The sequence below is a fragment of the Eptesicus fuscus genome, chromosome 2, assembly GCF_027574615.1.
Source record: "Eptesicus fuscus isolate TK198812 chromosome 2, DD_ASM_mEF_20220401, whole genome shotgun sequence".
Taxonomy (NCBI): domain Eukaryota; kingdom Metazoa; phylum Chordata; class Mammalia; order Chiroptera; family Vespertilionidae; genus Eptesicus; species Eptesicus fuscus.
The window spans coordinates 2,507,797-2,796,154 of NC_072474.1; the positions used below are offsets into that span (position 1 = coordinate 2,507,797).

Here is a 288,358-nt window from a genome sequence, read left to right on the forward strand (position 1 = left end):
GACTTAAATTAGCTCCACCGGCCTCTCAGAGGACGGCCCAAGTCCCATACTGTCTGAGCAGTAGTTGGGCTGATCAGCTGGCAGACAAACCCCATTTTACACGTGCAAACACTCACACACAATCACACTCACTGCATTTGAGGGGCCTCCACTCTCTCCCTCTTCTCTGAATGCTGATTTTCCTTTGTTGATCTTTCCCTGGGGCCCACCCACAGGAAGCTCTTTCTCAGTGGGCTTCAACATTCACTTGGCTGGCCCCCTGGGAATGCCTTGATGTGCTGTTATTTTTCCTTTTATGTTTAAGGTCCCCTCCCGTGCCCTTGACCCTTGTGGGCTAGTTACAGGGCTCCAGCCTGAACTCCACTGGGTAGGGGTGGTGGGAAATGGGAGTGGGGGGCTTTTCCACACCTTTACAGATACTATAATATGATCATGGTTAAGACTAATATGGAAATACATTAAAGGAAGCTCGACCAACCGTGGGACAGATGGAGAAAAACAGCTCCCACTACCCCACCAGCCAATAATGTAACTCTGCTGTCCCCAGCCCTGCCACTAGGCATGCTCTCCCCACGTCCTCTTAGCTCTTAACCGTTCCGCTGCCTGTGAAAGGAAGCTGTCCCTGTGATTTTCTGAGTCCAGGGGCTTATTTCTCACAGATTCCCTCTGCTCCCAGCACCTCCAGCCTTTCTTCACTGTGTCTGTTTAACCCATGACAACTCAGAAGCTAATCTCAGCCCTTCCTTAGTTTCCAAACAGCATCTCTGCAATGTGAGTTAGGTAGCTCTGTGCCCAGTCTCCTGGGCAACTGCTTGAGCCCCCTCCCAGCCCACCACACACTCTCTCGCTGACGTTGAAGACCCTCACATATCTTCACTTTCCTGTTTCTTATATGCAGCAGATTCACCCCTTCCTCTGAAGTCTGGGCACTTGTTCCTCTGCCTTCAGTTCTCTGTCAGCTGTGAACACCTACCATCCATCAGGCAAATGTTCCTCCTCAGCATTAGTTCAAAGGTGAAGGTTTGCCTTGACCTCCCAGTCATCCTCCTGGGACCCCCAATTGGAGGCCCAGGGAACACTTGATACAGGCTTCTACTTTACATCTAGCATTTTGAATCATAGTTAGTTCTCTGTGCTCTGGCTAAACAGTGAGCTTGGTGAGGGCTAGAACATGGTATTCCATGTCTGTTCTTAGTTCCACTTATTACCTATTGCTTTAACATGTGTTTAAACAGACATTGAATGAACTTGTGCTGCGTGACACTGGAGATAAGAGCAAGTAACGCCTAATTGTGGACTGAATTATCGATTTATGCCCCCAACCAAGAGGAAAGCCAGAAAAAGCCTGCACTGGGCAGAAGGGAATTTGTCTGAGATAAGTGGGGTGTGAGTGGTGGTGGTGGTGGGGAGTACCATACTACCTGTCTTTTCCCAAAGGGGAGAAGGCCCTGTGAACATTTCCTGGGGCCTGCTTGATGAGGCCCACCCTAACTTACTCTTTGTCCTTCATTCAACACCATTTATCTAGCATCCATGTCCTATGAGCAATACTAAATGGAGAAACTGAGGCACAGGTCAAGCAGCTTATCCAAGGTTCCCCAACTATTTAGTGGAAGAGCTGGAAGGCAAATGTGACTCTCACTCTTCATCTCAATGAAGGGAAGAACTAGTTGTCTCCTGGGATTTTTCCAACCTGCAATCTGCTGGGATCTGACTTCCAAGCAGCTGGACTCTGCCAGCCTTTAGGGCGGCAAAGGGCAGCAGCAGAGCACACCCCGAAGTCTCTAGTGGGGTCACCTGTCCAGTTGGCTCCCTGTCTCGATTCATTCCTTCTGGTGGTGCACAGGTTGGGCATTTGTGGGGAAAGTGAGTGTACCTCCAGTCCTCAGGACAAACAATGCAGCACTGGCTGTCCCGGATGTTCAGAAGTGGTATTAGCATTCAACAGCACAACCCAGATTGGGGTCCTGAGACTCCTAGGCAGCTGTGCTTGGTTATTTTCCCTCCTCCTGCCACCTGTAGTCTAAATTTAGTGACAGGAACAGTAGAGCACCTTTGGCCTGGGACATTTAGGCGGGCTACTGAACTGCACCATCTCATCAGGGCCATCATGGGGGTGGGGGTGGGGGTGAGGGATGGGGTGGGAACCCCACGATAATTCTCCTGATATGATCTCCTGATCTCTTTTCTTAAGTTTTTTTCTTTGGTTATATAAATATTATATAATTTGGAAAATAAAGAAAAATATAAAGGCCCTAGCTGGTTTGACTCAGTAGGTAGAGCGTCAGCTAGCAGACCAAAGGGTCCTGGGTTCAATTCCAGTCAAGGGCATGTACTACAGTTGGCAGGCTCCTCCCTGATCCAGGCCCTAGTCAGAGTACATGCAGGATGCAACCAATTGATGTGTTTCTCTCACATGGATATTTCTCTCTGTCTTTACCTCTCTCTTCCATTCTTTAAAAATCAATGGAAAAATATCTTTGGGTGAGGATTTATATACATACATATATATATATATATATATATATATATATATATATATATATATATACACACATACATATATATATATGACATTTATATTCCTTCATTAAGAGGTTTTATTGTTAACTAGAGGCCCGGTGCACAAAATTCATGCACAGAGGGGGGTTGTCCCTCAGCCCAGCCTGTACCCTCTCCAATATGGGACCCCTCGAGGGATGTCCGACTGCCCATTTAGGCCCGATCCACCGGGATCAGGCCTAAACGGGCAGTCGAACATCCCTCTCACAATCCAGGACTGCTGGCTCCCAACTGCTTGCCTGCCTGCCTTCCTGATTGCCCCTGACCACTTCTGTCTGCCAGCCTGATTACCCCCTAACCACTCTGCTGCCAGCCTATTTGCCCCCAACTTCCCTCCTCTGCTGGCCTGGTCACCCCTAACTGCCCTCTCCTGCAGGGTTGATCACCTCCAACTGCCCTCCCTTGAGGCCTGGTCCTTCTCAACTGCCCTCCCTTGCAGGCCGGGTGCCTCCCAACTGCCCTCTCCTGCTGGCCATCTTGTGGTGGCCATCTTGTATCCACATGGGGGCAGGATCTTTACCACATGGGGGCAGTTATATTGTGTGTTGCAGTGATGATCAATCTGCATATTACTCTTTTATTAGATAGGATAGAGGCCTGGTACAGGGGTGGGGGCCAGCTGGTTTGCCCTGAAGGGTTTCCCGGATCAGGTGGGGGTTCCCTTGGGGCGTGGGGCGGCCTGAGCGAGGGGCCTGTGGTGGTTTGCAGGCCGGCCACGCCCCCTAGCAACCCAAGCGGAGGCCCTGGTATCTGGAATTTATTTTCCTTCTACAATTGAAACTTTGTAGCCTGGAGCGGAGCCAAGCCTGGGGCTCCCTCGAGGCCGGCAGCCATTTCTGTTGGGGTTATAATTAAAACTTTGTTGCCTTAAGCGGGTGGGCCCGGCCTGGGTGTGCAGAAAGCTTTGCTTCCCCTGTTGCCGCCAGCAACACTGGCCTGCTCTCTCAAGCTCCATCCTGCCGCCATTTGTTTGAATTTGTTTACTTTCTATAATTGAAACTTTGTAGCTTGAGTGGAGGCTTAGGCCTGGCAAGGGCAGGCAGAAAGCTTGGCTTCCTCTGTTACCTAGGAAACCTTGCTCTCTGTGGCTGTAGCCGTCTTGGTTTGGGTTAATTTGCATACTCGCTCTGATTGGATGGTGGGCGTGGCTTGTGGGTGTGTCAGAGGTATGGTCAATTTGCATATTTGTCTATTATTAGGTAGGGTATTTTGTTCAGATGTATTCCATTATATTTGAACCATATTTTTCTTCTTACAAGAATAAAAGCTTATCAATAAAAATAGATGATATGAGCAATACAGAATCCCAGCATTCAGAAATATCACTGTTAATATTTTGCTATATTTCTTTTCAATATGTTTCTATTTGTGTTTTGTTTACAGAGTTAAAATCACACCAAATAAACAATTTTGTATCTCACTTTCTCTGCTTATCACTTTGTTATTTCAAACTCTTCAAGACTATTTGTTAACACAATATTTCACTGTTTTAATAAACTATGATTTACTTAACCATTTCCCTATTCTGGATATTTAGGTTGCTTCCATTTTTTTTTGCAAGTATGAATTATATAATTTGATGATGAACATCTTTATGCCTGAATTTTCTATGACATTTGGAATTACTTCCTTAAGGTAGATTTCTGGAAGGAGTATCCTATCTAATAAAAGAGTAATATGCAAATTAACCATCACTATGCTACACCCACAAGCCACAGCCACCAGCCAATCAGGAGCAAGTATGCAAATTAACCCAACCAAGATGGCTAAGCCACAGAGTGAGCAAGAGGCTTGGGTTTCCCAGGCAACGGAGGAAGCCAAGCTTTCCGCACACCCTGGCCTGGCCCAGGCCTCCACTCAAGGCTACAAAGTTTCAATTATAGAAAATAAATAAATCCCAACAAAAATGGCAGCAGCCACGGAGCTGGAGAGAGCAGGAGGCTTGAGTTGCCCCTGGTGATGGAGGAAGCCAAGGTTCCTCAGCCCTGGCCTGCCTTGGCCTCTGCTTAAGGCTACAAAGTTTCAATTATAGAAGAAAAATAAATCCCAGATACCAGGGCCTCTGCTTGGGTCGCCGGCAGACATGGCGGGCCTACAAACCACCACAAGCCCCTCGTCTAGGCTACCCCATGCCCCAAGGGAACCCCCACCCTGATCTAGTACACCCTTCAGGGCAAACCAGCTGGCCCCCACCCATGCACCAGGCCTCTATCCTATCTAATAAAAGAGTGATATGCAAATTGACCATCACTCCAACACACAAGATGGCTGCCCCCATGTGGTCAAAGATCCTGCCCCCATATGGACACAAGATGGCTGCCACAAGATGGCCAGCAGGGGAAGGCAGTTTGGCAGGACCAGGCCTGCAAGGGAGGGCAGTTGGGGGCGATCAAGCCTGCTGGGGAGGGCAGTTAGGGGTGAACAGGCTGGCAGAGGAGGGAAGTTGGGGGCAACCGGGCCTTTAGGGAAGGGGAGTTGGGGGCGACCCAGGCCTGCAGGGGAGGTCAGTTGGGGGAATCAGGCCTGCAGGGGAGGGCAGTTAGGGGCAAACAGTCTGGCAGGGGAGCAGTTAGGCATCAATCAGGCTGGCAGGGGAGTTGTTAGGGGGTGATCAGGCTGGCAAGCAGAAGCAGTTAGGGGCAATCAGGAAGGCAGGCAGGCAAGCAGTTGAGAGCCAGCAGTCCTGGATTTTGAGAGGGATCCCAGATTGGAGAGGGTGCAGGCTGGGCTGAGAGACCACCCCCTGTGCACGAATTTAGTGCATTAGGCCTCTATTATAAGATAAAAGGCAATGCATATGTGTGTGTATACACACACACACACACACACACACACACACACACACACAGAGGCCCGGTGCATGAAATTTGTGCACTGGTAGGGGGTTTGTCCCTCACCCTAGCCTGCACCCTCTCTAATCTGGGACCCCTTGGGAGATATCCGATTGCCGTTTAGGCCCAAACCGGCAGTTGGACATCCCTCTCACAATCTGAGACTGCTGGCTCCCAACTGCTCGCCTGACTGCCTGCCTGATTGCCTCTAACCGCTTCTGCCTGCCAGCTTGATTGACACCTAACTGCTCCCCTGCTGGCCCGGTCGACCCTAACTGCCCTCCCCTGCATGCCTGGTTGCCCCCAACTGCCCTCCCCTGCAGGCCTGGTCACCCCCAACTGCCCTCCCTCCCCTGCATACCTGGTCCCCCCCAACTGCCCTCCCCTGCTGGCCTGGTCACCCCCACTGCCCTCCCTCCCCTGCAGTCCTGGTTGCCCTTAACTGCCCTCCCCTGCAGGTCTGGTCTCCCCTAACTGCTCTCCCCTGCTGTCCTGGTTGCCCTTAACTGTCCTCCCCTGCAGGCCTGATCTCCCATAACTGCCCTCCCCTGCCGGCCATCTTGTGGCGGCCATCTTGTGACCACATGGGGGTGGCCATCTTGTGTGAGGGCGAGGGCATGATGGTCAATTTGCATATTAATATATATATATATATATATACTAGAGGCCCTTTGCACGAAGAATTGTGCAATATTGTGCAATAGACCTTCCTTCACCTGGCTACTGGCACCAGTTTTCCTTCCACCTTCTTTCAGCGTGGGGGCTTGGACCCCAGCGGCGGCGGTGGCAGTGTGGGGCGGGAGCTGCCGGGCCCCACGCCGCCGTCTGTGATTGGGGCGCCGCCACCACCCAGGTCCCTCAGTGATAGGAGGGACCCGGGCGCCGCCGCCGCTCCAACCTGCAAACACTGAGGGGCGGGACTGGGCGCCGCCACTGCCGCCCCTTCTGACCCGCGAATGCTGAGGGGTGGGACAGGGCGCCACCGTCGCTCCCTCTGTGCCTCCCGCCAGCCCCATCGGTCCCCCCTCAGCCCCATCGGTCCCCCCTCAGCGGCCCCTCTCAACGGCTGGATAGGCCACCCCGAGTCCCACCCCCCAGCCTCCCGCCGGCCCAATCGTGGGCGTAGCGGAGTGATGGTTATTTGCATATTACCCTTTTATTAGGTAGGATAGTGTTGCTGTTGTTTTTGTTGTTTTTTTTTTTGGTTAATGCTCACCCGAGGATATTTTTTCCATTGATTTTTAGGGAGAGTGGAAGAGAGAAGAAAAGACAGAAACATCGGTGTGAGAGAAACACATCGATTGGTTGCCTCCTGCATGCCCCTGACCAGAGCCCGGTGGGGGAGGAGCCTACAACCAAGGCATGTGCCCTGGACCAGAATCTAACCAGGGACCCTTTGGTCCTCAGGCCAATGCTCTAACTACTGAGCCAAACTGGCTAGGGCAAGGCTATGCATATTTTTAAGCATTGTGATCCTTCATGCCAAAATGTTTTCCAAAGGGGCTAGGTCATCTTACATTATCTCCCCTGAGCAGCGCAGGGGAGTGACTAAGCAGCATTTTTTATTTTTTATGAGTGAAACCAAGTTCAAAGAAAGATAGAAATTGGATTCACTGGTAAATTTTAGCCTAAAGGGAAAGGTAAAAAAGGTAGAAAGTAAAGTGTTACCTCTTTCAGAGAGAACAACATTTGCAAAAGGGTTATAGGAATGAGAGCCTATTGGGATTTTGTCCAGATCAAATGGGAAAGTCATCTGCTTTCCCTCTGCTCACTTCTCAGGACAACTCCCTCACCACTTCTCCTAGGTCACAGGGCTGAGCAGTGGGGACAGAAGGCTTGTCCCACTACAGTAACCATCCAAAAAGCAGAAACATGCCTGTAGGAAGAGAGGCCTTAAAGATCCTTTGTTCGAACTCCTCATTTTATCTGATCAAAGCCTAGAAAAATGAAGCGGCTTGCCCAAGAAGTTATTCAGAGTGATTTGTGGCCAACCTTGGACTAATATCCACCTCTCATCCACATTGGATGACTAATAAAGACCACTGTACTTCATTTGAAGGCACAATCCTCCTATACATGATTCCCTGTATGCATGAATCTTTATAGACACATTTCCTTCATGTAGTTTTTAGGGTGTGGCAGATGTTAACAGTTGATTATAGTGCTTAGAAGGCATTTTTAAAAATCTGATAAATTAAGTTTCTTGACTGATTGGTATATATTACTTGGGTGAGTGGCTTATCAAGTCTTTGTTAATATCCTGGATGCTCTTAAAGGAAATTAATTAAACTAAAGTTTCCATCCATCTATGCTCCAATTCATCTGTGTACCTTCTGCTTTTGAGCTTTCATGAAGAGAGTTATGGCATGTAGGTATGAATCTTGTGACCTTTATTCTTTCATATACATTGAAACACCTGAAATGGATTGAACTTCAGATATGACCTTGCTGTTAGAACTTATATTATTATTCAAGGCTGAATTCAAATCAAATCTCTTTCAGAGGAAAAAAATCCTTTGACTTGCTTAGGTTAGTGTTTACTTTTTTTTCTAAATTGCAGCTGTCTATGCCAGTGGTTGAATAACCCTATTTGATTATGTTAATTCTTTTTAACTTCAAAAAATGTTCACAGAACCCACATGATAATAATTGTTCTTTAAAAAATTCATGATGACCAAAGCAGAGCCTTTAATGTGGCTATATATTTTGCTAATCACAATATACATTTGAAAAATAAATATATGTGTCTCCTGGGATTGGCTTAAGTCATCTTACAGATATAAGGCTTGGAGGTACTGAGTACAATTCATGAATGACAAGGGACCCAAAGTCCAAAGTTTGAGACCCACTGGTCTATCGCATTTATTTACAGTGAGTCAGAGGCCAGTGACTGTCCCTTAACTCTTCAGGTTGGACTGCATCCCTCATTTAGACTGAATACTTCCTGAGGAGAGGAACTTTCACTTACATACCTTTGTACACCCACAATGCTAATGGACCAATCAGTTAAAGACCATTAATTGAGCACTGACAATGTGCAGGACACTGAACTTGAATATGTGGGAGATACAAAGTATAAGATCCAGTTGCTGCCCTTGACAGCCCACAGTCTGGTTATAGAGACATGGCAAATGGGTGGATTTGCCTATACATCAATGGGCAATACATTGATTAATGAATTGAGTCTCTGAAAGTCTTGAGAAATATGTAACAATTTATTGGCTAAACTCTACAGGTTATAAGATTAATTACGGAATTAGTTGAACAGACACTAAATGCTATGAAAAGTTGTTACCGTGTGCTGGTGAGCAGGAAGCTTTGTAGAGGAGAGGTCTGAGAGTGAACCTGAAAGATGGTTAGGACGTGGCTGCATCTGTCCGACCCGGAAGGTGCTCAGAGAATACCTGAATGAATGCATGCTTAAGAAAAGCACTTTGGGTCATTTGTTCTCAAATAGGTACACAGTGAAACCCTCATTCTTCTAACGAATAATATTCTTCCTGAAACACACAAGAATCAATTTCTTGAAGGGTGTGATGGATGAAGAGGAGAGATGCTTTCCTAGTTCCTTCCCCAAACCACTGAATCCCATAATTTATTAAAATGTGATTCCTGAGGTCCAGGATCATAATAACTATGAGTAGCAGAGCTGGTACTTGACCTCTGGGTGCTGGACTAGAATCCTAGTATTCTTTCTACTCTATCTTCTGCCCTTGGAATCCCCTCTCTTTTACTGAATTTGTCTAAAATGAGTTTGCCTGTGGCTAACCCTTCCCACCACCTTTTATTCTAATCACAGTGCTAGGCTGACCTTTCTTCACTTGCTATGTAAACATGCCCTAATTAGAAATTAGAAACAACAGCTGGTCCGAGGCCAATGCCTCAAAGAGACCCATTGTGACAAAACTATCTTAGTAAAAAGAAAAACTGTTAATTACAAAATCCAAATCATTGCTTTGTGGATTGTGGGAATCTTATAAACGTGGGTAGATGATGGGGTAGTTTTGGAGGGGTCCTCTCCACTGGCATTAGTTATTACCCACAACAAAGAGGTGCCTTCTCTGGGTACTACAATTAAATTTGGACCCTTCCAGAGAGGCTGCCACAATCTGGTGAATATTTGGGCAGCCTGGGTGATCTGAAGAGTTGGTGGGTGGGCACTGGGGTACACAGGTATGTCTTCTGACCAAGGATGCTCAAGTCTCAAGAACCTTGAGAGCAAATGCCTGCAAGAAATGATCCCAACCCCCCTGGAAATCTGTGGGCTGAAGTCAAGCAATTGGTTTAGACTGCTCGCTAAGAGGTATTGGCCTCTCCTAACTGTGTACTTTTCTTATCTCCATGACAACTTCGTTTACCACTATCAAAGATGCCTGGGTCTTCCCAACAAAGCCTTACTCTCAGAGCCTTCAATAATCCATTCACTCAGCACCTATCTAGCATGCAGGGTTAATACAGTGTAGTCACTGCTTAAATTGGCCATTAGGTGATGTCACCTCCATCTCTGAGTTTACTGCTCATTAGCTGTGACTTGGGGAAGGCATTTCCTTTCTGGTCCCTCTCCTGTCTCTCTGGTCCAGTCTCCTCAACTGTAAAGTGAGGGAGCTATAGGATGTTGACCCCATTTCATTCTATCTGTCTTATTCAGGGTCCAGTTAGGAGAAAGCACACAGTACTTGGAATAAGGGAAGTTTAACACAAAAAAAGTATTAACTAATAACAGAGAACTAGCTAAAGTGAACTCTGAGGAATATTGGAATAGCAGAGAGCACAGCCTAGGGCCCACCCTAGGGCTGGGGCAGAGTACCACGGAAGGGACAAATTTGGAGAGTCCCCACCTCCAAGACTAAAATAAAGACCTTACAACCATAACCCAGTGAATGGCACAAAAATGTATGGAAGTGTTGCAGGCTGGGCTGGCAGGTAAGGAGGCATCCACTGGACACAGAAAAACGTGTTGAGAAGCTGCCTGGGGATGCTGCAGTTCTCACTGGAAGCCAGCAAAGGTGCTTATGGAACTCCACAGAAGCTGTATGTGGGGGTGCTGCTGAAACTTACTTGAGATGAGTGTGCCCCCCACCTTGTTCTCTGGCACAGGAGTAAGAAGCAAGCAAAGCACACCAGAACCAGGAAGATAGTCCCTCTCTCCTGCCGTCCTGCAGTATCCCTCCAGAACCCTCTATTGACAAAGCTTCACATCATGCCACCTGGTAAAGAGAAATGTTTACAGGGTCCAGCTCTAGTACCACACACTGGGCAATGAAGGGTAGATTTGAAGATGAGACGCAATAGATCAATAACTGGTACATTATCATCCTATAATGTATGGTTTTCGATTCATTAAAAAATTTTTTTTGTCAATCCCTACCCAAGGATATATTTCCCATTGATTTTTTTTTGAGAGAGTGGAAGGGTGGGTGAGGGAGGGAGAGAGAGAGAGAAACATCAATGTGAGAGAGACACATTGATTGGTTGCCTTTCAAACCCTCCCCAGCCGAGGCTGGGGATCAAGCCTGCAACCCAAGTATGTACCTTTGACCAGGAATAGACCTGTGATCCATCAGTATGTGGGCAGACACTCTAACCACTGAGAAACACCAGCTAGGGCTGATTCATTCAATTTCAACATTAAAATGAAAATAAGTAAATATGAAATAAGCTAATCACTTGCATTGTACCTAGCCTAGACATGATCTTAGCCTATTCTTCTATGTCTTCCTCACCTCTGTTTCTAATGAACTAATGAATTGTTTCAGAATGAAACATGCCACAATCATGTTTACATATTACTATAAATATGTCCATATCCTATCTAATAAAGAGGGAATATGTTAATTGACTGCCACGCCCTCAAAGATGGTGGCGCCCATAGTCACAAGATGGTGGTGCCCAGTCCTCTCAGCCCCGCTGGGGCAGCAGGCACATGGCATGGCCGGGCCCTCCCCCAGGTGGGTCCCGCCGCTCAGCACGCCTGCCTCTAGAGTCCCCCAGTCCCCTCAGCCCCCCAGCCACCCAGGGCCAGCCCGAGGTGCAGGCAAGCCTCAGATGGCAGCTGCCCAGCTGACGCCTGAGGCACAGGCAAGCCTCGGATGGTGGCTGCCCAGCCGCTCAGGGCCGGCCTGAGGTGCAGGTAACCAGGGCTGGCTGAGGCTTGCGCTGCCGACAGTGGCAGCAGCAGAGGTGTGATGGAGGGTCACCTCCCGCCCCTGAGGATTCCCGGACTGTGAGAGGGGGCAGGCCGGGCTGAGGGTCCCCCTGCAGTGCATGAATTTTCATGCACTGGGCCTCTAGTTTTCTATATCCTACCTAATAAAACAGTAATATGCAAATTGACTGCACCGTCGCTACACACAAGCCACGCCCACCAGCCACACCACACCCACCATCCAATCAGAGTGAGTATGCAAACAAACCCAAGATGGCGGTTAATTTGCATACATAGGAGCCCTGAGCTGACCCCTGTGATGGATTGCAGGGAGCTGGGGTCCGCTCTGGCACCAGACCGAAAGCCTCCGCCGGAGCAGACACCCAGCTCCCCGCTTTCAATGGATGGTGGGCGTGGCGGACACCCAGCTCCTCGCTCTGATTGGATGGTGGGTAGGGTGAGCGGACCCTCTGCCATCGAAAGCGGGGAGCTGGGTGTCCGCTCCGGCTCCAGGCCAAAAGCCTCCACCGGGGCTTTTGGCCTGGTGCACGAGCAGACCCCCTGCCATTGATTGCAGGGAGCTGGTGGTTTCTTCGGCCTGGTACACCAGCAGACCCCCTGCGATTGATCACCTGGGCAGGGAGCTTGGGGTCTGCTTTTTGCCTGGGCAGGAGCGGACCCCCTGCGATTGATTGTAGGGAGCTGGGTGTCCGCTCCTGCCCAAGAGGCTTTCGGTCTGGGCAGGCCTGGGCAGGGGCTGAGCCAGTGATCAGAGGGAGCTGGAGAGGCCTGGGCAGGGCCCAGCCCTCGATTGGTGTGAACTACAAAGGAAACACCTTTTCTGACCGCTCATTGGCTAAGCTTCCTGTATGCCACTGGTAATATTCTTAGTAACTTGGGTTATAAGAATCCAAAAAGGTGGTCTAGGGTTTTCCACCACACTTCTGGAGAAAAAAACAAAGGTCTGCTGCTGGAGGGCTAAGAAATGTCATATTCTGCCCTAGCCGGTTTGACTCAGTGGATAATGCCTCAGCCTGCAGACAGCAGGGTCTGTGTTTGATTCTGATCAAAGTCATGTACCTAGGTTGCAGGCTCCTCCCTGGCTGGGGCCCAGATCAGGTCTCATGCAGGAAGCAACCAATCAAAGTGTTTCTCTCTGTCTTTCCCTTTCTCTTCCACATTCTCTAAAAGTCAATGGAAACATACCCTCAGGTGAGGATAAAAAATAAATAAAGAAATCCATATTCTATGAAAGACACATCTTGAAAATACCTAAAGAAAGTTGTCATTTTTTCATGGTGAAGGGACTGGATTCTGTGTTGATGAAAACACCTTGGTGGCTGCGGTGACTGGCAGTGGCTGCAGCAGTGGGGTGATGGGGCTGGTGCCTTCCCCTGATCAGCCTGGTTGCCTCCCACAAAGGGAGGCCAGACTGGGGCTTAGGTACGCTCCCTGTGGGGCGCGGGCCTAATCCGTCAGTAGGACATCCCCTGAGGGCTCCCAGTATGTGAGAGGGTGCAGGTTGGGCTGAGGGACCCCCGACCCCCAGTGCACGAATTTCGTGCACCGGGCCCCTAGTAATTATATAATTAGTAATTAGTTATTAGTAATACCTATGCCAAGGACAGAGGAGGATGTAAGTTTCCAGAGGAATGAATAAAAGATGCCAAGTCTTTTAATATCTTTCCTAATGTTAGCAAGTAACTCAGAGGAAAAATAAGATTGAGTGAAGTTAATCTCAAACCAGATATTACCAAGAACCAGGTGAATGGCAGGAAATGTAATGAAAGTGCATAGGAAGGAAAAAGATCCATAGACTGAAATGATCAAGGAAAGATTTGTGATGGCAGCCAGATCTGAGAAAAATGTTGAGGAACAGGCAGAAGTCATACTTCAAGTACAAAGGGCAGTGGCCAAGGTGTGGCTACAGAATGATAAGCCAACTTACTGGTCCCTTGACCCCAAATTCACTAGCCTAAGATTTGAACTGAGCCCGTCAGTGGCCACCAGATATGTAATGCACCTAGGACAGATGCCAGTGAGACCAGCACACAGGGCCTCTGAGAGTCACTGGATCCCACGTGGCCTCATTTGAGAAAACACCATTACACAGCTTATCATTAGGTAAACTCGTGATTCTCATATCAGTGGATTGAGCATTTCCTAGTATAGACGATTTACTGCTACAGAATCAACTTCTGCTCTGCACATTGTTTAATTGAAATATTAAAATACCAAGAAAGAAGAACAAATAAATGTCCCAAGTAATTGTGATCAACTGGGCAAATACAGTGATGCCGTGTTGGGTGCCTTAAGTTTATTTGCTCTTCCAGGAATGAAGATTAAGCAGAGGTGTGGCTCAGACGTGTTCTGAGTGTTTGGACAAGCCGTGCTCTGTGTGAGGATGATGAACTGGCTGTTGACCTCTGTCTATATCACTTGCACTTGATGTTTACTGACATTTAGCCTCTGTGACCCTAGAGTTTGCTGGCCTGTGTTTGTTTCTCCACCCATCCTCTAAAAGCTGCTGTTTGTCAGGCTCTGTCCTAGGCTTGAATCACTTTACACACCTCCTGGGCCCTCTTGTCCATGGCTAAAATCCCATGTATACATGTTGACAACATTTGAGTTCTTATCTTCAGCTCCAGACTGGAATATCCTCCTTGCTGCTGGATGCGCATGCATTATAGGCAACTCTGACTCAACATATGCCAAGCTGAACAAACTTTCTTACCCTTCAAACCTGTTGCTGCTCCTGTGTACCCTTTTAGTAAAAGGCAACATTATTTCACTCAGGTGTGCAAGTTAAAGACCAGGAATATATCTTTAACTTTCCATTCCTTCACCTACCACCTCCAAATCAGTCATCAAAGCCTACTGATTATCCCTCCAAAATTTCTAAAATACAGCTCCTAGTTTCCACCCCACTCCAGTTCATGTGCCAGACCTCTAACCTGGAATACCACAGTCTCTAAAATGGTTTTTAATCATGCAAATATTGTACTTACTAAAAATATATACCTATTAAAAGAATCCAGCCAGACCTAGGCTGAGGGAGTGTCCTCTGAGTTGATTTTGGTTTGCTTCTGCCAGGAGTGTCAGTGGCTTAAGAACAATTTTTAATACAGATTTCTTTGCTTCAAGGTTCCTAGTCCATACAACTAGTATAGTCTCAACCCCCTCAAATGATGTGAGGCCAGACATGGGCTTAAAAATCCTTAGTGGCGACTTTCTTCTCCCCACCTGAAGCCAGGCTGGCTGACACTTTTCCCTGCGACTTTTTGCTGGTGAATGGAGAGCTCCCAGTGCACCCTATCATGGAAGACCCAGCTGGCTGATGGTTTTCCAGTTCCAGCTCCCAGGCCTGTTTTTCCCTCCAATATATTTGGTAGATAGTATACCACTTACTGGTATTTGTCATCATAGAAAGGCTAGCAAAACTGGAAAATTTGTGATGTTGTAAAATAAAGTGCAATTGTGTCTTTTGGTTGGATTTTAGATTCTTCTAAATGTGCTTTACCTTAGCACAAAGTATTGTAAAGCTTCTACCAGTTAAAGCTTCTTATAAAAGCAGCCACACTGATGATATCTTAAAGCACACATATGAAATATGTAGAGATTTGCTTAAGTCAAATAAGAAGCAGGGCATCTCCTGAAGCTCCCCTGCCCGAAGCAGCCTGCTATTCCCTCAGGACCCACCACTCACAGTGCGTGACCTGGGGCTCTGACACACAATACAAGGGATGCCACCTATGTCAGTCCACATATTAAGACTAGAAAACTTAATTTTTTTCTTATTTTTTTAGAACAAAATTAAGTAGAAATAAAAATTTCAATATTTTCTTCCCTTTCCTCAAAGGATTATCTTGTGTACTCTGTGGGGTTCTCACCTCACTTTGTAGATCACTGCCTTATAGGAGGGTGGTACAGGTTAAGCTGTGTTCCCTTTGATTTTGAACTTCCAGCTTCCAGAACTGTGAGATAATACATTTCTGTTGTTTCTAGAAACTTGTGGTACTTGTTACACAGCCCTAGGAAACTAATACAAAAGGGGGTTCAGAGAAAATCAAAGGAAGTTTAGAGAGCAGGAATACCAGTATGGCAAGGTGACCCAGGAAGCTGGGCAGGTGAGAGCTCAGGAAGGAGGGTGTGGGCAATGGTTTCAAATGCATCTAGGAGAGCAGGAGGATGTGAGCAAAGCTATAGGAATGTGCTTGGGAGGGATGGGAGCTGGGAAAGAAGACACACCTGCTCGGAGGGGTGGGGAGCCTGAGGAAGTAGAGGAAGATGCACCTGGGAGAGTTGGGTGGGAACAGGCTGTGAAGGGCCCTGAATGCCCATCACATCTGCTCTCTTGGTTTCCCTCTTTGGGCATTCGAGTTTCTTCAGTTGCCTTCTGGCTGTTGCAACCTTCTCTACACTACTTTACTTAAGATTTTCTTGTGACACATGTCTGGCCTTCCAGGCACCTAATCTACACCACAGTTCCCACCATTTCTTTCCCTACACAGGACCAGTCACATTCTCTCTGCCTCGAATGCCTGAAATTCTGCTACATTTGAGTCACCACGTTAGCGCCCTATGTATAAAGATTTAATAAGTTGTTGACATAAGGTTTAATAAGTTGTTAAGTAGCTGCTGGAAAGATTGACATTGTCATAAAACAACAACAAAGAATAAAAATATATGTCTTAGGAGTCTTACACTTTTATATGAAAGAGTTGTATATGCAGAGTTAGATTATGCATAATCCTGTTAGATTAGACATAAGGGAGAACAAGGGAGAGAAACTGACCTTGCTTTCAGAGAGGAGAGTCCTGTTTCTCTTGAAGGAATCAGGCATCATCTGTTGTGCCTAAAGAAGAGATTTCTCCTGTAGCAGCTCACTCGAAAGAACGGGTATATTCATTTATTTATTCATTAATTCATTCAGTCATTCAACAAATATTCCTTAAGCACCTACTACATGCCCTGGGCTAAGTGCTCAGAATAGAGTGAAGGACAAAAGTGGTACAGTTTCTGCTCTCAGAAAAAGTTTTTTAGGGTATTCAGACCTTTATAATGCAGTATAATAAATATCAATAGGAAAAATGCAAAAATTTTATATTTTTAATGCTTATTCATCTACATGTCAGTCACTGGATGTGATAGGCAAAATAATGACCTGAACAAATGTCCACATCTTAGTCCTCAGAATCTGTGAATACATTACCTTATATAGCAAAAGAATCTTTGCAGATATGATTAAATTAAGGACCCTGAAATGGAGATGTTGTCCTGGATAGTCTGGGAGGGCCCGATCTAATCACATGCCTCCTTACAATCAGATCACCTTTCCCAGTTGATTTCTGAGTCAGAGGGAGATGTGACTATGGGAGCAAGGTCAGAGAGTTTCAGGGGTGCTGGCTTTGAAGATGGAGGAAGAGGCCACGAGCCAAGAAATGTAGGCAGCTTCTAGAAGCTGGAAAAAGCAAAGAAACAGACAATCTGCTGACACTTTAATTTTAGACCAGTGACCTGTGTCAGATTTCTAATTTACAGAGATGTGTTGTTTTAAGCCACTAAATTTGTGCCAATGCATTGCAGCAGAAATAGAAAACCAATACAGTGGGTTAGCCTATAGAGTTGAATAAAACAGGTCCCTGTTCTCAGAAACTCACAGATTATTGGGGAAGAGAGGCATGTAAATAGTATAATAAAGGTGCAAAGATTGGAGTGAGTACATGGAGCTAAGTAAATAAAATTTGGAGACATTCTGTCAATCTCTACCACCTAAGAAAAACTCCTCTTGATTTTATTTTCTCCACCAGCTAATGCCATATTTCATCACTCTCCTTTGCACCAAAACTCCTTCATAGAATTATCATTTATTGTAGTTTCCAATTCTTCTCTTCCCATTTCCTCTTAAAGCCACTGCAGTTAGACCTTTGTCACACTACCCACTCATCAACTTGCCTATGGTCCAGGCCACCAATAACCTCCATGATGCTAAACCCAATGGTGGTTTTTGGTCCCTACATGTACAACTAGTTAGCAGCATTGACAAAGCTGACCATGTCCTCCTCCTTGATACACTTCCTTTATTTGGTTCCTGGGACTCCATCCTCACTCTTAGCTTTCTTTTTTCACTGGATGCCACTTCTCCAAACATGTTAATATTGAAGTGCCCCAGAGCTCAGTCTTTGACCCTCTCTTCTTTATATGTCCTATTTTGGTGACTTCATACAGTCTCATACCAACCACATGCTGATGACCTCCAAGTGTACTTTTCCATCCCAGACTACTCTCTTGGACTCCAGTTGCATACGTCCAGCCTCCTACTTGTCATCTCCACTTAGATATGTAATGGACATCTCATACTAAACATGTCTGACAGTACTGAATTTCTGATTTTCCCTAATCCCTCCTCATCACCTGCTCTGCCCACAGCTTTCCCCATCTCTGTGAATGACAACTCTTTCCTTCCAGGTATTCTAGACATAATTGACTCTCTGACATTTCATATCAATTCATCAGCAACTTTTAATGGCTCAACCTTCAAAATACACTTATATAGCAAAAGAATCTTTGCAGATATGATTAAATTAAGGACCCTGAAATGGAGATGTTGTCCTGGATAGTCTGGGAGGGCCCGATCTAATCACATGCCTCCTTACAATCAGATCACCTTTCCCAGTTGATTTCTGAGTCAGAGGGAGATGTGACTATGGGAGCAAGGTCAGAGAGTTTCAGGGGTGCTGGCTTTGAAGATGGAGGAAGAGGCCACGAGCCAAGAAATGTAGGCAGATTATTATGACCTCCTGACATTTGTAGGCAAATTAGCCGTACACTGGATCGTATGGGATATGGAAGCCAAAGGCCTGTTCAAACACCTTTGCTGTCTGCAGTTACCAAGATAAAACGTCTCCAATTCACACAGGAACACAAAGATTGGACAGTCGAGCATTGGAAAAAAGTCATGTGGTCTGATGAATCACGTTTCCAGTTGCATCACGCAGATGGCAGAGTGAGAATTTCGCAGAAACAGCATGAAAGCATGCACCCCACATGCAGGAGTACAACCCCTCAAGCTGGTGGGGGCAGTGCTATGGTTTGGGGCATGTTTTCCTGGCATGTTTTGGGCCCTTTAATTCATGTGGAACAACGTCTGAATAGCACAACATACCTAAGTAGTGTTGCTGACCAAGTTCATCCTATCATGTTGATGGCGTATCCCAATGGAGATGGCGTCTTCCAACAAGACAATGCGCCATGCCACGGTGCTCGTATTGTGCAGGAGTGGTTTCAAGAACATGAGGGAGACTTTACCTTGCTTAGGTGGCCCCCACAATCACCAGATCTCAATCCAATTGAGCATTTGTGGGACGAAGTTAAAAGAGCCATCAGGCAGCTGGTTCCACAACCATCAAATCTCACAGAACTGACAGTGCTATTCATCAGGCATGGTGTCAGATTCCTCTCATCACCTTTCAACATCTCGTGGAGTCAATGCCAAGAAGAATCGCTGCAGTATTGAAGGCAAAAGGTGGCCCAACGAAGTACTGATGGGGTGGTCATAATAATCTGGCCAATCAGTGTATATCCAGAATCTGACCACTTTTCTACTGCTACTACCCTGGTCTGGTCACCATTTCCTCTTGCCTGGGCTACTAAAAGGAACCTGATATATTTCCCCATGTCCCTCAGAGAACAGTCTTGAGCCCTTACAATATCCTGCCAGGCACTACATGATCTAGGTCCCCGCTCCGCTTATGTCTCTCAAGTGGTCTCCTTCATCTTTTGCTCTTTCTCATTCTGTTACAGCTACACTGGCACTTATCATTTCTGATCTTTGTCCTTTAGGAACAATGATTAATTTCAACAAATCTGAACAATGACTAGCACTTAATAGGTACTCAATAAAAATTTAATGAATAAATAAAATTACCAATCATAAACTAAATTTTCCCTTTTTAAATAATGCCGTTTGCTATCCACTTGTTTTTTGATATATTTATTTATAATCTCAATTTTGGTCAGCATTGAATAGATTTTTATTTAAAATGACAAAAGAATTTAGTGTTCCTATAATACCAGGAACATTGACATACAAAGAAAAAACATCTAGGGATAATGTCTGAAAGAAAATTTGATTCCACTATAGAGTCTTGTTTCAACCCTGAACTCTAAACCATACTTGATCTGACATGAATCAGAAATTGAACTGAAAAGATATACTTCTGATAGTTCACATGACAATCAGCCATGACTTTGTAAATGCACCACTTTGGTGAGTATTCATGATCTTAAACCTGAAACTAGAAGGTCAATGAACCCTTTGTTTAAGATGGCATTAAGGTAAATCTCCGTGTACGTTGTTTTCATACAGAAGTCTCAGCCAGTTACATTACCCAATGAATCAACACCAGCTTCTCAGGCACTTACCTGAGTAAGCCGTGTAACTACTACTTAAGAACATAAGGCACAGACATGTTGAAACATGAGAAGTGACCACTCAATTTCTGTATGTAATTATATTTTATTCACATAATATTTTCAATATTTGAGGTGAAAAGAGAGAAAATACAAACACCCATTTTTAACCTTAACATAAAAAAAAAACATTAGAGTCATTACAATTCATGGCTAGAGTTCCATTTTTATTTATTTATTTATTTATTTATTTAGGCCCATAGGAAGGTGGCTACAAGCTCAGACCAACTGAAGTTCTGAGATCTCAAAATTGTCCTTGCTAGACATACCTAAGGGAACAAGAGTTCTAGTAGTACCAGAAGGAGTCATATCAACTTCTTCCAATGGTATGCTGGAGCTCACACACAAGAGTGAATTGGTAATTTTTAAAAGAATTTTTGTGTGTTGGTTGAGTCACATTGTTAGCTTGAACTTTATGGTGGAAGTATTTATACCACAGAAATTGGCAATTACTACAAACCAGGAAACTCCCTGCTAACTCCCCAAAGCCAGCTATTAAACACTTTACCAGAACATTAGTGATTGAATCTCTTCTTCAACAGACTTTATGTCAACAGGGGTTTCTAAATTCCTATTTTTCAGTTTTAGATTTTATACCTCAAGTATTTTAATTTTCTATAGTAAATCATTTACATGTATATGTCATCTTATTTAAGTTTTAGCTTTATAGTTTTTTTTCCTATGGTCAAATTATTTATAAGCATGAATGCCTTTAAGTTTTGGCTTTACATTTATTTACACAACTGCATTTATAAGTACATGGTGTAATTTATAGTTGCTGACTCTCTGTCCTTCCCATCTCATGGACAGCTTCATTGTCTCTAATATTCCTATAATTTAGCCTTTGTAAGCTTCAGCTTCATCATTTATAAAACTAGAATAATTATAGTACATACTGTTCATTTAGTTTGCTAGGAGTATTGAAAGAAATGACATGTAAGGGACTAACAAAGATGTTTCTAAATACTATGGTAACAAATGCAGTTGAGATCCTCTACTGCACTGCTTGTTGTCTCATATGTAAAGCTGCACCCATGTGAGAATTTTACTTTAGAATGTAGCATCAGGAAAACTTTATCTCTATTGAGAACTGGCTGTGCCGTTCCCTTTCCAGTATTAAAATTATCACTGATTGTTCCCATTTTTGTTTTGCCTTGGCTGTTTAGAAGCTGAAAGCCAAATTTCAAACTCAAGGACAACAATAATAGTTGTTCTAAAAGGAAACAAAAATTCTCCCTTCCTCAGTTTATTTCCTGCTTTTGTTATCAGAATTATGGTAATTAAATATGGTACTTCAATTTCTTTTTGGAGAGAAATGTGATTTAAACCAAGCATTACAGTGTTCAAATTCTGGCAAAGGCTAGATAGTATTGACTTGGAACAATGTGATATTGGATGGGAGCTTTCAGGCTGTAAGTGTTTATCCGGTAATGTGAGCAACCTTTATTGTTGTAGGTAATATGCTGTGATTCATATTAAGGAATTCCCTGAGGTTAATTTAGTTAGGGTTTATTTGCCTAACTAAGCAAACCTTCTAAAGGTTTAACCTTATAAAGCCCAACCTTCTGAGTGTTAGGGTTTTCAGGCTTTATTTTGTTGTCTTGATGAATGTCACTTCAGAATTATGAGCTGAAAAGCAATGGCTCATGAGAGTTTATTATATTCTCAGAGTTCCATGTCTCAGTACTGGAAGAAGCATGCATTTGAGTTTAGCCTTAAAATGTTATGCCTTGCTCTTAAGCAAATTCATTGAATACACCCTTCTAAGGTTCAAAAGAACTGTTCTTAATTGCTGTTTAGGTTTAGAGACATTTTTGACGTTTATAAAAAACAGTATATAATGCTTCTCCCTAGCATGGCAAAATTTAAATGTAAGTCTTTTGAAGTCCAGAATATATTGGTATTTTAATTTATTTACTATTTTATATAGTTTGTTTGTGGCAATAGCAATTATAAAACAGCAATAGGAAAAACACACACTGATACATTATTATTGAATATATTTTGATGCTTGTACTAAATTGATATAAATGATGTAAAAAAGACATATGTGGTTAATCCATAAGGGCATAATAGTGAACAAATCTTGTTTAATATTTAAGGTATGCTTTTAAAATAGCCCTTATGGCTTATATGCAATGTGGAATAATGCCACTGTATACAAAAATTGTACCTTAATTAACATTTTTCTCTCAAATAAGCATTGTAATTAGGGATTACTTAGCAGTTTGATAGAAAATTATATTTTATCTTTTAATGATAGTTTAAATATCAGTGCACATAGTTTTGAAGAATGGGGCAAGTAAAAATTTTACTAAAAATTTTTTCATAGGCTATTCTTTTCCAGAAAGCAAAAGTGTGAGTCTTTTGGTAACCAAACTCAATCATACATACATCCTGTATGATACCATAAAATAAACTAATTTTTAAGATTAACCCTTAAAATATACATTTTACCCACACTTATATGGGTTCAATTTTTATATAAAAACTAGAGGCCCGGTGCACAAAATTCCTGCATGGGGTGTGTGTGTGTGTGTGTGTGTGTGTCCCTCAGCCCAGCCTGCACGCTCTCCAATATGGGACCCCTCAAGGGATGTCCAACTGACCATTTAGGCCCAATCCCGGGGGACAGTTGGACATCCCTCTCACAATCCAGGACTGCTGGCTCCCAACCGCTCGCCTGCCTGATTGCTCCTAACCGTTTCTGCCTACCAGCCTGATCAATGCTTAACTGCTAACCACTCCCCTGCCAGCCTGATCAATGCTTAACTGCTCCCCTGCTGGCCCAATTTCCCCTAACTTCCTTCCCCTGCTGTCCCGGTCATCCCTAACTGCCCTCCTCTGCAGGCCCGGTCACCCCTAACTGCCCTCCCCTGATGGCCAGGTCGCCCCCAACTGCCCTCCCCTGCATGCCTGGTCATCTCCAACTGACCTCTGCTGCAGGCCTTGTCCCTCCCAACTGCCCTCCCCTGCTGGCCATCTTGTGGCAGCCATCTTGTGTCCACATGGGGGCAGCCATCTTTGACCACATGGGAGCAGCCATCTTGTGTGTTGGAGTGATGGTCAATTTGCATATAACCTCTTTATTATATCGAATTAGGACATGCATAAAGATGTACAGATTTATAATAATACTTCATGGGGGTTTCAAGATGGCGGCAGAGTAGGTAGATCTTTCTTGCACATCCTCCCAGAACCAAACTGGAAATAAAACTAAATTGGGGAACATTCACCCTGAATTACCAACTGAAGACTAGCTGAAGAGACTTTTTTAAACAAGGAAGGGCACAAACCACCTTGAGGCTACACCTATATAATAGCTCACATGAAGTGGTCAGGTTTGAGCCTCACAGTCAGCCAGTCTGAGCGGAGTCCCCACCCATGAATGGGACAAGAACAATCAAGATCCAATTACAACAAGAGGTTCCAAATAAACCACACAAGGGACATTCCTAGAGCATCCAGCTCAGGAGAGCAAAGAGATTGCATCACTGGGACCCACAGGACACTTACTACATGTCACCCTACGGAGGCTGGGATTCATAACAGTTCTATCTAATAAATAGAAACAAACACAAAGAGACAGCTAAAATGGGGAGACAAAGAAACAATGCACAAATGAAAGAAAAGGAGGAATCTCCAGGAAAAGAGCTTGATGAAATGGAGGCAAGTAATTTATCAGATATAGAGTTCAGAGTAATGGTTATACGGATACTCAAGAAACTTAGTGAGAACTACAAGAAACTGAATGGGAATTATAAATAACTTAGTGGGAACTACATAAGCATGAAACAGGAAATAGAAGCCATGAATACGAACCAGTCATAAATGAAGAACACCATATCTGACATCAGAATACACTGAAAGGAATTAAAAAGTAGGCTGGTTGAAGCAAAGGAGTGAATCAGTGATTTGGAAGACAAGGTAGAAAAAAAACATCCAATCAGAGCAACAAAAAGAATAATTAAAAACAGTGAGGATAGTTTAAGGCAGTGATGGCGAACCTATGACATGCGTGTCAGCACTGACACGCATAGCCATTTCTGATGACACACGGCCGCTGAGTCGGCCGCATGCCAAGGATGAAACAGTTGCTGCTCCTGAGGATGAAACATTTGCGAAATAATGTTTTTTCCTCAAAGTGACACACTACCCGAGTTATGCTCAGTTTTTTGGCGAAGTTTGACACACTAAGCTCAAAAGGTTGCCCATCACTGGTTTAAGGGAACTTTGGGATATGAAACATAGGAATAACCACATTATATGGGAACCAAAAGGAGAAGAAAGTGAGCAAGGGATCAAAACCCACTTGAAGAAATAATGACAGAAAACTTTCCTAACCTGGTGAAGAAAAAAGTCATACAAGTTCAGGAAGCACAGAGAGTCCTATTCAAGTTGAACCCAAAAGATGCCTACACCATAATAATTAAAATAGCAAAAAGGCCAAAGACAAAAAGAAAATCTTAAAGACATCAAGAGAGAAACAGTTAGTTCCCTACAAGGGAGTTAGTTACCCATAAGGCTGTCAGCTTATTTTTCAACACAAATACTTCAGGCCAGAAGAGATTGTCATGAAGTATTCAAAGTAATGAAAAGCATGGACCTGAAACCAAGACTACTCTATCCAGAAGCCTATCATTTAAAATTGAAGGTAAAATAAAGACCTTTCAGGACACACAAAAAAAGGCTAAAGGACTTTATTACCATCAAATCACAATTGCAAGAAATGTGAAAGGGACTGTTTTAAAAAGATGAAGAAATATATATAGAAAAAAACCCACATAGGTATAAATTTAAAATGGCAATAAACAAGTATATATCAATAATAACCTTAAGTGTAAATGAATTAAATGCTCCAATCAAAAGACATAGGGTATCTGAATGGATAATATAACATTACCTAAATATATGGTGTCTATAAGAGACCAACCTCAGAACAATAGATTCACACAGACTGAAAGTGAAGTGATGGGAAAAAATACTTAATGCAAAAATGGAAACAAAAGAATATCTGGGGTAGCAATACTTATATCTGACAAGTTATATATATTAACCACAAGTGTATATATATATATTTATATATTTGTGGTTAATTTTAAGGGAGAGATTGGCAGTCATAGCAGGGGACTTTATCACCCTACTATCATCACTAGATAGACAAAAAAAAAAAAAAATCAACAAGGAAATAGTGACCTTAAATGACACACTGGACCACATGGATTTAATTAATATTTAGAGAACATTTCATCCCAAAGCAGCAGAATATACATTCCTCTTAAATGCATATGGAACATTCTCAAAGATAGACCACATGTTAGGACACCAAATAAGTCTTAACAAATTCAAGAAGATTGAAATCATACCAAGCATCTTCTCAGACCACAATGGCATGAAACTAGAAATCAACTACAATAAAAAACTCAAAAACACTTACACACATGGAGGCTAAATAGCTTGTTATTAAGCAATGAATGGATTACCAAAAAAATTAAGGAGAAACAAAAGTTAGCTTGAAATAAATGAAAATGAACACACAATAACCCAAAATCTATGGGGCACAGCAAAAGCAGGTCTGAGAGGGAAGTTTATAGCATTACAAACCTACCTGAAGAAGCAAGAAAAATCTTAAATGAACAATCTAACTTTACACCTAAAATAACTAGAGAAAGAACAATGTGAAAAGCTCAGAGTAAGCAGAAGAACAGAAATAACAAAGATCACAGTGGAAATAAATGACATAGAGTCTAAAAACATACAAAAGATCAATGAAAACAAGAGTTGGTTCTTTGAAAAAATAAATAAGATTGATGAGCCTTTAGTCAGACCCACCAAGAAACAAAGAGTGAGGACCAATATAAATAAAATCAGAAATGAAAGAAGTGAAGTAACAACTGACATCACAGAAATACAAAGGATTGTAAGAAAATACTATGAACAACTATATGCCAACTAATTGGACAACCTGGGTGAAATGGAGAAATTCCTGGAAATATGTAACCTTCCAAAACTTAATCAGGAAGACTCAGAAAATTTGAATAGGCCAATAACAACTAATGAAATTAAAGCAGTAATAGAAAAACTTCCAGCAAACAAACATTCTGGACTGGATGACTTCATAGGTGAATTTTACCAAACATTCAAAGAACTAACACCTCTCCTCCTCAAACTATTCCAAAAACTGCAAGAGGAGGGAAGACTTCCAAACTCTTTTTTTACAAGGCCAGCATTGTCCTCATTCTAAAACCAGATCATGACACTACAAAGAAAAAAATTATAGGCCGCCCAGCTGGTGTAGCTCAGTAATTGTGCATCAACCCAGGAACCAAGAGGCCGCCGGTTCGAGATTGCAGGCTCAATCTTCTGCGGGGAGTGTTCAGGAAGCAGCTGATTGATGATGTTTCTCATCAATGTTTCTATCACTCTATCCCTCTATCTTTCAAAAAAAAATCAATAAGACATGTTTTTAACAAAAAAAAAAGGAAAGAAAATTATAGGCCAATATCCCTGATGAACATAGATTCTAAAATTCTCAGCAAAATATTAATAAACCAGATCCAGCAATACATTAAAAAGATCATACCTTAAGACCAAGTGGGATTTATTCTGGGGATGAAATGCTGGTACAATTTCAGCAAATCAATAAATGTAATAAATCACATAAACAAAATGAAAGATAAAAATCACATGATCATATCAATAGATGCAGAAAAAGCGTTCGATAAAATCCAGCACCCTTTTATGAAAAAAATTCTCAGCAAGGTGGGAATTGAGGGATCATAACTCAACATAATAAAGGCCATATATGAAAAACTACAGCCAATACCATAGTCCATGCCAAAAACTGAAAGTATTTCCTTTAAGATCAGGAACAAGACAGGAATGTCCATTTTCACAACTCTTATTCAACATAGTACTGGAAGTCTTAGTCATAGTGATCAGACAAGCAGAAAAAATAAAAGGCATCTAAATTGGAAAGGAGGAAGTAAAACTGGCATCATTCACTGATGACATGATATTGTACATAGAAAACCCTAAAAACTCCATTAAAAAAAACTACTAGATGTAATAAATGAATTCAGTAAAGTAGCAAGGTACAAAATTAATATCCAGAAATTGGTGGCATTTTAATATACCAATAATAAGCTCTCAGAAAGAGAAACTAAGAAAACAACCCCATTTACTATTGCAACAAAAAAATAAGTTACCTAGGACTAAACTTAACCACGCAGGTAAAAGACCTGTACTTGGAAAACTATAGGACATTGAAGAAAGACATAGAGGAAGATGCAAACAAGTGGAAGCATATACCATGTTCATGGATTGGAAGAATTAACATCAGTAAAATGTCCATCCTACCCAAAGCAATCTACAGCTTCAATGCAATTCCAATTAAAATACCAATGGCATATTTCACAGATCTAGGACAAATATTCCAAAAATTTATATGGAACCAAAAAAAGACCCAAAGAGTCTCAGCAATCTTGAGAAAGAAAAACAAAGTTGGAGGGATCACAATACTAGATATCAAACTCTACTACATAGCCACTATAATCTAAAAGAGCCTGGTCCTGGTAAAAGAACAGGCAATACATCAATGGAACAGAACAGAGAGCCCAGAAATCAACCCATGCCTTTATGGTCAATTAATATTTGACAAAGGAGGCAGGAGTGTACAATGAAGTAAAAACAGCCTTTTTAATAAATGGTGTTGGTAAAATTGGACATGCAAATAAATGAAACTAGACCACAAACTTACACCATACACAAGAATAAAGTCAAAATGGATAAAAGGCTTCAATATAAGTTGCAAAAGACCTAGAGGAAAACATAAGCAGTAAAATCTCAGACATCTCTCAGAGCAATATTTTTGCCAATATGTCTCCAAGGGCAAGGGAAACACAGGAAAAAAGAAACAAATGGGACTACATCAAACTAAAAAGCTTCTGCACAGCACAAGAAACCATCAACAAAACAACAAGAAAGCCCACAGTAAGGGAGAACATATTTGCCAATGATTCCTCTGACAAGGAGTTAATCTCCAATCTATATAAAGAACTAATACAATTCAACACTAGGAAGACAAACAATCCAATTAAAAAATGGGCAAAGTACCTGAATAGATACTTCTCCAAAGAGGACATACAGATGGCCAAGAGACATATGAGAAAATGTTCAAGGTATTAATCATCAGGAAGATGTAATTAAGATAACAATGAGATAACACCTCATACCTGCAAGGATGGCTGCTATCAAGCTATATGTATAAAAGCCTAAGCGGACCAACTAGAACAACCTGAACGACCAGTCAACCAGTTGCTATGATGCACACTGACCACCAGGGGGCAAATGCTCAATGCAGGAGCTGCCCCCTGGTGGTCAGTGTGCTGCCATAGCAGTAGCACTGCTCAGCTGAGACCCGTCCCAGTGGTCCACCACCTGGCAGCATCTACTCACTCTCTTTTTTTTTTTTTTATAATTTTTTAATATATATTTTATTGATTTATTACAGTGAGGAAGAGAGAGGGATAGAGAGTTAGAAACATCGATGAGAGAGAAACATCGACCAGCTGCCTCCTGCACACCCCCTACTGGGGATATGCCCGCAACCAAGGTACATGCCCCTGACCAGAATCGAACCTGAGACCTTTCAGTCTGCAGGCCGACGCTCTATCCACTGAGCCAAACCGGTTTCGGCATACTCACTCTCTTAATAGTCCTGCAGGTCCAATCTCCAGAGAACAGGCCAGGCACTGAGGGATCCTGACAGTGCTGCCGGCCTCCTGGAAGTCGGCCTCAGGCACCAGCTGCTTCCCCTCCCTAGATGCTCTGCAAGGAAGGAACAATACAAAAGTGGCTGCCAGGTGGCTCCTGACAACCAGCGCAAATGTCAGTGGGATGGATCCAGATCCCAGCAGGCAAGGGCATCCCACTGCCCACCCGGAGGGTTGATTGTGTCCTGGCCACCCCCACCTCGGGACCCTACCTGCGCATGAATTCATGCACCAGGCCTCTAGTAAATCGATAAACAAGTGCTGGCAAGAATGTAGAGAAAATGGAATCCTAGTGCACTCTTAGTGGGAATGCAGACTGGTGCAGCCAGCCACTGTGGAAAACAGTATGGAGTTAACTCAAAAAATCAGAAAGAATGTATGCACCCCTATGTTCATAGCAGCATTATTTACAGTAGTCAAGATCTGGAAATGGCCAAAGTGCCCATCTATAAATGAGTGGATTAAAATGCTGTGATACATTTACACAAGAGAATACTATGCCACTGTAAAAAAGAAGGAACTCTTACCCTTTGCACCAGCATGAATGGACCTGGAGATTATTATGCTAAGTGAAATAAGCCATTCAGATACAAATACCAAATTATCTCACTGATATGTGGAATCTAATGAACAAAAGAAATTGATGAACAAAATAGAATCAGAGGAATGGATACATGGAACAGACTGACAAATGAGGGGAGCAGGGTGGGGGGAACGAATAAAGGAAAGTGAAGGGATTAGCTAAAGAACATATATGCATGGCCTATGGACACAGACAATAGTTTGGGGAGGGCTAAAATGGGTAGGGGCTGAGTGGAGGGGGAAAATGGAGGTCATGCAATAATGTCAACAATTAAACTTTTAAAAAAAGATTAAATTTTAAATTAGAACTTCTATACTTTGATGTCAGTCCTTATAAAACTAATGTTCAGAAATTAGAGAGAGCCAGAGAACAATGAGAAACCATGAATAACATTTTAATCACAATATTGTGCCATATAGATTTTGGATATGTGTTAAAAACAAAAGTTATCAAATTATTAGAAAATAAAGTAATTTTTTTTGAAATTTCAAAAATTTCCTTGCAGCATAAAAACTCATACCAATTCTATAATGTATATAATGTGGTGTTGTGTACTCTTGCAATTAACAAGTTTTTAAAAACACACTTGCAAGCTACTTTGAGCACAATATTGTTTCTTTTTTAAATTTAATAAATCTTTATTGTTCAGATTATTACAATTGTTCCTCTTTTTTCCCTCCCATAGCTCCCCTCCACTCTGTTCCCACCCCACCCTCTGCCCTTACCTCCCCCACACTGTCCTCATCCATAGGTGTACAGTCTATGGATGATTTTTGTCCAGTCTCTTCCTGCACCCCCCACACCTCTTTTCCCCTGAGAATTTTCAGTCCACTCCCTTTCTATGCCCCTGATTCTATTATATTCACCAGTTTATTCTGTTCATCAGATTTTTAATTCACTTGACTTTTAGATTCACTTGATGATAGATATGTATTTGTTGTTCATAATTTTTATCTTTACCTTTTTCTTCTTCTTCCTCTTCTTAAAGAGTACCTTTCAGCATTTCATATAATACTGGTTTGGTGGTGATGAACTCCTTTAGCTTTTTCTTATCTGTGAAGCTCTTTATCTGACCTTCAATTCTGAATGATAGCTTTGCTGGGTAGAGTAATCTTGATTGTAGGTTCTTGCTGTTCATCACTTTGAATATTTCTTGCCACTCCCGTCTGGCCTGCATAGTTTCTGTTGAGAAATCAGCTGACAATCGTATGGGTGCTCCCTTGTAGGTAACTAACTGTTTTTCTCTTGCTGCTTTTAAGATTCTCTCTTTGTCTTTTGCTCTTGGCATTTTAATTATGATGTGTCTTGGTGTGGTCCTCTTTGGATTCCTTTTGTTTGGGGTTCTGTGCACTTCTTGGACTTGTAAGTCTATTTCTTTCACCAGGTGGGGGAAGTTTTCAGTCATTATTTCTTCAAATAGGTTTTCAGTATCTTGCTCTCTCTCTTCTTCTGGGACACTCATAATTCTGATGTTGATACACTTGAAGTTGTCCCAGAGGCTTCTTACACTATCTTCAAATTTTTAGATTCTTTTTTCTTTTTGCTTTTCAGGTTGAGTGTTTTTTGCTTCTTTGTATTTCAAATCTTTGACTTGATTCTTGTGTTCCTCTAGTCTGCTGTTGGGTCTCTGTATAATATTTTTTATTTCAGTCAGTATATGTTTAATTTCTAGTTGGTCCTTTTTCATATCCTCAAGGGTCTCGCTAAATTTATCAGCCTTTTCTAGGAAATTCTTGAAAAACCTTATAACTGTGGTTTTGAACTCTATATCTAGTCATTTGTTTTCCTCCATTTCTTTCATTTGTGATCTGTTTCTTTGTCTCTACATTTTCACTGCTTCCCTGAGTTGGTAGGGTGGCTTTGTGTGCTAGGTGTCCTATATGGCCCAGTGGCTCGGCCTCCCTAGTTACCTGAGCTGGAAACTCTTGGTGCACCCCTTTGTGGACTGTGTGTACAGCCTTGTTGTAGTTAAGTCTTGATTGTTGTTGGTATCATTGGGAGGAATTAACCTCCAGGCCAATTGGCTGCGAGGATCAGCTGTGTCTATACTGGGAGAACTTCTGTGCTGGAGACAGCCTTATGAGACAAGACTTGCAAAATTGCAAAAGCCTCTGTGCTCAGCTTGGATGGGGCAGAGTCTCAGGGCTTAGCAGACAGTCTTGGCTTCCCGTCAGCCCTGCCTTATGAGGCCCCTGGGTCTCAGTGTCCCTCGGTAATCGCTGCAAGCACCTCTAAGAGTAAACCGCTCTCGAGTTTCGCCTGCTGCCAGACAGTCCAGTTTCTCCCCCAATGAATCTGGATTCCCAGATTCTCGCCCAGAACTGGAGTTCAGTTCAGTGGGGAGCTTCCATTTCCCACCTGCTGGAGAAAGCCAGCGGCGCACTCAGCAGTCAGTCCTCTCTTCATGCACTCGCACACATGCCTCCAGACCTCTGCCTTTTGCAGCTCCCTTGAGTTTCCACCTGGCAGTCCAGATTCCTCCCATATAAGCCTGGATCCCCAGGGTCTTGCTCGGAACTGGGGTTCAGCGCAGTCAGAACTGGGGTTTAGCACAGTCGGGAGCTTTTGTCTCCTTCCCACTAGAGAAAGCCAGCCAGGCACTCAGCCGCCCACGCGTGTGACTCCATACCTCAGCCCTTTGCAGCTCCTCTGATTCTCCGTGTGCTTTCCTCTTTCCTTCTAGTTGTACAATTTCCACTCAGCCAGCTTTCCTGTGGTTCTGGATGATGTTCATTTTGTCTTTTAGTTGTAGTTTTGAAATTGTTGTGCGAGGCAGCAGTTTAGGTGTTTACCTATGCTGCCATCTTGGTTTCTACAATGTTGTTTCTGTGAGTGGAAATGATATACATTCTTTAATACATGTATTGAGGTGTTTAAGAACAAATGTACTTGGGTTTTTCTAAAAAGTACTTGCAAGCTTTGTTGTGCACAGTGTATTTCATTGATTGGAAGGGATATCTATTCTGTAATACATATTGGGTAGTGTTTAAGAACATTGAAAAAAGCATGTTTCAAACAAAGCTACTTGCAAACTGCATTTAGTATAGTGTTAATTTAGGGAATGGAAATGATACTCATTCTCTATTGCATGTAATGAAATATTTAAGAACACTTCTAATAAGTATTTAAAAACATTTGTAATGTTGAAATTTCTATAAACATTATGTGCAAATTGTGTTCAGACCAGTTATCCTATCTAATAGAAGAGTAATATGTAAATTGGCCATCACTCCACACACAAGATGGCCGCCCCCATGTAGACACAAGATGGCCAGCAGGGGAGGGCAGTTGTGGGAGATCAGGCCAGCAGGGGAGGGCAGTTGGGGGTGACCAGGCCTGCAGGGGAGGGCAGTTGGGGGTGACCAGGCCTGCAGGGGAGGGCAGTAGGGAGGGACCAGGCCTGCAGAGGAGGGCAGTAGGGCGGGGGGACCAGGCCTGCAGGGGAGGGCAGTTAGGGGTGACTGGGCCAGCAGGGGAGGGCAGTTAGGGGTGACCGGGCCAGCAGGGGAGGGCAGTTGGGGGGGACCAGGCTGGCAGGGGAGGGCAGTTAGGGGCAATCGGCTGACAGGGGAACAGTTAGGCGTCAATCAGGCTGGCAGTGGAGTGGTTAGGGGGTGATCAGGCTGGCAGGCAGAAGCGATTAGGGGCAATCAGGCAGGCAAGCAATTGGGTGCCAGCAGTCCTGGATTGTGAGAGGGATGCCCAACTGCCTGTTTAGGCCCGATCGCACCAGGATTGGGCCCAAACGGGCAGTCAGACATCCCTTGAGGGGTCCCAGATTGAAGAGGGTGCAGGCTGGGCTGAGGGACATCCCCCCCTCATGCACGAATTTCATGCACCGGGCCTCTAGTATTACTGAATAAAAATAATTCCTATTTTGTTATGCATGTAATGAAGTATTTAAGAATGCTCATAATGAAGCTGTTTCTAATAACTTTGATGAAAAATACATTCAGAATAGTTTTTAATCAGTACATGGAAATGGGACCTATTGTGTAATGCACGAAATGATTAAGAATATTTGTAGTAATGATGTCTGTGATAATGCTACTTGCAAGTTGCATTGAGAACTGTGGGATATCAGTGACTGGAAGTGACACCCATTCTGTGACAAGCGCAGTACTGTAATTCAGTTCATATTTTATAAATATGTTTCTTAAGAATGTTATTGGGAAGCTGATATAAGTGAATACAAGTAATTCCAATATCTAATGTACAGAGGAAGTGTTTGATAACATTTGTAATGAAGATTTTCTAAAAATGCTTAAAAAAGATATTTTCTGAAAGAATTCCAAATACTACATTAAAACTTATAATAAGTAATCTTACAATATAATAAACATACTAAATTATGTTTACATATAACTTTATGAGAACTTCTACATACACAATATTTTGCCTATTAACTTCCTTTCAGTATAACTTAACCACATAGTCATTAGTAATTTTAAGTGACTGTAAGGTCATTGTTAAATGTGTATCATAATAAAGGTTGGGTCATCTACCTAGTGCATTTGAACATGAAATTTACCTTGACTTATTCTGTCTGCAATGTTTTTTCATTAGGATAAATAGCAAAGATTGTCATGGAGTCGTTAACAGGTGGTATAATAGTCACATAATTCACTAATAATTTAATTATTCAATCAAGAGTATTTACTAATGCCCTGCCATAATTTTAAAAGGCCCCTAGAGATCTGGAAGGAGAAAATGATAAGGAGGATAAGTAAAACTATCTTTTAAAATCTATAGAGATAGTCTTTATTTGGCATATTTTTAGTTCAAAAGCAAGAAACTTTTCTATTTATCCGAATGTGCTAAAGTCTTAAAAGTCTTCTTGCTCATCGTTTGGGCATAGCATATCCTGATATCCTGGCTAAGATAAGAAAACTCCAAGGTCCATGAAACTTTGTTATGGAGTCAGACGGTTACTGAACCCTGAACCAAATTCCCTGCGTTTATCTGGGCTCCTGGATGAGTAGCCTATTTTAAAAGAGGCAATTATGAGCTTCTGCCTTTGAACCATACACACTCAGGACCATCCGTCTTCTCATTAAACAGAAGCCGACGGTATTTTTGGAGCTTTGTATAATCAAGACTTGATAACAAAGGTTAATTTTCACCAAATGAAATGGGTTGGGTTTTCTTGACATTAAACCTGAATCCAAAGAAATAACTGTGGCCCTAGCCAGTTTGGCTTAGTGGATAGAGCATGGGCCTGTGGACTGAAGGGTTCGATTCCTATCCAGGGCACATGCCTGGGTTGTGGGCTTGATCACCAGTAGGGGACGTACAGGAGGCAGCCGATCAATGATTCTCTCTCATCATGGATGTTTCTCTCTCCCTCTCCCTTTCTCTCTAAAATCAATAAACATATATTGTTTTTAAAAATAAATAATTATGGATATCTCAACTGCTTTTATGCGCCAGTTCAATTTGCCAGGAAAGTCTAGTGTTGTTGACCATGCTCCCACTTTGATGCTCCCCCTTTCAGTATTGAAGGTAATGGCACACTTGATGTGAATGGCAGTCTGTTCATGGCCAAAAACAGAGGAACAGGTGGAAATGAGCCCTCTTCGGGAGGTAACTGGTAGGTTCAAGATTGAAATATCAGAGCGTAAAACCACAGTGGGGGAAATTAAAGAAGTTTCTATTAGAGGGAATTGGCATCTCAAGAAGTTTTAGTGCTGAGTAACCAAGGAAACTCACACAAGTGTCTGTGGTTATATGGAGCAGAAGCTACCTCTTCTTCCTACTTTAGTTTTGCAGGATGGAGTCATTAGAGAGCTTACTAGAAATGCAGATGATTTCACAATCAGTGCCAAAGATGACCTACTTATTTTTGTTTAAAGCTCTCTTATGTAATGTGTTTTAGTTTTGATTGTTCAAAAGAAGAGTATGTGATAACTGTCTCAGGTCTTCCATTCCTGGGGCTGCTGTATGAGTTGTGGGTGGCAGTGCCCTTACTCTGACCCCGTGACAACACGTGGCTCTGCCAGCTACCTGCCATGGCATCTGAGCTGAGGGAGAATGAGTGATATCCTGGGTTCCTCCATGGAATTATTGACTGACTCTGTTGGCCAGATTAACTGGAGCTACCAGGAGCAGTGTTCTGAAAGCTCTGAAAATGAAGAGGGAAATAATTAGATATGGAATTCATAACTGAAACTGGTCTAGAAGGAGATCTTCGTGTTTGAAAAGGAATTGTTTTATGTGTAAACTAGAGGCCTGGTGCATGAAATTCATGCACAGGAAGGGGGGGTCCCCTCAGCCCAGCCTGCACCCTCTCCAATCCGGGACCTCTTGGGGCATGTCTGACTGCCGGTTTAGGCGCAATCCTGGGGATTGGGCTTAAACCAGCAGTTGGACATCCCTCTCACAATCCAGGACCACTGGCTCCTAACCACTCGCCTGCCTGCCTACCTGATCGCCCCTAACTGCCCCCCTCCCACCAGCCTGATCATCCCTAACCACCACTGCCTGCCAGCCTGATCGCCCCAAACTGCCCCCCTGCTGGCCTGGTTGCCCCCAACTTCTCCCCTCCTGCTGGCCTGGTCGCCCCTAACTGCCCCCCTTGCCCACCTGGTCGCCCCACGCAGCCTGCTGGTCAGTCCTTTGGTCATCCCTCACTAACCCCCCTGCCCACCTGGTCGCCCCACGCAGCCTGCTGGTCAGTCCTTTGGTCGTCCCTCACTAACCCCCCTGCCGGCCTGGTTGCCCCACGCAGTTGCTGTGTGGTTGTTACTGTTACTGTTACTGTTGGGTCATCCCGTTTGGTCGTGGGGGCCCTGGCTTTTATACATATTAGGATTTTCCATGTTGTATGTTAATTTTTCACTCTTCTCCTAAAGAATGCATTTATCATTTTGTTGCCATTATCATCATATCGTTATCAATGAACATCTCCCAAGGGTGCCTTCTTATCTTCTCTGGCTCGTCCCCTGGACATTCTCTGCCTCCCTAGTGTTCCTTCTCACCTGTATGCACTCACTGGAGCTCCTCCCAACCTTGAGCACCCTCTCTTCATGCAAACTTGTTTCCGAACCTTTTCCTTTCTTGAATACTACTAACATTTACTGTCGTACCATACAGTTCAGCAAGTAGTTGTTCCTCATTTGAGCTATCTATTAGCTTTGTTCCCCAGTCTAGAACACAAGTTCCTTGACAGCAGGGGCCAAAGGATAGAGCTGGTAAGAGAAACTCCTACCCTTTTGTATTACTATTTTTTAAAATATATTTTTATTGATTTCAGAGAAGAGAGAGGGAGAGAGAAATAGAAACATTAATGATGAGAGAGAATCATTGATCAGCTGCCTCCTGCATGCCCCCTACTAGGGATCGAACTCGGGCATGTGCCCTGACCAGGAATTGAACCATGACCTCCTGGTTCACAGGTTGGTGCTCAATCACTGAGCCATGCTGGCTGGGCTTTATTATTTGATACTTCTTTACATTGTACATGTATGACTTGTTAAAACAATTTTTAAAATGCATTTTCTTTCCTGATTTCATATTAGAATTAAACAAAACATTAGAATTAAACAAAAATATTCATATAGATTCAAAGTGGTAACAAATAAAAACTTATCTAGGTTTGATAAGTGCCTTTTGTTCTGAAGGGAAGACAAAAATAAATAAGACTGATAATAGTTAACAAAACAAAACAACCTGTCTGGCTGAATGCTAATAATAGTAGCTTTACTTCATGTAGGGGGCTTCTAGATCAACATGAAAAAAAAAAAAAAAGCATTACTGCACATTCAAAGCAGTACTATTTACTTAGCTGCTCTCAAATGGGAATAAGCAGACATCAGCTATCAAGTTTCTAGCTGGAAAAATCCATCAAGGCCACTGGACACAGACACGATGGGGACATCATGCAGACAGTTCATTAAAAATAACTAGTCTAACATTTTTGGAAACTGATGCAAGCTGTCTTTGTGGCTCTGTCTGTTGCTTTTTCTTTATACAGTAACAACTGAAAAGCTTTGAGAATTTGGATGCTACATGAGACACCCAGTACAATAAGCACTCGATTTTGCAGACCTCAATTTAACGGACTACCAATTTAACAAACAAAATTTCCAGTCCTAATGTCATATGTGAAAATGAACATTCTATTAACTTAAAAATGCTTTTAACCAAGATTTGCTTATGATTAAATTAACAGGTTTTTTTTCCTGTTAATTCACTGTTATTTTTAACAAATTTTAGCAAACTGGCCATATTTTTGGAAAAACACTGTAGTAATTTAATCAACATATTTACAACTATAGTCTACATAATTAAATAAAAGAGTCACTGCTCATAAACAATGTTTGATAAATTATTAGCACGTGATCACACTACATTTTGCATGGTAATTGGTTCTGTGGTCCATGGCGTGATCTTCTGCAGCAGCTTTTTAAAATATGTTTTTATTGATTTTTAGAGAGAGAAGGATTGAGAGGGATAGAGAGATACAAACATCAGTGAGAAACATCATCCATCAAACATCATCCTCCTGCATGCCCCCTACTGGGGATCAAGCCAGCAACCCAGGCATGTAGCCTGACGGGAATCAAACCAGTGAACTCTTGGTTCATGGGTTGTTACTCAACTACTGAGCCCACCGGCTGAGCTCTGCAGCAGATTTAATGTGTGCTGGCCAATGTTCCCACATGTGCTAAGCCCCAGCCATGCGCATTTGTTTACTCTTGGTGACTGATGCATTTACTAGGCCTATTCAGTATAAATTTAAAATTACAGTAATATATAGAAAACTTTTCTGTGAAATTAGACTTTTCATACATACTTTATTTTAATGACACAAGCATGTCTACATAAGTAAAAACAGGTAAACTAACTAACTTGTCAGTTTTTTTAGAAAAATAAGTTTTTATTGATTTCAGAGAGGAAGAGAGAGGGAGAGAGAGATAGAAACATCAATGATTAGAGAGAATCATTGATTGACTGCCTCCTGCATGCCCCATACTGGGGACTGAGACCACAACCTGGGCATATGCCCTGACCAGGAATCAAACTGTGGCCTCCTGGTTCATAGGTTGACGTTCAACCACTGAGCCATGCCTGGCTAATTTGTCAATTTTTTAACATGCGCATTAGGAAAACCTAGTTTATTATATAACAGACTTTCAACTTTAACAGACACCTCCTCACCCAAATTAGTCCATTATATTGAGGTTTTACTGTGTTCACAATAGGGGGAGTACCAATCCTGTGTTATATATGAGTACATAGATTAAACAACCAGAATTCACTCCAATAACCAAAAAGCATGCATCAATTTATTCAGAACTATTTATTGAACACCTTTCACATGCTAAGCTTTCTAGAGAATTCAAACATCAGTTTTCCCTGGATTTAAGGAGTCCAAAGTCTAGTCATAAAATAACGCTTGTTCAGAACAGATGTGTTAGTATCGTATGAGAGATGTAATTCAGCCATTCAGGGGATGGAGAAAACACTCTGAATTGAGCCATCAGGGAAGGCTCTATCAGAGAGGAGGTCATTTGAAATGAAAGTACAATTAGAATAAAACCTTTTAATTAAAGTAGTATACACACATAAAAGTGTATATATTATAAAGACTACAAGCTAACTGAATTTTCACAAACCAAACACAGTAGTTATGTAACCAGATGGAATAGTATAATACTCCAGAAGCCCCCTTCTGCCCTTCCAGTCATTCTTGTGGTTAGATGAATGTAGACAGAGAGAAAATTACTGGGGGAGGGATCAGCACACATAAAGATGTAGAAATTAAGACTGTGTTTTGAGAAATGGGCTAAAGAATAATTTGCTTGGAGTGTCAGCTGGTGGACAGGGTTGGGTCCATGTTGTAGTCTTAACTGCCATGTACAAAAGTTAGATTGTACTTATTAGGCACTGAAGACCTTTGAGCAAGAGAGAATATTTTGTAAGATTTTTTTTAGGATAGTTGGTAATTTATTGGTAATGTGAGAGGTGAGACTGGAGGTCAGGTGACTGGTTGGGAAGCTTTTCTAAAAGCCAGGTATGAGATAATTTGGCCTCTGCATGGCAGGTGAAGAAAGAGAGCAACCATCCACAGACAGTATAATGAGCCAACAAAAACTGAATGGCTATGGATCTTGAAGAAGTCCAAGAAAAATTCCTTCTATAAAAGTACTCAAGAGAAAATTGTTATTTACTATTTTGTCAAGGGTTAACACAAACTTTGAATGCTGTCTCTCCAAGAGAATTCTAAAAACGTTCTTGCAGTATTTGAATAAAACCTTGTTACTCTAAGGAAACTGACCTTTCAGACAAAGAGTTCTTTGTTACTCAGAAATGTGGATTGTTTTTCTTTTCATATGGGTGCATGCTAGAATAAACATTTTGGTGGGAAAAACTGATTTCAAGGAAGACTTTTGAAGATGTCATGTTAACAACAAATTACTGAATGTTGTTCACCTGTTTATTCGTTCTTCCTTCAAGCTATCCTCATAATCCAGATTTCTGGATAGGATACATTAATTTCATTGTATATTTTTACCTGTAATGTATTTCTACAAGAAATAAACGTGCTTTTGGAAGTAAAGGCCATAATACATTTTTCTTTGACAGCTTCTTATTTCACTTTGGCTATGTGGGTCATTTTTTATTAAAAGCACCCCCCCACACACACCCCCATTCCATCTCTCCCTCCAAATCAGTTAGTTGGTTTTTTAAAAAAATATTTTTATTGTTTTTAGAGAGAACAGGAGAGGGAGAGAGAGAGAAACATCAGTGATGAGAGAGAATCATTGATTGGCTGCCCCCTGCACACCCCACACTGGGAATCAAGCCCTCAACCCAGGCAGGTGCCCTGACCAGGAATGAACCGTGACCTCCTGGTTCATAGGTTGAGGCTCAACCACTGAGCACATCCTGCTGAGCCAAAGCAGTTAGTTAACTAATAATTACTGAGCACCTAATCTGCGCTTTGATTTCCTGTAAGGTCTTTCCAAGTCTGTTCCTTATTGTCCTTCTGCAAACTGGCACCTTACTCCCGAGGCTGTCTGTAGGTCTCTATGCGTGCGGTCGTTTCCAGGTACGGGGATTTATTTATGCAGGAAAACATCAGAGAAGGAAGGAAGCTTCTCTGGAAGCCAGTGTGAGTGCAGGTAACCTGGGCTGCTTTCTGGGACCGGCGGGGCGGGAAGGGCACTTTCTTTGGGAAGAAGCACGTGGGTGGGCCGAGGAGGGGCGTCCTGAAGGCGGAGAGAGGGCGCGGGCCTGGGGCCCCGCCGCCAGGCAGCCGGGCGCCGGGGGTGCGGAGCCCGGCTCTAGGGTCTCCCCACGCGGCCAGCCGTCCGTCTCCGCGGCTCCCCAGCTGAAGTTCCCAACTTTTCCCCCAGCGGGAGAGGAAGGGTGTTAAGTGAGTAAGGGAAGTCCCGCCCCCTTCCAGGATTCCGATTGGCTGCGGGCTGCGGGGCGCCGCCGCGGGCCGGGAGCGGCCGGCCGCCGGGGCTCAGGTGGCAGGTGGGGCGGCACCGCCCGCTCCTCCGCGCGCTGCGGTCCCTCAGACGCTCGGGCCGGCCGGCGGGGAGCGGGGCTGCCCGGCCTGGGCCATGAAGAGCCTCAAGTCCCGCCTGAGGAGACAGGACGCGCCCGGGCCCCTGTTGTCCGGCGCCGCCACGAGCGCGGTGAGTCCCGCCGCCCGCGCGCGTCCCGGGCTCCGGGCGCTGCCCTCCGGGCGCCCTGCCGGCTCCTCCCGCGCGCTCCCCCCGCGGCTCTCCCTCAGCGCGCCCTCCCCGTCGGCGCGGCGAGTCCTGCTCCCGCAGGCCGGGGCCGCGTGGGCCCCGACACCCTGGGCCCCTTCCCATACTGGGGCCCCTCCCCGCGTCTCCCCCCCGGTCTCCGAGCCCCTGGCGCTCCGGGATCAGATCGCCCCTCTGCCTTAATCCGGTTCTGGGTGGCCGCCCCCCGGCCCGGCCCTTCCTCGGCGCCCCTCGGGGCTGGCCCGGCCCGGCTCCGCGGGGTTCCTGGCGGGCAGCCCTCGGTCCCGGGGTTCGCGCCCTTATCCCGGTGGCCGGGGCCGCGGGCCCGCCCGGACTCCGCACCTGGAGAGTCGGTCCCGGAGGACTGGCGCTGCTGGCGGGGGATTGGGTTTGCTCCGGCCGCGGCCCCTGTCCCGGCCCCCGGTCCCGGGGAGCTGGATTTCTGGCAGGCGGAGGCCGAGGCCGTGGCCGGCGCTGGGAAGACCGCCGCAGCGGGTGGTAGCCCCGGGTGGTGGGGCGGCTGGAGGGTGGCGTCCGCCGGCCGCGTCCCGGGACGGACCTCCGTGCACGCGCTGGGGGACGCGGGCCTCCCGCGGGCGGGGACGGGACCCCAGACACGCCTGTCTGCAGGTGTTGGGTTAGACACCTGGGCAGCATCAACATCTTATGTTACTGAAATGAACATTTAAAAACCCGGAGGACTTGGAAACGAAAATATGCGCTCCAACTGTTTAGTTGCCCATCTGAAGTAATTAAAACACTTATTTTACATAGATTCTTACCACATGATCATATGCTTTTTATGAGAGCTATTTTAATTTAAATGCTTTTGCTTTTGAGTTAAATCAGAATTGTGCCTTTCTCTCCACCTATTTATAGGATGATTTTTCTTGGACTTAAAAGAAATTATGGTGAAACTAGGCTCTTTAATTCCCAATTTTTACAAAAGGAATGGCTTCAGTTGATATATTTGATGTTTTGATGTTGTTTATTAAAGCATGAATTTGCTTTATAAGGGCATAAAAAGGGAGATTACTTTGTTTCACGTTATTTTTTAAAATAATTGGAAGAAATGTCACTTAGTGATTTCACAGGTCACTATAGTTGAGTTCAAGGTTCAACTTCTTTGTAGTACAGGTTGTGTTTTCAGCTTTAGATATGTATTTTTCTAGGTTTATTTGCTAGATTTCCCATTCTAACTTCACTAAGGATTCACATCCGACTTGGAGGTTTATACACCTTAATTGTGTGGTTTTCTTTCCTACTGGAAAGTCAGAGTAGTTATTGGTCTTATCAGCATGCCAGTTTGCATTTTGTACATTTGAAACACGAAGTGCATCTCTTTGAGCCTAAATCTTTAGCACTTGCTAAACTGAGCATTTTATTATTTTTCTTAAAATAACAGCATAAAGATAAATACATGGTATGAAAAACAGAACCTATCTGATTAGGAAAGTGAACATCTCTCAGTTTAAGTTAAATATTTTGTAAAGTATTGAATGAAAATAAATGAGTGTGAAGACTAATAAAATCAAACCAAGCATTGATAGAAAAATAAGTAAATGTACAGGAGAATAAGTTCCTTTCTGCTTTTTAGTCTATAAATCATAATCCCTGTTGTCAGGTTTAGTCACATACATGCATATTGTTATGATGAAGCATTTTTTTTCATTTTTCTTCCAAAAATATTTAAACTTTTATTTATTTGCTTTGGATAGATAATATAGCATATGGCTTAATATTTGAAAGAAACAAAAATATAGATAGCAAATGGTGCTTTTTTCACCCCTGTCCTTCAGTTACCTGTCCCCTTTCTTCAGGGGCTACTTGTGTCAATTGCTTGCATGTCACTCCAGAGAATGTTTAGCAGTTACAAGCAAATACAAATATTTCTATATATTCTTTATAGAAATGGTAGCACACTGTACTCACTGTTCCATATCTTTTTTTTTTAAACTGTAAATACGTAGGCCCATTCAGAGCATCCCCATTCAAATCTTTTGCTGTAATATACAATGCTGTGATGAATAAGCCTGTATCTATTTCAAGTGTGTGTGTATGTACAGTTGTAGGGTCAATTCCTAAAAGTGGAATTGCTGGGTTAAAGAATACGTACATTTGTATAGAATGCTGTTGAATTTCCTTTCATGCATCATGTATCCAATGGGTGAGAAATTTTTATTTTCATGCTTCTGTTTAAAGTCTGTATAGATTTTTTGATCTGTGTGAGCCAGATAGGTGAATGTGGTATCTCAGCATAGTTTGTATTTCTCTTTTTTGACAGTTTTAAGGTTCCTTATGTTTTTTTTCTGAGAACAATTTATCCTTTCCAGTTTTCTATTGGGTTGTTGTTTTTTCCTATTCATTTATATATACTTTATTTATATTAGAGAAATTAGTCCTATTAATCTGAATAATCTTTTTGTCTTAATTAGTTGTCTTATGACTTTGTTTATGGTGGCATTTGCTATGCAGAAGGTGGTTATTTTTATACAATTGAATTTATCAATCTTTTATTTTGTGACTTTTAGGTTTATATTATATGTTGATCTTTCCACTCTGCAATATTAAGCAAAAAAGAAAGCCCCCTGTTTTCTTTCAATTGTTTCATTGTTGTTTGTTTTTGTAACATTTAAAGTTTTGCTCCATCTAGAATTATTCTGGTATAAGGTAAGAGGTATACATCTTGCTTTTTTTTTTTTTTTTTTTTGCTCTCTTTGCCCCATTGCTACCTGATTGATATCTTAGAACATTTAATTGTCATGGAAATGAACACAACATGTCTAAACAACTTTGATTTGAGAAAAAAATTTAAAATGCCTATATTATAAATATTTTTATTTAATCTTTTTATCTGGAGACACATTAGAAATAGATTGAGGTATGTAAATATTTTATGACATTATAGTATGTGAAATATAGTATGTTAGTTTAACAGATAAATTATAATTATATGCAGATTATGTACATAAAAAAGATATTTAAAATATTCAGAATAGTACTGTGGTTATAAAAAACTAGAGGCCCAGTACACGAATTCATGCATGGGTGGGATCCCTTGGCCTGCAGCGATCTGGGCCGATTGGGGCTGTCTCGCCCAGTCCAAATCAGGGCTGATCAGGGCCAGCTAGCCTGGGGGCGGGACTGCGGGAGGTTGGCCAGTCGCAGGAGGTTGGCTGTGGGAGCGCACTGACTACCATGGGGCAGCTCCTGCATTGAGCTTCTCCTGGTGGTCAGTGCATGTCATAGTGACTGGTCGACCGGTTGTTTGGTCAACTGGGCGTAATAGTCGCTTAGGCTTTTATATATATAGATGCCAATGAGTTTAAAGCTTACTAAATGGATGTGTGTTTGTACACATATAAATAAACTAGAGGCCCAGTGCACGAAATTCATACATGGGTAGGGTCCTTAGGCCTAGCCAGTGATCAGGGCCGATCAAGTTCCTGCCTCCTCACCTCCTCCTTCCCTCACGGCCCGCCTGCATGCTGCCACCACATGGTTACTGCACCCCCCCCCCCCGCCTCCGCACCTCCCTGCCTCCTCCTTCCCTTGCTCCCTCAGTGGTTGCTGCCACTGGTCGCTCGCCACATTCCATGCCGCCCCCTGGTGGTCAGTGCATGTCATAGCAAGCAGTTGACTCCCGATCTCCCTGTTGAACTCCCGAAGGGACACTTTGCATATTAGCCTTTTATATATATAGATAGTTCACAATTACCATTTGTGGGTAAATACATTTGAGAGTCCTTTACTAACCTCATCTGGAGAAACCTCATCTGGAGATAGCTGCATATTTTAATCCTAAAATAAGACAATTTTTGCTTTTACATTTTTTTTAAATTACTAACTGGAGCTTTAGAGTTCTGAAAGGGATAATTAAGTAACTGTAAATGCTATTTTAGATCTAGTCAATTATAGAAACAGTCATAACATGTATAATTATGTTTATAATTAAAGTATAGTGAGACTAGGCATGTTCCATTTTTGCCTAGTTCAGATTAGGAAATTTGAGTAATTAAAATTAAGGGACTGTCATTCCAGAACTAGTAGTAATACTGCAAACCAATATTTTAAGCAGACATTTTGGAAGAGTTTCCCCTTTAAATTGTACCTATGCTGAACATTTGTACCTGAGTAAATAATTGCTTTAAAGTAGTCTACGACCTGGGATGTTCTGCAATGATTATTTTGCTGCTCTTTCTCTAGACTACTTCAAAAACCAAATATGTTCTAAAGTATCTTATTAATGTCTCAGTACCTTGAAAAAAATATTGGTAATTCAAAAGGCACTTAGAGTTACAAATATTGCAACTGAAAAAAAATCTTTAAAAAAACTTATTTTGGTTCCTACTAAGAACAGAGGTTTGAGATATTTAGAAAGCATACAAGATTAAATTTGATTTTGTTTTAGTTGTGATTTGGTGAATAAGGATTTTGTTTTCCACTCAGGAATTCAGTTGTGTTTTAAAAGATGCTAATGTCATTATTATTATAATGATTTTAGGGTAATGTGAATAATTAAGATCACAAATTGTTATGTTTAAAGTCATGATACTTTGGCCCTGGCCAGGTAGTTCATTTGGTTGGAGTGTGTCCAGATGCTCCAGGGTTGCTGTAGGTCCCTGCTCTGAAAGCATGCAGGAATCAACTAATGAATGCGTGGGTGGGTGGGGCAACAGATCTGTTTTTCTCTCTTTCTCTCCATCCCTCTCTCTCTCTCAAAATTCAATCCAAAAAACCTCATGATACTTAATTGAGACTGTTTACTCATTTTTATTGAAGATGACAACCTTTAATTTAAAATGACTACCTTAATTAAAACTTTATTCAGACAGTTTCTTAGGTTTATCCCTACATTGTATTTCTTGTGGTTCTTGAAAGATCACATCAAGAGGCCCTCTTTTAATACTTTTGGATTTCAGCCCAGCCAGAGTTTTGCTAAGGTCTTCACGCTTATTTGAATTGCTAAATAATAATAATAAAAGCGTAATATGCTAATTAGACCATATGTCCTTCCGGATGACTTTCTGGACGAAGCCGGGGCTGCGAGGGCCGAGGCAGCCACCACAGCTGCAAGGGCCCAGCTCCTTGCACGAATTTCATGCATCGGGCCTCTACTTTTATTATAATACTGAAACAAAAGGGTTGAGTTGCTTAGGTATGTCTTTTGGTACATGATGAGTCCTACAATTTAGATGATGAGTAATTAAGGATTTTAATTACTTCTTTTAATATTAGTAAGAGTGGAGTAATGATTATGTGTCTTTATTTATTGTGCACATACACATTTTTCAAATTTAAAATTATTCAAGAATTGGACCTTGCTCAGCAGTGGTCTTACTTAGTTTGAAAAACATTTAGGGAACACATAATTTAGGTTTAAGAATCCTATATAATAAAAGCCTAATATGCAAATTGTCCGGGAGTTCAACCGCTCGCTATAACATGTGCTGACCACCAGGGGGTGGCGCGGAACATGGCGGGCATCAGCGACGTGGCGCTGGCAGCAGGTGGCAGTGGAGATGCTGCTGGCCCTGATGGGCCCCGATGAGAGCGGGACCACGGAAGGGTGGTGGAGCAGGTGAGTGGGTGGCGCCAGGCCAAGACGAGTGCGAGTGGGGGCCCAATCGCCCCACCAGTCACTCCGCAGATGGTGACCAGTGGCGGGGGTGATTGATCGCCCCGCAGGCGGGGTGGTGGCACAGGTGAGGGGGTGGCACCGTCCACAATGGAGTGCCATGTGGGGCTGCGGGGCTGCGAGGCTGGGGCTGAGAGCCTGGGGGCACAAGCTGGCGCTTGATCTCTGCAGGCCACCCCGAGGGACCATGCATGAATGGTCTCTAGTGAATTAATGAGGTCATCTTTGAAGAAATGGATAATTCTACATTGGGAACAGAAAATGTGCAAGATAGGTTTGGAATCCTTTGTCAGCTAGAAAGCAAGGAGGGTATAAAAAATTAGGACTTGGGAATCACTTGAAGCAGCTCCCACTTGACCAATAGTGGGATAGTTTGATTACCAGTAAAGATAATACAACAGGAGACTGAAATATTTAAATCACAATTTCATAATAATGATTACCAAAAAAAAGAAAGAAAGAAAATTGTCATTTTTTGAGAATGTTAGGAAACTGATGTACTTTTTTTTTTTTTAATATATTTTTTATTGATTTTTTACAGAGAGGAAGGGAGAGGGATAGAGAGTTAGAAACATCGATGAGAGAGAAACATCGATCAGCTGCCTCCTGCACACCCCCTACTGGGGATGTGCCCACAACCAAGGTACATGCCCCTGACTGGAATCGAACCCGGGACCCTTCAATCCGCAGGCCGATGCTCTATCCACTGAGCCAAACCGGTCAGGGCCTGATGTACTTTAAAAAAAATATATTTTTATTGAATTTTCACAGAGAGGAAGGGAGAGGGATAGAAACATCGAGAGAGAAACATCGATCAGCTGCCTCCTGCACACCCCCTATTGGGGATGTGCCCGCAACCCAAGTGATGTACTTTTAATATTCAGAAAATCAAAGAAAGAATAAACATCATGCTTTTTCTCAGGGTAGCCAAATACTAAGTTAGGCGAAGTTTCTCTTTTATAAAAGCTATTGTATCCTAGCCAATATATGAAGATGGGATGATATAATTAGTATGTCACACTTTTGCAACTCCTAATGATTAAATGGATCTGGAGTCTAGACAGTGATTATTAGTGGCTACTAATATCTCAAAAAGAAAATCAGACATAATTTATCTCCTGATGGAAATTTCATTATTATTAACAATCTTGACCAAAGAACCAAGCCTGAATATGATAGGCCTCTAGATCTAACCACAATTTTACAGAAAATACAGGGGATAGAGTAATGTGGTATGCAATGAGCAAAATTCTGATCTTAGGAAACTATAAAAAACAAACGGCCTGTAGTTTTTGTTTTTTTTTTTCTTTAAAAAAAAAGACTTATAAGAAGGAGAAGAAAAGGAGGCAAACCATTTAAGAGACTACCAGTTGCAATGATAGACTTCTTCCAGACCCTGATTAATGGTAAAAAATAAACGTTTAATAACCAATTGAAGAAATGTAAATACTAATTTAGATATATGGTGATATTATAGAATTATTATTTTGAAAGATTTAAATGTGACAATGGTTATTATGTTGGTTAAGTTTATAAAATGTTTTGTGTTTCAGAGAAATTTTAGAAGTATACTATTTTCAGGTGAAATGATGTGAAGTCTGGGGTTTACTTCAGAATAATCTGTGGGTAGGAAAAGTAAGTGGGGAGTATAGTTGAAATAGATTGGTCATGAGTTAATAATTGTTGTAGGTATTGTATTTACTTTTGTGATGCTATTGTATTTTTCTTATGTTCTAAAATCCTATGTAATAAAAGCCTAATATGCTAAGTGTCCAATTGTTCGTTCAACCAATCAAAGCATAATATGCTAAGGCCGCTCAACCACTTGCTATGATGTGCATTGACCACCAGGGGCAGACAGTCAACCAGTTGACCAGTTGCTATGACGTGCACTGACCACCAGGGAGCAAACGCTCTGATCGGTAGGTTAGCTTGCTGCTGGGGTCCAGCTGATTGGGACTGAGCGAGATGGGCCGGACATGCCCTGGAGCCCTCCTGCGGTCCCGCCCCGGCTGGCCAACCTTCTGTGTCCCTCCCCGGCCCTGATCATGCACTGGTGGGGTCCCTTGGCCTGACCTGCGCCCTCTCACAATCTGGGACCCCTCAGGGAATGTTGGAGAGCCAGTTTTGGCCCGATCCCGCAGACATAAAAGGCTAATATGCAAATTCACCAAACGGCAGAACGACCGGTTGCTATGATGTGCACTGACCACCAGGGGACAGACGCTCAATGCAGGAGCTGACCCTGGTGGTTAGTGCACTCCCACAGGGGAAGTGCCGCTAAGCCAGAAGCCAGGCTCACGGCTGGCGAGTGCAGTGGCGGTGGCGGGAGCCTCTCCCATATCTACTGCAGTACTAAGGATGTCTGGGGGCAGCGGGCCTAAGCTGGCAGTTGGACATCCCCCAAGGGCTCCTGGACTGCAAGAGCGTGCAGGCCGGGCTGAGGGGACCCCCCCCACAAGTGCACAAATTTCATGCACTGGGCCTCTAGTTTCTATAATAAGAAAGATAAAGTCATAGCCTTCAAGAATTTTAATATTAACATACATTACCTCACTTAGTAAATCATTTTTTAATTAAAAAAAGAACTTTAAGATAGCTACACATTAAATAACAATAATACAATACTTTAAGAGCCATAATAGAGGTGTGTATAAATTGCTATGGGAATATGGATGGATATGGTAGGGTTGGGGAAAAGGAAAGGTAAAGCTTGAACCTGGCCAGAAAGACAGTTTGTAGGGCTTTCCACACAGAAGCACAGCAAGTACAATGGTGTGGAGCTATGAAATTATATAGCCCAGGAAGGGAGCACCAGGTTTGGGAAGGAAGTTTAGTGTTATGGTAGTGGATGGCAGAGATGAGGTACGGCAAAGTGACAGTAAGAAGTTAGAGTGTGGAAGTTGGGGGGTATGGTCAAAGCAAGGCTTTTCTTTCTTTTTTGTTATTTTTTAACTTGAATTAAAATTTTGAATTCCTTTATAAGTTAAAACCATTGCTTAGAGAGATCACTGGCTGGAGCTATAAAGTTTCTTCTTCAGAAATTATCCTGTTAGTGAGTTAATAAGCTCATCCTTCTTTTCCCTTTCCTGCCAGAATTAGCTAATAGTCAACAAAATTTTGTTCTCATTAGCCCTGTTTAACTTAATTGTATCCTTGGTGAAGAAATCTAGATCCAATGATATTAGATTTAAATATTATAACTCATGTTTTCTCTGTCATTTCTATCATATGGAAGCCTTTACCATCCTGTTATAGATTGCACAAACATTTGTCTGTCCTGACACCTAAGGGATATAATAAGAAATTGTTGAAAATTTCTTCCTGCATGAGTTTATTCATGCAAGGGAAATCAAATTGATTTCTATAGGGAACTTGTCTAAAAATGGATGGTTGAAATGTACTTCCTGAAATTATAAATGGAATGATCGGATACTATATGCCTGTTACCTCATTTTCCTAAATCATAAAACAATTGAAAGCATTATTTGCTTTTCTAGGTTTAACAATATATCACAAAAATACAAGAATAAATTCACGTGTTTGTAGTTACAAAACAGTTTTGTCTTTTGGACTTCTTATTCTTAGGAATCCTGAATATTGTTGACAGTGATTAATTTATATTCAAATGGTATAGTCTCTGAAATGATGTACAAAAGATGAACTGATGTAGTTGTATAACCAAAGGATGTGATATGATGAACTGGCAAGTGCCCTTCGGAGACAGTAGTGCATGACTGAACCAGTTAGGAGAAATGGCTGCCTATTGTTTTAAAAATCTTTTTTCCCCCCATTAAAGGCATACATGCTTATTATAGAAAAGAAAATACAGTTGAAGATAAAGAATAAAACAAGTACCCTAGTGCTATTTCCCATGCCATAAACCACTGGGTATGTTCATTTTAAAGATTGCATACTGCCTCTTTGTTATTCAATTAGCATGTTATTCAATTAACTTGATGCCACAGTAAATGATACATGTATAATTTTTTGAATCAATTTATGGTAATAAACTTTATACTTAAGACTAGGGGCCCGATGCACAAAATTCGTACACTGGGGGTGGGGATTCCCTCAGCCCAACCTGCCCCCTCTCACATACTGGGTGCCCTTAGGGGATGTCTCCCTTTATGGGAGGCAACCGGGCTGGTCAGGGGAAGGCACCAGCCCCATCACCCCGCTGCTGCAGCCACTGCCAGTCACCACAGCCACCAAGGTGTTTTCATCAACACGGACTCCAGTCCCTTCACCATGAAAAAATGACAACTTTCTTTAGGTATTTTCAAGATGTGTCTTTCATAGGATATGGATTTCTTTTTTTTTTAATCCTCACCTGAGGATATGTTCCCATTGATTTTTAGAGAGTGTGGAAGAGAGAGAGAGAGACAGAAACATCAATGTGAGAGGGACACTTTGGTTGCCTCCTGCATGAGCACTGACCATGTGCGCCAGGCTGGGGGGCATGCAGGGACCCCTGGGCCACACGCAGTGGTGGCCACCGGGATCTCCACACACCCCAGAGGCCAGCAGCCAGCCCCCCATCGTGGGCGCCGGGCTGGGGGCATGGACCCAAACTGCCGCTTGGTGCTGGAGCATTCCCAAGCAGCTGGGGGCACTATGTTCCCGCCCCACCCCCAGCCCCTTGGCGCCTGCACCTATAGGCTCGAAGTGGCCAGGGGGCGTTCTGGGACCCCTGCCTTTCAGGACCTAAGTGTGGGCCTACAGGCTCTGAGCGGCTTGGGTCTAGAGGATGTTTCCCGGACCCAGGCCGCTGCAAGTGGCTGGGGGTGGGGCAGGAACATCCCCGCGTCTGCACCACGGCTGTGCGGCAGGAGGGAAGGGGCCTCTGGGGCCGCAAGCCCAGAGTTCGCGCCCCCAGTGTCTGCGCCCCGGCCTGCCATGCTGCGGGAGGGAAGAGGCCTGTGGGGCCATGAGCCCAGCATCTGTGCCCTGGCTGGCCGTGCGGCGGGAGGGAAGGAGCCTCGGGCCGTGAGCCCAGAGTCCGAGCGTCCAGAGTCCACACCCCGGCCTGCCTTGCGGCAGGAGGGAAGAGGCCTGTGGGGCCCCGAGCTCAGTGTCCCTGTGGCAGGGGAGGAACCAGAAAAATGGATATTTCCAGTTCCTGATGCTGACAGAGCCCTATGGGTGCCGGGGTCCTCCACCATCAGATCACTGCTGCCGAGGCTGCCCCCCCCACACACTCGCAAGTAGTATGGTCCAAGGGGGTGACTCCTAAGGCAAGGCTCCCATGGCAGCTGATGCTCACCACACCAGGTGAGGAAGCCAGACCTGAAAGCCCAAGCCCCCGAGTACCCGAGCTGCAGGGTGTCATGGGCCGGGGCCCTGAGGGGACCCCAGGACAAGCATCTTCCCAGAGGCTGTGTGGAAAGAGGGGAGGAACCTCTGGCTAGAGGCCAGGTGACGGATGCTGGCGTCTTTGCAGGCCAAGACCAGGCTGAGGGATACCCTGCCCCCGCACCCCTGTGCACGAGTTTCGTGTACCAGGCCTCTAGTATACACACACACACACACACACACACACACACACACACACACACACACTGAGTGGCCAGATTATTATGATCTCTGAATGCATAATAATCTGGCCACTCAGTGTACTTCTCTTGAGTACCTAATTTATTTGATATCAAAGATACTATAAATCATGCACCTGATCAGTTTTCCCCTTTGCACTGGCTGATAGAAAGCTCAGGGCAAATAGGTGGTTGTTCTCCAGCAAAAGTCTAGAATACTTTTGGTACCCATTTGAGATACAAATACACTGAGTGGCCAGATTATTATGCATTCAGAGATCATCATAATCTGGCCACTTAGTGTATATATGTGTGTGTGTGTACGTATATATATATATTTTCCTTGTTAATCCTCACCTGAGGATATATTTTTTCAATTGATTTTTTTTAGATACAGTGGAAGGGAGGGAGGGAGGGGAGGGAGGGGAGAGAGAGAGAGAGAGAGAGAGCGAGAGCGCGCGCAATGTGAGAGAAATGCGTTGATTGACTACCTCCTGAATGCCTTCCAGATTGGGGCCAGGGATCAAACCTGCAACCCTGACTTGCCCCTGAGTGGGAATTGAATCTGCCACCCTTTGGTACGCGGGTCGACGGTCCAACCACTGAGCAGTACCAGCCAGGGCACAAATATATATATTTTTAATTTCAGAGACTTTTGGTTAATTTTTTTCCTGACTCTCCATGCATCAGGTTTTACCATTATTAAAGAGAGAGAAAAGGCAGGGTGGGGGGTTTGTGAAGAGGATGAAATATACATCCATCATGCTTGCTAAACTAAGAAAGCCAGTGTGTAATATTTCTTCCAGTGTGTTTTTGTTACTCTGTGTTTTTCTCAACCTATGCAGAGGTTGGGGTACTATGAAAATGAGTCTCCATTGGGGAAGCCATGTGGGTATGGTTCTAGTGAGGCTAGCACATTCTGATCTTTTCAGCTGTGTAATGAGGAGTAGGCCACAAACACTTGCTGATTTAGTGTTTTTAATGGGAGAGCTTTTTTTAAATTCTCACCTGAGGATATGATCTTTTTAAAAATTTGCTTTTGGAGAGGAAGGGAGAGAGAGAGAAACATCAATTGCAACCTGGGTATGTGCTGTGACTGGAAATTGAACCCACAACCTTATTGTGTATGGATGATGCTCCAACTAACTGAACCACACCAGCCAAGGCAATGGGAGAGCTTTTATTGAGAGGATTTTTAAATGGGAGATCTTTTTTATGATTCACCTCTTTAAAAAATTAACATTTTGTATTTTTAAAAAGTACTTTATGATATATAAACAGCATTCATGGCAATGGATAAGTAGACAATTGTGGGGAAGGAGTGTTTTTTCAGCCTTAGAAAAGGCAAGTTGTGGGCCAAAGAATGTCCATTCACAGCTTTTGAGCAATACGAAGGGGCAGGGTGAAATCTTAGTGTTATAAGGTCAAGCTTGCAGTCTAGGTGACTTGGATATAAATCTTGCTGCTCCCAGTAATCAGCCTTGTGACCTTAGGCAAGTTACTTAAGTATATTTGTTTCCCCATTTGGAAAAAGGGAAAGTAGTTAAGAACTCAATAAATGTTTTTATTAGTAACTGAAAACCTCACCAAAAGTCATTTCATTTTTGTTCTTTATAACCAGATAAACTGCAGTCTTTCCTGATCTTTTCCTTTCTTATTAATATACTAGTAGCCCTGTGCACGAATCCGTGTTCCAGTAGCTCGCCAGTAGAGCTTGCCACTGCCCTCCTGTAGCTCTCCGCCCGTTACCCTGCCTTCCTGTAGCTCCCTCCGCCCCCCGCCACCCCTCCATAGCTTGCTGCCCTGCCCCCCCCTCCCCCGTCCGCTTATAGCTCGCTGCCTCACCCTCCTGCTGATCTGTGATCCGGTCGTTATGCGGTCGGTCATTACGCTTCACTGCGTAACAAGCATTTGCATATTATATCTTTATTATATAGGATACCCTCGTAGGCTTTTATATAATCTAGATCTTCAAAACTTCATCTGCTCTAGCCTACTGCCCCAAGGGAGATAAGTGGTATTTCTATTTTTCACTTATTTAGAAAAACATTCCTTGAGGGCCTAGACCAGTGATGAGCAACCTTTTGAGCTTGGTGTGTCAAACTTCGCCAAAAAACTGAGCATAACTCAGGTAGTGTGTCACTTTGAGGAAAAAACATTATTTCGCGATATTTATAGTTTAAATAACATAAATGTATAATTGTTATATATAACTGTATTTAATAATCCAAAAACTAAATATTTAACTTACCTGCTTAGTGAGTTCTTTGTTCATCCGTCAGTTGGTTTCTTTTGTTGGTCTTGATATTATTTAGCTTGTGTGGGGTGCCGTGAACTAAGATAAGTGAGGGGGAGGAGGAATTCTTTAACTAACCTGCCTATTAGTGACTTTTTTGTTGCTGAATTTCATTGGCTAAATCTTCAATTGAAGGTTGGTATTTTGTACACTTCAGGCCCAAGCAAGTGCTACTAACTTCATCTGTCAATCTGTTTCTTTTGTTGGTTTTGATATTATTTAACGCTGAGAATAAGGCCTCACAAAAGTATGTAGAGGGAAAAATTGTGAGTAAAGCCATTGCTATATTTTTCAGGGTGCTAAAAGTGTCTGGTAGTCGGTTCCAGGCACTCCAAATTTCCTGTTCATAGTGGCACTCCTCTTGATTCTCCAAGCGGCACCTTTCCAGATTCTCAAGCTTTGACCTCAAGTCAACAAACACCTGAGCCCAGATACTGTCGTGAAATTCTGCAAGTTGCATCTCCAAATCATCAATTTGCATCCTTTGGAAATCATATAATTCCACACTACTGTAGACTACTACATCAGGATACTTAATTATTTTCATGGTCAGTTCTAGACTTCTAAATTGACTAAATCTATCACTAAACTGGTCAAGTAACGAGTCTAAAACATGCTGGTACTTCATATGCAAGAGTTCCATTTCATTTTGTACAGCTGCACTGGCCTTCTCAAAATACTTTGTTACTCAAAGAAAATACTTATAAGTTTTAGTTTCTACATCTCGCTTGAAAATTTTAACTTTACTTTCAAAAGCTTTTATGTATCCAAACATAACGTTAATACTTTTGCCAAAACCTTGTAACTTTAAGTTCAGTTCATTAATATGAACAGAGAGATCTGTAAAAAACATCAGGGTGTTGACCCACTTATCATCATTTAGCTGAGGAAAGTTTCCCAGATCCTTATCATCAAGGAATACCTTAATTTCTTCAAAGCACTCCACAAAGCACTCAAGAACTTTGCCTCGGCTCAGCCATCTTACATTATTGTATATCAGCAGTCCACTGTAGGTGGAATCAACCTCCAGTAAAAGTGCCGAAAATTCTTGCTTGTGAAGGGGACGAGCAGCTATTAAATTAACTATTTTTGTAACAACTGACATTTAGTCGTTTAAGTCAGTGAATCCTGCCTTGGCACATAAAGCCTCCTGATGGATAATACAATGAAAAGGCACAATCGGATGTCCAATAGCTTCTGTAAACAATTTGACAAATCCGACTTTTTTCCCCACCATATTTGGTGCCCCACCTGTCGTCACTGACACAACTTTAGAGATATCAATGCTTAGGTCACGAAATGTTTGTATAACAACCTTACATATTTCGCTTCCTGATTTACTTGTTGACACTGATACTAACTTTATCAACTCTTCTCTCATTGTGAGACCATCAGAATATCAACCAATAATGGCCAACTGAGCATGTGATGTGACATCAGTAGTTTCATCAAGAGAGATCAAAAAATATTTACACTTCCTTATGTCTCTCTTTAATTGATATTATACGTTTGTGTTCAGTCTCATTATTCGGTCTTTTATGATATTTCTACTGAGTGGTAACTCAGATATTCTCTTAATAATTGCATCTTTATTCTGCATATCGTGAAATAGAACTGGTGCACATCTTAGGAGAGTTTCTTTAATAAATTCTCCCTCACTGAGCGCTTTTCCATGCTGAGCTATAGAGTGAGCAATGCTCAAACTTGCAGATGTTAAATTTGTAGAGCCTTTCATAAATTTAAGGATGGAATTAGATTGGCTCTTATAAAGGTGTAGCTGCCTGGAAATGTATTCCTTCCTTTCATCCTCACTTTTTTCCAAGAGCTGGGAATGTTTAGTTTCAAAATGTCTATTTATATTCTATGTTCTGCTTACTACCGTTTCAGTACATAGAACGCAAAATGATCTGCCATTTTTTTTCTATAAAGCCATAAATCTCGGTCCATGTCTCTTGAAAGGCTCGGCCACTGCTACTACCACTTCCTTTACTTAACCTTAGTTTTTTATTTTTTGGGTTCTCCATCAGGGGGGCAGTGACAGAAGATAGAATTATATATAGCTTGTTAGGCTTGCAGGCAATTAGGGGTTAACTAGCCTAACTAACCACAAAATGGTGCATATAACTGTCTTTTAGGAAAGGGCAGGGTTAATAAGCAGAAATAGGGGTTAATAAGGATGCACAACAGTAATAGTGGTGAAATGGAGTCTGCACTATGGAGCAAGATGGTGTTCCTATGTGAATTAAAATGGCTGCCGCTATTTCTAATGGCGGGAAACGGCACCCATAGCACGCCACAAACCCTCGCCTCTCCCAGCCTCCCCCTCACTTATCTCAGTAATGATGGATTAGAAATCCATGACACCCTAGAACAGTAGATAATGGTTGCTGTGGTTAACTGTTATTTGGTTACTGGTAATGGCAGGGCCCCCAGAGATGCGTCCCCCGCTGTATTCCGCTGCTCCCTGCTCTGCCGGCGGAAGTGAGGGCACAGATCCCGGCTTAACCGGAAGTCCCAGAACTAGACACTCTGTGCCGGACTTCTGTTGTTTTGGCCTACAGACCTCCGGCACAGAGTGTCTAATAGGGGAGGATGAAACATTTGCGACTAGAGTCTTGGGGTTAGATTCTAGTCGCAAATGTTTCATCCTCAGGAGCAGCAAATGTTTCATCCTCGGCATGCGGCCGCCTCAGCGGCCATGTGTCATCAGAAATGGCTACGTGTGTCAGTGCTGACACGCGTGTCATAGGTTCGCCATCACTGGCCTAGACTAAGCACTTGGGGATGAGAAGATGAGGAAGATAAGAGACTCAAAGTATTATGGGGAAACTCTATAAACAATATAAGGTAATAACTGCTGTGATAGCAATGTGCAAGGTGCTGATTCAGTCTGCTGCTGCTGCTGCTGCTGCTGTTGCTGCTTTTTGAAAAACTGAAGTGAAATTCATACAACATAAAATTAATCATTTTAAAGTGAGTAATTCAGTTGCATCCTATCTAATAGAGAGGGGATATGCTAATTGACCCTTACACCATTGCAAGGATGTTAAGGGAGCTATGGGATAACATGAAACGAAGCAATATATGAATAATAGGGGTGCCAGAACAACAGGAAGAGGACCAGTGTTAGACGATCTATTTGAAGAAATAATGTCAGAAAACTTACCTGATGTGGTAAAGAAAAAAGTCACACAAGCACAAAAAGTCCCAAACAAGATGAACCCGAAAAGACCCACACCAAGACACATCATAATTACAATGGCAAACATTCAGGACAAAGAGAGAATCTTAAAGGCTGCAAGAGCGAGAAAGTAAGTTACATACAAGGGATCTCGCATTAGATTATCAAATGATTTTTCAACAGAAACACATCAGGCCAGAAAAGAGTGGAAAGAAATTTACAAAGTGATGCAAACCAAGGGACTGAATCCAAGAATACTCTATCCAGCAAGGCTATCATTCAAAATTGAAGGGGAAGTAAGGAGCTTCACAGACAAAAAAAGGCTAAGGGAGTTTATCACTACCAAGTCAGCAATGCAAGAAATGCTAAAGGGACTGGTGTAAAAAGAAGTAAAAAGGTAAGAAGGAACACAGACACAAAAAATAAAAATGACTACAAACAAGTACCTTTCAATAATAACTTTAAACATAAATGGACTAAACGCTCCAATCAAAAGACATCGAGTCGCTGAATGGATAAAAAACACAACCCATATATATGCTCTTTACAAGAGACCCACCTGAGAACAAGGGACTCACACAGACTGAAAGTGAAGGGATGGAAAAACATATTTCAGGCAAATAGAAATGAAAAAAAAAAAAGCTGGGGTAGCAGTATTTATATCTGACAAAATAGACCTCAAATTAAAGGCCATAAGAAGAGATAAGGAAGACCACTTCATAATAATAAAGGGATCAATACAACAAGAGGATATAACCCTGGTAAACATATGCACCCAATGCAGGAGCACCCAAATACATAAAAAAAAACTCCTGGAAGATATCAAGGGAGAGATCGACAACAATACAATTATAGTAGGGGACTTTAATACACCACTGACATCACTGGATAAATCCTCTAGACAAAAAATCAGCAAAGAAACAGCAATTCTAAATGACTCACTAGATTAGATGGACCTAATTGACATCTTCAGAGCATTTCACCCCAAAGCCATGGAATATACATTCTTCTCAAGTGCATATGGGACATTTTCAAAAATAGACCACATATTGGGTCACAAGCAAAGTCTCCCCAAATTCAAGAAGATTGAAATCATATCAAGCATTTTCTCAGACCAAAATGGCATAATATTAGAAATAAACTACAATAAAAACATTCCAGAGAGAAACCAAGATGGCGGCATAGGTTAAACACCTAACCTACAGCCGGGCACAACAATTTCAAAAATACAACTAAAAGTCAAAACGGACATCATTCAGAACCACAGGAAAGCTGGGAGACTGAAATGCCCACAACTAGAAGGAAAGAGAAAACCACAAGGATAATCAGAGGAGCTGTAAAAGCCTGAGGTATGGAGACACGGGTGGAGACACGAGCACGCGCGCGTGCGGGGAGGACGGAGCCGGAGAGGAAGGGGCGGCTGATGGCCTGGCTGGCGTTCACTAGCAGGAAGGAGATAAAAGCTCCAGATTGCGCTGAACACCAGCTCCGACTGCACTGAACCCCAGTTCCGGGCGAAACCCTGGGAAGCCAGGCGCACGCTGGGGGAATGAATCTGGGCTGTGGGGCGCAGGCACAGAGGAGCGGCGGAAGGCAGAGCTCCAGAGGCGCGCACGGGAAGGTGCGCAGAGAAGGGACTGATGCCTGTGCCACTGAATTGCCCTGCTGGGAAGGAGACAAAAGCGCCAGACTGCGCTGAGACCCAGTTCCAACTACACTGAAACCCAGTTCCAGGCGAGAATCTGGGAATCCAGATTCATTAGGGGAGAGACTAGACTGTTTGGCAGCGGGCGAAACTCCAGGGCGCGTTTCTCTCAGAGGTGTTTGCAAGGAGTACAGAGGGACACAGACACAGGAACCTCATAGGGCGGGGCTGACAGGAAGCCAAGGTTGTAGGCTCCACCCTGTAACTCCGCCCCATCCAAGCTGAGCAGAGGCTTTTCCCTGCTGAGTGCCTCAGGCAGTAGCTGACCTACACTACATTGGAGACCCAGAAACGAGGGCATCTAGTGGTCGGTGTGAGATGACACCAGATTTCAACCACGCGCACAAGGGACACATTCAAGAGGCAGACTCAGTGAGCGCCAAAGCATTGCTGCATCAAGACCCGGCCCATAAACATGTCTCCTGCACAGCAACTCTTCCTATATAGACAAAGAGGGTCCTCACGGCCAATTGGCCTGGAGGACAATTCCTCCCAGTGACACCAACAACAATCAAGACTTAACTGTACAAAGGAGGACCAAGATGGAGGCATAGGGCGGAAGCCTGATCGTTGCCTACCACAACAATTTTGAGACTACGACGGGAGAGCAGAGCAGACACCAGCCAGAACCACCAGAGGGCTGGCTGAGCAGATGCTCTACAACTAGAATAAAAGAGAGGGGTACGCGGGATGATGCTGATGCCGGTGACCCAAAGTCCACACTTTAAGAACTACGGCTCAGGCGACACAATGGCGGCCTGGAACGTGCTCGGCGCAGTTCCCCCGGCGGTCTCCGGCTGAGGGGACGGCTCCACTCGCTGCCAAGCACGGACAGATGAGCCCCTGGGAGACATGGGGTGGGAGACTCCGCGCTTGCTGACCTCCGAGTCCTTCAAGAATCTCAATGCCCCGGAAGCGGCCAGGTGCGCACGCTCGGTGACCGGCCACCGCTGCAGACCCAAGGGCCGACGCAGCGACACCGGACCAGCCCGCCACCGCGCACCGGGCACACTGGAGCTTCGCCGAGCCCGCCGCCCAACGAGTTCTGCGGCAGCCGCCCTGGAGCTCTGAGAAAATGGCCGAAGGAATTGCTGAGAGGGAATTGACCAACAGGAATTGGGATCAAGAAGACGAAATCCCGCTGAGACCCGGGTCTGGGCGAGGCTGCGAGCCTCTGGGCTCGGGTGTGGTCACACGCCCTTGGGTCTAGGTGAGGCCTCACGCCCCTGGGCCTGGGAGAGGCCACGCGCCCCCGGGTCCGGGTGAGGCCATGTGTCCCTGGATCCGGGTGAGGCCTCGCGCACCTAGGTCCGGGTGAGGCCACGCGCCCCTGGGTCTGGGAGAGTCCACGCGCCCCTGGGTCCAGGTGAGGCCATGTGTCCCTGGATCTGGGTGAGGCTGGGTCCCGGGTCCGGGTGAGGCCTCGCGCACCTAGCTCCGGGTGAGGCCACGCGCCCCTGGGTCTGGGAGAGGCCACGCGCCCCTGGGTCCGGGTGAGGCCATGTGTCCCTGGATCCGGGTGAGGCCTCGCGCACCTAGGTCCGGGTGAGGCCACGCGCCCCTGGGTCTGGGAGAGGCCATGCACCCCGGGTCCAGGTGAGGCCATGTGTCCCTGGATCCGGGTGAGGCTGGGTCCCGGGTCCGGGTGAGGCCACGCGCCCCTGGGTCTGGGAGAGGCCACGCGCCCCCGGGTCCAGGTGAGGCCATGTGTCCCTGGATCCGGGTGAGGCTGGGTCCCGGGTCCGGGTGAGGCCTCACGCACCTAGCTCCCGGTGAGGCCACGCGCCCCTGGGTCTGGGAGAGGCCACGCGCCCCCGGGTCCGGGTGAGGCCATGTGTCCCTGGATCCGGGTGATGCCTCGCGCACCTAGGTCCGGGTGAGGCCACGCGCCCCTGGGTCTGGGAGAGGCCATGCGCCCCCGGGTCCAGGTGAGGCCATGTGTCCCTGGATCCGGCTGAGGCTGGGTCCCGGGTCCGGGTGAGGCCACGTGCCCCTGGGTCTGGGAGAGGCCACGCGCCCCCGGGTCCAGGTGAGGCCATGTGTCCCTGGATCCGGGTGAGGCTGGGTCCCGGGTCCGGGTGAGGCCACGCGCCCCTGGGTCCGGGTGAGGCCACGCGCCCCTGAGTCCGGGTGAGGCCATGTGTCCCTGGATCCGGGTGAGGCCTCGAGCACCTAGGTCCGGGTGAGGCCACGCGCCCCTGGGTCTGGGAGAGGCCACGCGCCCCCGGGTCCAGGTGAGGCCATGTGTCCCTGGATCCAGGTGAGGCTGGGTCCCGGGTCCGGGTGAGGCCTCGCGCACCTAGCTACGGGTGAGGCCACGCGCCCCTGGGTCTGGGAGAGGCCATGCGCCCCCGGGTCCAGGTGAGGCCATGTGTCCCTGGATCCGGGTGAGGCCTCGCACACCTAGGTCCGGGTGAGGCCACGCACCCCTGGGTCTGGGAGAGGCCACGCGCCCCTGGGTCCGGGTGAGGCCACGCGCCCCTGGACCCGGGTGAGGCTGGGTCCCTGGGCCCGGGAGAGGCCACGTGCCCCTGGCTCCGGGTGAGGCCTTGCGTCCCTGGACCTGGGTGAGGCCACGCGCCCCTGGGTCCGGGAGAGGCCACGCGCCCCTAGACCCGGATGAGGCTGGGTCCCTGGGTCCGGGTGAGGCCATGTGCCCCTGGGTCCGGGTGAGGCCTTGTGCCCCTGGGTACGGGTGAAGCCGGATCCTGGGTCCGGGTGAGGCCGTGTGCCCCTGGATCCGGGTGAGGCTGGGTCCCGGGCCCGGGTGAGGCCACGCGCCCCTGGGTCTGGGTGAGGCCACGTGCCCCTGAATCCGGGTGAAGCCGTGCCCCTGGGTCCGGCCGAGACCAAACCAGAGGGAGTCGGACCTCCGTTACCACCATTTGTCCACCATCCAGAGCTGAGGGGTCAGTGCTGACATGTACACATAAGGAACCGGTGGACATTGAAATTGGGTCTCAAAAGAACTGTTGGTCCAGAAAGAAACTCACTACAGACTGATTCATTTGCCTGTCAGCATAACTCTTATTGCTCATCTCACATTCAGTTCTTATAAGTATATCTCTAGTGACACATGATCTCGCTCATCTAGGGGAAATGATGAACAACATAGACTGAGGAACAAGAACAGACCCAGAAACAAGGAGGCATCGATCGGACTATCGGGCCTCAGAGGGAGGATGGGGGAGGGGGGGGGGGGGGGGGAGAGATCAACCAAAGGACTTGTGTGCATGCATATGAGCCTATCCAATGTTTAAGTTCAACAGGGGGTTGGGGCATCCGTGGGGAGGGGTGTGGGATGGGAATGGGGGGATGAGGACAAATATGTGACACCTTAATCAATAAAGAAAAAAAAAAGATTCAAAAAAAAATTCAAACACTTGGAAGCTGAATAGCATGCTATTAAACAATGATTGGGTTACCCATGAGATCAAAGAAGAAATTAAAAACATCCTGGAGACTAATGACAATAAAAACACAACAATGCAAATGCTATGGAACACAATGAAAGCAGTCCTGAGTGGGTAGTTTATAGCTCTACAGGCCTACCTCAAAAAATAAGAAAAAATGGTAATAAATCATCTAACTCTACAACTCAAAGAATTAGAAAGAGAGCAACAAGAAAAGCCCACAGTGATCAGAAGGAAGGAAATAATAAAGATCAGAGCAGAAATGAATGACATAGAGACCAAAAAAACTATACAAAAGGTCAATGAAACCAAGAGCTGATTCTTTGAAAGGATAAATAAGATTGATGAACTTCTAGCCAGGCTCACCAAGAAGCAAAGGGAGAGGACCCAAATAAACAAAATCAGAAATTAAAGAGGCAAATTAACAACAGACCCCACAGAAATACAAAGGATTGTTAAGGAGGGAATATGCTAATTGACTGGCCTACCCTCAAAGATAGTGGCGCCCACAGCCAATAAGGAAGGAATATGCTAATTGACTGCCCTGCCCTCAAAGATGGCAGCGCCCACAGCTATCAGATGGCGGTGCCCAGTCCCCTCAGCCCCGCTGGGGCAGCAGGCGCATGGCAAGGTGGGCTTGGCTGCTCCGTGCACCTGCCTCCGGAGTCCCCCAGTCTCCTCAGCCCCCTAGCTGCCCAGGCCTGGCCCGAGGTGCAGGCAAGCCTCGGATGGCAGCTGCCTAGCTGCCCAGGGCCACCCGAGGCTCAGGTAACCAGGACCACCTGAGGCTTGTGCTGCCGGCAGTGGCAGTAGCAGAGGTATGATGGGGCGTTGCCTTCCCCTGATCGCTGGGTTGCCTCCCGCTTCTGAGGGCTCCCGGACTGTGAGAGGGGGCAGGCAGGGCTGAGGGCACCCCTCCCCCCGCCTGCAGTGCATGAATTTTCATGCACCGGGCCTCTAGTATAGTATATTCATAATGTTGTATAACCACCATCTCTATCTAGTTTCCAAATGTTTTCATCAACCTGAAAGGAAACTCTGTGCCCATTAAGCAGTTGCTTCCCAGATCCCCTTCTTCTAACCCCTGGCAACCACCAGTCTGCAGGCTTGGGAGTGGTCACTAAAGGTGAAGTTTCTTTTAGAGGGAAGAGCAAGAACAAAGGCATGCAGCTGAGAAATGTCACAGAGTTGGGGGCAAGGGCAGCTCAGCTCTGGTGAATTCTAGAATAACTAGAGGCCCGGTGCATGAAATTCGGGGAGGGTGTCCCTCAGCCTGGCCTGCACCCTCTCCAATCTGGGACCCCTCATGGGATAACCAGCAGTTGGACATCCCTCTCACAGTTCAGAACTGCTGGCTCCTAACCGCTCGCCTGCCTGCCTGATTGCCCCTAACTGCTTCTGCCTACCAGCCTGATTGTCCCTAACTGCTCCCCTGCTGGCTTGATTGCCCCTAACCACCTCTGCCTCGGCCCACACCTGGTACCCAGGATTCCCTCCTCCAGCTGACCACAGGCACCCGGGATCCGGGCTTCCCTCCCTCTGGTCAGCCATAGGCGCCCAGGCTGGCTGCAGCCTCAGGGGATGGTGGGAATGTGGCTTTGCCTGTGCTGCAGCTGCAAGTGCTGGCGCCCAGGACCACAGGGTGGGCGGCTTCTCTGTCTCCAAGGCCACAGCCAGCCAAAGATGCTGGTGCCCGGGACTGCGGGGTGGGCGGCTTCTCCATCTACCAGGCTGTAGCCAGCTGCAGGTGCTGGCACCTGGACTGCAGGCGGGTGGCTTCTCCATCTTCCCTCGGATGCAGTGCGGGTGACTTCTCTCTCTGGCTGTGGCCTGGGATCATAGGGCAGGTGGCTTCTCCATCTCTCGGGCTGCAGCCAGCCTCAGGTACTGGGGCCCGGTTTCTCCATCTCCCCCAGGACGTGGGGCGGGTGGACATGGGGTGGGCAGCTTCTCCAGCTGGCTGTAGCCTGGGATCACTGGGCAGGCGTCTCCCAGGCTGCACCCAACCTCAGGCGCTGAGGCCCGGTTTCTCAGTCTCCCCCAGGAAGTGGGGCAGGCGGACCTGAGGTTTCTGCTGCTGGCTGTGGCCTGGGATCACAGGGCAGGCGGCTTCTTCATCTCCCAGGCTGCAGCCAGCTTCACGCACTGGCACCCGGTTTCTTGTCTCCCCCAGGACGTGGGGTGGCTGGCTTCTCCAGCTGGCTGAGGCCTGGGATCACGGGGCAGGTGGCTTCTTGGTCTCCGTGGCTGCAGCCAGCCTCAGGCGCTGACGCCTGACTTCTCTGACTCCCACAGGCCCGGAGAGGCTGGGGGGTGGGGCTGCCGCCATGTTTTTGGTTTAATTTGCATACTTACTCTGGCTGGTGGGCGTGGCTTGTGAGTGTAGCAGAGTGATGATTTGCATATTACTCTTTTATTAGATAGGATAGGCAAGGGGATTGGATGGGAGATAGGCAGAAGAGGGAAGGGTGGGGCTAAATCTTGGGGTGGCTTACATTTTTCCCTGTTTTAAGAGTGTTGGACTTTGTTCTGTGTATTCGGAAGTGGGGAATTGCATGGTCTGATGTGTTTTATTAGATGAGTTACTATGGTAGCTCTGTTTGGGATAGACTTGAGTGAGGTCAGGTCTGGGGGTGGGTAGATCCATTTATAATACTGCTGCAATCAATAGTAGAGGCAAAGAGTATTGAGGACCTGAATCATTACAATGCTGGAAGGATGGAGAAGAGGGCACATGTTAGAGAAACATGAGTCACCTGAGACCCAGAGAAGTGATTTGTGAAAGTAACACAGTCAACAGACAAGTTGTCAGAGCCTTTGCCTGCTAGCCCTGAGTGATTCTCACTAAGCCCCTTGGGCTTGAAATAGAGTGCGGAATCTCAGTCCCTGACTGGAGGTAATTATGTTCTAAGTGTGAGCGAGAGAACACTGTCTCCCTCTATAAGCTAGAAACTTATTGTTGCTGTAAAGTGCATCTATAATCAATTTGGATGAATAACTCGTTGTCCTGATGATGGTGGTAGAAAAAATACTTTGGAAAGTTTAACACACTATACTAATCCTATATAATAAAATCCTAATATGCAAATCGACTGAATGGCGGAACGACCGGTCACTATGACATGCACTGACCATCAGGGTGCAAATGCTTAACACAGGAGCTGTCCTCTGGTGGTCAGTGTGCTCCCACTGTGGGATGGGCTCATGGCTGGCGAGCACAGTGGCAGTGGCAGGAGCCTCTCCCGCCTCCACAGCAATGCTAAGGACTCCTCGGGGGATGTCTGCCTTCCGGCTTAGGCCCGCATGGGGAGTGGGCCTAAGCTGGCAGGTGAACATCCCCTGAGGGGTCCTGGATTGCGAGAGGGTGCAGGCTGGGCTGAGGGGGACCCTCCCCCCCCCCCGCAGTGCACAAATGTCATGCACCAGGCCTGTAGTAATCATTATAATCACAGACATTAAGCAGATACCTCATTTCTTTTATTATGAAAAATGGAAACATGAATAAATTGAGAAAGAATAGTGCAATGAACTGGGATCCATCTGCTCACTACTTAGATTCAAAAGTTAGCATTCTGCTGTATTTTTTCTACATGTGTATACCCATTTTCACTGAGTTTTTTGAAAGTAAGTTGCAGACTTTATGTTTTACCTTTAAATACTATAGCATCCTTCACATAAGAATAAGACATCTTTTTACTTTCCTATAATATAATAGTGTTATTTTAAACTAAAACTTGGATTTATAGGTGAGGAAACTTAAGTGTTGTATGACTTATGAAGGTGAAACAGAGTTGGAAGAAATAATATTTTCCAGTTCTTCAGATTGCTGCATCTTATATTGTACATGATAATACTATCTCTCAAACTTCAGTAATATTAATGTATTATCTTAATGATTTCTGTTATATTCATGGAACACTGCACTGTTAATAGTTTTTTTTTTAAATGACTTACTTAAAAACACTTAAGTATCAATATTTATTTAGAAAAACCTGTATGAAGAACAGGAAGAGAAAGGGGTCCTAGTAGTCTTCTGAGCTGCAGAAATGATCTCTTTGAGATTAGCATCTCTAGGGAAGAGGCAGTAGTTAAGGGGTGGGGGCAGGTGGGAGGAAGAGGCTGGTGGGCAGTCATGTGGCTGCAGGCTCGATGTGAGTATTTGCATTCTGCTGGCCCTATCACTTGGTTGAGCCGTGAACCAGGACTTTGGTGCTGGCTTATGTTGGGCATTTTCTGTTTATTTCTCACTTCATGTTCCTGACCCCACTGTTGTACTTATCCCTGCTGCAGGCTGATATTAAATGATCTGGAACCTTCTAAGGGGCTGCCAGTAGACTGTGTCACCCACATTTGCCCTGTGCTAGTGAGGTCTATACATCTGCATAGTGTTGTATAAACCACACTTTGAGAAATGCTCAATTTCAATATTCTGCTATTAAATAAATACTTTCTGTGTGTGGATCGATAAAAGTCAGCACATATTCTTTAGGTACTGTATGCCAGGTACTGTGTTGCTTAGTGAATGTCAACAAAAAAAATAAATTAAGTGTATATTCAAGATTATTAGAAGCTTATTTTTCTTCAATTTCCTTTTTTTATACACTTAGAATCACCTGGAATCATATTTAAGTATATAGCAACAGCATTTTTGAATAGCATTTATGTTGTTAAATATCCAGAATAGCTTATATGATGTGGACATTATTGTGTCCAATATTTTTATTTGACTACTAAATAAATATTCTAGTTTAGAATATTAGATATATGACCATTTTTGTTTTCCTTTATTGGTTTATTTTATTAGGAATTTTATAAAATCAGTGATTTTCTGTAACATAAACTGTTATTTTACTTTTCCCTGTATAAATAGAAGGAAAAACATGGTAGTTTTAAAAGTATATATTTTTTTCATTTTTGTGCCAGTACCATGTAAGTAGGCAAAACAGGCAAAAAGATCAGGATTATCAAGATGTCAGAAAAATCTGGTTTGAGTCCAGGCACTTTCCGTTGAAAAGCTCTGTGACCTTGCGCAAATCACGTTATCTCAATAAATTTCAGTTCTTCCTCTTGGAAGACGATAGTACCAGAGATTTTAGGTACTAAAAAGAATGAAAACATTTTAGAAGCTGTAGAACAATATAAGTAGACATTGAAGCAATGATCTTTATCTATCAATTAAACCATTAAATTAGTTTTTATTAGGTGTGCCTAAAGTTGTACTGATCCAGTTCTGAAAATATAGAAAATGTTTCACATCTGTAATACTATCAATAATTAAGATATATATATATTAAAAAAGAAAATGTTTATGAGGTAAAGAATAAAGCTTATTGTTTATATGTAGAATGAAAATATATTCTGAATTGTAATTTGAATTGCTTTTTATATTGATTGCATGAGTGGGGAATAAGAAAAGTACAACTTTTGTTTTTGTACAAAGGAGTTTTGAATTGGTTATCTAAATGTAGTACAGTTGGGATGAAAAAAATCCTTTGTAAGGTGACAAAATACATATTTTTCCCCACTGAATTTTCATCACAGAAGAAAGCAATGAATGAGGAAGAGTGTTTTGCAAGCTGTGGAAAACATTGTGCTTATGCATTTGATAAAGTGTTAAAGCTGTGTTAGTGTTTTATAGTTATGGCTTTTATGAGCGTCTTTATTCCATGGTGTCATCCATAGCTGTCAATGTACTCTTTCTACTTACTGGTTAATACCAATAGGCAGAATCCTGGCTTATTTTCCTGGGAACAAGTTGAGTTCGGTTGAGGGACACTTCTATGTTTGTCATTGTAGAAGTTGTAATTACTAAAAATTTCAGTTCCACTAATATGGCAGATTTTTTTTCCTTTTTTCTTAACATTTTCTTCTGTGACTCCTAGGAACTGTTATCCAGCCCCCTTGTCAACTGCCCACCTTGGATTCAGTGTCTCCCTATTGGCAGGTTGTTGGTAGTTTTTAATCCGTTGGTTCCTGAGATTTAGAAAGAGTTCTCTTCTTCGTTTGGGCGGGGAGGGGGAGTTCCTAAAGGCTAACATTTGTGGTCTATTACATTTAATTTAAATTCAACAAATATTTATTTGGCACCTACTATATGACTTTTTTCTTCATGAGAGGTTATGACTAGAAAATGCTCCCACCCCCCGCCAAAAAAAAAAAAGGTGACAATTTTGCAAAAACATGTTTTTGTTTAACTAGGAGAAAATTGAGCTCCCTTTTTGATTTAACTAATTTTTAAATTCATATAGCTTTATATTCTATCCAAGTTTTTAAAAAATCTTATATTTTATTTCTTTTGTGTTTAAATATTAGATTTTTAGCATTTTAAGATTTGAAAGGGCCTTATAATTTTTTAGTCCAGTGGCTAGATGACTAAAACTTTTGACTACCACCCAATTAGAAATACAGTTTCCACTGTGATGCAGAGGTGTAATAGGTATACTTCTAAAAATGCACCCCCCTCCATGATTTCCCACCCTAGTCCCTAGGACTTTGAATATGATGAGAAAATATGCCCAGGATTATTTTATACTGCATGGTAAATGAGATTTTATGGATGTAATTAAGGTTACAAATTGAGTTAGCCATTAAAGGGAGGTTGTCCAAGTTGACCTATTCTAATTGCACAAACTGTTAAAAACAGATTTCTCTGGCTTGCTGTGGAATGGGAATAGCCAGAGAGATTTGAAGGACAAGAAGGACTTGGGTTGTTGTTGCTGCTTGAGAATGGATGGGGCCAAGTGAGAAGGAATTCGAGTAGCCTTAAGGAGCTGAGAGAGAGAGGCTCTGCTCTGACAGCCACCAAGGAAACAGGGACAGGACGTCAGTCCTATAGCTGCAAGGAACTGAATTCTACCAATCACCTGAATGAGGTTGGAAGTAAATTCTTCCCAGATAAGAGCCCAGCCTGGCCGGCACCATAATTTTGGCCTTGAGAGACCATAAGCAAAGAAGCCAATCCACTCCACCTGAACTAGTGACCTACAGAACCGTAAACTGTTATCTAGCCCCCTTGGTTTTAAGCCTCTAAGTTTGTGGTAATTTTTTACATAGTAATAGAACACTAATATGCAAGACAGTTTTGCAACCACATGAAGAACTTCTATGGAAGAAATGGAACTCTTATAAGTGAAAAAGTCACAATAAAAAATGTAGATATAACCTATATTTATGTAGTCTTATAAAACATTCAAATGGGAAAAAAACAGCAGGGGATATACAAAGATAATAATAGTTATGAAGTTTTTATTGTCTATTTCTTTATTTTGTTACTTTTCATAATTAAAGTAGATTTATCCTATCTAATAAAAGAGTAATATGCAAATTAACCATCACTCAGCTACATCCACCAGCCACACCCACCAGCCAACAGGAGCGAGTATGCAAATTAACCCAACCAAGATGGCTGCGGCCACAGAGAGAGCAGGAGGGAGGCTTGGGTTTCCCTGGCGATGGAGGAAGCCAAGCTATCTGCACACCCTGGCGGGCCCAGGCCTCCGCTTAAGGCTACAAAGTTTCAATTATAGAAGATAAATAAATCCCAACAGAAATGGCTGCCACCACAGAGCTAGCAGAAGGCTTGGCTCCACTCCAGGCTACAAAGTTTCAATTGTAGAAGATAAATAAATCCCAGATACCAGGGCCTCCGCTTGGGTCACCAGGGGGCGTGGCTGGCCTGCAAACCACCACAGGCCCTTCGCCCAGGCCGCCCCACACCCCAAGGGAACCCCCACCCTGATCCAGGACACCCTTCAGGGCAAACCAGCTGGTCCCCATCCATGCACCAGGCCTCTATCCTATCTAATAAAAGGATAATATGCAGATTGACCATCACTCCAACACACAAGATGGCTGCCCCCATGTGGTCAAAGATCCTGCCCCCATGTGGACACAAGATGGTCACCACAAGATGGCCAGCAGGGGAGGGCAGTTGGGAGGGACCAGGCCTGCAAGGGAGGGCAGTTGGGGGTGATCAAGCCTGCAGGGGAGGGCAGTTAGGTGTGACCAGGCCGGCAGAGGAGGGAAGTTGGGGGCGATCAAGCCTGCAGGGAAGGGAAGTTGGGGGGGAACCCAGGCCTGCAGTGGAGAGCAGTTGGGGGGGGGGACCAGGCCTGCAGGGGAGGGCAGTTAGGGGCAAACAGGCTGGCAGGGGAGCAGTTAGGCATCAAACAGGCTGGCAGGGGAGCAGTTAGACATCAATCAGGCTGGCAGGGTAGTGGTTAGGGGGTGATCAGGCTGGCACGCAGAAGCGGTTAGGGGAAATCAGGAAGGCAAGCAGGCGAGCAGTTGAGAGCCAGCAATCCTGGATTGTGAGAGGGATGTCCGACTGCTGGGATTGGGCCTAAATGGGCAATCGGACATCCCTCGAGGGGTCCCAGATTGGAGAGGGTGCAGGCTCGGCTGAGGGACCCCCCCCCCCCCCCCGTGCACGAATTTCATGCACCGGGCCTCTAGTATTAATATAATTTGTAAAAGTATAATTTAAACTAAGAACTTTATTTATTACTGGAAGCATGCATATTCATAGTCCTGAAAGACTGCTGGCAAGTGTTACACATGAAAAACTTATGAATGTTTTCCTTAAGATTGCTTAACATATCATTAAGATAATTGGTATCAAGAACCTGTAGGTAATAAACTAAAAATCTTATATTCCTTAACACACCAATTCCCTAATTTGCTAAGGAAATAGCTTTTGCTGTTCTATGTTGAGAATGCACAGGCCTGCATATTTGTTTTGTTTTGTTTTGTTTTGTTTTGTTTTTAAAGCTCTGTGTAAAGGTCTAGGAGTGGCTGTTGGAAAGATAGATTTAAAGTTTCTTGTGTATGGCCTTTAAAACAAAGATGCCAAAGGACTTAGGACTATTATTATCTGTCTTCAATAATAAGACACTTTATTTAAGTTGGCCTTCTTGAAGAGCTTTTTGCAAAGGTCAAGTTAAGCTTTATTAATCACACATTGAGGAAATAGAACAGCAGGTTTCCTAATTGCTTAGATGTAGTTGCATTCCTGCTGTTTAACTGTTTTGATAGCTTGGGAAAGGGTGAGTCACAAAGGAGGAAGGAACTAGACTTATGACCCATTCTGAACACTTTTGGGTGTGGTGGTGTTTTTGCGTGAACTCTGAAGACAAATGAAGTGTCTCATTTAAAGCAATGAGGCTATCTCTAGTTTTTTTTTTTAATTGTTGTTGATATTAAGCTATAGGATAAACTTTTCCTGTGTCTGCTCCTACTGCTTAGCATTAAAGATATACCTTAAAGAGGACCATTAAGTAGGGAAGATATAAACTTGTATTGTGAAGCTGAAACCCTATCCTGTTGTCATTTTTATATGAAACTGAATTATTAAAACTGACATTCCTAACCACATAGTATACTATTGCTATTCAGCATTCCTGGGTGATAACATTGATTCAGTTAAATAGCAATAATTAGAAAGTTTGGCTAAAATAACATTTCCATTAAAAGTGTGAATCTGCACACTTAAACATTATAAACCATTTTAAACACTTGCAACTTTTTAAAGGGCAAGAGTTTTGGAGTTCCTAGAATTCCCATGTTTCCACTGTCACAATTTTAAAACTTTCATGCAGCCCAGTTGTATACCTGTAGTGACCCTTTCTTTCTGCTGGGCTCCCCATTCCCTGTTTGGTACCATCACTCTAGCAGGCTAGGCAGGCCCTGTGTTTCTTTAAGGCAGTGATGGCGAACCTATGACACGCGTGTCAGCACTGATGACACGCGACACGCTGAGGCGGCCACATACCGAGGATGAAACATTTGCTGCTCCTGAGGATGAAACATTTGCAAAATAATGTTTTTTCCTCAAAGTGACACACTACCTGAGTTATGCTCGGTTTTTTTGGTGAAGTTTGACACACCAAGCTCAAAAGGTTGCCCATCACTGCTTTAAGGGGACATAGAGATGATGATGAGTAAGGTGTAAGTGCCGAGGCTTAGTATAGAACAGGCCTTGCGGATGTGGAAATCTGGGTGCTGTTATCTGCTGTGAAGTGCAATTATTGCTGGATTGGAGATGGGGTTAAAACAGCTGGCTTCTTGCCTCATATTTTGGCCCATTGCCCGGCCCTGAGCGTTAGTCCTTCCTTAAATTTGGTGACCTAAGCACTTCACTCCTCTTACCCTGGTCCCAGCTCTGCTTATTGGTATACCACTGGATTAACAAATTACCCCATTTCCTTTTCTTTTATTTTCTCTGAAGAAGAAATTATTATTTTTCATCCACAGGATCCATGAAGAGGGTCTTTAAGTAGGTCCTTGTATATATTACTTTACTTGGCTAGTGCTATTACAGATTTATACATTATTATAACCTAGAAAATATTTAGTTTACAAAGGTTCTCAAGATTCCCTATCCATTTGAAGTTATATGTAGCATTTCAAGAACGTAAGTATTATTTAGATCAATCAGTATTTCATGACTATGACTGCCAGGTTTTCCCATGTTTTCTAGTTTTATTAATATTCAGATTTGTTGTTTTCCTCCTTTTTAAAAACAAATTAATGCTTTCTACTCCTGCAGTTTAGTACAGAGGCTTTCTGAGGTATCGTTTACATTTATGATTGGTGTCAGAGTTAGAGGTGGAATTGGGAGGTCATTGCCATTATCATGAAATGGGAAGAGAGGAGGATTGGACATGAACTATAGTTTTGAGACAGTTTTATATTTGGAGGTTGCAAGAGAAACATTATTGATATTTACTTAAGTACTTATTTATTTCTTTAAAACGGACCAATTTGGGGCTTATATGTGCACCACCTACCAAATTCTAGAGCCAATAGTATTAATTTAGTTTAACTTTTGATACAATTATCTTTTTTTATATTGAATTCAAAATGTAATATTTTTGGTTAAATTATATAATTATATATTAAGGAAGCAACCTAGGTGCCCATTGATATATGAATGGATAAAGATGATGTGGTCTGTGTGTATGTCATATTACTCAGCCATAAAAAAGAATGAAATCTTGCCACTTGGGACAACATGGATGGTAAGTGAAAGAAGTCAGACAGAGAAAGACAAATACCATATGATTTCACTTATATGTGAAATTTAAAACAAAACAAAATAAAACAAATGAATAAATAGAATAAAACAGAAACAGACCCATAAATATAGAGAACAAGCTGATGGTTGCTAAAGGGGAGAGGGAATATGGGATGGGTGAAAAGAAAAAATGTATTTTATTTAATATATATTGTTGACTCATTAACAAAAAGTATATGAATTAGCAGGAATCTAAATATTGTCATAATTTTGAATTTTTAATACGTAAACTGCTAAAATTTTGGTATACATCTTACATATATAAAGTTTTCATTTTAGAATTACTTGAACAGCCTTTTAAAGTGAAATTAGTTTATATTGGCAGGAATAAGACCAGGTTGTCTTCATCTTAATTCATTCCCTAGCAGTGGTTCTCAACTATGGGTGATTTTGTTCCCTAGAGAACATTTGGAAATGGCTGGAGATGTTTTTGGTTGTCACAACTTGTGGGGTACAACTGGCATCTAACCAGGCAGGGATGCTGCTAAACATACTGCAATGCACAGAATTCCAACAAAGAATGATGTCCTGAATATCAGTAGTGCTAAGGTTGAGAAACCCTGCCTTAAAATTCATAACAAGTATAGTTTATGCTACCCTTTGTGTTTTTTATTTTTCTCTCATTAGATGAACCATCATTCTAAATACTCTTACCATGTTATATGGTAGATTGACTACAAAAATGGCCTAATTCTTTGCCCTTCCTATCCATATCTTTGCAATGTGACTGTCTATTTTCTAGCTTCTTTATTCTAGGTTGTACTTGTGCCTTACTTTGGACAATAAGGATGTGTTGGAAATGATGTTGAGCCTAGGTCTTATAAGGTCTTTCCTGCTTCTGTTATGAATTATCCCATACTACCCTGTCTAGCCTTCAGGTTACCAATTGCCCCTGTTGCCTCAGCTGACTACTAGCCAATCACAAGCCATGGGAAAGAGGCCATCCTAGACCAGCCTGCCCTCAAACAACTTGGCTATTTCACTGTTGACGCATACCAGGGTTTAACACAGATCACTCAGTCTGGCCCAGCACAGCAGAACTGCCCAGTTGACCCATAGACTCATGAACAATAATAAATGGTAGCTGTTTTAAATCACTATATTTTGGGTTTGCAGCAATAGAAAATAGAACATTAAGATACTAGAAGACCTATGCACGAAGATTCGTGCCAGAATGGGCCTTCCTTTCCCTGGTTGCCGGCACCGTTTTCGCTCTGGTCCAGAGCCACCTTTCTACCTTCCTATGCTGCTCAGAGGCCCAGAGTGGCACGTATGCAAATTAACCGCCATCTTTGTTGGTTACTCACTCCTGATTGGATGTGGGCGTCGTGAAGGTGTGGTCAATTAGCATGCTTGTCTATTATTAGGTAAGATTATTAGGTAAGATAATAATGCTTTTTTAAGGGAAGGACATACCTGCTTTTTCCTATAAAGAGTTCAGTAGGCCAGTTTTTTGTTTGTTTTTGATAGAACATCCCACAAATTTGGTTTGTTTGATTGCTTCTTTATTATTACTTTACTTATGGCAAGAATACTAACTACTAGAGAGTTAGAAGCAAGGGAGTGACATGATATGACTAATGTTTTAAAAAGTATTCTTACTGCTGTGTGGAGAATAAACTGTAGTGGGGGAAAGGGGTAGAAGTGGGGAGAACAATTAGTAGATTATCATAATGGTCCAGGATACAGGAACTGGAAAAAAAAATAAATTAAATAGTTCTTTTTGCCATTGATTAATATAAATTATTTTTATTGTAGGCTATTTTTAAAATGTTCTTTTGCATTTTTCATATACTCTCTTGATAAATAATGAAATTTTTAAAAATTAATTTTTTAAAATAATATACACATGGATCTATTTAAAAACTCAGTTTCCCCCAAAACATTAATAAGTTCAGGAGAGATGTGAGAAAGGAATAACGAATTACAAAATGTGTGAGGATGTGTTACATCTATATTACAGGAAAAGTATAAGCAGATTATTTATTTATAGGCATGGACCTCTAAATGTGGCTTGATTTCTGTTTAAGTACTATGGCTGATGCTGTTCTTTAATTTTTTTTTTCATTTATTTTAAGTAAAAGCCTGAGGTTGAAATATAAAATATATTCCTTAAAAATCAAAATGTATACAATAAAATATTTATATTGTATAAATACATGTAAGCAAAGAGATTAACATGTAATTTTAAATATAGGGAAAAACTGCAAATTTAAAACTGAATAAAACTTATTAGAAAGAATCTAACATAAATTTTAAGAGTTTGACCTCAAGATAAACAACACAGGTGTTTTTTTCTTTATTGTATACATTTATTTTGGATTAAGTATCCCACTCTTCTTAATTTGTTCACAGTATAGGAGTGGTTCTCAAAGAGGGTACTGCTACACCCAAAAGGGATTAAAAAACTTCCAAGACGTTTTGCCCCACACTCTCAGCCCTGATAGTCACCTATTTAAATTGTCTACAACAAGCATGCCAATCTCAAAGGCTAACACAGGCCAAATAAACAAGATTTAAGTTTATGTGGGTTGCAAAAAAAACAAAAGCTTCAATTTTCATAGAAACGTAGTTTATTTCGTAGAGATATGTTGAATACAAAGGGTTGAAATAAATGAGTAATCGTTAACATAAAATAATAGAACATTTTAATACAAATTAATATTTTTTTCTTGAACATGAACTTACCAGAAACTGAATAACTGCACAAATTAATAAGCACAATGCAAATAAACCTATTTTTCTTGTTCTCCATAAGCAAAATATTTCCTGTGGCACACACCAAACAAGTCAGTCCAAGACTAATGACGTGGCAATTGGCAGCTAAAATATTCGCTGCTATATTAGTGGAGAGAAATGGTGCGCCTGCACATAAGGCGCGTAAGGGAAATGAATACAACACGGTTATAGTAATCAGTTATTAGTGAACATTGTAGTTCTTTATTAATAACTAGAGGCCCAGTGCATGAATTCATGCACCAGTGGGGTCCCTCGGCCTTGCCTGTGGGATCGGGCTGAAACTGGCTCTCCAACATCCCCCGAGGGATCCTGGATTGTGAGAGGCCACAGGCCAGGCTAAGGGACCCCACCAGTGCACGATCAGGGCTGGGGAGGGACACGGGAGGTTGGCCAGCCAGAGAGGGACCGCAGGAGGGCTCCAGGGCATGTCCGACCTGTCTTGCTCAGTCCCAATTGGCTGGTCCCCAGCAGTAAGCTAACCTACCAGTCAGAGCATCTACCCCTGGTGGTAGTCATAGTGACTGATCAATTGGTTGACTGTCTGCCCCTGGTGGTCAGTGCATGTCATAGCGAGCAGTTGAGCGGCCTTAGCATATCATTAGCATATTATGCTTTGATTGGTTGAACAGACGACCAGACACTTAGCATATCAGGCTTTTATTATATAGGATTAGTATAACAGGATATTGTAAAAATTAAATTACGAATTTTTTGTTAAAACATTTCTTACGTAACATACCGTTATATTGGCTGGGCCACAAAAATGTTCGTTGTGAGCTGCATGCAGTCCGCGCGCGGGCCATGAGTTTGACATGCTTGGTCTATAAGCTCAGAACAGTAGTGATTTTAAAGCTCCACAATTGTTCTGGATCTCACATCTGCTCATTATTGAATATTTTCTGCATCTTTGAATTTTAGAAGAATAATATGATGGATAAGAGATACCCCCTTATTTCTCACAATACTTAAGTGTACCACTAGTTAACATTTGAGAACCAGTGAATTGAAACCTGTTACCCGCAAAGCCTGGCTCTGCTCTGTCACTACCAGCCAAGAGGTTGCAAGCATAAGAATTTATTAACTATGATTAGAATAATCACCTCAACACAAATAACTACAATCCTCTGTTAAGGTGATAATAAAGATATTGAACTTTAAGCTCCATAATTTCTCAAGTACAAAAAGTATTATTTGAAAGCATGTTGAATATGTCAGCATTCTGTTAAAATCAATACAAAATATTTTAATTCCAATCATATAGTAAAATATAATTTTTATAGTAGTTGACTATAAAAATACAATAGTTCAAGCATATTATTAATATTGAAACTACTTATTACTCCATGCCAAATTTAATTTATTCTTCATATACAGCTACTTGACTGATATAAAATATAATGCGAAACATTCAAAATTATTTTTAATAATCATTAAATATTTTTAAAACATGAAGGTAATTTAATTAACCAGTTTATAAGTCTGGCAATTAATTTCCAAACCCCAAACCAAGGGTGTTTCTCATAAAAGTATCTATGAGTGCAATATTCATATTATTATCCCCAACATTTAATTCTAAAATCAGAGTACTCAAAATGACAAAAATGTCAAAACTAAAATATTTGTTATTTATCCCTTAAAAATCTGTTTTCTCTGATTATATAAAATCATAAATTTTTAGAAATTATCATTTAGAATGTGAAAATTTTTCATATTTACATACATGTGACATGTCAAGATTTAAGTTTATGTTCAAGAAATATTTGTGATGTGAAAAAGCAAGTCGGAGGACAGTTTATTAGTATAATGCTACTTCATTAGTGGAATGTTTTATAAAATTTATCCTTATCGATGATATGTTCTTATTGATTTGAGAGCGAGAGAGAGAAATTTCCATGTGAGAGAGCAACATTGATTGGTTGCCTCTGGTACATTCCCTACTAGGTCCCCTGACTGGGAATCAATCCTGCAACATTTTGGTGCATGGGATGACGCTCCAACCAATTGACTCACCCTGCCAGAACAGTGGAGAATTTTTTTTAATTGGAAAAATATACACCAAATGCTTCACCAAACTCTTAAAAATAATTTCCTAAGTGTAAGGGCTACAGAAATAGGGGGTTCTCCAACATTCCTGGACCATACTTTAAGAGTTGGATTTAGAAGATTGAGAGTGATGTCAATTTGCATTTTGAATAAACACACTCGCCAGGTCATTTTGCTTGATAACTTCTGTCTGAAGGGACCCTACCCTCAATAGAGCAGCTCCTCTTTGTTCTTTTCAAAGAAAAGTAATGACTTCTGCCCCACCTGCTTGGCTCAGTGATTGAGCTTCAACCCATGAACCAGGAGGTTGTGGTTGGATTCCAGGTCAGGGCACATGCCCGAGTTGCAGGCTCCATCCCCAGTATGGGTATTCAGGAGACGTATTCAGGAGACAGCTGATCAATGATTCACTCTCATCATTGATGTTTCTATCTTTCCCTCTCTGTAACCAATAAAAATACATTTAACAAAAAAGTAAAGTAATGACTTCTTTGAAGGAAAATGTTGAAATGAAAATGATTTGAAAACTATAATCTGAGATAACTGTCTGTATCAAGTAGAAGTTCTAGGACAGTTGGACAATTTTAAACATCAATACCAGAAGCACCAGGCCCGAAGGAGGCAGCGGAGGGCAGGAGGCAGGATCGACCAAAGCTGCTGGGCCAGAGCGGCAGAGCCGCCATGTCAGACAGCTCGAAGCTCAACATGGACTCTATCATCAGGCACCTGTTGGTAGTGCAGGGCTCAAAGCCTGGAAAGAATGTACAGATGACAGAGAATGAGATCTGTGGTCTGTGCCTTAAATCCCGGGAGATTTTATTGAACCAGCCCATTCTTCTGGAGCTGCAGGCACCCCTCAAGATCTGTAATGACATCCATGGCCAGTACTATGACCTGTGGCTGTTGAAATACAGGGGCTTCCCTCCAGAGAGCAACTACGTCTTCCTGGGGGACTATGTAGACCGGGGCAAGCAGTCGCTGGAGACCATCTGCCTGCTGCTGGCCTATAAGATCCAGTACCACGAGAACTTTCTGCTACGTGGAAACTGCGAGTGTGCCAGCATCAACCACATCTATGGCTTTTATTATGAGTGCAAGAGACGCTACAACATTAAACTGTGGAAACGTTCACCAACTGCTTCAGCTGTCTGCCCATAGCAGCCATCATGGACAAGAAGATCTCTGTCCAGACCTACAGTCCATGGAGCAGATTTAGCTCATCCCACGCGGCCCGCAGATGTGCCTGACGACACGCAGGGCTGCGGCAAAACAACCGTGGTATCCCCTTTACCTTAGGGGCTGAGGTGGTGGCTAAGTTCCTGCACAAGCATGACTTGGGCCTCATCTGCCAGGCACACCAGGTGGTAGAAGATGGCTATGAGTTCTTTGCCAAGCAGCAGCTGGTGACACTCTTCTCGGCTCCCAACTACTGTGGCGAGTTTGACAATGCAGGCATCGTGAGTGTGGACGAGATACTCATGTACTCCTTTCAGATCCTCAAGCCTGCAGACAAGAACAAGGGGAAGCCGAAACCGGTTTGGCTCAGTGGATAGAGCGTCAGCCTGCGGACTCAAGGGTCCCAGGTTCGATTCCGGTCAAGGGCATGTACCTTGGTTGTGGGCACATCCCCAGTAGGGGGTGTGCAAGAGGCAGCTGATCGATGTTTCTCTCTCATCGATGTTTCTAACTCTCTATCCCTCTCTCTTCCTCTCTGTAAAAAATCAATAAAATATATTAAAAAAAAAAAAAAGAACAAGGGGAAATATGGGCAGTTCGGTGGCCTGAACCCTGGTGGCTGGCCCATGACCCCACCCTATAACTCCACCAAAGCCAAAAAGCCTCTGCGTGCCCACCCTCTGCCCTAGATGATGGATTGTACAGAAATCACACAGCCATGGGGGTCACGCTGGCCTAGGCCTGTTTGTCACAGGGAACATGGAGCCTTGGTGTATTTTTCTTTTTTTTAATGAATCAATAGCAGTGTCCATTCCCCCAGGGCTTCCTCTGCATGTGCCTCAGTGGCTGCAAGCAGGATCCTGGGGCTGAGGCTGCAGCTCAGGGCAAAGCAGGGCCAGATTGTGGGTCTCCAGCCTTACTTGGCCTCAGGGCTGTCAGCTGGATCATGGGCAACCTATCTGGTCTCTTGAATAAAGGTCAAAGCTGGAAAAACACACACACACACACAACACACACACAAAAAAAAACACCCCACATCAATACCTTATGTATATTTGGTGGTTTTAAATTTTTGTTGTTGTTAATCCTCACAGAGGATATTTTATCCTTTGCTTTTTATTTATTACCAGAGGCCTGATGCACAAAGTTCATACAAGAGTAGGCCTTAGCAGCCGCGGACCACTGCCTGGATCTCTCCCTCACAGCCATGGAGGCTGCAGCCCCGGTTTAGTCCGGAAGGATGTCTTGAAGGACATCCGGTATTATTAGCATGTTACACTTGTATTATTATAGACTAGAGGCCTGGTGCACAAATTCGTGCATGGGTGGGGTCCCTCCACAGCAGTGCTAAAGATGTCCGACTGATGGCTCCTGGACTGCGAGAGGGTGCAGTCTGGGCTGAGGGACCCCTCCCCCCCGAGTGCACGAACATCATGCACCATGCCTCTAGGCCTATGTAATAATAGACAAATATTCAAATTGACCATACCTCTGACACGCCCACAAGCCACGCCCACCATCCAATCAGAGCGAGTATGCAAATTAACCCAAACCAAGATGGCTACAGCCACAGAGAGCAAGGTTTCCTAGGTAACAGAGGAAGCCAAGCTTTCCGCCTGCCCTGGCCAGGCCTAAGCCTCCACTCAAGCTACAAAGTTTCAATTATAGAAGGTAAACAAATTCAAACAAATGGCGGCAGAATGGAGCTTGAGAGAGCAGGCCAGGGTTGCCTCTGGCAACAGGGAAAGCAAAGCTTTCCGCACACCCTGGCCGGGCCCACCCGCTTAAGGCAACAGAGTTTCAATTATAACCCCAACACAAATGGCTGCCGGCCTCGGAGGGAGCCCCAGGCTTGGCTCCACTCCAGGCTACAAAGTTTCAATTGTAGAAGGAAAATAAATTCCAGATACCAGGGCCTCCTCTTGTGTTGCCAGGGGGCGTGGCTGGCCTGAAAACCACCACAGGCCCCTCGCTCAGGCCGCCCCACGCCCCAAGGGAACCCCCACCTGATCCGGGACGCCCTTCAGGGCAAACCAGCTGGCTCCCACCCCTGTACCAGGCCTCTATCCTATCTAATAAAAGAGTAATCTGCAGATTGATCATCACTGCAACACACAATATAGCTGCCCCATGTGGTCAAAGATCCTGCCCCCATGTGGACACAAGATGGCCACTACAAGATGGCCTGCAGGAGAGGGCAGTTGGGAGGCACCCGGCCTGCAAGGGAGGGCAGTTGAGAGGGACCAGGCCTGCAAGGGAGGGCAGTTGGAGGTGATCAACCCTGCAGGAAAGGGCTGTTAGGGGTGACCAGGCCAGCAGAGGAGGGAAGTTGGGGGCAAACAGGCTGGCAGTGGAGTGGTTAGGGGGTGATCAGGCTGGCAGGCAGAAGCGGTTAGGGGCAATCAGGAAGGCAGGCAGGCAAGCAGTTGGGAGCCAGCAGTCCTGGATTGTGAGAGGGATGTCTGACTGCCCGTTTAGGCCCGATCCCAGTGGATTGGGCCTAAACGGGCAGTCGGACATCCCTCGAGGGGTCCCAGATTGGAGAGGGTACAGGGTGGGCTGAGGGACAACCCCCCTCCGTGCACGAATTTCGTGCACCGGGCCTCTAGTAGATATATAAAATTAAAGCCATAGTGTTTTGATGACTTGGTGCCCCGATTATCTTCCTTGGACTGTTCCTGCATGGTCAGTGTCCGAATTCCTGAGATGCACCTCTGCTCTTGTTCAGGTACATTCATAGGTATTTCAGTTGTTTCCCCACTCTTGGTTCCTATTTCTTGATTAAATGATAATGTTTAGTCAGATCACAGCCCATCCACCTCATGAATGTGGTCGAATTTAATAGATCTATCACAAGAGGTTCTCCTTAAATTTGGAAGGACATGGTAAAAGTTGAAGGTTTTTCTTTTCAAACAGGGAGAAGGGATGTTTATCATTTGTTCGATACCAGCTTGCACAACCATTAGCAGCAAATCTTCCTTGTGGCAATTAAGATGACCTTGCTTTTGTTGCATTATTGACTGCTACCTTATCCTCAGGGACCAGGAGGTCTGTGTACATTTTTCTTGATCAAAAGGAGAGTGCTAAGATTAATTTATCCATATTCACTATGGAAGTGACCACATAGAATGTTAAATATTTACCATTCCTGGACTGGATGATCCCTCAAGGGCTTGTTTCTATTCTATATGCAATGTATTTTAAATTTTAATTTCCTTTAACAAAGGAAGAAATTAATTTTTAGGTTTTTTTATACAGTATACTGCAGCTTTTGGGAAAAACGAGTTACTGTTTTAGAGTCATAGGATTTGCTAAAAATCTATCAAATAAAGATAAAAATCTATTAAATACCCTATCAAATAAAGATTTGACTCAGAGATATTGTAAATCTTGTTGCTTTTTTGGTTTTGTAAATGAATAGAGGATATGTCATTGGGGCCAGAATATACTATATGTGGTACTTGGAAATACTATGTAAAAAACATGAACTCTTTAAGTTCATACTCTTTAAGCCAGGCGTCCTCAAACTACTGCCCGCGGGCCACATGCGAGTGTTTTTGCCGTTTTGTTTTTTTACTTCAAAATAATATATGTGCACTATGCATATGAATTTGTTCATAAGTTTTTTTAAACTATAGTCCGGCCCTCCAACGGTCAGAGGGACAGTGAACTGGCCCTCTGTTTAAAAAGTTTGAGGACCCCTGCTTTAAGCAATCATAGCTTTAAAATGCTTTGGTTTTAAATAGTGCTATTGCATACTTTCCAAGAAACCACAAAGCACATCTTTTAGCTCTACTAGTTTATTTACCACTGATCCTGGAAATGTAAATCTCTGTACAATAGTATGAAACACTCACTTTTAGACAAATTTTTAGTTGAATATTTGTTACAAAAACAAACCACACAAACATTAAAATTTAAATCAGGAGTGTGTAAATGACTATCATATTTAGGTTTCTATCTTCTTAAAGGTGTTTTTTGAAGGGAACAACTTTTTCAGTGAGTTCATGTGTTAAAGATGTTTCTGTGATTTTTAACCAGACTTTATGAACACCAGCTGGCCTGAGAAACAATACAAAGCAAAATATTTGTAATGCTATTTTACACTTATATGGCCACCTTTAATTGAAGTAGTCATGTTTAGAAATAATAATTCAATTTCAGTATTTGTTAATTTCTATTTGTTCAGTCACTCTCCAGATACTTAAGTACCTACTCCGTGCAGACAAGTGGCTGGATTGTGAGGATCCAGTGTACTCTCTGCTCTTGAGGAATTTGTAGACAGCCAAGTGGGGGAGACAGTATTACCATGCTAACACATTTAAAACTAAAGCTACACGTCTATGTAATAGCTGTGTGAAGGAGAGGTATACCAGAATATGTTGTGGAGAAGGACTGACTTGGTCTGGGAAATCAGAGAAAGTTTTCCTGAAAAAGTTGAGTTGAAATATTTAAAATGGACCTATTTGTTAAGTAGCATAAAAGAGGAATGGTGTTCCCCAGGCACACTGTGAGGGAACTTGGTACTTTTGAAGAACTTCACTATGAAAAAAGTTTGGAGGGTTTGAGGGAGGGTATCTGACTTCAAGACTACACTTCTGAGGTCAATAGGGGCCGGACTGTGAAGGATCTTAGAAGTCATATTAAAGATTTTGATCTTGAGAGCATTAGGAAGTTATTAAAAGAGTATAAGTACAGTAAGTTTATATTTTAAAAGTTAATCTATTTGAATTTGATAGCTGTATTATAATCCTTTTTTATTTATTTTTCTTTATTGATTAAGGTATTACATATGTGTCCTTATCCCTCCATTGTCTCCACCCCCCACTCATGCCCTCACCTCCCTGGTGTCTGTGTCCATTGGTTAGGCTTATATGTATGCATACAAGTCCTTTGGTTGATCTCTCCCTCTTCCCCCCACCTTCCCATACCTTCCCTCTGAAGTTTGATGGTCTGATTGATGCTTCTCTGACTCTGGATCTGTTTTTGTTCATCAGTTTATGTTGTTCATTATATTCCACAAATGAGTGAGTTCATGTGATATTTGTCTTTCTCTGACTGGCTTATTTCGCTTAGCATAATGCTGTCTAGTTCCATCCATGCTGTTGTAAATGGTAAGAATTCCTTCTTTTTTACAGTATAGTATTCCATTGTGTAGATGTACCACAGTTTTTAATCCACTCATCTGCTGATGGGCACTTAGGCTGTTTCCAAATCTTAGCTATGGTAAATTGTGCTGCTATGAACATAGGGTGCATATATCCTTTCTGATTGGTGATTCTGGTTTCTTGGGATATATTCCTAGAAGTGGGATCACTGGGTCAAATGGGAGTTCCATTTTTAACTTTTTGAGGAAACTCCATACTGTTCTCCACAGTGGCTGCACCAGTCTGCATTCCCACCAGCAGTGCACGAGGGTTCCTTTTTCTCCACATCCTTGCCAGCACTTGTCATTTGTTGATGATAGCCATTCTGACATGTGTAAGATGGTATCTCATTGTCGTTTTGATTTGCATCCCTCAGATGATTAGTGACTTTGAGCATCCTACCTTATAATAGAGAAACATGCAAATTGACCGCACCTCCGCTACGCCCACGATTGGGCCGGCAGGAGGCTGGGGGGCGGGACTCCAGGTGGCCTATCTGGCCGTTGAGAAGATCAAGATGGCGGCGCCCAGTACTCTTAGTTCTGGGGGTCCCTGAGGAGATCGGCAACCTGGGGGGCGTGGCCGGGCCCATCCAGCTGTTCCCGGGGGTCCCTGGGGCGATTGGCATCCCGGGGGGGTGGGGCCGGGCCCATCCAGCTGCTCCCGGGGGTCCCTGGGGCGATCGGCAACCCGGGGGGTCGTGGCCAGGCCCATCCAGCTGCTCCCGGGGGTCCCTGGGGCGTGGCCGGGCCCATCCAGCCACTCCCCGGGGTCCCTGGGGCGATAGGCACCCTGGGGGGTAGTGGCCGGGCCCATCCAGCCTCTCAGGGGTGCGGGGAGAGGTCCCTGGGGAGATCAGCAACCTAGGGGGGCGTGGCCGGGAGATCGGCAACCCTGGGGGCCTAGCCGGCCCATCCAGCAGCTCCCGGGTGTCCCTGGGGATATAGGCAACCTGCGGGGGCGTGGCCGGGCCCATCCAGCCTCTCTCAGGAGTCCCTGGGGAGATCGGCACCCCGGGGAGGGGAGGCGGGACTCACCCAGCTGTTCCCAGGGTCCCTGGGAACATTGCAGTAATGTGGTTGCTGAGACCCAGACCAGGCCTCTGGCCACAGATTCATAGCTTTGCAGAGACCTAGGGCAGGGATCTGCCTCATCTGCAGAGAGACAGAGGTTCTGCAGTGCCCCCAAGACGTGGGTGGGCCCAGCCAGGGATCAAGGGGCATGGAAGGACTCCTGGCAGAGGGGCAAGGACCCTCACCCCTGAGGCGGGGGTTGAGGGGTGGTGCCACCTCAGTGGAGGGGTGCTGCACTGCAGGGTACTGGACTGACTGACGTGATTCAGAGAAGCTCCCAGTGCTAACAGGCCACGCTCAGACAGCCTTCACACTTCAGAGGCAGTGACTCCTGCTCCTGCCTTCACCCAAAAGCAAGCTCACTACACCCTGCCCCATGGCAGAGCATGCCTAGGCAGTGAGTGGGAAGCCTTCCACCTGCTTCGGAGAAGGGGGGGGCAGTAAAGAATGGGGGGAGAGGAAAGAATGTGGAGCATCCTCAATGAAGAGGTGCTTGAGAAAGAGGCTCGGAAGCCTAACTGGAAGGTTTGTTCTGTTTGCTGGGCCGCTGCCCCTTAGGAAGCGCAAAGGGCATGGCTCTGAGGGCTTCCTGTGTGCTGAGTCAAGTTCCACAGCCAACTGGAATTGGCCTCAGTTTCCTGGTCTGTAAAATGGATGAAGCGTGTCCCAGTGCCTTCACTGAGCTTGGATGGCCAATTGAGATACTATATAAAGAAAATGAGGGAAGAAGTGAGAAAGAAAAGGAAGGACGAGCAACACAAAAGAAAGACTGAAAGGAACCTGTAAACCCATTGTCACTTAAATAGGGAATATAGTCAATAGTGTTGTAATGATGGTATGATGTCAGGTGGGTACTAGAAATATCAGGGAACACTTTGTAAAGTATATGATTGTCTAACCACTATTCTGTAACTAATATAAAACCTGAAACCAATACAAAATAATGTTGAATGTAAAGAAATGAAAATTGGAGTGAAATTTTTATAAATTTCAAAGTTTAACTAAAAGCTGTAAAGGAAGGAAGGGGAGAATAAAAAGTGTTTTTCATTTTGCCACTTCATTAAAAAGACAGTTGTCTTTATATGGTGCTTTTATACTTTTCTAAGTCATTATCTCATTTTAATTTCCGGGCAACTTAAAGACAAGATAATTGTTCCCTCCACTATTCAAAGAAAGGAAATCTTGGTGTCTGGTCCTAATGATTCAATCGTCAAGCCCTTATTGTAAAGCAGGGTTAGTAAAATTTTCTGTGCAGGGTCATATCTATACTAATAAAAGCCTTGGGGGTGATCAGGCCAGCAGGGGAGGGTATTTGGGGGCAATCAGGCCCGCAGAGGAGCAGTTAGGGGGCAATCAGGCCAGCAAGGAAGCAGTTAGGGGGCAATCAGGCAGGTAGGTGAGCGGTTAGGAGCCAGCAGTCCCGGACTGTGAGCGGGATGTCCAACTGCAGGTTTAGGCCCGATTCCACAGGGATCGGGCCTAAACCTGCAGTTGGACATCCCCCGAGGGGTCCCATATTAGAGAGGGTGCAAGCTGGGCTGAGGCACACCCTCCCCAGTGCACGAATTTCGTGCACCGGGCCTCTAGTGTTTTCATATGTCTCTTGGCCTTCCTTATGTCTTCTTTTGAAAAGTATCTATTTAGGTCTGTTGCCCATTTTTTGATTGGGTTGTTTATCTTTCTTTTGTTAAGTTGTATGAGTTCCCTATAAATGTTGGAGATTAAACCCTTATCGGTGATAATGTATTATAATTCTCTAGTAGTTATGCTATCTAACCACAACTCATCATCTTGATAGGGGTATGGTAGTAATAGCAGTAATAGTTAATTGCCATTTATTTTGCACTTACTCTGTATCAATACTTTGGAGCATACTTAAGTATAAGTATATTAACTCTAATTCTTATAATTCATGAGATAGTTGATATTAGCTTTATTTTGCAGATATGAAAACTGAAGCTCAGAAGGATTAAGTAATTTGACCAAGGTCCTTAGCAAATATAAGATCAAGCTGGGAATTCAATCCAGGTTTTCTCATGCAAATTCCTTGCTGGCTAATAGGAACTCACTAAAAAACTTTCCACTGTAAACTTTCTGACCAAATTGTACATTCAGACAGGTTCTTAAAGATGTTTTTAATGATAAATTAGTGCTTTCCCTGAATTTGATTTTTTCCAAACCAAATTGACTTTTGAAAAAGCTTCTCTTGGTTGCCAGCAGAGGGAGCCGGGAAGATTATTTTAATCAGCTTTGGAATTCTGCAAGTTGAGAATATTCATTCATAATCAGTTCTGTTGAACTCATATTAAGCATAATCGTTTAAATGAAATACAGTATGTATGGAGTATGTTATGTTGATATGAAGTAAATGTGTATTTAGTTATTGAAAAGAAATCTGAAAAGGCGCATAACAAAATAAAAAGTTATTAACTCTTTTTAAAAGAATATTTTTATTGATTTCAGAGACGAAGGGAGAGGGAGAGAGAGATGGGACATCAGTGATGAGAGAGAATCATTGATCAGCTGCCTCTTGCACGCCCTGCACTGGGGATCGAGCCCACAATCCAGGCATATGCCTTGATCAGGAATCGAATCCGTGACCTCCTAGTTGATAGGTCGACGCTCAACCACTGAGCCTTGCCAGCTGGGCTATTGTTAACTCTTACTGGTAGTTTTGCTAGGTTGTCTTTTTTTTTTTTTTAAAATATGAATCAGTTTTGTCTAATTTTTCTACTATTAATATTTATTATGTAATTAAAAATAACCCCTCTTTGTAGTTCACATGAGCAGTGTAAAAGCTATTAAATGGTTTATAAACTATTTTAAATGTTTTTTCTCTTAGTCTAAAATGCATCACCCACCATATAATGCATTATTAACTTGCTTGGGAAATCTTTTTCATATTGATAAGGTAAATTTAAGTCATCACTTATTTGAATCTTTAAAATTCTCAATTACTATAGTTGAAATTTAAGAAAATTTAAATAAAAAATACATTGTTTTACATTTTTGTTTGCAACAATAACAAGAATATTTTAGAGTATAAAAGAAAAATTCATTATGAATAATACATTTAATAGGATTCAGACTTAGAACTAAGTTCATGGTGTCAGCTTTTTCCTGCAACTATCTTGTAGAATTGATAAATAGTATAAAATTAAGTTATCACTTTAATAGAACAATCCTATCTAATAAAGAGGGAATATGCTAATTTACCATCACGCCCTCACAAAGATGGCAGCACCCACAGCCAATAAGGAGGGAATATGCTAATTGACTGACACACCCTCAAAGATGGCAGCACCCACAGCCACTAGATGGCGGCACCCAGTCCCCTCAGCCCCGCAGGGGCGGCAGGCATGCGGCACGGCCAGGCCTGCCCACTCTTCTGCGCACCTGCCTCCAGAGTCCCCCAGTCCCCTCAGCCCCCCAGCTGCCCAGGGCCAGCCTGAGGGATGACCAAACAACTGAACAAACAGGCTGCATGGGATGACCAGGCCGGCAGGGGGGTTAGTGAAGGACGACCAAATGACTGTAAAAGCAGGCTGCGTGGGGCGACCAGGCCAGCGGGGAGGGGGAGGTGACCAGTCTGGCAGGGGGGGCAGTTGGGGCGACCAGGCCAGCAGGGGGGGGGGGGTGACCAGTCTGGCAGGGGGGGGCAGTTGGGGCGACCAGGCCAGCAGGGGGGCTGTAGGGGGTGACCAGGCCAGCAAGGGAGCTAGTGATTGAACAGCAGGCTGTGTGGGGCATCCAGGCCGGCAGGGGAGTTAGTGTGGGACGACCAAACGACTGAACAGCAGGCTGTGTGGGGTGACCAGGCCGGTGCGGGGGGGGCCGTGAGGGGTGACCAGGCTTGCAGGGGGAGCAGTTGGGGGCGACCAGGCAAGCAGGGGGGGCATTTGACCAGGTTGGCGGGGGGGGGCATAAGAGGCAACCAGGCTAGTGGGTGGGGCAGTTGGGGGTGATTAGGCTGGTAGGGGGGCAGTGAGGGGTGACTAGGCCGGAGAGGGGGGCAGTTGGGGGCGACCAGGCTGGCAGAGGAGGGCAGTTAGGGGCAACCAGGCCAGCAGAGGGGGGTAGTTGGGGGCAACCAGGCCAGTGGTGGGGGCAGTTAGGGGTGACCAGGCAGGCAGGCAGGTGAGCGATTAGGAGCCAGCGGTTCAGGATTGTGAGGGGGATCCCGGATTGGAGAGGATGAAGGCTGGGCAGATGGGACCTGCCCCCCCCCCACCCCCGTGCACAAATTTTGTGCACTGGGCCTCTAGTTACTAAATAATCTGTACTTTTGTTGACATCATAATATAGAAAAAATTGAAGTTAATAATTAGATAGTCTTGAATTTGAATTTTACTCGGTCACTTGGTAACTACTTAATGTTGGCAAGTTACTGAACTTCTCTAGGTTTCTTCCTTTTTATATGGAAAATGAAGATTGTAATAAAAGTCTCTTTTTTGATTATAGTTGAGGACTATGTGAAGTTTGTATGAAGTGTTTTTTATTATTATAATTATTATTGCTGTTATTATTTTAATCCTCACCTGAGGTCATGCTTAGAGAGAAGGAGGGGGGGAGAGAGAGAGAGGGAAGGAGAGAGGCCTGGGATCACACCTAAACCAGCAGTGGGACATCCCTCTCACAATCCTGGACCGTTGGCTCCTAACCGCTCACCTGCCTGCCTGCCTGATCATCCCTAACTGCCTCCCTGCCAGCCTGATCACCCATAACCACCTCTGTCTGTCGGCATGATCACCCCTCACTGCCCCCGCTGCCGGCCTGGTCACCCCACGCAGCCTGCTGCTCGGTCCTTTGGTCGCCCCTCACTAACTCCCCTTCCGGCCTGGTTGCCCCACGCAGCCTGCTGCTTGGTTGTTTGGTCGCCCCTCACTAACCCCCTGTCGGCCTGGTTGCCCTATGCAGCCTATTCAGTCGTCTGTTCGGTTGCGATGGTCACTTAGGCTTTTAAATGAATAGATGGCCAGGTTTGTGTAAACCTCTTCTAAGGATGGGGGTGGTAAATAGTGAAAAATAACATAATATACCACAATCTGACATTTTGATCACAATTATTGACTTTTTCCCCTTCTGTATACAAAATTTATTTATCCTTTTCTCACGGAAACTACCTCAAGAATTTCAATCACAGGGTTGAAGTCTAGAACCTCATTAGAATTTCTACATTTATGCATGTAGATTGTCTTGATCCAAAGACAAGTTATCTTATACCTTCCATCTCTACAGCCTACAGGAATGGAACAGGGATAGGATACCCACAGTAAATGTGCCTGTTAAAAAGGGGAAGAATGGAGGTGCCTGGTGCTTCTAAAAACCTGCTGGGTGAATGTAATGAGGGCTCCTTTTCTTGGCACCAGAGGGATGTTCATTGAAGAGGCCCTGGTTTTACTCCTGTGTGTAGCTCCCCAGTCCATTGTTGTCCATGGCTCTTGGCTGTATCCTCCATGGGATGTTTCCTTTAATATATCATCTTGGTCCATAGTTGAATAGAGTGTTGGAGGATATGCCCTTCTTGGCTGGGGAATGAGGTAAGGGTTGAGCAGCTTTCCCAGCCTGCTTCTTGCCTGTAGAAATCAGGCCAAGAATGATCAAGAAGAGACCAGATCCTTAGCTTAGGCTAGGAGTGGTTTTGGAAGTTGTCTTTTTATCTATTTGATATGAGTCAGATCCACTTGCTAATAATTATATTCTCAATTCTTTGAGGTGTGTATTTTTCTCTAGTCTTCTATACAGTTATCTTGAGTTATTGGGCCTCTGTATGACGACATCCTTAGTCTTTTCCTGTGGGGAATTCCCCTCCAAGTCATTTTGTTTAACCGGAAAGTGCTTACTGGGTGAAAGGAAAACACTTGTTTCCTTTGCTCACTATTCACCGAATACTTTTGTACTCCAAGTGTGTGTGAGTTTTTCCATACCAAGTAATTTTCTGTGGGCATCAGCTGGGTGTCCTACAATTTAACTCAGTTCTGACACTTAACTACCCAGAATTAGCTCCGACCCCATGGGTTAAGCCAGGGCTCAGCCCCACAATACTGTCTCTCACCTACTTCAGACACCAGTCATAAGTCTAGTCTTTTCTCCAAGTTATCTAATTTTTTACACATGACTAATAGTTTTGTTTACTACTATGTTATGTGGTTTATCAATTTTCTGATCTCCAATAATGGTTTCTTTGCTGTCTGCCACCTGGTTTCAAATCTTACATCACAAAATGTTTTTGTTTTTGGAGAGGGTGGGTGCTAATAGAGCCTCCACAGTTAATGTACCAATAACCGCAGTGTTCAGTTTTGTTGTAGTAATTGCCTCCAAATTTCAGTGGCTTCTCAAAATAACAAAGTTTTATTTCCTACTAGCTTTTTGTTGTAGACTGTGGTCAGCTCTGTAGAAACAGCCTGTGGCTCCCCTCCAGAACCAAGGCTGAAGGAACAGCCCTTATATGATGTATGCCAGTCTCTTGACAAAGTACTGAAGCAAGAATTCAAATTGGCCCAAATTCAGATTGCTGCTTCAAATTTTTGCTTAGATGTGATGTATAGGACATCTGTTCACAGTCTGTTGGCCAAAACATATCAAAAGGGTGATCCCAAATTTGGTAACATAGAGATGTCCATTCTTTCCCTATGAAATATACTTACACAAGTCACATGTTTATATATGGATATCTATATCTGTATCTATCTATCTATCTGTCTGTCTATCTATCTATCTATCTATCTATCTATCTATCTATCTATCTAGATATATAGTCATCATCTTGCAAGGAAGCAAGGGAATGAATAATCCTATATAATAAAAGGCTAATATGCAAATTGACTGAATGGCGGAACGACCAGTCGCTATGATGCATACTGACCACCAGGGGGCAGATGCTCAATACAGGAGCTGCCCCCTGGTGGTCAGTGCACTCCCACAGGGCGAGCGACGCTTAGCCAGAAGCCTGGCTCACGACTGGTGAGTGAAGCGGCAGCTGCAGAAGCCTCTCGCGCCTCTGCGGCAGCACTAAGGACCCCTCGGGGGATGTCCACCTGCCTGTGAACGGGCCTAAGCCGGCAGTCAGACATTCCCCAAGGGGGCACAGCCGGGCTGAGTGACCCCCCTCTTCCAGTGCACGAATGTTGTGCACCAGGCCTCTAGTATCAAATAATAATACAGTCTACTGCAACTTTCTCACATAGTTTTGGATGATGCATGAAAAATCAAGAGTATATCCTTTTTTAAATTTAAGGGCATATTACATTAAAGTATATATTAATAGATCTATATATCTCCACTTTTGAGAGAGATATTTACAGGAATTGGCTTACATATTGTGGGGTCTGGAAAACCTGACATTTGTAAGGCAAATTATTGTTACAGTCACGAGGCAGAATCGTTTCTTCTTTGGGAAACTTCAGTTTTTGCTCTTAAAGTCTTCAAGTGATTGGATGAGGCTATTCATTTTATCAGGGGTAATCTCCTTTATTTAAAGTCATCTGATTTTAGATGTTAATCATATCTACAAAATACCTTCATAGCAACATCTAAACTTGTTTGACTAAACAACTGGGCACCATAGCCAAGCCAAGTTGACACATAAATTTTACCATCACCTATACATAGTGTTATTTTGCAGATAGTAGACTATGAATACAGAGAATACTTTTAAAAAATATATAGATGTCAAATTGTTTGGTGTGAATTCTTTTTTTAAAATCTCCTTTATTGATTTTTTAGAGAGAGAAAGGGAGAGAGAGAGAGAGATAGAAACATCAATGAGAGAGAAACATCATTGATTGGCTGCCTCCTGCATGCCCCCTACTGGGGATCGAGCCCGAAACCTGGGCATGTGTCCCGACCAGGAATCAAACCAATGACCTCTTGGTTCCTGGATTGACACTCAACCACCGACTGGGTGAGAGTACTTTCTAATACATCTCATACTAGGGCAGCAGATTAGCTTGATCACAGATAATAAACGGTGTGTTTTGGCTGAAGATAATTGAGCACCTAAAACAAGGGTTGGCAAACTATGGCCCATTGCCTGTTTTTGTAAATAAAACTGTATTGGAACAGAGCCTTGCTTATTCTTTACATAGGGTTTATGGCTGTTTTCATCCTACAATGGCAGAGTAGTAACAAGACCAAATTGCTGACCCATGGTCAGAGTTGAGTAGTTAAAACAGAGACCATATGACCTGTGAATCCTAAAATGTTTACTGTCTAACACTTTATAGAAAATGTTTGCCAACCCTTAGAGAATACATAGAAAAGGCGCTGTGGTTCTTGCTCTGTAATGGTGCTACTTTAGTGTTTCCATTCAATATGAATGTATACTCATTAAACATTATAGTAGCAATGTTTTGTTGTTTAAAGCCAGACATTTTATTAGATTCAAAAAAATTAATTTCTTAATTTTTTTTTGCACAGACATTCAGATTTCCTTTTAGATTACATGCTAAGTTCAGTTTTTGTGGATAAAATATATATGAATGTTACTAGTTTTGAAATGAATACTTGTGTATCTTTGGGAATGAAGAGAAAGTACTTTTTCTATAAAATGTTATCAGCTTCCACTGATTACAATTAGAGAGTTCAATGTATGTATCTATTTCCTTCTTATAAGGCAACATAAAGGTGTATTTCTTTTTTTAGGTAATGCATCAAAAGTGTAAACTATCATTTTTCAATTTGATTGCTCTTGTATAATATCTTTAAAATTGAATTAGACTACAAAATGTATTTGTTTTTAAACGAAAGAGTAAATTGCAGCTTTAGTTAGTGGAGAGAGTCTAGGCTCAAGTTCCTAGGTTTAAATTCAGTGGCTTAAAATAACAGTTATTTTATTTGTTGCTAACTTCATGGGTCAGCAGTTTGGTCTGGGCTGAGCTGGTGGTTGTGCCTCTGCTCTTATTTGATGTTACTTACATTTGGTTCTCCTCTAGGGTTGGATGATCTAAGATGGCCACACTGTAATATCTGGCACTTTATGCTAGCTGGCATGGCCTGAGGCTGGGCTCTTTCTCTCTCAAAATCTCTAATGCTCTAGAAAGCTAGTTTGTTCACTCTGTGCAAGCAACATCTCAAGAGCATGCTGAGAAGTCCTATCCTCAGAAGTCCTACTAGGTCACTTCTGCTGCATTCTGTTTGTCAAAATAAGTTACAAGGCCAGCCCAGATTTAACTGGTGAGCAAATAAATGCCATCTCTTGGTATAGCAAGCATGGCAAAAATCACATTGCAAAGTCATGGACTTACAGGAGTGAAAGGAATTAATAGCAGCTGCGCAACTCACCACTGTAAATTGCTCACTTTCTTTATGCTCCATTTGGAAAGTAGAAATAACAATATGACTTGAAGAGTTCTTCTTAAAGTTTAACAGTTATGTATATAAAGTACTTTTAATTCTGAAATTGAATTCTAATTTTAATTGCTGTTTTTTATTATAGACCTAAATATTATGAGATTATGAATTCTTTCTCATTATTAATTTGGCCAACTAGTTTTATTATAGGAGACATATTAAATTTCATTGGAAGGAAATCCTCTGTAAAATCCTCTTCCTGTATAGGAAGAGTTTTGCATTTGTGTAGACTTACTATTCATTTAATAAATAAAAAGAAGATCAATTAACTTCTAATGTCTTTACAGGTACATACATTTTCCTGTAAACCTCTATTTTTACATACATGTCTTTTTATATTTTCCACTTAAAAATGAAAAAAATATTGGCTTATAGTGTAGGGCTTGTTATCAGTTTAATTATTGAAGAGTCTCTTCTAACAAACATATTTTTGTTTAGCTAATGTTTCTTTGCAAAGCTGAGGAAAAATAGAAGGCCAAAGAAACAAAAATACCTCCTTATTTTTTACTAGAGGCCTGGTGCACGAAAATTCATGCACTCAGGGGGGTCCCTCAGCATGGCCTGCACCCTCTCGCAGTCCGGGACCCCTCAGGGGATGTCCACCTGCTAGTTAGACATCCATCCCTCTGGCAGCCCGGGAGCCCTCGGGGGATGTCCAACTGCCGAGGAGGCTGGAGAGGCTCCCACCACCACTGCTGCGCTTAAAGCCATCAGCCCGGCTTGTGACTGAGCAGAGCTCCCCCTGTGGGAGCGTACTGCATTGAGCACCTGCCCCCTGGTGGTCAGTGTGCATCATAGCGACCAGTCATTCAACCATTGGGGTCAATTTGCATATTACCCTTTTATTATATAGGATTATGGTCAAACCCCATCAGAGGCTCTTTTATAAGTGTTTTGCTTTGTCAGGAACATAGAATGCTTCCTAAATCTGTCCTGTTTTGATATATATGTGTATCAGACATTGGCAAAAATGTTCGTTAAAATTCACCAGAAGTATTCTGTTCATTGGTGTATGTGGGGTGGGGTAGGAAGCATAATAGGCCCTCCTTTGTTTTTATCTTTGTTATTGTAAAAATTTCCCTCCTGACATTTAGGCATTTTAAAAACTCTAGAATAGCCGAAACCGGTTTGGCTCAGTGGATGGAGCGTCGGTCTGTGGACTGGAAGGTCCCAGGTTCGATTCCGGTCAAAGGCGTGTACATTGGTTGTGGGCACATCCCCCGGTGGGGGGTGTGCAGAAGGCAGCTGGTCGATGTCTCTCTCTCTCTCATCGATGTTTCTAGCTCTCTATCCTTCTCCCTTCCTCTCTGTGAAAAATCAATAAAATATATAAAAAAACAAAACAAAACAAAACTCTAGAATAATACCTTTTTCTATAAAATTTTCTAGGGACAAAGCTTGTATTTATTTTTCCGGAAATAACTAGTTGCTTAACATTTTAAAGGGAATGTTAAACAGAATCTTAACTTATCCAGTCTGAGAGCTCTATTCTTATTTGATATACATTATAATTTGTTGTGTTTAAGATTCATGTATATATTTAATTTGGAATTTTATGCTTCTTCTAGTGAGGAAGGGTTAAATAAGAATATTACAGGACAAATGACACATTAAAATTGGAGAGACAATTTCCTGTCTATGTTTTTAATAAACTTTTGGGTGTCTAGACAGTTGTAGTAAAGGAACAAATACCTGCACTAGGGAGGGATAGACAGTCTGGTATTTACACAATAGACTAGAATAGAATCAAACTGTGTGGTTAGAAAGTCTTACTAAAACAGTGCTTTCTGAGTCTTTCCTACTCTAGTTCTTTAAAGTTTTTCAGATTTCATAGCCACCTTCAATCCTGAAGAAGTTAGATTTATTATTTAAATAATAATCATTATTATCTTTTTGTCCTTGAAATTTTTATGTAAAAAAAATACAATAAAGCAGGATGAAGCCTGTTATTGTCTTGGTCAGAAAAATGATTGATACGATATAATCTTCCCTTTCTTCTATTTGTTCCATTGAGTCCTAACTACATACTTCCAGATCATATAGTGGAAGGCTTGAAAGGATAAGAGGAGTTAATGGGGCATAATTGAATGAGGAAAAGGAAAAAACAGAAAGGAGTTGGTGACAAGCTGGGTGTACATCTTTTGTTTTCCTGGTTTATTTTAACATTTTTTCTTTTTCTATTATGTAAACTTAAATTTGCTGTTATACAAAGAGGGAAGCATAAATAACCTTTGGACTAAATGGAGTGGGGGAGCTATTTCTAATTATCATCAATGCAATGAACTGTTTAACAGTTCTAATTGTGCAGCCTAATCTTCAAGGAATGTTTATGCTTGGCCGGCATTGCTTTCTGTTGTTTGTTCAGTGTTCAGTTGTGACAGAGCTTGTCTCAGATTTAGTAAAGGGTAATGTTGGTAATTGTAGGTACTGTAGAAGCCTGTTGGACTTTGTTTCAATTAGACATTTAGGTGATTTGCCTACATGTACATGTTGTATAGTTTTTATTTTGTATAGTTTTCTCCTTGGAAAAGACTTTAGTTCTTTTTCTTGAAGAACCTTATCTTGAGGATGTGTTTGTGAAATTCTGTCTTTTGGGGTGCTATTTTTTTATGATAGATAAAATGTAGTTCATTGTGAAGTTTGTTTAGGTTTCTAGGTCTGAGGAGGATGATGGAGATTAAGATATCTATTATGTTAAGATAATTGATTAATTTTATAAACATTTCAAGGCAAGTTAAGATTCAGCAGTCATTATTCAATAAAAATTTTAGAAGTGAGAAAAATAATAGTATGTTGAGACAAATAATTTTTTTAGACTTGATTCCAAAGGGAGCAAAAGAACCTTATGAAAAAGAGCTGCCTTAGTTCCTGAAGAAGTCCCCTTTGAAAAGTTATTTTCTGAGACAACTGGGAAATACCACATTTTAGTGCCAGCCCTTCCCATGCCCTCATCTCATTCTGTGATCCGTCTTACTCATTATGTGTCAGCTGTACTGGCTTTCTTTCAAACATGCCATCCTCCTTTCACTAGTTGTTCCCCTAAAATGTAAACTATCACTGGCTGGCTCTTCCTTTTCATTCAGATACCATCATCAGTATCACCTTCTCAACACTTTTCAGGTTACCTAACCTAACAGTTTATCCAAGCATTCCCATCACATCTTCTTCCTTATTCTTACCTCATAGTTGCTTGTTTTCCTTAGTTATTTATCAAATCTTTCCCCATTAGAACATCAAATTCCATTGGAAGAGATACCTTGATATGTTTATGGCCTTGATCAAGGTGGTGATGGTTTCCTCAAACTCATTAAATATGTATAGCTTTTTATATATCATACTATCTTAATAAAGTGCTTAAAAAAGGAGACTTTGTCTTATTCATTGCTATATCCCTAGTGCCTTACATGACATTTAGTAGGTGCTTCATAAAGGTTTGCATATGCAGATATGGAAGCTTTCATCTTTTTTTTTTTCTGTAAACTTATAATGTTTAAATTTTTTAAAGATACTTGCATTTTTACATCAAAGACTTATTTTCAGATGATTAGAGAAATGGAAATAGCTTAATTAGTGGAAAGCACTAGAGAATAAATCATAACAATAAGATTCTCTAATTATTCTGCAACTAACTGCAATTTCTATATCTATAGCATGAGAAACTGTGTTGTTTCATATGACGAGGCTAAGGAGGTAGTAGGGGCAATACTGTTCAGGGACTGTAGAATCTGAAGGAATTTTTGTTTGTTTGTTTGTTTTTAAATATATTTTATTGATTTTTTACAGAGAGGAAGGGAGAGGGAGAGTTAGAAACATCAATCAGCTGCCTCCTGTACACCGCCTACTGGGGATGTGCCCACAACCAAGGTACATGCCCTTGACCGGAATCAAACCTGGGACCCTTGAGTCTGCAGGCTGACACTCTATCCACTGAGCCAAACCGGTTAGGGCAAGGAATTTTGTTTTTATTCTATAAGAAGAGAGAATGACTAAAGGATTTTAAGTTAAATAGGACAGGTTATATGGAAGGGAGTGGTAGTGGTGGTGGTGTGATGAGGTTTCATTTTGGAAAAATCATTCTGGCTGCAGGGTGGAGGACACAGAGGAAAGGACTGGAATGAATGTGGATAGACCTTTCAGTAGATGAATGCAGTCATCCTGATGAGGGATGGTGCTAACTTGAAATAGAGTAATGTTGGTGGGCATGGAGCTAAGCAGGTGGATATGAGTAATAATGGGGAGGTGAAAACACCAGGACTTAGTGATAGAAGACCATGAAGAGGAAAGACTGATTTCTAGGTTTCTCTCTTGTACAACTATATGGATCATGGTATCATTTATTGTACTGGTAAAATTTTGGAAAAAGGATCAGATTTCAGGAAGAATGTGTTTTTGCATTGGGACATGGAGATACTTTTAGGACACTAAAGAAGAATTGTCAAGAAGAATTGAATACATGGACCTGGAATTTGGAGAAGCCTGGGTTGCAGATGTTTGTCATTCCTGTATAGATTTTAACTGACCTGTCATGAATATGAAGTTCTTTGTAAACCATAAAGGGCTACAACTTGTGTTAGTAGTCTTATAATTTTTGGTGCTATTTCAAACCTGGAGATTTCCTACTCATTTTTTAGTAGGTGCTTTAGTCATTTTTTCTACAAAACTTTTCTGATTTTCTCTCTTTTGAAGTACTTTAATACCTTAGACGTAATTATCATGCTATTATTGCGGTGTATTATGATTATATGCATGTGTATATATGTCTTTCTTTTTATATTGTGAGATCAGTTGAAGACTGAGTTTTATTCCTGTAAACTGCCTGAAGCCACAGGAATAAATGTCTGCTTTGTTTTCTGTGGTGTATCCAGCACTCAAAATGTGGCATAGCACATATCAAATGATCATACATACTTACACGTTGAGTGAAGTATTTATATTCTTTACACATAGAGGCTCAGTTAATTTTTATTGAACAAATAAATTATCCAATTGTCTGGCAGTTATTTATTACTTATTTTATAAACTATATAAAAGACAAAACTCTTGTTGCTTCTCTTTATTTATATTAGGGGTCTTTTATCTTGGGGTTCATTCATGGACTCCATTTTTATAGAGAGATCAATGAACCTTCCTGAAAATAAATATAAATTTGTTAGAATATGTACTCATGTATAATTTTTAAAGAGGGTCCATTGCATTCATCAGATTATTTAAAAAATATATTTTTATTGATTTCAGAGAGGAAGGGAGAGGGAGATAGAAACATCAATGATGAGTGAGAATCATTGATTGGCTGCCTCCTTCACCCCCCTTTTGGGGATCAAGCCCATAACCCGGGCATGTGTCCTGACCGGGAATCGAACTGTGACTTCCTGGTTCATAGGTCGATGCTTAGCCACTGAGCCACACTGGCCTGGCTCATCAGATTCTTGATTGGGTTCATGACACTACAGTTATTAAGATCTATGAATTAGGTACTTTTTTTCAGCATGACTCCTCTTGGTTTTAAGCAGTTTTCTATGATAGTTTTGCTGTCATCTTATGTATTTCTCTTCTGGATAATGTATTAAAAGTTGCTGGTCATCAACTCATTGTAGCTGTGATCTATTGACTTTACCCTGTAAATATAAGTCTTTTATATGGATTTGCATGTATTTTAAATTCTACTTGTTTATTTGTATCTATAAATATTTTCTCAGGAGACCTTCTACTCTAAATAGTGAATAAATAAAGCAACGGTTGAACTCATTCAAGTTAAAAAAATCTTAATTAGACCTTTTAACAGAAAAGAGATTAGAGTTCAATATAAACATTTTTAATAATGGTCTTTTCTGCATGGTAGAATTATAGGTCATCTCTATTTTCATATATAAATTTAAATGTATTATAAATTTTGTACACTTTTACATTTTTAAAAATTTCATTATTTCTGAAAAAGTTATGAATTTGCAGTTGATATTAATATGAGGTATCACTGTTAAAACTTTTAAGTGATTTCCTTTATGTTGATTTAGAGTTTTTATTATTATTATTTTTTGCATTTTAATTTCTATATTGATTAAGGTATTACATATTTGTCCTCATCCCCCCATTAACATCCATTTAGGCCCACCAAGTGAAATAACTGTTCTGTGTTTGAATGTTATATTTATTCTCTTCTCTAGAAACAGTATTTTGACTCTTCCCAGAGGTACTTTGGCTTGCTGCTTCTGAGTTTGATAAATTTCTCCTTTTCAAACCAATGCAGTGCCCTACTATAGAAATGTATTCATTATAATATACTAGAGGCCTAGTACATGAAATTCGTGCATGGGTAGGGTCCCTAGGCCTGGCCGGTGATCAGGGCCAATTGGGGCCTTCCTTCCCCCGCCTGCCATCTGCTGGCTGGGGTCTTCCTTTGTTCCGCGCCACACCCTGGTGGTCAGTGCATGTCATAGCAAGCGGTCAAACTCCCGAGGGGAAAATTTGCATATTAATCTTTTATTATATAGGACTAGAGGCCCGGTGCACGAATTTGTGCATGGGAGGGGTCTGGCCAGCTCACCTCAACTGGGGCCTGGCTGGCCCTGCCCCTGATCGGGGGGGGGGGGGGGGGGGGGGGGCAAAGGGGGGTGGGGCTGGCTGGGGAGAGGGACCGCAGGCAGTTGGCCATCCAGCCCCACCCCCTGGTTGAACTCCTGATTGAGGGGACAATTTGCATATTAGCCTTTTATTATATAGGACTAGAGGCCCCTCCGTGCACGAATTTCATGCACTGGGCCTCTAGTCTTTTTATATGCTTGTTGGTCATTTGAATGTCATCTTTGAAGAAATGTCTATTCAAGTCCTTTGTTCATTTTTTAATTGGGTTGTTTCTTTGTTATTAAGTGTTAGACTTTTCTTTTTTTTAATCTTTATTGTTAAAAGTATTACATATGTCCCCTTTTTCCTCCCCATTGGCTTCTTCTAGCCCATCCCCACCCCTTACCCCAGGCTTTCACCACACTATTGTCTATGTCCATGGACTATGCATATATGCATACAAGTTCTTTGGTTGATCTCTTCCCTCCCACCCACCTTCCCCCACCTTCTTCTGAGATTCCATAGTCTGTTCCATGCCTCTATGTCACTGCATCTATTTTGTTCATTAGTTATTTTTTTCATTAGATTCCACATATGAGTGAGATCATGTGATACTTACCTTTCTCTGACTGGCTTATTTCGCTTAGCATAATACTCTACAAGTCCATATATGCTGTTTGGAGTTATGTATATATTCTGCATACTAGCCCTTTATCAGACATAGGACTTGCAGATATTTTCTCCCATTCCATAGGTTGCCTTTTCACTGTGTTAATGATATCTTTTGAGGTGCAAAGTTTTAAGTTTGATGTTGTTCCATTTGTCTATTTTTACTTTTGTTGTCTGTAAGAAATCATTGTCAAATCGAATGTCATGAAGCTTTTACCTGTATTTTCTTTTAGGAGTTTTATAATTGGATCTTAAATTTAGGTCTTTCATCATTTTGAATTGTTTTTATATATGGTGTAAGACAACTTCACTCTTTCCTATGTGGATATCCAGTTTTCCCAGCACCATATGTTGAAGAGACTGTCCTTCCCCCATTGAGTGGCCTTAGCACTTTTGTTAAAGATCATTTGACCCTATATATCTGTGCGGGGGCCTGAAGCGGCGGGGGCCAAACATGGTGGGGATCTCCCTTTTCCGCGTCCCGCACGGGAAGAGAGATGAACGAACCGGTTCTAAGTGGAGGCGGCCAGGGATTGAGAAATAATAGAAATAAAGAAAACAAGACGCAAAAATAGATTCATGAAGCTGGGGCTGGGTGGGACGCCATCTTTCCTCTCTCATGGAGAGGCAGCATGACGACGACGACCCTGAGCCACCCAGCAGGTTTATCTTATATCCCAAAATCCAGGAAGTAACACCAAAACTTAGGATCAAAGGAGCTTATTTGCATTCTTAACTAGGCCCCAGCATTACTGGATTTACATACCTAGACCCGCCCCTGCTGACACCTGGGCTGCTATGAAGTCAGAACTGATTAACAGGTCCAGCCTCATTGGGGAAGCATGTTCCCAGGGCGTGACTCGGCCTAAGGCCTAAGCCTTGGGTTTGGCTGATGATAATTAAGGAAATGCCCAGGTGCCTCCCAGGCAGCCCTCTACATCTCACCCTTTCTTTTGTTTTTAAGCTACTTATAATAAAAGTAAAATTTAAACATTAAGAATAAAGCTCTAATATCAACACAATTGCAAACAATGCCAATGCAAAACTAAACTACATACATGTTATCATTTTCAAAACTTGAATGTCAAGAGCAAATCTCTGGCTATTAAATAATAACAAAACAACAATAAGAGAAATCAGAACTATGGACATGTTAACATTTTTTGCTAATAAATGAAAGAAAGTCTCTCTTGTTGTTGGTGTATATTTACTCAGAGTCCTTGGACTTGGCTGCGCAAGACTTTGCATTAGACTGGCAGCTAACAGATGCTAGCATGAGCAGGAACATTGTTGAAGAAGTAGCCTCAACTTCTTGCTTTTCCACAATCTGCTGTGCTTCAGTCATTTTCTTCAGATGACTCCATGTTGGCACCTCAGTCCCTTGTGTAGCTTTCAGTTTTCTTCTTCCTCCGCTTTGCTGTCATCAGGGCAGCTCTCAGTCCTTTTGAGTAAAGGGACACAGGAGCTTCTCTGGGTCCATTGTGGTGACGGATATAACACTCTGGCACCCAAATTGGCTGCATTGCTCCTTCTGGAAAGATATAAAACACAACCTCTTCCCCACATTATTACTGAATCTGATAAAACTCTTATCTGGTTTTGTGCTTCCTTCCACCTAGCTGACTCGGTGAAGGCTATTGTACAGGAGGCCTGATGCCTTTCACCTGCTTTACAATCCTTTGCATTACAATTAAAAAATTTTTAAAGTATAAAAGGCTTGACTGAGCCTCTTTAGAGATGACACATAACACCTATCTCCCCCTTTTTGTTTTAATAAATGATTTTAAGAGTACGATTGGCTCTATCCACAATTGAGTAACATCTATTTTGTCAATTTGATTAGGTTTAAGTCCTCGGGGATTTACTCCCTAAAGTTGGCACAGAGAGGTGGATAACACACTGAGGACATTGCTTCCAATAAAACATGGAAATTGTCCTTCTCTAATAACATTTAAAAGGCTGAAAATTAAATGAAAAGTTTCCTCTGAATTAGTGTGCCCTATAATAGCTGTTACAATAATTTTGGCCATACTTACCACATAAGCACTATTACTATAGGTTGATGGGCTCTGTAGCAAAATCTGTTAAGGCACAAATAAGAGCTTGTATTTCTACTGAAATAGAAAAAGTTTGAAGGATCTTTGCTCTCCAGCTGCAGTAGACCCAGCCTTTTAGAACTGGATCCATCTGTAAAAATGGTTAATGCCTGAGGTACAATATTTCTTTTAATGTGGCAGTTAATACCATTCCCTGAGTTAGAAATAAGGCAAGACCCCAAGTCAGGGGTCCTGGTAAAAACACAAAACATCAAACATTGACTTCTATGCAGAAGAGTGTGCACACATTGTCTGTAAGCACGCACACCAACCTTCCTTGCCCTTGGGTCAACCTGCAGCAATGCACAGGTGCTGACTGCTAGCATGGCAAGGCATCTTCACTATCTTTATTTCTGGACTATTTCTCCTCTGTTCTCAGGGGCCACTGCTTATTCTGTGGCTGCAGTAGTCCTATCAGGTCCTCTCTGAGATCCGTTGTTGCAGGAATCCATATGGGCTTTGGAGTTTTCTGGAAATATAAACATATTCTCGACCAAAGGTTAATAAAGAATTCTTTTCTATAAATTAGACTTTGATTTTTGCCCAAACAATTTTCCTTTGGTTTATTTTGACACCATGTGTTTTTCATGGGTGTCTTGTTGTTTGCATTACAAATAAAAATTAATTTTCAAAGTAAAAAATTTCTAGATGTAATTTACTTTCAGGATATTTTTCCTTACAGAATATTACTCCACTATCCCCCCTTATTTTTATTTAATTATTAGGAGGCTTTGGAAGATTTTTATAATGCAGTCTTGATAACTTTAAATTTTAATTTTTTGCACAAAAATGTGACTGCTTTAGGTTCATTGCATGTTAAGTAATTTTACCATGAAATGAACTATCAATAGAAATTTTGGTTAATACTTTAGGAACAGCTTTTGTACAATTACTTTTTCTTGAATATTTACTTATTTTCAATTAGCCAATTTAAATTAATCTGAAAACTTTACTGTTTTATTGTCAAATTTAATACTTTAACAACAATCTTAGTTTACCATGTAAATATTAATGGAAAGGATTATTTTGCATCCTTGAGAAAGCCCTGAGCATTCCTGGTGCTAGGCTAGATTTAGACATAGGGCAGCTGCCATTGGCCAACTCTGTTGCCTGGGTCCCAATCCAAGCCAGGCCAAGTCTCTTGTTATCTGGGTCTCTTCCCGATCTGAGCTGGGCATGGGAAGCATGAAGCAGCCATGGGGCAGGAGACCTCCCTCAGAAGGGGCGAGTGTTCAAGCCCCTGCAGTGTTGGGGGGGTGAGGTTCTGTGCCCCACCTCTGTTGACCCCCAAATTCTCTCCTGATGGCCCCTTGCGACTGTGCCTGTCTTAGGTTGTTCCTCCCTTGAGGAATCTTACCCGTCTTTGACTAACCAGCCATCCTCCGGGGCCAAGCAGGTTCAGTTCTGTCTCCTTGGTATCCTATGCCCCTATGGCCTCCATGCCCAGCACCTGCCTTGGGATCCCCTCACCTGCTGGTGGGGCCCTGGCATTGACCACAGATCTTGGGGTACCCAGCTCACGCCATTGTGCAAGAGACAGATCAATGGTACCAGCCACCATGAGGCTTCAACCTCAGCATGAACTGAAAACTCAGGCAACAGCTGTGGGCAATTGGATTGTGAGAAGAGGGTCCTCTTGGCAAAAGGAGCAAGAAGGGCCAATATAGAATGCTCAAATGCTTTCCTAGGGGGCCTTCCACACAGTGGAAGGGATTAAATTCTTTCATGTCCTTATAAATTGCTGCCAAACATTCAAAGAATTAGTTTGTAAGTTTGGGATAATTGTACAATATGCTGTTGTAAAATATCAAAAATTATAATGAAATTGTAAAATACCATGTAAGAATATTCTTTGTTCTAGGCCATGGCAATTCAATCTCAAAACTGGCTATCAATTTCTTTTTGTATAGAAAAGGTTTTAACCAGTTAAAGTCTCCTGATAATTTCTAAAAGTCATTTAATCTTTTCTTATCTCCACCTTCTGAGGCATAATGCATTGGTTATCAATTACAATCTCTATGATATTTGAAGGAAACTTCTCTTTATTTTCTTCCAAAATAATTTTCAGGCTATAAAGTCTTTCATTTAAGAATCTTTGTCTTTCTTTTTATAACAAGTAATCTGTATGGCTACAGCTTGAAAGGCAAGCCTCAAGCGACTAGCTAGCTACATTACAAGTACTCTTACAGTAAGGCTGACTACTAATTTACTTTCAGATTTAACATTTTAACAATAATCTTAGTTTATACTGTAAATACTAGTGAAAGAGAATTTAAAATTTTAAATTTCTCCTTTTTATTAACTTCATAATTATATTTTTAAAGTATCCTGTTAGGCTTATTTGCATATACAGAAGGATCATGGGAAGGCTTCAGTAACTTCCTTAAAAAACTTATTTAAATACATTGGCTTATTCAAAAGAAAGGGGTTGGCCTTTGTTATTTCAAGATGGCGGGCAATAACCACGTGGCCAGAGGGGCAGGCAAGATGGCAGCTGCCTCACAAGCTGCAAATGTTGCTCCTCCTCTAGCTTAATTAAGAATGCAGGCTACTATGAGTCAGGATTCAACTACTTATAAAAACATTGGCTTCTCATGTAACTTAATTTATATGAGACATTGATTATATTTTAAAAATCCAATTTATAAGGTAACTTAAGTAGGTATCTTTAATTTAAAAAGCAAAGAAACCTATTCAGTAAAACTTAAAGGTTTGATACTTCATTGGTCTGATCCAAAAGCATAAACAGTGTCCCACACCTCCAGCCCATACAAAAATGCAGGCTACTTGAGGCTTTTGTCTTTCTTGAAATTCTACTGCTGTTGAAAATTTTGGCTATATTTAAGAAATATATTGTTTTTGCCTTTCTTACAGGTGAAAACTTTCATAACACTTAATATATATGTATATAAGTAAAATATATTAATTAATTTTTATTTGATAAAGCTTTCCATGCAATTTCAAGTATCAATCGGTTTAATTTAAAAATATTTCTTTTTAAGAGAGAATAGACTTTTAAAATACATTTCAAGGGCCCAATGAAATATCCAAAAGCTACTCTCAAAACCTTGAAATACACTTGGAAAGATCAAACATATAACATAGATGATTTAAAGAATATATACTTAAATTATCTTAAAGAATATCAATTAAATTTAAACTATATCACAGAATTCTCTTTTTAAAATCAGACCAAGAAGTAACATATTTTGAATTTCTAATTATTTAAGAGAAAACATTTTATTTTCTCAAAAACACGTTTTTATATTTTAGGTATTATTACCACATTTATATAATTTTTTTTTCAATTCAATTTGCACTCTAAATTTTTCAGAGCTTGCAAGTCAAATATTAGCAGTTCTTTGATTAACAACTCTTTTATATTCTTAATAATAAATTTCTAAAACACAAGACATAATCAAATAGATTCAATTCTGTCTTCTAAATCTTTCATGAAGCAAATTTAGATTAATGTTTTAGCATTTTTTCATTTCAAAATCTCTAGATATTTAATAAACTTTTATTATTTATATAATTAAGCAAACTTTTAAGATTTTTAAGCGCCAAAGCCAAACCTATTTTAAGATGGAGAAACAGGTTTGGTCTATTCAAATGTAAATGACATTCTTAAAAATGGCTATTGGCGGGAACTTGCCTCCCTGAATGCTGGGGGAAGGGCGACTACGCCTTCCTGCATTAACAAGGGGCATAGCCAGTCTTTATCTGGGCTACTGTATTTTTATGTTTTGTTTTTTTTTCAACAATTTTTGAGTTTCAAATCCAATTCCAATTGTTTTAAGGCATTTACTTTGGATAAATTTTGTCTTGAAGACCTTAAGGTTAAATTTTTAACACTTTTCATTAGCATTTTAAAACCTACTCTTTTTATGGAAATGCCAATCTGCTGCTGGAACTAGCCTGTTTTTTCCTTTTGGTCAAATCCGCCATTTTTCTTAGGAAAAAAAGGTTCTGGGTTTTTCATTTTTGTAGCCTTTTCATGATGAGAAAAGAGACTTAAACTTTCAGAGCTTCAATTTTTCAGGTAGCAAATCAAATACTTAGCATTTCTCAAATCAATAATACTTTTACATTTTTAAGGATACATTTCAAATAAAATATAAGGCATATTCAATTAATAGATTAACTTATAACATCTAGACTTCATACTAGACATACTTAGATCAATATTTCAGTATTATCAATTTCAATATATTTAATTTAAATTTATCATTTGCTTTAGTAAACTTCCAGGTTCTTTTAAATTTCCAGCCGATAGGCTTGGCCCAGCCACTAAATTTCAAAAGGTCACAATTTTCCTGCTGGGGAAGTCAAGAAGCAAACTCTCAGCCATTCATATGTAAACTTGACTATTTACTTGCTGGTTACCTGCCTCTGGCGGGAAACTTCAAAAGAGCTACCTTAGATCACCTTGGGGAACTAGTCTGTATTTCTTTCTCCGGTTCATCTCCGCCATTTTTAAGGCCAAAATAGTCTCGGGTTTTTATTCTGTACACAGCAAAGAGTTAGGTTCAGCTCAAAACTATGCGCACTCGTTTTTAAACTGGCCTTTTCCCTTCACATGTGCACAGAAATCCCGGATGCATTTATGAATTTGTAAAAAGCTTTAAGTCATTAGCTGGAAAATAAATAAAGATGGCGAAGATGAGGCCTTTCAAAGTGGTTTTCTTGGGGAGTGGCGTCCATATTGGATCACCACGTGTCTCCCTTCCCCCATCTTCTTTCTTTCTTAGGGGGAAGATTCAGTAATGGTCTGGCATCTACTGTTTTTATTTTATTTATTTTTTCAATTTTTATTTATTTATTTATTTTTAAGGAAAGAAAAGATTTTTTAAGATAAAGAATTATTGGCAGTTGCTGAGAAATTCCTTTAATCCTTTTCTACTTTGTTACAGGTAGTTTACACGTGGAGGCAGAGGAGGTGCAGATGGTCTTAGAGTCTTGCACCCTTCCACTGCAGGCTGTAAGGCCGTGGCTGCACCCCACTTAGACATTCTTAAACTCTCCTGTGCTGAATCAAGCATGCAACTGCTTTCTGACCTTTCCCCACATTTTAACAACAAAAATTAAGAAAGAAATCAAGAATTTGACTATGCTTAACAGAAAATCTTTGAGATCTGAGCATAGTTAAAGCATTTTTGAGGATGACCCACGTTTTACACCCAGCTATTTCAATTCAGATCAATACAATACACTCCCCATTACCTTACATTTCTTAAATCTGTGGCGCGCGCAATTCTTGGGAGCGATCCCTTGCCTCTTACCTCTTGTTGCCTCTTTCATGGCCCACGTTGGTCGCCATTATGCGGGGGGCCTGAAGCGGCGGGGGCCAAACATGGCGGGGATCTCCCTTTTCCGTGTCCCGCACGGAAAGAGAGATGAACGAACCGGTTCTAAGTGGAGGCGGCCAGGGATTGAGAAATAATAGAAATAAAGAAAACAAGACGCAAAAATAGATTCATGAAGCTGGGGCTGGGTGGGACGCCATCTTTCCTCTCTGATGGAGAGGCTGCATGACGACGACCCTGAGCCACCCAGCAGGTTTATCTTATATCCCAAAATCCAGGAAGTAACACCAAAACTTAGGATCAAAGGAGCTTATTTGCATTCTTAACTAGGCCCCAGCATTACTGGATTTACATACCTAGACCCGCCCCTGCTGACACCTGGGCTGCTATGAAGTCAGAACTGATAACATGTCCAGCCTCATTGGGGAAGCATGTTCCCAGGGCGTGACTCGGCCTAAGGCCTAAGCCTTGAGTTTGGCTGATGATAATTAAGGAAATGCCCAGGTGCCTCCCAGGCAGCCCTCTACAATCTGGGTTTATCTGTGGGCTTTCTATTCTATTTCATTGATCTATGTATCTGTCGCCACTCTGTTTTAATTATTGTGCCTTTCTAATATGTTTTGAAATCAGGAAGTGTGAGACATCCAATCTTGTTTTTCTTTTTCAAGATTGTTTGGCTGTTTGGGGGTCTCTTGAGATTCAATATGAATTTTAGGATGAATTTTTACACTCCTGCAAAAAAATGAAATTTTGATAGGGATTGTGTTGAATCTGTGGGTCACTTTGGGTAGTGTTGACACATTAACAGTATTAAATCTTCCAGTCCATGAGCACAGATGTATTTCTATTTACTTGTGTCTTCTCTAATTTCTTTCAGCAATATTTTGTAGTTTATTCAGCAATATTTTGTAGTTTCAGTGTACAAGTCTTTCACCTTCTTGATTTATTCCTAATTGTAATTTTTTATGCTACTGTAAATGAAATTGTGTTTTTAATTTTATTTTTTGGATTGTTCATTGTAAGCATACGGAAACACAATTGATTTTTGTGTGTTAATTTTGTATCCTACAACTTTGCTGAATTTATTTATTAGTTCTAAGAGTTCTTTTTCCCTGTGGTATTTTTAGGTTTTTCTATATACATATAAGATCAGGTTATCTGCACACAGATAGTTTTACTTCTTTTTCAATTTGTTTGCCTTTATTTCCTTTTCTTGCCTAATTGTTCAGGTTAGGACTTCCAATACTATGTGGAATAAAATTAGCGAGAGTGGGCATCCTTATCTTATTTCCGACCTTAGGGAAAAAAAAATTCAGTCTTTCACTATTGAATGATTTTAGCTCTATGCTTTTCATATATGGCCTTTATTATATTGAGATAGTTTTCTTCTATTTGTTTGTTGAATGTTTTTTAATCATGAAAGATGTTGAATCTTGTCTAATGCTTTTTTACACCAATTGATATGATCATGTGATTTTTGTCCTTAATTCTGTTAATATGGTATATTACATTGCAATTTAAATATGTTGTAAATTCCATTTGTCATGGTGTATAATGCTTTTAATGTGCTAGTGAATTCATTATTTTGAAGCAAATATCAGACATGGGTAGTAAGCTAATAAACAGATAAACATACGATATAATGGCAGAAACTGATTAGCATTGTAAAGAAAAGTAAAGCAGGGCAGGAAGTTAAAGAGTGCAAACACTCAGGAATTTGCAGTGGGGCTAGGGCTGTTTAGATAGAGGTTTGAGAAGCCTTTGGAGGGAGTGACATTTAAGAAGAACCTGAAGGAGGAATCTTGTAGGCACATGGGACAGCCAAGGTGGGAGTTTACCTAGAGTTCTTGGGGAATGTGTGGGAAGAAGGGTGTGAGAAGAGGAACAGAAGATTAAGTCACAGAGGCTGTGGAGGCTCAGGACATCTGTAGGACAAGAGGGCATGTAAATCCTGTCTCCTGAGCCTTAGCAGGGATAGCTCCTTATATGGCTTTGAATACTTGTTACAGGTTTCCCCTTTTCTTTCTGTTTCCTTTGCCTTGCTGTCCTATTTCTAGAAAGAATGTGCTTGCTTTGTTAACCAAAGGAAAGATCCTGAGTTCTATTCCAGATTTCCTTTCAAGAAGGGTGCAATACAGTGGGTGGAGTCTGGATCCAGCCAAGAATTCATTGTGATGTCCAATGTGATTTGACGGGGAGGGGGGGGGAGGGACAAATCATTGTTTCAGAAATAATGCATTATGGTCTATGACCTTATTATATATTTTAAATGTAAATAGTAGGAAATTGACTTTTTTTATGAATTTCATAACAATCTTTAACCGGCAGCATGCATGTTCTATAGTAAGTATAGCAGTTCCTTCATAAAAACAAGGTGTTGGGATGTTTTGAATTCTTATGAAACACTTTCCCACCTGTCTTTTTGGAGGAAGTATAAATCATTCTCATGCTGTTGAAGTAACTAGAAGGTAAAAACCACCCTGGAGCTTGCAGATGTTCGTTATGGTCCTTGGTAATGTAAGGAGTGTTGGTATAAATATGCAAAACATTATCAGAATGTGGAGAAATTATCTGCTTTGTCCCCAAATAGAGTTTTATTTACAGTCTAGCTCAATGTTTAATATACATTTGCCTCCTTTAGTATTTAATCAGTTTGTTTTTTTAATCCCAGAATCCTGATAATTTGATTTTCCACTGATAAAATATTTACTTGTCATATCAGGCAGGGATCTAAACTTGGAAATTAAGAGTACTGAGTTAAATTTAAAGTTTGTTGAAGAGTATTCATCATGATGCAGTCTATTTAATGTCTTGGCAGTGCCTCTGGCTCTTCTCATTTAACATGTTGGGAGACAGACTGGCAGCATTTGTAAACTGAAACCTGGTTGTGTGCAGGAGAGTGACAGGGGAAGGAAGGAAAATGGACAAAATTTGAAAGTGTTAGTATGTGTGTTTCCTTAAATTAAAGTGTGACACATTTGCTTAAAATAGAATTTTATATTCTGTTTATCAAGGTTATTATCAGTTCACCATAGATGATCCTAAGACTGAATGAAGCTGATTTTAAATATTATTTTGTGGAATAACCAAATTTAACTCAGTATTGTCATAATGTCACACAAGTTGTTTTGATATAATAAGCATGTTTTACAATATGTTTGAGTCATTGGTCCCCCAGTAGACCTGAAATTTATTACTCAGAGGAGAAGCATGCATTTATAGTATATTCTTAGCTACTGCTTGCTTTCTGTCACTCAGCTGACAAGGCCTATGGAATCTAAAATAGACCTGACCAATGGGAGAAAGCCTTCACACTGTTTACAGGAGATTCGGATGTGGTCAGTTTTATCATGCATTACGGCGTCTGTGTTGCAGTGTTGAGGCAGCAGGATGCGGAGGGCACTTCAGATTGTCCACCAGAGTCCCGGAAAGGGAAGCTTTGAAGGACAGCTTCTAAAGAGTAAGAAATAGGAGGAGTTACAGTACCTGATTTAGGGCTGCTCTTACTCAAGTTCTGCACAACAAGGAAGATAATTTTCAAGTGTTATGAAGGCGGAGAAGGATCCCGAAGATGAAGAAAATGTCGTTAGAGATCCAAGCTAAGTGTAGCACAGCATGAGGATTGGAGAGCAGGAAGAGTTGAAGAGAGGGCCAAGTCAGATTAGGAGTTTGTCGGCCTGCTTGCTTTGTCAGTTACAGAGATTCGTAACTTAATTTGTAGTCGTTTGCTGTTAGCAACAAAAACTAAGTCCTGTCTATGATGAACTGTTGGTTTTCTTGTGCTCCTAAGAACAAAGTAGGTATCCCGGTAGCCCGGTGTAACAAAATGTTCTGTTAGGCTTTGTGAACTGTATTTGTTTAAAATGTACTACTGTTTTATTAATTTTGGTTTCTTTGTCTTATTATATTCTTCCTGATTTATCTGATTAACAGATTGAGGTTAGTAATAGAAAACAAAAAGTTCTTGTTTCTTTTTCTAGGTTTAAAAAACACATAGTAGAATTTTTTTTTTCCACGTAGTAGAATCTTAATAACTGAGCAGTATTTCTGTTAACTGACAGTTGAGCCAAAGGGAAAACTGTGCTTGGTGGCGTAGAAGTGAAAATCACATGATAATATGAGACTAATCACCTTTAATTATCTTTTTATAAGTCTTTGGGAATTTACCATTTTTTAGTGTTTTAAATAGCTCCTTTCTCTACCAGTAAATTTACTTGGAAATAAATTTGAGATTGCTTTAACTGCAAGAAAAGCTTAATCAATTTAGTGCAAGTATTTGTGTGACTTAATCCCTTAGGTGTTTGAAAACATAGTATCCGAGACCTACATCTACTACTATTCTCCAATTTAGAATCAGTAAACTGTTTGTTTTGTTTTAAAGCTAAAGAAGCACATAACCTAAAATATAGTTTAGCCTTTGAGTCAGTAAGTAGAACTATCTCCACTCATAGTTGTCAGTTTGAATTTTTGAAATTAGAAGGAAGTGGGTTCATCTCCAAATTTGATGAATTTAGAGACAACAATTCTGAAGTCTGTGTAGGTACTTGAACCAGATTCTATTTCAGGAGTGGGTTAAAATGTAAGGTATTTATCTTTTTTCATATTTAACTTTTATATTTATTTTTTTACTTCAAGTATTACATAAATACATTGCTTATTTAGCTAGAAAATTGGCAATTTTTTTCTTTCAGTTTGGAGGAGATAGTAGATATAAAATAATCATATTGCTCAAACACTTAGAGGATATGCCTCATATAAGTGATTAATTTCCTTGCCCCCCAGAAATTAGTTATGGTATTTATGGACATAGAATTGCTTTGTCAGTTAAGTCAAAAACATGTATATCATTTTTTGCCCTAGAAATAATACTGGACTTAACACAAAATTTAGCAATAAGTTTACTCTATAATATTTTAAAAGGCTAAAATAACGTATATTTTAGTTCTGGGTTCTACATTTCTGCTTACTAAGAGAAGATCCAAGTTTTTGGTTTCAGAATGTCTTGAATGTGTTTTCTCCAATCAAAGCTAGCTTTGGTTCAGTTAGACGATATTTTAAAAATTGCCTTTGTTCTTCCTTATAAATACATGTACAGTGAGCTTTTGTTAAAATTAAAAATCTTTTTTAAAACAAAAATAATGTATGTTGAAGGTAAATAAGAAGGAAGAAAATGAAAGTCACCTGTAATGTATTATTTTAGGATTTTTAAGTAGTTACTACTTCAGGGTCCTTTGTAGAGTGTTTTTCTATGTAGAAGTTTCGTTTTTACCCTCATATAAGCACAATGAATTGCTTTCTCTATTGAGTGTGTGTCTGTGTATAATTTGCCTTTTACTCAAGTTGGGAAGGAGGTTTTTGTTGCTGTTGTTTTTATTTTTAGAGAGAGAGGAAGGGAGAGGGATAGAGAGATAGAAACATCAGTGATGGAAGAACATCATCGATCAACTGCCTCCTGCACATCCGATTCCGCAACCCAGGCATGTGCCCTGATCAGGAATCAACCTTGACCTCTTGGTTCCTGGGTCAATGCTCAACCACTGGACGGGAAGGAGTTTTTAAAATGTGTGCAGAATTCTGCATCTAAAAGGTTTTGAAACAGATGTAACCAGAACCAAATCAGAAAGCATGAGTTAGAGAATAGGAAAAGCACACTGATTGTGGAAATTATGAGAAATCATGGTTGGGCTTGGCCACTTAAGTCATTTAATGTTCCTGGAGCCTTGACTTCTCATCTGTTAATTGGGGAGGATAGTTTTAGTTTACTAGGGTTGTTTAAGTAATTTATGCCTGGCACAGGGTAGGTGTTCAACAATTATTTTCTTTCTTTGTTCCGAAGGCAAAGAAAACAGCAGAGAACATGAGAAACATGCTTTTTCTCAAAAGTCTAATTAAATATAGTTCTTTTTTATCATGTTTTTGAAAGGTTCTCTCTGTGAAATTAACACAGCAGGAAGAAGGAAATTTGGGATGCAGTTGGAAACTGAGTGATGTATATGCAATATTGCTTTTCCTTTCTTCTTTAGTATGCTATGTTTACTATTTTTTTTTTAATTTTGTAGCATGCAGCAGATTGGAACAAATATGATGACCGATTGATGAAAGCAGCAGAAAGGGGAGATGTAGAAAAAGTGTCCTCAATCCTTGCCAAAAAGGGGGTCAATCCAGGCAAGCTAGATGTGGAAGGCAGATCTGTGTAAGTATCATTGATGATAATTTCCTAAAGGGAATTTGGGAAGAGCCTTGGGAAACAGATGAAGTTTGTGAATTGTGGTTATCAACTTTTTAAATTAAAAAGTATTTATCAAACCTGACATTATAAAATCTTTTGAACATCACTTTTAAACATTGTTCTCAATTTGAAAGATTTCCAAGATAGAGAGAGAATACTAAAGTACTACCTGTAGTCTAGTTCTTTAGGCCTTGTGGCAAACCACAGACTGGATGATTTAGTGCATTTGCTCTATAACCTTTTTTATGTTCCTTATCATATTTAATTATCACTGTGGCCCTCTAAAAGAAGTAGGAAATGTTTACAGAGCTGGGGTATGAAGCCAAGTTACTATCTTGAAAAGAGTTCTATAAATTGCACTGCCTTTTCCTCACCACCCCAATTCATTTGTATGTTTGGGGAAATGAGAATTAAATTTAGTGTAAATGAAAATGTTTATAGTGGAAAGGAAGGCAGAATGACTTGTGTGGCTCAGGGTGACACAGGTAGTGATCCTTCCCTTTGTTGCTGTCACTGAGGACTTCTGGCTTGTTCACATGGTTATCTTTTCTCCCATCCCTCCTCAGTCTCTTCATTTCCCTTTCTGTTTAGGATGGGGGTCAGTTGAGTTAAAGGGTAAAATCTAGGTTCTGTTACTGTCATCTATAATTATAGCAGTTAAAACCAAATCTGGGAAACCTTCCAAAGTTAGAACTGAAAAGTCTCATTTCCTGAAATTTCTCTCAGTCTGATACATGCATGAGTTTATTTAGAATATCATGACTGGCAAGCACATATTAAATATATAGCAATGAATATTAAGAAGTGAACAGTTAATTCTTTTTTTATGTCTTTACATCCTTTTATTTATTTATTTTAAAATTTTTATTGTTGAAAGTATTACATATGTCCCCTTTTTCTCCCCAGTGACCTCTTCTAGCCTGTCCCTGCCCCTCACCCCCAACCGCAGGCCTTCACCACCTATTGTCTGTGTCCATGGGTTATGGTTGATCTCTTCCTCCTCCCACCCCTTCCCTCTGAGATTCCACAGTCTGTCCCATGCTTCTATGTCTCTGGATCTGTATTGGTGAACAGTTAATTCTTGATATGGGTCACTATCTTAGAATGCTTAGCTATTTGAGAATAGTAAAAATAATAAAGCATGACTTAAAAATTAAATAGTTTTTAAGAGCAATAAAGTTTGAAAAGTTTGTTTTTCTCTATTCTTTTAATCTTATCCAGTAGGCAATTTGATAGCTACAGAAACATTGGTTATTTTGAGTCCTGCTCCTATTTTGGCTAAATTTTAAGCTATTTATAGGGCTCACAGTATAAATGGTGAAACCTTAATATTTAAAACTGACTTTGTTTTTCATTTTTCTTTTTTTCCCCAAACACCAAGATGTTAAAAGATGAAGGGAATCTTCTTTGTGATTGAAAATCTTCACTGAAACCTTTCTTCAGTTTTGCCAGTCCACAGTTTCAGTGTTTTGAGTTAATGGTTGCTTGAGTTTTTGCTTAGATTTTTTTTTATCTAGATCAATTTTGAGTGAAATTATTTATATTAAAGGTCAAAGTTATAAAAACATGATATAATTGGATGAACTATGAACATAATTTTGTGAAATATTTGAGTTACTAGTTTTTGAGGTTTTCACTATAAGAAATAGAGTTCTTTCTGGGATCTATAGGATAAAATATTTTCCTTTTATTATTCACAAATTGTATTCTCCCTTAATTAAAGCATTTTATACTTAGTCAGATACAACCTGTTACAAATATATTTTCTTTATTATGTATAATTATAAAAATATTTTATTTTGGATGATTTTGGGGAGGGAGTTTAATTTGAAAATTTAAGACAAAAGCAACAAGTGCTCCTTGAACTCAATCTAATTTCAAAAACTATATATTTGGAGCCTGGACATAGTCACTGCAAGGATCTGTTTTCTTCCTGTTCACCTCTCTCCTAGGTTGCAGTCCTTTGCCAGTGGAAAAGGGTCAGATTCACCAAAAAACCTCCCTACCACTTGGAGAGCTCTGGATTCCAATTCCCATCTCCCTAACCCCTCAAGCTGTCAGATGTGCTGTTCAGCTTTTCAGATGTTTTCTCTGGAATCAGCAGTTGCTCCTTGACTAAAATGGCCTCAAACACCAAGCCCTCCTCCTCTCTGGGCCTCTGGCCTCATAATTTTTCACTATCTTGTTAGCTCACTGCTGACTTCATACATGTCTTATAATTTATGTAGCTTTTCTAGTTGTCCTCAGAGGTAGGGATTGTCCAAATTATCTGCATTTCTGTTATGGTAGAGTACATGTCTTGTTTAAAAAAAAAAATGTATTGCCGTTTTTAATTGCAAAAGGGTATTTCTGTAATGCTTTTTTTTTTTTTTCAAATTTCCTTAACAACTCCACATACAATTTAGTGATTGCTGTATCTTCTTTCTGATGCACAACTACTTTTAGCACACCAGGATTAATAATGCATTGTGGATTGTTGTGATTTCTGCCCTTTAGTACATCATTAGTGTATAATATTGAATTATTTTGAAGAAAGAAGTCTTCCAAATTTTATAAGTCAAGAAATGAAAACAGGCAAACAAAAAATATCACTAACATTGTTGGGAGAATAAAAACCTGTGCTTGAAAGAAATTACCATTCCTTAAGAGGTTCTAATGGTGCATTGCAGAGGATAATTCCCCACTGCTGTGCTGCAGAGATTAATACCCTCAACCTTATAGCATTTTAATTCTTGTAAAATGAGAATTTATCCAACTTTTAAGAATACTATATTCCTTTTATCAGAAATACCTCTTTCTCTCTAATTCAAATTGTACCAAATCTGTTTAATTAGTAGTTCTTGGTCTCTAGTTTGCATTTATATCCATCATAGAGATGCATGACTGAATGTTGTAATATCTTAAAGTGAATTTGTAAACTCCAGATTTTGTCTCTAAGCATTCAGTTATTCAAATATTTGAGGGCTCATCATCTGACTAGATTGCATCTGGGAATATAATAGGAAACAAAACAGACGAAAATCCTTGCTTTTATGGAGTTTATAGTTGAGTGTGAAGAGATTGATAGACTATAAAGAAAATAAATCCTGAATTTATATGTTATATTACAAAATGTGTAATTCTATATAGAGTAATAAAGGTGGGGTTGGGAACTGGAGTACTGAGGTTTCAGGGAATGGGGAAATATAAATCCTTTAAATGATGTGATCAGGAAAGACCCCTGATGAGAAATTCGGAGTGTTTCTGTATCCAGGCACCTTTTAAGTACTTACTCATCCTTTATCTCCTGCCATCTCCACAGTGGTTATTGTTTAGGGCCTCAGTTCTATTAAAACCTGATGTATCACTTGCCAACAAGTCTTATTGTATTTACTTACCAGTTTAGATTTGGTGTAGTACAGTCAATGTAAGGTCTCCTATATATTTAATACAAGAAAAAAACAACAACTATCAATCAGTTATATAGGTCCATGAGCAAAAGGAAGAATTAATGGTAGTCGTTGGTACTTTTGGAGAAGAAGATGCCATTTCTTTTATGGTTTTTAAGTGTAGTTTAGTTTGTTGTTTTGAAGACTTTTCTATTCTAGGTTTAATGTGATAATTCTAAAAAGAAGGGATAGGTTTTTGATGAGTCTTTGGCCTTAGTATTCTGCTGTAACTTTGTTTGGGCAGTCTCAGTGTATTTGAAACTAAGCAAATTAGATATTTAATTTATTATATTTACTAGTATATCACTGCTGATAGGAAATTTTCAGTTTGTTTATTAAGTTTCAAGCACCAGTGCCTTCTACTGAAATAATAAACTATAGAGTTAATGATTTATAGTACCTATTTTCTATTATTAAGACTATTGAATATTAGAATATTCCATTGGTTCTAAGGAGGTATTTCTAGAAAGTATTGGCCCCTTATATATATTTGGGTTAAAATGAGTTTTTCAGTATATGGGATAGTTTTTGTTTTTTCTTGTATTAAATATATAGGAGTTCCAGCCTTTAAAACGTTTGTGTGTGTGTCTATTGAATAAAAGATGACATCAATGTAACATTCCAGTTGACTTTTGGTAGTTTTATGGTATGATAAATATTTTCTTTTTCTTTAGCTTCCATGTGGTGGCCTCAAAGGGTAATCTTGAGTGTTTGAATGCCATCCTTGTAAATGGAGTTGATATTACAACCAGTGACACTGCAGGTATGTTTGCCTCCATAGTCCATTACAAAACAGAAAGATACAAGCATTGTCTAATGCTAATATTCTTATTCAGACCTAAATGTGATTTTAAAAGAGAAGTCCTTAATCTTCTGTTTGTTTTTTTAAGTAGTTGAGAAAATATTTACTTCTGAGGTATCCTGAGGGGAGAGGTCAAGTATAGTAATACTTTATAGAAGGAATTACTGAACTGATGAGCAGTTGAAGACCTGAAGTCCAGTGCTGGTCTTGGTAGTGTTACAGTATCTTAAAATCTCAGGTTTTGAGGAACCATTCGGGGCCATTTAGTTTATATTCATTCTATTCAGTATATGAATCCTCTATGTTGTAAGGTCATTTGGCATTTGGTTGGATATGCTGCGTGATGGGGAACTAACTGCCTTATAACAATAAGAGCATTACCAATAATGATCATAACAAGAATGGCTGACACTTACATAACATGGAAGTCCTTTATAGGTACTAACTCCTTTTATCCCCACATCATCCCAATGAGGCTGTGAGGCACTGGGTCCTTCAGTGGAGACGTCGCTGTCAGAGTCTGTGTTCTTAATTACTATGCCTCACAAGGAAACCTGTTCTATGTTTGGCTAGCGAAGTACATAAAAAAATTATTTCTTGTAGATAGTTTAAGTCTATCCCTTACCACGATTTCTTTTTAAACTTAGTCATACCTATATCTGTCTTTTAAAATCTTACAATGTAAGTCTTTGTGCACATCACTAGGTAGACCTTTAAGTATTTGAACACAACTATTGCTTTTCTTCAATGAGTATGCTAGTTTTCTATTCATTAGGATGATTGTTTTCAGTTCTCTGGGACTCTTGATAGCTTATTTCTCTGCATTTTTACTTTGTTAGTCATTTAAATATGAGGTGACCTAGAACAGAGAATTTCCTTAAAAACTGTAATATTTTCCTTAAAAACTGTAGTATTCTATGAGGTCATGCTTGGACAAAAAATACATTCCTATTGTGCCAGGACCAGGCAGTTTTGAGAACCATGGCTTGGTAATATAGCTTGATATCTGGTATTGTGATTCCTCCAACTTTGTTCTTCTTTCCCAGGATTGCTGTGGCTATTCGGGGTCTTTTTTTATTCCAGATGAATTTTTGGAGAGTTTGTTCTAGATCTTTGAAGTAAAATATCTGTTGGTATTTTAATGGAGATTGCATTGAATCTGTAGATTGCTTTGGGTAGTATGGACATTTTAATGATGTTGATGAACATGGCATGTTCTTCCATTTGTTTATGTCTTCCTCTATCTCTTTTCTCAATGTCCTGTAGTTTTCCAAGTATAGGTCTTTTACCTCCTTAGTTTTAAGTTTATTCCTGAGAATCTTTTTTTTTTTTTTTTGCTATGGTAAATGGGATTGTTTTTTTCGTTTCTCTTCCTGTGAGTTCATTATTGGTGTATAAAAAGGCCATGGATTTGTGGGTGTTAATTTTGTATCCTGCTACATTGCCAAATTCATTTATTAGGTCTAGTAGTTTTTTGATGGAGTCTTTGGGGTTTTCTATGAATAGTATCATGTCGTCTGCAAATAAGGACAGTTTTACTTCTTCTTTTCCAATTTGGAGGCCTTTTATTTCTTCTTCTTGTCTGATTGCTGTGGCTAGCACTTCCAGTACTATATCGAACAAGAGTGGTGAAAGTAGTCATCCTTGTCTTGTTCCGTTCTCAGGGGAAATGAGTTTAGTTTTTGCCGTGGAACAGAACAGAGAACCCAGAAATCGACCCAAGCCATTATGCTCAATTAATATTTGACAAAGGAGGCAAGAGCATACAATGGATCAAGACAGTCTCTTCAGTAAATGGTGCTGGGAAATTTGGTCAGATACATGCAAAAAATGAAAGTAGATCACCAACTTATAGCATACACAAAAACAAACTCAAAATGGCTAAAGGACTTAAATGTAAGACGGAAAACCATAAAAATTCTACAAGATTCCATAGACAGCAAAATAGCAGACGTATGTCGTAGCAATATCTTTACTCACACAGCTGCTAGGGCAATGGAGACTAAGGAGAAAATAAACAAATGGGACTACATAAAAATAAAAAGCTTCTGCACAGCAAAAGAAACCATCAACAAAACAACAAGAAAGCCCACTGCATGGGAGAACATATTTGCCAATGATGCTTCAGATAAGGGTTTAATCTCCAAAATTTACAGAGAATTCATACAACTTAACAAAAGGAAGATAAACAATCCAAAAAATGGGCGAAGGACCTAAATAGACACTTTTCAAAAGAGAACATACAGAAGGCCGAGAGACATATAAAAACATGCTCAAAGTCACTAATTATCCGAGAGATGCAAATCAAAACAACAATGAGATACCATCTCACACCTGTCAGAATGTCTGTCATTAACAAATCAACAAACGACAAGTGCTGGAGAAGATGCAGAGAAAAAGGAACCCTCCTGCACTGCTGGTGGGAATGCAGGCTGGAGCAGGAACTGTGGAGAACAGTATGGAGTTTCCTCAAAAACTTAAAAATGGAACTTCCATTTGACCCAGTGATCCCACTTCTAGGAATATATCCCAGGAAAACAGAAACACCAATCAGAAAGGACATATGCACCCCTATGTTCATAACAGCACGATTTACAATAGCTAAGATTTGGAAACAGCCTAAGTGCCCATTAGCAGATGGGTGGATTAGAAAACTGTGGTACATCTACATGATGGAATACTACGCTGCTATAAAAAAGAAGGAATTCTTACCATTTGCAGCAGCATGGATGGAACTGGAGAGCATTATGCTAAGCGAAATAAGCCAGTCAGAGAAAGATAAATTCCACATGATCTCACTCATATGTGGGATATAATGATCAACATAATTTGACGAACAAGAATAGATCCAGAGACATATGGCAGGGAGGGGAGTTAGAGAGCAGCGAAAGGACTTTTATGCATGCATATTAGCATAACCAATGGACATAGACACTGGGGCGGTAGAGGCTTGCCCGGGGTGGGAATGGCTGGAGGCGGGGTGGGTCAAGTGGGGAAAACGAAGACATATGTAAAACTTTAGACAATAAAAAGAAAAAAAATACATTCCTATTATCCAGCCCTGTATTTAGTAATGCAAGGGAGTGAGAAGGAGAGTGAGAGATATCACAGTTGAGTCAATAAGGAAAATCTTTACTTACCTAAATATACCATATTTACAATTTAGAATTAAAGTGAGTTATTGCCAAATTATGGGTGGGTTAACGGTATATTAAATTTTAAATATATTAAATTCTAAATTGAAGACCAAACTATTTATTTACCACCTTTGAAGGAACAAAAGAATTTGTCTTACTTATATATGCATTCCATTGATGTAGGGGAATATTTATTTTTAGAAACTTGGACTAACCATACCTCTGTAGAAATCTAAGACTTTTTACATTTGTGCTGATTCAAGTATCTTGACAGGTACTAACTTGTTTTTTTTAAGTAGTTTTTTTTTGTCTGTGATTCTTTCCTTTGTGGACATTTTTGCCTAGTGGTCAGTCTAGTAACTTTTGCCCTCCCTCCTTCTTTGCTGGTCAGGCTCAAATGCCTTCCCAAGCTCAGCAGATATAATTTCTTACACTCTGTTCCAACATACCCGGCTTAACTTTGTCTTTTGCTTTTGCTGTTGTTTAGTTGTACTTTGATTTGCTCTGTTTTATTGTGCTTCTCCTTAGAGTTGTTCTTTCCTGAGGACACGGACCTTGTCTCAGTTGTTATTATATAGTTTGTTATAATCTAGATGTGGATATTTGATTTTAAAATTTTTGACTAAAATATATTTATGTATTTTATCTTAATTGCTTTATTTGTGAGCAACGTGAAAGTATGTTTTTTTAAAAAGATTTCAAGTTAGTGTGGTTTTGAGGTATTTGTGACCCAGGTCTTACCAGGTATGTACCTTTAGTACAATTCACAGTAGTGAGCTTTAGATCTGATGGTTCCTTGATGTTTCACTGCTCTGTCTCAAGTGGCTGGATTTGAATCTGTCTAAGAAAAGACCTGATCTGCCATGTTTATGTGACTAAGTTTCTGTGGCATTTTGTTGAACACCAGGGGCTGTCACCACTGTGCCTCCTCCCACCATTCCAGTTCATACTGTTTCTTATTGACAGTCATTGTAGTTACTTTTTACAATGTAAAATGTTTTTAGGAAACTTGTCCGTAAATAGTAGCAAATTAAAATTTGAAATCATCACTCTGACTTATTTGTAAGTAGAGAATCTCTTGTATCTATACCTGTGTAAACACCTGGACTCATTGTTTTTTGTTCTTCAACCTGGTTAGGTAGCTGCTACACAGAAGTGATCAGACCCAAGAAAACTTACCCACTTATCTAAACTTATATAAAACTGAATGAGAGTTAAAAGTCAGTTTATTTATTCAGGATGAACAGAACATAAAATACTTTTTTTCTAGCAGAAAGTTATATTGTGAAGTGTAGTTGTTTGTAAGAAAGTTTGTGAATTTAGAGAGAAACTGAGAGCATTAAAGATCGAAAGGTAGAATATCCTGGTGAAACCCTTATAGTTTTCACCGTTAAAGAGAGACGTATGGGTAAATAAGTATAATTAGGAGGTAGAACATTCTCTGCAAATTTACCTTTTTCAGTATTCAGAGTTAACCTTTCAGATTATCTGGTAACCACTTCCCTGCCCTCCTCCTTATAATTTTCTTTAAATTGCACATTTTAACACACATAGTTGAACAATACTGATTTTCAGAGGCAAAGCCTTTTAATGAACTTTGAATTATAGTTGAAGCATGGAAATTACAGAATACCCTTTCTTTGACTCATATCTCTTAACTTCCTCTATTTTAGAATCCATGCTGCCTATATGGAAATGTTATGAAAAATCTAGGTATCTTTCTCTTCTTTTTTACTCATTCTATTTTTCCTTTTCTCTTTTCTTCCTCTTTCTCTCTCTTCTTTGCTGTGCCAATATTTAATTATTTACTCTGTCTCAAGCACTGCTAGAGATACAGGGCAAATAAGACAAAGTGCTTGTTATTTATGCATTTGTATTACGTTTAAATTTTCTTCCTACTTTCATTGTTTTGGTGGGTACAGTTATATCTTATCAAAATATCAACCCAGATGAAACACCTTAGAAACTGAAACCATGCTTACAAATTAAGTATCCTGTCAATTACTTTTGAAAAAATGAGTCATATTTCTATGGAAAAATTCACATGTATTTTAAATTATTTCTTTTATAGGAAGAAATGCTCTTCACCTGGCTGCAAAGTATGGACATGCATTATGCCTACAAAAACTTCTGCAGGTAGTAAAAGTGGTTAATATTTTGGCTTTATTATTTTAATTGCAAACAATAGATGTGTTTTTGGAATTTGAGATCAAAGAAAATAGTAGGCTAAATTTGACTATTAGCTTACATAATATTTTTTTCATCTTTTCTGAAAGAATGTGAACAATAAAGAGCAAAAACTCTGAGGGAAGTGAATTGCATAACTCAGTGTATTAAAAATAAATAACAAAAGACATGGCCTTCCTGTTGACGTTAATTGGAGGTTGGAATTTTCTGTTGTCTGGTATATGGCATAAGATAAAGCAAGACAACATAGGATCTATCTGTTTTTAATAAACATCCATAACTTAAAATAAATAATATAACCACTAGTTGAACATGTGATCAGGCAGCCACAAACTTCTCTGAACTAGTGGGCTGAATTTTCAGCTATAGGGTCCAGTCACACATTTTCATAAACATTTTCACCACTAAGTTAAGCAGCAAAACTCATTTGTTTTTTCTGATTCAGTTGTGCAAGTTTTAATCCATGCTGGAAAAAAACATACAAAATCCAAACTATAATGTAGTTTATATGTACCAGACTATTGTAATGTACTGTATGTTTTCCTGTTTGGTGAAATATTGTTAAATTTACAGTATAACATTATTATGTTTGTTTCATGTCAAAATATTTAGTGGCTTATCTAGAGTTTTTGGTGTTTTTTTTTTTCATAAATGGAATATTTTAAGATTAAATAACAGCTGTTCATTGGATTTCAGGTATTTAATTTTAAAATAAAACTCTTCTCGATGACTAGGTTTTTGTATTTTAACAGTACAATTGTCCCACGGAACATGCAGACCTGCAGGGAAGAACCGCACTTCATGATGCTGGTAAGCAAAGATTGTGCTTAGACAGAAAGAAATATTTGTTAAAATGGCTAGGCACTAGCCCTAACCAGTTTAGCTCAGTGGATACAGCGTTGGCCTGCAGACTGAAGGGTCCCAGGTTCGATTCTGGTCAAGGGAATGTACCTTGGTTGCGGACACATCCCCAGTAGGGGGTGTGCAGGAGGCAGCTGATCGATGTTTCTCTCTCATCAATGTTTCTAACTCTCTATCCCTCTTCCTTCCTCTCTGTAAAAAAATCAATAAAATGTATTTTTTTAAAAATGTATGGAGAAATACGATATTATAATTTTTTACTCAAATTTGAATAGATAAATTTTTAGATTATACAGCTTAGAAAGATTCATTCAGTCAGTATTTACTGGTCAGTTTGCTAGATACTAAAAGTCCAAAGATGAATAAACCTGATCTCAGGGATCTCCAGTGGTAGGGGTGGGGGTGGGAGGTTGGGGGGCAGTTAGTGGCGACTAGGCAGGCAGGCAGGTGAGTAATTAGGAGCCAGCAGTCAAGGAATGTGAGGGATGTCCGACTGCCGGTCTAGACCGAGGGGTCCTGGATTGGAGAGGGTGCAGGCTGGGCTGAGGGGACCCCCTCTCCCCCCCACCCCCCGTGCACGAATTTCATGCACCGGGCCTCTAGTTCTTTAATAAAAACTCAGCTAATACTTCATGGATCAAGCCAGTTAAAGCCAAGTTTAGAAACTTACTATAAATAGAAAATTTAAGTTTGATTTTTATTATCTGTGTTTACCCTTAGAAGAGCAGTATATTCTTGTCTTCTACAAATATTGGTTGGTCCTAATCCCACCTTATAATAGAGAAAAATGCAAATTGACCGCACATCCACTATGCCCATGATTGGGCCTGCGAGAGGCTGGGGGCGGGACTCCGGGTGGCCTTTACGGCTGTTGAGAAGACCAAGATGGCGGTGCCCAATCCTCTTAGTTCCGGGGTTCCTGGGCAGCGATCGCCACCCGGGGGGGCGTGGCTGGGCCGAGCCAGGCGCTCCCGGGGGTCCTGGGCAGCGATCGCCACCCGGGGGGGGGGGGGGGGGGGGGGGCGTGGCAGGACTCGCCCAGCCCCTCCCAGGGTCCCTGGGAACATTGCAGGTGTGTGGTTGCTGAGACCCAGACCAGGCCTCTGGCTACAGATTCATAGCTCTGCGGAGACCTAGGGCAGGGATCTGCCTCATCTGCAGAGAGACAGAGGTTCTGCAGTGCCCCCAAGACGTGGGTGGGCCCATCCAGGGATCAAGGGGCATGGAAGGACTCCTGGCAGAGGGGCAAGGACCCTCACCCCTGAGGCGGGGGTTGAGGGGTGGAGCCACCTCAGTGAAGGGGTGCTGCACTGCAGGGTACTGGACTGACTGACGTGATTCAGAGAAGCTCCCAGTGCTAATGGGCCTCGCTCAGGCGGCCTTCACACTTCAGAGGCAGTGACTACTGCTCCTGCCTTCACCCAAAAGCAAGCTCGCTACACCCTGCCCCATAGCAGAGCATGCCTAGGCAGTGAGTGGGAAGCCTTCCACCTGCTTCGGAGAAGGGGGGGCAGTAAAGAATGGGGGGAGAGGAAAGAATGTGGAGCATCCTCAATGAAGAGGTGCTTGAGAAAGAGGCTCGGAAGCCTGACTGGAAGGTTTGTTCTGTTTGCTGGGCCGCTGCCCCTTAGGAAGCGCAAAGGGCATGGCTCTGAGGGCTTCCTGTGTGCTGAGTCAAGTTCCACAGCCAACTGGAATTGGCCTCAGTTTCCTGGTCTGTAAAATGGATGAAGCGTGTCCCAGTGCCTTCACTGAGCTTTGATGGCCAATTGAGATACTATATAAAGAAAATGAGGGAAGAAGTGAGAAAGAAAAGGAAGGACAAGCAACACAAAAGAAAGATTGAAAGGAACCTGTAAACCCATTGTCACTTAAATAGGGAATATAGTCAATAGTGTTGTAATGATGGTATGATGCCAGGTGGGTACTAGAAATATCGGGGAACACTTTGTAAAGTATATGATTGTCTAACCACTATTCTGTAACTAATATAAAACCTGAAACCAATACAAAATAATGTTGAATGTAAAGAAATGAAAATTGGAGTGAAATTTTTATAAATTTCAAAGTTTAAATAAAAGCTGTAAAGGAAGGAAGGGGAGAATAAAAAGTGTTTTTCATTTTGCCACTTCATTAAAAAGACAGTTGTCTTTATGTGGTGCTTTCATTATCTCATTTTAATTTCCGGGCAACTTAAAGACAAGATAAGTATTCCCTCCACTATTCAAAGAAAGGAAATCTTGGTGTCTGGTCCTAATGATTCAATCGTCAAGCCCTTATTGTAAAGCAGGGTTAGTAAAATTTTCTGTGCAGGGTCATATCTATACTAATAAAAGCCTTGGGGGTGATCAGGCCAGCAGGGGAGGGTATTTGGGGGCAATCAGGCCCGCAGAGGAGCAGTTAGGGGTCAATCAGGCCAGCAAGGAAGCAGTTAGGGGGCAATCAGGCAGGTAGGTGAGCGGTTAGGAGCCAGCAGTCCCGGATTGTGAGAAGGATGTCTAACTGCAGGATTAGGCCCGATTCCACAGGAATCGGGCCTAATCCTGCAGTTAGACATCCCCCGAGGGGTCCCATATTAGAGAGGGTGCAAGCTGGGCTGAGGGACACCCTCCCCAGTGCACGAATTTCGTGCACCGGGCCTCTAGTAAATTATATATTTATAATAAAAATTATTTTGTCTAACCCATTTTAAGACAGAAAATTGATGCTTATAATGCTAAACTGAGAGTGAACGATGTGAAGCTTGGTAGTCTAGCAAAAGAAGAATTTATCCCTTATATGGACCTAGCAAAACACCACATGTCTTACCAACAGCTGTTCATTACTTATCATTCTCCTTTGTTCCTCAAAGCTATGGCAGACTGTCCTTCTAGCATACAGCTGCTTTGCGACCATGGGGCCTCGGTGAATGCCAAAGATGTAGTAAGTCAATTTATGTTTATTCTCATTTTAACTCATGTGTTCTAGCTTTTATGTTTTGGGTGATTTGTTGTCTTAATACTTTTTATTTTTCTTGTTATTTAGGATGGGCGGACACCACTTGTTCTAGCTACTCAGATGTGTAGGCCAACAATATGTCAATTGCTGATAGATAGAGGAGCGGATATTAATTCCAGAGACAAACAAAACAGGTAAATTTTTTTTTTTTTTTATCACAGCTCCCCACATACCAGCTGCATGCACAGTGATTCTGAAATTCTGCTGCTGTGATAGCCTTTCCATCCCTTTTGGTTCAGTCCTTCCTTGGAATTGGCACCACTTATTTTTCTTCAAAGTCTGCTGAAGAAGAATGGAGAGGCACATAGGGGAAGATGATAGGTAAATGCAAAATATAAGCAATGATTAGGGCCTGTTTGCCAGTCAAAGAATTCACAAAAGAGTGAATTTTAAGCTTTATGAAAGTGTTTAATAAAATGGGCTCAAATAAGATTCAAGAGAGAACAATAAAAAATCAGATCTACAGTCTACTTTGTTAGTGAGTCTTTTTGTTCCTGGAGCTTGACATGTTCCAGTACTGATTTTCTCAAGATGTTTTTTCTCCTTATCCTGCTCAGGCACAATGCCACCTCCTTCTGTGACACTGATTCATTCTCTATCCCACGATTCCCTTAGTTTAGTTTTGCTTCTGTATTTTATGCTGTTTTAGTTGGTGTGCACTTATAATTTCTATCTGTGATTCTCTCTTTCCCCTTTTCCTGGTCTGATATTTCATAGTGCTTACTATATTATAATTCTGGGGTTTATGGTCATAAAGTTTTGGACAACAGGTATCTGATAAACAGCCCCTCCACTAGTTGAATAATTTAAATCATTGACGTGATTATTAAGAAAGTGGCTTTTTGTATTACTTTAAATATTATAATCTGGTTCCAAGTATGTCTTAAAAATAAATTTTAGTATCAGAGAGAGGGATGATCTGGTTGATCCATGTATAAGGCTTTATTTATTTTTTATTGCTCTTATATTTTCCCAAGCATGTTTGTCTCTGTTATTTTTTTTTTTTAAATTGGAATTTCTCCTCCTCCCCACCCCCCCCCAAAAAAAATCAATGAGGTAGGGCAGTGTGCATTATATAGAGTAACTAGCAGATGGTTTTAAAAATAAATTAAAATCTTAGGTTCTGACATTGTGTTCAAGTTTCTTTTTATTCACTGCCCTATCTATATTTAGCATTTCCCCCCAATAACGAAAGTTTTGTTAATGCCTGTTTAATATAAAATTGTATACCAATAACTATTAGAGAGTATAAAAGAGAATTAGAACATAACTAGTGGAGTAAAGCAAGAATCAGTTTCCTTATGAAATTCAATATTCACAATTGAAGACAGTTAGATATAAGATAACTCACTTCATTTCATTAGGTGTTAGTTTCCTCAGCAATAAAAATAGAGAATTGGGCACAATAATTGCTAGGATCCTTCTAAATTTGCATGATGATTTAATTATTTTGTTACGCTATTACTCTTTGCTGATATACTGTTAAGTGTTTAGTGCTGATGATTATGTGATGGCAGAATAAACCAGTAGCCCATGTTAATGGGGTTAATCGAGGAAGGTTTACTTGAATAGGCAAGTTTTAAAATTCGGTGTTGAAGATGTGGAAGTCTCCAGGCAGGAGAAGCAAGGCTCTTCTAAAAAATAAAGGAGGAACAGGAATTTGGTTCTTGTTTTGTTTGGTGTAGAAGGGATTCATTGGGGAAGTTTGCTTGTTGTGGTTCAGTTCATGAAGGGACTTGAATAGTTTGGGTTTATTGTTGTAGGTTTTGAGCTGGTGGGGTGATAGTACCAGTTGTGGATGATATCTGTGGTAATTTACTTGTAGGACATAGTAGGACAGGAATAAAAGGAGTTAGTTTGGGAGAAGAAGTAGGTAACAAATGTATATACAGTGATAAAATACTTTAGCTCTGCAAACTAAAACACAAAGCAATTTTTTTAATAAATGCAGTGAAGTAAAAATATAAGATTAAAACATAGAGTGAAATTTGAATCTTTAATAAGGATGACTTTTTAAAGTAGTGATTGTTCGTTAGAAATGGGGGCTCTGGAAGAAGGTTTCTAAAGTATTTTCTTAGATCTGTCTCAAGGTTTTTTTATTCTCCATCTTCCCTTTTAGAACTGCTCTCATGTTAGGTTGTGAATATGGTTGCAAAGATGCTGTAGAAGTCTTAATTAAAAATGGTGCTGATATAAACTTGCTGGATGCCCTTGGCCATGATAGTTCTTACTATGCAAGAATTGGTGACAATCTTGACATTCTAACCTTATTGAAGACTGCATCAGAAAATACCAACAAAGGTACCAGAAGTTTTCTCTAACTTCTAGAAAAGTCCAGAATAATAAGGAGCAGCTTTTAAAGATTTAGGTGGTAGAACTACAGTTTGTAAGAAGCAAAATATTCGTTACTGAGGCAGTATGTGTTGCAAATATTGTTTAGTTTATCAGTAAAGCCTATTATACTGTGGAATAATTTATGAACTGAGTATAAAGGTCAAATCAAGTGTTTTAGTTATATATATATTTGGGGGGATGAAACTCTTAACTTTTATACTTAAAATTTTAATGAATCATTGTTCAAACCTGTATATAAAATATTCACTCAGTATTTATTGAATACTTGTGCCAAGTATTTTTCTGTGCTTATTAAAGAGAAATTGGAAAATTCAGAAAAGTACAACAAATAAAATTAGTCACTCATGCTACTACATTGGAGCCTCTGTTGACATTTTGAGCCTATCCTTGCACTCTTCTCCCTATGCATGAAATCGAGGTCACCTGGAGTGAACTGTAGATTACTATAAGTGTAATATATTTTATAGGCTTTTCCCTCATAAATATTTTTATATGATTTTTATTGATGCATAAAATTTCATCTATTTAAGTTAAATTTAATTATGCAATTTTCTATAGGTGTCATTAAAGTTGTTTTTATTTTTTACTAATATAAATAGCAATTTAGTGACTGTCCTTATGCATAATTATTTCAGCATATTTTTATTATAACCTTAGGATCAATTCCTATAAATTGAATCATGGGGTTTCAGGGTATCCACATTTGTTTAAGCTTTTATTGTATATTGACAAATTGCTTTTCAATTAAGGAGCGTTTTTAATATTGCATTATTCACCTATCTTCCCTCCCTAGCATTGAATATTATCTACCTGGGTATTGTCATAGCAAAAAAACCCCACCAAACTTTGCCAATTTGAGATGCAAAAATGATATTTCACTATTATTTGAACTGTAAAAGAGGAAACTTAAAATTTAGTTTTCTTCATATGAACTCAATTGTATAGTTAGGGAATTCATATCCACCTGAGTTAACCTGCTGTTTCACTGTTTCTCTTCCTCATCTCTTTAAATCTTCAGGGAGAGAACTTTGGAAGAAAGGACCATCAATACAACAGGTAGATCTTTAGATTATACATAACTGTTTTGAGTTTAAGTGGGTTCTTCTCTCTGCTCAGTTAATCATGCCCATATAAAACTTAGGTATTAAGATCTGGAGGTTTTATCTAAATATTATCACTCAGCTTGTGACAATGGATTTTAATTACAATGAATATATCCAATGAGAAATAAGTAACCTCCTGATTGCTGAACAACATCCAGCCCTTTGAAGTATGAGATACTACACTTTGTTGAGATTCTTAAATGATGTATTTTAGCCTGGCAGGTCATAGCCGATTTTTCCTATTCTCCCCTAATAACGGATCATGTGTTTACTGTTTTTGGCAAAATTCTCCCAACGTAATAAGAAATGAAGAAAACAGAGCTCAAAATTGATTATATATTGTGATTTCAATAGTACTCTTAACATTTTGATTCCCTTTTCCTCTGTATATATTTAACTTAATGAGGGCTTTTCTTAAAAAAACAACACCAGACATGAAATAATTCATACCTCTCACTAATTTTATTATCAAGTCACTATTTAACACTGGTTTTGTGACCTAGTCTCAGTAAGTGTCATCATTTTGCTCTAATCTCTTCGAGCTACAGTGGGGTTGGTTTGCGGCACTCTCTCCATCTTGCTCAAAAGCTAGTGTAGGCAGCTTTCCTCTTCTGCTGGCTGTTTCCTTCCAGACTTTCAGCTTTCCTCCAGTGAGAGGAACCTGAGCACTTGCAAACCCCGAAGAGAAAGTAATCAGGTACCTTCTGAGCAATTCTGATCATCATTCTGCGTCATTTCTCTACCTCTCACCTGAATCTGAAAGCTATATTAAAGCATGTTTCCCATTTTATCCATCAGAATTAAGTAATACATTCATGCATGGGTCATGTCTGCTGTCACCTTTCTTTTCCATCTGGAGCAACTGTGTCAACCTTCTCTCTCGTTCCTCAGATAACCTAAGTGGGGGGTAGAGTGAACTAAAGTGTGTACTGTTGTGTCTGTACCAGCCATCTTACATAGAATCCGAGAAAAATGATTTCTGAAATATACAGATCTCTAAAGAACTATTGAATGTTAATATATGAATGATATTCTTCTTAGTGTTCATCTAAAAGAATACATGGAGTTAATATTCTGCTAGGAACTGTAAAACTCATTTACTTCCATTTTTATTGAATACATTAAAAATATATTCTGTAAATAGAATATATTCCAGTACTAAAGAGCATATAATCCCTGTTACCAAAAAGTTTACAGGATAGTTTAAAAAATAAAACTTAATTTCAGTTTGCTTAACAGATATTTGTAGAGCACCTGTTATATGCCAATTACTCTTCTAAGTGATGGGGAGATCATAGTGTTAAAGTTTCTGACTCATGGAACTAACTCTTAGCCTAGTGAGAGAGATGACTGATAGGTAGACAAGTATTTAGGATCATAGCAGATGCTTTGAAGAACAGTGGACCAGGGTTAGGAGATGAAGAGGGAGAGGCAGGGAATTGTTTTAGATTGTGTGGTCAAACAAAGGCCTCTTCCAGGAAGTGACATTTGAGCAGAGATCTGAAGGAAGTGAAGAGGGAGCCACAGGGCGCTGTTGAAGATGTCTCACTGAGAGAGGAAATGGCAAATGCACACCCCTGATGAAGATGCTTGTTTAACAAGGCCAGAGTGACAGGAGTGATATGCACTTCATGGAGCAGGGGAAGTGACAGGGCAGGTGCCCAGGTGCCAGGTTATGAAAGGACCCTCTGAAGGGAAGGCAGGGGATGAAAGTGGTATGAGATTGGCCAGATTCCATATGAAGAACAACAGTTCTTTGGTAGAAGGTCAGAGGCCAGAAATGTAGTTTGGGCCAAATTGTAATTACAGAATATTTTTTTAATGGGAACTTGTCCCTGTAAATCTAAATCCAAACTTGTTAGAACGATAGTTTAAACACTTGGTTAAATAAAACTCAATAAATAATATAAAACATTAATAAAATTATCTTACAGAATTAAAGCACTAGCTTTTTTTTTTTTTTTTCCTTAGCTCTCAAATAGAAGAAATGGCTGTCTAAATTATTGTTTTGATTTAAAAGTCAGTTTGGGTGAAAAAAAGGTGGTTGTTCTCTTGTTTAATAATTATGTTTTTATTAAAGCAGATCTCTAAGCTGGAATAAGGTTTGAAAGCAGTAAGTGTACAAAACAACACATACCCAACCAAGTCACTGGAGATCTTTTACATAGCGCTGGTCAGAGTATTGTCTGTCTTACTTACCATGCCATTAGTATTTTATTTCATACCTGGGTAGTGTTAAAGTGCTCACAAGAAAGAAATAATTTTCATATTTTCCAACATTATGTATCTCTTTGTCCTTGTTTTAAAGTCTAAATTCTTTCTTTGGGAATGGTTAATGGTGTTTTTATGGCACAACTCTAGCTTTATGTCTAGTACAAAGTCTCTCACATTTTGGTGACTTTGGTTAAAATAAATCTTTAACAATAAGGATTTTAAATTGTGTGTTTTATAGTATTTTAAAATTGATTTATTTAAAACCAGTATCCTTAAAGAAGCTTTCCACTTGGAGTTTTAATTATGTACACCAAAATTATGTACACCAAAATTTAATGTTAGATAAACTGAAAATCACTAATTGGCTTTATTGCCTATTGAGGAAAATGTATATTTCTGTATTCTCATACTTGCTAACCTGTGTTCTCTTTTGTTTTACCAAAGCGAAATTTGACACACATGCTAGATGAAGTAAATATGAAGTCAAATCAGAGGGAGCACCAAAGCATTCAGGTAAAAGAGGGAAAAAAATTGGTAGCTTCTTTTGCAAAGAATTTCAATGTGTGTTTTTTTTTTTGTAGTGGGGTGGGTGGGGAGATGGAACAAAAATGGGGGGAAATGAATGAGGGAAGCAAAGGTAGCTTGATAGGTTTTGTGATTCTATTTTCTTATCCAGTTCCTTCTGAAAGAATTAACTTTTGATATGAAAGTTTGGGTCAGTATTATCTACAGAAAGTATTGCTTTAATATAGAATAGGAAGCAAATAATTTAACAACTTCACATAATTTTTTGTTCATTTAAATATATCTGTTTGGGGCCTAAATCATAAATTGCTATTTATTTTAGGTAATTAATTATAGTGATAAAATGATGGTTGTTAATGTAAATAAATAAAATTTGAACTTCTTCTGAAAGTATTTTTATATTGATTATGAAGAATAATTTTGTTAATGACATAGCACTTTTTACCTTTTATGTTTGTCAGTGTTCAAATAATTATTATGTGGCTTATGTTGGAAGAAAATCCTATAATTGAATGGTTTATCTTACAACTGAAACCATTAGAATGTAATGGTATTTGAATGGCTATTTTCCATATGCTAAAACAAAAGTATTTTATTTGGGTTTTATCATTTACTATGTAGTGATAAGAAAGTGGGACATAAAAACATTAAGAGGAATAGTCTTGTAAATGTGAAGGGTGTTAAACAAAAGTTAAAATGGCATATTCTTCTGCTATATCCTTTTTCCAGATGATGCTTTTACTTTTTATTAGAATCATAATGATTTGCTGTCTTGTATAGACTTGTATTTATTGGATATCATAAGACTGTAATTTTCTGTGTTATTATTTTTGATCTATGGATTTAAATCATTTGAATGTCATGGAAATTATTGAATTTTATAGTTAAAGCCCTTTTATATATGTATACTAGAGGCCTGGTGCATGAAATTTGTGCACAAATTTGTGGGTCGGGGGGAAGAGGGTCCCTCAGCCCCGCCTGCACCCTCTCCAATCTAGACCCCTCGGGGGGATGTCCGACTGCCTCTCACAATCCGGTACTGCTGGCTCCTAACTGGTCACCTGCCTGATCGCCCCTAACCCCTCTGCCTGCCTGCCTGATTGCCCCTAACTGCTCCTCTACCGGCCTGATTGTCCCTAATTGCTCCCCTGCTGGCCTGATCGCCCTTAACCGCCTCTGCCTCCCCCTGCACCAGGGACCCAGGATTTCCTCCTCTGACCAGTCACAGGCACCCGGGACCCAGGCTTCCCTCCCTCTGGCTGGCCGCAGGCACCCAGAACCCAGGCCGACTTCGCCTGGGCTGGCTGCAGCTGCAGGGGATCGTGGGTGGGGGGCTTCACCTGAGACTGCGGGGTGGGTGGCTTGTCCCTCTCCCAGGCTGCAGCCTGTCTGGTCCCCATTCCTCTCTTGCAAGCTCATTTGTGCCTGGCTGGTCCCCATTCCTCTCTCCTCAATGTTGAGTGTCTGAGCAGTTCTGGCAGGAGGGTGTGAGGGTGTGATGACCATTTGCATATTAATATAGGATATAGAATAAAAGGGAACAATTCTTTCATAAGAATTGCTCTTTTAAGGTTGGTCTAGCACTTACTATCTTTACTATTTAAGGATCTGCAGATTGAAAATGGAGATTTGAAAGAGAGGTTGAGAAAAATTCAGCAAGAACAGAGAATATTATTGGATAAAGTCAATGGTTTACAGCTACAGCTAAATGAGGTAAATAATCTGCATAATAAAAAAATCCAAAACTATTTTGCTACCAGTAATTACCATCGGTAATAAATTGTTAATAATTGCCTGTCACATCAAGTCAGGGTGCTGGGTGCTGAGGGAACTAAAATCAGGTTATTGCCTTGAGGAAAGTTCTATCTCACTGGGACCTTTACATGAAACTTTTAATGTCTGATATAACAGAGAATACTGTTTGTATGTAGTAGTAACAAACAACTGAACTATTAGTTGAGGCTGTTGGATTGGAGAGGAAGGAGTAGACAGAAAATGTGAGAAGGAAGAACAAGTAGGTGTTGATAGTTGATGGTGCCCAGAAGAATCAGAGATGCTCCCAAGCCTGCAGAGTGAGAAGAGTGACTGATATCTCAGATCAGACAGTAAGGATGGGCATCCTTGTTCCACTCTTAAAGACATGTGCCAGTTCTTTTAAAAGATATTTGCCAAGCTCAAGTTTTTTCAAATAAACTGTAAAAAATGAAAATACATTTATTCTTCTTTTAATTTAGGAAGTAATGGTTGCTGATGATCTGGAAAGTGAGGTAGGAGGATAAATTTCTACTTTAAAACTGTACGATGTTATATAAATTGAAGATGATACTTCAGTATAGATTTAAGTCATGAATTGAGATGGAGACCAGGGTTCTATTTCAAAGGGAAAAACAGAACCTACATGTGACCATAAAAGTATGTTTTAAATATAGTGGCATGGATTATCATTGACATTTTGTTGTTAATGCCTCTGAATATCTCATTTTCTGTGAAGCTTTCATGAAAAGATTTGAAATTCAAAACATTTTAAAGGAAGTAAGATTTAAGACAAATAGAAATTTGAAATTTTCATAATATTGTTTGTATATATTATATATTTTATTAGTATATTTATAGAAATTTCAACTCTACTAATAGTTACAAATCTACCAGGCTAGAGAATTCATTAACTGCAGTCCTCAAAGTAATTCTAATTCATGTTTCCTAAAACGTATTTTTAACCCAGTTTCAAGCACAGTGTGATTTTGTTCTGTATTGATTCCTTTCCATTTCAGAAAGAAAAGCTGAAGTCCCTTTTGGTGGCTAAAGAAAAACAACATGAAGAAAGTTTGAGAGCTATTGAGGCTCTGAAAAATAGATATAAATATTTTGAGGTATAGAAAGCTTAAATTATTTCATATAACTCATAATGGGTAGTGTTAAAGGACTTGGAGTCAGACTTGAATTTGTATTATCATTCTTTTCTTTATAGTTTAAATAAATTGACTTTGGGCAGTTTTTTATTAAAAATTTCTGAGGTTGTTACATTTTGACAAAATTGTAGTAATTATGCCTTTTTCCAGAGTTGTTGGAAAGGTTAAATGAGATCTTTGAAATTGACTAGCATGTAACAGACATTTAGTTCAGTTCTAGTTTCTCCTCATTTCCATGCTAACCATTTAAAGACTTTATATATTTGCCTATAAATTTGCAATGATTATGATAGCAATAATAACAAAGTATCATATCAATGAAAAGTGGTATTAAGATTATCTCAGAAAAAATTTTGTACATATGTGGATTAAGTAGAGCACATTGTTTGGTGAAGAATAGGGTATTAAAAAGGCTCAGATCACATACTTGTCTTTGGTTGGATCAGTTAACTTTTAGTTTCTGCAAGGCCATGTTTTTTTTTTTTAAAGACTTTTTATTGAAATATTAAAAAGCACACATGATCAAGTGTATAAGTTGAAGAATTTTTACAAATTCTTAGGATCAAGAAAGAGCATTATCAGTATCCAAAAGCCTCCTCACACTTGCGGAATGCACCAAGGGTGACCACTCTCCTGACTTTTAACTACAGATATTCATTTTGCAAGGTCATAAAATATATCACTGGGGTTCACTGAGAGGGTGGCTTATTTAGTGTGAATCTTCATTTTTATTGGGGAATATAGCTCCAAAGAACATAGCAAAGGTAATTTTTTTTCTTTTTTGATTTTTTAAAAATTATATTACTTTATATTAGTTTCAGACATACAGCAAAGTGGTTAGACAATTATATAATTTACAAAGTGATCCCCCTGATAATTCAAATACCCACCTAGTACCATACATAGTTATTACAATATTATTGACTTATGCTGTACTTTACATCCGCATGAGTATTTTGTAGTTACCAATTTATAATCACCTTTTTCACTGTGCCTCCCAACCCCTTTCCCCACTGGAACTATTAGTTTGTTCTCTGCATCTATGACTGTTTGTTTTGTTTGTTTATTTTGTTCTTTATATTCCACATACAAGAGAAATCATTTGGTATTTGTCTTTCTCTGTCTGACTTATTTCACTTAGCACAATACTCTTTAGCTCCATCCATGTTTGTCATAGACAGTAAGATTTCATTCTTTTTTATAGCCAAGTCATATTTCATTGTACATATGTACTACATCGTCTTTATCCCCTCCTCTACTGGTACTGATGGGCACTTGAGTTGCTTCCAGATCTTTGCTATTGTAAATAATGCTGCAGTGCACATGGAGTGCATATATCTTTTCAAATTAGTGTTTTAGGTTTCTTTGGACATATAACCAGAAGTGGAATTACTGGGTCATAAGGTAGTTCTATTCTTAATTTTTGAGGATTCTGCATGCTTTTTTCATAGTAGCTGCAACAATCTGCATTCTTACTAAGAGTGCATGAGGGTTCCCTTTTTTCCATGTTCTCACCAACATTTGTTGTTTGTTGATTTATTGGTGATAGCCATTCTGACCGCTGTGATATCTCATTGTGGTTTTAATTTTTATTTCTCTGCTGATTAGTGACATGGAACTAATTCTTTTCATATGTCTGTATGTCCTCTTTGGAGAATTATCTATTCAGGTCCTCTGCCCATTTTTTAAAATAGATTGCGGGTTTTTGTGGGGGTTTTTTGGCGTTAAGTTATATAAGTTCTTTATCAATTTTGGGTATTAACCCCTTATCAGATGTATCATTGGCTAATATCTTCTTCCATTCAGTTGCTTGTCTTTTCAATTCTTTGATGGTTTCCTTTGCTGTGAAAAACCATTTTAGTTTGATGTAGTCCCATTTCCTTATTTTTCTTTTGTTTCCCTTGCTTGGGGAGATGTATAAGTATTGCTAAGAGAAATGTCAGAGATTTTACTGCCCATATTTCTTTCTAGGCATTTTATGGTTTTGAGTCTTACATTTAAGTCTCTAATCTATTTTGAGTTTATTCTTGTATCTGGTGCAAGAAAGTGGTCCAGTTTTATTTATTTTTTTTGCGTGTATCTGTCCCATTTTCCCAACTCCATTTATTGAATAGACTGCCTTTGTATGTTCTTGCCTCCATTTATTGAATAGACCTCATTGTATGTTCTTGCCTCCTTTCCATATATTAGTTGACTATGTAGGCATGGGTTTATTTCTGGGCTCTCTATTCTGTTTCCTTGGTCTATGTGTCTGTTTTTATGGCAGTACCATGCTTATTTGATTACTATAGTCTTGTATAATTTGATACCAGTTACATCACCTTCAACTTGCTTCTTCTTTCTCAAGATTACTGTAGCAATTCGGGTTCTTTTGTGGTTCCATGTAAATTTTTGGATTATTTGTTATAATTCTGTGAAAAATGCCATTAGTATTTTGATGGGGATTGCATTGAATCTATATATAGCTTTAGATGGTGTGGACATTTTAATGATGTTAATTCTTCCTTTTTATTAACACAGTATATACTTCCATTTATTTGTATTTTCTTCAATTTCGTATAACCTTTTGAGTACTGTTCTTTTACCCCCTTGGTTAACTTTATTTCTAGGTATTTTATTTTTGATGTACTTGTAAGTGGGATTTTCTTAATTTCTCTTTCTGATAGTTCATTATTAGTAAATAAAAATGCAACCAATTTCTAAATGTTTATTTTTGTCTTGCTACTTTACTGAATCATTTATCAGTTCTGGTAGTTTCTTGAAGGAATCTTTTAGGGTTATCTATATATAGTATCATTTCATGTGCAGATAATAAAATTTTTATTTCTTCCTTTCTAATTTGGGCGTCTTTCCAATTTCTTTCTTTCTTTCTTTCTTTCTTTCTTTCTTTCTTTCTTTCTTTCTTTCTTTCTTTCTTTCTTTCTTTCTTTCTTTCTTTCGAGTGCTGTGACTAGGACTTCTAATACTATGCTGAATAAAAGTAATGAAAGTGGACATCTCTGTCTTGTTCCTTATCTTAAGGAAAATACTTTTAGCTTTTCCCCATTGAATATGATGTTAACTGTGGGTTTGTCATACATGGTCTTAATTATATTGAGGTATGTTTCCTTTCTTCCCACTTTGCTGAGAACTTTTATCATAAAAGGATGCTAGATTTTATCAAATTCTTTTTCTGCATTTATTGATATGATCATGTGATTTTTATCCTTCATTTTGGTTATTTAGAGTGTCATGTTAATTGATTTGCAATTATTGAACCAATCTTGCATCCCAGGAACAAATCCCACCGGTAATGGTGTATGATCTTTTTTATATATTGCTGGATATGATATGCTAATATATTGTTGAGGATTTTTGCATCTCTGTTCATCATGTATATTGTCTTACAATTTTTTTTTTAATGTCTTTGGTTTAGAATCAGGATAATAATGACTTCATAAAATGAGCTTGGGAGTCTTTCCGTCCCTTGAATTTTTTTGGAATAGTTTGAGAAGGGTAGGTGTTAATTCTTCTTTCAGTGTTTGGTAAATTCAAATGTGAAGTCATTCGGGGACTTTTGTTTGTTGGGATTTTTTTGATGATTGATTTTATTGGTTGTAATCGGTCTGTTCAGATTTTCTGTTTCTTCTTGATTCAGTCTTGGAAGATTGTATATTTTTTTGGAATTTAAAGATTTCTTCCAGATTGTCTAGTTTGTTGGCATATAATTGTTCATACTATTTTCTTATAATCCTTTATATTTCTGTGGTGTCAGTTGTAACTTCTCATTTTTTATTTTATTTGGGTTCTCTTTTTTCTTGATGAGTCTGATGAATGGTTTATCAATTTTGTTTAATTTTCAAAGAACCAGCTCTTGGTTGCATTGATCTTTTGTGTTGTTTTTGAGACTGCACTTTGTTTATTTACACTCAGATCTTTATAATTTCCTTCCTTCTGCTCACTTTGGGCTTTCTTTGTTCTTTTTCTAGTTCCTTTAGATGGAAGGTTAGATTGTTTATTTGACATTATTCTTGATTCTTGAGGTAGACCTGTATTGCTATGAATTACCCTCTTAGGACTGGCTGCCTCGTGCTATTTGATTGGACGATTTAATCATTTACATTTAAAGTGATCATTGATAGGTATGAAGTTGTTGATATTTTATTATATTTACATTTCTTTTTATCCTTATTTTTAAAGAAGTCCCTTTAACATTTCTTGTAATACTTGTTTCTCTCTCTCTCTAAAAAAATCAATAAACATATTCTCAGGTGAGGATTTAAAAAAGGACCATTTTTATTGTGATCTCCTATATCAGAGTTTGACCTATAGTTATTAGTATAATACACACAAATATACCAACATGAACTACATTTGCATATCTTCACTCTTGAAGGTATAATTTTTAAAATTTATATGCTAGATTCTTTGTATTTGGCTTACTTGAAAAAAGGAGCAATCCTAATATATTTTGATTCAGAGCATCTTAAGTTTCTTTATTTTTCTTTTCCTGTTGCATTGATGGGTTTATTACTGAGTGTAGGTCTTTGCTTTAATTTCGTTTCCTGCTATCTGTCTCCTTTTGCTTTCAAAAGTAATGGGTATTCTGTAAATTCTGAAAGAAGTTAACATTAACATTTCACAGTTAATGAGGTAGTGTTAAGTAATATTGTGCAAATGTGGCATTTCCTTCTTTGGAGGAAAAGAAGCAGCAAAGAATATGCATTGAAAGTTGTTTTAATTCATCTGGAGCTCACTTTTTTTTTTTTTTTTTTTTTTTGAGCAATACAGTTTTTCCTTGAAACACTTTGCTGCTTTTATTAAAATGCTTAGTGAAATAGTTCATTCGCAGCCTATCTCTCTAATTGCTGCTAGTGCTGTGTCTTTGTGGTTCTAGTAGAATAATACTCAGGAGAAACAAGGAATGTTGAAAATGTGGTTTTAGTGACTACATGGTTTAGAGCTAAAGTAGATATAAAATATAACAAAATGAAGTATTCACCTAAAATGTTTTAATTTATACTTTTGATTTCAGAGTGATCATGTAGGATCAGGAAGTCATTTCAGTAACCGTAAGTATAAAAATGTAGATTATCATTACAGTTCAGCCAGTTTGATCAAAGAAGAATGCTTATGCCTATTTATTTTATCTAACCGTATATTCTACTCCTGCCGCTAAACATCATCCAACTACCTGTGTGTTATACCTCAACACCTGGAACTGTTATAGCCTCTAACATAAAATCTGATCATCTCTGAGGCTCTGACTTTCCTTCGGCCCTGTTTTAAAAACTGTATATAATATGAATTACCAAATTTGCCTTGTTGGTTAATAGACATTTATCTTGTGATATTTGGGATTTGTTTTTTATGGAAGTAAACATAGTTTTCTGATTTGGAGAAATCTTTGGATATAGTCCCAATGCAGGTAATTTTAAAATTAATTAGAAGTTCCATAACAATTACTTATTTTAAGACTATACATAATTAATCTTCACTTTTATGTATTGTTTTTCAATTTTAAAGTTTCTCTAGAATATCTATTTTTTGCTTCCCATTGAATATTAATATTTATCCTGTAAATTGCAAGAACATTTTTATTTTTATATGATTAAGATACATATTTTATAATAATTACTAGAGGCCCGGTGCACGAATTTGTGCATGGGTGGGGCCCCTCGGCTTGGCTGGCGATTGGGGCCGATCATGGCCATCTCACCCAGTCCCGATCAGGGCCAGTCTATTGGGGCCGGCCAGCTATGGGGAGGGACCGTGGGAGGTTGGCTGTGGGAGCACACTGACCACCAGGGGGCAGCTCCTGCATTGAGCGTCTGCCCCCTAGTGTTCAGTGCGTGTCATAGTGACTAGTTGACTGGTCATTTGGTTGACAGGTCATAACGGTCGCTTAGGCTTTTATATATATAGGTATAGCTTATTTAGTCAACAGTTTTTAATATATATATGTACATACATATACATATGTATATCTAATTGACTTCAGAGAGGAAGGGAGAGGGAGAGAGATATAGAAACATCAGTGATGAGAAAGAATCATTGATTCGCTACCTCCTTCATGCCCCCACACTGGGTATCAAGCCTGCAACCCCAACATGTGCCCTGACCAGAAATCAAACCAGGACCTCCTGCTTCATAGGACAACACTCAACCACTGAGCCACCCTGGTGGGGCACAGTGTTATATGTTTCTAAAAGGGAACTTATTATCTATTCAGAAGAATATGGATACTTCCCTTGTGTACAAGGTAAAATATGAATATTTTAGAACAAGGATAATTTTATACTGTAACTCATGCTTCTCTTTTGTTTGAAAAATAAAGGAGAGATAATAACACCAAATTAATACTTAGCCTACTAAGTTCATATCATTTATTTGGATTTATTTAGGAAAAGAAGATATGCTTCTTAAACAAGGTCAAATGTACATGACAGACTCGCAGGTAATACTATTTTTTAATTTAAAAACTTATTAAAATATGTCAGCCTTTTATAAAAGAGAACAACTTGTATATTTACCAAGAATATATGCATTGGCTATGGTTTTCATTGTAAAAAAGGAAGTTGGTCTTGGCATCCTTAATTTTAATGTAAGTAGATATTGCTGTTTCTGGTGCCCCCTAGCGTGTTTTTGATGACAGTGGCTTAAATGAGAGATTTGAATTACAACTTCATGGTCTTTATAGTAAGCCTCAATTACAGCAGATGGTTAACTCTTCATATTTTCCCATAAAAACGGGAAGACGGGTATGAATAATTAAAAAGTCATTTGTTTTGACTTTGCAATATAATTTTCCTTGCTTTCAAAAATGCTGTTTTAGAAATTCTCCTCAAAACAAATAAAGCTTCCACGAAGGAATATTGTCTGATTTTCTTACTTCTTTATCTGTTCCTCACTTTTAGTTTGCAGTAGAAACAAGGTTTACATTCCTAGTACATCCTATGGACTGTAGAACTGATAAATATTTGAGCTTCAAAGGCCTTTTTTCATGCCTTCATCTGTGGGCAGAGTGAATTAGTGTACAAGATGTCTATGATCATTTTAGATCTTTCCAAGATTCTAAGTTGAGAGAATGGATATTAGTCAACTGAATAGTACTGAAGAAGATTAGGTAATATTTAACCATAATAAAATAAGTATGGAAATTATGAAGCTGTGTAAATAACTTGTTGGTAAATTATAGTAGTCTCAGTCTAAAGATAATTGATAAATTGAATGATTAATGAGAAGCAAACTGAGGTTGGGAAATTATTTCATATTGTTAATTTTCTTCTTGATCCAGAGGAAGGCAGTGTAGATTGAACTAACAATACTAAAATAGTGGAATGTACTCATAGCACATCACTTTTTATCAATGAATTAGTACTTATAATGAGTCCTTATTGTAATTGGCTATATGGGAAAAAATACAAATAAATTTAATCTTTCATGATTATATTCTGATATTTATGAACTGTTTCACTGAGTTTAATTATGTTTCATTTTTGTCAACATTTAATAGAGGGAACAAGATGTCAATCAAATTTTATAGTAAGATTATATGCAAAGTTCTAATTTATATCTTTATTTCAGAGAAGAAAACTTGTGGGCTTTTTTGGAGTTGATTAATATTCTCTTGACCACTCTCACAATAGCTGGGTTTATTTTGGTGGTATTTTTATAACTTAAGAACCTTATATTGCAGTTAACAATGAGGGTACTCCAAAGTCAGATACTTTATTAGAAATTAAATAATATCACTTTTTTTCAAGGGTCCTGATGGCTTCAGATTTGAAGTTCTAAGCATATTATGTGCCATAAAACATAGCAGTAATAAAGGTGTTTTGTCTGAGTTGATATTCATGTGTGGGGTAGGTATTATGAATGGGGAAAGAGAAAATAGTCTCCAGAGGCCACAACTGTTTTCTTTGTTCTGCTAGACGTACACTTATGTGAATAGACTTTCAAAATGTCACTGCGTAAGTGTGTATTAGGAAATCATACCAGGAACTGTTTTTTTAATTCACAAATCAGTCCTATATTTTTCCAAAATACTAGTCTGAAACCCTTTGACTACTGATGATGTGGGTACTTTATAAGTATCTTCTTTAGGCTTTTGTGATTGATATCTTTTTGTTTCCCTTTTTTCAGTGTACTTCCACAGGTGTGCCAGCTCATATGCAAAGCAGATCTATGTTACGACCACTGGAGCTGTCCTTACCCAATCAAACTTCATATTCTGAAAACGAAATTTTAAAGAAAGAGTTAGAAACAATGAGAACTTTCTGTGAATCAGCAAAACAGGACCGACTCAAGCTCCAAAATGAACTGGCTCACAAGGTGGCTGAGTGCAAAGCATTAGCATTAGAATGTGAAAGGGTCAAGGAGGATTCAGATGAACAGATAAAGCAATTAGAAGACGCATTAAAAGATGTGCAGAAGAGAATGTATGAGTCAGAAGGGAAAGTTAAACAAATGCAGACTCATTTTCTTGCCCTTAAAGAGCATCTTACAAGTGAAGCAGCTTCAGGGAATCACAGACTAATGGAGGAACTGAAGGATCAGTTGAAAGACATGAAAGCAAAGTATGAAGGTGCTTCAGCAGAAGTGGGAAAATTAAGAAACCAAATCAAACAAAATGAGATGTTAGTAGAAGAGTTTAAGCGGGATGAAGGCAAGCTGGTAGAAGAAAATAAGCGACTGCAGAAGGAATTCAGTATGTGTGAAATGGAGCGAGAGAAGAAAGGGAGAAGGGTCACAGAGATGGAAGGCCAGTTAAAAGAATTGTTAGCAAAGTTGGCCCTTTCCATTCCAAAAGAAAAATTTGAAAACATGAAAAGCTTATTATCGAATGAAGTAAATGAGAAGGCAAAAAAATTAGTTGATACGGAAAGAGAATATGAAAAATCACTTAGTGAAATTAAACAGTTAAAGCGAGATCTTGAGAATTTTAAGGCTAAGATTTCTCAGCATGTCAAACCAGAGGAACATGAGCAGCTCAAGAGCAGATTAGAACAAAAGTCAGGAGAACTTGGGAAGAAGGTCACTGAGTTAATATCCAAAAATCAGACCTTACAAAAGGAAATCGAAAAGGCTTATCTGGATAATAAGCTCCTCAACCAACAAGTACATAACTTAACAACTGAAATGAAAAATCATTACATTCCTTTAAAAGTAAGTGAAGAAATGAAGAAGTCATATGATGTAATTATTGATGATTTGAATAAAAAGCTTTTAGATGTAACAGAAAAATATACAGAAAAGAAGTTGGAAATGGAGAAATTGCTGATGGAAAATGACAGTTTAAATAAAAATGTTAACCGCCTGGAAACTATGTTCATACCTCCTGAGAAACACGAAAAAGAGATGATGACTCTGAAGTCCAATATTGTTGAACTTAAAAAACAGCTCTCTGAACTTAATAAGAAATGTGGTGAAGACCAAGAGAAAGTATATTCACTCATGTCTGAAAACACCAACTTGAAAAAGACTATGAGTAATCAGTATGTACCAGTTAAGACCCATGAAGAGATTAAAACTGCACTAAGTAGCACATTAGATAAAACTAACAGAGAATTGTTAGATGTGAAGAAAAAATTTGAACATGTAAATAAAGAACTTGTGAAAATAAAAGATGAGAATGAAATATTAAGAAGAAACCTGGAAAACACTCAGAACCAAATGAAAGCTGAGTACATCAGCCTAAGAGAGCATGAGGAAAAGGTGAGTGCTGTCAGTAAGAGCATGAGAAAGGTACAGGAGAATAGTGCAGAAATACTGGCCAACTACAAGAAAGGCCAAGAAGAGATTGTGACACTGCATGCTGAAATTGAAGCCCAGAAAAAGGAACTTGACACGATACAAGAATGCATTAAAGTAAAATATGCTCCAATTGCCAGCTTTGAAAAGTGTGAGAAAAAATTTAAGGCAATAGAGAAAGAACTAAAAGAACAGTTATCAGAGCAGACACAAAAGTATAATGTCAGGGACGAAGAGAACAAGAAGTGCAAACAAGAGAATGACAAGTTAAAGGAGGAGATTTTCACTCTTCAGAAGGACTTAAGGGATAAGAATGTTCTCATTGAGAATTCTCAGGAAATGGAAAGAGCATTAAGCAGAAAAACAGAGGAGCTGAACAGACAGTTAAAAGACCTGTTACAGAAATACACAGAGGTAAAGAATGAGAAGGAGAAGCTAGTCGAAGAAAATGCCAAACAGACTTCGGACATCCTTACAGCACAGACACTTTTGCAAAAGCAGTATGTTCCATCGGAACAGGTAGAGGCCCTGGAAAAATCTCTTAATGGCACAATTGAGACTCTAAGGGAAGAATTGAAGAATAAGCAAAGGTGTTATGAGAAGGAGCAGCAGACAGTGACCAAGCTGCATCAGTTGCTGGAAAACCAAAAGAACTCTTCAGTGCCCCTGGCCAAGCATTTGCAGATGAAGGAAGCATTTGAGAAAGAAGTTGGAATTATAAAAGCTACCTTGCGAGCCAAGGAAGAAGAAAACCGAAACAAAACTGAAGAAATCTCCAAACTTCAGTCGGAGGTTCAGAATAGTAAACAAGCATTAAAAAAATTAGAGACAAGAGAGGTAGTGGATATGTCTAAATATAAAGCAACAAAAAGTGATTTGGAGACACAGATTTCCAACTTAAATGAAAAACTGGCCAAACTGAATAGAAAATATGAAGAAGTATGTGAGGAGGTTTTGCATGCCCAAAAGAAGGAACTATCTGCAAAAGGTGATAAAGAATTACTACACTTCAGCATTGAGCAAGAAATCAAGGATCAGCAGGAGCGATGCGATAAGTCCTTATCAACAATCACAGAGTTGCAGACAAGAATACAGGAATCTGCTAAGCAAATTGAAGCAAAAGATAATAAGGTAGGCCCTGAGTCATCTTCATGGCTTTGTATTGGAAACCCCAGAGCAGAACAGAGCACTATTTTAGCATCCTATAGACAGGGTTACAGAAGCATAGTGACCATTAAATGCCACCTTTCTGTTTGACTACTGGTGTGCAAAAAATTTCAGAATTGGAAAAAAGTATAGTCACACAAAAATGAAAAGCATTTTGCATTTTGTTTCCTCAGCTGGTACAGCCAAGAATTGAGGGAATATGGGGAGATTCAAGGTTCATATACCTCATAATGGATCCAGTGGGTTTGGGGTACCTGAAGAATGGTGAGGAGGGGAGGGAAAAAGCCATGTTTCTGGCCTGCAAGAAACCAAGGACGCTGCGGAACACCCCAAACTTAATCTTGGCACTCACCCATATCAGTATGTCAAGCCCTCCAGTTGGCTGTACATTCTGGCCCCATACCTTTCTACAAAGACTAGTTCCCTTGCCCAGAATGTGCTGCCCTCCTTTGTGCTGAGTCAGATTCTGTTAATTCCTTAATCCTCGTGTCAGCACTTGTCCTCCTTCCCAAATCCTTCCCTGTCCAATCTAGTCCACAGTAAACTCTTCCTCTTCCAAAATACCTGTTTTGTTTTGGCTTTGCCATCCTCTTAAAACATATATGTTACAGTGTCAAAATTATGTGGTTGATCTTCCCAACCAGTTTTTAGGAGAAAAACTGTAATTTACCTTTTCTTCTTATCATTCATTCTCATGTTATAATTTGCATGATAGGTGCTCAACAATGTTTGCAGAACTGAGAGTCGCATGAAGTGTTTACTGTGAAGATGAAAAATCAGGGAGACTGAATGCAGTTTTATCAGTTCAACAAATAATTATTAAATGCCTTCTGCAGGCCAGGTGCTATGCTCGGTGCTGGGGACACAGCAGAGTGAAAGTAGACACGGCCCCAGCCCTCCTCAGCGTAGAGGTGTAGATACTGACACCTCTGCTCAGGTGACCCAGACTTTAAACGGTTAATGGAAGGTAGTTGTGAATATAAGTATGTATCGTTATAATATCTAGTTATAATTGTTGCCATTAATTGAGTATGTACTATGTACCAGGCATATCTTTATGATAGAATTTGATTTTTTAACTATAAAAAGTTTCCCTCTTTCACTGTTAATGAAACTAAAGCTTAGGAAAAGAAAGGAAATGAGCCCGGCTTGCACCGCTGTGAACATCAGGTCTGATTTAAGGCGTAAAGCCTGTGCTCTTCCCAGTACGCTGCACAGCCGCCCTGCTTTCCCTCTAAGACAAAGGCGTCTGAAACCATACGTTCTTGAGAGGACCAGAGCACACGTTAATGCGAGATACACATGAGCCACTCTTTATTTTTACTTCTCACCTTCGTTGGAGAGAACCTCCTCTACCTTCCTGTATTTCAGATGACCTGGAATATAGCTATCTGACTTCATAGGTACTTACATGTTACCTAAAAATAAGCCTGGGGTCACACTCAAATCTTAGTATATACCCATACTCATTCTTAATTTTGTAGTGCTTTTGTAAGGAATTCCTGAGAGAAAAATAATTCAGAAATTAAATATAGTGTATATACTGTGTGAAAATGTTCATTATAAATGAGTAATACATGTTTTTCACACAACTTCTTTCTTTTTTTATAAGATAACTGAGCTGCTTAATGATGTAGAAAGACTAAAACAGGCACTGAACGGCCTTTCACAGCTCACCTATACGAGTGGGAGTCCCAGCAAGAGACAGAGCCAGCTGATTGACACTCTGCAGCACCAAGTGCGGTCCCTGCAGCAGCAGCTGACTGTGAGTACCCCAGGCCAGCAGGCTTCGTGCTGCTGTGTGCAGGGTCACCTTAGCTTGTTGTTTATAAAAGCTTATTTAGAAATCAGATTGACCTGTGGCTGTGTTCAGATCCAAGAAGGTAATCTTTTTTGCTAAAAGTTACTTTCACTAGTGGTATAATATACCTTATTTAGCGCCTACGACACGCCAGGCACTATACTACATGTTTTACATACTTTAAACTTTATCTTCATCAAAATCTTTAAAGTTTTATTCCCCTATTTAACATCCTTAGTAAGGAAACAAAGATGGAAATACTTGATACCTGGGGTCATACAGCTAGGATTTAATCCTGAGATTTGCTGACTCCAAATCTGGTAACTGCAGCACACTCTCTAAAGTAATGGTCCATTAAACTAAAGGGAGTTTTTAAATAATCTCTTATCTTTATGAGTAAAGATAGGCATTCCTATGGTTTTATGCTCTATATCATTATATATTAAAATAAAATATCTGAATATGTAGTATATCCATATAGGTACCTATATCTTTATAAATACATATATATATACATATATATATATATACATATATATATATATGTATATATATATATACACACATATATATATATATATATATATATATATATATATATATATATATATATCTCCTTTATATATTAAAGGAAATATCTGGATTTAAAAGCTGAAGATGGGAGCTCAGTTCTAAGCCCTGCCACTTAAAAGCAAGTGACATGAACCCTAGCTGGTTTGGCTCAGTGAATAGAGTGTTGGCCTGCGGACTGAAGGGTCCTGGGTTCGATTCCAGTCAAGGGCACATGCTGGGGTTGTGGGCTTGATCCCCAATGTGGGGCGTACAGGAGGTAGCCAATCAATGATTCTCATCATTGATGTTTCTATCTCTCTCTCCATCTTCCTTCCTCTCTGAAATCAATAAAAATATATTTAAAAATATAATAATAAATAAAAGCAAGTGATATGAAACATTTGCCTTAACACTTGGCTTCTTCATCCATAATTGGATAATTAAAAACTGATTACTTGTTTCTTTGCTTTTTAATTGAATGTGCTAATATAATAGGCATGGAAATGCTAAGTAAAACATAGCATAATCAAATGTAAATTGTTGCTAATATTTTCCTATTCTATAGGTATTGGTTATGAATTGTTTTTGAACAGAATAAAGTTTTCCTTTTTTTAAGTTTTCATTTTTTTTTTTTTTTGGCGTTTTTATTTATTTATTTTTTTTTCCAATTTTTTTTATTAAGGTATTATATGTGTACATATCTTACCATTGCCACCCCCCACCCCACTCCCATATATGCCCTCACCCCCCAGAGTTTTGCATCCGTTGTAAGTTTTCATTTTTATAACACTATTGGCTTATAGCAGTTTGTCAGAATTGCTGATTTGAATCTTATCAAAGGGATATGGTAGTCTCTTGAGTAATTGGAAATATTTATTATTAATTATGTTCATGACACTGTGCTAAACTCTGCCAGGGACAAAGAGAGCATACAGTTCTTGTCCCCAAGGAGTTATGGGTAGTTATGAGGCAAAATATAGATCCAACAAAAGTAAAATAACATGGCAGAAATACCAAATATAGAATTGTGAATACAGTCCCAGATTCTAAGTGATAATTAAGTCCCAGGAAGGAAAGATTACTGGTATGGTAGGAGCTAATTTCAAAAAGGAAGGGACTAACTGGCCTGAACTTGTAAGGTAGGTGGTGTTTGGGTAGGTGAGAGGAAACACGATCTTCCAGGCAAAGGCGATAGTGTGAAGCAGCCATGGAGATGGAATGCAAGTAGCATGCCCAAGGAGTGCAAGGCCCATCAGCCTGGCTAGTACCAGGAGCTGTCTTTGCAGCCAGATCGTGGAGACTGTTGAGAACCAAGCTCATGAGTTTGGATTCTCTCTTCTATGTACTGAGGTGACACCCAAGATTTTTAAGCCAAAAGGATGTGAGGAAAGCTTGATAGGGAGTCAGATTTAGAGATGGGGACAAGATGAGAAGCTTTTGCGGTAATCTAAAGCATAAGTTGATAAGTGTCTGGATTATTTCGTGACATTAGATGTCAGTTAAGGAAATCATTTCATGTGACCTAGGATAAGTATAATTGCTTTCACTATGAATATTCCCTCACATTCATGAGAAAAGTTCGTACTATTGTTATGCTGTGAAATTTTGCATGTGGTCAGTTCAAGGTGGTTTGTTACAAAAAGCATCAGGAGCATTTTAATAGTACTGCTGTTTTGTAGCCTCAAGCCCAAGGTCAGCAGTATCACAAGCCTCATGCGTTTGAAAACATGAATGCTGATATTCTGCTCTGCCCTTCTTCCCACATTTCTAGGATGCTCACAGACAGCACCAAGAAGTAATTGGAATTTATCGGACACACCTTCTTAGTGCCGCACAGGTAAAGAACTATTTCTCCTTTGGAAAGAATATTATTTTAGAGAAAATAAATTTTTCATGTTCAAGTAAATTTATGTGAAAATCATGTTTAAAGTAGTTGAACACCATATGCTTATTTAAAAATAATTGTGTTTCTTTTAATCATGGTTTGCATATCTCCCAGAGAAATTTACAAAGCTATATGGCAATACACCATCTTAAACTTAATGTTATCTCCAACTGCTTGTCACTCATTTTATAGACAGTTTTGCAACATATGATGGCAGCACACATTAATGCTACTGCTAGCTGAGATGATTCCTTGACAGCCACACATGGCTGTCACCAAAAAAGGAGAGTGGAAAAGACATCATTGTTTCTTTGTAGCTTAGGAGTATTTCTTTGAAATGTAGAGAACACTATAAAAGTACAGAAATGATGAGTAAGGTGTGCACAGAATTGTAATAATTTAAGCCTTAAATCTTACAGGCAAAGGCAATAGTGTGAAGCACTATTAAATTTTAAGAGAAAAAGTTGGTTCTGTTAGAAGATTATCAATAATATTTATTTACTAGTGGCCCAGTGCATGAAATTCATGCACGGGGGGAGGGGGAGGGGTGTCCCTCAGCCCAGCCTGCATCCTCTCCAATCTGGGACCCCTTGGGGGATGTCCGACTGCCGGTTTAGGCCTGATCCCTGTGGGACAGTGGGGCAGTCGGACATCCCTCTCGCAATCCGGGACCACTGGCTCCTAACCACTCATCTACCTGCCTGCCTGATCACCCCTAACCACTCTGCCTGCTGGCCTCCTCCCCCATAACTGCCTCCCCTTGCCAGCCATATCGCCCCCAACTGCCCCCCCACCGGCCTGCTCTCCCCCAACTGCCCCCCCCCCTGCCAGCCTGCTCACCCCCAACTGCCCCCCCGGCTGGCCTGCTCCCTCCCAACTGCCCCCCCCTGCCAGTCTGATCGCTCCCAACTGCCCCCCACTGCCGGCCTGATCACCCCCAGCTGCCTCCCCCACCAGCCTGATTGCCCCCAACTGCCCCCTACTCCCGGCCTGATCACCCCCCAACTTCTCCCCACTGCCGGCCTGCTCGCCCCCAACTGCCCCCCACTGCCGGCCTGATCGTCCCCAACTGTCCCCCACTGCCAGCCTGCTCGCCCCTAATTGCCCCCCCTGCTGGCCTGCTCGCCCCCAACTGCCCTCCCCTCCTGGCCTAATCGCCCCTAACCACCTCTGCCTTGGCCCGGCCACCATCGCTTTGTCCAGAAAGGACGTCCAGAAGGTCTCCCGGTCTAATTAGCATATTACCCTTTTATTAGTATAGATTGAGCCTTAAACTCAGTCAAGTATAAGATTAAGAATTCCCTTCTTTGCCCTAACTGGTTTGGCTCAGCGGATAGAGCGTCAGCCTGTGGACTGAAAGATCCCAGGTTCAATTTGGTTAAGGGCATGTACCTTGGTTGCAGGCACATCCCCAGTGGGAGGTGTGCAGGAGGCAGCTGATTGATGTTTCTCTCTCATCGATGTTTCCAACTTTCTATCCCTCTCCCTTCCTCTCTGTAAAAAAAATCAATAAAATAAAGAAAAGAAAAAGAAAAGAGTTTCCTTCTTTGGATGTGTTATGAGGAAGCTGTTTTTTTTTTTTTTTTTTTTAATAAATCACACCAAGAAAATGTTTAACATATGAAGGATGTTATATTTAATGTTCTGCAGAAACCCTATGATCAGCATCTCCAAAGTTCTCAGAATAGATTTTTCAGGAAGATGTCCTAAAGGAGACAATATTAGAATAGCAAGTGAGATGTAAGAGGATTGTTTATGATTTGAAGCATGTCAGGCCACATGGTTAGAAGAAAAAGCATAGCTTGTTGAGGGAAAACTTCAAAGAAAGGTCTTTTTAAAAAAAGAACTAGGTAAAATAATAAAAAGGAAGAAACTATGATATCAAATTCTTAAAACAAAAAAGCTGGCCTGTTCTATAAGAGATGAATGGGAAACCAGCGGAAAAGAATGAATTTGTATGATGAAAGACAATATCTTGGGCTACTTTCTTTTGAGCAGGTAAAAGATAGGCCGGGCTTGGGAAGTATACTGCGGTTATTGGAGAAGACTGTGGAGGGACCATGAAGGGGAGGTTTCGGAGGGAAGTAGTAGAAGAGTGTAGATCTGTATCGGGGAGGGTGAGGAACTCACTCGGCTCTTACATTGCCAAGGGAGGAAGAGCGTGCTTTCCCCGAGAGAAAGACACTGCAAACTAACAAACTTTTCAACTTTGAATGTATGCTTCTGAAATTACTTTCTACTGACTCCTGATTAAACATAACAAAAGCAGTTGGCATCTGAAATAGTCTTGCCTTCTGGCATCATAAAGTTAACTAAGAAATTCAGTTTAGTCAACTATGGATAATGTTTGAAATTTAAACATCCTGCTGTTATAGAAACAAATTTCGGAAAGAAACATTTTTGTATAAATAGGAAGCGTTATGCTGCAAGTGCTCCAGTAAAGAAAAAGAAGGGGGAGCTGTAATAAGCTCACCACGTTGACATGCATTTATTCAACCCTCCTGCCCTCTTTTTAAGTTTAAAGTGTTTCTTTCTAAATATGAATGGCTAATGTTTGTGTAAAAATATCTCAACCTTACCAGTAATGGGGGAAATTCAAATAAACAAGAAGATACCATTTTTCACTTATGGGATTGGCAAATATTAACTAAGATAGTGGGCTATAACATTGGCCTGGGTGTTGCGGGAAATGGGCATTTATACCCTATTAGTAGGAGTGTAAATTGTTATAATCTCTATAGAAGGAAATTTTATAGTACTTAGCAAAATTGAAAATTGAGCTTGCTTTTTGACCCATCAATTTGTTTTCTAGGAATCTGCTCATAAGATTGGAAACACCTTTAAATGCCCATTATTGGGGGAATGGGTAAAGAAATTATGATTCATCCACAGTGGGATATTATATAATATTTTTAAATAGTTAAGCATATAACTTGGGATAGATTTCTATGACACTGGGTGAAAAGGCAAGTTGCAAAATTATATGTATGATTTTATTTATGTAAAATATGGGGCTTTTTCATTAATTACTTTTCTCATTAAAAAAAATAACTCTCAACAGGAGCAAAAATAAAAATTTCCTTGTAGTTTACTTTGCTCATTTATAACTCATGCTGTCCCTTATTATCCAAGCTGTTATAAGAGAGATGTGTATCCATCTGTTTTCTAATACTGGTGAGCACTACGTTTTTTTAAAATATCATTATTATTTCAATCTTCACCTGAGTACATACTTAGAGAGAAAAAGGGAGAGAGAGAAGGGGTGTGGGAGAGAGAGAAACATCAATTGGCTGCCTTTCGTAAGTGATTCCACCCAGATATGTGTCCTTTCGGTGCACAGGATGACACTCAACTAACTGAGCCACTCTGGCTGGGCGGTGACCACTACTTTTAAATTGAGTTTTAAAAATTCCAATGTATTTGCCAATAAATCCTTCAGGCTGTAACCAAGGTAGTGAGGATTTGGCATTTGGTGAATCACAACTAATTAAGCCCTATTATATAAAGCCTTTGTCTTTAGTTAGAATTATTGTGTAAATGAAGATGACATAAAATATTTCTCTCCTTTCTTCTTTGTCTCCAGGGTCACATGGATGAAGATGTGCAGGCGGCCTTACTGCAGATTATACAGATGCGGCAGGGGCTTGTATGCTAGTGGCCAGTACTGACCCGCCAGTGTCTGCTTCACCAGCTGGTGCTGAACATTCTGTTGCAATTGCATGGCCTTTCTGGGCCTTCCTGTTCTAGTATAAATGCAATAAAATTTATTTTGTTCCATCAGTAGGTTTTAAAAAATTAGATAAATATGTCACTGAGTTTTTCAGTATCAGTTCAAATCTTATGTTCCATATTGGTTAATTTTGCAGTTAGGCAAACAGCGTAACACTTTGCCTTGGACTGGCCACATACTTTTAAACTGTTGAGTCCCTAATAAAGCATGAGCCATCTGAGTGGGTTGAAGAGGGGTTAGGCTGAAAAAATTGTTTAAAGATTTCTCTCAGAGAAATTGATTTCGTCAGTGGCCACTTTAAATTGATCAAAAGATCTTTCACATCTTTGGTCTGAGCCATGAGACCTAATGCGGTTTCAAGGAATGCATTATAACTTGGCTGGCCAAGTTGTATTTTTTATTGAAGTAACTTAATGATTGCTTTGACTTCTTTTGGAGGTACATTGTTTTTTCTTCTTTACATTAGTAACTTTTATGCCTTTTAAAATAAATTTCTTTTCATACTGGTTTGCAGTGCTAAATTACATTTAGATTAAGAACAGGCCAGGGTGGACTATATGAGGAATTTATAATAAAATTGCCTCATAATCTCCACAACAGTATCTTAATTTTCATTGTGATGACTTTTCTTCCTTCAGTATTTAGAGAAGTATAAATGCTATGCTAGATTTTTCAGTGTCGAAAAATTTAGACTTTTTTAGTTACTTTGACATTTGCTACTATAGTAACCAAGCACTCATTATACATGCATCCTCCAAATGTTTGTACTTATTTATAGGAAAATTGCACTAATGAGATTAATAATGTGAAATGCAGCTTTCTTGCAAAATTAGCATGAGAGAATTGGTTTTAGAAAACAGATCTTTAAGATTTTAGACAAAAATGCAATAATATAGTGAACTTGAAGAATATAGATAGTGAAAAAATAATAAAATTGGGCATGTTTATAGTAAATACTCTGTTGTAGCCAACCATTTTTATTAACTACATCTCATTAGAGAGTTTATATGTTTTGTTATTTTTATTAATTTTTTACCATTGAAATTGAAAATTACTAATTTGACTGTTAGCAAATAAACTGAACAAACTATTTCCACCAACATTTTTTAAATTGCAAAATGTGCCTTAGCAATAATAATCTTTGAACATCCTGAATCAGACTTTTGATCCCATTTTTGTATAATAACAAGGACACAAGACTATCAAAATAGCTTTTTCCACCAAAGAAGAAGTCCTCGTATTTCTTTAGTGTAGAAACAACAGTGAAAAGTCAGAATTGGATTTATTCTTAATTCTTTAGATAGATATACACAGTTTACATAAGCAATATAAAAAGCAATGTTCTTTTTATATTTAATATGTTCTACAGCATGGGTTCTGTTTCATGAGTATTATGTCACCTACTGAAGCTCGAGTGGAGAAAGTTCTTAACTGAATAGTCACATTTCAGTGTTGTATTTTCTGTATTAGGGGTGGGAAGGGAACCTTATGTATATTTTATTTTGTCTTCAGCCATCAATAAAATGTTTTCTGTGAAATATTGTTTTGAGCATCCTTGTAAGTAAACAAGTCCATTTGCTATCCTTAGAAAATTTGGTGTAGAGAGCAATGGTTTCCAAAGAACAGATTGTGATATCCATCTTCAGTTACTATCCTCTCTAATAAAATGGTAATATGCAAATTAACCATCACTCCGCTACATAAGCCACGCCCACCAGCCAATCAGGGCGAGTATGCAAATTAACCCCATCCAAGATGGCTACAGCCACAGAGAGCAAGGTTTCCTAGGTAACAGAGGAAGCCAAGCCTTCCAATAGCCGTTGCAGGCCTAAGCCTCCACTCAAGCTACAAAGTTTCAATTATAGAAGGTAAACAAATTCAAACAAATGGGGCAGAATGGAGCTTGAGAGAGCAGGCCAGGGTTGCCGGCGACAACAGGGGAAGCAAAGCTTTCCGCATACCCTGGCCAGGCTCACCCGCTTAAGGCTACAAAGTTTCAATTGTAGAAGGAAAATAAATTCCAGATACCAGGGCCTCCACTTGGATTGCCAGGGGGCGTGGCCAGCCTGCAAACCACCACAGGCCCCTCGCTCAGGCCGCCCCATGCCCCAAGGGAACCCCACACTGATCAGCGACACCCTTCAGGGCAAACCAGCTGGCCCCCACCCCTGTACCAGGCCTCTGTCCTATCTAATAAAAGAGTAATATGCAGATTGACCATCACTCCAATACACAATATGTCTGTCCCCATGTGGTCAAAGATCCTGCCCCCATGTGGACACAAGATGGCCACCACAAGATGGCCAGCAGGAGAGGGCAGTTGGGAGGCACCCGGCCTGCAAGGGAGGGAAGTTGAGAGGGACCAGGCTTGCAAGGGAGGGCAGTTGGAGGTGATCAACCCTGCAGGAGAGGGCAGTTAGGGGTGACCTAGGCCGGCAGAGGAGGGAAGTTGGGGGCAAACAGGCTGGTAGGGGAGTGGTTAGGGGGTGATCAGGCTGGCAGGCAGAAGCGGTTAGGGGCAATCAGGAAGGCAGGCAGGCAAGCAGTTGGGAGCCAGCAGTCCTGGATTGTGAGAGGGATGTCCGACTGCCCGTTTAGGCCCGATCGGGATCGGGCCTAAACAGGCAGTCGGACATCCCTCCAGAAGTCCCAGATTGGAGAGGGTACAGGCTGGGCTGAGGGACAACCCCCCGCCGTGCACGAATTTCATGCACCAGGCTTCTAGTGTAGAATAAAGGAAGTTTCAAGTAACCTTGAATTCATCCCATCCTCTCATTCACTCACCTTTCAATATCAAAGGCAGACTGCATTTACAATACTGAAGGCTAAAGATTTTAAATAGGGAACAAGTAAAACATACATAATGAGTGATGCTGGTGTCTGCTGTCCTGTGTTCAGAAAGACTATGGGGGCTGAACTTCTGGCCAGGAGGAAGGATGCTGGGTAACTAAGAAGTGCGTGCACTCTGAAAGAATCACTGCGATCCTGTGGGAGTGCAGTCCTTTGTTGAAAGCTTTATTACTGTTCCATTGTATAGCGCTTTTTTCCCCCTCCTGATTCATCAGAAAAGCTCATCCCTTTTGACAGAGAATCTGTGTTATAAAGAACTATTAACATAAAATCAAATATTCATCTAATGAACATCTTAAATTTTCATATTATAGTCACTAATCACTCGCTATACCTGTGCTGTCCTAAAATTAGTTTAATCTTCCGTATGGCTTGTTTTTTGTTTTAACCTTTTGGTCCCAACCAAACGTTATACAGTTCAAAATGTTCTGTTATTCTAAATGCATGGGATTATTTCTGCTTTAAAAAATTTTGCAGCTTTAGAACATGAGCACTTACTTCCTCCAGTGTTAACAGCTGTCTGCTACCAAGGACCTAAACACTGTTCTCAGATATACGCTTCATACCTATCTGAAGGGCCCATGTTCTTGATTCACTTGTTTCAAAGTAGAATAGGGCAGAGTTTTAAATGAACTGTTGGTGTCCATGATGACTGCTTACACTGATGCCTAGCATTAGCTAGCAGTAGTTATAAGCATCTCTTGACGTCTGCTTCACCACAGTGGAGGAAAATGACTTCTTACTGTCTCTATTTTCCTCATCACTGGATTCTTCAACCATATCTTTTTTCCTCTTACATGGTCTGTGCATCAAAGTCTGTGCACTACCTCTGGCTCTAAAATAAGGATTGAAAGAGGGTTGCCTGTGATGAGCGTGCAAAGTGTGGTTGCACATGTCTGGCAGAGAAAAGGAACCTAGACCTTATTCCTGGCTACTAAATGTTTTGAATAATTTTTCCTTTTTTCAGAAAGGAAAAAACAAATGGCACCATAAAATATATCATGTGCAGACTACACCATGCACAAAATAAAAAATGAAAAATTGGGAATTCCTGCTCTTATTTCATTCAATGTCCTTGACCAAACTGGATCTGACATTTGTTGTTGGAAATTCTTTCCCATGAAACAGCCTCTCTGGGTAGATATTAATCTGCTTCTTAGCATGGCTTCTGTTTCTTATTGCACACTAGAGGCCTGGTGCACAAAATAAGTGCATGGGGGTGTGTGTGTCCCTCAGCCCGGCCTGCAGCCTCTTGCAATGTGGGACCCCTCGGGGGATATCTGACTGCTGGTTTAGGCCTGATCCCACAGGGGTCCCTATGGGATTGGGCCTAAACCAGCAGTCAGACATCACTCTCACAATCCAGGACCGCTGGCTCCTAACCGCTCGCCTGCCTGCCTGCCTGCCTGCCTGATCTCCCCTAACCACTCTGCCTGCCTGCCTGATCACCCCTTACTGCCTCTGCCTTGGCCCCCGCCACCTCGGCTTCATCCAGAATGACGTCCAGAAGGTCGTTCGGCTGTCCAGTCTAATTAACATATTATGCTTTTATTATTATAGATAGGGGCCTTTGGCTGACAAGAGACATGCAGAGGTTTAAAAAAGATGAAGCTGCAGCAGAAATGGCATTCTAGTGAGACTCCCTGGGCAGTGAGAACACTTGCATTTAGCATAATTGGGCATGTGGCATCTCTTATGCATTAGAGGGCATTTTCATTATTTATGCTTGCATGAACAAACATTGGTGATGAATGAATTTAACCAAAGAGGGAAGGTTACAAAAGTGTCATATGTAAATGAAAAAGAGCCAATTTTGTGTGTGTATGTGTGTACCTACATATATTCCATTCAATGAAATAGAAGAGACATCAATAAAAATATGCCCCTGATAATTGATATTTAGAATCAAATTGTACTTAATGGGCCTGATTTTTATTTTATATTTTAAACAGGTTTGCAATTTTATTTTTTTTAAATAGCAGTCTTGGGAATATCCTGAATTCAGGAAAGAGTTTAGAGAGGTTATTGCCTTCTTAATAATTTAGAGCTTCTATTACTCTGCCAAGTCAGAAGATTAACATTTAATAGAAAAAAATTACATATCTATAATTCAGTCACAGCTATTAGATCAGATGGATTTCACATTAAGTGAAAAAGATGTTGAGCATTTAAGGACCATTAAACTACAGGACTCTTTTATTGGGTTTTAAGGCCTCTGAGCCTGGGTCCTGCTGCAAGGAGTATTTATTTTATATATATAGAATGCATTAAGGGTGGGGAAAAGGCATGCATTTTAAAAGAAAATAGGCCATGAAAAAGTGTCATTTTCCACATTGTGAACAGCTACCCTATAGGTTCAGCCTTATTTTATAATAATTAGTTTTATGCATCATTAAGTTGCTTTCTTACAGGCTAGCAGGATATGGTGAAGGCCGCTTTAAAAGTGGTACCTGCAGGGAATCCAAGTAACCTGGAACCCTCTGTTGATATTTCATTTCGAGAAACCACATTTCTAATAGTTCCCAGATCACTCTAGCTTGTAAAGAATTCAAGTTTGAAATGCCTTCTCCAGTGGTCCTTAAAGACCATGAAGGAGGGCACCTGAGGAGGAGGCGCTGCTTCTAATAAGTGTCTGCCTTTTTCTAGTGATACCCAAATGATCAAGGACAGACGGGAATTCCACACTGAGGAGAACCACTCGCCTGTGGGGAGAACATCTGTGCCAATCTGTTTATTAAGTGCTTGTAACACACTTTTCGTAGTTGTAGTTAAAACATGACAAGCAATAACTTTCCTTATTATTTACCCATACCTCCTGTCCCATTCCCATCTCCAAAACGGGATGAGTTTCATGTAGGAGTATAAAAGCAAATTGACTCAGGGAACATGTGGGAAGGAATCTACACTAATAAAAGAGAAACATGCAAATTGACCGTCCCTCTGCTACGCCCACCAGCCAATCAGGAGTGGGTATGCAAATTAACCCAACAAAGATGGCGGCAACCATGGAGCTGGAGCAAGCAGGAGGCTTGGGTTGCCCCCGGCAATGGAGGAAGCCATGCTTCCCGCCCGCCCTGGCCACCACTGAAGGAATGGCTGGTGACTCAGGCTTCCAGCCTGCCCTGGCCTCCGCTCAAGGAGGGCCTGGGAGCCTGGGTCACCGGGGGGCATGGCCAGCCTGAAGACAGCCCTCAGCCCCTTACCCAGGCTGACCACACCCCCATGGGGTGAGAGTCCCTGCTGGGGGGCTTGGCCAGCCTGCAAACAGACATCAGCCCCTCACCCAGGCTGCCCCATGCCCCAAGGGAACCCCCACCCTGATCCGGGACACCCTTCAGGGCAAACCAGCCGGCCCCCACTCATGCACCAGGCCTCTACCTATACTAATAAAAGGGTAATATACTAATTAGACTGTGAGACCTTCCAGGAGACCTTCCAGACGTCCTTCTGGACAAAGCCATGGTGGCAGGGCCAAGGTAGAGGTGGTTAGAGGCCAAGAGGGGAGGGTAGTTGTAGGTGATCAGGCCAGGATGGGACAGCAGTTGTGGGTGATCAGGCTGGTGTGGGGGGGGGGCATTGGAGGTGATCAGGCCAGTGGGGGGGGTGCAGTTGGGGGTGAGCGGACCAGCAGGGGGGCCAGTTGGGGGCAAGCAGGCCATTAGTGGGGTTCAGTTGGGGGTGAGCAGGCCAGTGGGGGGGACAGGTGGGGGTGAGCAGGCCATCAGGGGGGGCAGTTGGGGGCGATCAGGCTGGTGGGGGGGGCATTTGGGGGCGAGCAGGCCGGTGGCGGGGGGAAGTTGGGGGCGAGCAGGCCAGCAGGCAAAGTGGTTAGGGGCAATCAGGCAGGCAGGCAGGTGAGTGGTTAGGAGCCAGCAGTCCCGGATTGCGAGAGGGATGTCCAACTGCCGGATTAGGCCCGATCCGTGTAAACCGGCAGTAGGACATCCTTCGAGGGGTCCCAGATTGGAGAGGGTACAGGCTGGGCTGAGGGACACCTCCTCCCCCTCCCCCCCCATGCACGAAGTTTGTGCACCGGGCCACTACTGGAATTAATATAATTTGTAACATTTTTCCCTACAATGTCCAAACAAACTGATTTTCTTTCTTGCTATTATAGGCTTTTTTAAATTGCCTCGAACTAAAGTGGCGCCTTATGGGCCACCTCAGAAATTCTCTTCAGGATTTAAAAATGAAGCCCATTCACATTCAGAGTATTCCTGCTAAAATCTGTTGAGCCAAAATAAAAATGACTGCTACTTAAATTTTTTCTCATTGTTGTTGCTAAAAACATTGTCTCACGGGAGTTTCAAGTTGCCATAAACGGACAATGGACAATTATAAGCTTTGTGGAAAAGGAGAGGAGGAGCCTTCCAGGACGGCAAGCACAGCCCTGAGGTTTGAAGTGTATCTGCCTCAACCAAATAAAGGGAAGCTGCTCCCTGGCTTGGAGGCTTTTATATCTTTGTAAAGTGAGTTGTTCCTTTTGCCCTTAATCTCTAAGCAATATAGCTCTTTTAAAACCATCTCTGTTCTTTCACACCAATTGACCCTTTAAGAAATTCTCCCAGCTTCTGTTAGTCTAAGTCTAAATATATCTGTTAGAGTTGAAAGTGTTTAAGAGGATTTGCAATCTGTGATTATTCAAAATACTATTCATTGTCAATATTTTTGCTGTGACATAGCCAATCTTGTTATTATAAGGGACATAGCCTCAATGTCAGCAAAGCCCAAATACATCACTGCAATTGGGATAACTGCAAGGAGGGCTTTTCTCGGACTCCGTGCTGCCATCTGCACAGCTTGCTGTGTGGTTATGAACATCAGAAAGAATTTCTTAATAAGCTCTTGCTCTCCTTCCAGACCCTTTTGGGCAAGTTGGGCCTCTGTTCTCTAAGTAAAGAGCAGTTACCAGGACAACAGAATTTGAGGAAGATTTCCTTGTGATCTGATGGCTAACGAGAATAAGGAGCTAATGCCTTGAATTTATATTCTAGGTTCCCAAGCAAATGTCAGTATGCATATTTAGTGTTTTTGCCCTACTTGTTGCAGAATGGATTTTAAGGGGGCCTGCAGGTTTTTCTTCTCCCCGGTGCACAAGGAGGAGGAGGAGGTAAATACCAAAAGGAGAGGAGAACAGGCAGCAGCTAGGGATGCAGAAAGCATGCCATGAACACCAAAATATCCTGTTTACTTTTCCGTAGCCGACCTCGATTTGACTCAACTTGCTGGCAGTCAGTGCAAGGAAGAGAACATCACACACGTGAGGCACAGCATCCGCTGGGAAGAGCAGTTATTCCTGCTTCTGAGGCGGGCCAGCCCCCCACCCCCATGTGGCTCCAGCACATCAGTGGGGACACTCCTCACATGAGTGTGCACTCCCTCCAGGACACGTGCATCTTCCTAAGTGCTGTCGGACTTGATGGTAAGAAACCAACACTTTTAAATAACCTTTATATTTAGGACTAATTTGTAGCCTATGAGATCATTGAACCAGAGTAATAGTATGAACATTTTAGGTCCTTTGGGTCCATAAGGAAGAATTCTTTCTTTCTCTTGCCTTACTCTTGGTCTTCAGATGTTTCAAACAAATGTTTAAAGTAAATGTCTGTCTCTGGCAGTTTCTGCCTTCCTTTCTCTCTTTTTGCATTCCCTTTCTGTGCCCCTTCAGACCTTCTATGCTCTTACCATTTCCCCCATTGCTGCACCCCTACCCCCACCTGGGCCTGCCCTGTGCTTCTGTTTTCCCTCATTGCCCTCACCTCCATTCCAAGACAGAAAATGATGTAGCTTTCTGAGGCAGGAGTTAAAAACCAGTTGACCAAATTAATTTACACCAGTTGTAAATTATAAGGTTAACTTTTACAAAGGAATTTTCATTTTAAAAAAGCATGTTTAACCCTCAATGTATTAATCAGCAGAGACTCTTAGGAAGAATAATAAAATTAAGAGAAAATCATATTTTAAGGGGAAAGAAGATAATTTACAAAAAGTCAAGGCATCATTTCTGCCTGAATTATGCTCACCCTGTCTTCACAATTCCCTCTAAACTATTGCGGCTTTTCACAGATTCCTCCTGCTATATTTCTGATGAAACTTTTTTTTTAAGTGTATTATGTAGTGGACTCTGTATTATCTTTTTGTTGTTGTTAATACTCAAAGAACATTTCTTTTCCCATTGATTTTTTTCTTTTCTTTTTGAAGAGTGAGAGTGGAAGGGAGGGAAGTGACGAGGGGAGAGGGGCCGGGGGGGCCGGGGAGAGACATCCATCCATCAATTGGTTGCCTCCCACATACGCCCTGACAGGCCCGAGGATCAATCCTGCAACCCCGGTACATGCCCTTGACCCTTTGGTGCATGGATCAACGCTCTAACTGCTGAGCAACATCAGCCAGGGCTGTATTCCTTTCTTGACCACCCAGCATAGGAACCACTTTTCTATGTTTAGGGAATCCTCTGCCTTACCAGTCTTTTTATTTCATAGAACACATTTGTAGTTTATTAAAAGTTGCAAGCATGCCAACATAAAGACGAAGTTTTCCGTTTGATGCTTCTATTCCATTCACCTGGAATTCCTTTGGGCTCCCTCCTGAGAACGACGTGCCACGCACTGTAACAAAGGCAGGCCGGGGAGTTTCAAAGCAGCACAGAGCAATCAAGTGCCCTGGTCAAAAACTGGGCAATGATTATCTTAAACATGTACAACTTGGTGTCACATTAATAAAAACCTACTTTTAAAATACCTTTCTTTCACATGAGTCTTAAGAAGCAGATTCAGTCTGTTTGTCTCTTCCTGAAATGCAGTCCTCTCAAATTACCTGCTAGCATGCTCCTTTGGATGTAAACTTGGCCCTCCTCTGGATCGGACCTTCCGGAAGCATCACCAGAGGTGTGAGAAGCAGCCGGCCCTCGTGCATGCCAGTGCGCACCCACACCCACGCACCATAGGCACACACCTACCTGCAAAGGAAGTGGGCAGCCCTGCAGTGTGAAAAGGAACAGAATTCTGCATTTTTCACTTTCTGTCTAAGCTGTTTAATATTATGTCAGAACCTTTTCCTGACTTTGTCAGCATGGACATCATGTTTAAGTCTGTGTCCCCTACATGTCCACTGTCCCAAACGACTTCAACCCTTGCACTGTCCAAGCAGCACCAGGAACATGAAACTTAATTCTCTTAAATGAAAGCGGGCATGTTTTCATCACACATGTGGGCTCAGCACAGCCTGCAGCAGCAGCCACATTGGCCCGCCTCGCAGACACCCCTGATATGGGGGTCAGTGTGATGCCTGTCCCACAGATCACACCTGCCAGAGCAAACCGCTGGGATACAGTTCTTTGTCTTTCCTAAGGAGATCATTGTATATCCCCAATTTGGAGTGCGGTGAAGAAGGAAACTTCATTCAGTACAAAACGGCTCCACTGTGGTACAGCATGACTGAAAGGAGCACAGCTGTGAGGCAACACTGGAGCCAGGCCCCTCTCTGGCTACACAGCTCTGCTCGGTTCCATTCTGATCTGCTTTGCCTTGCACTCTGCTCTGCTCCATTCTGTGCTAGTCTTCTCTGGCCGGCATTGGTCTGTTCTGGTCTGCTCCTGCTAGACATCTTCAGTATTTCAGCTCAGCCCCAGAAACACAGTCTTCAGTCTTCTGTGGAAAGGCAATGTGCAAGTGGGGAGCTGGCTTATGTAGACAGAAGTTCCAGCCCCTTGTCCCTGATTGGTCCATTCTCATGCAAATGAGGACTACAGATCCTCATAGTTTAATTGGTCCAAAAGGCACTGTCCTGATTGGTCAGAGTGGAGCTGCTCTGACTGGTTGGTGAAGATGTTGATGGGGATATAGCTGGGCAGCTCTGATGGGATGAGGAATACTATTGGTTGAAATAGGATTCCAGGAACAACTCTATAAGGCGCTAGCTCAGATGTAGGTAAGCAGTTCAGTGCAGGTGTTTCACTGACGTGCAGTTTGCAGGAGAGGTCCCTGTGTAGAAATAGCTGCTAGGCTTTGTCTTTTTTTTTTTTTTTTTTTGCCCAGTTAGTCACCAGGAACCCTTAGTAGGTATCTTCTTTCTCAGGCTCCACACAGAGGTGGTACTGACCTCTCTCTCTGGTAGCAGGAATAGCTGGCTTTGCTCCAAGATCAATTTCCTGGTGCAGAGATGGAGGTGGCCCAAAGATGACCATCTAATGCTTGATGGGACAGCTGCTGTCTTCCCACAGACAGACTTAAAGTAGGATTTGAAGCTTTTTCTGTCTACTCAGGCACAAGTCTGATTTTCCACCTTCTCTGTAATTCAGTGAGATATCCAGTACATTCTTAAGTCACCTGTATGTTTAAAACAGCCAGAAGTCTCTGTTGCTTGCAAATAGGAACCTGGGCTAATGTAAATATTTTCTCTTTAATTCCAAAGCAAAGTGTATTCAATTTAGAAACTTATAGAGAAGAAAAAACGTAATTCACTCCAAACCTAGATATAATCACTAATTCTTGGTATGATTTTCCAATACTATTGCACACATCCCTCCCAGGGAAGACTACCCTATGCAAAAATACTGGCACAGGGTTTGGGGGTCACTTCCTTCTTTGCCCAGGGAATCCAATAACTAGACTTCCTCCCCTTGTTTTGAGAGCTTAGGGTTGAGTGCTTAACTGAATTGGACTTTGTGGGGAAGAATTACTCTTAACTTCTGTAGCTAATTTAAGAATCACCTATAAAGGATGTTAACTCTTTGCCCCATATAGGTGGCAATATTTTCCCTCTGATTTTGTTATTTGTCCTATAACTTTGTTTTTCTCTCATTCAGAAGTTTAAATTTTGTATAGAATAAAACTTGTCAATCTTTTATGGTTCTGGCATTGGTGTCATATCATAAACATTTTCCCAACATGTGTACCTATAATTTACTAGTACTTTCATGGTCTTATTGTTTATATTAAACGGTCCATTTGGAATTTCTTGTATGGTATTATGTGAGGTACAGATTCAGTATAATTACTGTCCACATTGTTAGAGTGTTTAATTATTCAGTTACCTTTATCTTTAATTCAGTAATCTTTGTTTTCTCCACTTATTTGTAATGCCATTTTGAGGAGGTATGAAATTACTATATTAGGATTTTTTTTGACTCTTCATTGTGTGCCATTGATCTACCTATCTCTTATCTCCACTTGAAAACCTATATATTTATCAAGTTCCAAATCTTTCTGCAATTGCTTGTGAAAAAATAAAAGATGATCTTCGATAATAGGCAGGGATTTGGGGGAATCTGTCAGTTGGGTATTGCCATTATGAAAAACTCTGTTTTTTATTGTGGGCAGGGAATGGAATATTCTGGTTAATGCATATTTCTTATAAATAAACATCTGTATTTCTTTTAATCTTTATTGTAGAAAGTATTACATATGTGCCCGTTTATCCCCCATTGACCTGTTCTATCCTGCCCCCACAACCCACCCCAGGTCTTCACCACACTTGTCTATGCCCATGGGTTATACATATATATGCATACAAGTTCATTGGTGGATCTCTTCCCACCCACCCACCCACCCTCCCCCACCTTCTCTCTGAGGTTCAACAGTATGTTCCGTGCATCTATGTCTCTGGTTCTATTTTTGTTTATCAGTTTAATTTGTTCATTAGATTCCACATATGAGTGAGATTATGTGATACTTATCTTTCTCTGACTGGCTTATTTCACTTAGCATAATACTCTCCAGGTCCATTTATGTTGCTGCAAATGGTAAGAATTATTTCTTTTTTATAGCTGCATAGTATTCCATTGTGTCAATGTACCACAGTTTTTTATCCACTCACTTGCAGATGGGCACTTGGGCCGTTTCCAAATCTTAGCTATGGTGAATTGTGCTGCTGTGAATATAGGGGTGCATATATTCTTTCTGATTGGTGTTTCCAATTTCTTAGGATATATTCCTAGAAGTGGGATCACTGGGTGAAATGGGAGTTCCATTTTTAGTTTGTTTTTTTTCCCCAATTTTTTTTATTAAGGTATTATATGTGTACATATCTTACCATTGCCACCCCCACCCCACTCCCATATATGCCCTCACCCCCCAGAGTTTTGCATCCATTGGTTATGCTTATATGCATGCATACAAGTCCTTTGATTGATCTCTTATCTCCCCCCCCTCTCCCTAACTTTCCCGCTGTAATTTGACAGTCTGTTTGATGCTTTACTGTCTCTGTATCTATCTTTTTGTTCAAGTTTATAATGTTCTTTATTATCCATAAATGAGTGAGATCCTGTGGTATTTTTCTTTCATTGACTGGCTTATTTCACTTAACATAATGTTCTCCAATTCCATTCAGGTTGCTGCAAATGACGAGAATTCCTTCTTTTTTATGGCAGCATAGTATTCCATTGTGTAGATGTACCACAGTTTTCTGATCCAGTCATCTGCTGACGGGCACCTAGGCTGTTTCCAAATCTTAGCTATGGTGAATTGTGCTGCTATGAACATAGGGGTGCATATATCCTTTCTGATTGGTGTTTCTAGTTTCTTCGGATATATTCCCAGGAGTGGGATTACTGGGTCAAATGGGAGTTCCATTTTCAGTTTTTTGAGGAAACTCCATACTGTTCTCCACAGTGGCTGCACCAGTCTGCATTCCCACCAGCAGTGCACGAGGGTTCCTTTTTCTCCGCATCCTCGCCAACACTTGTCGTTTGTTGATTTGTTGATGATAGCCATTCTGACAGGTGTGAGATGGTACCGCATTGTTGTTTTGATTTGCATCTCTCGGATAATTAGTGACTTTGAGCATGTTTTCATGTGTCTCTTGGACTTCCTTCTGTCTTCTTTTGAAAAGATTCTATTTAGGTCTGTTGCCCATTTTTTTATTGGATCATTTATCTTCCTTTTATTAAGTTGTATAAGCTGCCTGTAGATGTTGGAGATTAAACCTTTATCAGTGATGCCATTTGCAAATATGTTCTCCCATGCAGTAGGCCTTCTTGTTGTTTTGTTGATGGTTTCTTTTGCTGTGAAAAAGTTTTTTATTTTGATGTAGTCCCATTTGTTAATTTTCTCTTTAGCTTCCATTGCCCTAGGGGCAGTGTCAGTGAAGAATTTCTTTTGGCATATGTCTGAGATTTTGCTGCCTGTGGATTCCTCTAGTATTTTGATGGTTTCCCGTCTTATGTTTAAGTCCTGTATCCATTTTGATTTTATTTTTGTGTATGGCGTAAGTTGGTGATCAAGCTTCATTTTTTTGCATGTATCTGTCCAATTTTCCCAACACCATTTATTGAAGAGACTGTCTTGACTCCATTGTATGTTCATGCCTCCTTTGTCAAATATTAATTGAGCATAGTGGTTTGGGTCAATATCTGGATTCTCTATTCTGTTCCATTGATCTATATATCTGTTCTTGTGCCAGTACCAGGCTGTTTTGAGAACAGTGGCTTTGTAATACAGCTTGAAATCTGGTATTGAGATCCCACCTACTTTATTCTTCTTTCTCAGGATTGCTGTGGCTATTCGGGGTCTTTTTTTATTCCAGATGAATTTTTGGAGAGTTCTTTCAAGGTCTGTGAAATATGCCATTGGTATTTTAATGGGGAGTGCATTGAATCTATAGATTGCTTTGGGTAGTATGGACATTTTAATGATGTTGATTCTACCAATCCATGAACAGGGTATGTTCTTCCATCTGTTTACGTCTTCCTCTATCTCTTTCTTCAGTGTCCTATAGTTTTCCGTGTATAGGTCTTTTACCTCCTTAGTTAAGTTTATTCCTAGGTATCTTAATTTTTTTGGTGCGATGGTAAATGGGATTGCCTTTTTAGTCTCTCTGTCTGTAAGTTCACTATTGGTGTATAGAACGGCCATAGATTTCTTGGCGTTAATTTTGTATCCTGCTACATTGCCGAATTCATTTATTAAGTCTATTAGTTTTTTGACAGAGTCTTTCGGATTTTTTATGTACAATATCATGTCGTCTGCAAATAAAGACAGCTTTACTTGTTCTTTTCCAATTTGGATGCCTTTTATTTCTTCTTCTTGTCTAATCACAATGGCTAATACTTCCAGTACTATGTCAAACAGGAGTGGTGAGAGTGGGCATCCCTGTCTTGTTTCTGTTCTTAGGGGAAATGTTTTTAGTTTTTGTCCATTGAGTATGATGTTTGCTGTGGGTTTATCATATATAGCTTTTATTATGTTGAGGTATGAGCCTTCTATTCCCACCTTGTTGAGAGTTTTTATCAAGAAAGGGTGTTGGATTTTGTCAAATGCTTTTTCTGCATCAATTGATATGACTATGTGATTTTTATCTCTCAATTTGTTTATGTGATGTATCACGTTTATTGATTTGCGGATATTGTACCATCCTTGCATTCCTGGGATAAATCCTACTTGGTCATGGTGTATGATCTTTCTGATGTACTGCTGGAGCCAATTTGCTAGAATTTTTTTTGAGGATTTTGGCATCTCTGTTCATGAGGGATATTGGTCTGTAATTCTCTTTCATTGTGTTGTCTTTATCTGGTTTTGGTATTAGGGTGATGCTGGCTTCATAGAAGGAGCTTGGAAGTGTTCCTTCTTCTTGAATTTTTTGGAATAGTCTGAGGAGGATAGGTTTTAGTTCTTCCTTGAATGTTTGGTAAAACTCTCCTGTGAAGCCATCAGGCCCCGGGCTTTTGTTTGCTGGAAGCTTTTTGATGACTGCTTCAATTTCGTCCATAGTTATTGGCCTATTGAGCTCTTTAGATTCTTCTTGATTGATTTTTGGAAGGTTATATTTTTCTAGGAATATGTCCATTTCCTCCAGGTTGTCCAGTTTGTTGGAATAGAGTTGTTTGTAGTATTTTGTAACAATCCTTTGTATCTCAGCAGGGTCTGTTGTTATTTCACCTCTTTCATTTCTGATTTTGTTTATTTGGGTCCTCTCTCTTTACTTCTTGGTGAGCCTGGCTAGAAGTTCATCAATCTTGTTTATCCTTTCAAAGAACCAGCTCTTGGTTTTGTTGATCTTTTGTATTATTTCTTTGGTCTCTATGTCATTTATCTCTGCTCTGATCTTTGTTATTTCCTTCCTTCTGGTTACACTGGGCTTTTCTTGCTGCTCTTTTTCTAGCTCTTTGAGTTGTAGGGTTAGGTAAGTTATTACCATTGTTTCTTGTTTCTTGCAGTAGGCTTGTAGAGCTATGAACTTCCCTCTCAAGACGGCTTTCGCTGTGTCCCATAGATTTTGGATTGTTGTGTTTTCATTGTCATTTGTTGCCATGATGTTTTTTAGTTCTTCCTTGATCTCTCTGGTGACCCAGTCCTTGTTTAATAGCATGCTGTTTAGTCTCCATGTGTTTGATTTCTTTGGATTGTATTTATTGTAGTTGATTTCCAGTTTTATGCCACTGTGATCTGAGAAGACGCTTGATATAATTTCTATCTTCTCGAATTTGAAGAGACTTTGCCTGTGACCCAGCATATGGTCTCTCTTTGAAAATGACCTATGTGCACTTGAGAAGAATGTATATTCTGTGGCTTTGGGGTGAAATGTTCTGAAGATGTCAATTAATTCCATCTGGTCTAGTGAGTCATTTAGGATTGCTGTTTCTTTGCTGATTTTTTGTTTAGAGGATTTGTCCAGTGGTGATAGTGGGGTATTAAAGTCTCGTACTATGATTGTATTGGTATTAATCTCTCCCTTAATATCCTCCAGGAGTTTTTTTATGTATTTGGGTGCTCCTATATTGGGAGTGTATATGTTTACCAGAATTATTTCTTCTTGTTGGATTTTTCCCTTTAGTATTATGAAGTGGCCTTCTTTATCTCTTGTTATGGCATTTACTTTGAGGTCTATTTTGTCAGATATAAGTATTGCTACCCCAGCTTTTTTTTCATTTCCATTTGCCTGAAAGGTATTTTTCCATCCCTTCACTTTCAATCTGTGTGAGTCTCTTGTTCTGAGGTGGGTCTCTTGTAGACAGCATATATATGGGTCGTGTTTTTTTATCCATTCAGCTACTCGATATCTTTTGATTGGAGCATTTAGTCCGTTTACATTTAAAGTTATTACTGAAAGGTATTTGTTTGTAGTCATATCTATTTTTGTGTCTGTATTCCTTCTTACCTGTTTATTTCTTCTTTTTACAGTATTCCCTTTAGCAATTCTTGCATTACTGGTTTGGTGGTGATAAACTCCTTGAGCGTTTTTTTGTCTGCAAAGCTCCTGATTTCCCCTTCAATTTTGATTGATAGTCTTGCTGGATATAGTATTCTTGCATTCAGTCCTTTGCTTTGCAACACTTTGTATACCTCCTTCCATTCACTTCTAGCTTGTTGTGTTTCTGTTGAGTAATCATTTGACAATCTGATGGGTGTTCCTTTGTAGGTAACTCTCTGTCTCTCTCTTGCCGCCTTTAAGATTCTCTCTTTATCATTTATATTTGCCATTGAAATTATGACATGTCTTGGTGTGGGTCTTTTGGGGTTGATCCTGCTTGGGACTCTCTGTACTTGCGTAACTTTTATCTTTCCCATATCCGGGAAGTTTTCTGTCATTATTTCTTCAAATAGATTTTCTAATCCCTGCTGCTCTTCTTGTCCTTCTGGCAGCCCTATTATATGCATGTTACTTCGTTTCATGTTGTCCCGAAGCTCCCTTAGGCTTTCCTCCTGCTTTTTAATTTTTTTCTCCAATTGCTGTTCAGATTGAGCTTGTTTCTGTACCTGATCTTCTAACTCACTAATTCGGTCCTCTGCTTCTTGTAGTCTACTGTTGAAACTTTCCATGGTGTTTTTGATTGTAGCTATATCACTTTTCATTTCTTCCTGATTCTTGCATAAGTTGTTGATTTTCTCATCCATCCGATGTATAAATTCCACGACCATTACTCTGAACACCTTTTCGGTCATGTTGTTAGCTTCAGTTTCACTAATTTCCTTTCTTGGCGACTCCACATTTTCTTTCCTCTGTGAGTTATTTCGTTTCCCCATTCTGGCTATCACCAGAAAGCTCAAGCTTCCGTTTGCGTGGACCTGGGCCGTGTGCTATGGGGACTTCGCTCCACCCGAGTTTCACTGAAGTGCTCTGACACTAGGACGTGTGGCTGCCTTTGGTTGGTGGGAACCAGACTTGCCCAGGGTCAGTGTCCCCAGTGTTCCGTGTGGTCTCGTGTGCACACTTAGAATCAGGGGCCCTGTCTGCACCACACTGTTGGTATGTGCCGAAAATGAGATCCTTAGCATGTGCCAGGAGTCAGAGTTTCCCTGTGTCTGCACCAAGACTCGAGTGTCAGAGTCTCTGTTGCCTTGTGCGGTTTCTCGTTGAGACTCAGGGTCCCTGTGTGTGCATGCACCAACAATTGGGGTCGCTGGCTCTTAGTGTGAATGCGCTGTGAGTCAGGGATCCCAGGCAGCTGTGTCCGGCGTGCTAAATTCCCTGAAGTGGAGCTGCGTCCTGTGTGTGCTCTCTCTACTGAGCCAAACCAGCTAGGGCTCACACTCTTAATTTCCTGAAGGTGAGCTGGCTCCGTGCACTCTCCCGGAGTCCCAGAAGGGGGGCAGAGTCCGTCCTGCGCGCCAAATTCCCCAAAGGGGAAGCCCCTCTGTGCAAGCACTAAGATTCCCCGAAGGGGGAGCTGTGACCCGCAAGCCAAATTCCCCCAAATTCTCCGAAGGGGAGCCCTCTGTGCGCACTGACAGATTTCCCCAACAGGGAGCTGCTTCTGTCCCGCGTGCACCAAATTCCCTGAGGGGGAGCGAGTCCCTGCACAAAGCTCTGCGGCTTGGGCGAGGGGCGGGTCTATCAGTTACTATGGCGCTGTCTGCGCTCCTGCGGGGAGGGGGTAGGCTCTTTGACTCACGGAATTCTGCCAGGAAGTCTGGATTCTTGTTGTTTGTTGGTCTGAAGCTGTGATAGCAGTTCTCTGTCCCCAGTGGCTGCAGGGTCCTGGTTTGTGTCAGAAGCCAGGATCGAGTCTCAGGCAGCTCTGTTTCTCAAGATGGCGTGGTCTCCGCGTCCGCAACAGCCGCCGAGAAGTGTCCGCTTTGTGCGCGGGGCTCCGCCGTCTAGGACTGCCCGGTTAGGCAGCCCCTTGGAAGACGTGCAGAATCTAACTGACCCTAGCTCATACACATACACACCACGCACGTCTACACTCTCCTCTATGGGTTCCTCACTCACACTCTCTCTCTCCCTACCTTCCTGCCGGTCGCCATCTTTTTTTTCTCCGTCCATTTTTAGTTTTTTTGAGGAAACTCTTCTGTCTGCTAATTCTGAGCTTCCTGTTAGGTACTTAGGTGCTAACCACTGTCAGGAACTGTCTTCTGGCTTTCAGCAACCTGCTTGATGCTCCAATCCACAGGCCTTGACTACAAGCAAGAGGGGCCAATCTACCCCCTAAAGTAGGTTTGTTAGCCACTTGGGGCCCAGGACTGGGTCAGCAAACTTCCCCTGGTTCCCCAGGCTCCACTTCCGCCTGCCTTTGCCTGCTAGCCAGCTGTCAATCTTAATCACTCAAGAGTTTATTTCTGAAAGGGCTTTAGGTGGGGGAGGTACTGTTTAGCTTTCAGGGAACATGGTGGGTGTATTTCCCTGTTCCAGAGCTCCTCTTCCGTGAGTGGCCCAAAATATTACTCTTCCCTTGGCTGGACAGAGATTCTTGTATGGAGAACAATTGGGTTGGCTGGGAATCTGGAGTTATTGTCAGTTTGGTTCCCAGAATAGTGAGGCGGATAGCCCCTCCTTCAATTTAGTCACTGAGGGTTCCTTACTGTTCAGACCCATAAGCTTGGCCTCTGCTCTTCTTTCCTCTGAAAAGCTTAAAATGCAGAATATAGCATGCAGGGCTCCTGAGGGTGAGACAGGCTATATCACTTGCCCTGAGGCTACTGAGAGTGGCTAGCTCCTCTCAGGAAAAATGGCTGTTTAGGTTTGGACATGTGTGAATGAATGACTAACTACAGGACTCCTAGTTATTGCTTTTCCACATCTCCCTGCCCTGCTTCCCACCCCAGTCTTTCTTCAGGCACCTCAATTCCACTCCTCCCTCCCTGAACCAAAGCCTCAGGTGAGTAGTTGCAAATGAAAACTCCTGTGCTCTGGGTTTAGAGAAAAAACACAAACAACAAAAACAAAACTGCAGCTTTCTCTCTGACCAGCTCTGGTCTGCAGGCTCCAGGCTCTCTGGAAGCCAGCAGCCCTGCTGCCTTTCACAGCTGGATGTTACATGGTCTGCAGGTCTCGGCTCTGGTGCTCTGGGCTGTGGAGCCCAGCCTGGAGTTCCCTCTTCTGAGGTAACAGACCCTCCCGTAGTCCAACACTCCCTCCTCTCAGCCTGCCGGCCTGCTGGCCTGCTGCCCCTGGGAACTGGGTCATCTTCTCTCGTGACATCGCTCTTCCTACTGGTCTCCAGGTGTTTTGTGTTCTTTCTTGATATGTCTCCTCCTCAGTTGGACCTCAGTTGGTAATTCCAGGTGAATGTTCTCCAATTTAGTTATATTTCCAGTCTGGCCCTGGGATGAGGTGCAAGAAAGGTCTGCCTATTCGGCCGCCATTTTTCTCTCTCCTCAATAAGCATCTGTATTAAAGTAATTTACTTTGCCTTTGAGAATTCACAAGGCCTGTCAGACCTTGTATTATCTTAGGATCATCAGCAATATTACAAACACAATCATCATGCTGCTAATGTGCTCATTGACAGAGCTTGAGCAGAATACTGGATGAAATAGACTTAATCATATTTTCTTCTTAGATGCTGGGAGTGAAGTGAGTGTCAAGGCCCTTGGAGACAGAGGCCATGGGCATTGGTTAGCTTTGTGCATTACCACAGCCACACTAAACTGGTGAATGGACTTGGTGAGAACTGCTATAGACAATGATACACAGTTAGTCAGTATTCATGGGGCCATTTTCCAGAGGAAAGAAAAGGTTCTTTCTATCCTACTAGGCTCCAAAGAGCTTCCTGCAGGGGAGCCAAGAGGACCTACCGAGGTGGGATTTCTACAGCTCACCACAGGATACCACCGCTTAGGCATGGGCCTTCGGAGAATAATCTGTAGAAGTTCCCACACTGGTAGGATTATTGTCTTGGGGAAAGCCAATGAAAACCCATGTCTGGTTGATAAAGGAGGGAGCAAGACATTTGTGCTGCAGTACTTCACCCACTTTTTTCCAAAAGGACCCTATTCTGTCCCATGCAAACTGGACCTCAGAGTCCTGGGCTTACCTGCCTCCTTGCTCCATTTTATTCCCACCATTTGAAACCATCTCTCACTCCATTTCTAACTATTTAATTCACGTAATTTTTCAAGGAACAACTCAAATCCTACTTCTGTGTCACCTTCCATAGTCATCAACAGTTTACTCTTGATGGCATCAACATTTTACACTTGATGGCATCAAGTCAGTTTCCGAATTCAAAGCACAGCCATGTGGCAAGGGATTCCCTTTTGGATGAGTTTTTCCTTTTATTCTGAACTCAAAGAAGTTAGTAAAACATGTCTTGAATACTTGCCATGTATCATAAAGGCACTGTCCTAATTGTTGGGCAGTGTATTAGTTTCCCAGGGCTGCTGTAACAAATTACCACAAATGTGGTGGTTTAAAGCAACAGAAATTTATTCTGTCACAGTTCTGGAAGCCAGAAGTCCAAATTCAATTTTACTGGTTTTGTTTTTATATCTCCGAAGCTAAATTAAAAGCTACTGGACAGTAAGGGTACTTAGAAAGCTTTGAATCTCTCCAGAACTGGCTACCCTAGCCCAGACTTCCACGTGAATAAGTGAATGTATGAATAAGATAGAAGATGAAAATGATATAGAAAAAAAGAGTTGAGTGAACCAACAAATGTACTTCAAAAATATATTCACCTTCACATACTGCATGAACCCATTTATATAACATTCTCAAAATTCCAACATTATGATGGGGAAAAGATTAGAGGTTGCTAGGGGGTTGGGATAGTGAGGTTAAGGGAGTGGAGTGGTATGAATAGGAAGGATAGTATAAAGGAAATCTTTATGCTGATGGAGTAGTTCTGTATCTTGGTTGCAGTGGAGGTTACACAGTTACAAGAAACTATTCATGTGGTAACATGACCAAGAAATATACACAACCACTGTACCAATATCAAGTTCCTGGTTTTGATAATTTATTGTATTTATGTAGTGTAACCATTGGAGGAAACTAGGCAAACAGTATGGGGGACTTCTCTGTAACATCTTTAAAACTTTCAGTGACTCTATAATTATTTCAAAATGTAAAGTGGTAAAAATTACCTGTTCTTCAGAAAGATAAGCAATGGTAAAAGTAATTATATTAGAAAGTTAAGGCTTAAGATAAAGTAGAGGTAAAGTCCTCATATCATAACTAAACTTGGACTGCGAAGTCAGCTCTGAGCTTCTTAAAGTCTAAGAAAAACGTGAGTCTGTTAAGGTTTTCTATGTTTGCCCTGAACTGCTGCTTCTTTAGTCCAGAGAACAGCACCTTTAGAATCTGAGTGAATCAGAGAGCTTTTTCTGGAATTTTATGTTACAGTGAAAACATTGAACAGCAGCCCATCTCAATCCGCTCTCTGCATTTGTATCTGGGTGTGTTCTAGAGCTTGGTCTGCCTAATTTATGCTTGGGCTATGAAGGTCAATAGGAAGAGCCAGGACCCATGGTGGAAAAACTAGCACAGTGAATTTCCAAAGTGCAAAGCTTACTGAGAACTTTCGAAAATGGCCCTGTGCAAGAGAAGAGATTAATGTCTTAGGGGGAGAAATTAACTTTAAATCAAGTGAAGGGGTGTCTTTAGTGCTGAGTGCATGGGATTGGAAGTTGGGACTTGTCTTTCTATAGAAAATCCCAGAGAGAGAGAGAGAGAGAGAGAGAGAGAGAGAGAGAGAGAGAGAGATCATGTTTGATAATATGGACCCTCCTGGACATATTTAATGATGAGAATTTATAAAGTTTTGTGAAATGCACAGCTGTGACAGGGTTTGGTTCTGGCTCCTCTGCATGCTCTTGATAATGGGTGTAACCTCAGATAAATAACTAAACTCCAATATCTAGACATGAAGAGAGAGAGAGAGAGAGAGAGAGAGAGAGAGAGAGAGAGAGAGAGAGAGAGAGAGAGATGTTTTGATTATTACAAAAGTACTTCTGAGCACAAAAGTTTTTGAGATTCTATTCTTGGAATGGTTGTTGTTTTGTTTTGGCATATGGACCACTCATGTCCTTACTGTTTTCTCTGAGTTATGAATTTTGGGGTTGCTTTTTTTGACACTGAGTTTGGTTGAGATGTATGTGTGCCTGCACACATGTCCATTAGCCCCTTACCACTGCTGTGAGGCAGTCAGTCCTTGCTTACATGCATTAACAAAGAAAGCAAAAAATACCGGGAGAATCAAGCCGCCATGGATATAAGAGCTCCTCTCCTGCCTCTATAATAGTGACTGGAAGACCAGCCATAGGAAAGAAGGAGAGATTAATGGCAGAGGGTCAAAGAGCTCACCAAAGAAGTAGCAAATTGATGCTGGAAGCAGACTTATTCAAAAGGATTCCATAGTTGTTCAAAGTAAGTCATTATTTCACTTCAATTCACTGTGTGCCCAGAACTCTTAGTGGGTAGCCCTATTTCCTGGGTCACTAGTCCAAAAGTTAGAATGAGACTGCTACTTCCCCTTAGAAATTAGTTATATAGTATCAACCAGATTTTATTACAAGAACAGTTGTGTGATTTAAGAAGAAAAGTAGTTTATTGAAAAAAAAAAAAAAGGGGGAAGCTCATGCCTGGCAGGCGTGGCTCAGTGGTTGAGCATTGAGCTAGGAGATCACGGTTCACTTCCCAGTCAGGGCACATGCCCAGGCTGCAAGCTTGATCCCCAGTGGGGGGCATGTAGGAGGCAGCCAATCAATGATTCTCTCTCATCATTGATGTTTTTATCTTTCTCTTCCTCTCTGAAATCAATAAAAATATTTTTTTTAAAAAATAGGAAGCCCATGGAATCACTGGAAAGATGTCTCAAGGGTATGCAGCCAAACCATGTGACAGAACCTTGTATATCATTCAATGCCAGATCTTAGGCAGGTGTGCATCTGGCTACACCTAATTGTGCTAACAGTGGGGGAGCTGGGAATGTGAGTACAGTATTGGGCATCATCAGCTCTGCCTCATACTAAGACTCAGAAGGTGGGAATTTCCCAATGATAGAAATGGACTCAAATTCAAAGCCAAAAATCAAACAAACAAAAGACAGTTTTCCTCTAACTTCCCTTTGTTGTCCCGTACCCTAAAATTGAAAGGAATTTTAGGGATAAAATAGGCAGGTTTAGGGAGTTTTAGGAATAAAGAGCGTCCATGGGGGAGGAAGGCATAGGGGAGGGCTTGGAGCCGCCAGAAGGCACACGCTAACAGAGGGCGAAAAAAAAGGTGCCACAGGATAAGGAGAGAAGAAGGCATCCATCTACAGAAGATAGGGAAAAGCCACAGGGTGTGGGGGAAAGGAAACAAACTTTCACAGAGGACAGAGAAATGCAGACAAGTGTCAGAAAGAGGAAAACAGACTTTCACAGGAGACAGAGAAATGTTACTAGATAAGGGAGAGAGAAAGAGAGGGGTGTGATGAGGGTTTAGGCTTTGAAGCTGATATTCTGCAAAAAGAGTGACCATTTAGAAGGGAGCACGAAGAAACAAAGAGCTGCAGCCTTTATAAACCTTAGCACAAAAAGAGCTTCCTGGGTCACCCCCTTGGGACCTCCCCATGCTTCCACATGAACCTCAAAACACAGTGCTGGATGGAAGAGCACATATTGTATAATTCCATTTACATGAAATGTCTAGAAATGGCAAATCTAGAGAGAACGCAGCTTAGCAGTTGCTTGGGGCTTGGAGTAGCAATGGGGATTGACTACAAATGCACATGCTTTGGGTGATAGAAGCGTGCTAACACTGGATTATGGTAATGGTTACACAACTCTGTAAATTTACTAAAAATGATTGTATTGTACACTTAATAAAATCTGGCACATATACAGGCCAAAGGGAGGGGTTGATGAGTATGGATATGCAGTGTTTTGGTGTGCTCTGGAAGGTTCCAGTATGTTCCACTGTGTGTTTTGGTGTGAGGTCATCATGATGGACTTATTAACGAGATTAATATTATACTAATTCTTTATATGGAGGAGGAATTCTTTTAACCAAAGAAATCATAAATATATTCTTATTTTAAAGATATTGATCTGACCATGTTACCGTCTGCTTAGCAACTTCCTTACATTCTATGCCTGTAGGTCAGGTCAAGGGGCCCTTCCGTGGCATTTAGCCTCTCCAGCCCAGTTGTTCCCCTTAGGAACCCTGCACTCTTGTCACACTGGAGTGCATGTTTAATGCCTCCATACACCCCTCATCTCCAATCTTCCATTCATCTTTCAAAGCCCAGCTCACATGGCTTAGTGGGATTGGTGGGCCTTTTATATCTGCTCTAATATCCCATCCATTATGGCACATTTCACATTACATTACAGCCACTTGCCTCTGTCTCTTATATTGGAGTATGAGCTCTTGAGTGAAGAGACTGTGTCTTTTTCGTCTGTGCATGCCCAGGGTGCTCAATAGCTCCCTTCTTCATTCAGAGCTGGGCTATTAACATGCTGGTCCCTCGGCTTTCTTTGTTGTGCAGCATAGAAAGTTAAGCAGCATTGTTGGCCTCTAACCACTACATATCAGCAGCACCCCCACATGTACCCCAATTGTGATAACCAAAAATGGTCTCCAGAACTTGCCAAATGTCCTGGGGATGGAACCTTCTCTGTGATTAAGATGTCTTGGAAAACATATTGGGACCAAGAACAGAGCCCTGCAGCCCACTCCTAGTTACTACTTGCCCACTGCCCTCCTGACCGAGGTTGCTGGTCCAGTGCAGAGCCTGAATCCAGCCTCACTGGCTCTCAGGTGTCTGCTAGCCTAGTAACCCTGTCAAGCACCAAAGCCTGCGGGTCTTTAGTTGAGTGTTGATTTCTCTTAACTCTGTCTTCACCCTTTATGTTCTGAAAGCTTTGCTTGACAGGAAAGACAGGCATAAAATGGGTTTCAGCAAAACTGCTCTCTCCTGTCACCTGTGAGTAGCCCGCTCTGCCACAAGCACTGGTTTGTCCTGCCTCCTCCTCCGTTTCATTAACAAATCCCTTTCTACTGTCCTTGGGATGTTCACAGACTGTCTGACTCCAAAGCTGCTGCTCATTCTGTGGCTTGGCCTCCCAGCACCTGCCTTACGGGCCGGGGTTGGAGCCTTGTTCTCTACTGTGCCATGGCTACTCTTCTGGCCTTGTCTTTCTAACACCTGCTCCCCTCCCCGCCCAGGAGTGCATCCTGGGAAGCCACAGTGTTTCTGTAGTTGCTTCTGGGGAATGAATTATTTGTATGTTCTCAGAATTTGAAAAGTTTCCCATCTTTCTTGAGCCATCTTCCTGTTGCTAGAGTTTTCAGCTCTGCCTGTCCTGAAATCTACTTCCTAATGGCTATAAATAACACTCATTTTAATGTTAAATATTTATATGCTAGTAGAGGCAGTTTCAAACACAGACTGTCTAACTCCAAAGCTGTAGGATTATCCATTTAACTACTGTGTCTCCAGGTTTCTAGATTTACTTTCTTGGTTATCACATCATCTTAGTGTTAGGTTTGATCAATACCCCCTACCCTGGGAAACTGACTTTTAGCTCATTTTGCAACTGACATTCCTTTCGCTTAGACCACATTCCATTTGCTAAGACCAGTAACTTTCCCTTTGGACTTGCCCAGGATCTGGACCTGCCCAGAGAATTCCCCACGAAAAAAGCCCGCGTAGAGTCTTTTAAAATCTCTGATTACCCGTCCCTGAGTGCTGGCGCCATTTTGAGATTCAGCCCATCTGGTTTCCAGATGATCTACTAAATTTATAGTTCTTTACCACTTGTGGCCTCATGCGTTCCTCCTCCAGCAACCTTAACACTTAGTTTGAGTCCCTCCAGACAGAGCCTGGGCAAAGAACTTGAGTGTAAGGTGCGTTTTTGGAAAATGATCCCAGAAAACATTTGTAGGGGAGTGGAAAAGTGAGGCAAGAAAGAAAGGAAGCTCAGGGAGTGCATATCATTTGAGGTACCACTGAGGGCAACAAAAACTGAACCGGGGATGGGAGGGAGCGGTGGTAGGGGAAGGGGGGTGGGATGGAGGAGGGGTGAGGAAGGGGGAGCTGGGAGGCCCTGAAGAGCACGCCATGGAAGGGAAAGGAAGCTGAGTGTCTGTTCACCAAACCTGGTGATGAGGACTGCTTCCGGGGGATATGGGCACTCACCTAGTCCACCTTCATACTGAGGAGGCCAAAAGGGCTAATTCCAATGTAACCCTGATATTTGGGGCTAGTGATCTGAACCCATGCCAGCAAGCTCAGTGTACATTCCTGATAACCTATAATTAAGTCACTGCCTCCTTCCCAGATACTGGTCTTGCAGAACCGGTTACAGAGGCCATGGGGCTGTGGATAGTTCACTGCCCCAGAGGGAGGGGCTGGCGCCAGGCCAGACCATCAGATATGGCCTGGGGACCCCCAACACCTGGGGGCCTTCTTGCAAGGCCCGCGAAAAGGACCGGAAGCATAATCCATGTTTGCGGGACAAAGACCACAGGAAGGGAGATAAAAAGGAAAGCCCCATGCGTGTTCCTTCGCTCAGATTTGGAAGGCTGTTCCCTGAGTCCGCCGGTGTATTAAACAGTCCCTCCTCTTCTTTGAAGCATCCTTGGTTTTCTTTGGTCTTCTGCAACAGCTGATTCCCTGACCGTGAAACCAACCGCGCTTGGCTTTTTTGGCCTCTGGTAAGAGGACAGGGCTTGGGACCCAGGGGCGCAAGGTAGGCCTCCGGAAGGCGCGCCCTGCTGATTTTAGCAGAATTGAACCAGGGGACTCCTGGCTCTCCCGGACCTCAGCCTAGGACCCGGCTGACATCTGGAGAGAGTGGACAGACACTTCTGGACCTGTCGACAGAATCAGTAACGTAGGGGCCCCAGTCAGTCAGGCCCACTCCAAATGAGTGGAAGGGGGAGCTTGATCACCTCCCCGGAAGTCATAGGACTTCATCAGTTAAATCGGTCAGGAATCGGATAGATTGTTGTTTTTAAACTCTGAGTGAATGTCTGGTGAAAGTGTGTGAGTGTGGAGGGAGAGGGCCTGCCCTCTCCTCTCCTTTGTGTGGCTCCACGACTTCAGTTACGGAGTTCGAGTAGGCCCCAACCTGCGGTTCTGCGATTCGTCATGTGGCATAACGGTGACTCACCCCCACGTGGAGGTGACCAGGCCCGGGGTTTATACGGGTGCACCTTAGCTAAGACAAATCTAAGCTCCAAAGGGACGCGGCCAGGCAGGCATCTGAGTGAGGATCTGTGAAAACAGGTCACCCCTCCCTTGTCTGTCTCTCGCCACCAATCATCATGGGGTCGGGACAGAGTAAACCCATTCTCAGTTACATGTTGAAAAAATTTAAAAAGGGTTTCAGTGGAGACTATGGTATTAAAATGAACCCCAAAACACTGAGGAAATTCTGTGAATTAGAATGGCCAGCCTTCGGGGTCAGCTGGCCCTCGGAAGGCTCCTTAGATAGAGGACTGGTCAGGGCGGTCTGGAATGTAGTCATGAAAGATCCTGGACACTCAGATCAGTTTCCCTACATAGACAGATGGTTAGAAATTGCTCAAACCTTGCCGCCTTGGGTCTGGTTCTGCGTGTGTAACAAGGGACAGAGTAAAGTTTTAATAGTAGGAGTGAAGAGGCAGGCAGGGCAGGTGCAGGCTAAGGAGAGGCAGGCAGGGCAGGAGCAGGCTAAGGAGAGGCAGGCAGGGCAGGTGCAGGCTAAGGAGAGGCAGGCAGGGCAGGTGCAGGCTAAGGAGAGGCAGGCAGGGCAGGTGCAGGCTAAGGAGAGGCAGGCAGGGCAGGAGCAGGCTAAGGAGAGGCAGGCAGGGCAGGTGCAGGCTAAGGAGAGGCAGGCAGGGCAGGAGCAGGCTAAGGAGAGGCAGGCAGGGCAGGAGCAGGCTAAGGAGAGGCAGGCAGGGCAGGAGCAGGCTAAGGAGAGGCAGGCAGGGCAGGTGCAGGCTAAGGAGAGGCAGGCAGGGCAGGTGCAGGCTAAGGAGAGGCAGGCAGGGCAGGTGCAGGCTAAGGAGAGGCAGGCAGGGCAGGTGCAGGCTAAGGAGAGGCAGGCAGGGCAGGTGCAGGCTAAGGAGAGGCAGGCAGGGCAGGAGCAGGCTAAGGAGAGGCAGGCAGGGCAGGTGCAGGCTAAGGAGAGGCAGGCAGGAGAGGAGAAAGCAGAAGAGAAGCAGGCAGGAGAGAAGAAGCAGGTCCCTCAGAAGGGAACCCAATCCCCTGTTCTGCCAGGACCCCCTGAGGAAGTCCCGCCAGTGTTACCATCTCCATATGTGCCACAGGCAGCACCAAGTGCTCCCACCGTGGGTCTGGAAAGTCTAGAAACACCACCCCCTCCATCTCTCCTCAACCGGCCTCTCCAGAGCCAGTTGGGTGGCGCTTGCGTTCAGCCGATCAAGGGCCCAAGCCACAACCAGCACGTCAGATGCCTCTCAGGGAGATTCGGGTGCCCAAGTGCTTGGTGAAGATGGGACCTTGCAGGAGGGAGGGCCAGTCTATTATTATCAGCCCTTTACCACAAGTGACATCCTGAATTGGAAACATCACACCCCAGCTTATTCTGAAAAACCTCAGGCCATGGTAGATCTCCTAGAAATGATCTTCCAGACCCAGAAGCCCTCCTGGGTGGACTGCAAGCAGCTCCTTTTCACATTCTTTAACACCGAGGAGTGCATGAGAGTAGTATCGGAATTCCCACTGGTCTGGGCTGAAGGAAATCCTCCAGGCCTGGCTAAGGACCACGCCCTGGTGCTAATCGAGTTAAAGCCTGGGGCACAGCCTGTTAAAATCTGCCAATATCCAATTCCAAGAGAAGCACGCCTAGGAATCCAGGTCCACTTAGACCGGCTACTTCAGTGGGGACTTGTTAAACGATGCAGGTCTCCATGAAATACGCCACTCTTGTCTGTCAAAAAGCCTGGGACTAATGACTACCGCCCTGTCCAGGATCTACGGGCTGTTCATGAGGCTGTTATAACCCTGCATTCAGTGCTGCCAAATCCCTACACTCTTCTGGGGCTCATTCCATCAGAGGTGGAATGGTTTACATGCCTAGATCTAAAGATGCCTTTTCTTCCTTAGATTAGCTCCTTCCAGTCAGCCTCTTTTCGCTTTTGAATGGGAAAACCCAACTACAGGGGTCAAGGAGCAGTTCACCTGGACCAGACTGCCACAAGGGTTCAAGAACTCCCCTACTCTCTTTAGTGGAGCACTAGCATCTGATCTGTCTAAGTTCCCAGGACAGGACTTGGGGTGTGTTCTACTCCAGTATGTAGATGACCTCCTACTGGCCAGCTCCACACAAGCTCAGTGCTGGGAGGGAACACGAGCCCTTCTGAGACTGTTAACTGAAACAGGTTATCGGGTGTCTAAGAAAAAAGCACAGACTTGTCAGAAAGAAGTCAAGTATCTGGGCTTCCAGATCACCCAAGGGAAACGAAGGCTGGGGACTGAAAGAAAGCAGACAGTATGTGCCATCCCAGTCCCTAGCACCCGGCGGCAGATTCGGGAATTCCTGGGAGCAGCAGGATTCTGTCAAATTTGGATCCCAGGGTGTTCAGACCTGGCTAAACCTCTCTATGAAGCTTTAAGAGGAGAAGAGAAGGCACCCATCTACTGGGGTCCCGAACAGGAGAAAGCCTTCATCACCATAAAGGCAAAGCTCACTGAGGCCCCGGCACTAGGGCTGCCAGATGTGATGCGAGACTTTAATCTTTTTGTTCACGAGAACAGCGGGGTAGCCCTAGGAGTTCTAACCCAGGAGTTTGGACCCTGGCAAAGACCAGTAGCCTATCTCTCCAAGCAGATTGACCCAGTTTCCTCCAGGTGGCCCCCGTGTCTCAGGGCCCTTGCAGCCACTGCATTGTTAGTCAAGGAAGCGGATAAGATTACCTTAGGACAAAACTTAAATATAAAAGTACCTCATGCTGTGGTCACCCTGATGGAAGCTAAGGGGCAGCACTGGTTGACTCATGCTCGAATGACTCAGTATCAAGGCCTGTTAAGTGAGAATCTGCGGGTACAATCAGAAGCAGTGAGAACTCTTAATCCTGCCACCTTTCTACCTGTTGCTGAGGGGGCCCCTGAGCATGATTGCCTGGAAGTCCTAGAGGAGGTTTACTCCAGCCGGCCAGATCTAACTGATAAGCCCCTGCCAAACCTGGACTTGGTATTGTTCACGGATGGAAGCAGCTTCTTAGATGAAGGAAAAAGACGAGCCGGATATGCAGTGGTATCAAACTTTGAGACAATCGAGGCACAGGCCCTGCCTGAAGGATGGTCAGCACAGAGGACAGAACTTTGGGCCCTAGTAAGAGCCCTAGAACTCAGTAAGGATAAGCGTGCCAACATCTACACCGATTCACACTAGGCCTTTGCTACCCTGCATGTCCATGGGGCCATATATAAGGAAAGGGGGCTCTTGACAGCAGGAGGAAAAGGAATCAAAAATCAAAATGAGATTTTAAAGTTACTAGAAGTAGTCTGGGAGCCCAAGGAAATAGCCGTCATCCATTGCAAAGGTCACCAGAAAGGGAAAGACTCAGTGTCAGAAGGAAACCAGCGTGCTGATGCCGCAGCCAAGCTGGCTGCTAAAGAACAAGTGGCACCGTCACGGATCATGTTGGCCCCCGAATTACCTGAACCTCCAAAGTACACTCCTCAGGAAGAGAAATGGGCCCAGCAAGAAGGGAGCAAGAGAATGAAGGAAGGATGGTGGATACTCCCAGATCATAGGGTCTGTGTCCCAGAACATTAGCCCATAAGGCAGTCCTCCAGCAGCATGAACTCACTCATTTAGGAAAGGCTGCCCTAGAAGCTTTGTTAGGCAGGTACTACCTAATTGCCCATCTTCCCTCCTTGTGTGCCTCAGTCTCTCAGCATTGCCTCCTCTGTGCTCAGAACAATGCCAAACAGGGTCCTGTGGGACTGATAGGAGTTTAGTGCTGTGGGCAAGCTCCTTTTGAGGACTTAGAAGTAGATTTTACAGAAATAGGGCCTAGCAGAGGGAATAAATACCTGCTAGTCTTTGTTTGCACCTTTTCAGGCTGGGTTGAGGCATATCCCACTCGCACTGAAAAGGCGAGAGAAGTCACTAAGGCATTGCTGAAGGACATAATTCCACGGTATGGAATGCCTCTGACCATAGAGTCTGATAATGGCCCAGCCTTTGTAGCAGAAATAATACAACAGGTAGCTAAGGCTTTAGGAATTAAATGGAACCTACATACAGCCTACAGGCCTCAGAGTTCAGGGAAAGTAGAACGCATGAACCGGACTCTAAAGCAGGCTATGGCTAAGCTATGCCAGGAGACAACCTTACCCTGGTCAGATATCTTGCCTCTTGTACTCCTGTGGGTACACTGTGCCCCAAGGGCCAGGGTAGGTTTCTCTCCCTTTGAAATTCTATATGGTAGACGCCCTCCCTTAATTCAGCCAAAGGGAGATTTGGGGGAAATAGGGAACTTAGAAATCCAGAAACAACTACAAGGACTCGGAAAAACTGTCTTTGAGGTCCACAGATGGGTTACCGACTGACTACCCATCTCTCTAGGAACAGCTGTACATCCTTATAAACCTGGAGACCAGGTTTGGGTAAAGGACTGGAAAAGGGAGCCCCTCACGCCTACCTGGAAGGGACCCTATCCAGTCATATTAACCACCCCCACAGCTCTCAAGGTTGCAGGACTGAATACCTGGATCCACCACTCCCGGGTGAAGACAGCCCACCAGCCAAGTGATGCCCAGCCTGAGTGGAAGGTGACCTCTGACCAGAAACACCCCCTGAGGATCACTCTCAAGAAGACAGCGGATCTGGCCCATCAACCTGCTCCAAGGAATTTAGAAATGCCCTGCTGAATTCTCCCTAACACTAACTCTCTTTCTTATCTCTTCCTAAAGGTAATATGCTCTGGTATTTCTGAATAATCATTGGTTTTATCTTTTTAATAACTCTCATTTTGTCTTTTTATGAGTGCCGCCGGAACCCGAGGCTGGTCCCAGGAGGAGAACTCATCTGTTCTTGCTGGAACACAGAAGCACCATAAAATTACTGCTTCCCACACAGCAAGGAAACAAAGGCCTCATCATGAATTGTTGGACTACACTTGTCATGCCATCCTTGGCTACATCTGCCTTGCAGGAATAGCCATAATACTGCTCTTTGTCCTAGCGGTTCACTGTTGTGGACCCCACTGAACAGAAATAGAGGGAATAAAATGCTCCCACTAATAATATTATCTAGCACATACTTGCCTCCCATAGGAACCACTGCCACGTGTCCTTGCTTAGAAACTCACTACCCAAATATGCTAGACCGGGCAGCCTACGGGAAAGCCCCATCAAGCCAGATTTTTGTTAGCTTTACTTATCAGCCTGCGGCATGTTATGACTCCACTACCAAATGCACATTGGGGGGGAGGGGAAATTGTATTGGATGGAAAAAATGATAGGACCTGTCACGGCCAATGTGCAGCTAATTAATGTTGCTCCTATTTGTTTCAGCAGTACCCAGGGCCAACATCCAACAGGTCGCCTCCCAGATGAACTATGCAACTCTATCCTCAAGGCTGAAAACACCACCTACCCCTGGTGCTCCCCTGCAGGAACATTCTACGTGTGTGGGACCACTGCTTACCTCTGCCTGCCTGCAAACTGGACGGGAATGCCTTTAAACTTCAGAATTCCCTACAAACCCCTCACGGGATGCTAACCCCTTTGTCATCATCCCTTTTCAGCTGGAAGCAGTTAAGAGTGGTCATCACCCATGTTCACCATAACATCCCGTAGTCCTTGTACCACAGGCTAAGAGAAGCTTGTGGGACAAGGGCAGGGGGAATGAGAAGGCTAAAATGGGCTAATTCCAATGTAACCCTGATATTTGGGGGATAGTGATCTGAACCCATGCCAGCAAGCTCAGTGTACATTCTTGATAACCTATAATTAAGTCACTGCCTCCTTCCCAGATACTGTTCTTGCAGAACCGGTTACAGAGGCCATGGGGCTGTGGATAGTTCACTGCCCCAGAGGGAGGGTTATGAATGCTGGCGCCAGGCCAGACCATCAGATATGGCCTGGGGACCCCAACACCTGGGGGCTTTCTTGCAAGGCCCGAGAAAAGGACCGGAAGCATAATCCATATTTGCGGGACAAAGACCACAGGGAGGGAGATGTAAAGGAAAGCCCCATGCATGTTCCTTCACTCAGATTTGGAAGGCTGTTCCCTGAGTCCGCCGGTGTATTGAACAGTGTCCCTCCTCTTCTTTGAAGCGTCCTTGGTTTTCTTTGGTCTTCTGCAACAATATTCTGAGTTGATGGTTATGTTCTCAACTTTCCTTCTCTTCCATTTCTACAGCCAGTTCTTCGTTGACCACAATTAAGCCCATGGAAGCAATTGTTCTTTTTCCTTCACTTTCTGATGAATTACATTATCAACAAGATTGGACTCCACACTTAGGAGAATGGAGGTTGGAGCTCCCTCGGGTGTCTGGGGATTCTCACTGGCCCCATGCCTACTTCGGTCTGTTAGCAAGGACTCACCATCTCTTTCCTCTGCACTGGGCAAGGGTGGGGAGAGGGGCTGTAGTAAATGTAGGAGCACTGCTGCTCTCTGCTCAGCACTAGAAGGGAGGGAGAGGCATTTGGGCTCCTTTGCCCTGTGCAGAAGCACACTGCAGGAAACGTACACCCCAGACTGGTGGTATTGGCCTACCTCCATTCACTACCCTGGCTCCTTAGGAGTTCCACCGTGTCCCATCCCCAACAAGGGCCCTGCCCCTATGGCCAGTGCTGGTGTCCCAGTCTGGGAGGGCTATCAGGACCTGTGTGGACACCTGCTATTTTTATTTGCAAAGACTTCTTTGTAGGACTAAGTGTCTCTTCCCCATTCCACCTGTCCCCTGTAGGGTGGTAAAGAATGTCTTTACCCACCCAGGATGGCACATCACCAGTCTCAGCCTATCAGAACGCCCCAACTCCAGGGATTAGTCCCAGGTGGGGATGCACAGGTAAGGCCACTCAGAGTTCTTGCCTGAATGGTCATGCAGAAATTTAGAAAGAGAAAAATGCACCCCCCACCCAACCAGGGGAGGCGCTGAGAGATAACTAGAGATGCCTATGATGGATAAATGTGGTTGCCGCCTCTGCCCTTGGCTCTTGTTCTTGGCCCTTTGAAAACAGAGCTATGACTGTGGGAGATCACAGCCTAGTCTGTGGAGAGAGCTGTAATTTGGGCATGCATGCCAGCAGCAGTGGGCAGTAAACCAGGGTTGATGCTGTATTAGGACCAGATGTTCACTTAAAAAAATGGTGGGTCTTAAAACCATATGCTTGAGGTCCCACAAAATAAAGTTAAATACAAATGGATGTAGTTAGACAAGACAGTCTCCACGCTCCCTTTCTGTGCTGCATTAGGATAAGGCAGTGTGGTGGCAGAGGTTAGAAATAGGAACTTTGTGATCCATTCTCCAAGCCCGCATCCTTTGGTGGTTGTGAGCTACTTCCAGAGGCATTAGCTCTGGCTCTGCCAGGTTGCCCTGCCCTGGCCTCTCAGGAGCTCAGAGTGGACAGGACTTGGTTTCAAATATCATATTTGCCATTTGCTAATTGCAGGGACTATGGGCAAGTCACTTAACTCCTCTGTGCCTATCATTCAATCTGAGCTACAGGATAAGAAGCCTCAGAGAGTGCATTGGACAGGGTTTGGCTCACAGCAAGAGTCAAAAAATGATGGGAGCTGTGTCGGTAAAGATACTGCTACGAGATATGTCTGATATTTTGCTGCCTATGAATTCTTCTAAGATGTTTATGGTTTCCCACCTTATGTTTAAGTCTTTTATCCATTTTGAGTTTATTCTCATGTATGCTATAAGTTGGTGGTCTAGTTTCACTCACCTGTCCAATTTTCCAAAACCATTTATTGAAGAGACTGTTTCTACCCCATTGTATGCTCTTGCCTCCTTTGTCAAATATTAATTGAGCATAATGGCTTGGGTCAATTTCTGGATTCTCTGTTCTATTCCATTGGTCTTTATGTCTGTTCTTATGCCAGTACCAGGCTGTTTTGAGAATAGTGGCTTTGTAACACAGCTTGAAATCTGGTATTGTGATCCCTCCAACTTTGTTCCTTTTTTCTCAGGATTGCTGTGGCTATTTCAGGCCTTTTTAAAATTCCATATAACTTTTGGAGAGTTTGTTCTAGGTCTGTGAAATATGCTGTTGGTATTTTAATGGGGATTGCATTGAATCTATAGATTTCTTTGGGTACTATGGCATTTTAATGATCTTGATTCTACCAATCAATGAACAAGGTATATTTTTCCACTTGTTCTATCTCTTCCTCTATCTCTTTTTTCAACGTCCTGTAGTTTTCTGCGTACAGGTCTTTTACCTCCTTAGTTAAGTTTACTCCTAGGTATCTTAATTTTTTTTTTGGTGCAATGGTAAATGGGATTATTTTTTTAGTTTCTCTTTCTGTAAGTTCATTATTGGTATATAAAAGTGCTATAGATTTCTGAGTATTAATTTTGTGTCTTGCTACATTGCTGAATTCATTTATTAAATCTAGTAGTTTTTTTATGAAGTCTTTAGGGTTATCTATGTACAATATCATGTCATCTGCGAATAATGACAGCTTTACTTCTTCTTTTCCAATTTGGATGCCTTTTATTTCTTCTTCTTGTCTGATCACTACGGCTAGCACTTCCAGTACTATGTCGAACAGCAGTGGTGAAAGTGGGCATCCCTGTCTTGTTCCTGTTCTTAGGGGAAATGGTTTTAGTATTTGCCCATTGAGTACGATGTTGGCTATAGGTAGGACAATGGAAACTAACAAGAAAATAAACAAATGGGACTACATCAAAATAAAACTCTTCTACACTGCAAAAGAAGCCATCAACAAAATAACAAGAGAGCCCACTGCATGGGAGAACATATTTGCCAATGTTATCTCCGATAAGGGTTTAATCTCCAAAATTTATAGGGAACTCATGCAACTTAACAAAAGGAAGATAAACAATCCAATCAAAAAATGGGCAAAGGACCTAAATAGACACTTTTTGAAAGAAGACATACAGAAGGCCAAGAGACATATGAAAACATGCTCAAAGTCACTAATCATCTAAGAGATGCAAATCAAAATAACAATGAGGTACCATCTCACACCTGTCAGAATGGCTACCATCAACAATCAACAAATGACAAGTGCTGGCGAGGATGCGGAGAAAAAGGAACCCTGGTGCACTGCTGGTGGGAATGCAGACTGCTGCAGCCACTGTGGAAAACAGTATGGCATTTCCTCAAAAAATTAAAAATGGAACTCCCATTTGACCCAGTAATCCCACTTCTAGGAATATATCCCAAGAAATCAGAAACATCAATCAGAAAGAACATATGCACCCCTATGTTCATAGCAGCACAGTTTATAATAACTAAAACTTGGAAACAGCCTAAGTGCCCATCAGCAAATTAGTGGATTAAAAAACTGTGGGACATCTACACAATGGAATACTACGTTGCTGTAAAAAAGAAGGAACTCTTACCATTTGCAACAGCATGGATGGACCTGGAGAGCATTATGCTAAGCAAAATAAGCCAGTCGGAGAAAGATAAATATCACACGATCTCACTCATTTGTGGAATATAATGAACAACATAACAGATGAACAAAAACAGATCCAGAGATATAGCATCGAACAGACCGTCAAACCTCAGAGGGAAAGCAGGGAAGGGGGTGTGGTAAGAGATCAACCAAAGAACTTGTATGCATGCAAATAAGCATAACCAATGGACACAGACAGTAGGAGTGTGATGGCACGTGCTGGGGGGGCGGGAGCAGGCGGGGAGAGGTCAATGGGGGAGAAAAGGAGACATATGTAATATTTTCAACAATAAAGAATTTAAAAATGATGGGAAATTCTCTCGCTCTGTGGGTGGGCAGCATTTTTCTATAGTGAAAGGAAGATAGACCGTACATTTTATCCAATGGCAGGAATTTTGAGGGCTCTGCCAATGTGGAGGAGCCCAGTAGGGAGGAGAAATCTGGATTTTGTAAGGGAAGTGGTGCCTTCCATAGCCTATCCTCTCCTGCTGGGTTACTCCAGGCTCCCACAGTCCTGAGCACAAGGGCCAGGGCCACTTGTGGGTGATGCTCCAGCTCACACCTGAGGCAGGACATTCGGCAGGCCAGGCCGTGGCTGGGCAGGCTCAGGGCCTCTCTCCCTCCCCATCTGAGGCTTGTGTCATTGAGGACCTCAGGCTGCAGCCGTCTTTCATCTTCCTCTTGCTGCCCTCCAGCTGTCAGCTCAGCAATGTAGCCCAGAGAACACATGCCTGAGCCACTATGATGTCCTGAGCACGTGGCTCTGCGTGATGCCGTTGCTCTGCTCACTGGGTGCAGCGCACATGGGTCCAGCCTGGAGGGAGACAGACAGACACCTACACTGGTGTGCAGAACACTGGGGTGGGGAGCATAGATGTCCTGGGGACTTAAGGGAGCCTCCTGACACATGTGGGGTGGGCTCTGGGGCTCTGAAAGGCTCCAGGTGTACATGGTTAGCTGAAGAGTGAGCAGAGGGGGACGAGAGGGAGGAAAAGAAGGACATACAGGACAGAGTGACAAGCTGATGGGACAGCTTGTGCAGCAGCTCAGAGGCATGAGAGCCACATAAAGCTCCCAAGAATCAGGCAGGAAAGTGACGGGTTAAGTGGCCAAAGCCTGGCTGTGCCTGTGCTGGGGCAAAGCTGTGCTTGGCCTGGAAAGCCATGTCAAGAGGCTGGGGTTTGGTGTTGAAATGATGGGAGTCAGGGAAGGGTTTTAAGCAGGAACCTCAGGAGCAGATTTCTGTTTTAGAAAGAGAGGTTTCAGAGGGAAAGGATTTCAAGGGGGGATACTTTGTCAGGAGGCTGTCTTGGTCATCCAGGTAAGATCTGCACTAGTTGGGCAAGAAGGGAGAGGCTGTACAGATGGGGAGGGAATGCTGAGGAGGTACACCAGGAGGGATAGGAGTCCGGGCATCCTGTTTGGTCTTCTTGGTGGGGAGTTCGGGAGGAAACTAGATTCTTGGGGGAGGTCACCATGTACTAGTAAAACATGGGTGGACATCATGAGAGCCACTTGGTACCCCTTAAGTGAGACCTGTTCCAGGCAGCCTTCAGGGTCAGCCCCTCCAGGTGTATGAAGTCCTAGACATCTTAGCCCACCTCAGTACGTCTCTAAAGGGGTATTTTACCTTTTAACGCTTCTGTGGCATAGGCCCAGGTTCTCTTTGGACCTGATCACAGCTCACCATTTCCCTCCACCCCTCCTGCTTTCTTCTTTTATTCTCCACAGCTGTCCATTCTCCTTCATAAATTTCCTGCTCACTACAGTCCACCAAGACTTTGATTCCCAGTGGCCCCCAATGAATCACATCCTTGTGTTCACACCCTTTTGCAGTGACATGCAGGGGTGCAGCCTACTTCTCCACCCATTGAATCTGAGCTGCCCTCATGTCTTGTCTTGCTTTCACCCATAGAATGTGTAGAAATGACTTTCTGGGACTTCTGAGTCCAGGACCCTATGGACTTGAAGTTCCACTTTTGCTCTCAGAACTCAGCTGCCATGTAAACACATCAGGCTGTCATACTGCAGGAAGGCTGTGTGGGGAAAACTGAGGCATCCAGCCACAGCCAGCACCCTGGCCCCAACAGGTGAGTGAGGCCACCTTGGATCCGTAGTCCCAGTTGGGCCACTGCAGTCAACACAATGTGGAGCTTTCCCCACTTGGACCATCCAAATTTTGTCCCATAGAATTATGGGTAATAAAATGATTGTTGTTTGAAGGCCCTACATTTTGGGGTAATTTGTGATTCAGCAACAGATCAGTAGAACAGCATGTCTGTACCACCAGGAAAGTGGCATGGCCTGTGATCCAGTAAGGTGGTTACCCACACATTGGAAAACCTTGGAGGGGAGGGCCTTCCACAAACTCCTGCAGGGTTAAACGCAGCTCTTGTCTCCCAGGATGAGGTTCTGTTTTGTTCTATCTGAGCCCATCAATGCTCATCTATCCCTACTCCTGGAACAGGGAAACGATGGCACTATTACCTCTTAAGCATGTGTCTGTAGAGAGAAACAACTAGCTGCCAAAGGAGAAAAGGCCCAGCCTCTGCAGAGACATCCGCTGTCGTGTTTTGCTCCAGGCAGAATCCCAGTGTAGTATAATTCTCTTCTGTGAGAGCTGCTCAGAGTGCTCCACACGCTTGTTACTCATCTGATTATTTTCATGCCATCCCAGTGGAAAATGAAAGCCATCAATAAATCACAGTGTTGCTGCAGATTATACTAAATGATCTGGGCAGAGCACTGGCTGTACCAATTGCTGTGACCACAAGGGCCAAGGCCACTCGTGGGTGGTACTCCTCCAGGGCTGAAGAACACATGCTCTGCTGTCATTCCAGATGTGAATCCACCTCCCCATTGCCCTTGATATCTGAGTGGGACTAAAATTCATGCTCAGAGAAGCCCTGGACTTGTCAGAAGGCCTGGGCTCAGCCTCTGCATTAGCTGTGTGCTATTGGGCTGGCCGCTGGCCCCTATGAAGCTTTGGGATCTTCACCTGTGCAATGTCCAGAAATTCTTGTTGTGAGAACTAAATGAGAAAATGAACATGAGATTTGCACACCAAAAAGTGCCATATATGTGCATTTATGGCATTATTATGGCCATTATTTCAGAGTAATCATAACATGTCTAGGGTACCTTCAGAGAAATGTACTAGATTGGACACTGAAGTACCATGAGCAATCAAACACAATTTTTTTTTAACTTTAGTTCTTCATGATTCAAATATATCCAGTAATATTTGCCCGATCAATTTCATAGAGCTATTGTGAGGCTCAAATCAGATAACAGTTGGGGGAGCCCTTTGGCAAAGCATTAAGTTGCACAAATGTGGGATGCTTGAGGAAATCACTCCTTTTCTAAAGTCTATTGTTTGTGAGGATTTTTTGTTTGTTTGTTTGTTTGTTTGCCAATCTTCTTATTTCTCAGGTTTTTGACATTATTGAGAATTTTCCCCAACACTTGTTAAAATAATCAAGAAAATTTAGGCCAGTTGGTTTTTGGAAGGAAAAAACCATTACTGAGTACTCACTGCATTCTAGGCTTTCCAATATGTTAGCTCATTTAACAATCCTTTAACATGGGCGCATTTGTCTCTGTTTTCACAAGGGAGGAAACGGGGGCCAAGTGTCTGCTCAATGACACAGAACTGCAATTTGGCCTCAGTTCTGTCTATCACAGCACACTGGAGACTCAAGATCACTGGTTTTCTCTCATTAGAGATGTTCTCCACTTATGCACATTTTTACTACTTCCTCCCCATTATTGATCTTTCCTATCACAAGACTCCTTTAGTTAAAATCAATTTATGGATTCCAGTACCACATGAAGCTACTGATAGTCCAAGCAGTCAGTGGTGACAAAAATATGTTGAGCTGATTCATGATGCAGAAAAGCTTTTTCATAGATGCATTATCTCCAGGGGCCTCTGCACTGTGGAACCACTCAGGAGAGCCACAGGCTCTCTATGGAACGTTTGAGAACATGAAAATGTTTTCTTTCAAAGCAAAGGAACACAATTGGCTTGTATATCTACTGAGCTCAAGGGAACCTAGTAAGTAGTGCCCTCTTACCCTACCCTAGTTTCTGAGTGGACTGAGAAATAAGACAAGAGAATAAAGCAGACAAACATAAAAATAGCTCCTTAATTATTGATGAACTTGACATTTTGTATTTTTGATCCTGAACTTCAGTTTTTTATAAATGTATCCATCCAGAAATACTGGCTTGGGAATTTTTGCTCTGGGAGGAATGAAACAGAGGGTGTGCTTCCTTAGGGCAACCTGTTCCCAAGAGAAAAGGAAGAATATATCGGACTGTGCATCCCAGTTTGTCTTTCCTCCTTTCTGAGTGAGGCCAGAGTGTTACAAAACATGGACCCTACCTGGTTTGGCTCAGTGCATAGAGTATCAGCCTGTGGACTGAAGGTCCCGGGTTCAATTCCGGTCAAGGGCATGTACTTCAGTTGCAAGCTCCTCCCTGGCCCGGGGCCCTGGTCAGGGCATGTGTAGGAGGCAACCAATCAATGTGTTTCTCTCACATCCATGTTTTTCTCTGTCTTTCCCTCTCTCTCTCTAAAAAAAAAAAAAAAATCAATGGAAAAATATACTCATGTGAGGATTAACAAAAACAAAACATGTGCCCCTACATGTAGAATTAGACATAGGTGGAAAATAAACTTTTCCTCCTAACAATGACATTGTGTTCTAAGGAAAACTGTAAAACTGGCTAGAGCACTGTAGAATTTGAGAAAATATTATATTGTTGAAGAGGAAGGCAGTCCAAAATAAGTCTCTTGGAATGATAAAACCAAGGGATCAAGGAAGAGAAGAAGAGTAAAAAAATAAACTTTTTCCTTCCTCGGAAATCACCACTTAATAAATGTCAAAGACTGATTAGGCACTGAGAAATGGTTGAGAACATACTGGTTGAGAGGATGCCACTTTTGAGTTCCTCTTGGAAGTCCTTATATAAAAATGCTTAAGTTTGATTCTGAAGGTGGTTCTGGGAGAAGGAGAAAATGCCTTTGACCCAAACTTCATTTAACTTACGTTTCAAGCGGTAAGCCAGTCTATCCCATGTAGAAAAATTCCACCAAGAGGATTTATGGCATAGATTTTATGCTAAGTGACTGATTTTGTCTGAGTTTTATCAAAGCAATTACAGTGACATCTGGTAATGAAGAACTAGGTAATTGTATTAGTTCTTCCACTTAGCACAGTAAAAAGAAAGAACAGACAAAATATTATTTCTAAAACTCTGCTTGAAGACTCTAATCAGCTGATATAATGGTGAAGACTATTGGAAGATAACAGAAACCTGTAAAGGTAAATTCATAATCTGGGGTTTCAGAATATGTTCTCTAACCTAAAGGGAATTAAATTAGAAATCAATAATGATACAGCATCAAGAAAAACCATCCACATATTTGAAATTAAACAACACAGTTCTCCAAAAAACCAACAACTAATAAAAAAAATGCAAACAACAAACACCAAGAGAAGAATGCAAACAACAAACAACAACTAGTCCAAAATATGCAAATAACAAACACCCAAACAACAAATACCCAGATGAATCTGAATAGGCAGAGCTTATTGCTAGAAGGTAAGGTCAAGGAATTGAATGAATGGGGAAATGGCCACAATTCAGTATAGAGGAGATAGAAAGAGAATGAGTGTATAAGAAGAAAAGTAAAAAGCAAAATACAAAAAAAGAGAAAATATATTAAAATATATATGTAAAAGAAAAAATATATAATTCTTTTCCCTTTCTTTAGTCTATCTATATATGTATTCATCTATTTTTGGAAAAAAGAGACTAGAGAGTAGATAAGCCTGAGTTGGTGAATGAAACTAACTAAGCTACTAGCAGAAGAAGAGAACAAGCAAGGAGAGGAAAAACAGAAGAAAAAAACAACAGAAAACAGACAAACAAACAAACAACAAGAAGAAGACAGAAAGAAAGTAAAAGGAAATAAAATAAATTGGCTAGTGAAGAAAGAAAAGAGAGAAGTGTGCATGGACTTGGAGCAGGGGAGAGGAAATTAGATATGAGTAAGATCAATTTTTAACAGGGAGTCAAAAGAAAGGATAGAGAAAAACTAAAGCAGAAACAGGGTAAGAGAAACAGGATGAAAAAGGGGGAAAGTGGGGAAGAGAGTGTTGGCATAAAGGAAAAATTGTGATAGAGTAAAATTACACTAAAATAAAAATAGAGTGTAGAACACTAATCCAAAAATAAAATAAAATAAAATAAAACTTTAAAAAGGTAAAATAATAGTAATAATAAAAATTAAAAATTAAAATATAATAATAAAAAAAGTAAAATCAAGTGAGAAAAAAGAAAACAAAAATTTAGTCTCTTAAGTAAAAGATAAAAAAAATAAAAAAGTGAAATAGTGAAAGTTGTTCACTTCAGCGGGGCTTCAATAACCCAAGGGGGCTGGTTTAAGACCCCTCTACTGTTCTTTCTGGCACATCTGTTTCCTGTCAGGTAGTTAGCACAGTGTTGAAGTTCCCTGTGATCCACCACTCCTCTGTGTCATAAGCCACACCTTGTTTTCAAGCAGGCAGGATCTCTCTTCTCACTTTGTTTCTCTGCCTGCCTTCAGTTGTATTTACACAAGAGTCAATTTCTGATACAACCCCTGGGTGGTGGTGTTTCTGGATTAGTTTCCAGGACCAAATGGCCCCTTGACCCAGTGTTTAGACTCTTCTTTCCCTGCAGCACTCAAGACTGGGTTGGGGGAAGAAGATGGTGACTGGTGGGATGGAGGTGAGGGAGAGGAAGTGAGTGAGTGAGAGGATGAAAGGAGAGTGTGTGGATCTATGTGGTGAGTGAGTAAGGGACAGTTAAATCCCCGTAGGAGCAGCAGGGGCTGGCAGACCAGGCTCTCTTGAACAGGGAGAGACTACCATCACTGTGGGCACTCTCTGGACTGTGGGACTCAGGCACAGAGCCCACGCCATCTTGAAGGGGAGACGGCCTTTTTTAGGAACTCATCAGCACTACCAACCAGACAGGCCTTGGGACTGCCCTGTGACCCAGCAGCCACTCCAGCCCAAATCCTGCTGCCCCATCCACAGACCCGCGGACCCTGGGACCTCCACCTCCAAAGGTGCACCGCTCTGGCAGCAGTAAGTGCAACCTCCCCCTCCCCAGTGGCAGAACTTCAGACCACACTGGTGCATTTCCAGCGCGCAGGCATCCAGGGCACACCACTTTGTAGGCAGCGCCTGGGAGCCCCCGCAGGTGTGATTTTGTACAGACAAGGGCGTGTGGCCCTGCAGTAGAAATTCTGAACTTCCTCTTCCTGAATAACTGCCCACGGACACCCCAGCTGTGCAACTTCAGTGCCAGGGCCCCTCAGAGTGCGTCAGAGCTCTGTGCAGGCAAAGGCACCTCCACATATGTGCATTTCCAACAGGCAGGCACCCTGAGCCTATCTATCCACAGAGCACTCAGGGGAGCAGCAGTGAGACTCTTCTGGGTGTGATTCTGCACAGACAAGGGCGCGCTGCCCCACAGTAGAAATTCTGAATTTCCTCTTCCTGAATAACTGCCCACAGCCACCCCAGCTGCTCAACCTCAGTGCCAGGGCCCCTCAGAGTGCGTCAGAGCTCTGCACCGGCAAACACACCTCCACAGATGTGCATTCCAACAGGCATGCACCCTGAGCCCATCTATCCACAGGGCTGCTCATGGGAGCCACTGTGAGCTCTCCCTGGGTGTGATCTTAAACAAACAGGGATGCACACCCCACCCCCACACCCAGCAATAGAAATTCTGAATTCACTCATCCTGGATACCTGCCCACAGATGCCTCAACTACATGGTTACACTTCCAGGGCCCTTCAGAGTGCTTCAGTGTGCCTCGCTGGAAAAAAGTACCGTGGGTGCCCCTGTGAGCCAGCACCTGGAGCGAGTGCCTATCCACCACAGGTACAGCAGCAAAAGCTGAGTCTGCCCACAACTACATAACTCTGGACCCCAAAGTCATGCCTTTCAAGAGTACAGGCCCCCTGAGCTCCATCACCCCAACAGACGGTTCCTGGGTGCCACTGTGAGTCCCTGCTGGGCACGCATGACTTCAAACAAGGTGCAAGACAGCAAAAATTGGGATACCCCCCTCCACGGCTGCTGACTTCTAGAGACCGCAGTTGTGCCTCTCCAGCTCGCAGGCCTACATCAAGAGAACCCAAATAGCTTAAGTAGGGAGCTACACTAGATTACCAAGCCCAGGAGACCTGAGAGATCACACCAGTAGCACCATCCCCAAAAGAACCTGGGTAGCAAAGCAATCAGATCTACAATTAAAACATTACAGGAAAACATGGGAAGACAAAAAAGCAATCCCCAAAGGAAAGAAAAAGAGAAATCACCAGAAAGGGAGTTAAATGAAATTGAGGTTAGCAACATACCTGAGAAAAAAATCAGAGTAATGGTTATAAGGATGCTCAAATGGCTGGACTACAAATACACTAAACTCAATGAGAATTATAAGGAGCTGAATGAGAATGTCACCAACATGAAAAGGAACCAAGAGGAGATGAAGAATGACATAGCTGCAATAAAGAACACAATGGAAGGCTTAAATAGTAGACTAGAAGAGGCTGAGGACCGCATCAGCGAATTAGAAGACAAGGTAGGAAAAAAACACACAAACACAGCAGCAACTGGAAAGAAGACTTAAAAAGCAAGAGGAGAGCCTAAGGGAGCTTTGGGACAACACAAAACGAAACAACATTCGCATAATAGGGATACCAGGAGAGGAAGAGAAGCAAGAAATAGAAAACCTGTTTGAAGAAATAATGACAGAAAACTTCCCTGATATTGGCAAGAAAAAAACCATGCAAGTCCAAGAAGCACATAGAGTCCCAAACAAGATGAACCCTAAAAGACCGACACCAAGACACATCATAATTAAATTGGCAAACACCAACGACAAAGTAAGGATCTTAAATGCTGCCAGAGAGAGACAGAAAGTTACCTACAAGGGTTCTCCTATTAGAATGTCAATGGATTTCTCAACAGAAACACTCCAGGCCAGAAGGGAATGGAATAAAATTTACAAAGTGACACAAAGCAAGGGACTGAACCCAAGAATACTATACCCAGCCAGGCTATCATTCAAAATTGAAGGTGGAATCAGGAGCTTCACAGACAAAAAAGGGCTAAGGGAGTTTATCACTACCAAAGCCAGCAATGCAAGAAATACTAAAGGGACTGCTGTAAAAAGAAGAAAGAGAAAGGCAAGAAGAAACACAAAAATTAAGGAAAAATATGACAACAAATATGTACTTATCAATAATAACATTAAACATAAATGGATTAAATGCACCAATCAAAAGACATAGGGTAGCTGAATGGATAAGAAAACGTGACCCATATATTTGCTGTCTGCAAGAGACCCACCTCAGAACAAAGGATTTACACAGACTGAGAGTGAAGGGATGGAAAAATATTTTTCAGGCAAATAGAAATGAGAAAAAAGCTGGGGTTGCAATACTTATATCTGATAAAATAGACCTCAAAGTAAAGGCCATAACAAGAGATAAGGAAGGACACTACATAATACTAAAGGGAGCAATTCAACAAGAAGATATAACTCTGGTAAACATATATGCACCCAATACAGAAGCACCCAAATACATAAAACAACTTCTGGAAGATATCAAGGGAGAGATTGATAGCAATACAGTCATAGTAGGGGACTTTAATACCCCACTGACACCACTGGATAAATCAACTAAACAAAAAATCAGCAAAGAAACAGCAATCCTAAATGACTCACTAGATCAAATGTACTTAATTGACATCTTTAGAACATTTCACCCCAAAGCTACAGAATATACATTCTTCTCCAGTGCACATGGAACATTTTCAAGGATAGACCACATATTAGGACACAGGCAAAGTCTCTTCAAATTCAAAAAGATAGAAATCATAACAAGCATCTTCTCAGATCACAATGGCATAAAACTGGAAATCAACTACAATAAAAACAACCCAAAAAAATCAAACACCTGGAGACTAAATAGCATGCTATTAAACAATGACTGGGTTACCAGAGAGATCAAAGAAGAAATTAAAAACATCATGGCAACAAATGACAATGAAAACACAACAATCCAAAAATCTATGGGACACAGCAAAAGCAGTCTTAAGTGGAAAGATCATAGCTCTACAAGCCTACTGCAAAAAACAAGAAACAATGGTAATACATTATCTACCCCTTCAATTCAAAGAGTTAGAAAGAGAGCAACAAAAAAAGACCAGTGTAAGCAGAAGGAAGGAAATAATAAAGATCAGAGCAGAGATAAACGACATAGAGACCAAAAAAACAATACAAAATATCAACAAAACCAAGAGTTGGTTCTTTGAAAGGATACACAAGATTGATGAACCTCTAGCCAGGCTCACCAAGAAGCAAAGAGAGAGGACCCAAATAAACAAAATCAGAAATGAAAGAGGAAAAATAACAACAGACCCCACAGAAATACAAAGGATTGTTAAAAAATATTATGAACAACTCTATTCCAACAAACTGGACAACCTGGAGGAAATGGACATATTCCTAGAAAAATACAACCTTCCAAAAATCAATCAAGAAGAATCCAAACATCTCAATAGGCCAATAACTATGGAAGAAATTGAAGCAGTCATTAAAAAGCTTCCAGCAAACAAAAGCCTGGGGCCAGACGGCTTCACAGGGGAGTTTTACCAAACATTCAAGGAAGAACTAAAACCTATCCTCCTCAGACTATTCCAAAAAATTCAAGAGGAAGGAACACTTCCAAGCACATTCTATGAAGCCAGCATCACTCTAATACCAAAATCAGATAAAGACAACACAATGAAAGAGAATTACAGGACAATATCCCTCATGAACATAGATGCCAAAATCCTCAACAAAATTCTAGCAAATCGGATCCAGCAGTACATCAGAAAGATCATACACCATGACCAAGTAGGATTTATCCCAGAGATGCAAGGATGATACAATATCCGCAAATCAATAAACCTGATACATCACATAAACAAATTGAGAGATTAAAAACCACATAGTCATATCAATTGATGCAGAAAAAGCATTTGACAAAATCCAACACCCATTTTTGATAAAAACTCTCAGCAAGGTGGGAATAGAAGGATCATACCTCAACATAATAAAAGCCATATATGACAAACCCACAGCCAACATCATATTCAATGGGCAAAAACTAAAACAATTTCCCCTAAGAACAGGAAAAAGACAGGGATGCCAGCTTTCACTACTTGTATTCAACATAGTACTGGAAGTGCTAGCCATAACAATCAGACAAGAAGAAGAAATAAAGGGCATCCAAATTGGAAAAGAAGAAGTAAAATTGTCATTATTTGCAGATGACATGATACTGTACATAGAAAACCCTAAAGGCTCCATCAAAAAATTACTAGACTTAATAAATGAATTTGGCAATGTAGCAGGATACAAAATTAATGCCAAGAAATCTATGGCATTTCTATACACCAATAGTGAACTTACAGAAAGAGAGACTAAGAAAGCAATCCCATTTACCATCGCACCAAAAAAAAAAAAAAAAAATTAAGATGCCTAGGAATAAACTTAACTAAGGAGGTAAAAGACCTCTACTCAGAAAACTACAGGACATTGAAAAAAGAGATAGAGGAAGACATAAATAGATGAAAGAGCATACTGTGTTCATGGATTGGTAGAATCAACATCATTAAAATGTCCATACTTCCCAAAGCAATCTATAGATTCAATGCACTCCCTATTAAAATACCAATGGCATATTTCACAGACCTAGAAAGAACTCTCCAAAAATTTATCTGGAATAAAAAAAGACCCCGAATAGCCACAGCAATCCTGAGAAAGAAGAACAAAGTAGGTGGGATCTCAATACCAGATTTCAAACTGTATTACAAAGCCACTGTTCTCAAAACAGCCAGGTACTGGCACAAGAACAGGTATATAGACCAATGGAATAGAATTGAGAACCCAGATATCAACCCAAACCACTATGCTCAATTAACAATCTGATTTTTCAAATTTCAAATTGCAAAGGACTATTAATAGCAAAGACAATTTGAAAAAGAAGAAAAAGGAATACTTAAACCACCTTACGTCAAAACTTATTATGAAGCTATAATAGATCAGCAGAACAGAAGAAAGTCCAGAAATAGACCCATCCATATATGAGTAAATTACTTTTTGACAAAGCAACCAAGATAATAGAGAAAGGATAGATTTTTCAATAATTGGTGTATATACCTGTCAACACTCACCCAACTATACACTTAAAATGGGCCCTTACACTTAAAAATATAAACAATTCTTACAAATCAATGAAAAGTAAACAAACAAAGCAATCTCTAATGGAAAAATGAGCAGGAGACTAGAATAGATACATGCAGATGTGTTCAACCTTATTATCAATACAATGCAATTTAAAACCCAAATGAGAGAAACAGCAGTTTGGGTCCTCACTGCAGACACCATTCTGGACTGCTCAGTGAGGCAAAAGCCAGCAGGACCCAAGAACAGATGTCAGCTGCAGGACCAGCACTGGGGGAGGGGGGTAGAGAAGTACATCTCAGAACAGGGTCAGTCAAGGTGTGAGACTCAAGGCAGATCCAGCTTTTGAACTAAGGAGTCCCTGATCACTGGACAGATGGCACGACAACACTGGGGTCAAAACTCACTGGCAGCAAGTTGGACATCAACAATCAAGTCACAATTACAACAGGAGAGCCCAAACAATGCACACGAGGGGCATCCCTGGAGCATCCAGCTCAGATGAACAAACTATACCACTGGACCCCTCAAGACACTTTCTACATAAGGGCATTCCACAAAGACTGGGAGGCACAGCAGTTCCATCTAATACATATAAGCAAATACAAAGAGACAGCTAAAATAGGGAGACAAAGAAACAACCCCTAAATGAGAGAAAAGAAGGAATCTCCAGAAAAAGAACTAAATGAGATGGAGGCAAGCAACCTATCAGACATAGAGTTGAAAACAATAGTTATAAAGATGCTTAAGGAACTTAGTGAAAATTCAACAGCATGGAAAGGGAAATAGAGGTCATTAACAAGAACCAGACAGAAATGAAGAATGATATATCTGACATGAAGAACACACTGGAAGGGATTAAAAGTAGATTGGATGAAGTAGAGGACTGAAACAGTGAATTAGAAGACAAGGTAGAAATAAATACCTTGTCTGCAAATAGAAAAAAGAATTAAAAAGCAGGAAGCTAGCTTGGAGCTCTGGGACAACATGAAACATAACAACATCTGCATTAGAGGAAATACCAGAAGGGGAAGAGGATGGGCAAGGAACAGAGAACCTGTATAAAGAAATAATGAAAGAAAACTTCCCCAACCTGGTGAAGGAAAATGCCACACAAGTTCAGGAGGCACAGAGAGTCCCAATCAAGCAACCAAAGGACTTGTATGCATGCATATAAGCCTAAACAATGGGCACAGACAATGGGGGGGGGGGTGAGGGCATGAGTGGAGGGGTTGGGGGGTAAGGGCACATATGTAATACCTTAATCAATAAATAAATTTAAAACAATAAAGGCTATCACATGCCAAAAAAAAAAAAAAGATGAACCCAAAGAGACTGACACTTAGACATATCATAATTAAAATGGAACATGTTAAAGACAAAGAATCTTAAAGGCAGCAAGAGAAAAATAATTACATACAAAGGAGTTCCCATTAGAATGTTAACTGACTTCTCAAGAGAAACACTTCAGGCCAGAAGGGAGTGGCATGAAGTACTTGAAGTAATGAAAAGCAAGGGCCTAAATCCAAGACTACTGTATCCAGCACGGCTATCATTTAAAATTGAAGGGGAAATAAAAAAGTTTTCCAGACACATATAAAAAAAGGTTAAAGGAGTACATTACCACCAAACCAGCAATGCAAGAAATGTTAAAGGGACTGCTTTAAGAAGAAGAAAAGGAGAGAGAGGGGATCATAGTCATAAAGAAAATAAAAATGGCAATAAATAAATACCTATCACTAGTAACCTTAAATGTAAATGGATTAAATGCTCCAGTCAGAAGACATAGGCTGACTGAATGGATAAGAAAACATGACTCATATATATGCTGTCTACAAGAGACCCACCTCAGAACAAAAGCTACACAGAAACTGAGAGTGAAGGGATGAAAAAATATATTCCATGCAAATGGAAAGAAAAAAAGCTGAAATAGCAATATTCATATCAGACAAAATAGACATCAAAACAAAGACAAGCACAAGAGACAATGAAGGCCACTTCATAATACTAAAGGGAATGATTCAACAAGAAAATAGAACCCTTGTAAACATATATGTACCCAATGTAGGAGGACGAAAGTACATAAAAAACTCTTGACAGACTTTATGGGAGAGATTGACAGTGACATAGTTATAGTGGGGGACTTTAACATCCCACTGACATCACTGGATAGATCTTCCAGACAAAAAATTAACAAGGAAACAGAAGCCTTAAATGACACACCAGATCAGATGGATCTAACCGATATTTACTGAACATTTCACCCCAAAGCAACAGAATATACATTCTTCTCAAGTGCACATGGAACATTCTCAAAGATAGGGCACACATTAGTACACAAAACAAGTCTCTACAAATTCAAGAAGATTGATATAATACCAAGCATCTTCTTGGATCACAATGACATGTAGTAGTAAACAACTACAATAAACAAACTCAAAAACACTCAAATACATGGAGGCTAAATAGCATGTTATTAAACCATGAATCAGTTACCAATGAGATCAAGCAAGAAATTAAAAACTTCCTGGAAACAAGTGAAAATTAACACAGAACAACCCAAAACCTCTGAAACGTGGTGAAAGCAGTACTGAGAAGAAAGTTCATAGCACTACAGGCCTATCTCAAAAAACAAGAAAAACTTCTGATAAACTATCTAACCCTACAACTAAATGAATTAGAAAGAGAACAGCAAGAAAAGCACAGAGGAAGTAGAAGGAAGAAAATAATAAAAATCAAAGCAGAAATAAATGACAGAGACTGAAAAAAAAACACACAAAAGATCATTAATTCCATGAGCTGTTTCTTTGAAAAGATAAACAAGATTGATGAACCCCTAGCCAGACTCATCAAGAAACAAAGAGAGAGGACCCAAATTAATAAAATCAGAAATTAAAGAGGTGATATAACAATGGACACTACAGAAATACAAAGGATCCTACCTAATAATAGACAAATATGCAAATTGATCGTACCTTCGCTATGCCTGCGATTGGCCAGGAGGCGCAGGGGGGCGGGACTCGGGGTGGCCGGGGTGGCCGATTGCATCGCCAGCGGCGGCTTGAGCTCAGCGTCTGTGCCATGGCTGTGCTGCGGCACAGAAGGGGCCTCTGGGGCAGCGAGCTCACGTCCCACCACGGACCATCAAAAGTGGGGGAGCTGGGTGCCTGTCCGCTCAGGCACCAGCGATCAAAAGCAAAAGTGTGGGAGCTGGGTGCCTGTCCACTCAGGCACCAGGCCTTTCAGAAGCCTCTGCCGCGCTGGAGGCTTCTGAAAGGCCTGGTGCACCAGCGGACAGGCACCCAGCTCCCCCGTGATTGAAAGCAAAAGTGTGTAGGGGACCCTACACGTGCATGATTCAATCATGCACTGGGCCTCTAGTTGTAAATAAAATACTATGAACAACTATATGCCAACAAACTGGACAACCTGGGTAAAACTGACAAATTCCTAGAAACATACAATCTTCCAAAACTCAATTAGGAAGAATCAGAAAACCTGAGTAGGCCAATAAAAACTGATGAAATTGAAGCAACAATTTAAAAAACTTGCAGCAAACAAAAGTCCTGGGTTGGATGGAATTACAGATGAATTTTACTAAACATTCAAAGAAGAACTAACACCCATCCTACTCAAACTATCCTGAAAAATTCAAGAGGAAGGAACATGTCCCAGCTCTTTTTACAAAGCCAGCATTATCCTAATTCCAAAACCAGATAAAGACACTACAAAGAAAGAAAATTATAGGCCAATATCCCTGATGAACACAGATGCTAAAATTCTCAACAAAATGTTAACAAATTGGATCCAGCAATATATTAAAAACATCATACACCATGATCAAGTGGGATTTATTCCAAGGATGTAAGGCAGGCATAATATTTGCAAATCAATAGATGTGATACATCACATAAACAAATTGAAAGCTAAAAACCACATGATCATATCAATAGATGCAGAAAAAAATTAGACAAAATACAACACCCATTTTTGATAAAAACTCTCAGTAAAATGGGAATAGAGGGATCATATCTCAACATAATAAAGGCCATATATGACAAACATACAGCCAGCATAATACTCAATGGGCAAAAACTAAAAGTGTTTCCTTTAAGAATAAGAACAAGACAAGGATGTCGTATTAAACATGGTATTGGAAGTCCCAGCCACAGCAATCAGACAAGAAGAAGAGATAAAAGACATCTAAATTGGAAAGGAGGAAGTAAAACTGTCACTATTCAAAGATGACATGATATTGTACATAGAAAACCCTAGACACCACCAGGAAACTACTAGACTTAATACATGAATTCGGCAAGGTAGCAGGATACAAAATCAACATCCAGATTCGGTGGCATTTTTATACAACAATAATGAACTCTCAGAAAGAGAAAATAAAAAGCAATCCCATTTACTATTTCAATAAGAAAAAATAAGATACCTAGGAATAAACTTAACCAAGGAGATAAAAGACCTGTACTTGGAAAACTGTAGGACATTGAAAAAAGAAGTAAAGGAAGATAAAAAATAAATGGAAGCAGATGCCATGTTCATGGATTGAAAGAATTTACATCTTTAAAATTTCTATACTACACAAAGCAATCTACAGATTCAACACAATCTCTATTTAAATACCAATGGCATACTTCACAGAGCTAGAATAAATACTCCAAAAATTTGTATGGAACTATAAAAGACCCTGAATAGCTGCAGTAATCTTGAGAAAGAAGAACAAAGTAGGAGGGATCACAATACTGGATATAAAACTATACCACAAAGCCATTATAACCAAAACAGCCTGGTACTAGCACAGGAACAGACATATAGATCAATGGATCAGAACAGAGACCCCAGAAATTGACCCACGCCATTATGGTCCATTAATATTTGACAAAGGAGGCAAGAGCATACAGTGGAGTCAAGACAGTCACTTCAACAAATGGTGCTGGGACAACTGGATAGACACATGCAAAAAGATGAAACTAGACCACCAACTTACACCATACACAAGAATAAACTTAAGGTGGATAAAAGATTTAAATGTAAGGCATGAAACCATATAAATCTTAGAGGAGAACATAGGCAGTAAAATCTCAGACATCTCTCATAGCAATATGTTTATGGATACATCTCCTAGGGCAAAGGAAAATAAGGAGAAAATAAACAAATGAGATACATCAAAATAAAATGCTCTGCACAGCAAAAGAAACAACTATCAAATTGAAAATGGGACCCATTGAATGGAAGAACATATTTGCCAGTTATACACCTGATAAGGGGTTAATATCCAAAATATATAAAGTACTCTTACAACTCAACAAAAGGAAGACAAACAATCCAATTTAAAAATGAGCAGAAGACCTGAACAGACATTTCTCCAAAGAGGACATGCAAATGGCCAAGAGACACATGAAAAAATGCTCAAAGTCACTGATCATCAGAGAAATGTAAATTAAAACAACAATGAGGTATTACCTCACACCTGTCAGAATGGCTACCATAAAAAAAATCAACAAACAAGTGCTGGAAAGGATGTGGAGAAAAGGGAATCCTAGTGCACTGCTGATGGGAATGCAGACTGGTGCAGCCACTATGGAAAACAGTATGGAGTTTCCTCAAAATATTAAAAATGGAACTTTGTTTGACCCAGTGATCCCACTTCTGGGAATATATCCTAAACCATGCCCCCCCCCCAAAAAAAAAACCACACACACAACAAAAACAATAAGAAATAATGTATGCACCACTATGTTCATAGTGGCATAATTTACAATAGCTAAGATTTGGAAACAGCCTAAGTGCTCATCTGTAGATGAATGGATAAAAAAGCTGTGGGACATTTACACTATGGAATACTATGCAGCTATAAAAAAGAGGGAACTCTTACCCTTTGTGAGAGTATGGATGTACCTGGAAAATATTATGCTAAGTGAAAGAAGCCAAACTGATAAAGACAAATATTACATGACTGCACTTATTTGTGGAATCTAATGAACAAAATGAATTGACCAACAAAATAAGACCTAATGTAGGGAGCATGAAACAGACTGACATACCTCGATGTGGGATGGAGGATGAGAAGAGATAAACCAAAGAACTTATATACTTACTAGAGGCCTGATGCACAAAATTCATGCAAGGGCCTTGGCCCCAGCCCCAGCCCACTGCGGCTTTGTCTGGTCTAATTAGCATATTACACTTTTATTATTATAGATATGCAGAGCCCATGGACATCTAAGGATGCCTGTCTTCTCAATGATATTGAGGACTTAATAGATCTCTTCCCTGCTTTTGAAGCCTGTGTTCTCTGTAAATCCTTTAGTACTTTAATGTCAATCCAGAGAAAGTGGGAAGAATCCCCAGATTAACAGGAGTTAAGTTTCTGCTACCACAGCAGAATAGGGGCTATAAAAAGAAATTCAGACATGTTCGAGGAAGAACCAAGATGGCGGCAAAGTTAAACAAATAAACTGCGCCGCGCACAACAATTTCAAAAATACAACTAAAAGACAAAGCGTCTATCACCCAGAACCACAGGAGAGCTGACTGAATGGTAGATTTACAACTAAGAAGGAAAAAGAAAGAACAAACGCAGAAGGGCTGAGGTACGGAGGCGTGTGAATCGGGCTGGTGGCGGGTGAAGGGACGCGTGGCTTTTTTTCCAACCCGAAGGGAGATAAGCTCCCGATCACTCTGAAATCCAGTTTCTGGGGATGCACGGGAGACCCAGACACCTACGGGGAGAAGCTGGACTCTTGGCCATCATGTCAGAAAGTGAGAGTGACTTTCTTGCTGAGGTGTGCCCAGCAATCAGTGTTTACTGCGCTGGAGCACGGGACACGGGGACTTGGAAACGGGAAAGGCAGAAAAGGCAGACTTGCAGCCTTTGCTGTTTGCCACAGCCATGGCCTAGTGATGCCCTGAGACCCCGCCCTGCCCTGAGACCCACCCCTGCACATTCTACAAATCTGCCCAGGCTCCAAACAGCAGCTTTTGCATATAAATGGCCTGCCCTGTGGCAGCTCAACCGAATTAACTGCAGTTCCAGTCAGACTGCTACAAAACCACTCAAGCAGGAGGAGAAAACTGCAGTTTTTGCTGTAACTCCTGCTGAGTGGCCTCAGACAGTAGCTGACCTGCACCCCATTGGAGACCCAGAAACGAGGGCATCTAGTGGTCGGTGTGAGATGACACCAGATTTCAACCACTCACATAAGGGACACATTCAAGAGGCAGACTCAGTGAGCACCAAAGCCCTATTGGAACAAGTCCTGGGCCATAAACGTGTCTCCTGCACAGAAACTCTTCCTTTATAGATACAGCGGGGCCTCACAGCCAATTGGCCTGGAGGAAAATTCCTCCCAGTGACACCAACAACAATCAAGACTTAACTACACAAAGGAGGACCAAGATGGAGTCATAGGGCGGAAGCCTGATTGTTGCCTACCACAACAATTTTGAAACTACAACAGGAAAACAGAGCAGACACCATCCAGAACCACCGGAGGGCTGGCTGAGCAGATGCTCTACAACTAGAATAAAAGAGAGGGGTACGCAGGATGATGCTGATGCCAGTGACCCAAAGACCACACTTTAAGAACTACGGCTCAGGCGACACAATGGCAGCCTGGAACGTGCTCGGCGCAGTTCCCCCGGCGGTCTCCGGCTGAGGGGATGGCTCCACTCGCTGCCGAGCACGGACAGATGAGCCCCTGGGAGACATGGGGTGGGAGACTCCGCGCTTGCTGACCTCCAAGTCCTTCGAGAATCTCAGCACCCCGGAAGCGGCCAGGTGCGCACGCCCGGTGACCAGCCGCCGCTGCAGACCCAAGCGCCGACGCAGCGACACCGGACCAGCCCGCCACTGTGCACCGGGCACACCGGAGCTTCGCCGAGCCCTCTGCCCGGAGAGTTCCGCTGCAGCCGCCCCGGAGCTTTGAGAAAATGGCCGGAGGAATTGCTGAGAAGGAATTGACCGATGAGAGTTGGGATCGGGAAGACGAGGCCCCACTGGGTCCTGGATCCAGGAGCGCTCGCCTGGTGACTGGTCGCTGCTGCTGACCCGAGTGCTGCTGCAACGACCTCGGACCAGCCCGCCGCCGAGCACCAATGAATTCCGCGGCAGCCGCCCCGGAGCTTTGAGAAAATGGCCGAAGGAATTGCTGAGAGGGAATTGACCGACAGGAATTGGGATCAAGAAGACGAAGCCCCGCTGGGTCCCAGGTCCGGGTGAGGCCGCGCGCCCCTGGGTCCGGGCGAGGCTGGGACCCGGGTCAGGGTGAGGCTGAGTCCCGGGTCCGGGCGAGGCCATGCACCCCTGGATTCGGGTGAGGCCACACGCTCCTGGGCCCGGGTGAGGCTGCGCCCCTGGGTCTGGGTGAGGCCACGCGCCCCTGGGTCCGGGTGAAGCTGGATCCCGGGTCCGGGTGAGGCCGTGCGCCCCTGGATCCGGGTGAGGCTGGGTCCTGGGTCCGGGTGAGGCTGCGCCCCTGGGTCTGGGAGAGGCCATGCGCCCCTGGGTCCGGATGAGGCTGGGTCCTGGGCCTGGGTGAGGCCACACGCCCCTGGGTCCGGGGGAGGCCACGCGCCCCTGGGTCCGGGTGAGGCTGGATCCCGGGACCAGGTGAGGCCGCGCGCCCCGGGGCCCGGGTGATGCTGGGTCCCAGGTCCGTGTGAGGCCGTGCGCCCCTGAGTCCGGGTGAAGACGCGCCCCTGGGTCCGGGCGAGACCAAACCAGAGGGAGTCGGACCTGCATTACCACCATTTGTCCACTATCCAGAACTGAAAAGTCAGTGCCGACATGTACACATAAGGAACTGGTGGACATTGAAATTGGGTCTCAAAAGAACTGTTGGTCCAGAAAGAAACTCACTACAGACTGATTCATTTGCCTGTCAGCATAACTATTATTGCTCGTCTCACATTCGGTTCTTATAAGTATATTTCTAGTAACACATGATCTCACTCATCTAGGGGAAATGATGAACAACATAGACTGATGAACAAGAACAGACCCAGAAACAAGGAGGCATCGATCGGACTGTTGGGCCTCAGAGGGAGGATAGGGGAGGGTGGGGGTAAGGGGGAGAGATCAACCAAAGGACTTGTGTGCATGCATACGAGCCTAACCAATGGTTAAGGACAACAGGGGGGTGGGGGTATCCGTGGGGAGGGGTGTGGGATGGGAATGGGGGGATGAGGACAAATATGTGACACCTTAATCAATAAAGAAATAAAAAAAAAGAAATTCAGCTGAGTTTTGAGGTATTAGAAAAAGTGTTTTCCTTTGCACATCTGAACTTATGAAATGGAATTCACAACCACTTCAAAAATATTTGATTTAATTTGCCTATTTTCAGATATATTTTGGCATTGTTGTGGTGTCTGAAATGAGTTTTCAGAAATAGGACCCTCATTTGTAACTTTGCTGCTTAGTGTCATAAGCCAGTTCTTATTACAGAGCCTGGCTATGGGCAAAATGAGGAGTTTAAATCTAAAACTGATACAGAAGAATGAAAGTCCCCAAATGGTTGTCAAGTTTGGAAATAAGAGCAAAGAGAGAGAACCTGGTTGATCAGACAGGAAGATGTGAAAGCCTGTGGCAAAGCCCCTGGTGGTTCCTGTGCGGGAATGGGCACAGACATACACAGAAAGACGAGGGGCCTGAAAACAGACTCTCTGTGCGGGGCCTGATGTGTAGCAGAGTGCCACAGTCACATGGGCAAGGACAGCGTGCTCATTAGATGGTGTTAGAAAGCCTTGCTCATTCTATGGAAATAAAGTTGAATCCTACTCTTACCCTATACAGTGATGAACCCTACTTAGATTTAAGAACTAAATTTGAAAGGTGAAACTATAAAACTAATAGGAGAAATTGTTAAAAGATATCTTTGCTATTTGGGGATCGCCAAAATCTTCTTAAATGAGACCCTTAAAACCCCTCTCCTTAGGGAGAAAAATTAATGCGTTTGATGATATCAAAATTAAATATTTTGTTAAGTAGTCTTCATAGATGACATTAATAAATCTATAACAGATTGGGAGGTATTTTTACAATGTCAAAAATTATTGGGACAAGTGGAAAACATTGAATATGAACCCAGAATTTGACATTAGTATTGTATAAATGTTTAGTTTATTGAGTGGGGGAATTGTATTATGGCTTGTGTAGGAGGATGTCCTTGTTCTCTGGAGATACACACTGAAATATTTAGTGGGAAAGTGTCTGAATGTCAGCAACTTTCAAATGTTTTATCTAAATATATTTATATATCTATACACTTATGTCATAGAAATAGAGATAAATAAAGCAGGCATGGAACAATTTTAACAACTGAAATCTATTATGATATTCAGGTAAGTTTTTTGTTAGTTTGAAAATTTTAAAAATAGGAAGTTGGAGAAAATAGCAATAAAGTAACATTCAGAATATAAACGGAACTCTTAAAAACCAACAATAAAAAGGTCAAGAACAATTTAGAAAAATGGGCAAAGGATAGGAATAGGCAATTCACAGAAGAGAACCTGATTATATCAAGTACACAAAGAAATGCTGAGTCTCACTGGTAGTCACAGAAAGGAAACACTAAAGCAAAAATGCAACAGATACACATTACACCTATCACGTTGACAAACATTAAAAGCTGGATGATGGTAAGTGTTGGGGAGGCCATGTGGAACCAGGAGCCATGATTATGCTGGTCCGGTGGTCTTGGAGAGTAATCTGTCAGTGCAGAGTGAACCTGGGCAAACATGCACCCTGGGACCTAGCCATCTAATCCCAAGTGCCAGGGCCTCACTGGGACACATGCCCCCAGATGGCCACCGTGGTGCTGCTTACCCGGGGAGGGTGTGGAGCCGCCTGGACTGGACCTCCAGAGGACGGGATTAGGCACTGAGGTAGCCCCCCTGCAGCGGGGTCCGCTTCCCACCCGAGTCTACGAGAATAAGAACCAAAATGTCAGCAAGACCCCAGAGAACGGGCAGAAATCAGAAGAAGGGGAGGAAGCTCTGAAAGGGTTCAGGAACAGGTGTCTGGAAAAAGTTTGAACTGAGGAAAAGAAATACAATTATATGTTTTGCATGTTAAATTATTGCACCTGAGTAGAAGCTTACTCCTGCTATCTTGTCATTTGCAACCACAGTATTGTGCTCCCTAACTGCCCAGGAGCCAAGTGAACGATGATGCTTAACCCAAAGTATTGGGTCCGTGGTGGAAACATGTGGAGAGGGTGTCTCTGATGCAGTAGGGGAGTGGGAAACCCATGCTACAGCCCAGCACATGGGAGGTTTTATGCTGGTCTAGAGAGATTTTCCTAAACCCCAGAACTTCTTTTCCTTAAAAGTATAATTGTATCACAGTAGGCAGTCCGCTAGTGTGATGCTAACAAAAGAGAAGGGCACAAAACTGGCTAAGCCTAAGCCTGACTGAGTCTGTAAGTTACGGCTTCAGACATCCCAGGGGACAGCCACATCCTGTGTCAAAAGGGACTTAGCTCCCAGGGCCGGCAGGAAGATTGGCTGTCCAACTTCCTGGGGAAAACCAGCCATTTGCCTGGACTACTGGGGAGAAGGGGAGGGATAAAACAGTAAGAGGTACATTCCTCTGCTGAGACAGGCACAGTAGGAGCTAAGGTGACATAAGGGGAGGAGTCTAATCTGGGGAAAGGATAGGATAGGATAATGGCATAAAACGCCCGTCCCCTCCCCCCCGCCCCAACAAAGATCCAGGAAAGAGATCGAGTAGCGGGCAGGCCTAGCACAAGCCCATGAAGAATCAGGAAAGAAATTGGTTAGTTTGAAGGAAAGCTTACCCTTCCCCAAACCTAAGACATCATCAAATCCTAACAACGGCCCGAGGGTGGTTGGTTCCTGTGCTCTCTCTCCACAGCGGCAGGGTCGGTCTGGGTGTGGCAGCCACAGGCCCCAAGCTCAGCGGCGGGATGGAAACAGACCAAGCTAGACTACTAGAGCTTCGGTTGTCCTGGTAATGGCATAGCACCTCTGGCCCCGGTCCTCCTGAGCTTGGCGAGGACAGTGTGGGCGGCTCCAGAGGCTGGCCTTCTTTTGCAGTGAGAGATGGATGAGACAGCAGGCACCTGGAGGTAGTCCTTTGTTTGTGTTCCAATAAATCTTACCACTACACCTCATCCTCCTATGCATGGGCCCCCCAAATGCTTTTCTCATGACTCCATGGAAGAATCCAATTTTCACCAGCAACAATTGTGTCCGAGAAATAAATATCCACTATTTGAATGGATGCTAGCAAGGACAGAGGTCTTTTCAGGGAAGAAAAACAAATGTGTGGATTTACTATGTAGGAATAATCTCTCAAGGTTTTAAAAATTAATCTATCAGTTCTTTTTGCAGGTGTTGATTGTTACATTTTAGCCTTCACGGGAAATTAAATTGCAGTGCCGTAGTCTTTCTTGAAGTAAAGCAGAGGTTGGTATTGGAATTGCTATAACAAAGGGCGAGACCGCAGAGAAATTTTCTGTTGAGCAGCAAAGGAGTCTTAGCTTGTTGGTTTATGCAGGGACAATACCTTGAGACGAGAACTCTTCTGAGCAGAAGACCCTGTTCTGACCCCTCAAAATCCCTAGGGAGAGGGCCAGGGTGGGAGGGAGGAGTGGACTTGGATTGAGTGGCCACCACGTGTCGGGGGCCAGGCCAGGCCAGGCATCGTGCACGGTGTTTGTGTGTTTCGTATGTCCCCTCATGAAGCAGGCATCTCCCCTGCCAAGCTTACAGATGAGAACTCTGAGGTCCTGAGGTCAGAGCTAGTTGATGGGAATGCTAGGGTTCCAACCCCAGGTGCCTTTCCTACCACCCTGGGCTGCCACACTCAAACAAAAACCGAAACATATTTTGGAGCAATGATACCGGATCCCGAAGGCCTCCATAGGGCTCCAGCTGGTTTGTCTGAGTTCATCTTAACAGTGTCCCAACCCTTCTTAAGATGCTTTGGCAACCTAACACCATCCGCAGAAAACACCTGCAGAAACAATTACTCTTCCAAATCGAGTCTGTACATTTCAGGTCACACAGCTCTCCATTCCATGTGCAGACTTTATTAGTACCCCAGCCTCAGGTTCAAAATGTCTTGTCCACCGAAAAATGGAAGGAAAGAAAAAGTCCTCCATAGACACTGGGGCCGGTATGGAGTGGAGTGAGGTGCAGCTTCCAGGGGACACACCAGTTGCCCAGAGAGATGAAGCAGGAGGAGAGACAGTCTGGTTTCCAAACCCCTAAGAGACCGTGACTTCGAGGTTGTTTGCTTCTAATCCTTTGAAATTCCTGCTCTGCCGAGAGGAAGAGGCATCAACTAGAGATCAAGGGTGATGAAAAGTTGAATATTCAAACTGACATTTACCAAGATTGATGAAGCAGGAACCTTAAGAACATAATAGCCCTGGCTGGTTTGGCTCAGTGGATTGAGTGTCGGCCCGTGGACTGAAGGGTCCCAGGTTCGATTCTGGTCAAGGGCACAGGCCCAGGTTGTGGGGTCGATCCCCAGTGGGGGGTGTGCAGGAGGCAGCTGATCAATGATTCTCTCTCATCATTGATGTTTCTATCTCTCTCTCCCTCTCCCTTCCTCTCTGAAGTCAATAAAAAAATATATTTTTAAAAAGAACATAACAAATGATTCTCCTGAAATAAAATGTCAAGCATGCTATATTTTTTCTTGGTCTTTTTTTCTTCATCCTGACCCCCATCTACCCCCATGCACTTAGATTTTGGCTTATTTAAACTTTAGGAGAGTTGCCAGTCAGGCAGGAAGAAGTGAAATTAGGACCGTCCCAAAGCCTTGGTTTTTAGACATTATACAGTAGGTGAATGATAAGGAACTGGTGAAACCTGCAGGGGCCAATTTTAAAGCCATTCTTCCTGTCTGGTCAGCACTGGCTCTGGTGGAGCTTGGGATCATGCAAGGGAATCTCCTGGGGTGTGTGGGCTCTGAGCTTTGGCATTTCTTGGGATGGAGTGATGAAACCTGATCCTGAATTGGATTTACTGTAATTAATTACAACAGAATTGTTCTGCCTCCAAATGAAATGTTTGTTTCAAACAGACACAGATGAGTTTGCAAGCACGTTGCCGAAAACCTGACTGTCCTATCAGGAGGTAACAAGTCTGCATGCAGGTAGTTGGTGGCTTACTTAGTTTTGCCTGGTGTTGGACTCTGTGATTTTGGGGTCCTCCCTCCTTTTTTTTTTTTTCTCCAAAGAGGGCAATGACTCACTCACTAAGGCCCTGTTATTTACAGGAGTATGACTAGGTCTCATAAAGAAGTTTCTAAATTTTAATGTGTCAAATTGAGACTAAAATTTTACAGCCAGTTCTATCTACTCACCTATGTTCTTTCTCTCTCATCCATCTATCTGTCATGGTCTAAATCAGGCGTCCTCAAACTACGGCCCGCAGGCCACATGTGGGTGTTTTTGCCATTTTGTTTTTTTTACTTCAAAATAAGATATGTGCAGTGTGCATAGGAATTTGTTCAAAGTTTTTTTTAAACTATAGTCCGGCCCTCCAATGGTCTGAGGGACAGTGAACTGGCCCCCTGTTTAAAAAGTTTGAGGACCCCTGGTAAATGCTTGCTATCCCCCTCCCCAAATTTCTATATTGAAAACCTAACCCCCAAAGGTGAGAGCATGAGGAGATGAGGCCTCTGGAAGGTGCTTAAATTATGAGGATGGAGCTGTTGTGAATGGGATTGGTGCCTTATAAACGAGGGCCCTTGACCATGTGAGGACACAGTGAAAAGGTGCCAGCCATGAACCCCAAGGAGGGCTCTCCCCCAATCATGCTGGTGCCTTGATCTTGGACCCCCAGCTCCCAGACTGTGAGAAATAAATTTCTGTTGTTTATATGTACCGGTGTGTGTTACCTTGTTATAGCAGCCTGAATGAACTAAGACACTATCTTTCTTTTCCTTCTTCTTATCTATCTACCTACCTACCTACCTACCTACCTACCTACCTATTCAATTACTCAACAAGTTCCTGGGGCCTTTAGAAAGACTTGAATCACCTCCCAGAGCCTATTAAAAATATGGATCCCAGCCCGGCCGATGTGGCTCAGTGGTTGAGCATTGTCCTATGAACCAGGAGGTCATGGTTTGATTCCTGGTCAGGGCACATGCCTGGATGGCAGGCTTGATCCCCAGTGTAGGGTGTGAGCCAATCAATGATTCTCTCTCATCATTGATAGCTCTATCTCTCTCTCCCTCTCCCTTCCTCTGTGAAATAAAAATATATTTTAATAAATACAAATAAATAAATAAAGTCTCCCATCTTTAGATGAGATTAGATTTAGGTTGGAAGATTTTTGAAGATTGCAGATTCATGCTCTAGGACAACAAGAAGAACCTCTTCTTTTTTTTAGCTATATCCCCAGATCTTATAATCTTGTTAGGTACTTAGTAGGTGCTCAATATATACCAGTTAAACAAATGAGACCGCCAACCCCTCTCTTCATCTTGGTAGGGTGGATGTGATGGAGACTTCTCCAAGTTGCATTTAAAGGAGAAAGTAGCCAGAGGGATAGGAGAACTGGTCTGGTGCTGAATGTGCTGGGTTCCAGCTGGTGGCTCCAGATCCAAGAGACTGCCGAGGCCTTGGGAAGAGGGGCAGCCAGCACACCTTTCCCTACATGAATGAGCTGTTACCAAAGGCAAGAAAGAAACACCCTCTGCCATCCTCTGTCACCATTTCTGGTCATCGCAGAAAACACCCCTTTCAGGCTCACAAGCTCTGGCTCAACCTGTTGCGTGGTCCACTTGAAATGACCAGGCTGGAGCAGCTTGGCAGGGCATCTGGCTTCCATGTTGAGATTGAGTCCAGAAGCTCCAAATATATGTGTGATCCTGAGTTCATAAAATGAAGGTTTCCTGGCAGGCATGGCTGATGGCTGCCTTCTTGAATCCCTGCACCTGGGCCACCACTAAAGCAGAAAGAGGTAGGAGAAATCTTTAAATTCAGCCTGTAGACTGCACCCACCCTCTAGACTTGCTCTTTGATTTGGACACTTCCTTTGGGGGCTTACCAGCCCCCAGGCACCAAGGGTTCCAGCCTAGGAAGCCAGCAAATCCCCACAAGGGCTGCCTCCCCACTGAGGTCACAACATCAGCCCAAAAGCTGGGCAAAGCTTCTAGAGCTGCTCTCCATGCAAACATCACAGTGGGAGTTTACAAGCAGGGAGTGCCACCTGGGCCTGTTTGAGCTCCTGGGAAGCTCTGGCATGTCCATCAGAGATTGCTCCTTCTGTACATCTCCTCTCCATTCCCTTCCCTTCCTTCCTCTCTCCTCAGCCTTCTCTTCTTTGGCCTTTGACTATGATTTTCTTTAAAAGGAGGAGTTTATTTTGCTCTATGATACTCATTTATAGCAAAACTAGAGGCCCGGTGCATGAAACTTGTGCACTGTGTGTGTGTGTGTGTGTGTGTGTGTGTGTGTGTGTGTGTGTCTCAGCCCAGCCTACACCCTCTTCAATTTGGGAACCCTCAAGGGATGTCTGACTGCCCGTTTAGGCCCAATCCCATCGGGCAGTCAGACATCCCTCTCACAATCCAGGACTGCTGGCTCCCAACCGCTCGCCTGCCTGCCTGACTGACTGCCCCTAACCGCTTCTGCCTGCCAGCCTGATCACCCCCTAACCACTCCCCTGCCAGCCTGATAGACACCTAACTGCTCCCCTGCTGGCCCGATTGCCTCTAACTGCCCTCCCCTGCTGGCCTGGTCACCCCCAAATGCCCTCCCCTGCCATCCTGGTCACCTCTAACTGTCCTCCCCTGCAGGCCTGGTCACCCCCAACTGCCCTCCCTTGCAGGCCTGGTTGTTCCTAACTTCCCTTCCCTGCAGACTTGGTCCCCCCCACTGCCCTCCCTTGCAGGCCTAGTACCTCCCAACTGCCCTTCTCTGCTGGCCTGATCGCCCACAACTGCCCTCCCCTGCTGGCCATCTTGTGTCCACATGGGGGCGGTCATCTTGTGTGTTGGAGTGATGGTCAATTTGCATATCACCTCTTTATTATATAGGATTTATTACATAGGATAAGTGAAGGGTCTGGGCACCTGGGGCGGGTTCTCGGGTAATTGCTTTTGTGTGCCTTCATTTGGCCACTAGAGCTTGGAACCTCTCCCTGCCGACATCACACCGGCTTTAGCTGGAAGGGGAAGGACTTCAGCTTTTTATCTTCTGGGCCTCTTTGTTATTGCTGGATCCATGGTTTGGCCTGGAATTAGAGAGGGGTGTGGGGGTTGGGAACTGGATCTGGAAACTGTTGGGGGCGGGGGGAGGGGAGTGAAGGGGGAGGCACCTTGGAATGGCTGCCCACCTGGCTGGTGTGGGTAACCTGCAGTCAGCCAGGTGAAGGATGGAGCCTCTGGCCATTGGGTCATTGCTGGTTTTAGATCCAGGAATAAAGGCCTCTGAGGCCTCTTGTGATGAGGGATTTAAAGTGATTTGGCACAATCGAGAGATGCATAAAAGATGTGAAAAAGCTAAATGGTTGAGCTCAAGAACCACATGCTCAATTTCCTTAGTAGGAAGGAGATTGCTTTTGGGGATAGTTTTTAGGTTAGTGGTTAATATTTCCTTTAAAAGCTGGCTTATTTCTATACCTTATTATTATTATGTTTTAAATGTAGCTTTGAGAAAAACCAAAACCTTTCAGCATGCCTAAGAGGATTCTGTCTGTCATATGTTTCAGGATCTCTATGGTGCCCATATCTAGCACAAACCCTTTCCCATAAATATACCAAGGGAGGGCATTTTGATAGGATTTTAAGCTTATTTAAAATTAATTTCAGATTCATTTCACTGCACATCCATTGAGGGTTTTTCTTTTTTCATTATTAGCATGAAGAAATGGTGCAGTCTCTGTCAAAAGTCTGGGAGGAGAAAATGGCTGCTGTTAAAATTTCTTCGAGGCAGCAGACATCCACCTATGGTGCACATTCTCAGCTTCATCAGGCTCTGGCCCATCTCTGAATCAACTGAGCCCATGGCCTGGATTGAGAGCCTGTCTCTTGGGGCCTCCTTCTTCCCTCCTGCCTGCCCAGCAAAAGGCATCACAAGGAGGATGCAAATGGCACATTTGGGGACCCCTGAAGGCAGAGACGGCATGGGAGAAGAGCAGTGTGCCTGGGGGAAAATGGATGGTCCATGGATTGTCCTAAGGCAAGAGTCCCGTAGGCCTCTTAGCTCTGGGCTATGTGTACCTGAGAACTTGGCAGGTATCTACCAGCAGAAACAAGCTGGGCATTTGTGTTAGATAAATAGAGCCTTTGAAGGTCTTTGTGAGATGACAGTTATAACTAGCATGAGTTTTTTTGTACTGCTGAGACCCCAAAGACATATTCACCAGGATTTGGTTTCGATAAGTCCATGGTTCCTGGAGATGAAGAAGGCTTGGGGCAGGGCGGGGGCGGGGGCGGGGGCATCCAGTCCACCCACCAACTGGGAAGCTGGATGAGGTGTGATGGACTTTCCCAAGGTCAAATAGCTGGCAGGGAAGAACCAGAATTAGGGACCTAGCTCCCGATCCCTAGTTAAGTGTGCTCCATTCCATGCTGAGGCTATGGGGAAACCACCTCTTACACTGGAGAGCAGTTTCTTCGAGGCAGCAGATGATTATGAGGTCTTTTCCCAGGAGCATCTTAGCTAGCTATCATTGTCCTGAGGCCGGTGCCATTATGATCACCTTTGCAGCGGAGGCCAAGGGCAAGATTTCAAAGTTCCACTCCTACTTCTGTCCCGTGGTTCCTACTCTCTATAAGTCCCCACTCTACCTAGACAACCACAATGGCATTTCAGCTCCCCTGGTATCAGTGCCAGCTCAGACTCTATGTCCAGAATTCCCTGAAATGTCTAGTTAGCTGTTCTTCTTTCCTAATGCACAGTTACCATAGTAACTGGATGTAGGACGCTTGGGGAGGGGATCAGGAAATGAGTCCTTTCTTGAGGATATCTGGCCTCCTCTTCAACTAATGGGTCCCAGATCTGTGAACTGGCTTACATCTGGAAACTGTATGTAGAACATCGTGTTCTCATGTGGCAGCTGACAGCAGCCTCTGCTTGTTAGCTTTCAGTGTTATTTATTTATTTAGGCTTTATATCGTGCCCCCAGAACAGCATGGTCAATTAGCAACCATGAAGATCCCCACAGGTCCAGCAGCCTGATTGCCGCTCCAGCCTGCTGCCTATTACAGTAATTGTCTACCTCACTGCTGCTGGTTAAATGCTCTCCTTAGCATCAGCCTTTCTGGAATCCCATCATCCCCACCGGGATTCTGGGATCCCAGTTCCATGGCAGCATCTCCTACTTTCAACCCTGTCCTGCAGAGAACAGTCACCACCACTGAGCTTCTAAAAGATGGTGGTGGATCCCTTTACTGTGCCATCTTTATGCCTTATCATGGGAGTGGGCTGTGGTTGTTTTGAGGAAACAAAGTGAGGTCTGTGCTTTTATATAATACATCCATTCTAACATTTTCACCTTCCTGAGAATTCACCCCTTCCTCAATCTCATGCCAAACATCCCAGCATCTCCACATCCTGATCACAGGCCTTCATTGAGTCCAGCCTTGAAGAAGGCATCAGCAGTGTCTTAGGTTGTCTCCAAAGGTCCTTGCCAAGATGCTGGGCCATGAGTTATGGCACGCTCCAATGTCAATAAATATAAAAGATATTCAGTCTTTTCTTTAGCCAACTGTAGTTAGCTCAAACTCAAAATCCACTCCCACATGTGTCCCCATGGTTCTTGCAGGTTCACCAACCAGATACTGCCATTCTTCTGATGTGTAAGCTCTCTCCTCCCAGAGAAGGGAGTATGTTTCTCTTCTTGGGCTGTGCTGAATCCTGACCTTGGTTATTGGGCAACAAGTGACGGTGGGGAAAGATCTTGAAAAGGTCAAAATCATTCTAGAAGGTGCCTATCTCAGGTGAGCTTTGTGCATAGTTTCTAAGCCTTGGGGAGGTTGTTCTTCTCAAGAAAAGAAGAGGGATATTCTTCTAGTCCTGAGGACTCAGGGCATCTGAGGATTCAAGATTCTCAGGTTTGTTCATTCAATGTCCCTGTTCCATATCTCTTCTTCCATGAAGACTTTGATTTTGATATGGGAGACTTGTTTTCTTAGTAGCATTACCATCTTTATGTGGGGCCTTAGTTTAAGCCCAGGAGCCCTGTGGGTAAAAGAGATGAGAGTCTCCACAGGGGCCCTCTGGCTTCCACAGTGAACCTTGAGTTGATCACTACCTAATCTGGGCCTGTCATTTTATTTTATTTTATTTCTTTAAATAGGCTAATTTTAGAGTAGTTTGAGTCACAGCAAAACTAACCTGTAAGTACAGAGAATTCCCAGATATTTACTGTTTTAATTTTCACTTCCCTGATGACATATGATGTGGAGCATCTTCTCATATGCTTATCCGTATGTCTTCCTTGGTGAGGTGTCTGTTCTTTGGCCCATTTTTAAATCAGGTTGTTCATTTTTCTTGTTGATGAGTTTTAAGAGTTCTTTGTACATTTTGGATAACAGTCCTCTATCAGATGTGTCTTTTGTAAATATTTTCTCCCAGTTTGTGGCTTGTCTCCTCATTCTCTTGACAGTATCTTTCACAGAATAGAAGTTTTTAATTTAATGTAGTTTAGCTTATCAATGATTTCTTTCATGGATTGTACATTTGGTGTTGCAACTAAAATGTCATTGCCAAACCCAAGGTCATCAATTTTTTTTCCTATGTTATCTTTTCAGAATTTTATAGTTTTGTTTTTTACATTTAGGTTTATAATCCATTTTGAGTTAATTTTTGTGAAAGGTGGAAGGTCTGTGTCTGGATACATTTTTTTTTATATGTAGATGTCCAGTTTTCTAGCCCAATTTGTTAAAAAGGCTATATTTTCTTCACTGTATTGTCTTTACTCTTTTGTCAAAGATAAGTTGACTATATTTCTGTGGGTCTATTTCTGGGTTCTCTTTCCTGTTCCACTGATCTACTTGTCTATTCTTTTGCCAATATCACACTGTCTTGATTACTATAGCTTCACAATAAAATTTGAAGTTGAGTAGCATCAGTCCTTCAAGTTTGTTCTTCTCTTTCAATATTGTGTTGATTATTCTGGGTCTTTTGCTTCTCTATATAAACTTAAGAATCAGTTTGTCGATATCCATGACATAACTTGCTGGGCTTTTTATAGGATTGCATTAAATAGATCAAATTAGGAAGAACTGACATCTTAAAAATACTGAATCTGAAAGAAGGTGAAGGGATTAGCCAAAGAACATATATGCATAACCCATAGACACAGACAACAGTGTGGTGATGGTCAGAGGGAAGGGGGGAGGCTGGGTGGAGACAGGCAAGTGGGGACGGGAATGGGGACATCTGTAATAGTGTCAACAATAAAAAAGGAATAATTGAGTCTTTCTATCCATCAACATGGGATATTGCTCCATTTATTTAGTTTTTCTTTGATTTCTTTCATCAGAATTTTGTAGATCTTTTTAAAGCTTCCAAAGCAGTTAACAAAAGCCATATAACTAACACAATCTTTATAATTACCATTATCCATATACTGTTCAAACGTTAGAGCTACTGCGTAACCCAGCACTTTATTGTCCACTATAGGTGAGAGTCTTAGAAACTATTATCTACTGATTCCTAGGGGCTATCAACACCTTACTCACCACCAACACCAGGTTCTTATTGCTGTAAGACTGGGAAGGAATCAAGCTCCAAAATGCCATGCAGAAGGTCTGTGTGCCAATTTTTATTGCCAGGTGAGCAGGCTCTAGTCAAAGAGTTCCTCTAGATAAGCCCAGTCCTCAGCAAAAGTGTCTTTCTTTCCTTATGAATATGTGTTTTGGGGTCCCTGGCTGACCTCTAACTGCGTTGATTGGTCTCTCTGATCCTTTCTTCTCCCACACAACTTTAAGACTAGTGTCTTACTCCATTGTTCCTTCATCTTCAGTATTATGCAGAAGAGAGATAGACTAGAAATCAGACTGTCTGGGTCTGAACCCCATGCTCACTCAGGGTAAGTCATTTAACTTCTCAGAGATTCAGTTGCTCCATCTGCAAAATGTGGTGAGAATATCCATTTTATAGGATTGTTGTGGAAGCACCCAGCTCAGAGTCTGGAACATAATTGGATGCTACATATAATGGTAGTTTTCTTTCCTTCTTGCGTTGCCAGCAGTTCTGTGCTGCCATTCCCACAAGTAAAGGATTAAAGACACAATGCCTTCACCTAAAAGGATGCATCTCTAGCTTTAAGGGGGTCTGAAGGCTGAATGCTCTGGGATGGGTAAGTTTTGGGGCCCCTTCAGCCATGCATGTCTGCCTGTACCTTCCATGCACTCTGTGACTATTGGTCAACATGGCCAAGGAGCCATTACTCAGACAGTGATCAATAGCTCTGGTTCTGAATCAGACAGAACCTGTGATTCAAACTTCAATCCTGCCTCGCCTTGGGTGATTTACTTAATTACTTAGACATCAGTTTCTTCATATTTTAAATGAGTATGACAACAATTGTTTTACTTCATCAGGCTGTTGTGGGGATTAAGTGGGATTATGCATAACACAAAGCATTTAGTATAATGGCTTGCATGTAGATAAGTGCCCACTAAAGTAAACTATCATTATTATCATTATCAAAAGATGACCTGAAGAACATCTATTACTTCTGTAATTTCAGTACTGTTCTGGGCTTCACATACACAAAATAAAAGTCACTTGGCATTATCACAGGGTCTGGTGTTGCTAAAGGTGAAGGGGGCATAAAAGCAAGACAGTGAAATCACTGGAGTATTTGTGGGACTCAAATATGAATTACAGGTCTATTTATGGACAACTGCCACAATCCAAAAATGTTTCCAGACTTTGTTTCAGGGAGTATGGTGGATTGGATACCATGAATTAGATTCTAGAAGAAAATACTTTTAAAAAATGGGTAAATTATTATTATTATTATTATTATTATTATTATTATATTTATTGGGGTGATATTGGTTACTAAGATTATTATATGTTTCAAGTGTACATTTCTATGATACATTATATGTATATTGCATTGTGTACCCACCACCTAAAGTTAAATCCTCTTCTATCATCATATATTTGGCCCCCTTTACCCTTTACTTTACCCTTTACTATCCTCCCACCCCCTTCCCTCTGGTTAACCATCATACTGTGATGAGTTTTAGTTTTATACTCCACATATGAGTGAAATCATATGGTTCTTAGTATTTTTTGATGGACTTGTTATGTTTAGCATGATATTCTCAAGGTCTGTCCATGTTGTCACAAATGGCAGTATTTCCTCTTTTCTTATGGCTAAATAGTATTCCATAGAATATATGGACCACATCTTCTTTATCTAGTCCTCTATCGAAGGACACCTGGGTTGTTTCCATGTCTTGATTACCATAAATAATGCTGCAATGAACATAGGGCTGCATATATCCTTGCAAATAAATGTTTTTACATTTTTTGGGTTAGACACCCAGAAGAGGGATTACTGGATCATTGAATTAAATTATTTTTAAAGGGTTTCAAATGAAGAGTTAAGATGACAAAAAAATAATGAATATTCAGAAACAAAAGAAAAAGAAGAGCAGGAGGAAGAGGAGAAATAACAGTGACAAGGAAGCCCAGGTGGGTAAGCAAACACAGAAGCCTATTCACCCTGAAAGTATTTGCCAAGAACGGATGACCTTGAGCTTCAGTTTTTGAAAGCCGAATGTTGTGTGGAGAGATAAAGTCTTGGGCCCGCCCAGGCTGGGAAATCTAATATAGGCCCTCACATAGAGCTGGGATTCAAAAGGGCTGTATCCCTTGTATAAGGAGTGTGGGAAATAAATCCACCAGGCAGAAGGACAGCAGCAAACTTGTCCTTGACTGATAAGATTTTGCCTTTGAGAAATTATAATTTACCAGCTGGCCCTAATGTAGGTCTCCAGCCCAAATTCATTCTGCTTATATAATTTTTTGGGGGAGGCAGGGAGCTTTAAATAGAGAATTTAACTAAAAGTAGTCTTAGGTTTACACTAGCGAAGAAATATAAATTATCTGGAGAAATACAACTTCATCCCAAGACTCAAAGAATTCCCACAAATAAAATTCTAAAGAATTTGTGTCCATAGTAAAAAATCAAAAAATAGGCACAAAAAGGTCACCATGAGGAAGATCCAGCAGAAAAAATAGACAGAATTATTCCTGAAAATACTTTAATGTTGGAATTAGTAAATATAGCATATTAAAAAGTATATTTAATACATTTAAAGAAACTAGAGATAGTTGAAAATAAGCAAAAAAAATAGATACTTTAAAAATAAGCAAAGAGAATATTAAAAAGAAAAGACCAAGAGGAATTATAAAAGAAGTAAAAAAACTTTGGACAACAAGAAACATAGCAACTGAAACTTAAAATCAGTAAATGGTGAATACAACAGATTAGAAGCACTTGAACAGAAAATCATTAACCTAAAATAGGTGTAACGTAATTAACTAGAATGTAGACCAGAAAGAAAAAAAAATGGAAAAACATGAAAGAAAAGTTACACAACATGAAGGATAGAGAGATCTCTAGTCAGAGTTTCAGAATGAAAAGAGAGAAATTGTGCCTGAGAATTTTACAGAATTGTTGAATGATGCTAAACCTTATGACTAGGATGCTCTGAATATCAAGCAGGATAAGAAATTTACCCCTAGACAAATCATAATGAAAATGTAGAACACTAAAGATGAAGAAAAGATCACAAAAGCCAGAAAGTAGATGATCTATAAAGTAATTACACTTATAAGCAGAACAGAAGCCGGAAGCTAGTAGCAAAATGTGCTGAGATAAAATAACTGTTAACCTAAAATTGTATACTCAGCAAAAGTATCTTTTAAGTGAAAGGGCAAATTAAAGTCACTTTTTTACAAAAAAAACATGAGAAGTTGAAACAAACAAATCTTTGTTAAAGGAAATTCTATAATCATGCACTTCCCAGAAGAAGAATGTGATCTCAGATCCCAGATGTTATACACAAAAAGGAATTAAGAGCCAAGAAAGTGGCAAATTTAAATAAAATGTTAACTGTATAAGAAAATGCCTGTTTATTTTTATTAAAGAAAAATAGAATAAAAAATAGATCCCCAAAACTTGCAAGTAGAGAGGAGTGACCAGAGCTAAATATTTTAAAGTCAATGGATTGTTCAGGAAAAGGTAAGAATAATAATGGTTAACTTTATTTTTTTTATTTTTTTTTTCATATATTTTTATTGATTTTTTACAGAGAGGAAGAGAGAGGGCTAGAGAGTTAGAAACATCAATTAGCTGCCTCTTGCACACCCCCTACTGGGGATGTGCCCGCAACCAAGGTACATGCCCTTGACCGGAATCGAACCCGGGACCCTTGAGTCCGCAGGCCGACGCTCTATCCACTGAGCCAAACCGGCTTCGGCAATAATGGTTAACTTTAAAAATATGCATATGAGGAGGAGGAGAGAATATGGTGGCCCAATAGGCAGAACTTCCAGACTGGAAATAAAGCTAAAGTAGGGAACATACACCCAAAATTACCAACTGAGGTCCAGGTGAGGAGGAGACTTATATCTAGGAAGGACAAAAAACACCTGGAGTCTAGTGGGAAGGGCGAGGTCGAGAGAGGGACAGATGGCCCAGAGTGAGGGGGGGTCACTATGGGAGGGCCTTTTCCCTCAGAAGATAGAGGCCCTGGAACCCAGGCTGGGCTCCACAGCGCCCCCACTAGAGCTGAGACCAGCAGCCCACATAACATCCAGCAGTGAAAGGTGTCGGGGCTGCTGGCCGCCAGCAGTCTGGAGCCAGTGGACTAGAGCTGGTTGGAGAGAAAGCCTCAGTTTCTGTTTATTTTTTAAACCCAGAGCACAGAGGTTTTCATTTGCAGCTACTCACCTGAGACTGTTGCAGGGAGGGCGGTGTGGACTCCAGGTGCCTAAGGAGAGGCTGGGGTGGGAAGCATGAGGGGAGACTTAGAACCTCCCAAACCTAAACAGCCATTTTTCCTGAGAGGAGCTAGCTGCTCCCAGGAGCCACAGCACAGGAAAAGAAAAACCCCTCCCTACCTGCCACAGCCTGCCCCACCCTCAGGAGCCCTGCCTGCCACACCCTATATCTTGACCTTTGCAAAGGGAACAGCAGCAGAGGCCAAGCCCAGGGTCTGAACAGTCTCAGGAAGCATCAATGACGGGGTTGGGGGTGAAGCCATCTGTCCCCCTATGCTGGGAACCTGACTGCTGCCTCCCCCTCATGGGAGAGCTGATAGAGACTCAAGGTTTCCAGCTGGAGTGCATATGAGGATCTCTGCCTAGCCAGGGGCAGAGTAATATTCTGGGCCACTAGCAGAGGAGTAGCTCTGGGACACTTACCCTGAAATCTGAACAGCACTTCCCCTTCATGTCTAAACTTCCAATTCCTCCTAAAGCCCTTTCAGAAACAGAATTCTGAGTGGTTAAGATTGACAGCTGGCTGGCAAGCAAAGGCAGGCAGAGCCAGAGCCAGGGGAATCGGGGAAGCTTACTGACCCAGCCCTGGACCCCATGCTGCTAACAAACCAGCCTTAGAGGGCAGCTTGGCCTCTCCTATGTGCAGCCAAGTCCTGTGGAGACAGACCCAAATTGTGGATTGCATGGAGCTTCAAGCAGGTGGCTGAGAGCCCAAGGAGGGCAGTTTCTGACAGTGGTTAGCACCTAAGTACCTCCAGGGAAGCCCAGAATCGGCAGACAGAACAGTCAGCCTCAGCCATCCGAGGAGCAGGATCCAAAGGGAACTCCCAGGGGGCACTTGATTCAGCTGAGACAAATGCCACTTCACTTTTTTCATTTTTTTCTCTCTTCCCTTTTTTCTTTATTTTCTTTATCTGCTTTATTGATTTGTTATTATTTTAATCTCTATTGTTTCGTTCATATATCTGATTTTTTTCTTCCCCTTGCCTACTCAAATTTTTTTTTTTTCTTTTTCTCCTGCTTTCTCATCTTTTTCCCTTTTCTTATTTTGGGTCTATCTACTTTCTCTTCAATTTTCCCTTTCAAAATTTTTCTTCCTCTTTTATTTTAAGTCATTTTTCTTCCCCTATGCTTTATTTTTATTATTTCATCTCTGCCCCTCCTCCCCCTCCTCTTTTCTTCTTATATTTTTTTCTTTCTTTCTTTTCTTCTATCATTCTTGCTCTCCTTTTTCTTTCCTAATGCTCTGGTGGTTGCTACTGTTCTTGTTGTAGGGGTCTTGTGTATGTTTCCTTTCTTTCTTTCTTTTCAGTGAGTGCAGCCAGGTGGCCTGGAGTGCTGCTGCACCAGGGTCTGGGCTGCCAACACAGACTGCTGCTGCTGCTGCTTGGTGGCTGCCTGGCTGGCAACGTTCTTGGCTTTCTGTGTAGCTGCCAGTGCCGTCTCCTCTGCCTTCTCCTTGGCTTCCTTGGCTGGCTCAACACGGTATTGGGAGGGTCCTCACCAACAGCCCGCTGTGGTTGACGTTCGAGGTGAAGGTGGTCGTGGTGTGGTTCTGTGGGTCCACAATAGAATCCTCCAGGATGGACACCAAGTGAGCAATGTTGGCAGGAAATAGTCACTCGGACCAGCAGGGCATCCTGTTTGTCTTGGTCAGGAGTCTCCTCCCGTGAACAATGTCTTCTGTCAAGACATGTTTGCTATAAGGATTCAGGTGCAGCTGCCAGAAGGCAGTGAACACATGGTCCCAGGAGCTCCAGAGCATGCTCTGGCCCAGGAAATAATTTACCACTTTCCTGGTCAGGGCAGGATCAGCAGCCATGCAGCATCAGAGATACAGAGCCCGGGGGTGGTGGGGAGGGGCATACAGAGGCCAGGCCAGGGCATAGCTCAAGCCTGCCAGGCATCAACTGTCACCACCCCACTGTGCCCCATAAGCTTCTGCCACCATGAAGAGATGTCTGGTGTTTTGTTTCTTTTCTTTCGTGTTTTGTTGTGTTGTATTTTGTTTGGTTCTGCCAGCACCACAATAACTCTCACGATGTGGTCAGAGGTGAGCCTCACAATCAGCCAGCCTGAGAGGAGATTCCAGCCACAAATGGGACAACAACATTCAAGACCCAATTACAACAGGAGAACCCAAATAACTCAAGCAAGGGACTTTCCTAGAGCACCCATTTCAGGATATCTAAGAGACTGCACCATTGGGTCCCACAAAACACCTACTACATAAGACTACCTCACAAAGTCTGGGAGGCATAGCAGTTTGATCTAATGCATAGAAAAAAACAAAACAAAACAAAAAACCAGAGGGATAGTGCTGGAGGCAACGACCAACAGTAATTAAATACAAATGCGAGAATTCTGTCAGAAGGCTGAATGGGGCTTTGATATTTAGCAGGGCTGAAAATCTGCATATTATTACCTGCTATTGAATGAATGACCAAAGGCAATCCCCTAACCTGATAATCTTTTACTGTTTACCAAACTTTACCTTTGATATGCCTGTTTGTATTCCTAAAGGGCAAATGTGTATTCTAGTAAATAAAAAGGATATGGGTCCAGAGATTCAGTGAGCTTAGTCACTAGAACTAAGTATCTGTCTGGCTTCCCCCATAATTTCTAAATTTATATTTATTGTCTTGTGTATTCATTTTGCAGGCCTTGAACCCAAGCTGCGTGGGTTGTGGCTTTACATCTGGTGCCTTTGGACACAGGGACCTGGAGAAAAAGATTTCACCGGAGCGAAAAAGTAAGAAAAATCACCCAGAAGAGGTGGAGGATCACTGGAACAGTGGGGAGATTCACTGCGTGCAAAGCTCGTGCCAACTTTGGAAGTCTGCATATCCATAAGTGGGCAAGTACTCTTTTATTTCAGCCAGACCATAATGGGGCAGAATTTGATGAAAGGGGAGAAACTTTCTTGTAGACTTTTGGCTTGCATGCTCCAAGGATAAAGGAATTGAGGTGTTAGAAGATCTTCTTTTACAGTTTTTGCAGATTATTATAGAACATAATCCTTGGTTTCCTGACGAGAGTACATTAGATGTTGAATATTGGGAAAGATTAGGTCAGAACTTGAAAAAATCTCAACAGCAGGGGGAAAACTTGCCTTCGAATTATTTCTCCTTATGGAAAACAGTATTGCATTTGCTAGAGTCTTTTAGAGAGGATAAACCTCCTCCCTTTGCACCCTCCGCTCCTAAAGAGAAGTTGTAAGAAAAATTGGAGGAGTGGCATTCATGCCCCCCTCCATCTTGGTGTCCTGATCCTGAAATATTTAAATTGCCACTAATAGAATCACCTGTGCAAAGAGCTATCCGAGAAGGATTAAAGGACATGATGGTGGAGGAGAGACTTGCTTTTCCTATTATACAGGTAGCTGACCCACAGCTCCCAAATCATATAATAATTACATGAAAAATTTAACTTTAAAATGGTAAAGGCCTTGCGTGATAGCATAGTCCAGAATGGTCCTACCTCTCCTTTTACCAGAGAAATTATGAATAACATTTCTGAAACATTTTTAGCTCCTTATGATTGCTATTCTCTGGCTCGTGCAACTCTAGATGGAGGAGATTATTTATTATGGAAGGGAGAATTTTTGGAGAAATGTCAGGAGCAATCCCACGCAAACTGAGGGCTGAATGATCAAATAACTTATGAAATATTAGCAGGGCTAGGACAATATAGTGACTTGCAAAATAAGCAAAATTTTGCGCAACAGGCTTATGAGCAAATTAGACTTTGTGGAAGAAGAGCTTGGCGGGCTTTACCAGCAAAAGGGGACCCTGAGGGATCTTTTAGTAAATGTACGCAGGGGCCTACAGAGTCATTTTCTGATTTTGTGGCTCGACTCACTCGAGCAGTGAGACAACAGATTAAACACGAAACAGCAGGAGACATTTTAATTCAGCAATTAGCTTATGAAAATGCCAATGCTGGTTGTAAGAAATGCCTGGCACCTCTGAGAAAAAATAGTACAATTGCAGAAAAAATTTGAGCATGTCAAAATGTGGGATCAGGCATTTTTCTTTTTTTTTAAAAATATATTTTATTGACTTTTTACAGAGAGGAAAGGAGAGGGACAGAGAGCTAGAAACATCGACCAGCTGCCTCCTGCACACCCCCTACTGGGGATGTGCCCGCAACCAATGTACATGCCCTTGACCGGAATCGAACCTGGGACCCTTCAGTCCGCAGACCGACGCTCTATCCACTGAGCCAAACCGGTTTCAGCAGGATCAGGCATTTTTCAAGCAAGCTTACTAGCTGCCACTGTAACAGCGGGGAATAGAAAATGCTTTAATTGCAGACAGCAAGAACATTTCAAAAAAGAATGTAGGCAACCAAAAAGGACACAAGGTGACACCCAAGGGAAAGGCGTGAGCATTTCGCCTCCCAATTCAGATAATGCAGATTTAGCCTCTTTATGTCCCAGATGTCAGAAAGGAAATCATTGGGCTAGTCAATGTAGGTCTAAATTTCATAGAAATGGGCAGCCATTAAATGGAGACATGGAGAATGGCCAGCCACAGGGAAACGGCCAAAGGGGATTTACACCCTTCAAGGCCCAAAGTGGATTCCCTCATCCGAGCCACTCCAGGGAGCGCAGGCCTAGCTCTCAATAGTACAATAGCAATCACCCTGACCCCTGATATCGCTAGACAAGTTGTTCCTACAGGAATTTGGGGACCTGTGCCACCAGGAACGTCAGGCTTAGTCTTAGGAAGAAGTGGAAACATTCTGAAAGGACTGTTTTTCCTTGAGGCATAGATTCAGACTATGAGGGAGAAATCAAGGTAATATTAGAATGCAAACATATTATACAAATTACTCCTGGACAAAGAATTTCTCAGCTCCTGCTTTTACCTTATATTCAGCAGGAAAAGGAAAAGAGGAACACAAGGATTAGGAAGCTCAGATATATATTGGATACAGGAAATTAGCAAAACCTGTCACATGATTAATTTAAGAATAGACGGAAGACTGTTTAAAGGTTTAGTAGACACTGGAGCGGATATTAGTGTCATCAGTCAAGAATTCTGGCCTCCAAGGTGGTCCATAGTAGAAGCTATGGGCTCTTTTAGAGGAGTTGGAGTTCCTGATAATACGCAACATAGTGCTGCAGTGTTAAGGTGGCAAGATGAGGAAAGACAAACAGGATGGTTTCAGCCCTATATAGTCTCTGGAATTGCAGTCAACTTATGGGGCCGGGATGTTTTAGAAGGTTTACAAGCTTGTATTATTACTGGCAAGGGACAGCAGTTAATAACTCAGATGGGATATCAAGCTGGTCAAGGCTTAGGAAAAGATAATCAGGGGGTTAAAGAACCCAATCAAGCCAAAGGAAACACAGGAAGACAAGGATTAGGATATCAGCCTTTTTAGGAGTGGTCACTGCTCAGTCTTCTCACCCTCATGCTGATCCTATACAATGGAAAGATGATAGACCTATATGGGTGGGTCAGTGGCCATTAACTAAGGAGAAATTAAGTCATATTCATGAATTAATATAGGAACAAGTAGAGGCTGGCCATATAGAGCCTTCCAATAGTCCTTGAAATACTCCTATATTTACAATACCTACGAAGGCAACAGGAAAGTGGTGATTGTTACATGATCTTAGAGTGGTTAACACTACTATGCATACCATGGGAGCTTTACAACCTGGACTCCCAGCACCTTCACAAATCCCTCTAGATTGGTCTCTTATAGTAGTAGATCTTAAGGATTGTTTCTTCACCATTCCCTTGGCACTGAAAGATAAACAAAGATTTGCCTTTTCAGTGCCATCTATTAATAATATAGAGCCTATGAAAAGATATCAATGGAAGGCTTCGCCTCAAGGAATGGCAATAGCCCTACCTTATGTCGAAAATATGTAGCTCAAGCTATTCAGCCTTTAAGGGACAAATATTCCCAAAGTTATATTGTCCATTATATGGATGACTTGATCCTAGCGAGTCCACAGGAAGAACAGACTTTAGCAATGTTTTCCCAATTAGAAAAGAAACTTCCTAAATGGGGCTTAAAAATTGCTCCAGAAAAGGTACAGAAAGAAATGCCTTTCAAATATCTAGGAACCATAACTGAAAACCAATGTATTAGGCCTCAAAAGGTGGAAATACGAAAAGATTGCCTTTAAACCTTAAATGACTTTCAAAAATTATTAGGAGACATTAATTGGTTAAGACCTTATCTAAAAATGTCTACAGGAGAAATGACAAATTTATTTAATATACTTAGAGGTGATTCTAATCTTTCCTCACCCCGAGTATTGACAAATGAAGCTAGGAAGGAATTACAAAGAATTGAGCAAGCAATCTCCTCAGCCCAAGTAGCACGGGTACTGCCTGAATTACCTTTATTGGGACAAATTAATCCTACTACAAATAGTCCCACTGGAGTCATCTTCCAAAATAAAAACTCTCCTGCTATTATTGAATGGGTCCAACCTAGGGCATCAATCCTCTAAAACTGCAGTTACATATATAGAACTTATGGCTCAGTTGATATATCAACTTAGAAAGCGCTGCAGGCAGCTTAGAGGAGAAGAACCCCAATGCATCTATCTTCCCCTTACTGGGAAGCAATTAGAAATGTTATTTCACACTGATTTAAATTGGCAAATTGGACTAAGTGGATATTCAGGGGAATTTAGTTGTCACCTACTAAAAACCAAATTATTACAACTTTATATTATACCATTATTATTATACCCAAAATACTAGGCAGGAACTTACTCCTGGAGCATTAACTGTTTTTACTGATGGATCATCTAATGGTAAAGCTGCTTATCACACAATGAATTCAGACTGAGTCATCCAAACCAGTCATACTTTTATACAAAGAATTGAATTAGAAGCTATCAAGGCTGCATTGCAGGATTTCCAAGAGCCTTTTAATATAATTTCTGACTCTGCTTATGCTGCAGGCCTGGTGAATAGAACTGAAACTGCTCGATTAAGATGGCTCAGTGACCAAAGTTTATTTATACTATTTAAACAAGTTCAGCAGATTGTGCAACAGAGACGATATTCCTTTTATATTACTCATATCAGGTTTCACAGTGTATTACCTGGCCCGTTAACAAAAGGAAATGCACATGCCGATCAATTGGTTGCTTTATTAAAACAGGCCTCAGAATCTCATCAGCCTGCCAAAATGCTGTCTAGACAATTCTCAATCACTCGGCAGCAGGCAAAACAGATTATCAGAGAATGTCCCACTTGCATGTTACATCTGCCTCAAGGGCCTAATACAGGAATTAACCCTTGAGGATTGATAAGGGACCATACCTGGAAAATGGATGTAACACATTATACTCCTTTTGGATGCCTTGGGGCATTGCATGTCTCTGTAGACACCTTTTCAAAAGTCCTATGGGCTACTGCATCTACAGGAGAAATGGCAAAACAGGTTATTAATCATTGCCTAGCTGCTTTTGCCATCATGGGAATTCCAAAACTTATTAAAACTGATAATGGGCCTGCTTACACAAGCTGTCATTTCCAGCAATTTTGTAAAAAGTGGAAAATTCAGCACATTACAGGAATACCATATAATTCCCAAGGACAGGCCATTATTGAACACCAACATCAGCAGCTAAAATCCCAACTTGAAAAACAAAAAGGGGGGGATGATGGAGAAATCACCTGTAAGTAGGCTACACCAAGCCTTAATTACTTTAAATATTTTCACTTATAATGCTGATGGCAAGACACACATGGAGTTACACTGGTGTCAGAATAAGACAAAGGAAAATGGCCTGGTTAAATGGAAAGATTCCCAAGTCTGGTTTATGAAAGGGCCTGACCCCTTGCTAACATTTGGCCGAGGATATGCTTGTGTATTTCCAAAAAATTTCTCCAAGCCCATGTGGATTACCACAAGAAATATTAAACTTCAACATGGATCTGAGAGAGGAACTGGCCAGATTAATGAAGACCTTGCACCTGGAACCACACTTTGCAACTGCAGACAATCAGTTACCCCAGCCACAGACAGCAGCAGCTCCAGGCAACACACTGAAGATAAGGAGTGGGAGGAGAATGAGGCAGATGATAAACAGCCCAGAGATGACTTGGGGGATGATAAAGAAGATGGTCCAGAAAGCTGAGCGGACTTGTGAGGAGACCGGAACCCCAAGAACACCTGAGAACGTCTTTCTTGCCATGCTAGCAGCCATCAGTTGTGCGGTAATACTACTAGGGACAAAATGGGGAAGTATGTTAGACTTATGTTTCCTGACCCTCCATGGGTAAGACCTCTTAAAAGCCCAAATACATTTACCATCACTACTTGCTCCTGGTAGAGGCAAAGAAAATTTAACATTACTAAGACATCCCCAACTAAGATGAATGGCACCCCACCGAGGAACAGTTTTTCCTTTTGTGGATTGGAGCCCCTATGGGCCTGCATATAGTAATAATCACACCCTGAAATGGAAGGGTACCATATCCTATCTATATGTTAAAGTTACTCACTCCATCTCATGGTATGGAGGAGGATTTGTTGAGAAATTAGCTGATGCATTTGCACCAATAAAATGATATAGTTTCACCTATAGCTTAGATAATTCCATTTGTACCTTATAGGAAACTCGCAACAAGACAGTATTTGCAACCACTTGTGTCAATAAAAAAATCACCTTCTTGGTGCTTGGGGTAAAGGTAACACCACCCCTAATATTTTAGAATTATAGCAGCATATTGTACAAATATCCCAGGCAAACTTACAAACTAATTTCTTATATACTTGGCAACAATTTAAAAAAGGACATAAAAGAATTTAATCCTTTTCACTGGATCTCCTTATATTTGCCTTTTAGCATAACCATTATTGCCTGTCTCATTCTTGTTCTTATATGTTTAATTCGAGTCTGCAGATGCAGAATAAGTATCATAAAAGGACCCAAGCTCTGCAAGCAGCATATACTCCTTTCCATATCTATTGAGAAATCAAAAACAGGGAATTGCTGGGGGTAATGACCAACAGTAATTAATATACAAATGCAAGAAGTCCGTCAGAATGCTGAATGGGGCTTTGATATTCAGCAGGGATGAAAATCTGCATATTATTACCTGCTGTTGAATAAATGGCCAAAGGCAATCTCCCAACCTGATAATTGTTTACTGTTTACCAAACTTTACCTTTGATATGCCTGTTTGCATTCCTAAAGGGCAAATGTATATTCTAGTAAATAAAAAGGATATGTGTCCCGAGATTCAGCAAAGTTAGTCACTAGAACTAAGTATCCATCTGGCTTCCCCCATAATTTCTAAATTTATATTTCTTGTCTTGTGTATTCATTTTGTGCATCAGCCCTTTCTCCAGGCCTTGAACCCAAGCTGTGCAGGTTGTGGCTTCACAGGACAGCAAAAATGGAGAGACAAAGAAACAACCCCCAAATAAAAGAGAAGGAGAAATTGCCAGAAAAGGAACTAAATGAAATGGGGGCAAGCAATTTGTCAGATAAAGAATTAAAAGTAATGGTTATATAAAAAAAAAAAGTAATGGTTATAAGGGTGCTCAAACAATTTAGTGAGAGCTACAAGCAACTTAATGAGAACTGCAACAACATAAAAAAAGAGGGAGAAACTATCAATAAGAAGCAAGCAGAAATGAACAATGCCATAGCTGAAATAAAAATGCCCTGGAAAGAATCAACAGTAGACTACTAGAAGCAGAGGACTGAATCAGCAAATTAGAGGACAAAGTAGAAAAAAACCCCAACCCATTCAGAGCAGCAATTGGAAAAAAATTTAAAAAGCTGGAGGAGAGTCTAAGGGAGCTTTGGGACATGAACTGGAACAATATTCACATCTTAGGGGTAGAAAAGAAAGACAAGAATCTGAAGAAGGTATAGAGAATCTGTTTGAAGAAATAATGGTAGAAAACTTCCCTAACCTTGGGAAGGAAAAAGTCACTCAAGTTCAGGAAACACAGTGAGTCCCAATCAAGATGGACCCCAAAAGACCCACACCTAGGCACAACTTAATTAAAATGGCAAATGGTTAAAGACAAAAAAGGATCTTAAAGGCTGTAAGTGAGAGAAAGAAAATTAGCTACAAGGGAGCTCCTATTAGCCAGAAGGGAGTTTCATGAAGTATACAAAGTAAAGAAAAGCAAGGGACTGAATCTAAGGATAATCTATCCAGAAAAGCTAACATTCAAAATTGAATGGGAAATAAAGAGCTTCACAGACAAAAAAGGATAAAAGAGTTTATTACCACCACACCAGCACTGCAAGAAATGCTAACAGGACTGCTGTATGAAGAAGAAATAGAGAGAGAGGAACACAGGCATAAAGAGTAAAAATGGCAAGAAATAAGTACCTATCAATGACAATCTTAAATGTAAATTGCTTAAATGCACCAAACCAAAGACATTGGGTAGCTGAATGGATAAGAAAACATGACCCAATATATATGCTGTCTACAAGAGATCCACCTCATACAGAATGAAAGTGAAGGGATGGAAAATTTTTTCCATGCAAATGGAAATGAAAAAAAAACTTGGGGTAGCAATACTCATATCTGACAAAACATACTTCAAAATGAAGGCTATACTTTTAGAGAACCAAAATGGCGGCATAGGTAAACACCTATACTTGCTGCCTCTCACAACCACATCAAAATTACAGCTAAAAGGCAGAAAAACTACCACCCAGAACCATGGGAAAGCTGGCTGAGTGGAAGTTCCACAACTAGAGAGGTGAAGAAAAAGCAGAGATTGGTAAGAGGTGCAGAGGAGCAGAAAGTGCTGGCACCTGGATGTGCTGCTCTTTTAATAAGGAGGGAGATACATGTTCCTGCTTGCTCTGAACTCCAGTTCTGGGTGAGACTCTGGGGGACCAGACACATACGGGGAGAAACTGGACTGTCTGACATCAGGACAGGAACGCATGGGCAGCTTTCTCTCAGAGGTGCTCACAGCGATCATTGTTCTTGAATGGGGTGCGGCATGTGGAGACCCAGGAACCTCTCTGGTGCAGGGCTGACTAGCAGCCATTGCTGTTTGCTCTGCCCTGGTGATTCCCAGAGACCCTGCCCCACCCAATTTACAACCCCACCCAAGCTGTGTGCACCGGCTTTTGCATATGAATGGCCTGGCCTTTCTCCTCCTAAAACCTGTCAAACTGCAGCTGGGTCAGAGATCCCCAGAGCTTCCAAAAGAAGGTCCAAGGCCCAGCAGCAGCAGCCTGCCTTGCTTCACAGCTGGGCCTCGTCTGGCCACTTCCAAATTCCATACAAAGAGGAGAAATCTTCAGATGTCTCTGTAGCTCCTGCTGGGTGGCCCCAGACAGTGGCTGACCTTGCACCTCCTTGGAGATCCAAGAGCCAGTGTACCCAGTGGTCAGAGTGAGACCATCCAGACTAAAACCCTTCACATCCATAAGAGACACACTCAAGGGGCAGACTCAGTGAGCACCAAAGCCCCACTGAAGCAAGTCCTGCTCCATAAGGGTGTCTCCTGCACAACAGATCTTCCAGTGTAGACACAGCTGGTCATCACAGCAAATTGGCCTGGAGGTCAATTCCTCCCAGTGATTCCAACAGCAATCAAGGGTTACCTACAACAAGACTGTGCAAACAGCCCACGAAGGGGTGCACCAAGAGCATCCACCTCAGGTGACTGGGGAGGCTGAGCCACTGGGCCCTATAGGACACCAAACACACAAGGCCACTCTATAAACTCAAGGAGACTTAGCAGCTACCCAGTATATAGAAACAAATACAGGGAAGCAGCCGAAATGCAGAGACAAAGAAACAAGTCACAAATGAAAAAAATGGATGAAAGCAAATTACTGGATATAGAGTTCAAAACCATGGTTATAAGATTACTCAAGAATCTTCTAGAAACCTCTGAGAAATGTAGTGAGACCCTCAATGATATGAAAAAGGACCAATCTGAAATTAAGCACTCACTGACTGAAATAAAGAATAATATACAGAGATCCAACAGCAGACTAGAGGATCCCAAGAATCAAGTCAAATATTTGAAATATGAAGAAGCAAAAAACACCCCAAATCTATGGGACACAGTGAAAGCAGTCCTGAGAGGGAAGTTCATAGTACTACAGGCCTACCTCAAAAACCAAGAAAAACTTCTGATAAACTATCTAACCTTCCACTTAAAGAATTAGAAAGAGAACAACAAGAAAAGCCCAGAGTAAGTAGAAGGAAGGAAATAATGAAGATCAGAGTGGAAATAAATGACACAGAGGCTAAAAACAAAACAAAAAAAAACACAAAATATCAATGAAACCGAGAGCTCCTTTTAAAAAAATATATTTTTATTAATTTCAGGGAGGAAGGGAGAGGGAGAGAGCGATAGAAACATCAATGATGAGAATCATTGATTGGCTGCCTCCTGCACACCCCCTACTAGGGATCGAGCCTACAACCTGGGCATGTGCCCTTGACCAGAATCGAACCTGGGACCCTTCAGTCTGCAGGCCGACGCTCTATCCACTAAGCCAAACTGGCTAGGGTGAGAGCTGGTTCTTTATAAAGATAAACAAGATTGATAAACCTTTAGCCAGACTTATCAAGAAACAAAGAGAAGGGGCCCCAAATAAAGAAAATCAGAAATAAAAGTGGTGAACTAGCAACTGACCTCACAGAAATATAGAGGATTGTAAAAAAAAAAAATGCTATGAACAACTATATTCCAATAAGCTGGACAACCTGGATGAAATGGACATATTCCTCTAAAAATACAATCTTTCAAAATTCAATCAAGAAGAATCAGAAAACCCAAATAGTCCAATAACAACTGATGAAGTTGAAGCAGTAATAAAACAAACAAACAAACAAACAAACAAACAAACAAAAACACCTCCCAGCAAACAAAAGTCCTGGTCCAGATGCCTTCACAGGGGAGGTTTACCAAACATTCAAAGTAGAAATAACACCTATCTTCCTCAAACTATTCAAAAAATCCTTAGAGGAAGACAAATTTCCAGGCCCCTCCCCGCCACCAGGTCAGTATTAGCCTAATTACAAAACTAGATAAAGACACTACAAAGAAAGAGAATTACAGGCCAACATAGATGCTAAAATCCTCAACAAAATTTTAGCAAATTGGATCCAGCAATATATTAAAAAAATTATACACCATCACCAAGTGGAATTTATTCTGGGGATGCAATGTTGGTAGAGTATTTGCAAATCAATAAATGTGATACATCTCAAACAGATTGGGAGACAAAAATCACATGATCATATCAATTGATGCAGAAAAAGTATTTGACAAAATCCAAAATCCTTTTTGGATAAAAACTCTCAGCAAAGTTGGAATAGAGGAATCATACTGCAACAAAATAAATACCATATATGACAAACCTACAGTCAACATCATACTCAATGGGCAAAACTAAAACCATTTCTCCTAAGAACAGGAACAAGACAGGGATGCCCACTTTCACCACTCCTATCCTATATAGTACTGAAAGTGCTAGCCATAGCAATTAGACAATAAGAAGAAATAAAAGGCATCCAAATTGGAAAAGAAGAAGTAAAATTGTCATTATTTGCAGATGGCATGATATTGTACACAGAAAACCCTAAGGACTCCACCAAAAAACTAGATTTAATAAATAAATTTGGCAATGTAGCAGGATACAAAATTAACACCCAGAAACCAATGGAATTTTTATACACCAATAATGAACTCTCAGAAAGAGAAACTAAAATAATAAATCCCAATTACCATTGCAACAAAAAATTAAGATACTTTGGAGTAAACTTAACCAAGGAGGTAAAAGACCTGTACTCAGAAAACTATAGTGCATTGGAAAAAGAGATAGAGGAAGATATAAACAAGTTGAAAAATATACCATGTTCATGGGTTGGTAGAATCAACATCATTAAAATGTCCATACTACCCAAAGAAATCTATAGATTCAATGCACTCCCCCTTAAAATACCAATGGGATATTTCACAGATCTAGAACAAATATTCCAAAAATTTATATGAGGAACCAAAAAAGACCCTGAACAGCCTCAGCCATCTTGAGAAAGAACAAAGTTGGAGGGATCAAATACCAGATATCAAACTATACTACAAAGCCACTGTAATCAAAACAGCCTGGTACTGGCACAAGAACAGGTATATAGATCAATGGAGCAGAACAGAGACCTCAGAAATTGACCTAAACCATCACACTCAATTAATACTTGACAAAGGAGTCAAAAGCATACAATGGAGTAAAGACAGTCCATTCAATAAATGGTGTTGGGAAAACTGGACAGGTACTTGCAAAAAAAAAATGAAACTAGACCACCAACTTACACCACACACAAGAATAAACTCAAAATGGATAAAAGAATTAATTGTAAGTCATGAAACCATAAAAATCCTAGAAGAAACCATAAGCAGCAAAATCTCAGACATTTCTTGTAGCAACATGTTACTGATACATCTCCTAGGACAGTGGTTGGCAAGCTCATTAGTCAACAGAGCCAAATATCAACAGTACAACGATTGAAATTTCTTTTGAGAGCCAAAAATTTTAAACTTAAACTTCTTCTAATGCCACTTCTTCAAAATAGACTCGCTCAGGCCGTGGTATTTTGTGGAAGAGCCACACTCAAGGGGCCAAAGAGCCACATGTGGCTCATGAGCCACAGTTTGCTGATCACGGTCATAGGACAATGGAAACTAAGGAGAAAATAAACAAATAGGACTACATCAAAATAAAAAGCTTCTGCCCAGCAAAAGAAACCATCAACAAAATGACAAGAGAGCCCACTGCATGGGAGAACATATTTTCCAATGGTACATCTGATAAGGGGTTAATTGCTGGGGGTCTTGTCCAGCATATAGAAGGGTTCAGGAATCTGGAGAAGATCTGTGGTAAATTATTAAAGAGTCTAGGGATGAAACATAAATTTGGAAGGCATTTGGGGCAGGGGGTGGGGGAGAGGAGACATAAAGAAACCAAGTCCTCCCTGTCTCAGGTCCCCTTGCCCTTTATTAACACAAATTGTCCTCAGGCAAGGTAGATATACACATCAAGGGCTAAGGTTTAGTATACAGAGGCATTGTTAGATTGGAGGAACTATCTATGGCTGTTCAGGTGTTTAGCCAGCAGGAGGCAATAACATGTAGATTAAAATTCCCTCTGCTGTCTGGCAGCAGGCAATCATGTATGCATCCTTTCCAGGTTTGGGGAAATGCCCTCAGTCATTCCAGATGTTTCAGCCCTGCTGACATGCTGGCATTAGCTTCCAGCATATCATCCTTTTTTATTTTATAAATTTAACAAGAATGTATGTTTTAAGATTTTTAAATTCAATGGAAAGAATAGAGTTCTATCTTGTCCCTTTAAATTGCTGCCAGGCATCAAAGGAATCAGTCTGCAGTAAGTTCCTTTCTGGGCCAATAGCTCTTTGAGTCACAATTTCAATGTCCAACAGTTGTTTATGTGTACATGCCAGCAATGGTATTCTAGTTCTGGATGGTGGACAAACGGTGGCAATGCAGGTCCGACATTCTCTGGCTTGGTCCTGGGCAACCTGCAGCGACGCACAGCTGCTGACTGCTAGTATGGCAATGCGTCTTCACCATCTCCATCTCTGGTCTATTTCTCCTCTTGTCTCATCAGTGTGTTGCTTGGGGCCACTGCTATTCTGTGGCTGGAGTAATCTGGTCAGTTTCTCTCTCAGATCCATTGTTGTAGGAATCCACATGGGCTTGAAGGAGTTTTCTGGAAATATACAAACATATTCTCAACCAAAGGTTAATATAGAGATCTTTTCTATAAATATCCTTGGGATCCTTTCATTTTTGCCCAAACGATTTTCCTTTGGCTTAATTTGACACCATGTGTGTTTTCATGGGTGTCTTACTATCAGCATTACAAGTGAAGATATTTTTAAAGTAAAAAATTTCTTGATGTAATTTACTTACAGGGAATTATTCCACTATCCCCCCCTTTTTATTTAAATATTAGGAGGCTTTTGGAAATTTTGCAATGCAGTCTTGATAACTTTTACTTTAATTTTTTTGCACAGAAATATGACTGCTCTGGATTCATTGCATGTTAACCTTTTGCACTTGGATGTTGAGTGTGACTTGACACGGTTAGCATCAGTAGCAGCTCTTTTTATACTCTTTGAATGTATCAATAATTTGAAATATAAAAAAATCCAAATAAATAAGTTTGTAAGAAAAGAAACTCCAGTTTTTTATTCTACTGCTGCGCTTTGTAAAATCTGGGGTATTTAAAAAATTAAATCCCGAGTAGAATAAAGGAATCGAGAAAAAAGCCAGCGAATGCAAAGGGTTAAGCAACTTTTACTATGAGATGAACCATCAATAAAAAATTAGTTAATGCTTTAAGAATAGGTTTTTGTCTAGTATAACTAAATTTTTTGAGTATTTATTTATTTAAATTTGCCAATTTAAATTAGTCTGAAATAAAGTATATTTTTAAATTTTATTTGTCCTTGGTTATGGACAGTAAATGACATTAATTAAATTTCTGCTATTAGCCTTTGAGTAATTTTACATTAGCTTTGTCAGGGAGGCAAAAATATAAATTACTTATTTTTCTTCTTGAGGCCTAATATGTTGATTTTTTAAATTACAGTTTTCTAGACATTTGAAGGAAACCTCTCTTTATTTCCTTCCAGAGCAGTTTATGGGCTAGCTTTTAGAGAGTTTCTTTTTAAAAATCTTTGTCTTTCTTTTATACACCAAGCAACAACATAGCAAACATAGTTGCTTTTTGGATGCTCACCAATACTGCCAGGCCATGTAGTCACATTAAACGACTCCCCTTATATTCATGGTGACTACTACTAATGATCAGATTTAGTGCCTGAATAATAATTTTCAGTTTACCCTTTAAATATTAGCAGAAGAGATTTCAAAATTTTAAAATTTATCTTTTTTATTTAGTTTAGATTTTACTTTTAAATAGTATATCCTTTTGGTGTACTTGCATATACAGAGGGACTATGGGAGGTCTTAGTAACTTTTTCAGAGGCTTTATAAGAATTAATTGTTTATAAAAATATTGGCTTCTCATATAACTTAATTTATCTGAGACCTTGATTATATTTTCAAAAGCTAATTTATTATGTAATTAAAGTAGGTATTTTTATTAAAAAAGCAAAGTTAGTAAATTTATACGTTTGATTTATGAGGCACAAATGCCGCCCCACCCCCACCCTGTCTGAAAGGCAGCAGCTGCCTGAGGCTATTGTCTTAAAATTCTGCCTTAAAATTCCACTGCTGTTGAATTTTAAGAAATATTTAAGCTACTTTATTTTGCCCTCCTGAGAGGCCAAAATCTTCATAACATTTAAAATATATGTATATAAGTAGAATATAGTTATTAATTTTTATTTGATAAAGCTTTCCACGAGATTTTAAGTATATTAGATCAGTTTAATTTCAAAAATATTTCTTTTAAGAAGAGAGGACAAATTCTTTGAATCACTCTGGGTCCTTGGAGTTTTCCAAAAATCATCCCTCAGTTAAAGTCTTGAAATTTAACTTGGAAAGACTATCAGATATATATATATTAGAGGCCCAATGCATGAAGATTTGTGCAAGAATGGGCATTCCTTCCCCTGGCTGCCAGCACCGCCTTCGCTCTGGACCGGAGCCACCTTTCCACCTTCCCACGCTGCCCAGAGGCCGAGAGCAGCTGGGGTGGTGCAGAACACCTGTGTCCCACCCCGCCCCCAGCCGCTTGGTGCCTGCATATGCAAATTAACCCACCATCTTTATTGGGTTAATTTGCATACTCATGCCTGATTGGCTGGTGGGTGTGGTGAAGGTACAGTCAATTTGCATCTTTCTCTTTTATTAGTGTAGATCAGTGATGGGCAACCTTTTGAGCTTGGTGTGTCAAACTTCGCCAAAAAACTGAGCATAACTCGGGTAGTGTGTCACTTTGAGGAAAAAACATTATTTCGCAAATGTTTCATCCTCAGGAGCAGCAAATGTTTCATCCTCGGCATGCGGCCGCCTCAGCGGCCGAGTGTCATCAGAAATGGCTATGCGTGTCAGTGCTGACACGCGTGTCATAGGTTCGCCATCACTGGTGTAGATATATATATATATATATATATATATATATATACACACACACACACACAGATATATATATATATATATGATTTAAATATTATATACTTTTTATAATTATTAAAAGATATCAAATTTAAATTGGTTTTTATATTAAAAATTTGGTTCAGATCACAGAATTAATCCTCCTTTTTAATTAGACCAATGTTGAAATTTTACCACACATATATTTTGAAATACTAATTTCTCTAGAGAAAATACAAGAATTACTTTCTCAAAAATAAATTTTTATACTTTATGCATTTTGTTACCACAACTATATTATTTCTTCTAACTTAATTTGAACCTTAAACTTCTAGAGCTGGCAAGTCAAATATTTGGCATTTCTCAGATTAGTAACACCTTTATATTTTTAAAAATAAATTTTCAAAAATATAGACATACTCAATTAATAGATTTAATTCAGTCCTCTAGATTTTTCATGAGATAAATTCAGATTAACATTTTAATATTTTGTTATTTCAAAATACCTAGATATTCAATAAGTTTTATTATTTATTTAATTCAGCAAACTCTAAAGTCCCAAGCTGCTAGAGTTCGGTAGCAGGCCTATAGCCATTTAAATGCAAATTGACACCTTCTTCCCACTGGGTTGCTTGCCAGTGGGAAAAACTATGTTTTTGGCTGGCAAAACAGGTTTGATTTAGCCTAGCCACTTGACTTTAAAATGACCACATTTTTTCTGCTGGGGGAAGCCAGGCTTCTTAATTAACAAAGGGCGTAGCCAGTCTTCATCTGGGCTACTAGAACCTTTATAATTAATATATTATTATCTATGTTCCAACAATTTTGAGATTTAAATCCAATTATAGTTATTCAATGCATTTACTTTGGCAAGTTCTGTAACAGATAATTTATTGATTTTCTTGGCGGCTTTAAGGTTAATTTTTGAATGCGGTTCATTATTATTTTAAAAACTACTTTTTATTATGGAAATACCAATCTTGTTGCTAGACCAGCCTGCATCTTTCTTTTTTGGGTCCTTTCTGCCATCTTTCTTTTGCAGGAAAAAACCAGTCTTTTGGGTTTTATTCTATAGCGTCTGTAAAGAGATTAAATTCAGCCCAAAACCTATCTAAAGTCCAAAAATCGGACAGAGCGCTCATTTTTGTTTTTAGCTAGCTTCTCTCTTTACGAGCACAGAAATCCAAGACGCATTTCTAAATTTTGTAAAACTTTTAGGTTACTAAAAGGACTTTCTTGGGGAGTGGGCGTCCATACAGAATCACCACGTGCCTCCCTTCCCCCACCTCCTGCTTGCTGGGGGGAAATTCAGCAACTGATTTTGCCATGTTTCTTTTCCCAATTAAATTAAAGGCATGCTTAATAGACAACAATAAGCACATTAAACCAAATAAAACGACAGATTCTGAATTTTTTCTTATTTCACTTTCCATAATAATGACTAGCTTTTAGAGTTATTTTTGCCAATATTTGCTTATCCCAGGTGTTCTTCGGTAGTTTTTAAACAAAGCATTAAAGAATCTCCTGGGGAGAGAGGTAACAGCTTTAATCTCTCTAGCTGCCCAGTCTCTCCTCTCCAGGGCAGAGGATCTAGAGGCTTTTTAGAAATTATAGATTTTCGATCCTCAATACAAATGAGGTATTTTATGATTTGAACAAGAAGCCACATTAAAGATTACCACTGCACTCTTTTTTGAGCCTGATTTTAAAAAAGTGCCTTTTGAAATTCCAATTTCTTTATAATTTTTCTTTTGAACCGAATTCTTCCCCATTATGGTCTGGCTTAAAACAAAAGACTTTTCTTGCCCACTCTGGTTTGAGACTTTCAGAGCGTGGTATAAGCTTTACACACAGTTCATCTTACCACCATCACCGGTGCTATTTTCTGCTCAGGCAAATTCTTCTTCAACAGAGGTCCCTGAGTTCAGGGTGCCATTAATGCCAGGTGTCTTGTCCAGCATCTAGAAGGGTTCAGGAATCTGGGGAAGGGCTGTGGTAAATTGTTAAAGAGTTTAGAGACAAAACATAAATTTGGAAGTCATTTTGGGGGGCCAGAGGAGACTTAGCTAAAGAAACCAAGTCCTCCCTGTCTCAGGACCTCTTGCTCTTTATTAACACAAATTGTCTTAAGGCAAGGTAGATATACACATCAAAGTCCAAGGTTTAGTATACAGAGGCATTGTTGGATTGGGGGAACTATCTACGGCTGTTCAGGTGTTTAGCCAGCAGGAGGCAATAACACGTAGATTAAAATGCCCTCAGTTGTCTGGCAGCAAGCAATTATTTATGTATCCTTTCCAGGATTGGGGAAATGCCCTCAGCCATTCCAGATGATTCAGCCCTGCTGACATGCTGGAATTAGCTTCTGGCAGTTAATTTCCAAAATATATAAGGAACTCATACAACTTAAGAAAAATAAGACAAAGAAGCCAATCAAAAAATGGGCAAAGAACCTAAATAGACACTTCTCCAAAGCAAAGGCCAAGAGACATATGAAAAAATGCTCAGTCACTAATCATCAGAGAGATGCAAATTAAAAGGCCAACGAGTTATCAGCTCACACCTGTCAGAATGGCTATCATTAACAAATCAACAAATGACTAGTGCTAGTGAGGAAGTGGAGAAAACGGATCTCTAGTACACTGCTGGTAGGCATGCAGACTGGTGCAGCCACTATGGAAAACAGTATGTAGTTTCCTCAAAAAATTAAAAATGGAACTCCCATTTCACCAGGGATCCTACTTCTAGGAATATATCATAAGAAATTGAAAACACCATTCAGAAAGACTATATGCAACCCTATGTTCATGGCAGCACAATTTACAATAGCTAAGATCTGGAAGCAGCCCAAGTGCCCATCAGTAGGTGAGTGTATAAAAAGCTGTAGTACATTTATACCATGGAATACTATGCAGCAGCAAAAAAGAAGGATCTCTTATCCTTTGAGACAGCATGGAGGGACCTGGAAAGTATCATGCTAAGTGAAATAAGTCAGTCAGAGAAAGATAAGTATCACATGATCTCACTCATATATGGAATCTAAAGAACAAAATAAACTGATGAACAAAATAGATCTAGAGACATAGAAACATGGAACAGACTGATAAATCTCAGAGGGAGGGTAAGGGTGAGTGGGAGGGAAGAGATTAACCAAAGAACTTATATGCATGTATGCATAACCAATGGACTCACACAATAGTGTGGTGAAGGTCTAGGTGGGGGGACGGGGTGGACTAAAAGGGATCAATGGGGGAAAAATGGTACATCTATATTACTTTCAACAATAAATATAAATTTTAAAAGCAAGCAAACAAAAAATATGAACATTAAACTTTCTAGAGCAATTACTAAAATATAGAGGTTAAAAAAAACTGAATAAGAAAAATAATTAATCACCCCCCCCCAAAAAGAAATGACAAGTAAAGAAAAATTTTAAATGAGAAAGAGAAAATGTGGGATGAATATACTGTACAAAATAAGATAGCAAAATATATGAAAATATGCCAATCCTATATAATAAAAAGGTAATATGCAAATTGACTGTCACTCCAACACACAAGATGGCCACCCCCATGTGGTCAAAGATGGCCACCCCATGTGGACACAAGATGGCTGCCACAAGATGGCCAGCAGGGAAGGGGTTGTGGGCAATCAGGCCAGCAGGGGAGGGCAGTGGGGAGGGACCAGGCAGTTAGAGGGGACCAGGCTGGCAGAAGAGGGCAGTTGGGGGGGACCAGGCCTGTAGGGAAGGGCAGTTGGGGGTGACCAGGCCTGCAGTTAGAGGGGACCAGGCTGGCAGAGGAGGGCAGTTGAGGGGGACCAGGCCTGTAGGGAAGGGCAGTTGGGGGTGACCAGGCCTGCAGGGGAGGACAGTTGGGGGGAACCCAGGCCTGCAGGGAGGGCAGTTGGGGGGGGGGCAGGCCTGCAGGGAAGGGCAGTTGGGGGTGACTGGGCCTGCAGGGAAGGGCAGTTGGGGAGGACCAGGCCTGCAGGGGAGGACAGTTGGGGGGGACCAGGCCTGCAGGGGAGGGCAGTTGGGGGCGACCAGGCCAGCAGGGGAGAGCAGTTAGGGGCAATCAGGCCAGCAGGTGAGCTGTTAGGTGTTGATCAGGCTGGCAGGGTAGTGGTTAGGGGGTGATCAGGCTGGCAGGCAGAAGTGGTTAGGGGCAATCAGGCAGGCAGGCAGGCGAGCAGTTGGGAGCCTGCAGTACCAGATTGTGAGAGGGATGTCCGACTGCCCACCAGGATCGGGCCTAAACGGGCAGTTGAACATCCCTCGAGGGGTTCCAGATTGGAGAGGGTGCATCCTGGGCTGAGGGCCCCCCGCCCCCATGCATGAATTTCATGCACTGGGCCTTTAGTAATCATAATAAGTGTAAAGTAGCTAATATCTCCTGGTAAAAGACAAAGAGTTTTATGAATTGATTTTAGGGAGAGGAAGGTAGAGAGGATGAGAGAGAGGGAAACTTCAACTTGTTCCACTTATTTTTGCATTCATTGGTTGCTTCTTGTATGTACCCTGACCAGAGTTTGAACCACAACCTTGGCGTATCAGGTTGACACTCTACCAACTGAGCTATGCAGCCAGGGTCCAAAGTTGATTGTTTTTTAAATAAGCAAAATTTAGCTCATATGCTGTTTACAACAGACTTGCCTAAAGCATAGGGATATACAAAAGCTAAATGTCAGAGCATGGCAAAATATATGCCAGGTAGATACTAAGCCAAAGAAAAGAAATGGTGTGGTGATATCAATATCAGACAAAATAGTAAGTAAGGAAAAAGCAGACTATCACTACCTAGTGATAGAACATTCTTCTCCAGAAAGATGTAACAATTATAAACTGATATGAATCTAAATACATATATATGAAAGAACTAGTAGCCCGGTGCACAAAATTCGTGCACATTGAAAGGGAATTAATTAGATGAAATATTTTAATAATGCTATTTGCCCTTTCTCTATAATAAAAGTGTGAGAGATAAAAGGAAATGAGTGCAATGTATATGAAAATAATACATAATTTTATTAATAACTAAACAATAACAAAATGATATAACAACAATAACAAACTCGTAATATAAAAACAACATTGATGCAAATAATGACTGATAAAGTGATTAAACTTATTCTAATATCTCCCTGTATACCACATTAAGAGTAAAAACACTTTCAGAGTGCTTGACTAATTTCCCTTAAGATAAAGTATTTACAACTTTAACTTTAATGTAACATGCTCTTTGAACTCAAGAGAAAGCAACAGCCGTAACTGGTTTGGCTCAGTGGATAGAGCGTCGCCCTGTGGACTGAAAGGTCCCAGGTTCTATTCCGGTCAAGGGCATGTACCTTGGTTGTGGGCACATCCCCCATAGGAGGTGTGCAGGAGGCAGCTGATCGATGTTTCTAACTCTCTATCCCTCTCCCTTCTTCTCTGTAAAAAAATCAATAAAATATTTTTTTAAAATACTTAAAAAAAAGAGAGAGAGAGAGAGAGAGAGAGAAAGAGAAAGCAACATATAACTGACCATGTCCAAAAACGGGCTCAGGTAGGAATATTCCTACTCTGTCTAGAGTTTGTCCTTGTGATTTATTAATAGTCATTGCAAATGCTGGCATAACGGGAAACTATCTTCAAATTAATTTAAATGGGTGGCCAGTGTCAGATGGGGACAAATCAATTCTTGGAATCAGAACAATCTCTCCCTCTGCAGATCCTGTTAATATTTCAGCTTTGGTAATGTTAGGTCGCAATCTTTTGATAATAAATCTGGTACCATTACAAAGACCCCATTTACTATTAAGATTTCTCAATAGCATGATGATTGCACCCACTTTCAATTTTAATTTATGGCACGGCATTCCAGAAGGAGTAATACTATTAAGAAATTCAATAGGAAAATTTTCCTTTTCAGCATCATCTGTTGAGTCAATGGAATCATCACTCAAATAGGTGTGAAAATCTCCATCAAGTATATCCAAAATTTCTTCATTTAATTTTTGAACGTGCTCATTTTTTGAACAAAGAATTACACGTTTAGATATATTTTTAATATTATCTATAGATATGCTATTTCCAAAGGTGGCTTTAATAATAGATCCATTAAAAATCACTTCATAGGGAATTTCAATGATATCCATTCCTAAATGAAAACTGCTATCAAGTTTGCCATCTCCAAGTTTTACTAACCATTCACTATAAGCAGAATCCTCTGATCTCATATTTGTTTTAAGAGACAACTGTCTGAAACATCCCCAAACACTACAGTACTTTAAACTTATTTGTACTATGGCCAATCGTATAGCATGGCAGCACAAAAATCCCCTCTGAAAAGAACTTTCCCACCAAATGCAACATTCAAATTAGCGCCAGCGAGAGCTTTATATGTATGGCACGTGTGCGAGTCAAAGTTTATTTTTAAATTTCCAGTGTGCGTCATATGTACCGATTGGTCGGACGGATGGACAAATGTCGGTCACTTAGCCTTTTATCTATACAGATTATAAGTCATGATTTTACCTTTTTAAAAAATTATCCTTTAATACCTCCAAAGCACAATGAGTAAGAATCTGAAGGTTTATGTGGCTTCTATATGGTTTCTAGGACAAAGTTCTTTCCTTTACCCACCACTCACTTCTCTCCTTTTACTCTTGAATGTTAATTCCAACATAATTTTTGTAACACCTCTTGAAAAGGATCCCACCAAGTTTTTGATAGTCCACATGATAAAACTTTTAGAAAAATACAGCATGAGACTTTCATTCTCTCACTAACTTCTTCATATAACTGTAATTCCTCAGTCTCTATAGAATGAAAAAGGAAAATAAAAGTGCCTTCTCTCATTCCAAGGCCTTTCTCAGTCAGGCAACCACAAAAAGAATGAGCCTACAATTCATGCCATGTAATCTCTATCAGGCATAATTCAAGTCAAATCCCATCAGGCAAAGTCTGGGATAATTAAAATGTATAAGAGAACAGTGGTGACCTGGGGGAGAACTTATGAAACCTTGTCTTCTGCTTTTGCTGAATATTCTTTTTGTTTATGCTAGACTCCAAGTCCCTATCCAGGACCTGGTCAGGCGGCTGCAGGCACTAACCCACGCGGCCTGCCCTGGTTCATGATCTGTGATCACGCCGCCTGCCCAGGTCCGCGATCCGTGATGGCGGATCTGGGCAGGCGGCTGCGGGCGCTAACCCATGCCGCCTGCCCTGGTCCGTGATCCCTGATAGGGGCTTTGAGTCAGCCTCTGCTGGCGCTAACCGCCTGCCCCAGTCCACCATCATGGCTTGGATCCCACCGGCAGCGGGCGCTGCCCCCTCTCCCCGCCATTTGCTGGTTTAATGTGTATATCTGCTCCTGATTGGCTGGTGAGCGTGGCTGGTGGGCGTGGCTGGTGGGTGTAGCATAAGTACGGTCAATTTGCATATTACTGTTTTATTAGGTAGGATTATAAGGGGAAATCAATAAATTCATGATCAAAGTAGATTTTAACATTCTTCTTTTGTTAACTGATTTTCCTAAGAAAGAAAAAATTAACAGAGATACAAACACAAATGGAGCATGTATGAAAATTAATCCTGAGAAAGGCCATGAAGCAAGACTCAAAATTTTCAGAAGGATTATTGTCATATAGACTACATTATCTAATTACAATGTAACTAAGTTAGAAATCAACCATCACAATGACAAGAAACTACAAACTCCCCCTTATTTTGGAAGTGAAAGAAAGAAATACTTCTCAACAACTCATTGGTTAAGGAAATCATAACAGAAGTTAGAAAATACTTAGAATTAAACCCCAATGAAAATATTACACATCAAAACATAATGATACAGTATGTATAGGGAAGTTTATAGCCTTATATATCTATATCGGAAATGAAGAAAGCCTAAAAATTAATGAGCCAGGTATTAAACTTAAGAAGTTAGAATAAATATAGAAAGTAAAGGATACTAAAGATAGGTGAAGGAAAAAAAGTAGAAGTAACCTAAAAAGAAAACCAAAGTTAGTGGTTTTAGAATTATTAATAAAATAAACATTTGCCAAGGTTGATCAAGAAAAAAAAAGGCATGGTCTAAAGCAGGGGTCCTCAAACTTTTTAAACAGGGGGCCAGTTCACTGTCCCTCAGACCGTTGGAGGGCCGGACTATAGTTTAAAAAAAACTATGAACAAATTCCTATGCACACTGCACATATCTTATTTTGAAGTAAAAAACAAAATGGCAAAAACACCTGCATGTGGCCCGCGGGCCGTAGTTTGAGGACGCCTGGTCTAAAGAATGCAAAATATCCCCAATTTACATAGGGATCTTGTATCATTCTTAGTTTTTTTTCAAGATGAGATTTAAAATTATTTCTAACTTCAGTCTAAGTTCTTCCTGGGAAACTTGGGCCCAGAGACTAAATGTGACTTGGACACAGACAGCCATGGGCCTGTCTGCTTCCTATCTTGCATTTGTCTTACCTTAGCACTGACGGTTCCTCTTTCTTGGCCTGACTTTTCTGGTAGGAGAATTATTTCTTTGAATCAGAGGCTGTAGCACCTCTTAAAATAGATGGGTGAGTATTAGGGGGCGGGGGGGGTGTATCTCAGGGTTCCCTGCTGGCCCAGTCAATTCAACCCATCTTCATGGAGCCCCTATATGTGGAACTGGTGGGAAAATATATGTAGTGAGAGTGAAAAATTAATGATCTTAATTGCTAGTAATTCCTCTTAGAGAAGAATAATATTTTGGCAAGCCACTGGGTCAGTAGGTAAGGGTGCTCCGAGGAGCCCAAGCCACAGATGTGATAGTAAACATATAATAGAGGTACTAAAAACACTGTTGAGTGAGAACATGAGAATAATTTGTGTTTTTGTTCCTTCGAAGATCCAGGAGGGGAGATCAGAGGAGAGGGAAAGGGGAGAGAGAAAGCAAGAGGGTGTGAGGCTGGGGAGCATGTGGATTGATGTGGCCAGAATATATTCCCCGGGGGAATGGGGAGTGAGTGGATGAAGGACTTCTGAAAATAAGGCTTACTACTCTGTAGTCTGAATAAATGTGAGATGTTACAATGCAGCATGTCTCTATCTTTACTATAAAATACTTTCAGTTCATCTACTTCCCACTGGGAAGTGTGAAGATGGAAGGATGGTAGTTTGTCACATCATGCTCCAGGATGAAAGAGAAAAATGAGTAGGAGCTTAATGTCAGTGGTGACTGTGAGCATGTGGGCCCACGGGGAATTGGCCGACATCCTGTAAGAGAGGACTTGGTAGTTTTCCTGGGTGAGGAAATGGTGTTTGTAGCCGTTACGATTACATGTGGGTGCAAGTAAGAGAAAATCCCCCAAGAGCGGTTTAAACAAACCGGGGTTTGGTGCAGTACTTCAAGTTGTCAGCAGAGACCCAAATTCCTTCTCTCCTGCTGCTCTAACTCAGTGTGGCTTTTGCCCTCCTGGTTGCTTGATGGCAGCTGCTCCTGCAGATATCTTGCCCATATTCCAGGAAAAGAAAAAGGGGATAAAGGAAGGCCAGATGCATGAGTCTTCTTTTGAAAAGCTTTCCCAGAAGCCCCGTCCAGTGACTGCTGCCAGGGATGGGTCACACTTAGCTGCAAGGGAGTCTGAGAAGGAGATTATTTTAGCTGGACATATTGCCTCCCTGAACAAAATCTGGGTTCCTTCATTAAGGAGGACTTTCGAAATGGCTGTTGGGAAAGCAATTAGCTGTGTCTGCCATGAAGCTCATCTAAACTAGAGCTAAGTGGGCTGGGAGATCCCAGGAGCCATCTGTGTTATTTGGAGATGAATAAGACAGCCCTTGTGGAGTTCACAATTTAGAGGGGAAGACAGACACCTAATTGGAATAACAAGAACACTGAATTACATTTTAATATAATGTGGTTAGGGGAGGCAATAGAAGTAAGCACAGGGCCTCTGAAGCACAGAGGCAGGACGATAGTTGGCTGGGGAGGAAGAGAGGCACCAGAGCCGAAGTTAGTCCATAACAACATTGTGTGGGTGCGGTGGGGTAGGGCCGCTTCCGTAAGGGAAGTGCAGGGTGCCAGTTGGTGTGCTGTATGTGGAATCACATGCAGGTTTGTATACGGTGACTTTCAGGTCTAAGGTGGGAGGGGACAAGGTGTGACTGAGCAGTGTCAAGGGCTCTCTCTGCTAGCGTATGGACCCTAGCCTGCATCCCAAAGGCTCTGGGGAGCCACTGGAGAGTGTTAGCAAAAGAGGGACCTGTTTTGGATGGCCATCTGGCTGCTACGTGGGTGTAGCTTTGCTCAAGCAGGAAGCAGAGGCAGGAGGACTGAGAGGAGGCAGAGGCTGCACCTGCGGAGAAATGGAGAAGAAATGGTCTCTGAGGACTCTCAGATGTAGGGAGAGTCTGTGCTGCTCCCTCCCGGGTGTGTAGTCTGCACGGTGAGCTTTTGGAGGCGCCCCTTATTAATTCAACCCGGGGAGGGGCCAGGGGGTGGGGAGCACTGGGGGAGGGGAGTAGAAATGATGTCCGCCCAGAATGTGTTGATTTTGGAAAGAGAACTTTAATCAAGGAGTATCAGACCTAAACAGATCCTCTCCCTTTTAAATGTTGAGGAAAAGGCCCTCAGAGGAGCACGTGAATTATCCAAGGGCACACAAGTAGTTTGCCGAACTGACTGGAATCAGGTCTCCTGACTGCCAATCGCTTGTTAGCTGTCACCTTAGAAGAGAAATCCTGGTCCTGGGAGATGGCATTTATTAGGAGGGAGGTTTTGAGGTTTAGCTGCACTTGGGCTTGGCTGCACAGGTCAGGGTTTGGGGGAGGGTGCTGGGGGAGGGTCAGAGGTAGTTCCGGAGGAGGAGAGGTGAGGCCACCTGCGCATCAAGCAGGGCACAGAGAGAGGGGGTGGGGGTCAAGACACTGTCAAAGATGTCACCACAATTGCTTGAGGTTTTCGCAGCAGCTCAGAGGTTGGGAGTCCTTCATCTGTGGACGGAGTGCGCTGACAGGTGACCAGCGTTTCCCAGGCACCCGTGTTCAAGTGGTCCAGGCTGTCCTAGAAACTAGAGCTCCATGACTCTGACTCCTGTGCTCCCTGAACCTAATATTCAGGTCCTCACCAATCGGTGGGCCTCTTGTGCTCGCAGATGGACTAGACCCCTCCGCTATACGGGGACCCACCATCGGTCCGCAGGTGGCGCTGCGCACCCGAGCAAAGGTGCTGCGCGCCTGCAGGGGCTGGGGGTGGGGCTGCCTAGTTCGCTGGAGACTCGCTCTGCCGGAATTATTAGCAAAAGCGCAGAAATGAAAGGGCTTCCAGACTTCAAAGGAAATTCACAGAATTCGAGAGCGCCCAGGACCCGGGGGCGCGTGCTTTCCTGGTCCAGCGGAGGCCTGCTGCCAGGGCCGGCATGGGGAGCAGCCTGGTGCTGGCGGCCTGGGGGCGTGCAGTCCCTGGGGGCGGGTCTGTGATGGGGGCCGCGCCGGGTTCCCAGTGACCCCAGCCTCTACGCAAGGCCAGGCGAGTAAAGCCCTCCTTTCACAAGGAATCTGCCCTGATGATTCTCATTAAAGGCCGCAGCCACAAGGGATTTCACTTAGGACAGAGTTCGGACGGGTTTATGACCAGGTTTTGCTGAAAAGCATGCTGCAGGTATTCAGGTGGAGTTTGTTTATTTTGCTGGGGCGGGGGGGGGGGGGGTGGGGGGTGGGGATGGGGCTGGGGGTGGGGTAGGATCAAGAGGCTCCTGGTCCCTTGCTAGCTTGTGATTTTTGGGCACATTCCTCCTTCTTTGAGACTCAACTTCCTCTTTGTAAGAGAAGGGAAGGGGCTAGGGTTTGGCCTTTGTGCTCTGACCTTCTGAAATATTCTGGGAGAGACTTGAGCACCCCCCCCCCCCCCCCCCCAACACACACACACTGTTCACACTGTTGAGGTAAGGCCAATTGATTCAGCAGAAGGTTGGGGCACTTCTGAGTTGTTCTGGAGGTTTTCCCAGCTTAGTGTAAGGGAGGTGGAGAAGGCTCCAATGTCAGGCCTTATGGGGGCAACAAAATTTAGACAGGTGGGATGGTGTTAGGAGGAAGGGGGCCTGGTGTCTTGGGTGCTGGTCTGGACCACCAGGGTTACAAACAACCACAGGAGGGGCGCAAAGGCCCTGCCCTCCGTGTGGCCCATCAGCCTCATGTTTCCTTGGACACCTTGCTGCGAGCCCCTGGCTACCTCCGGAAGTCACCCACATTGTTGTAGCAGATGCCGGGCCCCAGCCTGAGGTGTGGCCTGTGAGATGGGGCCCGCCTGTCCGTGCTGCGGTTCATTGCCCACTGTGTGCTGAGGTCCAGGGTGGAGGTGACCGAGTTCCCCTGAGCACGGTCTGTGATTGTGCCCAGGTCCCAGAAGAGCAGGCGACCTTGGGGAGACAGGTAAAGTTGGTGGGTGGAGGGAGGCCTGGAGAGCCAGCAGCAGGGTGAGGTACCTCTTATCAGAAAAGTTGAGTCAAGGACTTGGCATCTCATTAGGGTCAGCTGCCTTCACTTCATCAGCTGGAGACTAAGCCCTCTCTGAGACACTAGGGACAGTCTTCATTATACCTAATTATTATTTCAACTATGATTATTAGCGCCCCCTTTTATTGGTGCTTCCTGCAGCATCTATATCAATCTTCATAACAATCTACGAGGTAGGGGCTGTTGTTGTTCTCATTTTATGGATAAGAAAACTGAGGCTTAGTACTGAGTTATGTTACTCGCTCACCTGCCCCATGCCTGTCTGGGTGCACACCCAGAGCTCATGCTGAGCTGGCAATAGCCCTGGAGGTCAGAAGGGCACTGCTGGGCTATTGGTGTCCCTCGTTAGGGCACCATAATGCCGGGGTTCTTCTCCCAGCCTTACAAAGGGTTCAGCATTCTGGAGAAAGGGGCTGCGCATAGATTCAAGAAGAAGTCCAAGGACGACGAAAGATATTTTTGAAAGGCATTGGGGGTCAGAAGAACTTCAGCTAAAGGGAACTGAAGACTCTCCCTTGACCAAGGACCAGTGCTTTTATTCAACACGATTTATTCAACAAGGCAAGGTGGAAATATACACTTCAAAGGGTAAGGTATCAAAGGGTTTACAGAGATTGTCAGTTTCGGGAATAGCCTACAGCTGTTCAGGTGTTTGGCCAACAGGAGGCAATAAAATGCCCTGAGCTGTCTGGCAGCAGACAATCCTATTCAGGTTTGGGGGAAGTGCCATTTAGCCGGTTCCAACAGGTAAACTACATATGTGGCTCACCCTTGTTGAGCCCCCAAGCTTCACCAACCTTTTGGTAAAACTCTTGTAATTATTACACGCTGGAATTGGTTCCCGGCACTGGGCTCCATTGGTGTAATGGGAAAGTATGTTCCTGAGAGAGTGGGTGCTGAGTGGCTTACTCCTACAGGTGGTTGAATTTCAGAGAATTGGGATTAAAAGGTAATTTGGTTTTAAAAAAGAAGATGAAAGAGAGGGACTCGAGCAAGCACTGAAAATGTAGTGTGGAACTTCAGGCATCATCAGGGTGGCAGTTTGATGATCCCCATCCTCCTATCCGAAGGGCCAGTCCAGAGCCCCCGTAGCCACACCAAACATCCTCGGCCTTGCCGTGTTTGTACCCTCTGACCTGGTACCTGTCTTATAGGATCTAGCCTGGGCTGAATCGTCCAAACTCAGATGTGGTCTGAGGGGCCCCAATGAAGAAGCCACCACAATCAGACAAGTCCTCTCTCCCTCCAAGAAGCATTGAGCCATGTGCTTATGGGCAAGGAGGCAGGTCCTCTGTGACCTGCTGAAGACAGTTACAGAAACGATGGCCTCCTCCTCTTCACCTCCATCTTCCCTTCTGCCATAATGTTAGAAGGAGGTCTCTCTCTGGTTGACCTCAGAAATCAGGATGGGCTCCAGTGTAGGATTAGAATTCCCGCCAAGGAAGGCTAAGGGAACCTTCTTGTACCACCGCATCTGTGTGCGATATAGGATAAGCCAGGCATGAACAAGGCCAGAAGCACTTCCTCTGCCCAGCTTGTCACCTGCTGCAACTCTTCAATCACTCATTTGACCCTCTTCCCCATCCCCCGCGCCCCCTCCCCCCCCCCCCCGCCCCCCGACTCTACTCTGGACCTTATCCTGAGCGTTTTAAAGATACTTCTGTTTTGGGGCCCACACTGTCTTTAAAGCATAAGGTGTTTGGGATTTTCTACCCATTGTATAAAGTTTTCTTTATGGAGGAATGACCAAGTCCACCGTAGCAATATGAATACTGTGCTCCGGTTAGGAAGGATGAGGCAGATCCGTGTGGACCATGTGGGCAAATCTGCAGACATGCTGTGAATGAGGAAAGGAAACTAGATGGAGGGCAGCTATTCACAGCAACAACAATACAAACGCCCACAAACCAATGTTACGTGCTTTCTGTGGCACATTGTCTGCACGCATAAATAAATAGCGAGAGGCTCGGAAGCATACTCAGGAACCTGAGGAGGGTCGCCTCTGGACAGGGAAGAGAGGGACTAGAACTAGAGGTTAGTAGTGCAAAGGGTCTTCAAGCCTTAAGCTTTGATTTTTTATGAGAATTAGTTGTAAGAAACGTGGTCTCTCTTGTAGTCTCAGACTACTTGTTTTCAGCTCTGCGCCGTGGAGAGTGAGCTGTGCTCCGTCTGTCCTGGAACCCCCACATGTGCAGACCACCTTACATGCCAGGCGCCTCACCTGCATGAGCTCATTTGTCAGCGGCAGGCCTCCGGGGCCTTTGATCCGGTCCCTCGCAGCTCAGGCCTTTCCAGACTCTGGACCTCATTTCTGCAGCCTCTCCACAGATGGCAGCCCTGCCAGCCCTGGCCTGTTTTGTTGTTCTGCCTGAGGTTCATCCCCTCTCTTTTTCTCTGCCTCTGTCTCTTTGTCTCCCTCTCTGTCCGCATTCCTCAGGTTTGCCCAGGGTGGGAGGACCAGGCAGGGAGGAAGGCATTTTTGTTTTGTTTCTAATCAGCTTCCTGAAACTGCCCCAGGGCTGGACGCTGCAGGAATTTGCCCAGAGCCCCTCTGAAGCTGGAACCCATCCCCCAAAGATCCAATTGTTTTACCCCATTCCTTACTCATTCCTCAGATATTTGTGGGTAATCTATAGTGTGCCTGGAGCTGTGCTAATCACATCTGCTGTTCTGTGGGAACCCATTCCTCCCCCCCCCCCCCCCCACCTCTTCCTGTTCCTGCTGTTACTCCTTAGTCCAGGCCGCTGTGTCCAACTTTTCCCTTTCAGTCATTCCTCCCCTCTCCAGCCAGAGCTAGCTTCCTAAACCAAACCTGACTACACTCCTCCTTTGCTAAAAACCCTCAGTGGCTTCCCATTTTTGTAGGGTCAAGTCAAACGATTGATGTGACCCCAGCTTACTAGCACATCTCCAGCACCCATGCTCCAGCCACAGCGAACTCTCAGGCCCCTACCCCCTGCTTGGGCCTCTCAGCCTTAACACACGCCTTTCCCTCTGCCTGCAACACTCACTCCATTTCCTCTTTTTTTTTTTCTGGCTAATTTCTAGTTGAGCTTCAGGTCTGAACTTAGGTAGCACCTCTTCCTAGTAGAAGCATCCCTAACCCTTACCCCTCTACTCCTGCCCACTAAGGCTGTGCATCTGTCTCTCACGTCACTTATCACACTTTATTCAAGTGCATGTTAAATTTGTCTGTTTCTCCCTCCAGACTACAATGTCTTGAATAATAGTAATGACAACCCCACACCAGGGTGACCTCTTCCTTACCTTAGCCCACGCCAAGCACTGTGCTAAGCATTTTTTACGCCTTCTACCATGTAATTCTCACTTCTCTTTGAAGTGGGAGCCACCATTATCTCTGTTTATAGATGAGGAATTTTGCCTTAGAGAGGTCAAAGTCACGGAGCCAGTAGATGGTGGATCCAAAGGCCAGCAGTCTGATTTCAGAGTCCACACCTTGCCCCACTGGGAAGGACAGGGCTGTGTCTGTCTGATTCACAGTTATGTCCATAGGTCCAAATGCAGTGCCTGCCACCTGGAAGGAACTCAATAACTATTTGTTGAATGTATGAATAAATCAAGAGATGTTTGGCAATGGGCAGCAAATGTGATCTCGGCTGGAACTGGTTCCCTTTAAATGCACTGAGGGGAAGAAGAGCTACATTATCAATCCATGCCGGAAACCATGGGGTACCCAAGGGAGACGACTGGGAGACTCTTGAGCCAGGCTGTGGCTGCTCACCAAGTCCGCTGTGGCTGCTCACCAAGCTGGGCAGGGCTGCTTGGCCAATGGGATTTGATTAGATGGGGCTGGACACACAGGTAAGATCTTGGAGTCTGGGGAGGAGCTGGGGGCCCCAGGACCAGGTCTGCAAAGAGCTGTTTGGGGAGTTTCAGGTTGGCAGATACCTGATAAGACCTGACAAGAGCACTTACTGTGGGAAGAATGATGGGAGAGAAACACTTCATAGGACTCGAATTTGTTTTATTCTGGCCAAAATGGGATTTCTGCCGATGATTTAAATTGGTGGTTCTCAATCAGGATGATTTTGCCCCTTGGGGACATTCGGCAACATCTGGAAACATTTTTGGTTGTCACAGCTGGGGGTAGTACTACTGGCATTGAAACCAGGGATACTATTAAACACCCTACGATACACAAGGCGGCATCCCCAACCCCCACAAAAAATTATCAGGCCCCAATGCCATTACTGTCGAGGTTGAGAAGCACAGATTTCAGTGCTGGAATGGATGAACCTGGGGAGTAGGTGATGTCTGTGGAGCGCCTTCTCTGATGGCCCCTGACTCCTCTGTGTTGCAGTGGCCTGTGACAGAGGAGGGACTGGAGATGACAGATGCCTTCTCTGCTCCCCTACTCTTTCCCTAGAAAACACACCAGGAACTTGCCCCTCTCTGTGGTTTCCCTTTCCTCCTCTCCAGTCCTCACAGTCCTGTTATCACTTTAAGATCAAAAGTTGGAAACATTTGCTGCCCATATTTCAGGGAAGTGGAGTGGGTGGGTCTCCGATGTGAGCATGCTTGGCCTGCTTCCTCCAGGGGACTCTGAGGCAGGAGTGAGGCACTGTTCATAACCCAGGTGATCACTCCCAGAAGGGGCGGGACTACAATGGGGTGGGGGGGGGGGGCGGGGAGGAGGCCGTTGAAGACCATCATCAAGATTTGCACAGGCAAGTGTGACACGAGCCTTTCCCATGACCCTATTCCTGATGGCCCAACCCCTTCTTTGTCCCTATGCACACTCATGCTATAAATCTGTCCTGAGTACTTAGTACTTCCTATGTTCCAAAGACATTGTCAGTGCTGTTTTGTTCATAGGGAAGCCTCAATCCTTGAGGAACACACACACACACACACACACACACACGTTCTACAAAAGGCAAAGTCCAAGATAGAATTACATGTGGAAAAATGTATTGGGGAAAACACCTGTGAAGTATAAAGGGACAAAGCAGGCAGGAGTCTGACACCTGGGAAAGGAGAGAGGGAAGGAAGGGGATTGGACAGGAAGTGTCAGCTGGCTGCTTGCCTGTTAGAGGAGCCTGCATCTCACATGAATGACACTGGTACCCACCATGCTCAGCCACTGGCTCCTCCTGACCCGTGACTCTGGCATTACTTCTGTGGGGTTTTCAGGCAGCCACTGTAGGAACCCAGGACAGCTTCTCATCCTTTCTCAAATAGTGACAAAACCACTGAAGCCCTAATCTTGCCTTCGAGCCGTCCAGGCCAAGCCCAGCCCTACGGCGGCCATCCCCCCTAGTTCTCTCTCCCCACTGGCCCATCACCCTTATCAGCTGGTGGGGTCTGTTGCTTCCAGAGCCAGGCTGCCTCCTTATCTCCATCTTCACACAACTGCTCAAACCACCCTCCTGCCTGGAGCACCATTTTTTTCCCTTTAGTCTAAGGTGACCAGATTTTAACATTGGTAAAGCGGGACACCATTGACCCGGGGGGGGGGGGGGGGGGTGTGTTTTTTATATATATTTATAAAATATATATATATATTTTATTTATTTTTTACAGAGAGGAAGAGAGAGGGATAGAGAGTTAGAAACATTGATGAGAGAGAAACATCGATCAGCTGCCTCTTGCACACCCCCTACTGGGGATGTGCCCGCAACCAAGGTACATGCCCTTGACCGGAATTGAACCTGGGACCCTTGAGTCCGAAGGCCGATGCTCTATCCACTGAGCCAAACCGGTTTCGGCCTGGTGGTGGTGGTGGTGGTGGGGGGTGGTTCTTGATTAAAAATTTGGTCTATATTGTAATCGCTTTTGGTTTTTTTAATAAAAGGAAATTCACTTCTTAGATCATCGTTGAATTTGCATCCTCTTTTCTTACTCATTATGTTAAAAAATCTAAAAAAAATTTTAAAATTATATTATAAATTATTATATACATATTGCTTAAAAACACAGTAAGTAGGTACATAATTACATGAACATATTTTATTGTTAGTTTATAAATTAAATTAATTTGATTGTTATAAAGTAACTATATTTTAAAAATTATTTTAATCCTATATTTCTTTCTAAATAATAACAATACTAACTTGTATTATTTTTTCTCTGAATTTGCCGTAACGTAAGTCGTAAGTGTCACTTTCAAGGCCGGCGCTAGACATTTTGCTGCCACTATAAAATATAAATAATACCAGTACTGTCTGCTAAATTCAAGAAAATTTATGTAGTTATGAAATAAATAAATAAATAACTTACCTAAATTATCTGAATAGCTGATTTGTAATGACATCACTTGTTTAACTAGCTTACTAGCACACAGTACGATGTGTATCGTCTGAGAGACAGTTACAAAACGTTTTCGTCGTTGCCAATCCCCAAAAATGCCATTGTTCATTAAGTCAAACAATGGTGGTCGAATTCTAACAACTGATCAACAATGCGAACGTTGATAAGCAGTTCTCGATAATCAGTTCTCAACAATTATTTGTTATTATTAAAGTTTAACATTATAAAATTAACAAAAATAATATAAAACTCATATCCTGGCTAAATAGTCACATGGCCGCTGAAAACCGTCTATTCCCTTCTGGTTCTCCCGCCGTTCCCTAGCTTGTCGTGCATCCTTTCCAAAAATCGGGACTTTTTTAAAATGCTGCGGGACGCGGGACAAATTGTTAAAAATTGGGACTGTCCCGCCAAAAGCGGGACATCTGGTCACCTTACTTTATTTTATTTTATTTATTTATTTTTTTCTTACTTTAGTCTCAACTAAATCTGCCCACTGCCTGGTCCAAGCCGACTCCCACTTCTCCTAGGATTGCCGAGAACCAATTCCAGCATGTCATAATTACAAGAGTTCCATCAAAAGGTTGATGGGACTTGTGGGGGCTCAACAAGGGTGAACCACACATGTAGTTTACCTGTTGGAACCAGCTAAAAGGCACTTCCCCCAAACCTGAATAGGATTGTTAACTGCCAGACAGCTCAGGGCATTTTATTGCCTCCTGTTGGCCAAACACCTGGACAGCTGTAGGCTATTCCCCAAACTGACAATACCCTTTGATACCTTACCCTTTGAAGTGTATATTTCCACCTTGCCTTGGGACAAATTGTGTTTAATAAGTACCAAGGGGTCCTTAGACAGAGTCTTGAGTTCCTTTTAGCTGAAGCTCCTCTGACCCCCAATGCCTTTCAAAACTATCTTTCGTCTCCGGACTCTTTAATCATCTATGCGCAGCCCCTTTCTCCAGAATGCTGAACCCTTTGTAAGGCTGGGAAAAGAACCCTGGCATAGGATTTCTTCAGTCCCCACTGATGCCCTATCCATAGGATTTCTGTTTTATACAGGAGCATTGCCATAATTTAGCATCTCGCTGCTCTCCAGTTGTTTCAGCTGTTATGATCTTATTTCTGAAACTAGCTTACAAGTTCCTGGAGGGCCATGTCAGTGATGAATCAGTTCCCTCTCCACCATTTCTTCTTTCCTTCTCCTCTGCCCTTATTTCTATTCATCAGGAATCAGGTTTTCCAGCAGAAACTGATAGGACTTTAAAAAAGCTGATTGGTGCCCTCCAAAGTTCTATCCGGGCCCCAGGTTGGCTTGGATCTTGCTCTTTCTCATTCTTCCCTGGTCCCAGTGGCCTCCAGTGTCCCCTTCTCTGACCGCCCCCCCCCCCCCCAATTAATCCCCACTCTCAGTGCCTGGATTCACGCTAAGGAACCAGTGACTCAGAATAGCCCGAAATGGGACTTCTCTCTATTTTTGACCAGGCCCCAAAGAGTTAAAAGGATCAAATTTAAATACAGTACATCTGATGCATGAGCTAGACTCTGCAGTGTCCAATACAGTAACCACTAGCCATGCATGGTTACTTAAATTAATTAAAATGAAAATATAGTTCTTCAGTTGTAGTGGTCACATTTCTTTCTTTTTTTAAAAAAAAATGTCTTTATTGATTTTAGAGAGAGAAGAAAGAAGAAGGAGAGAAACATCAATCGGCTGCCTCCTGCATGCCCCCTACAGGGATCAAGCTGTAAACCCAGGCATGTGTTCCTCCACCCGGACCTCTTGTTGCATAGGTCGAGGCTCAACCACTGAGCCACACTGACTAGGCACACCGTATTTATTTCAAGTGCTCAGCAGCCATGTGTGGCCAATGCTACCATATTGGCCTGCACAGATATATTTCCATCCTCACAGAAAGTTGTCCTGGACAATGCAGAGAGACAGAAAGACAGTTTTTAAAAAGTATGTCTGAGGTGTATCATGAACTTCCTTTCAGGCCTGAATCACCACAGTTAGGAGATTTTTGCCTTGCCTGAACTGTGGCTTCGAAGCTTCCTGTTGAGCTAAGAGGTCATAGAAGCAGTGGTCTTGGGTGTAATGACAGGTGTTATGTCCCAGGCCTGGGTCCCTGCCCTCTGGCTCTGGGTGTGCCTTTGGGGGCAGAGATTCCCACTCACAGCGGGGAGCCGGGCAGAGTTTCTCCCTCAGCCTCCAGGAAAGAGGGCCACAGCAGCCTAGGAGCAGAATTCCTAATGCACTCCAGAATCGACATTCTACAGCAATTGATATCAATTATTAAGCAGAAAGCCCAAGGAGAGTGTTTGGAAGAGTAAAGAGTATGGGAGGAGAGGGGGGATGGGAGAGAGAGAGGACTAGGAAGGGGTGAGGCTGGGAGAGCAGAGGTGCTGGGCAGAGGACTCCAGTGCTGACCCTCCCGCACAGAGAATACAGCCTCAGGGTCAGGGAGTGAGTGGTCTACACTTGTTGTTGAGTGTTTTGGGGCAATGCTCTTCCTTTAAGAGAGCTTCTGGCAAAACTGAGCTTATTCATGAGTTAGACACCAGGATGCTGAGGGGATTGAGGTAGATGGCTCAGTGGGCCTGGGTGGAGGGCAGGGCAGTGCTCTGCAAAGTCTGAAGGGCAGTCATGGCGAGCAGGGTCAACAAATTCTGCCTGTAAAGGACCAGCTGTTATAGGCTTTGTGGGCCTTACCGTTTCCGTTGCAACGACTGGACTCTGCTGGAGCACGGAGGCAGCTGTAGACAACTTGCAAGCAGATGGGCGTAGATGTATTCCAGCAAAATGTTCTCTACAGAAACTGGTGGCAGGCTGGATTTCACCCAATTCTGAGCCGGAATCTCAGTCCTAAATCCGGTCCCTGGACCAGCCCTGTGGGCATCACCTATGGGCTTGTGAGAAATGCGGCCCCAGCCCAGATCCATGGAAACAGATCTGCATTTTAATAGATCCCTATGCCTGTTAAAGTCAGGAGCAGGAACAATGTCTAGGAATGACAGAAAGGGAAATTTCATCTCAACATCAAGATGAACTTTCTACCAAACAGAGCTGCCTCCAAAGGCAGCAGGGAGCGCTCTCTTCGGGGAGTGAGTATCCTGTCACTGAACTGTTCAAGCAAAGACAAGACAACCAGTTGCCTGGGATGGCAGAGAGCCCTTGGGCAGGATAGCACTGTGGTTACGTGTCCTCACTGGGAGGGGAGCTTCCTGGGTTTGAATCCTGGTGGGGTGAGAGAGGGTTTCGCTAACCCTTACTTCAGATTCCTCCTCTGTCCAATAGGGTTATCCAAGACCTCCGAGGGTTGTGCTGAGGATTAATTCACTTGAATTCCTGCAACAGCACTTACCACACACTAGGTGCTCCGTGTTACTATGGATTACTTAATTCTGTAATAGATATCTATGTTTTTGGTTGGATTAAGGATCAGTCTTGTATCTAAAGTCTCTTCTTTCCAACTCTGAGATTCAAGGCTAGGGAGGGGGAGGATTTGGGGAGTAACAATCATGGCCAGTGCTTTTGGAGTATTTAATATGAGCCAGGCATTATGCAAACATTGGCTAATGGCTTTCAAATTACTTTCTGATACTCATTGGCCTGTAAGAGCAGATGGATTATAATCTACAAGAGGCCCGATGCACGAAGATTCGTGCAAGAATGGGCCTTCCTTCCCCTGGCTGCTGGCACTGCCTTCGCTCCGGCCCGAGCCACCTTTTTGCTCCGCCTGGAGCCGCCTTTCCGCCTTCCCACGCTGCCCAGAGGCCCAGAGCAGCTTGAGCAATTGGCGTCTGTATATGCAAATTAACCCATCAGCTTTGTTGTGTTAATTTGCATACTAACTCCTGATTGGCTGGTGGGTGTCACAAAGGTACGATCAATTTGCATCTTACTCTTTTATTAGTGTAGATTGCCCAAACACCACGCATGTTTCAACTTCAGAAAGTTCAATCGAGCTTTGTGACTCGCAGACTGATGCTGTGTTGTGGACCCTGAACTCCCTAAGGCTGGCCAAAGAGCTGCCTCTTTTGGCCATGTCACCAGTTCAAGTCTCAAGACAGTGAGGCTAGAATACTTTATTGCAGAAAAATAAGGTGCCCACTGACTCCAGTCCTATGCGTGTGGAGGCACCCAAAGATTTAAAGCCCCTTTTGTCTTCATTGTTTTGTGCTTATGACTCAAACTATGGGCTTTAATGACAGACCTTGTTTGGATTCTTGCTCTATAGTTTCATAGCTGTGTGGTCAGGGGCAGCCTCTTGGCCGCTCGGTGCCTTGGCTCTTTCCCCTATAAAATGGACTGACAATGCTGCATGCTTCCCAAGGTCGTCTCAAGGTTTAGCGGGGAACATATGAATGAAACTACCAAGAGTGATACAAAATTCGGGTGTCATTTTGATGACCCCTGTAAGCCTCATGAAGGCTCACCTTTCCCTCACAGTGCTTGCCCAGTAATAAGGGCTGAATGCATATGGAACAAATCACCTTCTCCTGCAGCCTGGAGGAGCTCTGCCCCTGGGGGAGGGGGGTAAGGTGAATGCTCCCCTCCTGCCATCCTTTCTTCTCAGGCATTCATTGTGTGCAGCAAAGGTCCCTCCCCATCAGCCAATGGCGGGGCTACCCACCTTTCATCCTACTCACAGCTTTGGCTTGGCTTAGTGGAAGCCCACACAGTTCTTATCTTCCCAAAGAAACCTTTCAAAAAGCAACATACTGAATTTTTAATGGCGTATGTGCTTGTTTTAGTTTCAAAAGGTGGGTGGGAAGGAAAGACTGCCCTTTATACCTAAGGGCAGAATTTAGCCACGCATCCCTTCTTATTGCTTAAAACTCCTCCATCTTCCTCCTTGCCTCCTCCTCCTATCATATACTTTTTTGGTGCATTTTGGTTAATTAATTTAAAGTGACGATAGACCCAGATGAAGCTGTAAATTAGTTTCAAATGGCGCAGCCGGGCCACCCACTGCTGGCAGATCCTATTGCAGTGACAACATTAAAACTTGAACAACCCTCAACAAGGCGGAGGAGGGGAATCCTAAAACCTCAACTAAAAACACACTTCCAGCTCTTCCTTGCTGCAGCCCTTAGGAAAGTGGAAACAGATGGATGGTGGCTTTGATAATGAGAGAGGCAATCAACTTTAGATTAAAAAAACCTAAACTCTACCCAAAGGGATGAGTCTGACAGTAAAATCCCAGACACATAACGTTCCATTTAAGAGGCTATTGACATATTAGCCGGGAACAGAGTGGGTTCTGAGCGAGGTCAGTCCTCTCCCGGAGCCCCTCCATCTCTCCACTGCTCCCTCCTCCAAGGCCCGAGCGCTCAGCTCCCCAACTGAAAGCACTGCAGTGTCCTTGGAAGCTGGTGATGGTCAGATTTCCCCTGGAAATCGCTGTTCTCGGGAGGCTTGGCTGCTGCCTGCTGCCAGACTCTAGAGAGGAGAAAAGACATTTCTGTTTTTAATTTAACTTAATTATTTATTTATTTGGTTGGTTGCAGTGTGTGTGAGATTTTTTTGGGGAGGGTGGGGGTGGGGGAGTGCAGATAAGATGTGAGGAACAAAAACAAGCAGTTCAGAATCAGGAGAAAAGAAAACATTGAAGTCATGACCTCTGGGCTCATGTCTCAATTTGACAGCCTGCCAGCTGTGTAACTTGGGACAAATTATGACATTTTTTGTGCCTATTAAAACGCAGGTGAAAAAGCCTACATACAGAGTTGCAGGGGATGATGGGTGTGAATGCCCTGGGTAAATGCCAAAGGCCCAACCGTAATTCTGCGAGTGGAAGGCTCTCTGTGATTGAACTGGGCAGCATGGTGTGGGGGAAGGTGTTAGAATAGGAACCTGGGGTCGTCGGCTTTTTCCCCAGCTCGGCCATGGGTTTGGGGACCGATTCCTCCGAGGGCTGACCCTTAGCTTTCTGCTGTCTGATCAGGGCTGTCTTCTGCTCCCCTCCCTGGCCATGGCCAGGAGGAAGAGTGCATGGGGTGCACCTGCCAGGCTGCCAGCCTGGTGTCCACACCTGGCACATGCTGGGCACTAGATAAATCATTGTCAAATGAGTGAATGAATGTGTGAGGAGCTCGAGCAAGGACAAAGGTAATAGTGCTGGAAAGTGTGCCATGAAATTGGTTTCTCAGTAACCACAGCACATTCCTCTGGGGGCTTCGCTGGAAGGGCCAGGCCACGTGAGTGTCTCTTGTTCAGGAGGCTGTTTAAGGCCTCAAAAGAACAGAGGTTCAAATGGAATGGAATCTTGGTTTGGTCCAGAGAACATCTGCATGCTCGCCAGTCCAGTCGTTTTGGAAAATATGGAGATTTGGTTCTGATTCAAGCTTCTACTCAGTCTTTTTTTCAAAGGCTGCTCATGGAAATATTGATAAGCATTATGAGGACAGGGACTGGCTTATTCAGCAAGTATTCTAAATATCTAGCAGGTGCCTAACACAGGACATGATCAATAAATAACCATCAGTAAATGCAGGATCTCTCTTTCTTCAGTCCACTGACTTCTCCATGCGTGTGGGCTACTACCATGTTAGAATCCGCTTGCATTTTTTGGCTAGAAGGTTCTTTACGTCCAAGGTCCTCCAGGATGGAAGTAGCATCAAGCAAGCAACAGGGTTCTGATGAAGGCTTTGTGAGGGTTTAATTCTCATTCTGATGGGCTTGTTTGGACCCTGGTCGAGGTGCCCCTAGCAGGATGGCAGCTGGACTATGTCTGCGATGTGCTAAACCCGTGCTCCTGTTTTTTCCTCCCCTTTCCCTCCCAGCCCTGTTTCTCTCCTCTCCCTCCTCATCAACCCCATTCCCCTACCCATCCCCACTCGGAGGCATTGGGCTGAGGGGAGATCAGGAGGGAAGCTGGAAAGAATTCTTCCCTACTTTATAACAAGGAGCTCTGGCAATAGCTATGCAAATTGTTGATCCCTGAGCTGTTTCTTTGACTCTTAGATTGGCCCAAATCATGGCACTGGGATAGTTTTGAGGCTAGCTGGCTATTGTTAGAAACATTTAAAAATGTCTCCTCTTCAATTTCCCCCCTCTCTGCAATATCAGCTCTAACAGCTGGAAAAAATTTCTCCTTCATCTGCTATATTCAGTCTTTCACTAAGCTCCATCAATTTTGCCTTTGAAATTTCTTTTGTACCAGCCCCTTCTCTCATTCCCACTGCTAATCCCTGAGGCCTGACTCTCATCCTCTTTGCACGCCCGAGCTGCCTCAAGAACCTCCTGGCAGAGTTCCTTGCCTCTGTTGTCTCTGTCTTCCATCCATTCTGTACAGCCAAGACAGACTCATCTTTCTCAAGCTCTGTTTGTATCTTAGGATGCCTCAGCTCAAAATCCCTAGGCTATGCAAAGTACTTGGCATTGCCCAGACAGCCTTTGTGGTTCCCTCTGCCTGTAATTTATTTCCAAAGTGGTGGCTGTATTAGTTAACGTGGCTGCTATAACAAATTACCACAAATGTGATGGCTTAAAACAACAGAAACTTGTTCTATTATAGTTTTGGTGTCCAGAAATTTGAAGTGAGTCTTATGGGCCTAAATCAAGGTGTCAGCAGGATCAGACTTCCTTGAGAGACTCCAGGGGAAAATCGGTTTCCTTGCCTTTTCCAGCTTCTGGTGGCTGCTGACATTCTTTGGCTTATGGCCACATCACTCTAATCTCTGCCTCTGTGGTCAATCTTCCTGCCTCTGTGGTTGCACTGCCTTCTCCTGTTCTGTCTCTGTGTCAGATCTCTCTCTTAAAAGGATACTTGTGAGTGCATTTAGGACAATCTGGGATAATTTCCCCATTTCAAAATCTTTAACTTCCTTATATCAGCAATGTCCCTTTTGCCATGTAAGGCAATATTCACAGGTTCCAGGGTTTAGGACCAGGATATCTGTGGAGACCATTGTTCAGCCTATCACAGGTCTTCGCATTCAACACTTCAACAAATATCTATTGAGCACCTACTAGGTGCGAGGCTCTGTTTTAGGCAACAAGAGTCATGGGAGCAATGAGACTTTCAGATCCAGTGCCCTGTAGGGTGAACTAGGTCTGGTCTGGGCTCTTTCCCTCTTGCAGTATTACCACATAGCAGGAGCATCACATTGTGTAACACTGATAACTGCTAGATGCCTCCTCCTCCATTCATGTGAGCCCCTTTAAAGTTAAGCTGACTTCTACTTATTTGTACTCAATGCTAGATGGACACCTGGACAGGACTCAATGAAGGTTTGTTAAATCAATGAACAAGTCTCTTCCCTTCTTCGGTTTCCCTAAATATAATTGTAATTTGCTTGTGTACTAAGAAGGCTCTAATAATTAACTTCTGCCTCAGAATTAAGTGCTCAGTGTCTGGCCTTCTTGGTGGTCATTGCCTTGCGTCTGGGCGACTTGGGATATAGCTGTAGTGGGCACCTGCCACCCTACTTTGCCTGGTTTTCAACAGTGCCATATGCAATTATTTATTTAATTCTTTCGATTACCCATTTCTACTGCCATTGGCTTTGGAGGCAGTACAGGAGTGAGGAGACAAGAGTATTGGGAGATTGAAGTCTGCATTGATGCCTGTGTCACATTTCATGAGGGCTTTGCTGTCCTAGCATAGCCCACCCACTCCCAGCACTTCTGAGATGTCAACACAGTCAGTTCAGATCTGATACAATAGTGCTTTTCATTTCCATGAGCAGGTGGGACAGATGCTCTGGAAGTCCTGACACACAGAATGTAGAAGTGGGACAGACCCTGTTACCTACTGCCTTGGGTGTTAGTTTATTATTTTAAAACTCATATATGTTTCCCTGCCATTGGGAAAGCATATGTAATACATTAAACCAGGGGTGCCAAATTCCATGGGTTTGTATACAGTCCTTACAAGGGCTTGGTTTGGTGGTAGCTTAATGTCTAGGAAGTGTTTTAAAAGGCAGTAACTTTTAATAACTCCCAATGTCACACTTGTCTTAAAGCCCTGGCCCTTCCCCTACTTCAGTTTACTTCATGCCCCCTGCAGGCATTGGCACTGAGGCCCCACCAGTAACTGTTTCCTCATCTGTAACAGAATGTATTGTTTTTCCAGATGAAAATACTCAAAGAATAAAAATCCCCTCTCTCTTCCTTTCTCCCCCCTTATCTCCCCCCCCCCTACACACCCTTACAACTCTCTGGGTTCCTACAGAACCTATCGAAGCAGAACACGGGTAATAGATATTTGGATTTTATTTAGTGCTTTCCAAGCTGAGTCATTCATTTACCTCTTAGATGACTTTTGTCACATCCCTATACCACCTGTGCTATCATTTATGTTAATTAACATTTGTATTTAATCTATCTCAAATTTTAGCTTGTATAAACTTATTTTAAAAGAAAACATTGCATCTTTACCATACGTATAAAACCAACATCATTTATCATAAGTAGAATGGAACTACACAAACAGAACAAAACCAAAACAATGTTATTTACCTAAAAATTAAAATAATGAAGTCAGTGTAATAAAAATTGATTAACAAAATTTAATTGAATGCCCAGCTAGCATGGCTCAGTGGCTGAGTGTTGACCTATGAACTAGGAGGCCACAGTTAGATTCCCAGTGAGGGCACATGCCTGGGTTCCAGGCTTGATCCCCAGTGGGGAGCGTGCAAGAGGAGGCCAATCAATGATTCTCTCTCATCATTGATGTTTCTATCTCTCTCTCCCTCTCCCTTCCTCTCTGAAATCAATAATATATATATATTTTTAAATTCTGATTGATTCACAAAAAATGAAATCCTCAGTGAGAAAAATGGGATGACATATGACCTAGTAATAAAATAATATTTTAAAAAACCCAAGATGGTGGCATAGGTAAATGCCAGTACTTGCTGCCTCCCACAAACTCAGAAAAATGATAAATGAAATACAGAAAAACCATCATTCAGAACCATCTGAAAGCTGGCTGAATGGAAGCCCTACAACTAGAAAAGTAAAGAAGAAAGCACATCAAGACTGGTAGGAGGGGTGGAGGTGCCGAACAAGCTGGTCCGACACCCACATGTGTTTGTTTTTTATTGGGAGGGGTATCTAGGCTGTGGAGGCCTCCCATGAGGAGCAAGGGGTCCAAGCCCCACACCAGACCCTTCAGCACAGGGTTATAGTGCTGGGAAGAGAAGTCCCTGTAACTTTGGGCTGTAAAAACCAGCAGGAATTGGGGCTGAGTGTCATGGAGGCTGTGGGAGTCCCAGCAGTTCCTCTTTAAGGACCAGTGCATGGACTTACTCAGACTCACTCCCTCTAAGCTCCAATGCTGGGGCAGCAGTTTGTGTGTGTTGTGGGGAAATATCCCCCTGGATACTGAGAGGAACTAGGTTGTCTGGCACTGGGGCAAGAACTCAGAAGTGGCTTTATTCTGGACAAAAGTGCCAGCAGAGGTCGTTGTTTTTATGCTGAGACATCCCTCCTTCACAGAGCTGATTAACAGGCACCATATCTGAGATTCCATTATCCTGGCTCATACTGTTTGCACTGCCCTGGTGATTCCCTGAAATAGTGCCCAACCCAATTTGCAGCCCCACTCAAGCTGTTTGTAGTGGCTTTTCCATATGAATGGACTGTCCTGCCTCAGGCTTGAGACTTTTCTAAAATCTCTTAAACGAGCAGTGTGCCACATTCCTGTCAATAAGAGGCCTGGCACTAGCATCAGCCAGCCTTGTTTCACAGCCTGGCCTCCCTGGGCACTTTCAAGCTTAACACAAAAGCAGCTACATGTAGATTGGTTTGGAGCTCCTGACGAGTGGCCCCAGGCAGGGTATAGGCAGTGGCTGACTTTGCACCTCCATGGGGGCCCCAGAGCTAGTGCACCTGGTGGATAGCTTCAGAGCATGCCAGATTACAACTCTACCACATCCATGAGTGACACACTCAAGGGACAGACTCAGTGAGCACCAAAGCCCCACTGAAGCAAGTCCTGATCCATAAGGGTGTCTCCTGCACAGCAGTTCTTCCATTGTAATTTCAACTGGTCCTCACACCCAGTCAGCCTGGGGGTCAGTTCCTCCCAGTGATGCCAACAGTAATCAAAGCTCAACTACAACAAAATTGTGCACACAACCCACACAGGAGTGCACCTAGAGTGCCCAGCTCAGGTGACTGGGGAGGCTGAGTCACTGGGCCCTACAGGACACCTACTACACAAGGCTACCTTACCAACTCCAGGAGACATAGCAGCTCTACCTAATACAAAGAAACAAACACAAGGCAGCAGCCAAAATGTGGAGACAAAGAAACATGTCACAAATGAAAGAACAGAATAAATCTCCAGAAAAAGAACTAAATGAAATGGAAACAAGCAAACTATTAGATACAGAGTTCAAAACAATGGTTATAAGAATGCTCAAGCCCTAGCTGGTTTGGCTCAGTGGATAAAGCATCAGCCTGCAGACTGAAGGGTCCTGGGTTTGATTCCAGTCAAGGGCATATGCCTGGTTGCAGGCTCGATGCCCAGTGAGGGGCATGCAGGAGGCAGCCTATCAATGATTCCATCTCATCATTGATGTTTCTATCTCTCTCTCGCTCTCCCTTCCTCTCTGAATCAATAAAAATATATTAGAAAAAAAAAAAAAAAGAATGCTCAAGGATCTTAATAAGAGCTTCAAGGGACTTAATGAGAGTTTCAAGGATCCTAGTGAGAATTTCAAGGAAATTAGTGAGAACATAAAAGACATGATAAAGGACCAGTCAGAAATAAAGGATACAATAATGGAAATTAAGAATAATTTATAGAAAATCAACAATAGAGTAGAGGATGCTGAGAATCAAATCAGTGATTTGGAATATGAGGAAGCAAAAAACAATCAGAAGAACAAAAAGAAAAAAGAATTCAAAAATATAAAGATAGTGTAAGGAGCCTCTGGGACAACTTCAAGTGTACTAACATTTGCATTATGGGGGTGCCAGAAAAAGAGAAAGAGCAAGATATTGATAACCTATTTAAAAAAGTAATGACAGCCGAAACCGGTTTGGCTCAGTGGATAGAGCATCGGTCTGCGGACTGAAAGGTCCCGGGTTCGATTCCGGTCAAGGGCATGTACATTGGTTGCGGGCACATCCCTGGTGGGGGGTGTGCAGGAGGCAGCTGATCGATGTTTCTCTCTCATCGATGTTTCTAGCTCTCTGTCCCTCTCCTTTCCTCTCTGTAAAAAGTCAATAAAATATATTAAAAAAAAAAGTAATGACAGAAAACTTCCCCTACCAGTTGAAAGAAATAGACTTACAAGTCCAGGAAGCACAAAGAGTCCCAAATAAGATGAACCCAAAGAGGCCCACACCAAGACACATCATAAATACAATGCCAAGGGTTAATGACAAAGAGAGAATCTTAAATGCATCAAGAGAAAAGCAGTTAGTTACCTACAAGGGAGTACCCTTGTAGAAATCCACTGATTTCTCAACAGAGACTTTGCAGGCCAGAAGGGAATATTCAAAGTGATGAATAGTAAGGGCCTATAACCAAGATTACTCTACCAACCAAAGCTATTTAGAATTGAAGGACAGATACAGAGCTTCACAGACAAGAAAAAGTTAAAGGAGTTCATCACTACCAAACTAGTATTAATGAAATGTTGAAGGGTATTCTTTAAGTAGATGAAAAAGAGATAAAAAATATGAAAATAAAATCGCAATGAATACATAGCTATCAACAATTGAATCTAAAAATAAAAATAAACAAATAAGGAATCTAATGAACAAAATAAACTGATGAATAAAACAGAACCAGAAGCATGGAAACATGGAACAGACTGATGAATCTCAGAGGGAGAGTGTCATGGGAAGAGATTAACCAAGAACATATGCATATATACATTACCTATGGACACAAATATTAGGGTGATGAAGGTCTAGGGCGTGACCTGAATGAGGTGGAGGGGAGTAGTGGGGGGGGGAAAAGGAGGACATCTGAAATAGTCTCAACAATAAAGGTTTAAAAAAATAAATAAAATCTTGATGCCATTTATGATGACCATGGGTTTCTTGATGCCATTTATGATGACCATGTCAACTAAATTATAATATTTTTTAGTTTAAATGACAACCAGCATTGAGAATCTTAGCTCATTGTGTCCACAATAAGAAAGGGTCCTTACCATTGCCCAGAAGGTAAATTTTAACAATGATAATGTTTTAGTTTGTATATCTGGTACATGTTAAAGAATATATAAATTTGTAACTTACTTCATGTGAAGATATGAGCCATAATTGTGCAATGAACCTGTGAACCTGTAAATCCATCTGCCATCTTAGGAACATTATTAATAATTGTGTACTCTGCTATAATTCCAGTTCTCTCTTCCATCTCCTCCTCAGGTAAAAATGGTCCTGCATTGTTTTCCATTTAAAAATAGTTGGCCACCTGTGACATTTCTAATAGTATGTTGTTTAGATTTGCTGGAATATAAGCTTTATAGAACTGCTGTTGGCATCTTGGAGGAGACTAGATGTTACATTATGGTGTAAGTATTCCAGGAGATGTTATTCCAAGTGAAAGCGGGCATGTTCTGTCTGCACATGACCAAGGATGAATCTATGTGAGGCAGAAACCAACTCCTGTTCTGCTCAGTCCAGGTCTGGCTTTTATCTTAACTCTAGGAAATGGAATTTAAGAGAGATGAAATGAAAAGGACTCCCCTTCCTCCACCCTTCACACCCCATTACTTCCTATGGACAAAGAGGTAATCAGAGTTTCTGAGACAGTTCTCCTTAGAAAGGCCTACTTGCAAGGTTGGCCCTTGCCTGACCTTAGGAGCTTGTATTTGGGAAGGTCCCCACTATTCCCTGGTAAGAGTGGCTCACTGTGCCTAAACTGTCCAAACAATATGATTTATGTTGAACACTGCTTTCCCACTGGAGTCTTCAATTTGGGTACAAGGCAGACAGAGGTACCTACATGACCTGAACCCCCTTCCCACTGTTCCCTGATTAAAGCCATGGACACAGCGTCTCTGATGTGCTTCCCTGGTAGACAACCCTCCACATGTGTTGACACAACTCAATCTTGGGAAATTTAGTGTGTCCTGTTGCGACTCCACTGGAACAGGACTCTTGGAAGCTGGTGTCTGCTTTCCTCTGGACTTGGCCCCTGTGCCTTTCTCTCTCTGATTTTTCTTTGTATTCTTTCATTGTAATAAATCACAGCTGTGCGCACCACTCTATCACACTGAGTCTTGGGGCCCTGACACTCCTCCAAATCATTTTTTTGTACTCCACCCCAAGCCGCTGAATAGAGGAGCTTCTGCTCTGAGATTATATTTTGGAGGGTCCTGAATATCTCAGGTGTGCATGCATGCATGCCAGACCTGCATGCACCTCTAGCACTTGAGATCTGGAGTTCAGCAACAGGACCAGTACAATATGACCCTAAAGGCCTGCTCCCAGAAGTATCACCATTCAGGCTCACCCAATTGCATGTCTCTTGCCTATGTTTTGGGAAACTGCATGGAATACTGTGAAGGTTGTGTGCTGTGCGATTCCAAAAATGTCAGAAGAAGACCCAGCTTCAGAGAGCAGGGAGGAGCTGAGCAGAAGTGCTAGGTAAGAGAAAAGGCAAATTAATTAACTTGTCAGGTCCCTTCTCTCAGCTTGAATGCAATAGATTCCTACATAACAAATTATTGTTTCTCAGCAGTGCCTAATATTCATTTCCTTACTTCTCTACATGTTCCAATTTCTGATTTCAGAGGTAAGAATTAACACAGCATTCACAACACTTACATATAGATACTGAAGCATATTAACTATTGTAAACAGTACCGATTACTTCTAAATTCGTATATATATATGAAGCTCAAGACATAATATGTGTGAAGTGAGACATCAATTCCTTACATTGGCAGCTTAATGGACACTGAATCATAGAATTTCCCCATACTGCAGAGGACATCTGTCTCAGGCAGACCTTTACCATCCATCTAGCTTTAGCCTGGGGAGAAGCAATTACTCCACCCTGTTGGAAAACCTCTTGACCACCCCCTCTGGAGTTTATGCCTTGCTGTGGTCTGAAGCCTGCAGGTAGAGTTGGATCTCTGGGTACTTTGAGTCTTTTCCAGATCTGCTTCTGGACCCGGGACTATGAAAAGCAGATCTTGGTGCACATATTGGCTCTTTCCAAAGGCATCCAGTCCCAACAAAGGGAATCACAAGCTGTGGATTGCTGATAGCTCCAAACAGGGTACTCAGGGCCAGTCACAAACAGTGTCTGATATTATCCTGCACCAGAGACCCTTCAAAAAGACTGGGAGTCATAGAAGATCTACCTAATACATAGAAACAAACCCAAATAAGCAGCCAAAATGGGGTGACCAAAAAACCCAAAAACCAAACCAAACACAAAACAAAACAAAAAAACAACCAAATAAAAGAACAAAAGAATTCTCCAGAAGAAGAGCTAAATGAAATGAAAATAAGAAATTTATCAGATATGGAGTCAGAATAATTATTACAAGGATTCTCAACATCATGTGAACAGGTATAGAAACTGAAAAATGACCAGTTGGAAATGAAGAATGACATAGCAGTAATAAAGAATACATTAGAAGGAACAGCAGATTAGGAGAAGCCAAAGATCAGATTAATGAATTAGAAGACAGGATAGAAAAAAATCACTCAATCAGAGAACCAAAAAGAAAAAAAACAATTAAAACACAGGAGGGCAGCTTAAGGGAGTGTGGGATATTATGAAACATAACAATATTCATATCATAGGAGTACCAGAAGGTGAATATAGTGAGCAAGGGCTAGTGAACCCCCACTCACAGCCTGTGGCCTCTTCATGCCATGCTGGGAATGTGGGTGTTGGGACAGCATTCAAGCTTGGGGCTGGGGTGAGGGGATTTGAATTTTACCTCTGCCACTTTGAGGCAATATCACAACAAATTTCCCTAACCTCTTTGATTTTGTTTTGACATATGTAAAATGGGAGTACTCATTCTCACGTCTCAGCATTGTGAAAACTGGAGAGTTGTCTTTAAAACACATAGCACAGTGGCTTGTGCCTTCGCACAGGTTAACCAAAGTGTTTAGGTAAGGAAACTGAGGAAGATGTTAGCCAAGAGGCTAAAGTCCTGCTGGTGGCTAGTAGAGGAACAAAGACCCAGGCATTTTGATGCCCAGTACCCTGTTCATTCCAGTCTCTGGGCCCTGAATACCCATGGTTCGTCTATAGCCTGCCTGCTGTCTTGCCTCCACCAGGGTGAGAAAACATGCCTACTTTGCAAGCTGCGAGGTGGCCTGGTCTGAGCACCAGTTCATTTTCCTTGGTATGTAGCTCAGAGGATTTATAGCCATGTTGGTTGCACGCTGGAGGTCCCCTTACCTGTAAGTTACCAGTAATAAGATTTCTTTCTATTCTGGGAAAAGTGTAAACCCACAGAAACCTGGGACCAGATGATATAAGGGTCACCTGAGCTTCCACGCTGCTTAAAATGCATCTTTCGGGAAAATGACTTCTTTGGGCACATAAGTTACTGTGGTCCCAGGGTAACTATAGCTCAAACTCTGACCAAAGATGGCTTCTCTTCCCAGCCTGCTTTTCTTCTCAGGGGAGACTGACTCAAACCCAGAGATTCTTAGTCCTTCAGGTGTGCCACTTGGAGGTCAGACACTTCGAATCATGACACAAATTGCTATTTATTTGCCAGAGAATAAAATCATGCTATTTATTTGCCAGAGAATAAAATCATGAATAATAATGAATTCCACATGGATTAACGATTTGTAAATTAAATGTAAAATCTTAACAAAAGACAATGTAAGACTACATATAAAGGATACCTCAAAAACATGCATACACAATTTAACATCTGATTCCGTGGTCGGCAAACTGTGGCTCGCGAGCCACATGCAGCTCTTTGGCCCCTTGAGTGTGGCTCTTCCACAAAATACCACGGCCTGGGCGAGTCTATTTTGAAGAAGTGGCGTTAGAAGAAGTTTAAGTTTAAAAAATTTAGCTCTCAAAAGAAATTTCAGTCGTTGTACTGTTGGTATTTGGCTCTGTTGACTAATGAGTTTGCCGACCACTGTGATAGCTCAATTGTGATGAGCTGATGTTTTTGTTCTTTTCAGCCAGACTAAGTTTTGAATAAAGAAAATTCATCCTAAACTGCTACTCAAAGTTTGAAAAGGAATTTGAAGTCCAAATACTGCCTATATAATTATTCAAAGTGTGTATAATTTTTGGGGGGACACAGGGTACCCTTCAGAAAATGTATACCAGTACACATTTTAAACACAGAAAACTCACTTCTTAACTTTCACTTCTTTTCAGGTTTAACTGATTTAAAATAATGGGTGAAGTCAGACTAAGCTATGAACAAAGAAAATTTATCCACTAGACGTTTTAAATGGGGATACATAAAGGAAAAAGTTAATGGTACAAAACAGGCAACAGTTGATGAATTGAGGGTGCACAAAATCGAATGAAATGATTCTTCATGGTTGCGATTCCACTGCTCTGCATTATCAGCAGTGCACATGGGTCATTCTCAAACATAGACCAAATTTTATGACACAACACAAGTCTCTATAAGTTCAAGAAGATTCAAATCATATCAAGCATCTTCTCAGATCACAATGTCATGAAATTAGAAATCAAATACAATAAAAACACTCAAAAAATCCAAATTCATGGCTGCTAAATAACATGTTATTTTTTTAAATACATCTTTATTGTTCAGATTATTACAGTTGTTCCTCTTTTTTCCCTCCATAGCTCCCCTCTCCCCAGTTCCCACCCCACCCTCTGCCCTTACTGCTCCCCCACTGTCCCCATCCATAGGTGTATGATTTTTGTACAGTCTCTTCCCGCACCCCCATGCCCCTTCCCCCCGACTGAGAATTGTCAGTCCACTCCCTTTCCATGCCCCTGATTCTATTATATCACCAGTTTATTCTGTTCATCAGATTTTTTATTCACTTGATTTTTAGATTCACTTGTTGATAGATATGTATT

The 288,358-nt window shown here is 42.0% G+C and overlaps 1 protein-coding gene and 2 pseudogenes across 1 annotated transcript; 2 read left to right on the forward strand and 1 right to left on the reverse strand.

The window, feature by feature from the left end:
• The first annotated feature begins 40,801 nt into the window (after positions 1-40,801).
• On the forward strand, positions 40,802-159,241 carry UACA (uveal autoantigen with coiled-coil domains and ankyrin repeats). Its single transcript, XM_008151365.3, has 19 exons — positions 40,802-41,015; positions 116,149-116,282; positions 120,421-120,509; positions 125,757-125,821; positions 126,625-126,682; positions 129,585-129,655; positions 129,758-129,864; positions 131,850-132,031; positions 133,104-133,141; positions 135,847-135,915; positions 137,533-137,640; positions 138,162-138,194; positions 138,699-138,797; positions 143,851-143,887; positions 145,220-145,272; positions 146,961-149,699; positions 151,348-151,500; positions 153,860-153,925; positions 157,557-159,241. The coding sequence occupies exons 1-19, from the start codon at positions 40,941-40,943 to the stop codon at positions 157,626-157,628; spliced, it is 4,248 nt and encodes a 1,415-aa protein (XP_008149587.2). The 5' UTR covers positions 40,802-40,940; the 3' UTR covers positions 157,629-159,241.
• LOC129151209 (serine/threonine-protein phosphatase PP1-alpha catalytic subunit-like) lies at positions 79,246-80,422 on the forward strand (annotated as a pseudogene).
• A 75,618-nt stretch (positions 159,242-234,859) lies between the features above and the next one.
• On the reverse strand, positions 234,860-235,373 carry LOC114235085 (PRELI domain-containing protein 1, mitochondrial-like; annotated as a pseudogene).
• Positions 235,374-288,358: the final 52,985 nt, after the last annotated feature.

What these genes read in the sequence shown, in the direction of transcription:
- UACA (XM_008151365.3), top strand. Translation starts at nt 40,941, where the DNA reads ATGAAGAGCCTCAAGTCCCGCCTGAGGAGACAGGACGCGCCCGGGCCC. An exon ending in GGGAGCACCAAAGCATTCAG is followed by an intron (nt 135,916 to 137,532) that starts GTAAAAGAGGGA and finishes TTACTATTTAAG; the next exon opens with GATCTGCAGATTGAAAATGG. An exon ending in AGGAAGTCATTTCAGTAACC is followed by an intron (nt 143,888 to 145,219) that starts GTAAGTATAAAA and finishes GGATTTATTTAG; the next exon opens with GAAAAGAAGATATGCTTCTT.